The sequence below is a fragment of the Leptodactylus fuscus genome, chromosome 9 (genome assembly GCF_031893055.1).
Source record: "Leptodactylus fuscus isolate aLepFus1 chromosome 9, aLepFus1.hap2, whole genome shotgun sequence".
NCBI classification, from domain to species: domain Eukaryota; kingdom Metazoa; phylum Chordata; class Amphibia; order Anura; family Leptodactylidae; genus Leptodactylus; species Leptodactylus fuscus.
The window spans coordinates 53,398,190-53,644,424 of NC_134273.1; the positions used below are offsets into that span (position 1 = coordinate 53,398,190).

At 41.5% G+C, this 246,235-nt stretch overlaps 1 protein-coding gene across 1 annotated transcript; it reads right to left on the reverse strand.

Moving 5' to 3' along the window:
- Window positions 1–18,678: 18,678 nt before the first annotated feature.
- Window positions 18,679–241,257, reverse strand: HMCN1 (hemicentin 1). The gene is made up of 106 exons (XM_075286727.1): window positions 240,868–241,257; window positions 200,658–200,728; window positions 198,594–198,752; window positions 196,726–196,848; window positions 194,052–194,223; window positions 191,484–191,590; window positions 191,084–191,204; window positions 189,307–189,570; window positions 187,395–187,539; window positions 186,903–187,024; window positions 185,511–185,786; window positions 184,731–184,872; window positions 183,786–183,913; window positions 183,392–183,511; window positions 183,148–183,306; window positions 182,873–183,055; window positions 182,011–182,106; window positions 181,781–181,908; window positions 180,475–180,619; window positions 178,161–178,273; window positions 177,708–177,867; window positions 176,395–176,563; window positions 175,085–175,212; window positions 173,916–174,176; window positions 173,730–173,825; window positions 172,521–172,715; window positions 160,658–160,788; window positions 159,099–159,240; window positions 157,434–157,560; window positions 154,362–154,516; window positions 152,335–152,613; window positions 151,443–151,724; window positions 149,647–149,755; window positions 148,581–148,750; window positions 146,548–146,699; window positions 145,257–145,380; window positions 144,779–144,880; window positions 142,745–142,927; window positions 142,152–142,303; window positions 138,941–139,064; window positions 133,675–133,850; window positions 131,980–132,076; window positions 130,142–130,264; window positions 128,236–128,397; window positions 125,971–126,252; window positions 122,106–122,273; window positions 120,350–120,463; window positions 120,022–120,105; window positions 117,833–118,024; window positions 115,669–115,842; window positions 114,821–114,934; window positions 114,594–114,739; window positions 113,779–113,923; window positions 111,735–111,938; window positions 110,301–110,414; window positions 108,353–108,540; window positions 106,898–106,994; window positions 104,891–105,052; window positions 104,313–104,426; window positions 104,021–104,217; window positions 103,809–103,890; window positions 103,531–103,662; window positions 101,833–101,982; window positions 101,581–101,740; window positions 100,517–100,641; window positions 100,143–100,326; window positions 96,927–97,024; window positions 95,697–95,960; window positions 94,650–94,846; window positions 92,811–92,892; window positions 92,110–92,246; window positions 91,622–91,763; window positions 89,531–89,675; window positions 88,954–89,081; window positions 87,373–87,529; window positions 86,208–86,329; window positions 84,572–84,736; window positions 81,933–82,040; window positions 81,588–81,722; window positions 81,367–81,501; window positions 80,257–80,517; window positions 77,927–78,117; window positions 76,987–77,200; window positions 76,383–76,517; window positions 73,996–74,186; window positions 72,911–72,992; window positions 70,747–71,016; window positions 70,462–70,632; window positions 69,812–69,982; window positions 69,007–69,177; window positions 67,801–67,971; window positions 65,065–65,235; window positions 62,564–62,734; window positions 59,683–59,832; window positions 43,791–43,928; window positions 42,625–42,746; window positions 42,278–42,515; window positions 41,467–41,529; window positions 39,334–39,453; window positions 37,546–37,680; window positions 36,415–36,528; window positions 35,821–35,946; window positions 21,888–22,016; window positions 21,404–21,523; window positions 20,890–21,016; window positions 18,679–19,134 (listed from the first exon to the last, which is right to left on the reverse strand). Exons 1-106 carry the CDS (start codon window positions 241,136–241,138, stop codon window positions 18,768–18,770), a joined length of 16,506 nt encoding a protein of 5,501 aa, XP_075142828.1. The 5' UTR covers window positions 241,139–241,257; the 3' UTR covers window positions 18,679–18,767.
- Between the last annotated feature and the right edge of the window lie 4,978 nt (window positions 241,258–246,235).

Genomic DNA, 246,235 nt, shown 5'->3' on the forward strand with positions numbered 1-246,235 from the left:
AATGCCGGGTTCACACCTGTGTCCCGGCCTCCGTTATGCAGGTTTCCGTTTCCTGCCTGAAACTGAGCAGGAGACGGAAACCTGAAGGCATTTTTCAAGCCTATTCATTTCAATGGGTTTGAAAAGTGTCCAGCCGTGAACGCCGGTAAGCGTTTTATGCTCTCTGCGGCGAAACCATTTTTTTTAACCGGATACAAAGTCGGAAATGCAGGACTTTGTGTCCGGTTTAAAAAAAACTGCTTCGTCACAGAGAGCCCAAAACGCTTACCGGCACTCACAGCCGGACACAGTCTGTCATTTTTCTGTCTTCTGCATGCAGAAAACGGAAACCTGACAGACGGAGACTGAGCGCAGATGTGAATGAGCCGTTACTTGTATAGCGCCGACATATCATGCAAAACTTTACGGACATTGTTGGTCACTATCCCATATAGGGTTCACAATCTAAATAATATCCTACTAATTGTAATTATATAGACAAATCCAAAGACATACTGATGGAGATATCAATGTATATACGGTGTATATATATATATATATATATATATATATATATATATACATTTAGTAGGATATAGTCATCAGAAAGCATACAGGTTCCTACAAACATCATATAAAAATAAAATATAGCACACAGGAATAGACATGGTGCAATTTGATGCTGAATTTGTGGCAGGTTCTGTGTCAAAATCAGCTCTAAATTCTGCCTGAAACCATCCTCTTATTTCAGAGGCTGAATTTGTCTAGCTGATTTTTTTAATGCTTTCTCTTTAGACAGATTCTGCCTCATAGCTACCGTTGAAGTGAATGGTAGGCAGAATAATGTCGCCTGACAGATGCAGAATTTGACTCCTGAAACACTGTCAGATGAAGTTCAGATAAACTAAATTACAACACATCTTTTTTAGATTTCACATGGCTGAATTCTCCTAGAATTTTTGAAAAGGAAATCAGAATATAAGAGAAAATTAAGTTTCATTCAGTAATTCAGTAGCACAATAAAATGGTAGTATTATATGTTTTTGGAACAATTTCTGCATTCATTACAGGGGTTATCTCCATACAATATATAATTAAAATACATTAGGCTCTGTTTTCACTCTACCTGTACTGTACATTATCTAACAAATTCTATGGATTGGCTCATACATTCCTTATATTCCTTCAAGGTCACAATGTGTGTGACAACAGGGATAGCATGAAGTGGCAGAAGACTAGAGGTAGGTAAAGAGTGGAATTCACATGGTAAGTATCTTGCGCAATTTGTTATATTTCGATTTTAAGCCAAAATATACAGATTTTAACCAGATATGGGCCGTACTGTGTTGAGTTCAACCCGAATATTGCAAATTCTTTAGTTTTTAACTAAATCAAATAATTTGGACTTCGTCCCTGACTAACTAAAATGGCGGTGCCAGTAAATTGTTATGCTCTATGTTCTCTTCACACCCCAGGGTACAATAACTGGAGGCCCAGGAGAGGTGACAAAATAAGAAAAACATTTCCCCCACGTCCAAACCGCGTATTCCTGCCCCTGTGTGCAGTTTAGGACAGGTGGATTTTTAATTAAATTAATTAAGCAATTAACCTCCTGTAACATCTCTGCCTGTTCGGGTCACTGCACCACCCTCTGCTCGCGTGCTGTGTGCAGGAGGCGGGTGCAGTTTGGTTCTTGGCTTAAAGTTTTTGGTCGCACTGTGTGAACTCGGCTCTAGTTCTTTGATAGTATTTGCACCACACCCGTCTTCTGCCCTTGTTGCCTCTGTCCATTAAGTGGTTAATTTTGTCTTGCCTGTGATTGACAGCCTGTCTTCCTGTCAACTCCTGGGTTCTTCCTCCCTTATTTTATCTTGGCTCTCATTCACACCAGTGCTTGCTATTGCCATGTGCATACTTGCTCCTTACTGTCCCTATTTTTGTTTGCATTCTGATCCTTGACCTTTGGCTTTTCTCACTGACTATTCTTTGGACTCTGATTTGGCACTGCAACGCTCGACTGTTACCGAACCCTGGCTAGTTCACCTTTCTTTGTTGTTGTCCGTCTTGTCTGCATTTTGTGTATCACATATCCAGGAAGAGACTGTCTTCGCCGCCTATTACGTAGGATAGGGCCTGGCAATAGGAAGGGTCAGTTGGGGGCTTCAGCTTAGGGCTCACTGTCTCTTGTGTCCCGTCCCAGGGTTCAACAGCTACCGGGGAATTGCTGTCCTAGCAATTCCCTAACACCCCCCCTATAAGAAGGTAAAAGGAACCTCCTCCCCTTGTGTTTTTTTTCTGTCCTGTGTGCAGGACAGGTGGAAGGAGGTTTCTCTTACCTCCTTACCCTTCTCTCTTTGGTATGGGAACAGTCTTACCTGTTCCCCGTTCCTGTTCGCTGCCACCTGCGATGTGTTTGGTGTTCCGATGGCTTCTCTATGCCGGCGCGTCTCCAGGCAGTGCGCATGTGTCTCTGCGTATGCGCTGAGAGCTCCGTAGCCGGGATGCCAGCTGATTACACAGCCTGAAGGCTGCTCCGTCCACACCCTCCCCTGTGTTTCCGGGGAGGGTGTTTTCTTTACTATTAACCTCCGATCTCCTGGGAGAGTAGAGAGGGTTAAAAAATAACACACACAAAAAAGGAGAAATGTTTATACCTGGGTTTGAACCAGGTTTGCCTCTGTCTTTTTATGTTTTCACAAAAGGTGAAAGTGTACACATTTTTTTTCTTTGGGAGCAGTCTGTTCCTCCCCTTCCCCTCTTGGTCCTATATAAACCCTGTCAAGTCAGAGCTATGGTGCTTACTCTGTTGTTAGGACCAAGCTCTGCTGCTCTGGTAGCGCTTTTTGTGTTCTCTGCTAAAAGATGCATTTGTGCTTATTCAACCACGGTACTGTTTTAACGCTAGCTAGGTTATGGTGTTTGTTCTCTAAATACTTAGTGTTTTATTCTCTTTGCAGATGTCCTCCTCTTCTCCCAAAGGGGACAAAGCTCCGAGATGGAAAGGGTCGTCCAAGCGCAGGCACCTCGTCTGCAGGGATTTCAACATTACGCTTCCTGACGAATACAAATTTAATAGATGCCATCAGTGTCGGTCCCCTCCTCCTGAGGAACCTGCCCTTCGTGACATAGTCACATGGGTTAAAGAGTTTGTCACTGACTCCATGCGTGATATGAAGGACTCTCTTTCCCACTCCACCAAAAGACCCCATAGGGAGTCGCAGCCATTAACGTATCATTCTGATGAAGGATCCAAAACTGTTGAAATTTCTTCTGATGAAGATTCTGTCTCTCCTAAAATGATTTAAGTCCATCCACCCAGGCGGTCGTGATGTTGACGATGGGGAAGGCTCAGATTCCACCTATAGAAGGTCTAGGGCCTTCCAAGTGGATCCAGCCCTGGTCAAGGCTATGGAAGTGCCCAGACAAGGCGATTTTCAATCCAAAAATTTTAAGCTGATGTTTCCCTTAGAGGGAAGTGAACGAACCAGCTGGTTTCTACCGCCAAAGATTGATTTCGCTGTGGCCAAGCTCTCCAGGCGTACCATTGTTCCATCTGAGGATGGGTCCAACTTGCCAGACGCCATGGATAGATGCTCAGAGTGTGTCTTGAGGCATATTCACACTGCAGTTGCCTCTCAGGCTTCCATTGGTGTAGCCTCCTTTGAAGTTTCTAACAGCCTACGGTCAAGCCTGGCGAAACAGCGGGATATTGATGATGGAGTCCCTCGTGACGATCTGCTGGCATCCTCACAAAAGTCTCACAAAAGTCTCCAATGATCTCCTGACGGCTAAATCCAATGGCGATTTCTCTCTTCTTATTCTTCTGGACCTCTCTGCAGCTTTTGACACTGTTAACCATCATTTCCTCCTCACTATGCTCCGCTCAGTCGGCCTCAATGACACTGCGCTCTCCTGGTTCTCCTCTTATCTCTCAGACCGCACTTTCAGTGTATCATTTGCGGGCTCTGTTTCCTCCCCTCTTTCCCTTGCTGTTGGGGATCCTCAGGGCTCGGTCCTAGGCCCCCTGCTCTTTTCTCTCTACACAGCCCCATTGGACAAACCATCGCCAGATTTGGCTTCAGGTACCATCTTTATGCTGACGACACCCAATTATACACATCTTCCCGTGACATCACCCCTGTACTCATACAGAACACCAGTGACTGTGTTTCTGCTGTCTCTAATATCATGTCCTCGCTCTATCTGAAACTAAATCTCTCTAAGACTGAACTACTACTGTTTCCACCATCTAATAGATCTGTCCCTGATATATCCATTGCAGTCTCAGGCCTTACTATAACTCCTAGGCAGCAGGCCCACTGCTTCGGGGTCATGTTTGACGCAGACCTTTCTTTCACCCCTCATATTGAATCACTCGCACGTTCATGTCACCTCCACCTCAAAAATATCTCCAGAATACGTCCTTTCCTTACCAGAGATACACTAAAGACACTTATTGTCTCTCTGATTCATTCTCGCCTTGACTACTGTAACTCCTTACTAATCGGTCTTCCCCTCACTAAACTCTCCCCTCTACAATCTATTCTGAATGCAGCGGCCAGGTTCATCTACCAGGCTAGACGCTACAGCGATGCCTCTGGTCTGTGCCAGTCGCTACATTGGCTGCCTATTCAATATAGAATAAAATATAAAGTTATCACCCTCATCCACAAGGCTCTCCATAATGCCGCACCTCCCTACATTTCCTCCCTCATCTCTGTCTACCGCCCAACCCGTGTTCTCCGCTCACTCAATGACCTAACACTTACATCCTCTATTATCAGAACCTCCCATACTTGTATACAAGACTTCTCCCGAGTTGCACCACTTCTCTGGAATGCTCTACCCCAGACAATCAGATTAACTCCCAATTTCTACAGTTTCAAACGCAAACTAAAGATGCATTTTTTCAGACAGGCCTATCACAATTCCTAATGCAAACCCTTCTTGATGCCTTTTCAGCCTAACATATTTGTCCATGCTCTATCCACATGTTAAAGGACACTACTAGTGACAGCCCATAAAGCTTTGTTTGTGTAATGGCTGCAACCTCTATTACAAAATTGTCTGAACACTGTATAAGCAATGCCGCCCCTCCTACCTCTTGTGTCATCCTCTCTACCTCATAGATTGTAAGCTCTTGTGAGCAGGGCCCTCAGTCCCATTGTGTGAAATGACGTTCTTTGTTTTGTATCCGTCTGTATCTGAACCCTACAAATTGTACAGCGCTGCGGAATATGTTGGCGCTATATAAATAAAATTTATTATTATTATTATTATCCTTCACATCCCTATTTTTGGCTACCGATTTTCAGTCCGAAGCTTCCACGTACCAAGTGAAAGCAGCCGCCAAGGGTATGGCTTTATCAGCTGTCGCCAGAAGGCCTCGCTGGCTCAAGCCGTGGAAGGCAGACAATGCCTCTAAATATAACATCTGCGGTCTTCCATTCGAACCCAGCAGACTGTTTGGCAGACAGATGGATGAGATCATGGAGGGGCTGGCAGATAGCAAGGGAAAGTCCCTTCCTCAGTCCTACAGAGGTAGGCCCGGTACGTCATCTCGTGGTAGAGGTTCCCAGCGCCAGTCTTCTTCCAGGCTGCAGTATGCCAGAAGATTTGGATTCCAGTCCAGGGGATCTGGCCATCGCTTCTCCAAGGAGAAAACAAAGAAGTCATCTTTTTGACAATCACTGTACCCCTCTTGTGGAGAGCTATCCACCCGTCGGAGTTCGCCTAAAAAGCTTTCTTCCAGCCTGGCGCCAAAACATCCAGGACCCTTGGGTCCTCCAACTAATTCAACATGGATACCGCATATATTTCGTGTCTCCAACCCATTCTTTCTTCAGTTAAAAACAAGTGTGCCTGGAAGGCATGATCCAAGAGTATCTGGACAAGGCAGCTCTGGAACCAGTGATTCGAGATGAGAGAGGCACAGGCGTGTATTCCTCAGTTTTCCTGGTACCAAAAGCATCAGGAGGCTGGAGGATGATAATCGACCTCAGTTACCTGAACCGTTTCATCCGCAAGCTACATTTCTGCATGGAAACTATAAAATCAGTAGTCCCTTTTCTGCAACTTGGCGACGTCCTCGCCACCTTGGATCTCAAAGATGCCTATCTCCACATCTCGATTTTTCCTCCCCACAGGAAATACCTGAGAATAGCCGTGCTGTTAGATGGCCAATTATGATTGGCTATTGAAAGCTCACTCAGAGGAGCTACTAAGAAACCAAATACAAGTGACCACCTCCTTCCTCCAGAACCTCGGATGGATAATCAACTGGGACAAGTCAGACGTTGTACCCTCCACAAGGAAGACTTTCCTAGGGTGCGTCCTAGATTTCATCCAGATGACAGTGTCTCTTCCTCCTCAGAGAAAGGAGAAAATCAGGACGGCGATCAACCATCTCTTCCAGAGGTGTCGGTGGTGTCAATCCGAATGACCAGGAAATTCCTTGGTCTCATGTCAACGGCTGCAGATGCAGTCCCTTGGGCACTTTGCCACATGTGTCCTCTCCAGAGCTAGGTCCTCCAGTTGTGGAACCGCAGCCCTCTAAGTTTGGATTCACTGATCCACCTATCCCTCAATACCCGTCTGTCACTCAGGTGGTGGTCCCATCTAAAAGACAGAAGGTCCACAGTCCAGCCAGTCTGGACCCTGTTGACTACGGACGCATCTCTTATCAGTTGGGGAGCCCATCTAGATGAGATGCACGTGAGAGGGACATGGAATTGGTTGGAGAAGGCCAAGTCATCCAATTGTCGCAAGATCAGAGCCATCTACCTGGCGCTTCTACATTTTGCCCCTTACTTTGGGGCAACGCAGTGAAGGTACATTTGGACAACCTAACCGCAGTCCTCTACCTGAACAAGCAGGGTGGTACCCAGTCCCCTGCCCTTCTGAGGGAAACAAATCTTATTTTCTCCTGGGCAGAGAAGAATCTCACATATCTCATGGCGGTCCACATTAAAGGGTCCTTGAACGTGTTGGCAGACCAGTAGGGAGAGAAAGAAAGAAAGAAAGAAAGAAAGAAAGAAAGAAAGAAAGAAAGAAAGAAAGAAAGAAAGAAAGAAAGAAAGAAGAGAAAAAGAAAGAAGAAAGAAAGAAAGAAAGAAAGAAAGAAAGAAAGAAAGAAAGAAAGAAAGAAGGAAAGAAAGAATGAACAAACAAATTTTCCATCAAATTACAGAGATGTGGGGAGTTCCAGAGGTGGATCTAATGGCCATCAAGTACAATGCCAAGGTGGAGAAGTTTTGTTCCCTCTATCTGGAGGATGAGCCCTTAACAATAGATGCCCTGTCGATTCCATGGAGGTTCAGGCTGGCATACATCTTCCCTCCACTTTCCATGATACCAAGGGTATTGATTAAAGTCAGACATAAGCAGGCGTCATTGATAGCAATCATACCATTTTGGCCAAAGAGGGCTTGGTTTACCCAACTCATTCATATGAGTCAAGGGATATATTGGAGGCTCCCCCCGTTGCACAACCTGGTCACTCAAGGTGCCAGAGTATGCCAAGATCTCAAGAGGTTCAACTTGACAGCCTGGAAGTTGACCGGTCCATACCTGGACTAGAAGAGCCATCCAGAACACCATAGCTCATTCTAGAGCTCCTGCTACCAACCAGGCTTACCTCAGAGTTATTAACACCTTCAAATCCTGGAGTGTGGACAAACAAGTGTCTCATGACAGCCCATCCACACAGTCTCTGTTGGAGTCCCTGCAAGATGGCTTGGATAAGGGCCTCACTCCTGCTACACTTAAGGTCCAGGTGGCCGCCTTATCTGCCTGTCTGAACAGGCACCTATCCCAAGATATCTTTATATCTCAGCCGTCTATAACATCTCCAGTCCCCACTGGGACCTTTCCACTGTCTTAGTGGGGCTTTGCAATCCTCCATTTGAACCAATGCAGGAAGTAGACCTAAAATTTATGTCTGTTAAAATGGCTTTTCTTTTAGCAATAACTTCAGCTAAACGTGTAGGTGAATTACAGGCTGTCAGCCCATAAGCCTTACACTACTTTTTTTCCTGATCGTGTTCAACTGAGATTTTTGCCAGGATTTTTGCCTGAAGTCCCTACCTATGCTAACCTGAATCAGGTTATTTCTTTACCTGTATTTTTTCCTTCTCCCTCCTCTCCTGAGGAGGAGAAGTGGCACCCCCTGGACATAGTGAGATGCCTACGTATTTACTTAGATCGTACTAAGAATTTTAGAAAGGAGGAGAACTTGCTAGTCTCTTTTCTAGGGTGATCCAAGGGGTTTAAGGTCTCAAAACCCCAGATGGATCAAGGAGGCAATAAGGCTTTCCTTTGCATACTTAAATACTTGCATACTTGGCTTGCTCCTCCAGATTTTGTTAAAGCCCACTCTACTAGAGCAATGTCTACCTCCTGGGCGGAAAAGCACTCGGTCTCCTTAGAACATATTTGTTCCGCTGCTACCTGGCAGTCTAAATCCACTTTTATTAAACACTATCGTTTAGACCTTCAAGGGTCAGAGGCTACTGCCTTCGGCCAAACTGTCTTGTCATCTGTATGCCGAGGGGGCCCTCCCTAGGGGTTATCTCGCTATATCCCCATCTGTTGTGCTGCAGTTTGGACGTGGGGGAATCGTTGGTTATGTATGATAACCTGTTTCCCTTAGTCCAAAGAGCAGCACAAGACTCCCTCCCTATTATGGCTATTTTTTTGCTATTATTATTATTATTATTATTATTATTACTTTATAACTAACACAAGGAGAGGAGGTTCCTCTTACCTTCTTATAGGGGGGGGGGGTAATTGCTTAATTAATTTAATTAAAAATCCACCTGTCCTAAACCACACACAGGGGCAGGAATATCTCATCTGTTGTGCTGCTGTTTGGACTAAGGGATACAGGTTATCATACATAACCAACGATTATACTCATCTTCCTTCTGGGCCTCTTCACAGCATTCAGCGCTCAGTGTCTTTTTCCTGATGGCAAGTCCTCTTCTCTGACATCATGCATGGGTCACCACTGAGGCCTCAAGAGACCCCAGAGTATAATAATCTCCCTTCTGGTTCTAACTGAACAAATTCAGACCAAACCAAACAAGGGGAAACCAAACACAGGATAAAATGAACTTTGAAAGTTCAGTGGCCATATAAATTTAAAGTGTACCTCCAACTTTTCATAAATGAATAAAGCATGTGAATATAAGAAACTCTGTAATTCATAGATGTAGCAGAGTTAACCCAAACTTCTTCAATTGGTTAAACTGCTGCAGTGTGATATCTTATCCCATAAAATAACAATAACCAATGAAAAGTCTTTGGAAAAAAATTTTTGGCTAATGCTCCCAATAGCAAAATGCAGCAAAAAAAAAAAAATACTGTGGAAAAACCGTGGTGAAAACGCATTGCATTTTTTTCAGCAGAATTTTTCTTTGCATTTTTGTATGAATTTTCCTTTGTGAATTTTCTGCCCTTATTATTCCTATACAGAAAACATCAACGTTTCCGCAGGTATAATTGACATGCAGCGATTTTCAAAAACACAGACCTTTTTGAAAACACAGCTTTTTCATTGCAGATATTTTTATGCTATGTGTGAATAAGATTAGCCTAAATGCGCAATGTGGAGCTTTAGCCTAAAATGACTTTTCTATCAGAACCCCTCAGGTTGGAAACGTTGCAATTTGCCTGAGGCGGAAACTCTGCGGGAAAAATCATAGAGTTTAACAGTACAGACAAAGTGGATCGGATTCTAGGGAATCCCATGCCCACTTTGCTATAAAAACGACGGTGCGGGCATGCACTGATTTCCAAAACCGGCATGGTTTTGGAAATTGCAGCATGTCAATTATACCTACGGAAACACTGGCAGCTTCCCCATAGATATAATTGTAATAGAAAGTAGGCGGAGGAAAACTGCAAACTTTCTGTTTAAAGCACTGCGGTAAGGGCCCGTTCACACGGAGTAAACGCGCGTGCATTTTGCATTTAGAATGGGTTCATGCAGCAAGTCAATATTTGCAGTTTTGACCCTTCTTCTTCAGGACCTCTGCAATTCTCTCTGGCATGCTCTCAATCAACTCCTGGACCAAATCCTGACTGATAGCAGTCCATTCTTGCACAATCAATGCTTGCATTTTGTCAGAATTTGTAGGTTTTTGTTTGTCCACCCGTCTCTTGATGATTGACCACAAGTTCTCAATGGGATGAAGATCTTGGGAGTTTCCAGGCCATGGACCCAAAATCTCTATGTTTTGTTCCCTGAGCCATTTAGTTATCACCTTTGCTTTATGGCAAGGTGCTCCATCATGCTGGAAAAGGCATTGTTGATCGCCAAACTGCTCTTGGACGGTTGGGAGAAGTTGATCTTAGAGGACATTCTGGTACCATTCTTTATTCATGGCTGTGTTTTTAGGCAAGACTGTGAGAGAGCCAATTCCCTTGGCTGAGAAGCAACCCCACACATGAATGGTTTCAGGATGCTTTACAGTTGGCATGAGACAAGACTGGTGGTAGCGCTCACCTCGTCTTCTCCGAATAAGCTGTTTTCCAGATGTCCCAAACAATCGAAAAGGGGATTCATCAGAGAAAATGACTTTACCCCAGTCCTCAGCAGTCCACTCCCTGTACCTTTTGCAGAATATCAGTCTGTCCCCGATGTTTTTTCTGGAGAGAAGTGGCTTCTTTGCTGCCCTCCTTGAGACCAGGCCTTGCTCCAAGAGTCTCCGCCTCACAGTGTGTACAGATGCACTCACGCCTGCCTGCTGCCATTCCTGAGCAAGCTCTGCACTGCTGGTAGCCTGATCCCGCAGCTGAAACACTTTTAAGAGACGGTCCTGGCACTTGCTGGCCTTCCTTGGGCGCCCTGGAGCCTTTTTGCCAACAATGGAACCTCTCTCCTTGAAGTTCTTGATGATGCGATAGATTGTTGACTGAGGTGCAATCTTTCTAGCTGCGATACTCTTCCCTGTTAGGCCATTTTTGTGCAGTGCAATGATGACTACATGTGTTTCTTTAGAGATAACCATGGTTAACAGAAGGGAAACAATGATGCCAAGCACCAGCCTCCTTTTAAAGTGTCCAGTGGTGTCATTCTTACTTAATCATGACAGATTGATCTCCAGCCCTGTCCTCATCAACACCCACACCTGTGTTAATGGAGCAATCACTGAAACAATGTTAGCTGGTCCTTTTAAGGCAGGGCTGCAATGATGTTGAAATGTGTTTTGGGAGATAAAGTTCATTTCTAGGCAAATATTGACTTGGCTGATCACTCTTTATAACATTCTGGAGTATATGCAAATTGCCATTAGAAAAACTGAAGCAGTAGACTTTGTAAAAATTAATATTTATATCATTCTCAAAACTTTTGGCCATGACTGTACATATCAATGGTCAGCACACAGATCTAGTTAATAATCTTTTGATACTGAAGCCTGTGCCATGACAAGAAGACATCCATTACGTCTAGACAGAAGAGATTTTTCACTGTGAGACTCTCTATGGTTGCAGATATACTGACAATTCATTAAATAAATGTGGAACGTTTTTTGGATACATTTCTGGGAGTCATCATTTATAATAGATATTTATATTGCTTTGATATTGGTAATTGATACAGCAAATTAAAGTAATATATATAATTTGTGCCAGAAAATATACATTGCCATATACCTAGTAGTGATTTATGCATAAAAATATAGTCTTCTAATGTTTATTTGTATATTTTTCTGAAAATGTTTCAATTTTTAGGTAAATAACTGGAAATCAAGTTTGTCATCGAGGGATATATAAAATGCCTGGAGCTTCTCTTCCATTTGAATGCTATAACTAAATCCACAGGATACGTGTCATTTCAGGTGAGGGTTTAGAATATATTGCAATATGTGTACTTTCCTCTCCACATGACTTGTGCGGACACCGCACAGAAAACACACAGACCCCATTATGGTCTATGGGGTCTCTGGGTTTCTTTGCTCACCGCTTTTAATGTGTTCTTAGTCCCAAGTGGACTCCCCGAAAACCGAACACAGATGTGAACCGGGCCTTAGACATCCGAGGATAGTGTGTAATCTGAACCCTCTGTAAGTTTATGGTCCATCTGATCTCCCAAAATGGACTTAGCAGAGAATCCAGAGTGAGTGATCAGGAGGGGAAGGGTTCTATGGAAGAGGCCGGACAAGTGAAAAAAGAAACGTGATTCTCTGATAAAATATATTTCAAAATGTGTTTGCTTCAGATTTATGTAAAGGTAAAATGTATAAAGGTAATTTCTAGGGATTTGATGTAAGAAAGTAACCTGGCAACTCTACTTTGTCTTTGTAGACACGTTCTTTGGTGCCTGATGTGTAGTCTCTATAGCCTATAGGGATTTTCCTCCGATTATGTAGGCTTTATATATTTCATCTGTTTTCTATCTATGGGGTCAGCTTTTCTTCGTTACACCCTAGATTTTAAATAACTGGATATTGTCTCAAGTGTCTGTCCTTGGCTTTAGTCCATGTTTGCAACCTACTGATCTTTTCTTTGGGACTTTCCAGTCCATGTCTGAGGGCATTTTGCCTCACCTGCTCATAGTCTGGATTTTTGTTCTTTGCTTCTTATTCACTCAATTGTCTGTGCTGAATAGTGCCGTATCTTTTATAGAAATCTGTCTGTCCAATATTCCACCATTACTTCTATATAGTGAGAACAGTGATACCTTAGCTCACTGTCTATGATGCTATAGTTCTGTACTGGAGTTAATGGTACCGAAATACACTGCCCATATATCATTGTCCACTTTTTGTGCATATATATATATATATATATATATATATATATATATATATACTGTACGGTCGGTCACAGTCTTTCGTGTTTTCAGCCAATTGTTAATTATTTGCTCCAGTCAGAAATTTAGGAGTTTAATGCTTTTTCTTTTTACCTTAAACCTCTCTACAGAGGCGTAGCTAGCAGGGAAGGGTACAGAGAGAGCAGCAGACCCAGGCCCACTAACCTTGTGGGGTCCACTCTGGAGCCACCGCAAACACACAGATATTGTATCTACATCGGCGTCTCCAGGACACTGATACAGTTGTAGATATATAGTAAAGCAGGAAAAACAGCTGTACCTGGAGCGGGTAGCGAAGACGTTATGGTGGCAAGTCCAGGCATCAGGGGTTTGAAGATTTTTTATTTTATTTTTATTTTTGGGTGGTGGAGTAGATTAATATTATGGAGCAATAATGATATAAGGGGTATTATTAATATATGGGGTTATTGGGCTAAGCATTGGTAATACAATTAGGTCATTAGGGGGTGTTATTCCGGACCAAAAAACAGGTAGCTGCGACTTGTTGCCGGTGCAGTCACTGCACCGGCATCCAGTCGCACACTCCTCTCCTGATTAGACCCAATGAATCAGCCTAGTTGGGAGGAGGGAGTGTCTGCCTGAAGAATGAGCACATTGCTTCTTTTTTTCTGGGAGCCGGAACAAACGGCTCCAGGAAAAAAGAACTGACTGGCTCTCATTGATTTCAATGGGAACCGTCTTTTTGGTCAGGATTTTGAGGCGAATTTGGAAAACTACGTGTGAACTCAGCCTAAGGGGATACGCAGGAATATTATTAATTAGGGGGAACACAAGGCACATTATTATTTGCTGGGCACTCTTGATTTAAAGATGTTTTCTCAGATCACAAATTTTAATGCAGACAGTAGGGGAGGGTTATAATTTATTGTTCCTTCTTTACCGATGCTGTGTCAGCTTTCACCTTGTATGTCTACAGAACATTTGGAGTGATGTCAACAAGACCATAGGTAACCAAACATTGTACAGTATACTGCTAAGTGGAGTATAGACTGTAGAGGTCCCGTTAACTTGACGTCACTACTGTAGCCTCTCCATATACAGAGCAGTGAAGACGACAGGTGGTCCAGAACAGGAATAGAGCCGAGCATGCAGGAAAGTGTCAGTGTATTTTTATTTTATAAGCCTCCCGTGTTGCATGCATTATATCAACTGATCCTGGATAACCTCTAAGAGGGCATACAGGGGATATTAATAACTGAGGGGGCACACAGGGACATTATTCATTTACAGGGGATTTTAGTACTATATATTTTATAATTGGGGGTAATAGCAGTATGGGGACTTTATGTAGGTGAGGATAATGTGGGTCAGGTGTCCGTAAATGAGAGGAGCCAAAGATGTCTGTGTTGCAAACTTTACAGAGACAAGTCACAGCTGGAAGAAGTGGTTATGGCGTTCCAGAGGGAAGAGAAGGGAAATGTAACGAATTAGTCAGATGTCACTTGTAAGTCACTAAGTGTAACTGCACAGTATTCGCCTAAATGGTCTGTAGAGCCAATATCTACCACTATATGATCACTGTATAGTGATAATATCAGTATAACTGCATGTGGGGGCCCACTTGGATAGGTTTGCTCCACTGTGCTGAGCCCCTAGGTACGCCTCTGCCTCCCCTGGCATGAGTATGAACTTTATGCAAGGGATCTCCAGATCATGTTATATTGACTGACAGCAACCTCAGATAGTCTTGCAGATGGTGTTTCTGACATTAGGTAACAGAATTGGTAAGCAGGTTTCCATTGACTTAGAAATCCAGGAAGAAGTCATAAATAAACACCGGAAGAACCTTGTTTCTCACATAAGGTGCCATTTTACTTGTGCCTTACATGGCATGCAAGTGGTTGCACTGAGGCAAGGTCTTGGAGGTAGACCACCCAGGAAAATGCAGTGCCCGGAGCCCCATTATAATATTACTGTCTTTCAATGGATGACTGAGGCTATGATCAGAAGAAGGAATATGTAAAGGAATTTGAGGTGATGTTCTGCCTTCTGCTCCAAATTCCATCCCATTGCATTATTTGTTGGAAAGCTGAAGCAGAGCTTTGGTATCCAACCATGGCTTTGCTCAGTGATACAATATTCCATGTCTTAAAACCTTTGTCTTTATACTATCTGAAAGATAACCATTGAAATGTCTACCATATCTCTTTTACCACTTTACATACAGTAGGTCAATCAGCTTAAGATGTGTTATCTGTATACAGTGGTGTATAATATATGGTGGACATGCCAATGATTATCTTCCAGATAGTATAAAGACAAAGATTTTCAGACGTGGAATATTAGCAGCATGCTTTCTGGTAACGGCATGAGGTATGATGCAATCATGATATCACAGTACACTGTGTTACTGCTAAGGAATAAGGAAATACTTACTCCACCCATTTCTCAGATGACTAAATGTCTTGCGTGACACCCAATGACTCCTTGTACTCAAATTAAATGTTGATACGGTACAGGGAATAAGTGATGGGGGTTTTTTCTAGGTTTTATCAGATTGGTTATTAAACAATAGCTATTTGCCAGCAATTCTCAGTACAACACTTGTTTTTTTTAATCCTTTGCCGTATTAAACCTTTTTTCTTCCAAGCCCCACACACTCGAGAGCCGACATCTCAGCTCTGTAATATTAAAGGTACAATGTACGTTTCATAGTTGCCTGGTGTTGCATTGGCGCTAACAGTTTAATGTTAATCCTTTGGGCACCAGGCATAAAGTGTTGGTAACACCTGGATCTGTGTAAACTGGCAGAGATTGGAAAATCCAAATACAGCTCATTTCTATGATTAACCCTCGGTGTTTAACCTCTGAGACTCTAGGTAAAGTGTTAGCAGACTCTCACATCAGCAAATCATATTTTACACTTGTCAGACATTCTCTCATCAGTAATGGGTCAGGCTGTAATGAGTTTCCGTCTGATAAATGTCTTGTAACATGTGCATCTATTTTAAGGAAGCAGACACGCATTTTGTTTGGGCTGTCAAATCGTTTGCCATGACATAATATAGGGAACAGACTGAAATTATTTCTTAATGGCAGAATAAGCGCCAAGCACAATTTAATTGGGGGAGTAGACTGAACCCTATGAGTGAAAGTCATTTCCTAAATAATTCATTGCAAACTGCTACAACAATCTCGTCTCACATGTTCAGATTCCATATAGAGAAGGGTTCAGCTTATCAAAGACGCAGTGGCTGTAAATGTATTTGGTAGCATTTGGTCTCTAGACAAATAAACATTGCTGTATACTGCTGTAGACCACCAAAGAACCGAGTAGTAACCCTTTAACTGCTGTACAACTCATGGACAATACCATGAATCCATTACGAAGTCTATCACCAGAGCCTGCACCTCAGGTTAGGTTAGGGTCACCTGTTTCAAATTGTTTTCACTTTGGTACCTCCGTGCTGAGATATATATGTGCTTATTAATATGCATATGAGCTCTTTGGAGCAATAAGAGTATTGTCATTGCTCCAAAGAGGTAAGCACAGATGCCTTTATTGCTCCAAAGAGCTCATTTTCATATTGATAAAAATACCAGAGACAACAATTCACAAGGGAAAAACTATTCGATTCAGGTTACCCTAACCTATTTGGCATAAGTTCTGGTGATTTATGGTAAATTCCATAGGGTCTATGGCCGTTAAGGGGCTAATGTTAGCCTCCTTGGTGATCTATAGCAAAGCGGAGGTAAAGATAATATTTGTGGTAGCCTACTGTTTGCATCACTGGTCATCTAAGGTAGTGAAGTAGTTTATGACACAAACCCCAATGTTGTAACAATTGTCTCTATCTCTGGTGCTATTGATTAGAATTTATGATGGCCTAGAGCAAAGAAGGGATCCCTTGTGGTGTAGGGCAAATAGATGGTAAATACTAGTATTCTCATCAGGCTTTAGATCAGAGAGAGTTGCTGCAAACAGGGGAGTAAAACAGAATATGGTAAAAATAAAAAGGAGGAAACTCAGACTTTATTCCATACATACAATAAAAACACCAGCACGGGGAGGGAGGAGCATCCAGTGTCAAAGTGACAGACATTTTATGCTACTAAGCTCTGGCTTCTAATTTACCATTAGGGGACAGAATAAGCGCTCAGTATCATGAAACCATTGTTCTGATGCTAGAAGCTCCACCCTCCCCATGTGTGTCTACGTCTGTAATATATTACTGTGTATTATCCTGTATCGGTATTACTATGCTGCTGTAACATGCTGAAATTTCCCCACTGTGGGACTATTAAAGGATTATTTTATCTTATCTTATTGTATGTATGGAATAAAGTATGACATTTTTAAGAATCCTGGCTTAGTGCGCTCCTTTCTATGTTTACAATATTATTCATGTTTTCTATCTTTTGGATGTGAGCACCTTCAGTCTATCATTGGTAATGGAGTTTGACTAAAACATAAATTTTACTTAAACTGCTTTATAGTCCAGTACATTAATTCAGCAACATAAATGACTTTATTATAATGATTATTTAGGTCGCCCCTGCTGTCTACTATAGGTCTGACAGATAACTGCAGAAGAGAAGCAGCACTTTGATAGAAGTATTTGCCTATTACATTGTGCTGTCTCATGAATCTATAACCACTCTCGGCAATTTACTGCTCTCCTACTCCTAGCACTAATAGTGTATTAGTTATCCTTGCTCTGGATACAGTAGCCATCTTTATCAGCTTAACTCTGGCTATGGCTGCATGCTGCCTTTCAGTGTAGTTAAATACAACCCTGCTTCATCAGGAGCTTATTAGGATGAAAATAACCAATAACTGCATTCAGCACTGATGTTAGGATAACTAATAGATATGGCTAGGTTCACAACTGCATTGGAGACTCCGTCGCAGATTCCGCCTAAAATCAGCAGAGAGAAACGTTTGGAGGGAGGACTTATAGTCTATGGGGTCTGTGGGGGTCCACGGGAAGCATTAGGAAAAGACCTCAGCTCCAGTTAGTCCTCTCCTATGAAAGTTCTACACTCATCTATCTGGGTGCAATACACTCATCTACACTCATCTATCTGAGTACAATACATTCATCTATCTGGGTACAATACACTCATCTACACTCATCTATCTGGGTACAATACACCTCTATGACCGGAATAATAATTTTAATACAGTATTAATTTATTGAGTTCTTTAGCTCCCACCGATCATGAGCAATAAGTACTGTTAGTTGTGATGCCTAATATGCTATTTAGGCTTAGTACTGTCATGTGTTAGGCAAGAGCGGGCAATGGGTTGTGATTCTGAGCTCTGACACTGTCCACCTCTGATTGGAGCTCTGAGTCACGCCCTTTTATATGTTCCTGTCCACCACTGCACACCTGACAATACAGAGACTATGTAGCATATTAGGCACCAAAACTGATTGCTCTGGAACGGTGGGGGCTAGAAAAAATATTCTCTGCAATGAAATCAGGATACAGAACAATAAAGTAGCCCGTGTTGCTGCAAGTTGTTAGTAGCCATACAGTAATTCAATTAAAAATAAAATAATATTCTGTTCAGGAAATCTGGAAAATTTATTTCATATCTTATTTTTGATTATGTTGGAGGCTCAGACCATTTTTTCTTTCCTGTCCTGTATCTTTATCATGCTTTACACTGTAGTGCTGCTTGCCTGATTGCTTGCCACATATACAACCTGCATTGAAACATATAAAGGGGAATGAAGTGGGGGAATGAATTGTTTTTTTTTTTTTTTTAAATACCAAAAAACAAAAAAGAACTGTATTGTTTTCACAAAATCAGCAGAAAATGTTGTGTATTGAGTCCATACTGAGTAATATAATGAATCTCTGAGTCTATTAATAAAACGAACATGAAAAAGAGTTTAGAAAAATCTGTTGTTGCAATTTATTTACTACAATGATTTTGTGGTTGTATTGTCTTTCAAGTATTAAATTCAGAGAAACACAAAGTGTGAACACCACAGTTAGCTTAGTAGGGATAGGGAGACACAGAAATATATACAATGAACGTTGTCTGATACTCAATGCTGCGCTCTATGCTGTATGATAAAGCTTTCACTTTCATTCGGTAGGTTTCTGGCTCTTTAAGGGGTCTGTTGGTGAAGACCACTCCTTTCATATTTTCTTCCCTTATAGAGAATGGTAACGCCGAGTCTTCATCAATTATTAGGAATGTTGTTCTTGGATGTAGTATCCCATCCTGTGTGTACGCCACCAAGCGAATCAAGTCTTGATTGGCAGCAATGCCAAATGGGAGAGAGACCAGTTTGTACTGCAGTGCATATGGGCTGAGAGCGCACTCCACATCATTCAGGGCACAGTTCTTCAAACAATACCTGGAGTTACACAAACATCATAAATGTCATTAGTCACTATATCAAAATCAGCTAGCGAAACGCAGCTAAGAAACACTGCAGAAAAAAAACACAAGAGAAGAATCACAATTGTCCCACAAACAATAAGCCAACATGTGACTCTGAACTGAAAAATGGAAAAGTTATGGCTCTTGAAATGTTAGGAGGGAAAAATGAAAATGCGAAACCGAAAAATAGCTGGGTTCTTAAGGGGTTAAGCTTGATAAACCAAAAAAGCACAGAATAATCCAAAACAGAATCAGAGGTATATATGAATCCAAGTGGAGAACAAATCCGAGAGTTCACAGTTGAAGCCAAATCAGTAAGCAAGTAAGTAAAAGAAACTAAAGTCTTTCATCAAGAAAACAAAAAGATGTTCTGAGTCTGGAGCCTGGCTAGTAACAGTCAATAGCAGGCACATAGGAAGTTCTGAACAGACTTTAAATATTTCTCCTTAGGCTAAGGCTCCACGGGCCGTAATCGCAGCGCTAAAGCGCTGCAGAAAGAACCGCTGCGTGAAAGCATTGCGGTTCTTTCTGCAGCGCTTTTAAGAGAATGTTCACAGAGTTTTCCTCTGCGGACTTTCTCTTAACATTATATCTACAGGAAAGCCACCGGCGTTTCCGTACATGTAATTGACATGCTGCGATTTGCAAAGCCACAACGGCTTTGCAAATCGAAGCGTGTGCGCGCTGAGTTTTTTTCCGCAAAGTGGGCATGGGATTCGCATGAATCCCATCCCCTTTGCTTGCACTGTAAAACACCGCAATTTTTCCCGCAGTGTCTCCGCTGCAGACAAATCACGGCGTTCACATCCCGTGGGGCCCCGGCCTTAGCTGGGAAATAAGGTAGCACTATGAATGGTTCAGCATCTCAGAGCTCTGAATAGATGCAGAGGCAGAGAAAAGCTTTACATGTCAGCATAGCAACGTTAAAGCGACAGTAGTAAGCAATGCTGCAGCGAGGAGACTACATATTGCAAATGCTAATGCTAATCCTCTGCAAAAGGGGTACATCGAAAATTGATGCATACGGTATGACACAAACATGCTTGGCTATGTAACAAATCACTAAGCAGGCCAGGCATGTAATATTGTGTATAGTTTTGAGCACTAGAGAATACAAAAGACATGACAGAGCTCAATTGGGTCCAAAAGCGGGTAACTGAAGTAATAATTGGAATGGGTGGGCTACAGCACCGAGATAAATTCTAAAAATTATCATTATTTAGGTTAGGAGCGGCAACCTAATGACCACAAAGGTTAATACGAAGATAATAGAGATGAGCGAGTAGTATTCGATTGAGTACCTTCCCTGCATAGTTATTGGTGCACTCAGTCGAATACCACGCGGTAAACATTTCATGCCCCTCCCACCTACCCTGGCACTTTTTTTTACACCAATAACTATGCAGAGGAGGTATTCGATCAAATACTACTCGCTCATCTCTAATCTATACACACCTACTATTGTAACTGTAATAAGAAACTTTCTATGTCAAAACAGAACAGGGTTCTTTACTTTACAGATTTAGAGTTGTGAAGAATTTTTCCCCATAAAATGATGAAATTTAGATTCTTTGTCATGGCATTTTGCCTTCTTCTGAATCAACGTTGGTGGACAATAAGCTGAACTGTATGGATGTACATTATGTCAACCTTACAAACTATGGTACTATATGTAATTTCAGTGAGAACGAACAGTATTTTTCACGGAAATTGATTACATGTACCATACCCAGAGGAAGAGTCTCGCTGGTAGTTTGGAGGACAAGGGGTATCGATACATTGGTGACTTCCTCGCATGTTGAAACACATCTGGTTTACCCCACATTGAATATTTTGGAGGAGACATTCATCAATATCTGTGAGTAAATGTATAAATGAGGTGATTGTTAGAAAAAAATGAATCAGCTAGAACTGTAGAAATGAGAGCCATCACTGACACACCCTATGTATGACCTTTTACTCTGTCTGGATCGCTCATAAATAAGGAAGTGACACATTTCCGAGCTCTAATAAGGCTGAATCGATTCGACATAGTGCTAGGCACAATGGGAGCAGCTTCTTCATTTTTAGTTGTCATCTTCTGGCTCCACTGACAATAAATATATTTAATATTCTGCTTCATTATCACAGCTTTTAACGATAACAATTCTCATATAAATTCATCTTTCTGTTACTGTTTTTAGTTTGATAAATTCTTCACAGTATGACTGCCTTCTTTGCATCTTTATATTAGCCGGTTGTACCTTGACAAGATTTTCCATTGGCCATGAGTTGATAACCAGGTGGGCAGAGACACTGGTAACTTCCAAGAATGTTTCTACATTCATGTTGGCAGACATCCTGATTGTCACATTCATTAATATCTGTGTAAAAACAGAAGGTGGTGAAGTAATGTTAGGGCTCGTTCACACAGTGTAACGTGCCGCGAGATTTGGCACGTGTACGCCGCATGACCCTTTGCGTGCCGTACACGCTCCCATTCATTTCAATGGGAGCGGGGATCGTATGTGCCGCGCTAGTTTGCGGCCATGAATAAATGCACGGCCGCAAACTAGTGCAGCGCATACGATCCCCGCTCCCATTGAACTCAATGGGAGCATGTACGGCACACAAAGGGTCACGCGGCGTACACGTGCCAAATCTCGCGGCACGTTACACCGTGTGAACGAGCCCTTAGATTGTAAAAATATAATAGCGCAAATAAAAATAGATCTGGGTGTGACTTACCTATACAAGGTTTCCCAGGACCATCAGACCTGAACCCACGTGGACAAACACAGATATAGCTACCGTGCGTGTTTTCACATATTTGACTATTTTTGCACCGATGTGTAGCCTCTTTGCATTCATTAATATCTATTTAAAAAAAGGATTGGGGAAATATTTATGAACCGTGGATAAAATTTTACATTTTCATGTGTTAATTGAAAAGAAATGTGCACAGACTTGGACCTGTATATTACACAGCTTTCAAAACTGCCCTATAAAAATGGACAGTGTCGGACGTATGCACATCTATGTCACATGCTTTTCCCTTGTAGATTCAGAATGAATTCGGACAGAAAACCCTCTGTGTTTTGCCTCCATGTCTAAGGGATTTCATATACGTCTACTGACTATGGACAGATTTCTGGCCTCTGCATTTTCAAAAGCACGCTCTTAAAAATACTATAAAAATGCGGCCTGAATGTGTAAATCCAAACCTATAAAGTTTGGAATGTTATCTCTTGGTGGTTCCTCTCCACCACTTACTAGTTGTATAACCAAATAAAAAAACAACTCATTTTGATAGGGAATATAATACAAACTAGACATAGGCAGATCTCCACTCCAAGAAAATATGAGTAAAAGTAAAGGCTGAATATAATTTTTTTTAAAAAACTTGACAGGCCCATTGTCAGATTGCACTACCTTGGGCCCAGTGGATATAATGCTTCTGAGGGCCCACCCTCCATCTATACAGAACATGCCCTCTTAATTTCATTGTAATCTACATTGGTTTGAACTACACACAGGTCATATCAATAAGGTTATTTGTGAATGTTATTTGAGTTAAACCATAAAAGTAGAATGTAGCGGCAAGTAACTATAACATCAACTCCCAATAAGGATGTCTTCTATTGAATTTTTCACCCATTTTTGGGTCAAAACCTGAGAGACTCTGGTAACCTTGCAGGCAAATGTCTGAACAGAAAAAACATATATTTACAGGCTTCTTTTTCTTTAGGTAGAAATGATCTTTAGCTATATAAAGCAATGTAATACATTATTTAGAAGCCGTATATACTTGAATATAAGCCGAATTTTTCAGCACATTTTTTGTGCTGAGAAAGCCCCCCTCGGCTTATACTCGAGTCAAGCAATAGTAATGTATAGAATCTCCCATAAAATAGTGAAAAAAAAAGAAGCTTAAAAAAATATAATAAAAAAATAAAGTAAATAAAAGTTCTAAATCCCTCCTTTCCCTAGAATACATACAAAAGTAGAAAATTACTGTGAAACACAAACACATTAGGTATTCCTGTGTCTGAAAGTGCCCGGTCTACTGAATATAGGGGATCTGCAGTGCTCCTGTTCCGTCGGGAAGGGGTTAATAGGAGCACTGCAGATACCCCATATTCAGCCAGGCTGAATTCCAAGTGGGGGAAGAAAAAACAGTCCTCAAGCTCAGGGAAGGGGCAGACAGACAACCAATACACCCCCTCCCCTTTCCCAGCAACTACTGCACCAAAAAACTCCGACCATTTTAATTTTTGAAATTTTCCAGTAGCTGCTGCATTCCCCCCTTGGCTTATACTCGAGTCAATAAGTTTTCCCAGTTTTCTATGGTAAAATTAGGGGCCTTGGCTTATATTCAGGTTGGCTTCATCATCTTCATCTCTATCCAATAAGTAAAAATCTTGTATATTTTAGATGTTTCCTACATTATTAAAGAGAACCTGTAACGTGCAAAATATAGTATAATCTACAGGCAGCACCCTATAGAGGAGCTGAGCATATATATATATATATATATATATATATATATATTTATTTATTTATTTTATATATATATATATATTTTTTTTTTTTGATGGGAAATGATTCAGTATAACTTGACATTTTTTCGCTTAAATTTCCGCAGTGTTGAAAAGTTAAGTAGGCGGTATTATCAGCGATTGGTAGCCTGCCCTCCATGACTGTACATACGGAGATAACTGTCAGTCACTGATACGACCGCTTAATTGACTTCTCAGCAGAAAGTGCAGAGAATACAAAAGATATAATGACCAGTTATTCAGAATGGTTTCCCACAAATCTACACACCAATCTGCTCCATGCCTCCTGCTCTATAACAGGCTGCCTGTAGATTAAAATGCATTTCCATGTGACAGGTTTCTTTTACAAACTCCAAATTGACATGTACACTGTGTGCAGAATTATTAGGCAAATGAGTATTTTGATCACATCATCCTTTTTATACATGTTGTCCTACTCCAAGCTGTATAGGCTTGAAAGCCAACTGCCAATTATGTAAATCAGGTGATTTGCATCTCTGTAATGAAGAGGGGTGTGGTCTAATGACATATAAGATGTACTTAATAGAGATGAGCGAACAGTGTTCTATCGAACTCATGTTCGATCGGATATTAGGCTGTTCGGCATGTTCGAATCGAATCGAACACCGCGTGGTAAAGTGCGCCATTACTCGATTCCCCTCCCACCTTCCCTGGCGCCTTTTTTGCTCCAATAACAGCGCAGGGTAGGTGGGACAGGAACTACGACACCGGTGACGTTGAGAAAAGTAGGCAAAACCCATTGGCTGCCGAAAACATGTGACCTCTAATTTAAAAGAACAGCGCCGCCCAGGTTCGCGTCATTCTGAGCTTGCAATTCACCGAGGACGGAGGTTTCCGTCCAGCTAGCTAGGGCTTAGATTCTGGGTAGGCAGGGACAGGCTAGGATAGGAAGGAGAAGACAACCACAACAGCTCTTGTAAGAGCTAAATTCCAGGGAGAAGCTTGTCAGTGTAACGTGGCACTGACGGGCTCAATCGCCGCAACCCAGCTTTCCCAGGATCCTGAATGGAATACACTGTCAGTGTATTCCCGTATACCCGATATATACCCCCGATACCCGTTCCAACGGTGTGCCCCCCCACCTTCACCCCAGAAATACCCTGCAAGTCCCCTAGCAATAGAATTGGGGCTATATACACCCACAATTTTTACTACTGGTATACAGTGCCATTGTCTGACTGGGAATTCAAAGAATATATTGGGGTTATAAATACCCTCATTTCTTGCTACTGCCATATAGTGCCAGTTTCTGACTGGTAATTCAAAGAATATATTGGGGTTACGTGCACCCACAATTTTTACTACTGGTATACAGTGCCATTGTCTGACTGGGAATTCAAAGAATATATTGGGAATACAAATACCCTCATTTCTTGCTACTGCCATATAGTGCCAGTTTCTGACTGGTAATTCAAAGAATATATTGGGGTTACGTGCACCCACAATTTTTACTACTGGTATACAGTGCCATTGTCTGACTGGGAATTCAAAGAATATATTGGGAATACAAATACCCTCATTTCTTGCTACTGCCATATAGTGCCAGTTTCTGACTGGTAATTCAAAGAATATATTGGGGTTACATGCACCCACAATTTTTACTACTGGTATACAGTGCCAGTTTCTGACTGGGAATTCAAAGAATATATTGGGGTTACAAATACCCTCATTTCTTGCTACTGCCATATAGTGCCAGTTTCTGACTGCTAATTCAAAGAATATATTGGGGTTACGTGCACCCACAATTTTTACTACTGGTATACAGTGCCATTGTCTGACTGGGAATTCAAAGAATATATTGGGGTTATAAATACCCTCATTTCTTGCTACTGCCATATAGTGCCAGTTTCTGACTGGTAATTCAAAGAATATATTGGGGTTATAAATACCCTCATTTCTTGCTACTGGTATATAGTGCCATTGTCTGACTGGGAATTCAAAGAATATATTGGGGTTACGTGCACCCACAATTTTTACTACTGGTATACAGTGCCAGTTTCTGACTGGGAATTCAAAGAATATATTGGGGTTACAAATACCCTCATTTCTTGCTACTGCCATATAGTGCCAGTTTCTGACTGCTAATTCAAAGAATATATTGGGGTTACGTGCACCCACAATTTTTACTACTGGTATACAGTGCCATTGTCTGACTGGGAATTCAAAGAATATATTGGGGTTATAAATACCCTCATTTCTTGCTACTGCCATATAGTGCCAGTTTCTGACTGGGAATTCAAAGAATATATTGGGGTTACGTGCACCCACAATTTTTACTACTGGTATACAGTGCCATTGTCTGACTGGGAATTCAAAGAATATATTGGGGTTATAAATACCCTCATTTCTTGCTACTGCCATATAGTGCCAGTTTCTGACTGGTAATTCAAAGAATATATTGGGGTTACGTGCACCCACAATTTTTACTACTGTATACAGTGCCATTGTCTGACTGGGAATTCAAAGAATATATTGGGAATACAAATACCCTCATTTCTTGCTACTGCCATATAGTGCCAGTTTCTGACTGGTAATTCAAAGAATATATTGGGGTTACGTGCACCCACAATTTTTACTACTGGTATACAGTGCCATTGTCTGACTGGGAATTCAAAGAATATATTGGGAATACAAATACCCTCATTTCTTGCTACTGCCATATAGTGCCAGTTTCTGACTGGTAATTCAAAGAATATATTGGGGTTACGTGCACCCACAATTTTTACTACTGGTATACAGTGCCATTGTCTGACTGGGAATTCAAAGAATATATTGGGGTTATAAATACCCTCATTTCTTGCTACTGCCATATAGTGCCAGTTTCTGACTGGGAATTCAAAGAATATATTGGGGTTACGTGCACCCACAATTTTTACTACTGGTATACAGTGCCATTGTCTGACTGGGAATTCAAAGAATATATTGGGGTTATACATACCCTCATTTCTTGCTACTGCCATATAGTGCCAGTTTCTGACTGGGAATTCAAAGAATATATTGGGGTTACGTGCACCCACAATTTTTACTACTGGTATACAGTGCCATTGTCTGACTGGGAATTCAAAGAATATATTGGGGTTATAAATACCCTCATTTCTTGCTACTGGTATATAGTGCCATTGTCTGACTGGGAATTCAAAGAATATATTGGGGTTACGTGCACCCACAATTTTTACTACTGGTATACAGTGCCAGTTTCTGACTGGGAATTCAAAGAATATATTGGGGTTACAAATACCCTCATTTCTTGCTACTGCCATATAGTGCCAGTTTCTGACTGGTAATTCAAAGAATATATTGGGGTTACGTGCACCCACAATTTTTACTACTGGTATACAGTGCCAGTTTCTGACTGGGAATTCAAAGAATATATTGGGGTTACAAATACCCTCATTTCTTGCTACTGCCATATAGTGCCAGTTTCTGACTGGTAATTCAAAGAATATATTGGGGTTACGTGCACCCACAATTTTTACTACTGGTATACAGTGCCATTGTCTGACTGGGAATTCAAAGAATATATTGGGGTTATAAATACCCTCATTTCTTGCTACTGCCATATAGTGCCAGTTTCTGACTGGGAATTCAAAGATTATATTGGGGTTACGTGCACCCACAATTTTTACTACTGGTATACAGTGCCATTGTCTGACTGGGAATTCAAAGAATATATTGGGGTTATAAATACCCTCATTTCTTGCTACTGGTATATAGTGCCATTGTCTGACTGGGAATTCAAAGAATATATTGGGGTTACGTGCACCCACAATTTTTACTACTGGTATACAGTGCCAGTTTCTGACTGGGAATTCAAAGAATATATTGGGGTTACAAATACCCTCATTTCTTGCTACTGCCATATAGTGCCAGTTTCTGACTGGTAATTCAAAGAATATATTGGGGTTACGTGCACCCACAATTTTTACTACTGGTATACAGTGCCAGTTTCTGACTGGGAATTCAAAGAATATATTGGGGTTACAAATACCCTCATTTCTTGCTACTGCCATATAGTGCCAGTTTCTGACTGGTAATTCAAAGAATATATTGGGGTTATAAATACCCTCATTTCTTGCTACTGGTATATAGTGCCATTGTCTGACTGGGAATTCAAAGAATATATTGGGGTTACGTGCACCCACAATTTTTACTACTGGTATACAGTGCCAGTTTCTGACTGGGAATTCAAAGAATATATTGGGGTTACAAATACCCTCATTTCTTGCTACTGCCATATAGTGCCAGTTTCTGACTGGTAATTCAAAGAATATATTGGGGTTACGTGCACCCACAATTTTTACTACTGGTATACAGTGCCATTGTCTGACTGGGAATTCAAAGAATATATTGGGGTTATAAATACCCTCATTTCTTGCTACTGCCATATAGTGCCAGTTTCTGACTGGGAATTCAAAGAATATATTGGGGTTACGTGCACCCACAATTTTTACTACTGGTATACAGTGCCATTGTCTGACTGGGAATTCAAAGAATATATTGGGGTTATAAATACCCTCATTTCTTGCTACTGGTATATAGTGCCATTGTCTGACTGGGAATTCAAAGAATATATTGGGGTTACGTGCACCCACAATTTTTACTACTGGTATACAGTGCCAGTTTCTGACTGGGAATTCAAAGAATATATTGGGGTTACAAATACCCTCATTTCTTGCTACTGCCATATAGTGCCAGTTTCTGACTGGTAATTCAAAGAATATATTGGGGTTACGTGCACCCACAATTTTTACTACTGGTATACAGTGCCAGTTTCTGACTGGGAATTCAAAGAATATATTGGGGTTACAAATACCCTCATTTCTTGCTACTGCCATATAGTGCCAGTTTCTGACTGGTAATTCAAAGAATATATTGGGGTTATAAATACCCTCATTTCTTGCTACTGGTATATAGTGCCATTGTCTGACTGGGAATTCAAAGAATATATTGGGGTTACGTGCACCCACAATTTTTGCTACTGGTATATAGTGCCAATTTCTAACTGGGAATTCAAAATGCGCAAGGCTCCCGGAAAGGGACGTGGACGAGGCCGTGGGCGAGGTCGGGGGAATGGTTCTGGGGAGCAAGGTAGCAGTGAAGCCACAGGGCGTCCCGTGCCTACTCCTGTGGGGCAGCAAGCATTGCGCCACTCCACAGTGCCAGGGTTGCTTGCCACATTAACTAAACTGCAGGGTACAAACCTTAGTAGGCCCGAGAACCAGGAACAGGTCTTGCAATGGCTGTCAGAGAACGCTTACAGCACATTGTCCAGCAGCCAGTCAGACTCTGCCTCCTCTCCTCCTATTACCCAACAGTCTTGTCCTCCTTCCTCCCAAAATTCCCAAGGTTCACAGAACAATAACCCCAACTGTCCCTGCTCCCCAGAGCTGTTCTCCGCTCCTTTCATTGTCCCTCAACCTGCCTCTCCACGTCACGATTCCACGAACCTAACAGAGGAGCATCTGTGTCCAGATGCTCAAACACTAGAGTCTTCTCCATCTCCGTTCGATTTGGTGGTGGATGACCAGCAACCCACCCTCATCGACGATGATGTGACGCAGTTGCCGTCAGGGCATCCAGTTGACCGGCGCATTGTGCGGGAGGAGGAGATGAGACAGGAGTTGGAAGAGGAAGTGGTGGATGATGAGGACACTGACCCGACCTGGACAGGGGGGATGTCAAGCGGGGAAAGTAGTGTGGATGTTGAGGCAAGTGCAGCACCAAAAAGGGTAGCTAGAGGCAGAGGCAGAGGTCAGCAGCTTAGGCGAAGCCAGGCCACACCCGGAATCTCCCAAGATGTTCCAGTTCGTACCCAGCCCCGAAAAACTCCCACCTCGAGGGCACGTTTCTCGAAGGTGTGGAGTTTTTTCAAGGAATGCGCCGAGGACAGATATAGTGTTGTCTGCACAATTTGCCTCTCGAAATTGATTAGGGGCTCTGAGAAGAGCAACCTGTCCACCACTTCAATGCGCCGTCATTTGGAATCCAAGCACTGGAATCAGTGGCAGGCAGCAACGGCAGGACAAAGGCCGCCTGCCGTTCACGCCACTGCCACTGCCTCTGCCACTGCCTCTGCCTCTGCCACTGCCACTGCTGACTGTGCTGGCGATGCACTCCAGAGGACGAGCCAGGACACCACTTCATCTGCCTCCGCCACTTTGTTGACTTCTCCCTCATCCTCCCCTGTTCCTGTCTTATCTCCTTCTCCTGCACCATCAAAGGCACCATCAGGCGCTTCTTTACAACAACCCACCATCTCTCAGACATTGGAGCGGCGGCAGAAATACACTGCTAACCACCCACACGCGCAAGCCTTGAACGCCAACATCGCTAAACTGCTGGCCCAGGAGATGTTGGCGTTCCGGCTTGTTGAAACTCCCGCCTTCCTGGACCTGATGGCAACTGCGGCACCTCGCTATGCCGTCCCTAGCCGTCACTACTTCTCCCGGTGTGCCGTCCCCGCCTTGCACCAGCACGTGTCACTCAACATCAGGCGGGCCCTTAGTTCCGCGCTTTGCACAAAGGTCCACTTGACCACCGACGCGTGGACAAGTGCATGCGGACAGGGACGCTACATTTCACTGACGGCACACTGGGTGAATGTAGTTGAGGCTGGGACTGCTTCCCAAACTGGCCCGGTGTACCTCGTCTCCCCGCCTAACATTCCTGGCAGGGACACGAGAAGAACACCCCCCTCCTCCTCCTCCTCTACCTCCTCCTCCTCCGCCACCGCCTCCTCCTCCGCCACCGCCTCCTCCTCCGCTGTTAGATTGACCCCAGCTACGAGTTGGAAACGTTGCAGCACTGGCGTTGGTAGACGTCAGCAGGCTGTGCTGAAGCTGATCAGCTTGGGGGACAGACAGCACACTGCCTCCGAGGTGAGGGATGCCCTCCTCGATGAGACGGCAATATGGTTTGAGCCGCTGCACCTGGGCCCAGGCATGGTCGTTTGTGATAACGGCCGGAACCTGGTAGCAGCTCTGGAGCTTGCCGGACTCCAACATGTTCCATGCCTGGCCCACGTCTTCAACCTAGTGGTGCAACGTTTCCTAAAGAGCTACCCCAATGTTCCAGAGCTACTGGTGAAAGTGCGGCGCATGTGCGCCCACTTTCGCAAGTCGACAGTAGCCGCTGCTAGCTTAAAATCTCTCCAGCAACGCCTGCATGTGCCACAACACCGGCTTTTGTGCGACGTCCCCACACGCTGGAACTCAACGTTTCAGATGTTGAATAGAGTGGTTGAGCAGCAGAGACCTTTGATGGAATACCAGCTACAAAACCCTAGGGTGCCACAAAGTCAGCTGCCTCAGTTTCTCATCCATGAGTGGCCATGGATGAGAGACCTTTGTGACATCCTACGGGTGTTTGAGGAGTCCACAAGGAGGGTGAGCTCTGAGGATGCGATGGTGAGCCTTACAATCCCGCTCTTGTGTGTTCTGAGAGAATCCCTGATTGACATCAGGGATAACTCAGATCACACAGAGGAGTCAGGGATAGCATCCGATCCGTCACAGCTGGAGAGTAGGTCCACACATCTGTCCGCTTCATCGCGTTTAATGGAGGAGGAGGAGGAGGAGGAAGAAGAGTTGTCCGATGATGTGATGGTGATACAGGAGGCTTCCGGGCAACTTCGAATTGTCCCATTGTTGCAGCGTGGATGGGTAGACATGGAGGATGAGGAGGAAATGGAGATTGAACTTTCCGGTGGGGCCAGAGGAGTCATGCCAACTAACACTGTGGCAGACATGGCTGAGTTCATGTTGGGGTGCTTTACAACCGACAAGCGTATTGTCAAAATCATGGAGGACAACCAGTACTGGATCTTTGCTATCCTTGACCCCCGGTATAAAAACAACATCTCGTCTTTTATTCCGGTAGAGGGGAGGGCCAATCGCATCAATGCTTGCCACAGGCAATTGGTGCAGAATATGATGGAGATGTTTCCAGCATGTGACGTTGGCGGCAGGGAGGACAGTTCCTCCAGTAGGCGACCAAGTTCTCACCGGTCCACACAAACGAGGGGCACACTGTCTAAGGTCTGGGACACCTTAATGGCACCCCCTCGCCAAAGTGCCGCCACAGAGGGTCCTAGTGTCACCAGGCGTGAGAAGTATAGGCGCATGTTGCGGGAATACCTTTCCGACCACAGCCCTGTCCTCTCCGACCCCTCTGCGCCCTACACGTATTGGGTGTCGAAGTTGGACCTGTGGCTTGAACTTGCCCTATATGCCTTGGAGGTGCTGTCCTGTCCTGCCGCCAGCGTCCTATCTGAGAGGGTGTTCAGTGCAGCCGGTGGCATCATCACTGACAAGCGCACCCGTCTGTCAGCTGAGAGTGCCGACCGGCTCACTTTGATAAAAATGAACCACCACTGGATAGAGCCTTCATTTTTGTGCCCACCTGTGTAAAGCACCCCAACATGAAACTCCATGTCTGTACTCAACCTCTCCAATTCCTCCGCATCCTCATACTCATCCACCATAAGCGTTGCACAATTCTGCTAATACTAGCAGAGGCAAACAGAGAGCGGTACATTGAAGAATGGAGAAACGAAATAAATAACTCCAAGAAACTCACCGTGTACCAATCCCTACAAAGGGACTACACCATGGCCACCTACCTGGAGAGAATACGCCATCCCAAGCACAGACAGACCCTGAGCCGATACAGACTGAGCGCCCACAACCTAGAGATAGAGACGGGGCGATACAGACAGACGTACAAGCCACGGGAGAAGAGACTGTGCCAGCACTGTGACCAGGGGGCCCTAGAAGACGAGACCCACTTCCTGCTACACTGCACCAAATACTCAGCTATGAGGGCCGTCTACTACCAAAGACTCTCTGCCCACATCCCAGACTTCATATCTGCAGACGAGAAGAGGAAACTCTACATCCTACTGGGAGAAGAAGAGGCCACTGTGGAGATCGCTGCCCAATACGTGTCCAGCTGTCACCAAACAAGAGGAAGATGAGACTCCATGGACTGTTATATTTATCCCAAAATGGGCTGGTTAGAGGCTCCCTCCACCATGAATTTTCCCAAACTGGGCTGGTTAGAGGCTCCCTCCACCATGAATTGGTCCAAACTGGGCTGGTTAGAGGCTCCCTCCACCATGAATTGGTCCAAATTGGGGTTTTTAGAGGCTCCCTCCACCATGAATTGGTCCAAACTGGGCTGTTTAGAGGCTCCCTCCACCATGAATTGGTCCAAACTGGGGTTTTTAGAGGCTCCCTCCACCATGAATTGGTCCAAACTGGGCTGGTTAGAGGCTCCCTCCACCATGAATTGGTCCAAACTGGGTTTTTTAGAGGCTCCCTCCACCATGAATTGGTCCAAACTGGGTTTTTTAGAGGCTCCCTCCACCATGAATTGGTCCAAACTGGGGTTTTTAGAGGCTCCCTCCACCATGAATTTGCCAAAACTGGGCTGTTTAGAGGCTCCCTCCACCATGAATTGGTCCAAATTGGGGTTTTTAGAGGCTCCCTCCACCATGAATTTGCCCAAACTGGGCTGGTTAGAGGCTCCCTCCACCATGAATTGGTCCAAACTGGGCTGGTTAGAGGCTCCCTCCACCATGAATTGGTCCAAATTGGGGTTTTTAGAGGCTCCCTCCACCATGAATTGGTCCAAACTGGGCTGTTTAGAGGCTCCCTCCACCATGAATTGGTCCAAACTGGGGTTTTTAGAGGCTCCCTCCACCATGAATTGGTCCAAACTGGGCTGGTTAGAGGCTCCCTCCACCATGAATTGGTCCAAACTGGGTTTTTTAGAGGCTCCCTCCACCATGAATTGGTCCAAACTGGGGTTTTTAGAGGCTCCCTCCACCATGAATTGGTCCAAACTGGGGTTTTTAGAGGCTCCCTCCACCATGAATTGGTCCAAACTGGGGTTTTTAGAGGCTCCCTCCACCATGAATTGGTCCAAACTGGGGTTTTTAGAGGCTCCCTCCACCATGAATTGGTCCAAACTGGGGTTTTTAGAGGCTCCCTCCACCATGAATTTGCCCAAACTGGGCTGTTTAGAGGCTCCCTCCACCATGAATTGGTCCAAACTGGGTTTTTTAGAGGCTCCCTCCACCATGAATTGGTCCAAACTGGGGTTTTTAGAGGCTCCCTCCACCATGAATTGGTCCAAACTGGGGTTTTTAGAGGCTCCCTCCACCATGAATTTGCCCAAACTGGGCTGTTTAGAGGCTCCCTCCACCATGAATTGGTCCAAATTGGGGTTTTTAGAGGCTCCCTCCACCATGAATTTGCCCAAACTGGGCTGGTTAGAGGCTCCCTCCACCATGAATTGGTCCAAACTGGGCTGGTTAGAGGCTCCCTCCACCATGAACTGGTCCAAATTGGGGTTTTTAGAGGCTCCCTCCACCATGAATTGGTCCAAACTGGGCTGTTTAGAGGCTCCCTCCACCATGAATTGGTCCAAACTGGGGTTTTTAGAGGCTCCCTCCACCATGAATTGGTCCAAACTGGGGTTTTTAGAGGCTCCCTCCACCATGAATTTGCCCAAACTCTGCTGGTTAGAGGCTCAATCCACCCTGATTTTCAAAACAAATGTTGGTGCCAACCTCAACTTACTACAAGGGCCAAATTCACTGCTGGTGACAAGCTCTCCTCACTGCAAGTGCCAAATACACATGTTTCAAGGTGTTTTCCTACTGTCAGAGAGGTGGTATTGAGTGTGTAAAGTGTGTAGTTGTTAGGCTGTGATGTTGGGGTAATAGAGGGTCTTTGGTGTGTTAGATGCCCCCAGACATGCTTCCCCTGCTGTCCCAGTGTCATTCCAGAGGTGTTGGCATCATTTCCTGTGGTGTCATAGTGGACTTGGTGACCCTCCAGACACGGATTTGGGTTTCCCCCTTAACGAGTATATGTTCCCCATAGACTATAATGGGGTTCGAAACCCGTTCGAACACACGAACAGTGAGCGGCTGTTCGATTCGAATTTCGAACCTCGAACATTCTAGTGTTCGCTCATCTCTAGTACGTAATTATTAGGCAACTTCCTTTCCTTTGGCAAAATGGGTAAGAAGAGAGATTTGCCGGACTCTGAAAAGTCAAAAATTGTGAGATGTCTTGCAGAGGGATGCAGCAGTCTTGAAACTGCAAAACCTTTGAAGCGTGATCACCGAACAATCAAACATTTCATGGCAAATAGCCAACAGGGTCGCAAGAAGTGGGTTGATGAAAAAAAAAAAAAAAAAAAAGCGCCAAATAACTGCCTATGAATTGAGGAAAATCAAGCGTGAAGCTGCCAAGATGCCATTTGCCACCAGTTTTGCCACATTTCAGAGCTGCAACGTTACTGGAGTAACAAAAAGCACAAGGTGTGCGATACTCAGGGACATGGCCAAGGTAAGGAAGGCTGAAAAATGACCACCTTTGAACAAGAAACATAAGATAAAACGTCAAGACTGGGCCAAGAAATATCTTGAGACTTATTTTTCTAAGGTTTTATGGACTGATGAAATGAGAGTGACTCTTGATGGGCCAGATGGATGGGCCCGAGGCTGGATCAGTAAAGGGCAGAGAGCTCCACTCCGGACTCAGACGCCAGCAAGGTGGAGGTGGGGTACTGGTATGGGCTGGTATCATGAAAGATGAACTTGTGGGACCTTTTCGGGTTGAGGATGGAGTGAGGCTCAACTCCCAGATGTACTGCCAGTTGATTGAGAACATAGTTGTTGAACAATAATAAAAATAATTCTCTCAAATACAACTTGCCTAATAATTCTGCACGCAGTGTATATGTGCATTATGATATTCCTCTGTGGAATTGTTATGGTTTCATGGATTGAATAGCATCATTTTGACTGAATTAATTCTACTTATTTCTGGGTGTTCCCTAAAACTATTCTATATCATTAAAGAAGCCTAAACAGTGGGCAGTACTGTGAGGGCTATGATGGCTCCCTAAACCATGTAGCTTCCTTAGTACTTCAAATTTGCTAGTAGTTCTAAATGTATTCACTTGCAGGACTCATCATCTTTTAGATATACATTTTTGGGATCAAGGTACATAAGTGGAAAAACATCTTTTAGCTAGTCCTGAAAATAATTTTTTTACAGATGTCCTAGGAGATGTACAATACGCACCAACACATGATCCATTTTCTGCCTTTGTAAATCCACTGGGACATAAATCAATGCACTTATAACTTCCCCGTGTGTTCTTGCACAGTTGGTCTGGTCTGCAAACACTCTGACGGCATTCATTTACATCTGTAAAGAAATACATATATGAGGATTGTCCTTGTGGCCCTTATTAAGATATCAGCTCCAATGTCCCAAAACGTACACAACAGTGCATATTGAGCAGTGACATGTACAGCTTCCCTTTTACAATACCAGCCATAGTGTCTCCATAATAGTGCCCCATAGCTGTCCGTCACAGTGCCTATTGAGCAGTGACATGTACAGCTTCCCTTTTACAATACGAGCCATAGTGCCTCCATAATAGTCCCCCATAACTGTCCGTCACAGTGCCTATCGAGCAGTGACATGGACAGCTTCTCTTTTACAATATCAGCCATAGTGCCTCCATAATAGTGCCCCATAACTGTCAACCTCAGTGCCTTCCATAATAGAAATATCTACGACGTCCAATCTAACAGTCCTCTCGGCTTACATGTAAGTAGTCAGTCTCTGTGACATTCCTTTGATATACATACGTCATTCATACAGACTTACCGAAACATCTTCTGCCTTTCAGATAGAAGCCTGGATCACAGCCACAGTGATAGCTGCCAATGCTATTGAGGCATCGCTGATGACAAGGATTTGATTCTTGACACTCATTGATATCTGTAAGATTTATGAAAGAAAGATTAACAAAATCTACAGTACAGTTATCATAAGATATCCTAAACTGTTATTACAAAGGAATCAATATTCCTAGAGTGACATAGAATTAAGAGCAATGAAAAGGAATATTATTGTTCTTAATTTTTTCACTTTGGGGCTCCCATCGCTTTATGTCAAAACAATTCCAACTCCCAAATGGTTTTCGAACATTAGATCCTTCATGTTCATTAAAATTGTGATGACTTTGGCACACTACTGCTATTATTACATTCAGCATAGATTAAGCCTCAATATCAGGGCTCAATACTCATAAAACATGGGTTAGCTATCCTTTTAGACATTATTCTCTTCAGAGAGGTAATAAGCAGCTTGGAGTTTGGCTTTTGCTATAAGAGGACATGGTCTACTTTTACCATACAAACAATAACATTTGTTTCTCAATATTGGTCTGAAAACAGACAACTCCTTTAAGCTGCTTTGTATCAAATTTGGGATGAAATCAGCTAAATGTTTAGGATATAGTCACACAGGTTTGTGGCAGAACTTCATGCAACTGAAAATCCCTTCCATACTTTTGACTGGAAAGAAATTCTTGCAACATGTGCATGGATTTCTGGAAGCCTAAAATAACTGGGAGAGTCACAGAGATTTCTGTATAAAATCTACAGTGTGTATAACAGTTCTAAGACTGAAAATATGTGCTATCCACCTCTGGCGTTGGCTACAAAAAAAAAACAAAAAACAAGACCACAGCAAAATCTTCAACAAAAAAAAAAGATACTTTTCCATCCGAGATGATGGGCCTTACTGTGTGGGTACAAAATATTTGAAGGACAGGAAAATAGTTCATGTACTTTTCTGTCCGCATGTTCGCTAAGCTCACCACTTGCCAATGCGTTCAGTAATCCATTTGGGGGAACCCCAATGCGGACTCCCCCAAATGCAGTTTTGAACCAGGTCTAAGACTTTAAGAATGTATCACAAAAATTTTCCACATTTTTTTAACCCATAACTTACCTTTACAGTCTAGGCCATTGGCAGAAGCTCTGAATCCAACTGCACATTTCAGAGTACAGGAATATGAACCAATGGTGTTTCTGCACTCTTCATTTTTACGACAAACAGCTTCTTCCAATGTGCACTCATCAATGTCTGCAAATATTAAAGTGAACTGAAGATAATTATTAAGGTCCCTAACACTTTTGAAAGATTATACCGAGCTGGGACCTCTTTAAAGGGTATAATCTCTGATATATATTGGACTCTTTTGACTCTGGAGGTATGGGCCTGAGGCACAGGATGGGCAGATGCACCTGGTGAGTGACAAATGATATGGTCCCGTGAGGCTAAGTCATGTGTAATGTTCTGGGAAACCCAAAATAAAATACTCATGCATTGGTACCATACCCCAGCCTTGCTCCACACTCTTAATCCTGGTATTCCCTCTACATGTTGGTGTTGTCTAAATACAACAGGCACGTTGTATCACCCACCTTCTTTAAAGGGGTTGTTTGGCCCCCAAATACATTTTCATACTGAAGACCTTATCCACAGGATAAGTCATCATTATGTGATCTGTGAAGGTCCAACAAACCAGTTCCCACATAGATCAGCTGTTTCAGCAGCCTCCTGGTACTAGAAACTGCTAGTGGACAAGGAGTATGTACAGCACTGTGCTTAATCAAGTAATAAGAGCAGTTCTGCAATTCCTGGGAACTACCACTATACAGGCCGCAGTTCCACTCCTATCACTTGAATATCACTGTACTGGCTTCCAGCCCACTACCAGTTTATGGCTCCCAGAAGCTGCTCTAACAACTGATCTGTGTAGGGTCCAGGTGTCAGACTCCCATAGATGCAGTATGAAAATACATTTTGGGCTGGACAATACCTTTATGAGCCATCTACCAGTGACTCGAGGATACAGATTACACTATCACAGATTGCACTGGAGGAAAGGCAAGGGACATATGGGATTCTTGGCTGTTAAAAGGGGATATCCCATGAAAAATATTGTTTATGCGATAAAGTGTAACTAGACTTTTGGTCTACTTTTGATTTTCTGGAAGTAATTGCGTCATTAATAAATTATGTAATATACTTTATTAACACATTTTGTCTCCTTTCTTTTTTTTTTTTTTTTTTTAATGTAGATTGTGAGCCCCACATAGAGCTCACAATGTATGTTTTTTCCCTATCAGTATGTCCTAACTGTATTTTCAACCAGTGATATCTCTGGAAGTAATATAGATATAACTAGAATAGATAAGGGTAATAAAGGTATTACGTGCCTAATAGCTCCAAAACTATACCAAAAATAAGGGTATCCCTAACATAGGACGTATTAAAATACATTCTTTATTAGAAAAGATTAAAAGTATCACACACAAAGATAGAAATAACTCTCTGACTAAAATAATGTTTCCTCAAGAGAGAGATTCAGGCCAATAAGAGGTTTTTCTTCCTAAAAGGCCAACATATTGTATTCTCTCTCCCTATAAATAATATCTGCCTCACGACAGCCCCCTCCAGACTAGGCCCATTCATTTGGGCCTAATCTGGAGTGGAAAGCCGCGATGGGATGCCGTGCACTGCACCGGCATCTCGTCGCGGCAGCCACGACGGAATATGCACACGCGTAACTGCGTGTAAACTAAGCCTAGATATCAAGTAGTGTTATTCTAACATTATTACTGGAATTTTTAGTTTAAATACAAAAAAATGTTTATTCTAAATACAAAAAAAAGTGCTTAATCCTTCAAGTCATTAATACTGCAAATCCATTCAGAGGACAGAATAGCTTACCATGGCACGTCCTCCCATCTGTAGAGCTCATCAGGCCTTTGGGACATGAACAGTAATAACTTCCCATAATATTATGGCATGCATGGGAACATGGGCTATGGGCAGCACATTCATCATCATCTGTAAATGTTCAATAAATAGGAGTTATACAGACTACATAGTCATTCATGGAAAGCCTTACAGGGCAAAAGCAACTGGCACACACAAAAAAAAGGTTGTAAAATGTGGTTTGAAATGTGTTTAAGCTGCACTTAAATTTTCCCAGTCTCCTGATGCCAATGAGCAATAACATATCTGGGCTTCTTACGGGATCTGCCCATTCTAAAGACCAGACTGCTAGACTTTTCTCATGTTTTACTGCTTGGATATGCATGAAAGAAAAAATATGTATCTGTCACAGTATTGTAATCCAGTTTGGTATCCTATTTAATACTACTACTAAGGTGGATGAGTAGGGAGACAGATGTAGAGGCAGCCAGAAACACAGACAGATAGGTTTTTATGTTATGTACAATGTTTGTATGTGTGGACAGGCTTGGTGTATGATCTTGATGTGTTGTGCTGGATTTAATAAATCATCAATTCCTCTCAAAGACTACTGAAATCCAGCTTTGGAAGTGAAAATTGGAATCCAGATCAAGCTACTGTATTCAAACACCAGCTACGCGCATATCAAACACCAGCTACGCGCATATCACATTGAAAACAATAGGGAAAAAAGCCTCCCATTGATTTCAATGGGGAGCGCACATATGCCGGCTCCTATTCAAGTCAATGGGAGCTGCTTTTTACGCGCTCATTCTGAACGTGTTTTTTCGATCAGAATGAGCGCAGCATTACATCGTGTGAAGGCTCCCTTACTCTAGGTTCAAACTAGTTCTGCTAAAATAGCGATTACACATGGACACCGATGGACCCCATTGATTATAATGGGGTCCACCAGGTGTCTTTTGAGTGTCAGCCATTTCAAAGCTGAAAGCAACGGAGGGAAAAAGTCCTACATACAAAAATTTTCTCTTTGTCAATTTTTGTTGATTTTACCATCAAAGTCTCCAACAAAAACTCTGCCACAGATGTGAACACAACCTTACTTTGGCTGATACCACTTAGGTACTGACCCTTAACTGCACCCGTGTGTCATTGTGGAACTCCTGCTTGCATATTTTCTCTGTTCTACCTTTTCCTGATATCACCAAGTATGAGCTCAATGTCTCTATTAGGCCTTATTCACACTTCGTATCATGAATGTAAGCCATCTGCATTTTTCAGACACCATATGTGCCAATTCATTTCAAAGTGTTTATTCAGATGTCGGTGATGTCACAACAGAAGTGCTTCCTTTTTTAATGGATGTATCATATCAAGGAAAGTCTATGGGTCCATGAAAAAAAGGATGACATCCATGTGTTATCTGTTTTTCATGGACACAGAAACATGCAAAATATAGAAAATGAATCAAAATAAAAAAATGGATCTGAATTTCACATATGTAAAAAGCAGATCAACCATGGGCAGCATACCATCTGCAAATGAGTAGGGTGTGGGGGTGCTGTCTTTGAAAATCATGGACCTCACACATCCATCTCCGAGGCCATACTCCTCATGCGGAGGCCCCAAGTTGCTGAAATGCAGCTTTTTTGTTGCAGATTTTGCTGTATTTTTTCAGTGAAAGCCAAGCACGGCTACAAAAGGAATAGGTAATATATAAGAAGTACTTGTACTTCTACCTTCTACTTAAACCACGCCCAGCTTTGGCTCAAAAAAATACAACCAAAACAAAAAAGTTGTGTTTCAGCAACATGGGGCCTAAGCCTTACTGTACATAACCTCCCTGATGAAGCTTCCTTCTCTTGACAATCTTTGCTGGACGACCTTGATTTGGGACTCCTAAGCGTCATTTTGATCTCTATAGATTAATATATTTTCTGTCTTCCCCTCTCCTCCACCGATTTAGCACCATTGTTTTATAATGTCCAGTTTTCAGCAGTCCAGTCATTACCAGCCTTGTGCGATTGGGATTACTGACAGTTTGTGCCCAACTGTGATGCTCAGCTATTAATAATAAAAACAGGCTAAAAATGAAAGTGAAAATGAGAGATAATGGGGAGATAATGATTTTTATTTTTTTTTTACCTTCACAGTATAGTCCAGAGAAGTCAAAACTAAATCCAGAGGGACACTGGTTGTTGAGATCACCTGTTAGAGAAAAATTTGGTAAGAAAATCTGGTTAATGCATTCTATAGTTATCTATACAATCCTTCTAGCTGAGAATGTATGATGCAGAAATACAGCAGAAAAAAAGAAAAATCAAGCAAATTCCATCCATACATTGTGGAAAAATACATGTAGAGACGCTGCGATTTCCAAAACTGTTGCTAAAACACTGGCGGTTTCCCTATAGGTGTAATGGAAGCAGAAAGTCAGCAGGGGAAACTTTAGCCTTAATCTCATCCCCACACTGCAGAAGTAAACCCTATATGTTATATATACTATAACACTATACGGTATATACTCAAGTATAAGCTGACCCGTATATAAGCCGAGAGTCCTAATTTTACCACAAAAAACTGGGAAAACTTATTGACTCGAGTATAAGCCTAGTCATAAGTTGTAGCTCTTCAATTTGGCTCGGACACACGGCCACAAAAGCGACGGCATCTATATGCACGGGCCCATTGAAATATAATAGTCCATCATTTTTTCCACCATTGCAGATAAAAAGTCTGATCATGTGCATTACAGCTTAGTAACGCCATATGCCTCATAGTAATAGCAGTTAACCCCATCACTACCATAACGCAGATTAATGCCTTCATCAGGGACTGATGCCAATGTCTAATAAGGCAAAAAGGCTTTCCAAGGTTAAAGTCACACCATATTGGGAACACTGGTGACAGGTTTTCTTTGAAGTTAGAAAGTTTTGTCCCACTGTGAAAAGCTTACCTTTGGAGATGGAAGCATGCATCTCAAAACTTAGAGTTTCTTCTAGAGGGTTGTAATCGGCTTGTACAGAAGATACACGTAAAATCTCCACCATAAAAGGCATCTTGCCATGACTGGGATCATAACTGACAGTGTGATTCCAGGCATATGGTACACTGACTCCATCCAAGTAGAACATTCTTGTCGAGTAAGCATAAAGCTGTCCAAGACCTGTTTGGACGTAATCTTCTGTGTAATCCTAAAAGTATACACGTATACACGTCTTCAGGTTCACAAATCTAATTAGGCTTATAATGTCTGCTGAAAATGATGGGAAAGATGGAAATGTACACATAGTCAATGTTTACCTTTAACATGATGTCAGTAGATGATTGTAACTGAAGAATATATCCTTTTACCACAGTATCCAAAATTAGGAAGCCATCAGCATCAAGACCCCGGGCAGTATGAGTGATCCGCAAGACTTCTCCTATAAGTTTACATACGGTAGAAATCATTCATCTCCTTGATTATTTCTGTGACATACCTTCATAGTTTACAGGCCCCGTCACATCATGATTCAGCTTCTTTATGGCTTCCAATCATGGGATAATATCAAACAACAAAACAAACATATGCCAAGGCCTATATAACATAACTTAAGTCATGCCTTCTTTATTGAATTAGATTTTTTATCAGATTTTGCCAAATTTACAGGAAAATATTTATCCTGTAACCTTAAGTTTGAGGATAAACAGCTAATCGGAGTCTGACCACTGAGACCCCTACTGATTCTGCAAAAGGTGTTTTTTTTTGTTTTTTTTTTACCCCATTGTGCATTCAACCTGACCGATGTAGCCATGCCTGTGGTGGAAGGGATTCATCAACAATCCCATTCACTTCAATGTTAGAGCACTGAACTTCGGCTATCTCTGATGGTTCAATTGAAGTGAATGGGAGGGTGGATGTGTCCTGTAAGAGGCGCAACTACATTCAGTCAGCAGCTCCAGTGAGACTGAGAGGACAATGGGGTAAAAGACCTCTCAGCGTTGGTGGGGGTATCCTTTAGATAGAGGATAAATATTCTTAGTGGCATACGCCCTTTACTATTATTATTATTATTATACATGATAGACACATTGGGGCAGATTTACTAGTACTGTCTAAAAGCCAGACAGTGCAGACATAGACTAGACAGTCTTAAACTACCGTACACCAGATTTATCAAAATTTATGAGGCTGTTTGATAAATCTGCTTAGACTGTGTATGAGGCAACTTGAAGCACACCGCTTTCCCACAAAGCCATGCCCCTTTGACCAGAGGCTATTCCTCTTTTTGGGCATGTCAGTCTAATAAATTATAAATATGGCGCACAGCATGCTAGGCATTTTTGGGGCAAATTATACGAGAATCCTGGCACTTTTTTTTTATAAATCTCGCCCATTACGTGTCTTCATTTATTTTCCTGTGTTGCTAAATATTGAATACTGTGCTGCTGAAAATGTGTTTAATAAGAATGAAGCTTTCACATACCTGTTGCAAACTCCACTTGTGACTCCCTAATAAATTCACCACCTGTAAGCGTAAATCCATTCACTGCTTCCTCCATTTCTCTTGCTACAGTCCAATATATAGGATTCAAAATGGAGGCAAGATTTCTCATAGAAGGGCCTATATATGGTAAAGGAATGAAATGAATTATATGTTTAACAAAAAAGCATACATTTATTTTTTATAACCTGTGCATTACAAGATCGGAAGCCAAACTCATTAAAATGAGCCCAATTATTGTCCATATTTACACACATAAATAAATATACTGCCATAAAGCCAGACAGCCTCTGTGCATTTCCATGATAAATTAGCAAATTGTAGCATGTCAATTATATCTGTGGAAACGCTGGCGTCTTCCATATAGGTAAAATAAGGGCAGAGAGGCAACAGAGAAAAACTCTGCAAAATCGTAATTAAAAACGCTGCAGAAATAAATGTGATGGGTTTCTGCAACATTTTGTTCCGCCTGGTTTTTTTGCTGGGGGGCCTTAAAGTGACTCTGAACCTAAGCAGGGAGAAGGCCTGGACTACAGGGTGGAGGTGGATTCTGATATGGGTCAGCATTCATACTGCTCATGCAATGTGTCTGCATATACACAGTTCATAAAAATCATCAATTCTTAAAAAAAAGTAAAAACCAAACATATGCAAAGAAATTCTTTATATGACTATCAAAAGACAATCATTAAATGTTCCCTATACTTTTAATATTTATGCAACTTTGTGACAAACAATAATTTGCTACAACATATTAATTCTAACTATAATAAAGGAGCACAAAATTCTTATATACCATACATCTACATGAGCTTGGGCTAAGAAAAATGAAGAAACAATGGTGATCCAACATTGGATCTTCATCTGCAAATTTCCTAAAACAGATTATTAGAGATGAGCGAACACTAAAATGTTCGAGGTTCGAAATTCGATTCGAACAGCCGCTCAATGTTCGTGTGTTCGAACGGGTTTCGAACCCCATTATAGTCTATGGGGAACAGATACTCGTTAAGGGGGAAACCCAAATCCGTGTCTGGAGGGTCACCAAGTCCACTATGACACCCCAGGAAATGATGCCAACACCTCTAGAATGACACTGGGACAGCAGGGGAAGCATGTCTGGGGGCATCTAACACACCAAAGACCCTCTATTACCCCAACATCACTGCCTAACAACTACACACTTTCCACATTCAAAAAAACCTCTATCAAAGTGGGAAAATACCTGGAAACCTTCTTTACTCCCCAAATGGATGGACACAAACCCCAATTTAAGCTCAACAAACAGTAACAACCACCCCTTTAAATCACGTTCCCCATGACAACCACAAATGGAATAGGCAATGGGAATTCCAAAAGCCCTCACCCTTAACTGTCATTTTGAGTGTGTGTGTGTGTGTGTGTGTGTGTGTGTGATGTGGTAAGACCTTCCAAAATTCACTTTTCTAGCCCTTAACATGAGCCCTTCCAAACAAAGTTACATGACCTTAAGCTGAGCTACCAGCAGAGATTGAGGCCCTTGGCATGAGTAGAGCCTTGCACCAGCAGTGTTTTTGGCACTTAGGGTGAGTTGAGCCTTGTACCAGCGTGTGTCCCTTAACATCAGGTGGGCCCTAAGTTCTGCGCTTTGCACAAAAGTTCCACATTAACTAGGCTGAATGGTACAAAGATTAGTAGGCCCGAGAACCAGGAACAGGTCTTGCAATGGCTGTCGGATAACGCTTAAAGCACATTGTCCACCAGCCAGTCAGCCTCTACCTCCTCTTACCCAACAGTCTTGTCCTCCTTCCACCCAAAATTCCCAATCTTCCCAGAACAATAACCCCAACTGTCCCTGCTCCCCAGAGCTGTTCTCCCTTCCTTTGACTGTACCGCAACCTGCCCCTCCATTTCGCGATTCCACGGACCTAACAGACGAGTATCTGTGTCCAGATGCTCAAACACTAGAGTCTCCTCCATTCCATCTCCGGTCGATTTGGTGGCGGATGACCAGCAACCCACCCTCATCGACGACGATGAGACGCAGTTGCTGTCAGGGCAGCCAGTTGACATGCGCATTGTGCAGGAGGAGGAGGCGAGACAGGAGTTGGAAGAGGAGGTGGTGGACGACGAGGACACCGACCCCACCTGGACAAGGCAGATGTCAAGCTGGGAAAGTAGTGTGGATGTTGAGGCAGGTGCAGCACCAAAAAGGGTAGCTAGAGGCAGAGACATGTCCAGAGGCAGAGGTCAGCTGCTTTGCCGAAGCCAGGCCAGACCCGGAATGTCCGAAGATGTTCCCTTTTGTACCCAGCCCAGAAAAACTCCCCCATCGAGGGCACGTTTCTTGAAGGTGTAGAGTTTTTTCAAGGAATGCGCCGAGGACAGATATAGTGTCGTCTACACAATTTGCCTCTCGAAATCGAGTAGGGGCCCTGAGAAGAGCAACCTGTCCACCACTTCAATGCACCGTCATTTGGAATCCAAGCAATGGAATCAGTGGCAGGCAGCAACGGCAGGACAAACGTCGCCCGCCATTCATGCCACTGCCTCTGCTCACAGTGCTGGCGATGCACTCCAGAGGACGAGCCAGGACATCACTTCATCTGCCTCCGCCACTTTGTTGACTTCTCCCTCATCCTCCCCTGTTTCTGTCTTATCTCCTTCTCCTGCACCATCAAAGGCACCATCAGGCGCTTCTTTACAACAACCCACCATCTCTCAGACATTGGAGCGCCGGCAGAAATACACCGCTAACCACCCACCCACGCAAGCCTAGAACGCCAACATCGCTAAACTGCTGGCCCAGGAGAGGTTGGCGTTCCGGCTTGTTGAAACTCCCGCCTTCCCGGACCTGATGGCAACTGTGGCACCTCACTATGCCGTCCCTAGCCGTCTCAACTTCTCCCGGTGTGGCGTCCCCGCCTTGCACCAGCACGTGTCACTCAACATCAGGTGGGCCCTTAGTTCCGCGCTTTGCTGCAAGGTCCACTTGACCACTGACACTTGGACAAGCGCCTGTGGTCAGGGATGCTGCAGTGCTTATCTTTAATGACAGGCAGGGTGAATGTGGTGGAGTCTGTTCCCCGGGTGCAAACTGGGGTGGCCTATCTCCTCTCCCAGGCAAAAATTCATGGCAGGAGTAGACTGAAACCCTACGACGCTGCAACCTCCACCACAGCTACTAGCGGCAAACGCTAAAACACTGGTGTGGGGAGACGTCAGCAGGCGGTGCTGAAGCTCATCAGCTTGGGGGACAGACAGCACAGTGCCTCCGAGGTCAGGGATGCCATCCTGGCTGAGATGGCATTTTTTTTTCCCTGCTACACCTGGGGCCTGGCATTTTTACGCCTGTGATAATGGCTGGAACCTGGTAGCGGCTCTGGAGCTTGCCAGTCTCCAACACGTTCCATGTTTGGCCCACGTCTAACCTAGTGGTGCAAAGTTTTTTAAAAACATACCCAAATGTACCGAAGCTACTGTTGAAAATGCGGCGCTTGTGCGCCCACTTTTGCAAGTGCACAGGAGTCGCTGCTAGCCTAAAAACACTCTAGCAAGGCCTACATCTGTCCAAACACAGGCTGTTGTCCGTCATTCACACACGCTGAAACCCTACAATACCATATCTTGAGCAGGGTGTGTGAGCTGCACAGACCTTTGATGGAGTTCCATCTACAAAACCCAAGGGTTCCTCAAAGTCAGCAACCAAAGTTTCTGCACCATGAGTTTCCAGGGGTGGCAGAGTTATGGCTAGGGGAAGAGGCATGGATAGGGATGATGTCTAGGGGCAAAAGCAGTGTGGATGTGGAGGCAAGCTAAGCAGGAAAAACTGGGGGTACAAGCTAAGGCATGGACTGGGGTGATGTCTAGGGGCAAAAGCAGTGTGGATGTGGAGGCAAGCTAAGCAGGAAAAACTGGGGGTACAAGCTAAGGCATGGACTGGGGTGATGTCTAGGGGCAAAAGCAGTGTGGATGTGGAGGCAAGCTAAGCAGGAAAAACTGGGGGTACAAGCTAAGGCATGGACTGGGGTGATGTCTAGGGGCAAAAGCAGTGTGGATGTGGAGGCAAGCTAAGCAGGAAAAACTGGGGGTACAAGCTAAGGCATGGACTGGGGTGATGTCTAGGGGCAAAAGCAGTGTGGATGTGGAGGCAAGCTAAGCAGGAAAAACTGGGGGTACAAGCTAAGGCATGGACTGGGGTGATGTCTAGGGGCAAAAGCAGTGTGGATGTGGAGGCAAGCTAAGCAGGAAAAACTGGGGGTACAAGCTAAGGCATGGACTGGGGTGATGTCTAGGGGCAAAAGCAGTGTGGATGTGGAGGCAAGCAAAGCAGGGAAAATGGTGGCTAGAGGCAAAGGGATGTCCATAGGCAGCAAGGGCAAAGATGCAATACTCTCCCGTTTCAAGAATTTTCCTGACTTGTTTCCCCACAAAACATTCCTGGGAGGAGGGCTGAAACACCACCCTCCTCCTCCTCCGCTGTTAGATTTACCCCAGCTACGAGCTGAAAACGCTGCAACACTGGTGTGGGGAGACGTCAGCAGGCTGGGCTGAAGCTCATCAGCTTGGGAGACGGACAGCACACTGCCTCTGAGGTCAGGGATGCCATCCTGGATGAGATGGCAATTAGTTTATCCCCGCTGCCCCTGGGGCCAGGTTTTTTAGCTTGTTGGAGGGCTCTGGAGCTTGCCAGCCTCCAACACGTTCCATGCCTGGCCCACATGTTCAATGTAGTGGTGCAATGATTTTTAAAAACATACCCCAAATTAGCTGAGCTAAGGGTGAAAGTGCGGCACTTGGACACCCACTTTCCCAAGTCTACAGTACCTGGAGCTAGCCGCAATACACTCCAGCAAGGCCTACATCTGCCTGAAGCACCTACTGTTGTGCGAGGTCACCACACGCTCTAACCCTAGATACCGTATGTTCAGCAGGGTGTGTGAGCAGCAGAGACCTTTGATGGAGTACCAGCTACAAAACCCAAGGGTTCCTCAGAGTCAGCTCCCTCACTTTCTGCACCATGAGTTTCCATGGGTGGCAGACTTATGGCTAGAGGCACAGGCATGGATAGGGGTGATGTGTAGGGGCAAAAGCAGTGTGGATGTGGAGGCAAGCTAAGCAGCAAAAACTGGGGGTACAAGCAGCCGGTGACATCATCACTGACAAGCACAGCTGTCTGTCAGCTGACAGGCTGACTTTCACCAAAATGAACAGACAATGGATAGACTCATCATATACATGTCAGTTACATGACAAATTTAGTGCAATTTGCAAGTCCAAGATGGTTTGGAGATCTGCGGAGAGGAATCTCACCACCTCTTGCGGGTGCCATCATTTGGAAGGCAAGCCCTGGGCTCAGTGGGTGAGAGCAAGCGCAGGATAATCGTCGTTTGGCCTGGCGGCCACTGCCTCTTCCACTGTTGACAGGGCTGGCGCTGCAGTCCAGACCAGGAGCCAGGACACCTCCACATCTGCCTCTGACACTTTGGGGAGTTCACCCTTATCCTCACCTTTTCCTGCCATTTCTCCTTTTGCCCGCGCCATCATGCGCCTCTTCCCAGCAACTCCCCATCTCCCAAGCCTTTCATTTCATGCTAAAGTACAGCGCAACCCACCCACATGCCCAAGGCTTCAACGGCCTCATCTCAAGAAATCTGGCCCAGGAGATGTTGGAATCCCGGCTGGGGGACACTCTGCCCTTTTTGGGCAGAGTGTCTACTGCGCCACCGCACTGTGCCGTCCACACCAGCACTTTCCCCCAAACATGAGGCGGTCCCTAAATTCAGCGCTTAGCCCTAAAGTTCCATGTGACCAGTTACGAATGGACAAGTGCATGCGGACAGGGACGCTACCTTTCAATTTGGGCACAGTGGTTGAATGTAGTTGAGGCGTGGACCGGGTCGCAAAATGTGGTGGCCTGACTTGTCTCCCCACACAACATTCCTGGGAGGAGGGCTGAAACACCACCCTCCTCCGCTGTTAAATTGACCCCAGCTACGAGCTGGAAACGCTGCAACACTGGTGTGGGGAGACGTCAGCGGGCCGTGCTGAAGCTCATCAGCTTGGGGGCCAGACAGCACACTGCCTACAAAGTGAGTCATGCCATCCTCGATGAGACGGCAATGTGGTTTTTGCCACTGCACCTGGGCCCAGGCATGTTGTCATGTGTGATAATGGCCGTAACCTGGGATTGGCTCTGTAGCTTGGCAGCCTGCAACATATTCCATGCCTGGGCCACGTTTTTAACTCATTGCTGCTAATCTTTTGAAAAAGGTACCCCAATGTTCCTGAGCTACTGGTGAAAGTGTGGCGCTTGTGCGGATAGTTTTTAAAGTGTATAGTTGCCGCTGCTAGCCTCTATGCACTCCTACAACGCCTGTACCTGCTGGAACAACGGCTGTTGTGCGACGTCTCCACACTGCTGGCACTAAACATATCATGTGTTGAGCAGAGTGTGTGAGCAGCACAGACCTTTGATGTAGTTCCAACTCCAAAACCCTCGGGTTCGTCAAAGTCAACTCCCTCAGTTGCTCAACCATGAGTGGCCATGGGTGGCAGACTTATGTGAAATCCCATCCCATCCATTGCACTGGACACGAAACATTAGCATGCGCTCAGCACAACTTCGGATATGGCAGATGCGTTAAGCAGGGTGCAGGGTACAACACAGACCAGGCCCGAGCACCAGGAACAGGTGTTAGAAATACTGCAGCATCTGCCATTTCCTTCCAATTTTGGGGTTTTGGACCCGCCACCGACTTGTCTGGACCTAAGTGGGGATCATGAGACACAGTTGCCATCAAGGCAAGCTGTGGTCATGTGCGGTTTGCAGTAAGGGGGCAGTGCGCAATTGGAAGAGGAGTTGGTGGATGACGAGGCCACCGACCCCACATGGACAGGGGTGATGTCTAGGGGCTAAAGCAGTGTAGATGTAGAGGGAAGCTAAATCAACAAAAAACCTGGGTAGAAGCAAAGGCATAAACTGGGGTGATGTTTAGGGGTGAAAGCAGAGTAGATGTGGAGGGAAGCTAAGCAGCAAAAACAGTGGGTAGAAGCAAAGGCATGCAAAACTCTACCCTGTTGGAAGACTTATTCCTAGGTCTGGAACACGTTAATGGCCCCCCTGGACAAATTACTGCCACTCAGGGGCCTAGTGTCACCAGGAGGGACAAGTATAGGCGCATGTTGTGGGAATACCTGGCCGACACCAGCTCTGTCCTCTCCGATCCCTCTGTGCTCTACAGCCTAAACTTATTTTCTCATCTTTTTTTCTGAACTGCACATCTCTTGCCTGCTTCCTTTGGGATCTTAGAAATGGTGGTCCACTTCCACAGATGGTAACTTCAATAGACAGTGTAACGGGAGTAGCTGAGGGATCGCTGTCTTAACCACTTTTTGGCACAAAATTAACTTCCAAAGCCAAATATGGTGCAAGTATATGATGCAAGGACACCTACACACCTATCTCTGACACATTGGGGAGTTCACCCTCATGCGCCCTTTTGGCCTGCACCATCATGCGCCTCTTCCCAGCCACTCCACATTTCCCAAGCTTTCCATTGCAGGCAGAAGTACAATACAACCCACCCCCATGCCCAAGCCTGTAACAGCCTCATCGATAAACTGCTGGCCCTGGAGATGTTGGTGTTTGTTTATGCTTCTGGAGACCCAGGCCTTCCGTCAGCAGATGGCAGCTGGGGCACCTTCCTATGCTGGGCCTAGCCGTTACTACTTCTCTTGGTGTGCTGTCTCTGCCTTGCGCCTGCATGTGTCCCATAACATCAGTCGGGCCCAGAGCTCTGCGCTTTGCTGCAAGGTCCACTTGACCACCGACACATGGACAAGCGCCTGTGGTCAGGGATGCTGCAGTGCTTATCTTTAATGACAGGCAGGGTGAATGTGGTGGAGTCTGTTCCCCGGGTGCAAACTGGGGTGGCCTATCTCCTCTCCCAGGCCAAAATTCATGGCAGGAGTAGACTGAAACCCTACGAAGCTGCAACCTCCACCCCAGCTACTAGCGGAAAACACTGTAACACTGGCATGGGGAGATGTCAGCAGGCCGTGCTGAAACTGATCAGCTTGGGGGACAGACAGCACAGTGCCTCCGAGGTCAGGGATGCCATCCTGGCTGAGATGGCATTTTTTTTTCCCTGCTACACCTGGGGCCTGGCATTTTTGCGCCTGTGATAATGGCTGGAACCTGGTAGCAGATCTGGAGCTTGCCAGACTCAAACACGGTCCACGCATGGCCCACGTTTTCCAACTTGTTGGTGCCATGTTTCTTTGAAACCTACACCATTGTGCCTGATATACAGGTCAAAGTGGGGCCATTTTCGTAAGTGAGAACTAGCCTCTGCTAGGCAGAAAACATTCAGAGCACACTCCTCTCATCTTCGCACCGTTGGCTGGCGGAGGAAGACGAGGGGGTTGGAGTGGCATCTGATGTCCCTATCCCACACGAGGCTAGAGGGTGCACTTCAGTGCATCCCATTGCTTCACCACAAATGGTGTGAAGGGGAGTGGAAAATGGAGGAAATGGAGAGTGACCCTTACAGTTGGGGCCAGCAAAGGCATGCCAAGTAACACACTGGCACACATGGCTGACTTCATCTTGGGTTGCTTTTCAACACATATTTCACATCATGAAGAACAAATAATACTGGATTTTTTCAAGCCTCGAACCCCGGTCTAGGTCTAATGTCTGTTCCTTTCTTATATTAGGGGAGAGGGAAAAAAAATTACTTCAGTGATACGTTTAGCGTACATAGACTGACTATTAATGTGTATCCCACTTAGTGTTGTTAGGGTTACACACCGTCACAACCTGGCTAAAGCTTCTATAGCTGTTAATAAAGTCAACATAACTTTACGGTATCCAAAAAGACAGCTGGTACCGACAGAGAGCAAGACAAATGTCACCCAAAGCTGTGAGCTCTGAACACCCACAGTGACTTTGGCGTCATCATCATTATAAGGGAGCGGGTGGTAATAAATAACTTGGCAGTGCCTAAAACCCAAAAAGCTTATACAACTATATTTACATTAAGATACACAAATGAAACTTTTCAGTAGCATGTCATGAGACAAGCTGATAAGCTCTTCCTTTGTGCAGTGCTATTTGAAAGTTAAACGCTGCCTTTATTTTAATTCTGGAGAAGGTGCAGACATTAGATTTAGAACATGTTGTCTTCATTGTCCAAATCCTCTATATAGGTAACGTGTTTTTCGGGCCGAGCTGTCTGGGAACGAGCTGGTGCAGCACTGACAACCTGGGTGAATATGGCAAGAGCCTGAGATGTAGGGTGAATGAATCCCCAAATTATTTGTGGAATTCCCAGTGAGACAATGGCACTGTATACCAGTATTAAAAATTGTGGGTGCACATAACCCCCATATATTCTTTGAATTCCCAGTCAGACAATGGCACTGTATACCAGTATTAAAAATTGTGGGTGCACATAACCCCCATATATTCTTTGAATTCCCAGTGAGACAATGGCACTGTATAGCAGTAGCAAAAATTGTGGGTGCACGTCACCCCAATATATTCTTTGAATTCCCAGTCAGACAATGGCACTGTATACCAGTAGTAAAAATTGTGGGTGCACATAACCCCCATATATTCTTTGAATTCCCAGTCAGACAATGGCACTGTATACCAGTATTAAAAATTGTGGGTGCACATAACCCCCATATATTCTTTGAATTCCCAGTCAGACAATGGCACTATATACCAGTATTAAAAATTGTGGGTGCACATAACCCCAATATATTCTTTGAATTCCCAGTCAGACAATGGCACTGTATACCAGTATTAAAAATTGTGGGTGCACATAACCCCCATATATTCTTTGAATTCCCAGTGAGACAATGGCACTGTATAGCAGTAGCAAAAATTGTGGGTGCACGTCACCCCAATATATTCTTTGAATTCCCAGTCAGACAATGGCACTGTATACCAGTAGTAAAAATTGTGGGTGCACATAACCCCCATATATTCTTTGAATTCCCAGTCAGACAATGGCACTGTATACCAGTATTAAAAATTGTGGGTGCACATAACCCCCATATATTCTTTGAATTCCCAGTGAGACAATGGAACTGTATAGCAGTAGCAAAAATTGTGGGTGCACGTAACCCCCATATATTCTTTGAATTCCCAGTCAGACAATGGCACTATATACCAGTATTAAAAATTGTGGGTGCACATAACCCCCATATATTCTTTGAATTCCCAGTGAGACAATGGAACTGTATAGCAGTAGCAAAAATTGTGGGTGCACGTAACCCCCATATATTCTTTGAATTCCCAGTCAGACAATGGCACTATATACCAGTAGTAAAAATTGTGGGTGCACATAACCCCAATATATTCTTTGAATTCCCAGTGAGACAATGGCACTGTATACCAGTAGTAAAAATTGTGGGTGCACATAACCCCAATATATTCTTTGAACTCCTAGTCAGACAATGGCACTGTATACCAGTATTAAAAATTGTGGGTGCACATAACCCCCATATATTCTTTGAATTCCCAGTCAGACAATGGCACTATATACCAGTATTAAAAATTGTGGGTGCACATAACCCCCATATATTCTTTGAATTCCCAGTCAGACAATGGCACTATATACCAGTATTAAAAATTGTGGGTGCACATAACCCCAATATATTCTTTGAATTCCCAGTCAGACAATGGCACTGTATACCAGTATTAAAAATTGTGGGTGCACATAACCCCCATATATTCTTTGAATTCCCAGTGAGACAATGGCACTGTATAGCAGTAGCAAAAATTGTGGGTGCACGTCACCCCAATATATTCTTTGAATTCCCAGTCAGACAATGGCACTGTATACCAGTATTAAAAATTGTGGGTGCACATAACCCCCATATATTCTTTGAATTCCCAGTGAGACAATGGCACTGTATAGCAGTAGCAAAAATTGTGGGTGCACGTCACCCCAATATATTCTTTGAATTCCCAGTCAGACAATGGCACTGTATACCAGTAGTAAAAATTGTGGGTGCACATAACCCCCATATATTCTTTGAATTCCCAGTCAGACAATGGCACTGTATACCAGTATTAAAAATTGTGGGTGCACATAACCCCCATATATTCTTTGAATTCCCAGTGAGACAATGGCACTATATACCAGTATTAAAAATTGTGGGTGCACATAACCCCCATATATTCTTTGAATTCCCAGTCAGACAATGGCACTATATACCAGTATTAAAAATTGTGGGTGCACATAACCCCAATATATTCTTTGAATTCCCAGTCAGACAATGGCACTGTATACCAGTATTAAAAATTGTGGGTGCACATAACCCCCATATATTCTTTGAATTCCCAGTGAGACAATGGCACTGTATAGCAGTAGCAAAAATTGTGGGTGCACGTCACCCCAATATATTCTTTGAATTCCCAGTCAGACAATGGCACTGTATACCAGTAGTAAAAATTGTGGGTGCACATAACCCCCATATATTCTTTGAATTCCCAGTCAGACAATGGCACTGTATACCAGTATTAAAAATTGTGGGTGCACATAACCCCCATATATTCTTTGAATTCCCAGTCAGACAATGGCACTATATACCAGTATTAAAAATTGTGGGTGCACATAACCCCCATATATTCTTTGAATTCCCAGTCAGACAATGGCACTATATACCAGTATTAAAAATTGTGGGTGCACATAACCCCAATATATTCTTTGAATTCCCAGTCAGACAATGGCACTGTATACCAGTATTAAAAATTGTGGGTGCACATAACCCCCATATATTCTTTGAATTCCCAGTGAGACAATGGCACTGTATAGCAGTAGCAAAAATTGTGGGTGCACGTCACCCCAATATATTCTTTGAATTCCCAGTCAGACAATGGCACTGTATACCAGTAGTAAAAATTGTGGGTGCACATAACCCCCATATATTCTTTGAATTCCCAGTCAGACAATGGCACTGTATACCAGTATTAAAAATTGTGGGTGCACATAACCCCCATATATTCTTTGAATTCCCAGTGAGACAATGGAACTGTATAGCAGTAGCAAAAATTGTGGGTGCACGTAACCCCCATATATTCTTTGAATTCCCAGTCAGACAATGGCACTATATACCAGTATTAAAAATTGTGGGTGCACATAACCCCCATATATTCTTTGAATTCCCAGTGAGACAATGGAACTGTATAGCAGTAGCAAAAATTGTGGGTGCACGTAACCCCCATATATTCTTTGAATTCCCAGTCAGACAATGGCACTATATACCAGTAGTAAAAATTGTGGGTGCACATAACCCCAATATATTCTTTGAATTCCCAGTGAGACAATGGCACTGTATACCAGTAGTAAAAATTGTGGGTGCACATAACCCCAATATATTCTTTGAATTCCCAGTCAGACAATGGCACTGTATACCAGTATTAAAAATTGTGGGTGCACATAACCCCCATATATTCTTTGAATTCCCAGTCAGACAATGGCACTGTATACCAGTATTAAAAATTGTGGGTGCACATAACCCCCATATATTCTTTGAATTCCCAGTGAGACAATGGCACTGTATAGCAGTAGCAAAAATTGTGGGTGCACGTCACCCCAATATATTCTTTGAATTCCCAGTCAGACAATGGCACTGTATACCAGTAGTAAAAATTGTGGGTGCACATAACCCCCATATATTCTTTGAATTCCCAGTCAGACAATGGCACTGTATACCAGTATTAAAAATTGTGGGTGCACATAACCCCCATATATTCTTTGAATTCCCAGTGAGACAATGGAACTGTATAGCAGTAGCAAAAATTGTGGGTGCACGTAACCCCCATATATTCTTTGAATTCCCAGTCAGACAATGGCACTATATACCAGTATTAAAAATTGTGGGTGCACATAACCCCCATATATTCTTTGAATTCCCAGTCAGACAATGGCACTGTATACCAGTATTAAAAATTGTGGGTGCACATAACCCCCATATATTCTTTGAATTCCCAGTGAGACAATGGAACTGTATAGCAGTAGCAAAAATTGTGGGTGCACGTAACCCCCATATATTCTTTGAATTCCCAGTCAGACAATGGCACTATATACCAGTATTAAAAATTGTGGGTGCACATAACCCCAATATATTCTTTGAATTCCCAGTCAGACAATGGCACTGTATACCAGTATTAAAAATTGTGGGTGCACATAACCCCCATATATTCTTTGAATTCCCAGTCAGACAATGGCACTGTATACCAGTATTAAAAATTGTGGGTGCACATAACCCCCATATATTCTTTGAATTCCCAGTCAGACAATGGCACTATATACCAGTAGTAAAAATTGTGGGTGCACATAACCCCAATATATTCTTTGAATTCCCAGTGAGACAATGGCACTGTATACCAGTATTAAAAATTGTGGGTGCACATAACCCCCATATATTCTTTGAATTCCCAGTGAGACAATGGCACTGTATACCAGTATTAAAAATTGTGGGTGCACATAACCCCCATATATTCTTTGAATTCCCAGTGAGACAATGGAACTGTATAGCAGTATTAAAAATTGTGGGTGCACGTAACCCCCATATATTCTTTGAATTCCCAGTCAGACAATGGCACTGTATACCAGTATTAAAAATTGTGGGTGCACATAACCCCCATATATTCTTTGAATTCCCAGTGAGACAATGGAACTGTATAGCAGTAGCAAAAATTGTGGGTGCACGTAACCCCCATATATTCTTTGAATTCCCAGTGAGACAATGGAACTGTATAGCAGTATTAAAAATTGTGGGTGCACGTAACCCCCATATATTCTTTGAATTCCCAGTCAGACAATGGCACTGTATACCAGTATTAATAATTGTGGGTGCACATAACCCCCATATATTCTTTGAATTCCCAGTGAGACAATGGCACTGTATAGCAGTAGCAAAAATTGTGGGTGTATATAGCCCCAATTCTATTGCTAGGGGACTTGCAGGGTATTTCTGAGGTGAAGGTGGGGGGGCACACCGTTGGAACGGGGATTTGGGGTGTATATATGGGGTATACGGGAATACACTGTCAGTGTGTTCCATTCAGGATCCTGGGAAAGCTGGGTTGCGGCGATTGAGCCCGTCAGTGCCACGTTACACTGACAAGCTTCTCCCTGGAATTGAAGTTATATGTAAGCCCAATATATTCTTTGAATTCCCAGTGAGACAATTGCACCATATGGCAGTAGCAAAAATAGTGGGTGTATATAGCCCCAATCCTATTGCTAGGGGACTTGCAGGGTATTTCTGGGGTGAAGGTGGGGGGGCACACCGTTGGAACGGGTATCGGGGGTATATATCGGGTATACGGGAATACACTGACAGTGTATTCCATTCAGGATCCTGGGAAAGCTGGGTTGCGGCGATTGAGCCCGTCAGTGCCATGTTACACTGACAAGCTTCTCCCTGGAATTTAGCTCTTATAAGAGCTGTTGGTTGTCTTCTCCTTCCTATCCTAGCCTGTCCCTGCCTACCCAGAATCTAACCCCTAGCTAACTGGACGGAAACCTCCGTCCTCGGTGAATTGCAAGCTCAGAATGACGCGAAGCTGGGCGGCGCTGTTCTTTTAAATTAGAGGTCACATGTTTTCGGCAGCCAATGGGTTTTGCCTACTTTTTTCAACGTCACCGGTGTCGTAGTTCCTGTCCCACCTACCCTGCGCTGTTATTGGAGCAAAAAAGGCGCCAGGGAAGGTGGGAGGGGAATCGAGTAATGGCGCACTTTACCACGCGGTATTCGATTCGATTCGAACATGCCGAACAGCCTAATATCCGATCGAACATGAGTTCGATAGAACACTGTTCGCTCATCTCTACAGATTATACATCTCAAAATTTCACTAGCAAAATCTAGGTTTTCTCATAAAACACAAATTTCCGACTATAAAAAATATAACTCAATATAATAAAATAAAATATAATATAATAAATGTAAACAAATTTTGAATCACAATCTTCGTCACTAAAATTTGTATTTGATTGGAATTTCACACATTCTGTTTTTGAAATGACTGCTACTATGTATCTGACCATAGCATGTCCTAACATATTAAACAGCTCCTTAGAAGACATAAGACCTAGAACTTTTTTTTTTTTTTTTTTATGTAGATTGTGAGCCCCACACAGAGCTCACAACGTACATTTTTTTCCCTATCAGAATGTCTTTTTGGAATATGGGATGGAAATCCATGCAAACACAGGGAGAACATAGAAACTCCTTGCAGATGGTTTTTTGCCCTTGGTGGGATTTGAACACCAGAATCCAGCGCTGCAAGGCGGCAGTGCTAACCACTGAGCCACTGTGTGGCCCCCAGACCTAGAGCTTTAATCTTGATGGGGTTGTAAGGCAGATATTTCTTTCCTGATCAGATTGATATAATAGAATTAAAAGACATCTGGAGTAAAACCAGCACAGAACAAGGCAGTTGCGGAATGGCAGTGTCAGTGGACATAAAAATTTCCACCATTCTGCAATTGGAAAATGTCAGTTATATCTACAAAAACGCTGGCAGTTTCCATATAGATATAATGGAAGCAGAAAACTCTGAACTTTCTGTATAAGGTAAAGCATGAAAAACCGTAACTCATTTTTGGTTTTTCCCACAATGTTTTTTGGCTGTGCTGTTAGCACTGATGCCACCAATGACATGCTTGGTCCATATGTCCAAATGTGGATAATCTACGCATAAAGTAAGATCACTCTATTCATTTAGACCAAATTTTACCTTACCTGTATTGCTGGACAAGGGCAAGCCAGACTTTCTAGACATTTGTATTGCCATCATCATGAGAACCCACAAGAAATAAAATAAAAATAATATATGCAAAAATTGTGGTATTACTTTTCTTACCTAGACTTTTTGGGATATGATTATATTGTGCTTTTATTATCCTATTCTGTGTATCAGGGGAGTTGGTAATTGTGCCATTGAGAATTGCAATGCCAAAGTCAAGGTCATTGATGGTTCCAACTAGAGTTCCTCTAATGTACTGAGCCCCACCTAAACGTGAAAAATAAAGAAATAAAATGAAAGCAAAATGAGATACCTAGTTTCTAAATCTACACATACTGTTATACATAGTTTCTGGGATGTATATATATATGTATATAATACAGATTTCCTCTTGGAAACAATTATGCAAATTACCTGTCTTTCCAAAAAAGAAAGGCATTTTAGGGGCTTTCTGGGATTAAAATTTACCTTGATTTATCTGACGGATTCTTCATCATGGACCTGAGGGTCCTGGTCTAGTTATAACCCAGTCACTTGAATGGAATCAGCCTCTGACCCAAGGGCCACTCCACCCCTTCTAATCTCACTGGCAATGTATCTGTAATATCAGGGCTGATTTCACTATAGTCAGTAAGCCAACCCCTATAGCACAGGTCCATTATCAATGAGATCAGGAGAGGAGGGAGGAGGTGGACTGTATGGGAATTCTGGGAATAGTTTTGATCACATAACCCTCAGTTTAGAATCAGGCCAGAACACACAGGTCCATGATGAAGAATCCACCAGATAAATCAAGGTAAATTTAGATCTCCAGAAAACCTCCCTTTAAATTTTACATCCAAAAAGTTTTATTTGGTTTTACAACAAAAAGGAAAACACAACACAATTAGAGTTGAGCGAGTACTGTTCGGATCAGCCAATCCGAACAGCACGCACGCATTGAAATGAATGGAAGCACCTGGTGCTTCCGGTTTGACGGCAGCCGGCCACTTAACCCCCGCGTGCTGGCTGCGTGCATTGATTTCAATGCGTGCGTGCTGTTCGGATCGGCTGATCCGAACAGTACTTGCTCAACTCTAAACACAATCTTTCAAAAGGAGACAGTCAATCAATCGCGGATGCAACCGGCTTGGGGGGGGGGAGGGTAAAAGGGGGGAACAAGAAGTAGGGGAGGGTGGGAAACAGCAACAAAATAAACAAGCAACAATAAACAAGCAGGGCTCTACTTAGTGCATAGGTAACATTAACAGTAAAACAGTAGAATTGTAATATTAAGAAGAAAAAAGGAAAAGGTCCTCCATTCCCCTGATATTCAGGATCTCCTGAAACCAATCCAACATGGACGAGGATGGGGGAGGGGGAGGTAGACTTCCAACGACAGGGAATGATGGACCTGGCCATGATGAGCATAAAGCCAACCAGTATTATCACGAGCCTCTCGCCGTGGTATGAAGGCCACTTTATCAGGGTGTACCAGTGTCTTCTTGTGACTACCTAAATGATTCACAATGAGTTTCTTGAAGAGTTTGACATCTGGTCCCCTTTACATTTGAAAGCATACCTCCAGTTACAAACAACTTACTTTTATAAATGAATAGTGAATCTGAATTTAAAAAAACTTGCTTTCTATCTTATTAAGGAGATCTGTTTACTTCACCAATTAGGCTTTTTTCCTGCTCTTTACCTTCAATCTGACAACTTAATTACATTATAATTGATTCCATATTCAGCATTACAGACTTCTATAGAGAAGGGAGGGGTGGAGGGGGGGTCTTTTGCCTGTTATGTGATTTAATGCATCATTCTGTTCACAAGTACCCTCTTATCTACATCCTACCAGTGTTAAAAGCACACAACGTAGCAGAGTGTAGTGGCAGCATTTATTTGAGTGTATTTTTTCAGAATAAGAATGACACAATTGTATCTCAGCTGCACAATTCTTTTGTTCCAGGGAAGATATGTGGCTGTTAGAGGTATTTGGCAGGTGTCTGGCAGCTCCCCCCTCCACCAATCAGAAAACATACACCCTCAGCCAAGCCTGCATATGTGTGGCAGGATCAGCTGCGAGTCTAATGTATATGGCCAGCTGGTATGGTGTTTTCCTTAATACATGGGTCTTGAATGATTTTCAATAAAAAAAGTTGTGAATTTTCATTGGTTACTTGGGATTGGAGAAATGTACTACAGATAAAGTAATATCACTGGGGTTTTTTTTCCATCAGATGACCATTGTGGTTTATTTAACCTTATATTGCTATTGGAATACATATTAGAAATTCTAGTTTGAAGAATTACTATGAATGTATGTATGTATAATTATGGTAATTAATTATGTATTCTCTGATATAGTGGTTCTCAAAAAATGCTTGCTTTTTGTAACAGAAATATGAATAAAACAGAGAATATCTGAAACTTAATTCCGGCCATATTACAGACTGTTGGCATCTTCATGTATGATGTGTTTCTGCTGGAGGACAGGGTCTCTTTTTCCTGTGTTTTTTCCTCTTCTGCCCAGTTCAACCTATATGTGTTGTGAGAGAGTGAAGGGTGTGGTTTGGGAAAACAGGTATATTCCAGCCAGGCACCTAAAGGGTGTATGGTAAAAACCCACACCAGGGAGGCCAGCTGGATAATCAAGGCCTGATAATAGTCTGTGTGTGAGGACTAGGTGTGTGGCACCACACAGACAGAGCTGACCTGTCCAGACCAAATCTACAGAGCAGGTACTGTGCCACCTGTTGTTGTTGCCAAGGTGGGAGACTGGTAGCCAGGCTCCTGTATAGTCAGGGAAAAGTTCCTTATTTGTAAGTGAGTTCTCAGCCGAGAAGGTTTTTGTTTTTGGTTATTTTGTGCCTTTGCAAAGGCAATTAATGCACTGCAAGTGAATAAAGCCTGAACTTGTGTGCAACCCAGTGTCTGGGTCCCTGTTTCCTTCAGTGCTACAAGCATCTACCTGAGCGATTACCCACAGTGTGTACCAGTAAGCAAAGTCACTTACCTTGGCAAGCTTGAACATTACATTTTAGAACTTGTGTGGAGTCTCCTGGGCAGGAGCGAAGACTGTTAGATTCCATAAGATTTTTGCACAGACGAGTCCGAGTCTGCTGCCCACCACCACATGTAGCAGAGCATTTACTCCAAGCTTCCCATGGTCCCCAATTACCATCAGCTACAAGGATATTACAGAAAACATTCTTTAGCATTGTCTTTGGTTATTAGTGATGAAAATGCAGAATAATAAATATCAGTTATTTTGATAAAAGAAACAATGAAATAAAGTATCTGTAGGTTTCTCTTTTAGGCTAAAGGTCCTTTTTTTAAGTCAAAGTCAAAAGTGGCTTGCAAAGTAATGAGAAATATAAAATAAACACTTATACTTTTCCCTTCTGTTGGATCCACTCCTGGTTTTGGCTCATAAAACCACAGCAAAACATGCAAAAGAAAGAAAAAAAGCTTTTCCGCAAGTGGGGTCTTAGGCCAAGGCACCACGTGGCGTAAACAGCATAAACGCCATGGAAAAAACATGACTTTTGCAGTGTTTTTTTACAAGTCACTGCATAGTGGACACTGCATCCACACACAGAGGAAAAATATGTGAAGCAGACACACTGTGATTTCTAAAAACATTGTGGTTTTGGAAATTGCAGCATGTCAGTTATACCTATGGAAACACTGGTGCTTTCCCTACAGGTATAATAGAAGCAGAAACTCCCCAGAGGTAACCTCTGTGCTTGGTGTGGATACAGTACGTCTAATCGAATTGTTTATATACCCTTAGATCACAAGGTTTTTTTAATCTCTTTTTTACCATAAAATCATGTTGACTTTTGCATCTGTTGCCTGACATTGGATGCTGCTTAATTCACTGCTGACCAGTAAGTACATCCAAGTCTTTCTCTTGCTTACCTGTACCTTAATACAATGAATATACTGCCATACTACTACTGCAGCCCAAGTACATTATGTTACATTTAACAATGTTATGCCATGTACTTGTCTACTTGCATTTGCTTTAAATATATTGTACCAAATGTACGGCACAGACATGTTTATTCAAGTCTATAATATTTCCAAGTATTTGCTAAATGGAAAAATTGGTAAATATCCAATTAATTAAAAGATTAGTCACGGGTGGGAACATGTCAATATGGTGCTTGCTATTTGCTAAGCTACCTTGTTCTGCAGCTATTAAAGTACAATGCATCTTTTACTCATGTACACACAATGGAAGAAATTTACTGATCTAAATGCAACAGAATTCTGGTGTAAATTGCACCAAAAATTGTCTAAAATGTTGTGCTCTACGTTTTAGATACTTTTACAGCTTTTGTGAAGAGGTGCATAGCTTAATGGAAAAAGGACATGGCCTGTCGGGGAAGGTGCATGGCCTAAGTTAACTTCATGCCCCAAACATGAGCCAACTAACATGTAAAGTTAGATTAGACAGTCTGAGAATAGGACAGATGTATCAAACATCAGATACTGTAGTTTGATAAATCCAGGTTCATACTTGAGCCAGGCTCTTTGTTGTTCAGGTCCGCCAGGGGACCCGAACGATGGAGAGCTTGTCTGCTAAAACAGCGGTTACCAGCAGACACCTGTGACCTTCGCACCAATTTTCCTATGGAGACTCTGACGCATACGTGAATCTAGCCTAACACTATCAAGTCTAAGTTGACACGGTCTATCATTTAGACATTATTAGTAAATCTCTCCCTGCATTTGTTAAGGACTGTGTACTATGAGGTTTAATTTTTCTTGGGGAAAAATTTTTCTTTATGGAGTCTACTAAAGGATCTACAAAAATGCACAAAAATACAAACACATCCTATATTTCGATGGCCCATTAAAAGCAAATTTTGAAATCTTTTGAAATAGCTGTTTAATGGCCATTACAAAAATGGCTGTCATATGGCTAATTTTCAAGTTTTTGTGAATAAGACCTTAGGGGAAATAATGTATTGTTTCTAAATAAGTCATTAGGAAGCAAGCAGACACAAAATACTATGTTTGTACTACAAAATACAATTAAAGGGATTCTACCATTAAAATGCTTTTTTTTCTTGATAAATTCACAAATAAATCCAAAACGCAATAAATCCACAAAATCTCCACCGAAATGGCATCCACTTGCCTACTGGGCCTTTATTCAGGAGTTATTTGCTCTGTTGGTTCCATAATGTCTCACAGGAATAAGTAGAGAAAATAATTTCTAGTCCACACAGAAGATGCTCAAAGATTCAGTGAGTCTGGATGGTGGCCATGTGGTACAGCGATTATGAACAGGCACATTTACGTTTTCTTTGGCACAGTATGTGTAGTTTCTAAAGCAATAACATTTTGTTTTTATCGGAGTAGTCAAATAATTAAATAATTTGTGAATTTTTTTGGGGGGTGGGGTGGGGGTGACAAGGCTTTTTACATACATCCTTCAAGTGTCTTGTAACTTACAGGGCACCATACCACAGCTTCATTCAGACTGTAGAGCAATGTACTCACCAGGGCACTTGTTTGCATTGCATTTGTGTATTTCTGTGTCAGAACCAGTGCAGCCTCTGCCATTGTTTGAGGGAGTTGGGTTATCACAAGATCGATATCTTCTCATCTGTCCACCGTTGCAGGTACGACTACAAGCTCCCCAAGAGCTCCAAAGTCCCCAGTTTCCATGAACTAGAAAGAAAGTCTAGTGCTTAGTGTATGTACGAAATAGATCATTATTTATGCATCCTATAGGGATAGGAATGGAGAGGAGGAGGTGTACTGTGTCCATCACCTGTTGACAAAGCTGTAAACCAGTGTTAGCTAACATTGTAACCCTGCCTGTGATGATGATGGCAGCAGTGTCAGTGACCGACTGCTCTACCCGAAGTGTGAGAAGGAGAGCTATCGGAAGTCTTTCCTCCCCACTGCGGTCAGGCTGTACAATCAACACCGGGCTAAGCGTAGATCATTCCATACAGAGAACTGAGAGATCCTGAAGCTGTGATATCCCTCCTTTTATCTTCTTTCTCTTTTTATCTGTACCTACTGTCACTGTGATGTCTCTACTGTGGAGCTTTTTGTATTCCTATTTTGTATTTTATATTATTATTGTATTATCCATGCTGCTGTAACACACTGAATGTCCCCATGGTGGGACTATTAAAGGATTATCTTATCTTAAATATTGCATCATGGAAAATTTTTGAGAACACCATAATAAATGTAGCATAAAAATAGGTTATTTTCTAAATACAGATTTCTTTTAACAAGTTTCCAGGTTGGTCAGTTTGAGATATATAGACATACTGTATATATACTCTGAACAGTACTGTACAAAAGTTTTAGTGTGAAAAAAAATGTTGTAAAGTAAAAGTACTTTTAAGAAATAGAAGTGTTAATGGTTTATTTATGTCAATTAACAAAAAGAAGTGAATGAACAAAAAAGAAATCTAAATTAAATCAATATTTGGTGTCACCGTCCTTTGCTTATAAAATAGAATCCACTCTCCTTGATATATTTGCACACAGTTTTAGAGGGAACTCATCAGGGAAGTTACTCCAAATATTTTGGAGAACTAAGCACAGATCTTCTGTGGATGTAGACTTGCTCAAATCCTTCCTTCTCTTCATTTGATCCCATACAGAATGAATAATGTTGAGTTCAGGGCTCTGTGGGGGCCATATTATCACTTACAGGACTCCTCCTCCAAAGGGTGGTTGTCAAGACCTTGTTTTGTTTAATAAAATTTTGTGTTTTTCTCTTGGGTTTTGATCCGGTGGTCTGGGATCTTATGGTGGTTTCCTTGCCATTATGTCATCTGCTTGGGCATTTACTATCAGCCTTTTGAGTAGACCTGAGGTTCTATGGATCAAACCTCAGGTGTTGGTCATTTCCAGTATCCTATGGGATTATCCTGGGGCCTGTATAAGGAAGAGGGCTGGCTTCACCAATTGCCGGTTTTCATGGTTACCACCTAGAACTCTTAGCTCAGGGAGGAATATTGTTTGATAGGTTTGCAACTGACTAGGAAGTGGTGTGAGTGTTGCTTTGTGTGTGAGTCTGGTTTTTCCCTCCACACTTCAACTTTGCCCTGTCCTTCAGTTCTGGTTGCCTGACACTATCTGGTTGTTTGTGAGGTTCTGGGTTCCAGTTTGTTTTGTCCAGTCTTGTATTAACCCTTTACTCGCCTCTCCACTGTTCTTCTCCTCATTCTCTTGTTACGTATTGTGTTGTGCTGCGTGTCTGTTGTCCAGCACATCCCATTCTGTTTGTTTTATCTGCAGCTGCACCTTGGTTTCGGTAGGGGTGACCACCTTAGCATCCCCAGTCCCTAACTCTCTTGTAGCTCTTGCCCTATCTGTCGGCTAGGCCTTCTTGTTAGAGAGCCAGGAGTTGTCGGGGCCAAGGCTATCTTGGGAACAGCTGACCACCACCCGCAGGCAGGGCCTAGCTAGCCGCCATAGTGTTAGGGATAGTCTCCTTCCCCTGTTTCCTTTAGCGGTGCAGTCTGCAGTCCAGATTCTGGGTGTGGACATTGACACGAATGTAACAGTGGTCCCCCCAAATATTGATTTTATTTAGATGCATCTTTTCTTTATTGACTTGTTTTGTTACTTGACAAAATAAACTATTAACACTTCTATTTTTAAAAGGATTTTTACTTTGCAGCATTTTTTTCAGAATAACCTTTGCACTTTGAGCTGTATATATTGTGAGAAGGTGACAGGCAGAGTGCTGGAGTCACAATTTCCTAGATTCCTGACATGTGTGGTCCAGTGTGCGTCTTGAGTAGGCCTCAGCCCCAGGTGTTTGTGCTGGCCTCATTACTGGCCCATAAAAGACTGTAGAGCCTGGAAGCGAGAGGAGGTGCTAGGGTCTATTCTGGAGAGCTGAGATTTGGGGAGATCAAACTGGGACTTGTGTCTTATTTGATCGTGTGGCCAGAAGTAAGCTACATTTAGCCGTATTCTGTATTAGTTAGAGCTCAGACAAGCAGGAGTTTTATTTTGCCTTTTGCCTGAAGTTACGGTTGTATTTTATTTTGCTTATTTTTTGTACCTGCCCTGAAGGTTTATTTATTTTGCTGTTTTTACTAAATAAACCTGTTTGAACCAAACACTGTGTCCCTGTCTCTGACTGGTTGGGTGTGCACCACTGCTTCTACCGAGCTACCTCCCCCACAATATCTATCTATCTATCTATCTATCTATCTATCTATTGATAAATATAAACAATCCTTTATGGCAACTTACCTGGGCATAAGTCGCCATTACAGAATTCATTTTCATATTCCATCCCTTCACATTTGTGACCTCCATACTGTGGGGCTGGATTTGAACATTCTCTAAATCTTTGTCGCATTCCTCCACCACATGATAAACTGCAGGATGTCCAGCTTCCCCAGGCTGACCATTTTCCATCCACTGAACAAATTAGCACAACAGACAGGCACTATGAGCAGGAATCATCAATGTAAGAAGCTCTCACATACATTAATTGCAGCATAATGTTATCACTGGAATCTGGGTTTGAATCTGACCAAGGGCAACATCCGTGTGGAATTTTGTTTTGTCCCAGACTGGTTGGGAATTTAGATTGTGATCCCTACTTCGGAAAGTCAGTAATGATAATGTCTATGAAGTGGTGAGGAATATGTTGCCACTAGATAAGCAATCGAAATAAACACCCTAAGGCTAAAGCCATACATTGTGGAAACGCAGCTTTTTTTGTGGCTTTTTGAGCCAAAGCTAAGAATGCCTACTAAAGGAGAAGGTGAGAAGGTGGTCTCTCCCTAAGGAAAAACGTTATCCCCACAATCTACAAAAAGAATGGGAGATATATATGAAGTTCTTTTACTTCTCCCTTCTGCTCAATCCCCTCCTGGCCTTGGCTCAATAAACCACAAAAAAAATCTACAACAAAAAAAAGCTGTGTTCACGCAACATGGAGTTTCAGCCTAAAACGTGACCAATTCCAATTTTTCATTTGATATTTTAGTTTTAACTTTGCCTAATTGTGATTCTCATTGTCTGGCCTACACAAAGGTAGGAATCAATCCATAACCTGATGCTTCTAAGTTGCCGTCCATATACGACCACTACCACTAGATGAATTAGGTGAATATTCAGAGCAGGAATAAAAAGAACACCATGGGACCATAACAATAGTAACACCAATATTTATACCAGGAGGCTTTTTCCAAGTATTTCCAGAGAAATGGTTATGTTTTGGGTGATCAAATAGAGAAATGTTATATTTAATCCTGGGACACCTTTTTTTTTTTTTTTTCAATGGATCAATGTTCTATATCTCTTTACAGAAACCCTTAGCATTGTAATAGAGAACAGTCCAAATAGAAATAGACACATTTGCCAAAATGATGTATTAGAACTAGTTATGACGTTATCAATATAATCAAATGGAATACAAACAATGCCTTGAGTTATTATAGACTGTACCTGGACAATGTCTGTCAGAGCATATCTGAGTCTGTGTGTCTTGACCTTTACAAGGTGATCCATCAAACGATGGAGGAGGATTATTACACACTCTTACACGTGTCTGAGTTCCTTTCCCACATGTTTTGCTGCACGCTCCCCAGGCTAGCCATGAACTCCATATACCATTAACTAAAAAAAAAAAGTAACATAATTGACATGTGGCTTTCAAGCATAACTTTTCAAGTTTAAGACTAAGGCCTGCTTCACATGGGCGTATTTAGCCCATGAAACGCAGATAATATGGAAAACATATTTCATGGACCAAGAACTGACCAAGGACGCAGATTCCAAGCATAATAGTGATCTATGATGCTAGACGTTCCTGCCTCTCTTCAGGACTAGTGTCCTGTACTGAAAACATGATACAATACTAGACACAGGGAGGCAGGAACTCCTACCATCATAGATGACCATAATGTTAGAAGTCCAGATCCTTGATCAGTGTTCCATACAAAACGTATTTTCTGTATTTGAGGGATCAAACACGCCCATGTGAAGCCAGCCTAATTTTCCTGGTAACCTTTGAAGAAAACTGTCAAAGAGAAAACTCTAAATTTGCTGCATCTTGTGCAATGGCAGATCGCAACATGGTGACCTGTAAACACATGAAGTTTTACAGTTATAAAGTATAATTATAAAATAATGTCTTACATTGTGTTAAACATATTTATATAATACAGCGTCACTAATACAAACTTCTACTTTTACTTGTATGGAATCAAGAAGATTTTTGTACATGCGATCTGTCCCTAATAATACATACCAGGACAAGGCTTTGTGTTGCACTCTATAGTATCCATGGCTTTCCCCAAACATGACTTCCCTCCTTCTTGGCCAGGTGGAACATGACATGACCTTGTTCTTGTTTTTTTACCACTTCCACATGTTTTTGAACACTCTTCCCAAGGACTCCAATCTGACCAAATTCCATCCACTATATGAAAGTAGAAATACCTTATTGTGACAGGTTATACTTGGACGCACAAATAAACATTCACATTTCTAATTCTAAGCCTTTCCAACAGTCTCACATTTTTTCAAATTATCCTATCATAGCATACTATAAGAAGGATCTGTAAAGGATTTGTAGAAATGTTCCATTTCTGCCTTCTTCAATACTAACATGAATGAAACCATGATGAATAGAAAAGCCCAATATTGCAGACACATTTTCAAAAGTCTATGTGGATAGTCAGCTCCATATTAGCCTCAGATCAACTCATTTTTCAGCGCTGTTTTTGAGAGGTTTTTTTTTTTTTTTATAATGGATTTTATCCTTAGTCTGATATGAGTTGATGTTTTCCTTATTTACTATGTATGTATATGGCTGTTTTGTTTTTTGTTTTGTTTTTTAACAAATGATTACATATCATTATACAGAATTCAATGTAGAAAATATTAAATCCATATTACCTGGACAAAGCTTATTCTGACAGGTCTTGGTCTCTGACTCTTCTCCTTGGCAGTACAGGCCACCATTTGCTGGGGCAGGGTTGTTACATAGTCGTACCCGTTTCTGCACTCCCTGTCCGCAGGTTACACTGCATGACTGCCATGGCAGCCAATCCGAAAACCCACCATGCACTGGAAAACAGTTGATTGTATAAATTATTGGTTTGTGTAAAAATGCCTGTATTGTATATCAATATTGTATGTCCAATACAATATGTAGAAGTGCTGCAAGATATTAAATATTACCTTGTACTGTAAATGAAGCTTTGACAACTACAGATCCCATGATATTTGTAGCTCTGCATTCATAAACGGAAGTATCTTCCTTGCGGGATGCAATAATTTGTAGAGAGCCATTTGATAATATGGTGAGTCGATTATCTCCAGAGATGGGATGAGTCACGCGGGACCAGACAATGTCAGGCTTTGGTTCTCCCTCTGCTTGGCAATCTAAAACCACCGATGCACCGGCATTCACTGTAGTATCTATTGGATGTATTGTTATGATGGGGGGTTCTGTCCATAGAAAGGGTAGTGTAATAAGTATTTTAGAATAGGACATCAATTCTATCTACATTTTGCCTAAGCAAGAATGGTTTTATTACAGTTCTGTTTAAGTGTATTTACTATTGGTTTCATAACTGCAATTTTCCAAACGACATCAAACAAGATATTTTCTTATCATAAAAAGTTTAAGTGTTTGTATGGGCATGATTCAAGCAGTGACCACTGCCAAATTGCTGTGTGTCAGTACACTTCTCTATTGCTCCTGGGTCAATCAGTATGTTGTCTGAGATGCTGTTTGAGCAGATATTTTAAGAGGGATTTAGCTATTTCAAGTCTGGGATTTGTAGTGAGGTCAGTCAGTCATTGCATCTACAGGAGCTGTAGACGCAATGTGATGATGTCACTCACATCATGCCTGCAGCTCCTTGAACAGTCTGAGAGAACAGAGCATCAGGGGAGCGAGGATGTGGAAGTATCAGTGTTTTTACTATGTTAAACTTTTTTTGGGGGGGGCATTAGACTGGGGAGGGATAAAGGGGGACTTTAAACTGGTTGCAGTTGAAGGGTGGACTTTAAATTGGTGGCAGATGTAGGGGGGGCATTAAATTGGTGGCAGATGAAGGAAGGACATAAGCTGGTAGCAGATGGAGGGGGACATTAAATTGGTGGCAGATGAAGGTGAACATTAAACTGGTGGCATTTGAAGGAGGCAATTATATTAGGGGCAGATGAAGGGAAAACATTAAATTGGTGGTAGATGAAAGGGGACATTAAACTGGGGACAATTGGAGGCGTGAACATTAAACTGGGGGAAGATGGAGGATGACATGTCTGCCTCTAGTTGCCCCAGTTTAATGTTCCACTCCAGCTGCCCCAGTTTAATGTCCCCCTCTATTTGCCCCCAATTTAAACTGGTGCATAAGGAGAGGGACTTACATACTATGGGGCATTTATTATAACTTGAGGTAATATAATGGTAGGGTGACTATAGGAGCATTATACTGTGTGGGGGCAGAAAGAAAAATGGATGAGAATGGATGGAGTCAAGGTAGGAGTAGGCGGAGCTAAATTTCACACACATTTTGTCCATCTTTCTGTCCTTTGAAAGTTGGGAGGTATTTTTTAGGGAATCACTACACAATATGATCCTGTATGGCGGTGAGGTCTCTCTTTTTAGAGCAAGTATTTAGCACCTCAGAGGTAATTTTTACCTTTGCAAGCTTTATTTAACTATCTAATGGTGTACAGCAAGAACTCAATCATTTATATAAAGTCTTTTTACCTAAGGGTTACCTAACCCTTGATTCTTGCAGATAGTATCACAGGGGATGACCTGAATCAAAATGTGTGATGTTTACCAATGATAAATGGCCGTATTATAATGCTACTTATTGGTGTATTTGTAGACCAGCCATGAAGTGAAATAAGATGGTCTAAAATGTTTGCCAAGATCTAAATATGTTATACCACCTAGGCCATGTTAATATCTTTATTTCAATTTCTTTCATTTTCATCAATTATTATTATAAATGCATTCATCCTTTGAAGCTACTGATAAATCTACATCCACTAGCCCCTTTCTCTTTTCCCTCAACAACGCTCCAGCAATTGTATCTTGATTAACGAAATACTGGAGACATTGCTTTTTTAGTTCTATAATTTATGATACCTGGATAGGTGTGTACTAGGAGAGATACTAAAATGGCAGCCATAAGATCCACTCTTGGCACCCCAATGTGTCTGATCAAATATTTCCCTTACAATTTGTTCTAACATTCGAATAAACCAGAACATGTTGACTTATTGTAGGGCCTATAGACAAGGGTGGTCTTCATGAAACTATTACTTAAATAAATACTTGCAAGTGTAAAGCCAATGTAAAAAAAAACAAAAAACAACTTACTTTGCAGAGACAATGCAATGGTATGCTCCAATATACCAGCATTATTAGTTGCTATGCAGGTATATTCACCAACATCTTCATTCTGTGGACACAAAGTGATCAATGAATGTTTGTATAAGGGTGCATTCACACTACGGAACGCCAGCGTGTATCACAGCCGTACACGCCGGCGTTACAGCAGGGCTGCCGGACACTTCCCATTCATTTCTATGGGAGCCGGCATGCGAGCGCTCCCCATAGAAATGAATGGAAAAAAGCAGTCCATTCCTTTCTATGGGGAGCGCTTGCATGCCGGCTCCCATAGAAATGAATGGGAAGTGTCCGGCAGCCCTGCTGTAACGCCGGCGTGTATGGCTGTGATACACGCTGGCGTTCCATAGTGTGAATGCACCCTAAGATAACAAAGATAGCAAAAAGAGCAAAACTGTTCTAAAAACGATAACTCATTCTAGAAACATCATACTGGAGGAATTATTTAACATATATACATCAGGTAACTGCTGTAGATGGATGTAAATGAGGCGCATCTTTGGTGCACAACCCTTTTTGCGCCAACAATGTGCCACATCATTCATTCTACATGGTCACTTGCCACTTTTTCGAAAAGTTGACAGTGGGCTATTAGTAGAGAGTGTAGAGAGTAATAAATGACAGCTTCGTCTCCCTCTCCCCTCTTCATAAACTTCTGTGAACTGGGCTGGGTATGGATTTTATTACTAATAAGACAATCAGTGAAGGGAAGTCGAGAAAAACAGCTTGAAAAGAGGAGACGCAAAGGGTTTTTATAAAAGTAGGGACATTTTAATAGTTTCCTTACACACATACACTTAAAATGTAAAAAAACAGATGTATAATGAATAAACAGCAGATCACCAGAGTTAGGAAATCTTCTTGCCATTGCTTTCACAGAAGTAGGATAGTTAATATGATATGGAGATTACAGTAGCATCTACGTATCCCAGACAATATAAGTAAATACATGATTGTTCAGACTTTAGGAATACATATCCTGTAGTTCTCTTAGTTATACAGTAAATGATTCAATCATAAAGTCTATTTTTTCCTGTAGATACAGGCTGGCTTACCTTAGTGTTATAAATTGCCAAAGAGCCATTACTGAATTGCTTAAATCGTTTATTATGCAGAATATCATTTCCTTTCTTGTTCCACTGAATTTTAGGAATTGGATTTCCTTTTACTATACAATTTAAAATAATACTGCCGCCCAAAGGCAGAGTCATATTGACATGGTGGATCCCAACAAGAACAGGAGGTTCTAAAAACATTGAAAAAAAAATTACAATGTCATAAGCAACAATAGGTACAAAAATCTACCAAATGACACATGACGCTAGGTCCCCACTAGCGGCTGGAGTCCGTTCTCAGTTTTCTGTCTTCTGCATGCAGAAGACGGAAAGCTGTCAGACTGGGTCCAGCCGTGAGCAAAACTGTTTTTTTAAAACCGGACACAGAGTACTGCATGTCCGACTCTGTGTCCGATTTTAAAAAACGGTTTCGCGGCGGAGAGCATAAAAAGCTCACCAGCGCTCACGGACGGACATCTTTCAAACCCATTCAAATGAATGGGTATGAAAGAATCCTGCAGGTTTCCGTCTCCTGCTCAGTTTTGTGCAGGAAACGGAAACCGGCATGAACGGAGACTGGGTGCAGATGTGAACGAGCCCTGAGTCATACCAATTCAAACCAAATAATTATAGTAAGAATACACAGTATCAACATAATTTAGCTTTCTATATGATAAGTGCAACTGCCATTTAGGTATCTTTTTATAATATATAGTGTATATGTAACATCTCTGCCTGTTCATCACTCCTGGTGAGAACCCCATGCAGCTGGGAGCTGTGGATGCCAGGACACGAGAGCATTGTCTCAGGAATAAGCGGTGCCTGTACTGTGGTTCTCCAGATCATATCATCCGAGACTGCTCGATCAGAACCCTGCACACCAACAAAAAAAATTCAATGCCTGAGTGGTAGTCAGAAGAACCACTCAGGGAACCAGGTATTTGGCGTAAATAAGATGCTATTATCTGTGACTCTATCCTCTGGGGACAGATCTGTTTCTGGCCAGGCTCTAGTTAACTCTGGGTCTGCGGCAAACTTTGTCAAATATTCGTTTGTCTCAGCTTTAGGAATTGAGCTCTTGCTGCTTGATACTCCTCTGTCTGTTACTGGAGCAGATTTTGCCCCACTGGCCAGGGGTAAGGTCCAAAGCAAGACCACCTTAATCACATTGCAAGTAGGCTCTGCACATGCGGAGGTCATAAGCTTTTTGGAGCATCCATCTTCCGATATTATTTTGGGACTCCCCTGGTTGAACCTCCATAACCCTATTTTTGACTGGGGTAAAAAGGAGTTGGTAAAATGGGAAGATCAGTGCTCATCCCACTGTATTGCTTTGCACACCTTAGAGTGTGTCCGTGAGGAGAAGGTCTTGGCTACTAAAAGTTGGAAACGCCAGGCGAATAAAAAACTTTTACCTGGTCCTCAAGTGCCTGTTTTTTAAGGAGATCTAAAATACAAGGCAGAGAAAATTCAGAATCACTCTAAAACTGGTTTGTCTGGTGAGGGTCCGGTAGCCCCTCATAAAAGGGGGGGTACTGTAATGTCTCTGCCTCTTCAGGTCTCTGCGTCACCCTCCGCTCACACACTGCGGTGCAGGAGGAGAGTTCAGTTTCATTCTTTGCTTAGTGTTTTTCGTTGCACTGTGGGAACACTGCTCTATCCCACATAGGCTTACTGGCTATTGTGACTCTGTCTTTAGACTTTTTCCCTGCTAAGCTCCTCTTTCTGTTATTATTGTATTACTGATCTCTGACCCTTGGCTTCCCTTGTGACTATTCTCTTGGATTACCATTCTGTACTGTGTTGCTCAATTGTTACTTGACCCTTGGCTAGCTGACCTCCCTTTATTGTTGTTTGCCTTGTCTGTGCTCTGTCTTGTCACATATATAAGAAGGGCCCATTGACCAGCTGTTGCCTATTGCTTAGGAAAGGACCGGCAAGCAGGAAGGGATAGCGGGGGGGGGGGGAGGTTTCAGCTTAGGGCTCACTGTCTATTCTGCTCCTCCCCCCCAAGGTTCACCAGCAGCTACTGGGGAACTGCTGTTCTAGCAATTTCCTACAGTATGTTTGTGTGGCTGTTTACTACTTGTCACATCCAGCTGAACATGCCATTATATTGCACAATTCATTTTTAGGAACACCAGCCAATGTGCCTCAATTACATGTTTAATGTTTAATCTCTTAAATTGCAAAGGAAGTTTTAAGCTTCTGGTAACCATGTCTGGTAGCCATGCCTAATTCCATATGTCTCAATGATGCTTTTCCTAGACCCAGGTCAATAGGACTAGGGTTAGGATTAGAGTCATTAAATTGACATTAGTAAATTTGCCTCTGATAATTATTATTCTGCATGACCACAGCACAACTTCAGTTCTCGTATCTCTTACCTCTCACAAAGACGTATGCTGTAGTGTTAACGGATGACAATGTGTTTTCTGCTATGCAGGTATACGCACCATCTTCCTCTTTTAGTATCCTTTCAATCACTAAATCAGTCACAAGTTTACTCTGTCCAGGTTGTGCTGCAAAAATATTTCATATCACGAAATGTATGTTTTCAAACAATGTTGTCCTCATCTTATCACGTAGATCTACATGCTATCTCACAAAAATTTAAAGGGCTAATATTGAGAAAAAATATCTTTGTTTTTGTTTTGTTTTTAAAAAAAGCCAGATCTGTTAATGGATTGTGTCGGATAGTGCGGCTCATCTTTATCATGAGCAACCCATTTAAGTCACAACCCAAATCCCTTATCCAGCAGCGTTTACCTTGGAAAAGAAGAAAGCGTCCCTAGCAAATTCAGGGCATTTGGCAAGTAAAAGGTAAGAAATATACAAAAGCTCTACAAATAAACATTGGCATTGTATCCATTATATACTTTTGGCCAAGGTCACAAACAGACTTGATCTGGACAACAAGAATGTTAAAGCGTCCATTGGTGGGCCTGGAACTGTCCTAGTTTATGGCCCCATATGTTGTTGTTCACTTACCTGCAATTATTTTATCCTTATAAGCCCATGTTATCTTAGGGAAAGGGTTTCCTGTTGCTTTACATGATAGTCTCAACTTTTCGCCTTCATTTAGTGACGCATTTGAGGGAAGCTCAGTAAAAGATGGAGCATAGTGGATGTCTAGGCTTACTGTGTGAAAATCTTTTCCAGCAACATTAATGGCCGTACATGTATAATTCCCAGCATCTTTTTGCTACATGAAACAGAGATAAACGCATAATAAGCTTCCAGACGCCTGTATAACACATCAGCCAATCTAATAGACAAGTAGGCAAAAGTATAGAAACTATTAGCAGATAAAAATCTAAACAAATTCTTAAAAGGAACTTTTATAGGAATTTCAATAATCATGGGCTCTCAAATATTCACAAAATTGTCAAAGGTGGAATTTTTATGTTGCCCTAGCCCCTTTCTGAAAGGGGAAGGGGGTGCTGAGGGCATGCTGTGGACAGGTGGACAGCTTACAGTGGCAGCCCAGCATTGCTCCTTATCAGAATACACTCTAAAACATTGAAATTGTGACACCAAAAAGGAAAGGTCTTGAAATTCTGGATATCACAGGATTGATAGACATGTCAGTGGTATGCATATGAAAATGGAATAGAAAAATAGAAATGGATGCTCATATTAGCACAAGCAACACGTGGCCAGGCGTCGTTCTGTTCATATCACACAATGATCCTACAATACTTGATCCAATTTTAGGGCGTTTCATGGGGTTAAATAACTTTCCTTTCAATCTGGTGTTATGCCCCTTTCATATGTCACAGATCATAGCCAGGTTTGTAAATTTGATATACTGCAGATCTTAGCGACATTACCTCAATATGCATAACCATAGGACTTCTTCTTCTTTCAGGGTTGAGCACATATTACAACCTCATAGCTCTAGACATTAAATTGCAGAAAGTAAGATTACCTCAGCATTGTACAGCACCAGTTCCCCAGATGCCAGCACCTTATATTTTCCAGTTGTATCCTTTATTAGCACATTGGTTTTTTTCCAGGATATTGTCGGTGTTGGAACGCCATGCGCTGTACAGGGAATGGTAACGTGGAGTCTGCGTATCACAATGTAGTCTTTACGATTTTTGACAATCTGAGGTGGGACTGAAAATTAAAAACAATTATGCAAATGAAAGAAATCTATGAACTAGTCTATATAAATGCTCCTATTACTACAACAATGTTACTGAGTTAATGAATAGTTTGCTATAGTTACTGAATGAAGACGCTGCAATGCTTCCAAGCTTCATGATAAAGAAAATAATAGGTTGGTCTCAGGCCAGGTTCAGATCTGCATCCAGGTTCCCGCAAGCAACACCCCCACCCCCGCACGGAAACGTAATCCGCATAAGAAAGAGGTTACCTTAGGAAACATGCAGACCCTGTAGACTATAATGGGGTCCGTGTGGTTTACGTTTGGTTTCCGCCCAAAAAGGGCGAAAAATGCGGAGAGAAAGGCCCTGCTTGTCACAGGGTTGATCACTGTTAGTATTGTATTTGTTTTGCATATTTTGCGTACTGTATGTAAACCCTAAAATGTACAACACCATGGAATTTATGTGGTGCTCTATAAATAATAATAATAATAGTAATAATAATAACTAACAATATGAAACCCATGCGATAACAGTGCCAGCAGTAGTACCAATAGTAACAGCAGTAACTGTGCCAGCAGTAGTTCCAATACTACCAGCAGTAACAGTGCCAGCAGTAGTACCTATGGTACTAGCAGTAACTGTGCCAGCAGTAGTACCAATAGTACCAGCAGTAACTGTGCCAGCAGTAGTACCAATAGTACCAGCAGTAACTGTGCCAGCAGTAGTACCAATAGTACCAGCAGTAACTGTGCCAGCAGTAGTACCAATAGTACAAGCAGTAACTGTGCCAGCAGTAGTACCAATAGTACTAGGTGTAGTAACGGTGACAGCAGTAGTACCAATATTACCAGCAGTAACTGTGCCAGCAGTAGTACCAATATCACCAGCAGTAACTGTGCCAGCAGTAGTACCAATAGTACAAGCAGTAACTGTGCCAGCAGTAGTACCAATAGTACTAGGTGTAGTAACGGTGACAGCAGTAGTACCAATATTACCAGCAGTAACTGTGCCAGCAGTAGTACCAATAGTACTAGGTGTAGTAACGGTGACAGCAGTAGTACCAATAGTACCAGCATTAACTGTGTCAGCAGTAGTACCAATAGTACCAGCAGTAACTGTGACAGTAGTACCAATAGTACCAGCATTAACTGTGCCAGCAGTAGTACCAATAGTACCAGCAGTAACTGTGACAGTAGTACCAATAGTACTAGGTGTAGTAACGGTGACAGTAGTAATATACACACAATGACACCAACCGGCTGTACCTCACTGATTCTCAGTGAAAACAGTACAACCCAGTATAGCTTATGTGGTAGAGCCAACTAACATTCCCAAACTGCTAAATGGTAAATAAGCACAATTATGCTTTGATAATTCCCTTCATTCCTATAATTCATTCTTGCAATATTCTGCATATGCATATTTATCTTTCAGGGGCTTTGAAAACCAATAGATGGAAATTCTGAATACCAGACCTCATTATTACCTTTATACTGTGCATGTACTAAATAATATGGCATGCTATGCCAGATTTGCTGGGCAGCATAGCAGCATGCTAGGTGATAATAACACCTCCAGGGCATGATTGACATCCCCCTCACAGTCCCCTCACTCCCTGATATCACAAGGGAGATGTCAATCAAGCCCAGGAGATATGATTAGTCAGCGGACATAGTGACTGTGCTGAACCTGCTCTACACCCTCCTAGGGGCACAAATAGAAATTAATTGCTTCATCCGGGTGACTTTATGGTGGAAAAACCACCTGACAGGTTCCCTTTAGGCTTTATTCAGATCATGTTTTTTTACATCTGCTTAATGGATGTAATAAAATTGATGCAAAAAATGGATGCAAATGGATGCAAGCAGATGCCCATCTATTTACATAGACATCAATGTTACAAAGACGTTCCGTTGCTGTCCTTTTTTCGACAGACACAAAAGTATGGTATACTATGTTTTGGTGTTCTTCTAAAAAAAAAAACAGACAACAACAAACAAATGATGAACTGAGTAATTTTTGTTCCTATACACACAGAAGAATGTTGAACAAGGATCTGCTGAATACACATACAGAACCAAGTGAACATTTAAGTTACTATAAATTAATTACGGGTCCTCATGATAATATCAATTGTTCTACTTACTCAAAACAGATAGGCTTATGTTGGACGTGACAGAGCCGGCTATGTTCTCTGCTATACATGTGTAATGGCCTGCATCATCAGGCTGAACAAAGGCTATCTGCAAAGCTCCATTGCTAATGATTCTCTGTCCAGATAGTGGTAATCCATCTTTATGCCAATTGATCTCCGGTGCTGGATTGCCATAGGCCTCGCAGAGCAATGTGACAGGGTCATCCACAGAGACAGTGTACTCTTTCTGATGCGGCTTTATTGCTGGCGGCTCTGGAGATTTACATACAATTAATATTATTTACGAACTATGACATGAAACAGTCACATGTTATTACCGTCATAATCTTTATTTCTAATCCATTAAAGGGATTGGCCACTTTCAGATCAGTATTGAGAGACAAATGTTATTGTTTGCATAATAAAAAGTAGTTAAATTTTCCAATATACTTTCTGTATCAATTCCTCACGGTTTTCTAGATTTCGGCTTGCTGTCATTCATTATGTTTCTTCTAGTAGATAAACCTCTTACCATGGTCATGTGATTTACGATCCATGGTCATGTGATTTACGGTCCATGGTCATGTGATTTATGGTCCATGGTCATGTGATTTACGGTCCATGGTCATGTGATTTATGGTCCATGGTCATGTGATTTACGGTCCATGGTCATGTGATGAGCACACAGGTGCACAGCTGATTACCAAACAGAGGTCTGATTACTGTGCTGTCTATAACGAGCGGCACCTGTGTACTCATCACATGACCATGGACTGTAAATCACATGACCATGGACCATAAATCACATGACCATGGTCAGAGGTTTATCTACTAGAAGAAACAGAATGAATGACAGCAAGCCGAAATCTAGAGAACTGAGGAATTGATACAGAAAGTATATTGGAAAATTGTACAACTTTTTGTTATACAAACAATAATATTTGTCTCTCAATATTGGTCTGAAAGTGGACAACCCGTTTATGGATGTTGGTTAGAGAAGTAGACCGCCTTATAAATGGCTACAAAATCTCTGCACAAGATCCTTATATGCTGCAAATAAAAATTAAAAAAAAAAAAAAATCTTCAGAACCCCTTTAGGTGTCATGTCTGATAATCATTTACCATAAACTTTGAGTTTTATCCTCCCAAGTGCTGTACCCGCTGGATTTTGAGCAATACAGGTGTAAGTACCAGCATCTTCCTGTCTCACTTTAACAATTTCAAGGTTTCCATTAGATAGTATAGTGTAATGATTTCCTTCAAAAATAAGAATAAAAATGTATAAAGTTCATTGACCAGAAAACAAGCAGCAGATTTTATACAAGAGGCAGATTACATTGTACCTGTTTTGATAGCAGCTCCTTCTTTCTGCCAGGTCAGTGTAGGTGAAGGCGTACCCAAGGCTTCACACGAGAGAGTAACAGAATGGCTTAGGATTGCTTCCAGAGAATCGACTTGATTTTGAATAACAGGAATCTCTAATTTGGAAATTATCAGGAAGAAAAATAGAAAATGCAATTTGTTTGGATACTTAATACTACTGCTATATAACGTAGATAATAAAACCGCATAATGGCACGTACATGTATACATATATTTAATACCACATACTTTCCATAGTTACTATTTATATAAAAGGCAAGATATTTAGCTAATAACTTGTTAATAAGAGTAATTTAACTACTAACCTTGAACATGGAGATTTATATATATTTGTGCAGAGCCAACCTTATTAACCGCCTTGCACGTGTACGTTCCAGCATGACTTAGATCTGCATCTGCTATTTCAATGCTTCCTAGAACCCAATTAGAGGAAATAAATTTAGAGCACTTCTTGGGATATTACATTATATAAAACTTTTAGTGTTGGCAGAACTTCATCTGGTCTTTCCCTCTACATAGAAATGTAGAAATAACTTTCAGTAAAGATGAACAAGAGATTCTTACATTACTTAACTAAATGATGACTAAAAGTCTCAAGTATGAGCAGGGGTATCATTTTTAGCTCTTAGGTTTAATCTGGATCACTTATCACTCCTCTCTCTGGTGTCTTTTCTCCTACAGACATTGGTCCTGACACTGCCCAGAGGCAGACGTTAGTATTTTGCAGTTTTGCAGGAAGGAGAATGCGGCAATCTGGTCTGGGATCTGTAGGGACCTTTCTGAAAAAATGGTGGGTAGTGGTCAGGGATTTGAAATAACTGCACGGTTCAGTCTAAGGCCTGGTTCACATGTCACCACTTTGGGGTGCCTGTAACTTATTGACTACATTTTATTAACTCTTTCTGGGTGGGATGTAAAAGGAAACATCAATTCTGGCATTGCTTTTTAGCATTTATCTTTTTCCCATGCAGCGCACAGCATAAGTAACATGTTACCTTTATTCTGCGGGTCAGTACGGTTACGGCGATACCTCATTTATATTATTTTTTTAATGTGTTGCTATTTGTGCAGAATAAAATTCAATTTAGGGGAAAAAAATCTATTATTTTTGCATCGCCAACATTTTTATTTTTCGGTAGACAGAGCTGGGTGAGGGCTTATTTTTTGCGGGATGACCTGATTTTTATCGGTACCATTTTGGTTTTCATCTGACCATTTGATTACTTTTTATTGAACATTTTGTAAGGCAAAGGTGGTGAATAATCATTATTTTGTGCGGTTTTCCACGTTTTTTTTAATGATGTTCACCGTTCGGGTTAAATAATGTTTTAATTTTATTTTTCAGGTTGATACAGATGCGGTGATACCAAATATGTAATTTTTTTTTCTAATTTTCTTTATTTTATATAATAAAACATTTTATATGGGAAAATGGGATTTTTGGGGCTTTATTTATTTCTAATTTATTTTAAACTTATTTAAACTTTTTTATTTTTACTTTTTTATAACTTTTTTTTCTGTCCCCCATTGGGGATTGAAGCCGTGATCTGCTGATCACTGCTTAACTACATGTACGCTGCAATACACGTTTATTGCAGTGTATAGGAAGCTGTCAGCCTGTGTAGACGCACGGGGCTGACAGCTTCCATTTTGGCAGGATCAACCAGGTACGTGGAGGGGGGAAGTGATGAGGCAGACTTGGGGTCACTGATCAGACCCCGGGCTGCCCATTACTAACACCGGCACCCCCCCGAAACCGTCGCGGGGGTGCCTATCGGCACCATTACATACTGAAACCCCTGAGATGCCGGCGGTCATGTTTGACCGTCGGCATCTCAGGGGTTAACACCCGCGATCGGACCCGGTTCCGACCGCGGGTGTTGCAGGGCATTGTCAGCCATAACATACGGCTGACACTCGCAGGGCATGGTGCGCACACAGGTCCTGTGTGCGCACCATGCAGCCGCCATAATACTACGGCGGTTTGCGGGAAGTCCTTCCCGGCAGCGCCGTACTATTAAGGCAGATGTCGGGAAGGGGTTAATGAGGGGTAATGAATACGCGCCTAATACATTGGAAGCAATAGGGAAAAAAGCCTCTCATTGATTTCAATGGGGAGGGCACGTATGCCGGCTCCCATTCAATTCAATAGGAGCTGCTTTTTACGCGCTTATTCTGAACGTGTTTTTACGATCAGAATGAGCACAGCGTAACTCCGTGTGAAGGCTCCCTAATATGGTAAAGTTCCTTAAGTCTAAGGCCCCACAGGATGACCTGCAGCTATAAAGCACTGTAGGAAAAACCAGGGCGGCAACACATCTTGTTTCTTCCCACAGCGCTTTAAACAGAAAGTTTGCTGAGTTTTCCTCCATGGACATTCTGTTACAATTATATGTATGGGGAAACCGCTGGCATTTCTGTAGCTGTAATTGACAAGCCGGTTTTGGAAATCACAGCGTGTCCGCGCTGCGGTCTTTACCGCAAAGTGGGCATAGGATTTGCAAGAATTCCCATCCACTGTGCCTGTAATGTAAAACGTTACAATTTTTCCTACAGGCAAATCGCGACGTTTCCGTCCCATGGGGCCTCGGCCTAAATCTGACTTTTGAAGTTCAGCATATATGGAGCTAGTTTCTGGACAGATCCAATCCAATCTGATATGGATTGTATATTATATAGGATGGTAGCAGAAAATGAACCCACTTAACCATTTGAGAGACTCATCTGATTTTGATAGGCATGATACCAGATAATGGGTTTTCAGGGATTGAAGTTCTCATATAACAGCAATATACAAAAAACTTTAGCATACAATATTAAATCTACAGAAAAAAACATTAAATATTGTCTAATGAATTTTTATATTGTCAAAATTTATTGATTGCTTGATATCCTTTTCGAAAATCCGTGTACTGAATACACCTACATGAATAAGCAGACTCACCAGACGCCAGTGTCTTGTAACTTTCTCCTTCAGCAGGGAGGTGTATTCCATCTTTTGACCAGTGGACCACTGGATGTGGCACACCATATACAGTACAGGGAATTACAGCAGATGAAGATTTACTCACAAATATATTAGTAACTTCATCTGCAATTGAAGGAGGCACTAAAAGAGGAATACAATGACATCTTGCATCATTATACTAATTGTTTCCAATACTAAGTCACTATAAAATGTCAAATATACTATAAAATATAATATAAAAAAATATATATCTACACCCTGATCTCAATAATACAAGTTTTGCATAGGTACAAAAAAAGAAAAAACAAAACAAAACAAAAAAGTTATGTTGACCACAGCAGAACCAGCGTCAGACTGGATCTACCTTGTTCACATTATGCAGGATCAATATATTACAGAAAGGTTATATTCACATGAGGCAGATTTGACTTAAGCTGACTGACCCCAGTGAATTTATTAGTAACGTGAGAAGAAGAATCGTCTCTTGATTTCTTTTGCTTACTGCTAGTATTCTTTCTTCACTGACTATTCAACCAGAGAAAAATAATATAAAACTTCACTTTTATTATAGATTATTAAAATTGTGTAAATACAATTAAAAGGTCAATTGTGGTCACTAGGACCGAGGACTCTAGATCTGAAATCCTCAGTCCCTAATAATACCTAGAGTACAGATTATAGTCTATAGGGGGTAGGGTAGACAATAAGGTTTAATGAATATCCTCAAATTGTACCCAATTTTCTGTCTTGTTCCCTATCTTCCTTGAATCAATATTGTAAATTCGTCAATCACCCATTAGGTCCATAAATTAAGATGTATGCTCATTGATAGCTTGTAGGACAAACCCCTGACCACCTATCCCCAGGATACTGGCCTAATGCCACACCAACGGTATTCAGTGGTAAGGGTGTAAGTCCTGAGCAACACCAGACCTGTATGGAGGCTTCGACGGATGTATGGAGGCTTCGAGGGATTCAAACTAGAAGAAACGTGTTGGGCTAGTATTGTTTTATAATACAGCTTATTTAGTGTACATCCGTCTAAGCCTCCATACAGGTCTGGTGTTGCTCAGGACTTACACCCTTACCACTAAATACCGTTGGTGTGGCATTAGGCCAGTATCCTCGGGATAGGTGGTCAGGGGTTTGTCCTACAAGCTATCAATGAGCATACATCTTAGTTTATGGACTTAATGGGTGATTGACGAATTTACAATATTGATTCAAGGGAGATAGGGAACAAGACAGAAAATTGGGTACAATTTGAGGATATTCACTAAACCTTATTGTCTACCCTACCCCCTATAGACTATAGGCTGTACTCTAGGTATTAATAGGGACTGAGGATTTCAGATCTAGAGTCCTCGGTCCTAGTGACCACAATTGACCTTTTATTTGTATTTACACAATTTTAATAATCTATAATAAAAGTGAAGTTTTATATTATTTTTCTCTGGTTGAATAGTCAGTGAAGTGAATTCTCAATACTAGAGATAAGTGATCTATAGTTCGGTGAAATAGTATTCTTTCTTGTTGTCTTCAGTGTGTAGAAAGCATGTACTTTCTAAACACTGACATTATTTATTACTATAGAGACTTTCCATGTCCTTACCCAGTACTGTTAGCGAGGCCTCAGTTTCATCATGCCCGGCATCATTTGAAGCAGAACACACATATGTGCCAGTGTCGTCTACAGTTGGAGAAATTATTACGAGTGATCCTGAAGAAAGAAGCCTACAAAAAAGTCATAATAAAGTGTAATATCTGTAAATAGTGCCTGAAATACCCCACATCTAAATCCCATCATCTCTAAAAGACAGGAACCAAAAATCAGCAGGTGAAGCAAAACTCCCACTCAGTGCTACCCAAGAGCCAAGCATGCAAGTTGTAAATGACAATACATGTCAATATCCTAGATCATGGCTAAATAACTTCTTCAGATGAACATTCGACTAAGCCATAGCAGACATTAAACAATAAAAAAGACATAATCTCTAAACCCATGAAACTCAATCCATGTGTTTGCCAGATTTACCAGCTTGAACAGTATGCCGGCCGTGGGACTAATATTCATCATTGTGACCTATGATGTTAGGGTTCCCTGCCTCCCAGCGACGTACTGTCCTACAATGATAATAGTACAGAACATTATTCACTAAGGACAGGGACTCCTAGCAGCATAGATAACTATAATAATAGGAGTCCCACTCCTGCCATACTGTTCAGGCCGGTAAACCTGGCAAACACACGGACCAAGTTACATAGCTCAATCTTAGACGTGTGAATGGGGGGATAAGGTAAGACCACACACAGCAAAAATGCTGCTGAATTCTCCTAGGGACATTCAGCAACATTCTCTACTGCAAAACAAGCAATTGGAAATCTAAAGGTTTTTGCCTGTCCCCCCCTGTGGCTGCCATTCTTTGCATAGCAAAACTGAAACCTGCAGATAAAACCTGCAGAAATATTGTAAGTTTATAACCTCCAAAGTAAGTCACTGCGAGTTTTTAATAGATGTGTTTATATTCCATACACTGTGAATTTGCAGCAACAAACCCAATTTCATCTAGTGTGTCACTGCCCTTATAGGTCATACAGCCCCTTTAACCCATTTATGATATTTCCTTTATGCTACTATATGGTTTTTTATGTTCCACTGTACAATGTTATGAATTGCGAAGAACATAGAAAGGAAGTACATAGTAGGAAGAACATACAGTATACTTATAGAAACATATTATCATTCTCAGATCTGTACTGAGACTCTGTCGCTGTACCTGTAAATATTCTGATTGATATCAGTATTAAGTAAGTGGCCATCTTTCTTCCATTCCACCTTTGGTTTAGGGGTGCCTGTAACATCACAGCTCAGGGTTGTTTGCTTATTTACCACCGTTATAATATTTTTTAGACCAGATATTATAGATGGAGGATCTAAAAAACAATTGCAAGGATACAAAATCATATTTATCAGATTACTACAGGTCTTATTCACACATAGCACATATGCTGCAGACTTTCCATACTGTATTTATGGATGAAGCCCCATGTTGTGAAAATGCAGAATTTTAGCTGCAGTGGAAACACCTCTGCAAAAAACACTGCATTTTACAGTACCTGCAACATGATGGGATTCTGTCCAATCCCAGCCATACATTGCAGAAAAAAAGCCGCAGCAGAAAAGCTGCGTTTTCCACAGAAAGTCCACAGAGGAAAACTCTGCTAAAATGCAGTGAAAAACACTGTGGAAAAAAACACGATGCAGTTCAGGATATGCAGGTTTCTATATTTTGTATGGATCTGAACTGGGTGATTCAGTAACTGTTTTATGGAGTTTGAGCATCTTGGGTTCCCTGATGAAGCCATAAAGGTGCAACCTGGTTGGACGTGAGCTTCAGGGTTGATATGCAATGGAAGACATTGATATCTTTTACATTTTATGGCATTTTTAATACAGATTCTACCCAATAGTCCTTTATATCCTTCTCTCTACCGTCCTGGTTGTCTTCTGGCTTCTATGGAGTGGTGTGACTAATTCAGTCTGAATAGTGTCCAGAAACTGTGACTACATGGCTGCGGAAGTTTTATGCTATCATGTGCTCTGTCTATGAGGGCTCTTATACAGAAGGAGGAGACTTGTGGACAATCTGTACTGTACAAGGAGGTTTGCACTTTTAAAACACAAATGACTTTCTAGCTCCAGGACATTGCTGTGATATTTCTATGCTATTGTATGTTGCAGATTTCCTCCATGGATTTATCCCTTTGACTCTTGCAGCGCATGCTCAGAAAGCAGAAACAAAAAAAAGCAAAAAAAACCAGACAATATAAAAATGGACACTAACTGATGGTAATGTATCAGGTTTTTTTTTAACTGGTTCATTAAATGGATCAGTTAAAAAACGGGCACATTAACATCAGATCGTGTCTGTAACGCTAGGTTCTGCGTTCTGGTCTCCGTTCTGTGGTTTCCGTCTTCTGCATGCAAGAAGACGGAATCCACAGACCGGAACCATTTTTTTAAAATCCGGACTCTGCATGTCCGACTCTGTGTCCGGATTAAAAAAAACAGTTTCACGGCGGAGAGCATAAAACACTCACTGCCGCTCACGGCCGGACAGCTTTCTCACCCATTCAAATGAATCGGTGAGAAAGTGTCCTGCAGGTTTCCGTCTCTTGCTCTGTTTTGTGCAGGAAACGAAACCTGCAGAACGGAGACCGGGCGCAGATGTGATCGAGCCTTTAATGTCTGTTATGAAGGTGTCCGTTAAAAGAAACAAAAATGGACACATATCATATATCATAAAGGACATCCAACGGTAGTGTGAACACAATGAACAGACCTCTTCTATACATACCATATACTATAAGCTCAGTTTTCCTCTGACTAGATCCTGCTGCATTAGTTGCTAAGCAGACATAAATACCAGAGTCTGTGACATCTGTTAATGGAAAGTACAGTGAGCCAGATCCTGAAATAAAATACCTAAAATGTAGAACAAATTGGGTTACGTATTTTTTACATATAATTTTTCTTTATTCTCTGTATTGAAAAGGAATGGAAAATATAAATGAAGCTCTTAGACATTTCCCCTATGTTAAATCCACTCCTGACTTTGGCTCAAAAAACCACAGCAAAATCTGCAACAGAAACAGCCAAATTCCTCACCATATTCCTCCATGTGAATGGACTAACACGTGCACCATTTTTTTTTTTTTTTTTAAAGAAAATTACACCAGAATTCTGGTACATTTTCATTTTATTACACACAGCAACTAATAACAGCAGAGTTTTTATTTTTAACCCCGTACCATCACATCCATTTTTTTTTTATTAAAATTTTTCTATAAAGTTATTATATGAAACTTTTATTAAAGGTACAGTTTATCTGATTCTCATATCTCATGACAGATAAAAGACATTCAGCAGCCTACCTTTCACTGTTTCCGTACAGAATGGAGCCATCTTTTCTCCATGATATTCGAGGTGAAGGGATTCCTGTAGCCATGCAATCCAAAGTAATGGGCTTATTTTTTAACGTAGTTACTGGAGTACGGCCTTCTTTTATTGAAGGAGGAACTGTAGTTAAAAGTACAAAAACAAATCATGGCCTTATTGACATGTCCACATAACATATAAGTGTGACGTCCACGTTTTGCATGGATGCCATACAGTATGTAACCATTTTTTTCAATGTGTTTATTCCAATGCCTGTGTTTATTTGGGGACAGTAGGGTCACAAGAAAAATGGAAACAAGTCCTTTTTACTTTCACTGATGACACCAATTAAGTCAATGGGCCTGTGGAAGAAACAGATAACATCCATGTGTCATCTGTTTCTCATGGACCCAGAGACATAAAAAGTATAGAAAATGCACTTTGCTCTTTTTACAGCAACTTTTATAAGTTGTCCTTCTTAAAGGGGTATTCCCATGTACATAATCATATCTATATTTGTAGATAATTAAAAGTTAAACATTTTTGCAAATATAAGTAATTAAAAATTCTGCAGAGTTTTAAAGATTTTCTCTAACTTTCTCAGTGGTGACAGTCCTTTTTCTTGATCGGTTGCCATGGATACAACCACTAATGCAGAAACTTTCTACGGTCTGGGACTTGTCAGGAACCCAGCTATGATTTTCTTATTGTAGCAGGGTTATCAGGCAGGGACACTACATGTATGAGAAGATATCCCGGCCACAATAAGGAAATCATGGCTGATTTTCTGACCTTAGAAAGCTTCTGCATTCATGGTCGTATCCATTGCAACCGATCAAGACAACAGACTGTCACCACTAAGAAAATTAGAGAAAATCTTTAAAACTCTGCAGAATTTTTAATTACTTACATCTGCAAAAATGTTTAACTTTTAATTATCTACAAATTTAAAAATAATTATGTAGATGGGAATACCCCTTTAAGGCTGTGCGGAACACATTGAAATCAATGGATTAAAAAGCCTCCCATTGATTTCAATGTGTTCCGCGCAGAAAACGAAACCCATTGAAGTCAATGGGAGTCTTTTCATCAGCGCTGATCCTTACGCGAGTTATCGTGCCGGAATCAGCGCCATGTTACTCCGTGTGAATGCCCCCTCAGTCTCTCCTAGGTCCAAGCTTAGGAGTACAAAGTGCTGAAAGTTGTTCCTATATAGGTGTGCCTATTGAAGAAGCTGCCAGTCAAAAAGCCTGACCGCCCTAGCCCAGAACAAGCAACAATTTAAATAAATAAATGACAAGTTACGCTAAGTTCATGCTATGATTGCTAATCATTGTTATGGTCCAACGATTATACAGAGTCTGATGAATCCCATTGACTATAATGGGGTCCATCGGGTGTCCATTATTTTAAAACTGAAGATGGCGGAGGAAAAAGTCCTCCGATTTTCAGGCAGACCTGAGACAGATGTGAGCATTGCCTTATACTGAAACTTTTTAATATATACACACATATATCAGGCTACTCACAGATTGGACGGTGTTCCCTTAAAACATTTAGTTGATCTATTGACATACATCTGTACTCAGGGAGGTTGTTATTACCCATGCAGAAGTGTAGATCCACTAATCCAGGCATAAACCTCATATACATCACATGTATTATGGTTCCATATGGACAAAGGCTAAGGCCAAACGTAGCAATCATAAGAATCTATTGCCCACAGCTAAAAGCAGTTAAAATAGTTTATGTTTGCTGGGTAGGTGCTCCCTTTACATTGCAAAGGTTGAAACCCATACCAAACCCATAACCAAGAAGTGACTTGATGCAGGTTCAAGATGCAGGATAGTCACTACCAATTTTGCTGGCTGGGGCTACACCTCATGTGCTCTTCTTGACCTAACAGTGGTTTGCAGCATGCAATCTATTGACACAATCCGGAGACACAAAAACTGTTTTTTTCTGTTGGATTCTGTATGATTCTACCACAACAAAAAATCTAGCATGTCAGATTCTGTCTTACAGAGCTATGCTCCCCTTAAACCCCTATTTTCTAGTTTTAAAACTATACCAGGAATCAGCATTACCATGGACATTCAGCATGAATTCTTTGGTGTTTTTTCCAGCAACATTGCTAGCAACACAGGTATATCGTCCGGTGTCTGTCACTTCTACATTGTCAATTTGCACATATTGTCCATCAGATGAAACATGGACTCGGACGTTAGACTGAGAAAGACAAAAGACAACTTATCATATAATGTATGACTGAGCATGTATATGACCTGTACAGTCAAGTACAGAATACAAATACTGGGACAATACAGTGTTAAAAATTATTGCTATCATAAAGACAGAGGAGATGTAAATCTACAGACAAGCAATAAAAGATGTGAATTAGATTATATGGAAAAAAGTGACGCAAATGAAAAATGATACAAAATCAAAACACAGATGTGACACTATAAGACAACATACATATACAGATAAGATCACTCCTATTGTAAGAATTAGGTCCCACTCACACTTTATACCAGAAGCCCAGACAAAGGCTCGAGAACCCTATGGAATTTACCATTAATGGCTTGCCATCCTTCATCCACACGATTTCTGGAGGCGGCAAAGCATCTGATTTACACTCCAGAATGATTGGCTTGTTTTGTAGCACAGTAATATTCTGGATTCCACTGGTGCCTGCAATACTTGGGGGCACTATAAAGAAATAATAGTGTTTACTGTACGAGGGTACTGGTATGGGACTGAGGGTACAGTATTGCTGCCAGCTACAAGTTGTCTGTGACTAGTCAGCCATGTGATTGGCATTTACTTTACTTTTTTCAGGAGCCAGAATAAGACGGCTCACTCTCTAACAAGATTAATATCCCATTGTGCCACAAGCTTGGAAACTTTGCTGGCAAACCCTCTGATTTCTCTGTCATAAAACTGAATTCAGGAAATACATTGCACTACGTGATATCCCATGTTTAATAGATTAATCCAGCTTCTACAGTAATGGAAAAATTCTAGACCACAGAAATAACTTCAATAAAATGAAAACGGAGTCTGAGATTTTGTATGGGTATCCAAGGACTGTCCAGGATCACTGGCATATGGACACAAACCCTACAGAATAACAATCCATTTCTTTTTAAGGTGTCTATATAATATTACCAGATCCTTATTACATTTCTATAAATAGTATCAATAACATTGTGCCTATGTCTAGCTCAGAAATGAGGTTGGATGTGTTATGGCATCAGCTGTGATAGAACCTACTGTGAACAGTTACAGAAAATTCTTTTTTAGCTTCTCCAGCTTGGTTTGAAGCCAGGCAGCTGTAAAGCCCAACGTGTTCTTCCTGAAAGAAGAGTAATATAAAACAAGACAATATAAATATACATGATAAGACACATAAGAAATAGAGATGAGCGAGTAATATTTGATCGAATACCTCCCCTACATAGTTATTGGTGTAGAAAAGCACCAGGCAAGGCGGGAGGGGCATCAAACTTTTACTGCGTTTACCGCGTGGTATTCGACTGATTACACCAATAACTATGCAGGGGAGGTCTTCGATCAAATACTATTCGCTCATCTCTAATAAGAAATAGTTAACATGTACCTGTCATTTAATTCCAGGGGGTCCATCCAGGGGGTTAATCTGTCAAAGTTGGAGTATCTTCCAACTCTGGCGGCTAGTTTCAGCCCTCTGCTGTTTAACACAGGCAAGAGCAGTATGTACTGCTGCAGGTACAGCTTCTATGCCTGCAGCATTACAGCGCTGTACTATTACTGAGCTGAGCGTTAAAGGTTTCTTATGGGCAGAAAATGTTTTTTTTTTCTTTAAAGGTCTGTTATTGTTAGTAATGGGTTAATGCGTTTGCCCATATACCTTGAGCAGTGTTTGGAGTGATTTCTGGGTGTCTCTGGCTGCTGCTTTTGTTTTCTTGTTGTGGCTTCCTGCTGTGCAGCTTCCTGTGTAGCTGCTACACTAACTCCCTCTTACTCAGCCCCCCTTCTTATTTCACTCTGTTACAAAACCCTCCCTGTTTTACTAAGTCTAATCCCTCCCTGAGGCTAGAAATCCCATCCACCCATTACTAGCCACTTCCACCTTCCCTGTCTCAGTAAGCCCAGCTATCCCACCCATTGCTAGCCCCTCCCACCCTCCCCCTGTCTCCCTGGCTAACCTATTCCGCCCACTACTAGAAGACAGTAAAAGGGGAGGGACCATTCTTCATTATATATACACATTTTTTTTTATTTAATTAAGTCAATTAGAAGTTAGGCGGGTGGAGGGAGTTTAGTTTAGGGGTGAATTCTCAGTTTATCCAGGACAACCCCTTTAACTATATGCTCAGTGAAACATCATAGTACAATGCAGACCAGGAAGGGGTTAAAGTATATGTGTTTTTCTTGCAGGTGAACTTAACTAAACTGTGTAACTAAGTGTAACTATACTTTTAAACAACTTTTGATTTTCTTACCGCATATGTAATATTGATAAATATTGTATTATACTTTATAAATTAATTTTGGCTTCTTTCCTGGAAATCATATTTGAGATTCCAATTCTGTCCCTTCTGTATACATTGCCTTGTGTCTCCTGCTGGCTTCCCACAGGACTACTGGTGTACGGGCTCTAATAAGGCAGCGAGGAAAGGAGGGTCCCTTTAAACAGTTATAACTCAAACATTATATGTACAACAAATGACAATGAGATTGTAGTTTTAGCTGTATTATTATTATCATTATTATTATTATTATTATTATTATTATTATTATTTATTATATTTACCCGCTGAGCTATAACTGTTTAAAGTGAGCCCCTCAGATTTATTCCTCTGAGAAGAAAATGACAGAAACAATGTAAAGAATCCAGAAGGGACAGAAAGGGGATTTCAGCAAGTGGAGAAGCCAAAATACATTAATAAAGAATATTATAAAATGTATTAATGTCACAAATGCTACCACAAAATCAAAAGTCATTGGAAAGTTAGGTACACGTTAAGAACACGTGATTCAGCTAGAAAGGGTTAAGTGACAAGTTCAGCATGGAAGATCTGTATAGGCTGAATTTCACTCTAATATTTGCCATTCTTAATTCTGTATTACCTGGGCACTTGTTATTCGTAGAATCTGTGCTGCGGTCATGAAGTGCACGGTGTCTGTCTGTGAAAGGATCTGTCCATCCTTAAGCCACGTTATAACTGGAGGTGGGAAACCCATTGTATGGCAATATAGATCTAACTGGTGGTTAACAACCACGGAGAGTTCTTCTGTGTTTTCTGACCCATTAATGTGTGGAGGTTCTATGAGGAGAGAAAAATAAACTTTTTTATAGTATATTATTATTATTATTATTACTATTATTATATTTAAATACTATAAATACAGCCTATGGATTTATTTGTGCAGTTTCCATAAATTCATATTGCAGTGAGAACAGTTAGAAAGAGCCAGATGATGTTGCAATATACTAAATAAAGATAGACTCTAGGATACAAGCACATGTAAAAGTGTATACTGCAGATTGCATCTTAACATGTTATACATTTTTTTTGCTAATTCTCACCCATGCGCCAGAATTAAAATCTACTCCATTCAAGAATTGTCATAGATTTCAGTTATGACTGGAACTATTTGTCTTGCACACATCATAGTAAATCTGTCAAGCTGAGACATCCCTGCCCCGGCTATCATTGATCCCCATATTACAACTTTTTTTACACAAGTGGGGAGTGGGTGCAAAAATGGCCAAAAGCTGCAATATTTTTGTGCAAAAGTGGCATGCATGAAAAATTGCAACTAGAGATGAGCGAGTACTGTTCGGATCAGCCGATCCGAACAGCACGCTTGCATAGAAATGAATGGACGTAGCCGGCATGCGGAGGGTTAAGCGGCTGGCCGCCGTCAAAGCGGAAGTACCAGGTGCATCCATTCATTTCTATGGAGCGTGCTGTTCGGATCGGCTGATCCGAACAGTACTCGCTCATCTCTAATTGCAACTTGACATACAGTATATGCCCCACTGTTTGTAACAGATTCATATCTATTAAAGAACCTGTAAAAAAGCAAGTCAAGATGCCAGTATGAACAGAGTACTAAACAATGTATATATGGTAGACTGGATATGGAATTTTATGAATAACATCAACTTACCTAGAACATTGAGGATGAAGTGTTTGCTGACACTCCCTGCTTCATTGGATGCCACACATGAATATCTTCCAATGTCATTCATTTCAGTATTAAGAATCTGCAGGATCATTCCTCTACTCTCACTTTGATCTATAGCTTTTCCATCCTTTAGCCATGATATACGTGGCACAGGTTGCCCACTGACAAGGCAGGACATTGTAGTTGGATTACCTCTCACAGTGGTCAGATGTTCAGTCTTATCTGCGTCATCCATGCTTGGGGGTACTACAAGTTCAAGCACAATTATTTTGAAAGGAATATAGAGATTCAATAAGTCTCTGCATTGCTAGCAATGGACATGACATCTTAATCAATGGGGTCTGACTGTCAAGAGGACAAAAGCAGATTGTTTAGGCCATACATGGACACTTATTGGCTTCAATAACTTTCCGCATCCTCCTGGATTTTTCGCTCTTCCTTTAGGCACACAGCAGACAAATGCTTTGAATGAGACACCTCTCATTTTGTCCATCCCGCCACTGAAAAATATTTCGGATTCCCAGGGTGAGGCAAAAGGTGCTGCCTATGACAAGTCTACAGTGCCCAGATGCGTCCTGTTACCTTTATGTATCTCGATAATTGTACAGCCACAATTGACAAATCCTGGGGACGGCTGATCATATTACGTGCACCAGATGCCACTGTTTTTTGAGGCAGTTTTTGGCAAAAAAAAAAAACGCAACTCTGTTTCCGCCTCCCATTTACTTGTGTTGATTTCCTGAGGCGGAATCTGCCTCAAGAAAGGTAATGTCGCTTCTTTTTTCCGCCAGCGGCAAAAAATGCTAGTGGAAAAATGAACGCTAGCTGTCTAACATAGACCACTATTGCATAGAGGCGGATTTGGAGGTGGATTCCTCGTCCAAATTCTGCCCCACTGGCCCCGTGTGAACGAGTCCTAAAGGAAGCTCTTATACCTCTCTTTCTGCTATATACACTCCAAGCTTTGGATAAAAAAAAAAAAAAAAAAAACAGCAAAATCTGCAAAAAAATGGTGCCTTAGCCTTAATCTGTGTATTTTTTTAAACGGGTGCCACCCTCTTCAAGCAAACATTCATTGCCTTGACTAGTAGCTTTTATAACAATTGTCTGCAATCCTTGTAAGATAAGATAAGAGATAAGATATTCCTTTAATAGTCCCACAATGGGGAAATTTCAGATACCATTGTAATACCATCTCTGGAAATAACTTACCATAGACGTGTAAATTGTAATGTTTTTTGTCCACTCCAGCCCTGTTTGAAGATACACAAGTATAAGCTCCTTCATCAGATTTCTGTATTCTTGAAATCCTAAGTATTCAGATGGAAAAATGAGATGAAGTTAGTTTGTGACAAATCACAGTTCCATTGTATAGGACGTACTCTGAATATGGTGCTATGGAGCAGAGGGATAACTTGAAGCTCTTGGGCCCCAGTGCAGAATTTGTAGTTGGGCCCCACCTACCTTGTGCCATTTATAATAGTATTGAAGATGGATTGGGGACCAATGGATAGGAACCCCGAAGAAAAATCTGATGGCGCTCACAAAGTCTTCAGACAACACTCGGATGGGTGAAAAGGATAGTATTTTTCACCCATCCGAGTGTTGTCTGTATAATTTGTGAGCACCATCGGATATTTTTCTCTGGGTTCCTATCCATTGGTCCCCAATCCATCTTCAGTATCTGCTCAACCAGCTACCTCTCTAAGGAAAGCTGGGTATTCAAAAAAAAGGTGAACCATTGTCCAGACGACAGTTACTCCATCATTATACCTACCAAAATCAAGGGAAGGGTTTTTTGAGACCTCCAAACGCATCCCAGAAAACACAAGGAAGTTCCATTAGGAAACGCAAAGTATCCTTCAACTTTTTTCCTCGTTCAGTACTGTATTTAGAATAGTATTACATTTTATTTGGCAGGGGGACCTTTGTGGCTTCTCAGGGTTCAGGGCCTAGTAGTGACTGTTACCGCTGTACCCTTATAGTTACGCCCCTACTAACTTCTCTGTGCACTTACCATACTGACTGTACTTAGCTTTGAGAGTAGCAATATTCTCAGAAGTGTTCTTACCAACTTCAGCCACCAGATGGCAGAACATGCCTATTTTTTCATACACTACTACTACTACATGCCTAAACCCTAGCTTTCAGAAATGAAATGTAAGGCAGATAGTTAATAGTTCCGGTATCTGATAGCCATTTACTGCTTGTTTCATAATTTCTATACTTTTGTGCTTTTACTTGTGTAATAGGACTTCCCTAACACTTCCTATGCCATTATAATGTAAAACAATGATGAACAGAGGTATAAAGATTTTTTTGCATAGAGTGTGACCATCCAGAATTCCAGTATTCCCAAGGCTCTGTCAGCTCTTCCATCTTCTTCCCCTTACATTGCTGTGTTCAACCTAGACAAAACCACATGTAACTTTCCCTCACCATATCCGTCTATCCCAACCCCCATCAAAGCTATGTCACATTTTTCTCAGTCTTCCGAGTAAACTTTTTCTTCTACCCAAGGTGTTTGTTCTTCTGACCAAACATCCAAACCCTTGTCACCTCCTGTTACCTCAAGCACCAAAAACACTTCTCAAATCTGTTGTTCCTTCAATTGTATACTGACAAAATGCTAACATACTCCCTGAAAATATTCCATCTGGACTCCTGTCACATCCTGCCATGTGGCCAACACTCTGTCTGGTAAAACTTTCTTACCTCTCGTTGCTCCACAGACTCTCCTTGTCTCTACCAGTCCCATCACTGACTGCAGATTGTCCAGCAAATGAATCTCAGAATAGTGACAAGAACATACAAGGCAATCCATACTCCTCCATACATCTCTGTCCTATTCTCCCAGCACCTCCTTGCACAGGCCCTTGCAAAGTCTTCTGCTCTGCTTATGTGATGCCATGTTACCCACCACTGCCAGCTAGTGTGCTTATCTGAGCCATCACATTGCCCATTTAGCACTGCAGTATTTGCGCCCCTGTTATCCACGTTGCTTCCATATCTATCATCTCTGGTGCATATTAGAGGCTGCCATAATGTCTCATGCTAAGTGCTCCCATTGTGTACTATGTCATGCAGCTACTGTATAAAGCTACAATCACATGACGTGTGTCTGTTTTTCTAATGGATGTCGCACTATTCACAGATCCCTCCATACACTCAAATGTATGGGGGATCTGTGAAAATGGGTGCTCCTTGGGTGCAAGACAGCTGTGAAAAATGGACATTTGTCAGGGCCGTTTTGCACCTTTATCTTCTGAATGTAGTCTTAGGGCCCATTCACACTACGGATACGCTGACTGATTTTGAACGTTAAAACACATTCAGAATAAGCTCGTATAAAACAGATCCCATTCATTTCAATGGGAGCCGGCATACGAGCGCTCCCCATTGAAATGAATGAGCTGCTTTTTTCTCTACAAGCCCTCCCATTGAAGTGAATGGGAAGTGCTCGCGTGTTAGACTCGGAATGAGCAGAGCTAGCCGTACACGCAAGCACTTCCCATTCACTTCAATGGGAGCGCTCGTAGAGAAAAAAGCAGCCCATTCATTTCAATGGGGAGCGCTCGTATGCCGGCTCCCATTGAAATGAATGGGAACTGCTTTATACGCCCTGATTCTGAACGTGTTTTAACGTTCAGAATCAGTCAGCGTATCCGTAGTGTGAATGGGCCCTTATACTGATTTTCTTTTACCAAGCTATAAAAACTGCCCCCAATTTCAGTTCTATTCTCAGAACTGTTTTTAAAGCGTTTTTCAAATTCAGTTTGTCTTTTGACACTTGGTGCTGTTTTTATCTGCTTTCCATTGCTTTCTCCTGCATTTCAGAGCAGTTTTCTACAAGATCTGGGTCAGATTCTTTTTACTTTATCTAGTTGAACTCCGACTGAAATCAATGAAGGCGAGATTTCTGGCATTTTAGCTGATTTGGAGATAGAAAAAGCCTCAAAATCAGGGCCACACGGTGGCTCAGTGGTTAGCATTGCAGCCTTGCAGTGCTGGGTCCTGGTGTTCAAATCCTGCCAATGGCAAAAAAAACCATCTGCAAGGAGTTTGTATGTTCTCCCTGTGTTTGCATGGATTTCCATCCCATATTCCAAAAAAAAAGACATACTGATAGGGAAAAATGTACATTGTGAGCTCTATGTGGAGCTCACAATCTACATTAGAAAAAGCCTCAGAATCAGAGCTAAAAAAGCAGTGGGTACATATTCTTGCAGAGTCTCCTACAGTGACCCAAGAAAGTTTACTAATTATTCATATTCATATCTTGGTTAAATGGAAAACAAAGGAAGAATTTCCTACAAAGTGGTGAGTGCAGAATGTATAATATACTATATATGATGATGTAGGTTTATATTCAAGGCATTATATAGTAAATGGTAAACCTGGAAATAGCTGGGAATTATTTCTATGTACCTAAACACTTGTCCTGAAGAAAGGAGTCGGATCTGTGAAGATACTGGAAGCGGCAGACCATTCTTCAGCCAGTTGATCTGGGGTGTTGGGACACCGGTTACATGGCATTCAATGTTTATTGAAGTGCCCACAACTGCAGTCAGCTCCACGGGTGTCCCAGGGTTATCCATGATTTTGGAAGGGACTGAATAAAGCAAAAAATAGGTTTCATTAGAAAAACTGAAGAATAATACCATACTGGTATAATACAATGTCAAGAGAACTAGTCTCGGGATCACAGATTAGGATGAGGTCAGAATTACTCAGAAAAACGTCCATGTTTAGTATAGGTAGGTGTAATTCAATGTCTACTAGAGTATTATAGAGATACGTACCATGTACATTGACAGTGAATATTCTGTCATCTTCTCCTACAACATTGGTGGCTACACAAGTGTACTTTCCCACATCTCCTGCTTGAGCATTAATAATGGATAATACTTCTCCATTCGATGATTTGCTTTGTAATGGAAAAAAGAAAAGAAATCTCAGCGAATAGATTCTCAACCAAAGAAAAGATTTATTGCTGTGTGATATGACAGTGCATACAGTGAGGGGACCAGGGTACTGTACAGCGATCAAGATCATGGGTCACTTAATTTGTATAGGGTGCATGTATCTGATGGGTCATCCCAGTACACAAATATGTATGTCAGATAATAGTTGATCTAAATTTCAGGCATTCTGGCATGAATGATAATAAATCTAGCAGATCAGATGGCCCTACCTCTTGCAAATATTTTTGCTGAAATTTGCAGTTAAAAAAGTTGCAGATTCAGATGACTAGAACAGTCCCAGAATCCACTGCGTGTAAATCTCCCCTTCCAGATTTTATTGGGAATTCATTTGCAATGTAATTTGTGCTCTGATGATAGAGGGCAACTAGAGGCGACTGTTTCTAAGGGTAGTGTGTCACCAAAACCCATCATATCAACCCAGCCCCGAATATACTGTGTGGGTTAGGATCAACTTAATCAAACAGTCTTTCCCTCTTGCTTGTGAATCATTTCCTCCAATGCTGAGATATCAGGTTTTGTTATTATAACTGTGATTGCCCTCACCTCATTGCTCCAAAGAACTCATTTGCATATTGACAAAAACAAAAAGGGAATGGTCATGGGTGTATAAGATGCATCCTTAGGAATGAAAGGGTTAATAGCTGGTGTCTAACTCCTATCTCTGTATAAGTCACACACTGGTGCTGCTGCTTGCACTTTTATATTTACTAAAGTTATTTAGTCTTTAGTAACATGTAATTTCCTTATCTTATCCTTTATCTTATAAATTAGACTATTCCATTATTTAGAAGTATGTCATAAGTTCGCGTATCCACTTCTGGCCATCTCTGCCATAAACATGTCCATCATGCTAGACATATGAGAAATTAATGAATTCTTACGTAATTCTAAGGTGATGGTCGCTGTTTATGCTTTCGCCATCCTTTAACCAATAAATGACAGGTTCAGGAATCCCGCTGGCTTCACATAACAGCTGTACGTCTTCTGCTGGTAATACATTGATCTCATTTGCCATTCCAGAGCCAGCAATACTAGGGGGCACTAGAAATACTTACAGTTATTACATACATTTTGTATAGGCTGAAACAAGTTCTGACCATTTTTAATTGCAGAAACAAATATGATCCACTTGCCTTGAATAGTTAGAATATAGTCTTTCTGGGCTCTGCCTTCTATGTTAGTTGCTATACAGGTGTAATTCCCACTGTTAGAGAGCTGAACTCCGTCTATCTTCATTTTGCTTCCACCAGCAAGAAAGTTAATATCCAAAAAATCTGAAGGATCTAAGTAAAAAACACAAATGAAGAACAACTACTAAAATATCATTGCATTTGGTCCCTGTCAGTTGCCCATTCTTTCAAAATGACCTCTCAGATACTATGATCACACAATTGACATGAGATGTTAGAAGGGTTGTGCCTTTATGGACACTTTTCCCCTTTCCTTTCTGTATGTCAGGGAATATGGGTCCCAGTGATCAGCATGACTGGGGACTGAAAGTCTCCCTAAAGCCTCCTTGTGAATGGAGGACCAGTGCACTTGTGTGACCAGTGATCCATAAGTGTACATAAGTGTCTGCGACTGGAATCTTCTCTGATGACAAGCAATGCCGCTGTATGTCAGCTGTGTACAACAGAAATCACTCATAAGCTATGGCTCCGGCTCAGCTCCTGAGAAAATCTCATGCTTAAAGACCCAACCATGGTATATATGACACCGTGGCCCCATATAATGAATACCCATACTGAAAGATTAAAGTGTCTATATTGAATGGATGGCAACACAGTGCTTAAAATCCTGGCAATCCTACAACAGGTTTGGATTTCTAATGCAAAGTATTTCAATCATTGTATAATATATGACAATGATAATAATAATAATAATCTATGTTTATATAACACCAACATGATCTTGACAATTCATAGAGTATATTCAGAAACAAAGTAACACATTACAGAGCAACAATCCAAACAAATGGAAAGGAACAACACAAGTCAGTGCCCTGCTGCAAGAGCTTACTGTATAAGGGAACCTAAAATGAATTCCCTGACATGCCATGTGTATAATATTTTAGTTGTGAAAATAAATACATTGTTAGAGAAAAGGCCTGTACATGTGGAAGTTCTACAAATTGCAAAATGTACAATAACATCCAAACAGCACATACCCTGTGCTCATACCATAGAATGCATGGCCTGCATTCTGATTTATTTATTATTTTATATAGCAGACACATATTACACAGCGCTGTACAAAGATTGATATCACTTATATCGGTCTAAATTTGAAATCAACCTATCAGGAGTGTGTGAAACCTGTGTACCTGGAGAAAACCCATACAAACATGGTCAGATCTGAAGTCAGGTCCCTGTGCTGCAAGGCAACAGAATTAACTTCCACACTCACTGCCGTACTAATATGTTGCACTGAGTATATATGTAACACTCAGTGCTGTAATAGTGTGGTCTGTCATGATGCAGGCACAGGAGCACATGTCTTTCAAGTCCTCGTACTAGCTGCTGGAGTTGGAAAATCAATAGCAATAGGGTGGTGGGGAATTTCAGTCCTTTTGATTCCACGCAATTGTTGCAGTGTCCGAGAACTTGACATGGCAGCCAGGAGGCCATTCAACAGAATATGGCATATATGTACCATAGATCGGGGTCCCACCTTCAGCACTGGCATCTATCTCGAGAAGTGGCGACCCTGACCCCCGTCTTACATCTGTAGTAAATAAACAGTATTCCACTCATGTGTGGCTCTCTCCTTTCACTTCTATGGGACTACCAACAACAGTAGTCATTTATGGCATATACTGTACCTTTACTTACTTATCTGACTTCCATCTTTAAGCCATATTAATGTTGGTGTTGGAATTCCATAAGCATCACATGAAAAGGTAACAGGATTTTTAATTGTCCCAGTTTGATACTCCACTGGAGGCCCTTGTATCCTGGGAGGAACTGTAAAAAAAAAGTTAAAAAAAAAATATATATATATATTTTTTTAAAGTTAACATATATATTACTGTATATTGCTTTCCATTCTTTGACAACTGACTATATTCAGGAATTTGCATGAAAAACTGTTGGAATATCAAATATCTTACCATGAACAGTCAGAAGAAATTTCTTTCTGTCTTGACCTACAACATTTGTTGCGATACACTCATATTCTCCTGTATCAGATATCTGGAACAAGCATTTCAGATCATGTTATAGCACAATGATGATGGTCAGGCTTGTTGAATGGTCTAAGCCCAAATTGTCTGATTTAATAGTAGAATCTAAACTATCTAGTAGAATCTGTCAATTGACTTACCTGGACGTTATCAATGTTCAGTACCTGCCCTCTCTCCAGGATCCTGATATTAGTGGATTTAGCAATCATTTGACCATTCTTGTACCAGCTTATAGCAGGTGTTGGGATGCCATCCGATTTACACTCCAAGAATGTATCTGTAGCAATTCCTATATTAACCTGAGGATTGGAATCTCTGCTGACAATACTAGGAGGCACTGGAATAATAATGGACATACACGAGAGGTTTATTGATGAATGAAGACTGATACATAGCACTTTTAACTAGAATATACTGGATTGTAAGACTGACCATACACATTAAGAGAGAATGTTTTCTTGCTTTCTCCGGCTTCATTTTTAGCAACACATACATATTCTCCAGCATCTTCTAGCTTGGTTTGATGAATCTGCAAAATTCTGCTGCCTACAGAGAAAAAAAAAAAGTCATACATTACCAAATTGACGGGTGTGGGTTTCTGTTAAATAATAGCAATTCATGTCATAAACCACACTCAGAATTAGGTTTATAACCAAGGACAACATTACATGGGATATAGAGGTAGAAGTTGCACTTGATGCATGTTTGGGAGTAAAAAGTTACTTTCCCAGGAAATACAGCAGTACTATACAATATATCATACAGTATAATAGGTGGGTCTCCTATTACAAATTCTATATTGAAACTCAAGAGCTACAAATTTTGCCCACTAAGAGGAAATACCTGGAAAGAAACTACAAATTCAGCAAACTTTCACTTTGATAATTAATTTACTGTATATATTACAGATCATGATGCAGCAACTGGAGGATCCCCTCAAAATGAAATAAAACTCGAAATGCAAAAATGGTTACTACAATAAAGCATAATGCTTTATAATGGCTTCTTACCTGGCACAATAAAGAGTTGCTTGCTTGGTTTCAGAACTATTCCTTCCTTCAGCCAACTTATTAAAGGTAATGGAAATCCAGTTACTTGACATGTTAGAGAAATGGAGTTATCTTCTACAATAGTGACGTTTTCATAGAGGCTGCCTATTATTCTTGGAGGAACTGCAATGGGAACACAACAGTGTACAGTACAACTTATTCTCACATAACTTTCTACATATTTTGGTCATGGTATTGGAGCAGATTTACTAATACTGTCTAAGCTATAGACAATGCAAACTCAGACTAGACAGTCTTAGACTAGATTCACATCCACGTTGGAGTCCGACTGAAATTGACGGAGAGAAAAGTGCTGCACAAACTTTTTTCTCCATCGGTTTTAGTATAAAATGCGACAGACACCCGGCGGACCCTATTATAGTCTACGGGGTTCAAAGGTGTCTATGGGTTCCGCTTGGGTACCCGAACAACGGCAAGGCCAACAGTAGTGTGAAATGCTGTTTGATAAATCTGACTGTCTATTCTAACTTTATACCCATTTTTATTGTCTTAGACTTTGGTGTATTTTCTGGTCCACAGTGTCACAATTTAAGGCAAATTTTGTAAAATACACCCCTTTGTCACTAAATCATGCCCATTTTCTGTAAAAAGTAGGAAATGTATTAAAAAAATGTCTAAAACACCTCTTAAAAGTGGAACAATGCATTTTAGACAGTTTTATGGTGCAAATTATTCCAGAATTCTGGCACATTTTGCTTGGAAATCTCCCCAGTGTGATTTATGGTAGAATTCTACTAATCCTACTAATATTATAAATGTGAAAGTTTGGATGTTTGGATGTTTGTTCATCAATCATGCAAAAACGGCTGAACAGATTTGAATGAAATTTGACACATAGATAGTTTGTAACCTCAATTAATACATAGGATAGTTTTATCCCAGTAAATAACATGGCTTCACGACTGTTATGAATTTATGTTCACATACCATATTAAGCAGCTCTTGGCAGCAGCTTATCTCAGAATCTATAAAGCCAGGTCTGTTATCTCTCTATGTAAACATTCAGCTAACCCTCAGTGGATTGTGTACACGTATTTACATATTATCTGATCTGCTCCAGGCAACATGCTGACACACTAGATGAGAAAACAACTTTAATCCAAATTGGCAGTTTGCTACTTTTAAACATGTCGGGGGAAAAAAGAAAATCTAATTTGTTGCAAAATTCTAAAACAATGACAGCTATGAAGGTAGCCAGAAGTCAACAGAGTTCTCCTCAAGCGGAGCTGAGAGGGATCATCAGCGCCAACAACACGCTCATAATATGGCGTCCAGTGAGCTGCTCAGATGCCGGAACAATCACAGGCACGGTGTGAGGAACAAGTTCAGCTGCAGGACAGCTTAAGAACTGCCAAAATGCCGGAGCAGGCAAGCCATCGACAGCAGCAATTTGCTGAATATAGGCGGATCATCGACGCCAACAACACGCAGACGAAGTTGCGGGCAGAGGCTAGTAAGGAATAATTTTAACTATTTTTTCACATTACAAAAATAATTCAACAATTATTTTTCCATAAACAGTTCCAGTCTTGTCTTGTTGTATCCAGTGCTACAGTTTAAGAAGAAGGCCATACACATAAGTGAGCTGTCAGCCAACTATTTGTTCACTTGAAATCTATTTTACCCAATTTTCCCATTTTAACTTGATGTTTCGTGGCCCTAATTTAAAACACTTAACCGGAAACTATGTGTTACTATGTGTTATCTATAATACTGGTCTCTTCTTATCTTACATACAGTAGAGGTCTTTGGGCTCCAGAGTCTGGTAGCAAATGCTACCTTTGCACCGCCTATCGCTACACCCCTACCACAATACATTAATAGCCAGACACAGAGCTAACAATCATCTGATGTGTAGAGGAAGCTTTAGTCCAAAAAAACAAAAATATCCTTTTTCTCATTTTAAATTTTGCATTCCCTGTAATTAAAAAAATGTAGGAATTTTACCATTGATGTTCAGGTTAAATATTTTCTCAGCACTTCCTGCCACATTCTCGACAATGCACATATATCGACCAGAATCCATTAACTGTGCATTATTTATCTAAAAAAACATAAGTATTGGTTAATATGTGGAATGAAATTGTCCTATTGTTCATGGACATATATCATGGTAATACACTCCTCAGCATTGCAACAGAAAGAAGGAAAAGTCTTGGAATTTTGAGAAACCTAGGGATCAATAGACACGTTAATGATATGTAAATGATAAAACGTAAACAAAATGGTAAAATGTTTAGAACACTTTCATTTATACAGTATTGAATGTAGGGGCCATGCACAAATCATCAGTATTGGCTGCTGTCAGCTCCCTTTGCAATTGCTAGGGCTTCTGATGGTCAACTCCATTCTGATGAACGTAGAGCTGGTTCTATACTGCTTCGTGTCTTCAGAACAGAAGGCATCAGAGGTCCCCATAGAGGTAAGTACATTCTGGTGCAACCTTGGCCCCACATCAGACAGCACACTTTGTCATGTGTGTGGAGCCTAAGGTTACACCTCCTTGGCATACTTTGAATGAGAACTTTGGAGCACAGTATCACATCTTAAGCTATACTCCTTTTTATGCCACCCATGTTCCTTTCGCTCTAAGGCTCACCCTTCTTGAGTTTCTAAAATGTATCATAAATATGGTGCAGAACAAGTAGGCCATTTTTTTTTGTCACAAATTGAACTCCTAAACAAATGTTATAAAACTAGGAAGTCTAGGAAGCCACAATATCTATATTTTACATTTAGAGTTAAAGGGGTTGTCCCAACTCAAGGATCCTATCTATACTGGTAGCTTATGTAAATTGAAGACTTTTCCTAAATATATTGTTTTAGAAATGCTGCTTTGTTTGCCTGCTATTTGAACTTATTCCTCCCATTGTTTATACAGCGTTGCCATAACCATGGACCTGTAGATCAAGTGACGTCACTCACTGCTCTTGCCAGCAGGACAATCCATTCAGCTAACATTGAGTCCATTCTTTACAAGCATCTGCATATTATTTGATGTGCATAGGTATTGTGATCCTTCTCAAACCCATTCAGCCAGCTGGGAGGGAGGAGCAGGTGGAGAAATACAGGAAGTGAGAAGAAGAGATTGCAGGAAGACTGCTGAAACTGGGATATGGAAAACCCCTTTAAGTTTAGCTATTTAGTATATGATTTGAGTACATGAGCTGAAACAGTGCTCAGGTATCTCTGGTGGTCCCCTAAAGAAAGAAATGAGCAACAGCGCACATGCTGGGCATGCTGGGAGATTGGGACCTCCTATCAATCAGCATGTTATTATCTATAGTATCGATAAGGGATAGCTTCAAAGCTACTTCTTGGACACATACATTCATGTCTTTATTAAAGATGTGTGAATCTCCAGATACATATAAGACATACTACATATATAATGTTACAAACCTGCAGGTATCTTCCAGCAGATAAAATTTGGTAGTGTTTTCCTTCCTCAATTATTTGCCCATCTTTCTGCCAGGTGATTATTGGAGTAGGATGGCCTTTCACACTACAATTCAGCAATACTGTCTGATTTTCTAAAGATGTAATTTCCTCTGACAAACCTTCACCGATATCTTCAAACGTTGGAGGTACTAAAGAGAAATGATAATGTTATTATAAGATCTATACATTTATCACATTGAATATACCGTATATACTCAAGTATAAGCTGACCCGAATATAAGCCGAGACCCCTAATTTTACCACAAAAAACTGGGAAAACTTATTGACTCAAGTATAAGCCTAGGCGGGAAATCCACCATTGTAGATAAAGTCTGGTCATGTGCAGCTTAGTAACTACATGGGGATCATAATAATAGCAGTTAACCCCATCATGTCCGTCACATTAACCCCTTGTGTGCCTCACATAAGAGTTACTGATATGTGGGACATATGGAGGTAATAATTAGGTCTCTTCATAAATAAGGTCCTTCATTAGTACCCTCATGTGTCTCACATATTAGTAACCCTTATATGCGGCACACAGGGGTTAATATGAGGGACATGATGGGGTTAACTGTTATTAATGTGAGGCACATGGCGTTACTGAAACTAAATTAATAACCCCAAATGCCTGACATTAATAGGCAGAGTAACTAAAGGAAGGTCCCTGTGTGTGTCACTTTACTGTAGCTTCCTCTCCTCCATACAACAGACATCTTCCATAAGACACAATCAATCCTGGCCACTCATCTGCAGGGTAGATGCTAAATCCTAGTGTGCTAAAGGACCTCTGATGACGTCATGACCATGTGATCGGACTCTGGTATGGGCGGAGCTAGACTCAACCTTATCTGCAGATGTTACATACCAGTGGCTACAGGACCTTTGATGACATCACAGTCACGTGACCTCATGACAAGCCAATCACAGAGCAGTAGCACTAAAGGACCTCCCCCTTCCAGGTCCTTCCAGTTTTCTGTGCTCCGTGGACCCTGACTCATGTATAAGCCGAGGAAAGCTTTTCCAGCATGAAAAATGTGCTGAAAAAGTCGGCTTATACTCGAGTATATACGGTAATAACAGTGCTGAGAGTTTTAGAAAATTGACTGCAATATTCGTGGTACTACTGAAACCAACAAAAAGGCAAAACCCTTGAAAAACATACCCACACAATATACATATTTTGCATTCTTTGAGACAATACCATGAAAATCTGAAACAAACCATGTAACTTTTCCACAATGTGTGGCCTGAGCTTTAGGCTAAGGTCACATGTTACAGAAATGCAGCTAATAAAGGCTGCAGAATAAAATGCAGTGGAAAAAAACTGCAAAAACACTTGTGCTTTTCACTCATTTTCTGCTGCATTTTATATTTTTGCCTCCCCCATACCATATAAGCCTATGAGAAAAATGTAGCATTTCCACAGGTAAAATTAACATTCAGAATTTTTAAAAACGCTGTTTTCCACTGCTGTTTTTTCTGCAATGTGGGGGTCGGATTACACAAGCCTTAGGAAAAGCTGCAAAAAACTACCCAACATTTTGAAAATGTCCTGCAGATTTTCACCTCCGTATTGCAAATGTAACTATTTTGCTTAGGTACAATATGTGGAATTTTTTGTACATTTGTCATAGAATTGTGATAACATCCACAAAATGAATAACTGAGCTTCTTTTATGATTATGTGAGTTCATCTCATAATCTGCAAAATAAATATTTTATACCATTCTAAAATGTTTTCAGCACAAAAAAAGCATTGTTCTAAGAAATATCCTTTATAGACAGTCAGTGTGTTATCATCTTTGTAATATTTGTCACACTTATTATACATGCATATACCATATCATATCTTATTGAGAATAGTAGACAGTTAAACAGTGGAACAACTAGAATCAGCAATACTTACATAGTATCCGAATATTGTAATGTAAGGAGTCTTCTCCTGCCTCATTTACAGCAACACAAGTATATAATCCAGCATCCTCCAGATGTGTCCTTGCTATTTGTAAACTGTGACCCCCTGGACAGATAAAGGTTTACTAAGACATGTATAACTCTCATTGTACACTGATATCATATAATACATTTCCCTTAAAAAATAGATTTATTACAATATCTTCTTTCTCATTTTTAAAATTAGTCATTTTCTTCCATTTAATCCAAAGCAAGAGAAGGCAAGATTCTTTATAACACAGGCTTTTCTGATTAAGGTTAAGGCCCCATGGGACATCCTGCGGCAAAAAAACGCTGTGGGAAAAACTGTGGTGGCAAAGCATCACAGTTCTTCCCGCAGCGCTTTAGACAGAAATTTTGCAGAGGTTTCCTCTATGGACTTTCTGTTTCGATTATACCTATGGGGAAACTGCCAGCATTTTTGTAGGTACAATTGACATGCTGCGATTTCCAAAACCGCGCCAGTTTTGGAAATCGCGGTGTCTGCACCGCGGTTTTCACCGCAAAGTGGACATGGGATTCCCTAGAATTCCATCAACTTTGTCCTGACTGTAAAACACTACAATTTTTCCCACGGCGTTTCGGTCATGGGCAAATCGCGGCATTTATGTACTGTGGAGCCCCGGCCTTAAACTAGTTTTGCTATCAAAGATTCTTCTTTTTTTTTTTCCAAATCAGGAGGCTCCACCCACCAACTGCACAGACCAGGTTTTTTTAGCCATTTTCGAAGATTTTGCTTCATTTGATTTATTATTTTCAATATTCAGCAAGCTTAGGGAGAGTTCCAGCAAAGGATTCTGGGAAATTATGCAAATTCTCATGTTCCTATTGGTCTATTCTTCAAAATGGCTGCCAGGTAGGTGGTCCATGTCAGAAAGTAAGCTCCAGAGGCATGATCCCCTGTGATACTAACTGGCCATCACTAATTTCTCAGCTGGTAATGGTAGCATAGATCACTGTTCGCCAGGATCACCTAAAGGGACATCTTTGTCAGAGCTTAGTCTGAGCATCTATAGATCTTTAAGTGGGTTGTTTAGGTTTAGAGAAACATGGCTGTAAAAACAAATAGCACCACTCCTGTCTATGGGTTGTGCTTGGTATTGCAGCTCAGTTTCCTGCCATCAAAGATTCTTGTCCCCTATCCACAGTCATTGGAGCAATAGTCACATAAGCACAACTGCTTGATTCACAGTGAGGAGGCCCCTAATTTCTGAGGGGCCCAGTTGTTAGACCCCCAGCAACCTGTAGTGATAAGACACTTAAGCGCTGTTCTATGCATAGGGAATACATTTCCATAATGAGAATTTATCAGAATCCTTCATACTATTCTTAAAGTCATTAGTACATATAATTATATCAATACTATGTAGAATTTACAGTACTGTACCTGGTAATATGAGCACCTTATCATTGGAGGTAAGAAGGCTACCATCCTTATACCATGTGATGGTCGGAGGGGGCACCGCATTTGTTTCACAATACAAAGACAGGGGGTTGTTGACAATAACATCTTTGTTATCTCCATTTCCAGATAGCATATTACTGTCAGCATTCAGCAGGATTCCAGATAACTTTGAAAATGTTGGTGGAACTAAGAAATAAGTAAAGTACATTGACTCATTATAACTTCCGCATAATTTTTTAAGTCCCCAAACATCAAATCAGGTTAATAAATAATACAATACAGTATCAATGATGAGCTTAATAAATGGTATATTCCATATAGATTTTATTTTGCATGAGAAAAGTCACCATATCTCTTTAGATCTTCAGGGAGTTTTGCATTAGAAATCAGCAAAATCTTTTTACACAACTATTTGCTGGAGAGTATTCTTTACTTGGATGGGTGAAGAATACTCTGATTCTTGATTCTGTGATTCTTTGATCATCCACCACTGTTGTGTTCTATGGATGTTGAAGACTTTTTTGAGTTCTCAAGCTCACCAATGCTTTTTTTTTTTTTTTTTGTTTTTTCCCTATCAATATGTCGTTGGAATATGGGATGGAAATCCATGCAAACACAGGGAGAATGTACAAACTCCTTACAGATGTTTTTTTTTTTTTTTTTGCCCTTGGTGGGATTTGAACATCAGGACTCCAGCGCTGCAAGGCTGCATTGCTAACCACTGAGCCACCGTGTGACCCCGCCAGTGTGGTCTTTTACCAGAATGTATCAAACTGTTGATTTGGCCACTCCTAACATTTTCGCTATCTCTCTAATGGATTTCTTCTTTGTTTTCAGCCTTAGGGTGCATTCACACTGAGTAAACGCTAGCTTATTCTGAACGTAAAACACGTTCAGAATAAGCGGCGTCTAAAGCAGCTCCATTCATTTCTATGGGAGCGGGGATACGAGCGCTCCCCATAGAAATGAATGGGCTGCTTCTTTCACTCCGTGCAGTCCCATTGAAGTGAATGGGGAGTGCCGGCGTGTACGCTCCGGCATGAGCAGAGCTTGCCGTATACGCCGGCACTCCCCATTCACTTCAATGGGACTGCACGGAGTGAAAGAAGCAGCCCATTCATTTCTATGGGGAGCGCTCGTATCCCCGCTCCCATAGAAATGAATGGAGCTGCTTTAGACGCCGCTTATTCTGAACGTGTTTTACATTCAGAATAAGCTAGCGTTTACTCAGTGTGAATTCACCCTAATGATGTTTTTTGTTCGCTTCCATTGAGAGCTCCCTTGCTGCATGTTATGGGTTCACAGCAACAACGTCTGATTGCAAATGCCACACCTGGAATTTACTTCACACCTTTTATTTGCTTAATTGATAATGGATTAATGAGGGAATAGCCCCTGTAGCCCATTGAGATAATTGTCCAATTCCCTTTGGTCACTTGAAAAAGAAGCAGTTACCTATTACAGAACTATAATTCCTAAGCCTTTCCTCCTATTAGGATGTGAATACCCTCAATTTAAAGCTGAGAGTCTGTACTTTAAGCTCATATTGGTTATATAACTGGATCTTGAATATGTCTTGGTAAACAGCTAAAATGCCACAACTTGTGTCACTTTCTATTTGTTCAGAGTCTGAACACAATCTAAGTATAGCAGAGGCAACAGGGAGGTATGACGGACCAAACATAAAATCCATTAAATTACATGGTACATAGATATGTAAGTTTACATTTCAATACACTTTAGGGAAAATGTATGAAGACTAGCACTCCTAATGTTTTCATAACCCCAAAGTCGGTGGAGGCTGCTCCTCATTTATTACGAAGGGCAAACACTTCTTCATAAATCATGCCAGGTTCTGTGCCTAGAGGGGAAATGTATGCAGTTCATAGCTGGGTATATCTCCCACATCAATTACACCAGATTTCTGATGATAAATCTGGCTCTGCCCCTGCATTCCCTCTCCCCACCCCCTTTTCAGAGAAGAAAATTGGCATACAAGGAATAATAAATCACACACAGGACTAACCTTGCACAATGACGTCAAAGTCTTTTTCATCGTCACCAGCGATGTTGGATGCCACACAAGTGTAACGGCCAGTATCTAACAGCTCTGCTTTATCAGCATGGAGTTTATAGCCATCCACCTGTAGGGGGCTCTCTGAACCAAGAGGCTGTAATAATAGAACAAATACTGTTTAATAAGGTTTATTAGAAAATGGCTGTTCAATGTCTGGTGAAATACAATTTTAGCATGTATCATCTAATAATATAACAACATAATGGCTAGACATATATTTCCTAAAATCTGTATGTATGGAAATTGGAGCTGCTATGTTTTTTAAAGGGGTTTTGAAGATCTAAAATCAATAACTTATCTTTAGAATGAATTATTCATTTGAGTTCTATGGTGGTCTGACCCCTAGCCCCCGTACTGAGCTGTATTTAGAATACTGAACAACTGATTTCTAATTTTAACACTAAAAATATGTAAACTGGTTTTTTTTTTCACCTAAAGTGACAACACCTTTAATAACAGCACAACCCCTTTAATGAAATTAGCAGAATGGTAAAGTTGTACACATCTTACTCAAGGAAAATAATTGCATGAAAACTCCAAGAAAATAATCTGTTTGTAACTGATTAGAGATGAGCGAGTACTGTTCGGATCAGCCGATCCGAACAGCACGCTCCATAGAAATGAATGGATGCACCTGATACTTCCGTTTTGACGTCGGCCGGCCACTTAACCCCCCGCGTGCCGGCTACGTCCATTCATTTCTATGCAAGCGTGCTTTTCGGATCAGCTGATCCGAACAGTACTCGCTCATCTCTATTACTGACCTGTCCATCTTTGTACCATGTGACCGTGGCCAATGGGAATGCCTTCACTTCACATTCGAGAGTAAAGTCTGTGTTGACTTTCACTTTCACCTGCTTGGAATATGTTCCAGTTCCAAAAAGATCGTCTTTTTTAATTTTTGGTGGAACTACAAAGAAGAGGAAGAGTTAAGAAGTTTGTTTACATTAACTGTTATCTTCTGCAATTATAATTGTATAGGTAACTATACCATAGACTGTTAGGTTATAATGATGCTCATCCGCCCCGGCCTCATTAGATGCAATGCAGCTGTAGCTTCCAGTGTTGTCTTCTTGAGCCTTCAAGATCTGCAGAGTGCGCCCTCCTAGATATACCATCACAAAGGTTAAAGAGAAATTAGATTTGTTCCAAGAAATACCAAGAGAGGTGAACTCCACCATACTGATGTGTATTGAGCGCTATCACTGTTACGTACATTTAAAGAGGATCTTTGAACCCTCTGCCAACTCCAACTCTTTGCATTTTTTAATAGGCTCTGTTCCATTTATTCTGGCACAATTGGCATCCGGCCCCTATCATTCATGATAATTCCTCACAGTTACTTCCAGAATACAATATGCTAATTAGGGTCTCTACTCTCTCAGGTGGGCAGTCCTCAGTAGGAGCAGATACCCAGGGACTGTCCATCTGACAGTAGACAGTCTAATAGGTAAAAAATATGCAAATCTATTCCCCAGGATGTAATTAAGAGAACAGTGCACTCTGTACGCCGCCCTCTAGATGGGTGGCGTACAAAGTGCACTGTTCTCCTAATTACATCCTGGAGAATAGATTTGCAAATTTTTTACCCAGAAGCCCTAGCAGAGCAGGAATGACTTGTAAGTCTCCGTACTGCCTATGTAGGCACACACTCTCCCTAATGTGTACGATTATCCCCTGACCCTGGTCTAATAAGTCTAATAGATGCTGAAACTAAAAAACAGGAAACGTAGGGGCTACAGAAAAATGCCAGACTCAGTGATACAACATGTATTAGAGGATGCAAAGAGTTGGAGTTGGTGGAGGTGGTAAAAGATTCTATTAAAGAGGAAGCCTCACCCGGAAGAATTCTTATATTATCCTTTGAGTAGACTTGAAATCCATCTCTATACCAAGTTATGGTGGCAGGGGGATGGGACTGGACATCACAGGATAGTGATACTAAGCTGTGAAGAATCACAGATAGGTCCTCAGGGGAGTCTTTACGTTTTGCACCAAGGATTGTTGGAGAAACTGTAAAAAAATAAAAAATGATTTAATTAACTACAGATGTAGCAAAGTTTAACTTGACATCATCTGCAGCACTTTACAGACACTGACAACACTGTCCCATTTATGGCTTGCAAACTAAATTTCCTATCAGTATGCCTTTGGAGTATGCAAGGAAACAAAGCAAACATAGGAAGAACATACACACTTTTGGCAGATGTTATCTGTGGCTAGATAGGACTTTAGCATTACAAATCTACTACAGTACTAACCACTGCTGAGGCAAATATACAATATCTGTATTTTATATAAACATGTACAGGTGTAGCAAAGTATAACTGACACGGAAAACTTGCTGCAGCATCACAGAATGCAATGACAGCCATTGTAATGCCAATGAAGGACTGAAGGGGTTCAGTTAATATTCTGTGCCACACTGTTGCTAAAGTTTTATAGGGGAATTTCATCTGGGCATGTATGGCTATATTCACATTAAATGCCATAAATGCCTAAGAGAGGTGGACCCCCTCTATCTTGAGTATGAGAATCCTTTGACCCCCATCTCATGGCCACAGTGAGTGCACATGGGCCGCTCTGTTCACTTGTACAGGAGTTCGGTAGATAGCTGAGGCTGCCTACTTGACTTACCTGTTTTTGGAACTCCTGTACAAGTTAATGGAGAGACCTGTGTATGTGTGTTTTCACGATGGCTGCGTGACTGGGGGCATATTATCTGAAAACAGCCATAAATATTCAGATGATAATACATCTTTAACTTGTGAGTAAACTTTGCTACATCCATACATGGCCTCTTCAGAAAACGTGTGATTTATGACTCCACAAATAACATGGGGTTACTCCTGTATATAAAGAAAGATGGATATAAACAGGATCTGCCAGCTATCCTGATATGTCTGCTTAATTCCCCATAAAATAACAATTAGAATTCTAAATTTATTATTCTTCCTGGAAGTAAAGTGTGTGTCTACACTGAATGAAAATATCCAAATTTTGCTAAATATCATATGCATTTCCAGTTGGAGTAACAGAGGAACAACACATAGCAGATCTCTAAGAAGAGATGTGCAAGAGTTTTATACAGAATTCATTTCTTTTATTTAAATACACCCACATTTTGTAACTGAATTTGTTAAAATAATCTAATAATAAGCAGGGTGTTAGGGAATTACTAGATGAGCAAAAGAGGAAGGGGGATGACAGAGACATTGAGTCCTAATACTGAACCCATCCTCAGTCCCTGCCTATTTGCCTCAACTACCCTAGGCGATAGAGAGCAACTGGGTGACAGTCCCTTCCTATCATATGAGTGAGAACACAGAACGTAGACAAGACAAACAAAAACAAACAGGTGGTCAGGGTAGCTGAGGGACGCGGAACCAGTCAAGCAGCAAAGTACAAAATCATAATCCAAGAGTTTAGTCACAAGAAAAGCCAAGGGTCAGAAATATAATTAGCAATCAGGATAGAGCCAGCATGCACAGAAAGGCAATAGCAAGCATTAGGGAGTGGGCTGGAAAAGTATATAAAAGAATCTGTCCTACAGTTGATTGGTCAGGAGGAAGGTCAATAAAAATCTACTAATTTAACTCCGAAATGACCAAAGTAACTAGAGCACTGGCTAGGCTGACACACAGCAATGAATCCTCAGCTGTGCTACAACAACAAGTGCAAAGGATCAAAAATGGACCAGCCGATTTGTGCGACTGGAGAATGGCGCAAAGGACTGAACAGGCAAATATGTTAAACAGGGATTAGCTATGTACTTGCTATTTTAATATGGTACTTGCAGTGTAGTGGTGATCCAAGAGTATATTAAACTGCTAGTAGGGGTCAGAAACACGTGGAGTCCTGTATACCACTCAGTGGCACATTAGTCCATGTTGTTGTAGGGTACAGTAAGCTGTTACTGCCTCTGAGGGTGAATGCTATGGATCTACAATAAATTCATTATGTATTATTTTGGACACCTTCTGAAAATGAAAATACAACTCACCCATGACACTGAGACTAAACCTTCTGCTTTTATCGCCTGCTGAATTGGAAGCAATGCAAACATATGTTCCCGCATCTGATACCGTGGCACCATTAATGTGAAACGTCTGTCCATTATTGCTGAGTCTATGGTGACTTTCCAAATGTAAAGGTTGCCCATCCTTTACCCATGTTAGCTGTGGTGCTGGGTTCCCTGAATGAAGATATAGGGTTACAATTCATTACAGATTTATGAGTATTTAAATAGTAGAACTACAAACACATAATATACAGTGAATCCTCAATTCATTGACAGATCTATAAAAAGAAGCAGAATACAGTTTTACCTGTCGACCCTAAAACTGTCGGTGTTTGTGCTTGACACCAATATATTAGAGGTATATATCCTCCTGTACTAGAGGTATATTAGGATAACAAAGCAATGAGCAGACATTTACATTATATATTACACAGTACTATGATCAGGTTTCTAACCAATTTACTTCTGAGCAGTGGCGTAACTAGGAATGGCGGGGCCTCGTGGCGAACTTTTGACATGGGTCCCCCCCTTTTGACATGGGCCCCCCCCCCCCAACCGACACCAACGCCGAAGACCTCAACCAACCCACTCCTCCGCACTCTATTATGTCCCTTAGTAAGCCCTGCACACAGTATTATGTCCCTTAGGAGCCCCTATACACAGTATTATGCCCCATAGTGGCCCCTGCACACAGTATTATGTCCCTTAGTAAGCCCTGCACACAGTATTATGACCCTTAGGGGCCCCTGCACACAGTATTATGTCCATTAGTGGCCCCTGCACACAGTATTATGTCCCTTAGGGGCTCCTGCACACAGTATTATGTCCCTTAGTAAGCCCTGCACACAGTATTATGTCCCTTAGGGGACCCTGCACACAGTATTATGTCCCTTAGTGGCCCCTGCACACAGTATTATGTCCACTAGTGGCCCCTGCACACAGTATTATGTCCATTAGTGGCCCCTGCACACAGCATTATGTCCCATAGTGGCCCCTGCACACAGCATTATGTCCCTTTGTGGCCCCTGCACACAGTATTATCCCCCATAGTATCCCCTGCACACAGTATTATAGCCCATAGTGGACACTCATAAAAAATTATTATACTCTGGGGTCTTTTCACACCGCAGAGTATAATAATCGGAGACCCGGGGGAATAAAAACATAAAAAATTACTGTTTCTTACCTGTCCCCCGGCTCCTACGCTGTCTTCTCCGCTGCCGTCCATCATCTATGACGTCAGACATCACATGACCCGGGAAGCAGGCTGGGTTCATGTGACGTCAGAGACCTCAAACAAGTAGGAAGGAGGCCTGGCAGGATCATGGAGAGGTAAGTAACAGTATTTTTTACGTTCCCTTACCTCTCCTGGTCCACCCATCATTATACTCGGGGGTCTGCAAAGACCCCCGAGTATAATGATAGTATTTGTGGGGCCCGCAGTGTCACTTACCGATCCCAGCGCAGCCAGGATCAGCAAGTAAATAGGGCCCGTAACGGCCTATTTAAAAAAAAACAAAAAAACGCAGCGGTAGCGGCTGTCACTGGGCCCCCTAATGGCCCGGGCCCTGTGGCAGCTGCCTCCGCTGCCTCTGCGGTAGTTACGCCACTGCTTCTGAGATACTCCCTTTCCATACCCTAAACGCGCCACTTGTCTTCCCTATCTATCCTGTTTGGATGTGAAAAACCCATAAACTTATAATGATTGAAGCTGGTTTCAGCCATCCCATTTCAGAGATAGCTGCTTGTTACACAGGTCATTTGTGGAATATCCTGTTGATATGTAATAAAAGTCTGACATGGGAATATTTTACAACGTCTACTACATGTTACCTTTTACCGTTAAATTGTAATATCCTCTGGCAGCCCTAAAGGTTATTATAGGTTTGTTTCTTTGGCCAAAAAAATTGTTCTGTTATTGTAATATTGTGTCCTGGAAAAGCTATTTACTGCTTATGGTTTGTAAGATCACTTAAAGAAGTGTATTCCAGAACACAACTATATGGGAAAAAACTGGGGAACTGTCATAGGTAATGCATAACCATGTATACAATGAGGGATATGGAAAGTTTTATGCTTAGAATCATCATTGCAGTAGAATAGGTTGATGTTACTCTGTACACATAATAACATAATGTAGAAAATCTAACAATAAGATGAAGTGGAATTACCTGTTACGTCACAAGAAAGGGTCACGTCACTTTTCTCTTTTACCTTTACATCTTCCAAAGTCTTCCCAGGAAATCTCGGTGGCACTAAATATAAATGACCACATTATAGACAACTGCAGGCTGAATGGTTATACAATGTAATGACAATGGGCTTGGTTTCCTAAGTGACATATTCTGAGTGTGTTGAGTTTTTGTAAGTATAGTCATGACAAAAGAGCACTAAAGGTAAAATTATATTTAATAGGAGTATTTAACTGATCCAGGGAAATGATCTGCCCATCATCTAGAATCCAGGAGTGTTCCCCATGAGACAAAGCTAAACATTTACCTAGTACATTTAATAGAAAGTTTTTACTCCTCTCTCCAGCAGCATTTGTAGCCACGCACCGGTATCTTCCAGCATCCGAAAGTGCAGTATGTAAAAAGCGCAGGATCATACCACCTGAGATTTAACAAAATTCAATCCATTAGGAAAGAAATTCATTTTTTCCTATTTGTTTCCAGGATTATTTGTCTGCACAGGCCCAATCTTTGCTCATGAGAGCACAACTCAATGATATATTTATTATATTATCAGTTTATCTTGCTGAATAGATAGATAGGTCTTATATATAAGCAAAAAAAGCAATTTAAGGGTCCATTCACACGGAGTAACGTGCCGCGTGATCTGGCACGTATACGGCGTGTGAGACTTTGAGCGCCGTAAAAGCTCCCAATGATTTCATGCAAAATCACGGCCGCAAAATAACGTGGCGTATACGATCCAGGCTCCCATTGAAATCAATGGGATCTTTTACGGCGTTCAAAGTCTCACACGCCATATACGTGCCAGATCACGCGGCACGTTACTCTGTGTGAATGGACCCTAAAGGAAATAAAGCCAAAGACAAAAATGACAGCATTTTATGCTTGAAATACACCCTTAAGGGACCTTCTCATAGATTAGCAAATAACACATGAGCCTCATAGGAATTGTCAGCTCAAAGGAATGTATTCGTTGGTGATATAACTTAACGGCAGACTGCAGTTTACAAGATCTTGCAAATAATAAGGGAGTACGGTAAGGTTCAGAACATCAGTCACTTGCAGGCCTATGTTAAACAGAAAAGCATCAGTTTAATATAGTCACAGCATATAGAACCTTGACCACCTAAAATACTGATACTGGCTTGGTTATATTCCTGAATTATGCTATTAGGTTTCATTAAAACCAATAATTGATATATAGGGAGCTATCTTCCATAAGTTGACACCAAAGCAAAGGACTTATTTATTATTTATTTATTTTGCTTACTTATATAGTGCCAAAATAATCCACAGCTCTTTACAGACATTATCAATCCCTGTCCTATAAAGGGCTCACAATCTAAGTTCGTTATTATTATTATTATTATTATTATTATTATTATTATTATTATTATTTATTTATTTATATAGCACCATTAATTCCATAGTGCTTTACATTTGGGGGTTACATACAGTACACAAAATATACAGGTAGGTATAATACTAACAATGACCGACTGGCACAGTGGGGTAGAGGGCCCTGCCCGCGAGGGCTTACAATCTATGAGTATGTCAATCAATCAGTATGTCTTTGGAGTGTGGGAAGAAAAGAGAGTACTGTGAGGAATCCTACACAAAGAGAGGGAGAACATACAAACTCCATGCTGATTTATTGGCATATTCCTTTTCTGGGATGTTATGTAGTCATAATAGGTTAATGCTACATTCACATATGCGCCAGAGTATCCTGTCTTCTGGTCCAAAGCAGGACAGCATCAGATCCCGAGGGACCCCATTGACTATCATGGGGATCGCTGAGAGTCCTATTATTTTTTAGCAGTGGACAAAAAAGCAGGTCTTTCAGGATTCTGGGATTTCTGCCAGACTCTATGCCAGAGAATATAAATGGAGGTTCCAACACAGATGTGAACATAGCCTAACAGATCTGAAAACAGGTCAACTTCACAAATTTTTGTAAAAATTTCAAAACAAAGTAAATTGAGTATTATTTATCATTCACAATGATAATGTATATATTCAGTTTCTGGTGATTGGATGTTATTGAGCAGATACGTTACCTGACATTACTTGGGGAGTTTGATCAGAAGTAATAGGATAGCCATCTTTGTACCATGTTATTTTAGGTGCAGGAATGCCCGAGACTTCACATGTGAGTGTCACTGGATTTTTCTCTACAACGCTTACATTTTCATGTTCCTGAAATCTTCCAGAGAAAGCTGGTGGAACTTAAAATACAAATATACGGTTAAAAGAACACAGGTAATTTTTAGTGTAGAAATACTCCATCATACATAAAAGGGTATTCCCAAGCAAAACTGATGGCATGTCTTTAGGCTAGGTCATTGATATCAGATGGTAGAGGTCCAGCACTCAGGATCCCTACCAAACTGTTGTCCTCTGCAGCCACTGCATAGAGAACATAGCTGGAAGCAGATAATTCTGTCCTCTGTGTAGCGGCCATGCTGAGTTGCTGCAGTTCTGCTCCTATACAAATGAACAAGAGCTAAGTAACTCTGCACAACAACTACACAGAGAAAGAACCAACGGTTGCCTGGAACCTTAGCGATTTTTTTTGTTAACCCAATATGCATACAATTATAATGGAAAAAAAAAAAGTTGACTGATGCAGTTCTAGTCTAATAGTCACTGACCATGTCACCATTTTAGTGCTTTTTGCGCGTCATTATTTTTATTGTAATAGTTTTTTGGGGAAAAAAAAAGACATACACATAGTGTCAAAATTGTTGTTAATCAGGAAAACAAAATATATTTAAGCAGGGTAATGACTGGAAAGAAAGGGCAGGAGATAGGCAAAATGAGGAGGAAACCCTTCTGGTCTTGACAGCTCAGCCAGCTGTTGCAGTGTTGTTCTTCCTGAGAATAAAGACACTTTTGAAAGCAGTGAACCACAAATGTTGTCAGGGGTCTGTGTGTTCTGTGTGTTCTCTGTTGTAACATGTAATTTACCATGCTGCCTTTCAGTACTGTCAACCATGTCTTCTTTACTGACACAGATTCTCTAGTAGTCATGTGGCAACCACTGAGAGAGATATTCCTCATATTCGCCATAGCCCAAGACTTCCTCTATTTTCTCTTCTTTATGAGTCTGAACTTCCAGTGTGTTTTGGATGTAGAAGAGGTAAAGGTGAAAGACATGAGTGTTGGTGTAGGTCAGGGGTGCTCACACTTCTTCAGCATGTGATCTACTTTATAAACTGGCAAGGCAAAAGATCTACTACCCACTACTTGTGGGCAGGGCTGGGTTGGGCCTGTGGGCGGGGCAGGGCGTGTGGACGGGGTCGGATGGAGCGTGAGAGCAGGAGACAGCAGCGTTTTGTGGCTGCCCAGGGATCCCCGGTGTCTGCTTTTTCACAGCGCAGGCTGAGAGTTATCTCTGGACACTGGCAGGCTGGGGCTGCGGCAGCCCCACCTGCCAGTGTCCGTAGATGACTCTCAGTCTGCGCTGTGAACAAGCAGCACTCCGGCTCCCTCCATCCCTAAGAGCGGGGAGCTGCTGCTGCCCGGCCTACAAGTGTCCGGAGTGCTTGTTCACAGCGCAGGCTGAGAGTCGACTCTCAGCCTGCACTGTGAACAAGCAGACACCGGGGATCCCTGGCTGCATCCCGCGATCGACCCATATGTCCTTTGCGATCGACCGGTAGATCGCGATCGACGTATTGGGCACCCCTGGTGTAGGTAGTAATGGCAGGGGGTGTGATACTTGTAGCTGTGCTGGTAAGGGCACTAGGAGAAAATATGTTAGGAGGGCATAGGGGGAATCCCATTGCTATGATGAGTCACATAAAATTGTTGAAGATGATATTACTGAATCCGATGATTTTATTGCAGATAAGACCTGACAACTGGGTCAGGGTGACATCAGAGGAAGAGGGTGGTGGCAGCTGCAATAGTAAGAATTCCACCTAATGTGCAGCCCCAACATCTAAAATATCTGCCTGGGGTAGATCTAAGGCAAGCTCGGGTGGTGGAGGCACTGGCAAACACGTTTCCACTGCTTCTGGTTTTGGTGGCAGCAGCCATGTGTGGTCATCTTGCTATGGGAATTTTTTGTGTATTACCAAATAACAAATGGATGACAAGGTGCAAGATCTTCAGGCATATAATTAGCCATGGGAGTACAGGCACATGTGTAGGAACTCTGTCTCTCTATACTCACATGAAATAGTATCACCAGCTTTTTCAACTGGCAGGCTAGACAATAGGCATATTGACAGTGTGTTCCAAATTATTCTTGAAATTCTGTAAATTGTTACTTCGTATAAATGATGTTGATGTGGCATGTGATCCTACACAGGGATAACCAGCAGGATAATTCAGGTTCTTGTCTGTCACCCAAGTGCTGTATTCAGTGTCATAGAATCCTTTCCATTTCAGGAGATATTATAGATTTTTCAGCTGTCTAGCTGGCATGCAGATTCTGTGCTAAAATTTTTCTTGATATTCTGTAAATTGTCACTCCACTCCACTAGGGTTGAGCTGATCTTGAGATTTCAGGATCATTTTTAAAATCTGATTTCCGATCATTTTCCATTCGAACCCGATCCCAATCCCGATCCCAATTCCGATCCCAATGTAAGTCAATGGGATTTTTTTTTAATAATCAAAGATCGGATTTTAAAAATGATCCTATTCACTACACAGCATGGAGTCTAAAAATTGAACACTTTAATTGTTAGACTCCTCTCTGTGTAGTGATTAAAAAAATCCTCTGGCTATTTAGTCCCCCCTGGTGTCCACTTACCTGCTCAGATCACTTGTCCGGTCCCCGCTGTTCTTGCTCCTCTTCTCGCCCTGCTGCCCCCGCCTCCCAGGTTATTGTTACAGACCTAGGAAGAAGGCGGGGCTTGTGGTTTAGGAGAGTGTGGGTGGGTACAGGGTGGTGAGACGGGAGCGAGAACAGCTGGGACCAGAACAGCGATCTGTGCAGGTAAGTGTTACCTACTAGAGATGTTAACTAGTCTCCCATTAGAATGAGTGGATGCATCTGGCACACAGGGGGCTATGGTCCTATGGGACCTATCTAACATTGTTAGCTTTTCCCACAATGCTTGGCCAGTAGCAAAGCATTGTGAGAAATAACCTCCAACCTCGATCTCGCCTAAAAAGATCGGGATCAGAATTCCGATCGCGATTGTGAAATTTACTTGATCGCCGATCAGAATACGATCTTTTCCGATCCCGATCGCTCAAGCCTAAACCCCGCCATTGTTTCTTACCATTTCCAATGATGTGTCATTCTGGTCCCATAGATGGATAATTTTTGGTGACCTTTTTTAAAGAGCCAATTCTTCATCATGTTTCAACCAGTCACATAGCTACAAATGTGTCTCCAAAGTCACAACTAGGTGTCTCCCTTCTAGCTAATTCACTGTTTAGTATTTTAGTCCATTCCTAGAAACATTCCACTCCATATTTCTTATCTCAATAAGTATAGAGTGCCATCCTTTTTTCTCTTCACATAGTGAATACAGAGGGTAGGGGAAGACTCTCCACATAGCCTGTCTGCAAACTATTGCTGTTTTGAAAAAACTGTGAAATCTGCAAATTTCACAGTTTACAATGTAAAAATGAGATCTAGAAAACTATTTAAAAAATAACTTAGAAAGTGAAAGGTATGTTTTTCCATTGTCACAATGGCATTTTGCTTCCTCATATTCCAAAGTTCTATTTAAAATCACCTTAATATAAACCTTCTGTGTATATGACTCTAGTCGTTAGAACCAGAAAGGATTTGTTTTCTGAGACATAAAGGTCTCCTGATGACTAGCTTTAGCTCTCACACCACAAGCCTGTGGTTTCCATGTACTAATCCTTTAGATCCTGCTTGGAGCATTAGAGATTTGGGGGAATACACTATATTATCCCATTACAGCAATATATCATTTTAAACATCCTACTTACCAAGCACATGTAGATTGTACTTTTTATCAGCTTGACCCGCAACATTCACTGCTACGCAGACATAAAGGCCGGAGTGCCAGAGCTGAATGTTCTCTAGATGAAGCTGCCTTCCTTTCTTGAGGAGTTGGACACCATCTCCATTAAGCAGTGCAGTGCCATCTCGCAGCCAGGTCAACATGGGTTCTGGATCTCCTCTGGAGTCACATTCAAGAGTTACATTATTTCCTTGGATTTTCGCAATTTCAATGGGCACTTTTCCACTTTCTGATATAGCAGGGCGAACTGTACCAAGTAAAGCATATTTGATCCACACTCAAAGTTATTACTGCAATGCATAAAATATAATATAATAAATAACATACATATAGCATTGTTAGGCTCCATTCAGATCATGTATTTTTTATATCCATTTAGCAAATTCGTATAGCGGATAAAAAACATGGATGTAAACGGATGGCTACCCATTTACATAGAAATCAATGGTGGAAAAAATAGATCAGTTTTTGTGCATTTTTTGGACAGACACACAAGTATGGTATGCTATGTTATTGTTTCGATAAAAATTTTTTTACAGAAATGGATCTGGATTTTTTTTTTACATTGATCTCTGTATAAATGGATGGCCATCTGTTTGCATCCATTAAATAAATCTACTAAATGGATCTTAAAAAGTGATCAGAACGGAGACCTATCATTATTTTTCTCCTGAACCACTTTATCTCCTACATATTCAAACATACACTGAATGGTCACTTTATTAAAGACATCCATCTAGTAGTGCAGGAGACTCCCTGTTGTCTTCAGAACCACACCAATTCTTCATGGCACAGATTCTAAGTGTTGAAATATTTCTGCAGGAATATTGACCCTTGTAGACAGGATAGATTCTTGCAATTACAGCAAATTAGATAAAGTTACTGACATGCTCCAAACAGTTCATTCATCTTCACCCCAGAGGTGCTCTATATCAGGGGGCATAATACTTTTTTCATTTTGGTACTTTTTTTGTTTGTGGTGCTACAAGGGATGCAATTAAAATTTGGAACATTAAGGCTGGGAAAAACCAATAGGGATTGCAGTAGGTTTCATGCCACAGTTATCTACAATAGCAGAATTGTAAATGGGATTTGGGATTTAACTGTGACTAAACCATGAGTGCAAGTTGACTCGTAACGCAACTGGTAAAATTACTACATTTCAATTATTGCGCTGTATTTTACCAGTGGTTTTAACTAAATTATGTAGGGGATCTCAATAATGGGCTCCTCTGCCTGGAGAGTAATTGGACATTCAGGATGGAGGTGGTCAGTCCTGGGAGTTTGAATGAAACCTTCAACTTTTGTTGCCTTTTATAATACACAGTAATATGTAAGTGTGTACGTTTTTGTGGTAATGACACAGGACAATGGATACAATACTTTGGAAACATAATAGAGGTGTTCGTGAAAAAGACAGTGACTAAACTTAGTAGAAAATTGCCACTTTATTAAAATAACATTTCATATTCTAGAATAGCCCACTATATGTAGATGCATGTATATACATATATACAGTACAGATGTAGCAGAATTAACCCAAATTTCTACAAACTGTTAAACTGCTGCAGCATGGTCTCTTCACAAAGAAGACATCATAAACCAATGAAAAGTAATTGGAAAAATGTATCCTGTGAAATAGGCCATAAGTAAGAAAATCTGATTTGGGGCCAAGAAACCCCTTTAGTCTAAGGCCTGACAGTGAAAAAGCGCTACGTGAAAATACTACGCCTGAGGCACATTGTGGGCGCTTTTCACAGAAAGTCCACAGAGTTATCCTTTGTGGACATTCTGCTTCAATTATACCCATAGGGAAATTGCCAGGGTTTCCGTAGGTATAATTGACATGCTGTTATTTCCAAAACCGCAACAGAAATACAGCAATAAAACCTAGCTAATCTCATCCACACTATTCGGGAAAAAACAGAGCTGCGGTAAAGCTGCTTTTTCAAAAACGCATTTTTGAAAAACACCGCATGTTCATTTTAGCTGCGGAATTACAAGTGTTGTCCCTATATAATGAATAGAGGAAGAAAAATGGAGACAAGCGCAATGCATCTTCACCGCATTTTTCTGCAACTCTTTTAGCTGCAATTTTTTTGTGTTTTTGTGAGAAGTAAAGTAGCTGAAAAACACAGTTATGAAAATGAATTCCACAAGTTAATACCTTTTTAACAGAATATATAATATTCTAAAATTATAGAAATAAGATCACTATTGAATCATTTACCATAAACTGTCACATTGTACTTTTTTGTTGCAGTCCCCGCTTTGTTCATAGCAGTGCAAGTATATACTGCTTCATCCATCTTCACAGCGCCTGAAATCTGAAGGTGACGACCTCCAGAGATATAGCGAATGCGGCCTGACTTATCTGGATTCAGTGGAAAACCTGCAAAACACAAGAAATCATTAAAGTTTTTTTCATACAACCATCATACCTTCAGGGAGCCATGATCAGTATGGGATTCTTTGGCACTGCATACTTGGGCAGATAAGATAAGATAATCCTTTAATAGTCCCACAGTGGGGAAATTTCAATATGTTACAGCAGCATAGTAATAGAGATACAGGATAATACACACTAATATATTACGGAAGTAGACACACATATGCTGAGAAGAGAAGATATATTAGGAGTCCATAGCAGCTAAGGAATGGGAGAGAAAGAAGGAAGGAAGACTTCAGGATCATAATCATTAGTTTTCTGTACGGGGTGATCTTCGCTTGGTCTGATGTAGATTATACAGCCTGGTCGCGGTTGGAAGGAAGGACTTGCGATAGTGCTCCTTCTCACACTTGGGGTGAAGCAGACGGTCACTTACAGTGGTGCCATCAAGGTCTCATACATGGGGTGGGATTTATTCTCCCGCATGGAGGTCACCACTGACAGTATCCTTCTGTCACCCACCACCTGTATTGGGTCCAGGGGGCTCCCGAGGACAGAGCTGGCCCTTCTGATCAGCCTGTCAAGTCTATTTCTGTCCCTGGTTGATATACTGCGCCCCCATCAGGCCACACCGAAAAAGATGGCTGAAGCAACCACAGAGTTGAAAAAGGCCCTAAGAAGTGTTCCCTGGACTCCGAAGGCCCTCAGCCTCCTGAGCAGGTAGAGTCTCTTGTGACCCTTCTGTGCAGCGCCTCCAGGAGGAGCACACCCAGATACTTATAGTTCCTATGTAAATATATAAATATATATATATATATATATATATATATATATATATATATATAGTCAAATCTATTGAAGAATAGATATGGCCATAATAGAACCTATGCAATGTGGTAGTGCTCTGGGGGCCAGCAGTAATGGGTTGCTTTATGGCATTTTTTTTTAAATGGCCGCTACCTATTTGATTATTCCACCTATCCTAGTATATCTTCTCTTCTCAGCTTATCTGTGTCTACGTCTGTAACATATTACTCTGTATTATCCTGTATCTGTATTACTATGCTGCTGTAACACGCTGAAATTTCCCCAAGGTGGGACTATTAAAGGATTATCTTATCCGTGCTCCTGTCCAGGGGCACTGCACAGAACATCCTGACACTGAAGACATTCTTCAGCCTCAGGATGTACTGTATATCACCCCCTGAAGCAGAGTGGGACTGGACAAGAGCAGCGGTGGGTGAGTGAATAATCCAATAGGTAGTGGCCTAATGTGTGTGGGCCATAAAAATGGGGCAATATACTGTGTGAGGGCCAGTAAAGGTGGTAATATACTGTATGGGGGTCAGTAAAGTGGCTAACATACGGTGTGGTACAGTAAACAAAATGTTATATTTATTGGGCCAGTAATGGTGGATTTTTTTAACTGCAAAGGGGGGTGGTTCTAGTAAGGAGAGGAAATGGTCTCTACATTTTGATTAGGGGGCCTAGAGACATTATTTTACTGGGTGCCAAAAAAGCCCCTATGTGTATTGTGTTAATTTTGCAATCAGAAACAGCAAAATTTCATTGTGATAGGATTCTCATGATGTGATGCTTCTTATCTACTTACTTTGGTATGAAACGCATAGTATATCAAGGAATGATAAAACTAAACGTGTTCTAATCATATAGAAAGTAAATACAGAACTCGTAGCTGGTTAAACCTATAAAACTCTAAGTAGATTCATTTAAGGAATGTGCTAACCATTTTTTGTCCAAGTCAGTCCTGGGGCTGGAATACCGCTGGAATCACACACGAGGCTTATTAGTGATCCCTCAATCACAGACACAATTTTTTCTTCAGCTGAACCTTTTATCTTCGGGGACACTGAAAATTGGTAGATATAAGAAATATAATATAAGAAATATAATTATTGTACAGTAGTTCAGGAAATGATTGTTGAAGACATGATACATGGAAACCTCAAGAAAAAATGACTGCAGGGCATATTAGATGTACAGCTGTCAATTTTGACCTGATGCTACCATATGTATGCAGTATATAGACATTTTTTTGGGGGGGAGGGGGCTATAAGTTTAATCAAAACCTAAAAAATATTGAAAGATTGCAGATCGAAGATGAGCTGACTGAGGGAGCCTCATTCCCCATTTCAAACTCCTTTCCCCTTCTCATAAAATTGCCTTGTTTGGTGGTAACTAAGGTTGAGCCGATCTTGACTTTTCAGGATAGATTTTAAAATCCGATTTCTGATCGTTTTTCATTCGAACCCGATCTCGATCCCAATTCCGATCCCAATGCAAGTCAATGGGATTTTTTAATTAATCGGAGATCGGATTTTAAAAGCAATCCTATTCACTATACAGCAAGGAATCTAACAATTGTTAGACTCCACGCTGTGTAGTGAATCACTAAAGTAGCCAGAGGATTTTTTTTAATCCTCTGGCTACTTAGTCCCCCCTGGTGTCCACTTACCTCCAGAGATGGCTGGTCCGGTGCCCGGTGCCTTCCTTCTTCTTTGCTTCGCTGCCACTCCATGCTGCTCCCTGCCCCCTCCCTGCCAGGTTAGGAGAGTGTGGGCGGGTTAGGAGAGTGTGGGCGGGTACTGGGAGGGGAGACGTCACATCTCCCTGCCCTATACCCGCCCACACTCTCCTAAGCCACAAGCTCCGCCTACCTAGCGCTTTAAACACTAACCTGGGAGGCGGAGCAGCGAGGCAAGAAGAAGGAGGGGACCGGAGCAGCCATCTCTAGAGGTAAGTAGCTGCTACAGATGTTTAGTTTAGCCTCCTATTCCAATGAATGGAGGCAGCCGGCGTGCAGGGGGTTAAGACTGTGTGCTGGCTGCTTCCATTCATTCCTATGGAACTGCAGCGGAGCCTTCACACTGAGTATACAGCGTATACTCAGTGTGAAAGCTAAGCAAAGCATTGTGGGAAAAGATCACCAATCTCGATCCCACATAAAAAAGATTGTGTTCGGAATTCTGATGGCGATCGTGAAATTTTCTCGATCGCCGATCGGAATCCGATCTTTTCCGAACACGATCGCTCAACCCTAGTGGTAACTTGCCAACATTTAAGAGACATCAGCAAGAGACACTTGCAAAATTTCACAGGTGATTGTGTCCCCTTTTGGGGCATGTCATACTGTTTTTGTTGCATAGGCATGAAAATGTGCTGTTTGTGGACTGTTTTGTGACACGACCACCACATAACACGCCTATGCCATGTATAGAGTAACAGAGAACCCAACAGGAGCATTCCACCAGGCCCAGGAGATTTGCTCTTTCAGAAGTCCAGGAGGTCACCCCTTATTGTGGGAGCCTCCCAGATATTCCAAGAGAGTTTCCAAGTAGAGCAATAACTCCAGTTTTTGCTGCTACAGCGAGACGTTGGCTGGATATAACACAATGCCACCCAACTAACCTACCATTACGTATTGTTTGGTTTGGACACTGCAATTAATATCCATTTGCAGTAAGGGGTTAAAAGCAGACACTTCTTTCTGATATTCTAAACCCGTTTAACAGAATAGAGTTACCTGAATATTTAAAATAATACAAAAAAACTAAATTGTCATACCCAAAATATTCACATTGAAGTTTTTCTCAGTCTTTCCAGCGACGTTGACAGCCTCACAAGAATATCGACCAGCGTCTTTTACCTGAGCACCCATTATCTGTAAAACATAAGGTGATACAATGTAAAAGTAATATACCTACATAAAATTATCCATGCACCAGACTCATATGGTTTATACGGGCATCTCCAGGCAAAGTGTATTCACCTACTCACAATGGTAATGCCAGTCACTGCACACCAGTGATAGATTTATAGAAATATTGTATACAATCTAAGCAAAATAATTTGGAAAATGCATTGCATTACTTTCTGTTTATGCTGAATTACATTTGATATTATTTTTGCATTGTTTGTAGCTTAATCTGAATTACAAATTCTATGTTATATTGTGTTACCAAGTTCCAGCTAATATTATAATCTACTCTCATCCACTGCGGCATGTACAAACCCAGGAGGTTCTAACCTTACAATATTCTCTGCTGACTCAATACAGAGTTTAGTTTGATGACCAGAATACTGGACAGTGATCAATAACCTGATATAAGGAAAAATATCCCCTTAAGACAACAGAAAGAACTGTATTTCAGTAGCTAAACTAAGCTGTTAGCGTGATTCTGTCCACACTATAGTGATATGTACTCAAAGAAACAAATCATAAAGTAATCAAATAGGATCAGAGAAGCCTTATAGGATTATAGATACAATCCTATATACAATAACTCGGGCAGTAGAAGTAGGTGTTTACTGCTACTCCCGTATTCACCAAGTATTAAAAGGGCTTGCTTTTGGGTCACTTGGGTGACTGTCACTTCTGCTTCACTGGCTAGTGAAAGGCGCTGAGCTTCAATACTAAGCAAGGTATGGCTCTGTGTTTGGTATTCTGTGAAGAGGACACAGCACTCATCCGAACATTGGGGTCTCTTCAAACTGTTGATCTGGGGGTCCAACCTCCACTGATCTGATATTGATGATCTAGCCTAAGGACAGGTCACATCATCTTCGTCCCACCCCGTACAGCCCCTCTACATGACCCATCTATCAAAGTCAATGACTCCCACAATCACAGGCTTCAAGAAGGCCCTGAAGACTCACCTATTCAGGAAGGCCTACAACCTCCAATAAGGCCGGGTTCACATGGAGTATTTTGGCTTGTAATGTGGTATGTAGACGCCGCGGGAGCTTTTGCGGGCCGTATACGCTCCCATTGTTTTCAATGGGAGCCGGTACCGTATACGCGGTGCTATTTTGTGGCCGCCGCAGAATCACGGCCGCAAAATAGCGCCGCGTATACGGTACCGGCTCCCATTGTGAACCCGGCCTAACACTACTGTCACAACATCACCATCTGTACAGTCTCTCCCCTCACCTTCTGTCTCTATCCCTCTTCCTCATAGATTGTAAGCCTTCGTGGGCAGGGCCCTCTATCCCACTCTGCCAGTCGGTCATTGTTAGTATCATATCTGTTTGTGCTTTTTGTGTACTGTATGTGAACCCTCAAATGTAAAGCACCATGGAATTAATGGTGCTATATAAATAAACAATAATAATAATAATAATAGTAGTACAATCTCCCAATTTCCCCCAAAAAAAACAAAAAACTTTATTACTGCTCAGTATTCCACATTATTAGAATTACATCCTAACACTCTGTGAAAACAAAGATAACCAACATAATATACCAAAGCACTGGCTTACTTGTAGAACACTCCCATCATCAGATATGGTAACATCGGGTCCTGGCACTAGAGGCCTCCAGTCTTTGTACCAGGTCAGCACAGGAGGGGGCACGGCATTGCTTTCACATCTTAGTTCAAGGCTTTCATCCATTAAGACTGATACATTTTGCTCTTCACCCATGATGTTGGGAGGCACTGGGGCAGAGGATATATGTCAGTCAGAGAATAAAGTAGTCTACAGTCAAATTCGCACACAGCATATAGTATAACTGTATAGTGTGTCCTTACAATCATCTATTACAGAGATGGCAAAATGTATTTCTTTATCTGATTCACAACATGACATATTTTAGCATACTGCAGTTACTGATAATATTCCTGTAACATTCCTGGGTGCCTACTGTGGCTGAACAGCTCATATATCTCATGTGCCTAATGGTCTAGTGGTCCCTCAATTTTAAAGTGGTGGGCACCCAGCAGACCCCACAATGGTGTGTAACAGTTTCGTTCTCTGTCGTTCAGATTCATTCACTAAGAGCCCACGGCTAATGCAAATCTAGCATAAGAAGCTTTTCTAAAAGTAATATTATTAACATAAATGATCACGAATGGTATGTGGAGAAAACTCTGCATTTAACAGTTACAGAAAAGTGGCGGGGATTCACACACATTCTAGTGAATCCCATCCCCACTAGCATTAAAATACGCACAGCAGATACTCTTCAATTCCCCAAACCATTGTGGTTTTGGAAATCGCAGCAGGTCAATAATAACTACAGAAAAGTTGGTGGTTTCCCTAAAGGTATAATTGAAGCACTAAGTCCACAAAGGAAACCTCTGCAAAGTTTCTGTGCAAAGTGCTGTGGGAAGAACTGCAATAACTTGCTGCTGCGGTTTTTCCTGTAGCGCTTTTTAGCTGCAAAATGCTACATGGGGCCTTAGACTTTCAGGTTTTTGTTAGCATGTCATCCTAATGTATTGAATAGGTTTCAAACAAAACTTCATTACTTAACCAAATAATTAAGTGTGGACAGACCTGTATACATTATCACTAAAAATGCTTAGTAAAAAATATGCAAATCTATTCTCCAGGATGTAATTAGGAGAACAGTGCCTCTGTATGCTGCCCTCTAGAGGGCAACCTCCTTAACATCATGCATGACTCAGTTAATAAGCCTACTATCATGATGCGGATTTAATTGCCAAATTAGTATTTCTATTCCAAAAGGAACAGATTCCCAGCTATGGACAGCGCTGTTTCGGTCTTTTGGACCTCCTCAGCATAGCGCAGAGATACTGATTTGGCAGAGTGAGAGACTAATGTGTACGATTATCCCCTAAAAATGCTTATTATACATTTTTTTGCCACATTTTTTTAGTTTTCTTTTACACAGATTTTAGAATTCCTTCCTAATGCCAGCTGAGTAAATTGATGTCCAAAAAGAGTTTCACTCTAATAAGGAGCCATTTTTGCTTTGCTTCAGTTTATTTCAGTTTATTTTCCCTTCCATTAGTGTGCACGGTTGGCAGAGTATAAATGTGAATAAGTTTTTGTTATTAAGCCCCTCTCCCTCTACTCACAACAGTGCCTGAGCAGTTACAAGGGTATCCCTAGGTCCCACAATCCTTCTTCAAATGCAGAAGCAAAATCAAGAAGATTTTTAAGATGAACTGAAAATGATGGAGAGCTGAGTCCGTCACATGGCAGACATTCACAGTACCCAATAGACCCCATTGACTTATTACAGATCTTATTACAGATTTGACAGGTTTTGCCATGTCTGTTTTCTTTGCATAAAAATAGTACTTCATGCTGCTCAAAAGGTGTGAACTTTTTGCCCAGAAAGTGTACCGATTGTTTAACTGTATGTAACCTAAAAAAGAAGTAACATAATTATTACTGAGTACAATAACAAATAACTGAGCTGCTGCCTTTCCAGCTGTCTAGAGCAGGGGTGGGCAATTCATTTTCCCATGGGGCCACATGAGAAATTGAAATGGTTCTAGAGGGCTATGCGTGCCGCAGCAAATTTGGCTCCACCTACTTCTACATTGACTCCATCCATTTGCATCCATTTTTCCATGTGCTCCCACACAATATAATGCTCCTACAGTCACCCTAACATTATGTGCCCCCACATTATAATGTTCCCCTCCAAATGTCCCACAGTATTAAGTCCCTCTCCTGGTGCCCCAGTTTAAACTATCAGATTCTAGAGGTGGACATTAAACTGGGGCAGCTGGAGGGGGACATTAAACAGTGGGGCTAGTTGGAGGGGGGACATTAAACTGGGGGGCAACTAGAGGCAGACAGGTCCCCCTCCAGCTACCCCCACAGTTTAATATCCTCCTCTATTTGATCCCAGTTTAATGCCGCCCCTCCATCTGCCTTCAGTTTAACTGCCCCCTACATCTGCCCCCAGCCCCCCCCCCCCCCCCTTGCTCACACATACTGTCTCTTCTCTCCTCCTTCTCTTCCATCACTGTCCATTCCTGGCAGATTGCTCTTTTTGTGTAACACAACAAAACTGCCCTGTGTGGTTCTGCCCAAAAACGAGTCTCATCATATCCTAATCAGTTAAAGGACCTTTAATGACGTCATCAAAGGTCCTTTAGCCAACTTGCAATTCAGCATCTATCTAGGAGCCAGCCTGATATAGTTAGAGGGCCGGATGTGGCCCGCGGGCCATACAATGCCCAGGTCTGATCTAGAGGAACAGGACAAACATATGTTCATTCTGTTAATCAATGGGAATTATATGGTCATGGAGTATGGTCATGGTAGCAGACGGTGATCATACCACACATCCACACTGAATTTAAAGTCTTATTTCTGTACCTTTTTCTTTAGGGAACCCTGGAAAAACCCGACAAACTGTCATTAGACTTTTTGGCTTGCAAAAGTATTCATACCACTTGAAATTTTTCACATTTTGTTACCTAACAACTACAAACTTAAATATATTTTATTGAGATGTGAAGTGATGGACCAGCACAAAGTAGCAGATAAGAGGAACAAAAATGATACATAGTTTTATCAAAACTTTTAATCAAATAAAAATCTGAAAGTGTGACATGAAAAGTTGTAAGGTGACAAAATATAACAAAGTTCAAGTGGTATGAATACTTTTTCAAGCCACTGTAAATCTACAAACATGTCCTTCAAAATAACATCAAAATTGCAGTTTTAGTTCTGATTTTTGGGCTTTTTGAGCACAGCTGCTTGCATGTAATACATGTTGGAATTTGTTCACATGGTGGAATTTGGAGAAGAATTTGAGGCAGTCTTCCACGTTAAACTCCCCTCCAGCCCTGTGGAACCCCTGGCAGAAATCTTAAGTTAAGCCTTGGCTTTCTGCCGCAGGTTTCCACAAGTGATTACTACAATGGGGCTAATCAAGCATGAGGCCTCGTTCTGCGGTTTCTGATTCGGCTGTGGAAACTGTGGCAGGATCCAGCAGAATACTTCTGTTTTTTTTCAGCATGCTGAACGAAGTGTCCATCACTAATTCCCATTAAAAACAATGTGATGCAGACATAGAAAGCCCCTACTCTCATCATATTTCCAAAGAGATTAAAATTATAAACCTTGTTTTAGGATGGAAGCTTATTTCTGTGTGTTGTGAAGTTGTCCCCTTATGTCATTAGTGACTAAAATAATAAACATACTTTATACTTTACGGACAGTATGAACTCAGAAAAGTTTGTATTGAGTTTGCATTGTCCTTAAAGGGGTGTTCCCATCTCAAGGTTCCGATCTATTCTGCTAGCTTGTGTAAAGTGTTCCTAAAGATAATGCTCTTTTGTTTTCCTGCTAAGTGAAATTATTCCTCCCATTGTTTACACAGAGTTTCCATAGCACCTGACCTGTGTGTTAAGACAGGACAAGTGACATCACTCACTGCTCTCACTGTTATCTACAGCTCTACCATTCAACTAATTGCAGTTTGCTGATAAAGCGTTGTCTGTTATCTCTCCTTTCAAACACACATATAACACTCTCCATAAGCATGTTCATATTATCTGATCAGTATTTATATTACCGTATTTTTCGGACTATAAGACGCACTTTTTTTCCCAAAAATTTTTGGGGAAAAGAAGGGTGCGTCTTATAGTCTGAAGGTGGCGCCTGGCATCCGCTGTAATAGAGAGGCGGAAGCCGGCAAGTGATAGACGCCATTACAGGTGCCGGGGCCTGAGACATCGCTGCGCTCCTCTGCCCTGCATGAAGCCAGCAGCGGGAGGAGTGATGCTATTCCGCTCCTCTGTGCCCCCGCCGCTGGCTTCATGCATGGCAGAGGATCGTAGCGATGTCTCAGGCCCCGGCGTCTATCCCTCCCCGGCATCCGCCTCTCTAGTACAGCGGATGCCGGGTCAGTATCCGTGGCCCCTTCTCCCCCGGGGCCGGTCCCCACCGGCCCCGTACCTGTAAAGTTGCAGGCCGGCTCCTGCGTGGCGATATCGCAGGAGCCGACCTGTTCGGGTGACAGCCGGGAGCCTAATGAGGCTCCCAGGCCTGTCACTGCTATATTAGTATTGCGGCTGGTCTCTATGACCAGCCGTAATACTAATAGACAGAATGTCCCATAGACGGCAATACAGTTGTATTGCCGTCTATGGGACTTGCGATCAAGTGACCGCAGGTTCAAGCCCCCGGGGGGGAATAAAATAGTAAAAAAAAAAAAAGCTTTAAAAATATGAAATAAATAAAAGTTCTAAATCACCTCCTGTTTTTTTTCAATACAAGGTGATCTAAGCAATAGATATCCCCCAAAATGGTATAACTAAAAATTACAGCTGGCCCCGCAAAAAAACCGCTCTATGCATCCCCGTACAGCTGCAGGGTCACCTGTCAATGTGGCCTTGCAGCTATTGCTAAACTACAACTCCCATATATTAAATATTTTACCAGTTTTTGCTTCAAAATTTTTTTTCCCTATTTTCCTCCTCTAAAACCTAGGTGCGTCTTATAGTCCGAAAAATACGGAAATACGGTAGATTTCTAGTAATCATAATAAGTATTGCAATACTACATAGTGTCCTGTTCAGCAAGCTGGGGGGAGGCGGCTTTGACTGTTTCATAAGGAATACGGGAAGTGAGAAGAAGAGACATCAGGCAAAGCTGGTGAAATGGGGAGATGGGAAAACCCCTTTAATGATTACATTTTCTTCAGATCCACACTTTATGGTGCCTGACCTCATTAGACAGCTACTACAGGTAACAACGGCACTGATCGTACTGTACATACCAGGCCATAGAACCTATTGTCACAAGTACAACTTACTAAACACAGATAAGTCAAAATCTCTTTGTTGTTCTCCAGCAGCGTTCAGTGCCACACATGTATATTTCCCAGAATCTCCAACCTGTGCGTTTGTTAATGTCAGAACCCTTCCACCTGAAGAAATCTGTGACAAATAAAGACAAGAGATTTTGTCAGCCATAGATGGTATCACAAAATTCTGTTCATAGGCCACTTCAGCTTGAAAAGTGACAACTGTGTCCTTAGAAGTAAGGCTGCTTTCACAGTTAATCGAATCTGTCTGATAAATACATTTTTATAAACAAAGCAGCTATAAAATGAATGAATGAATAAATATATATCCGCTCAGCTCCTCGTGCTGTATAACATGCTGCCTGCAGATTGGATTGCACTTTCCATGTGACAGTCGAAGTGCTTTGGCTACTGCTCAGTGTTATCATTTATAGCCATCAGTACAATCTATGAGTTGTAATGAACAGATATGTTAGACCCGTAGCTATCGATTATTTTATGCATAAGCACAGAGAGGATGTCCTGTTGGATTCCAAAGCTCTATTGGATGTCATGGCATGGTTATAGTTTTAATGGCTCAATCCCTTTTCCTCTCCAAAGGCAACAGAAGAGCTTCACACAAATATGTATGTGTCAATCAAATAGATGTATTTATTGGTAGAGCTTAGTGGAGCAAACGTTTTCGGTCTGGGTGGACCTTCATCAGGCTCTGTAAGGTGTGGAAAACAGATGTGGGTAGCTATGGTCTGAAGGTAGGTAGGGCCAGTCACCTCTGCCGACACCGATCCGAGGCCCGCTCTCTCTGTGTTGGAAAACAAGAAAAAATGAAGTGTAAACGTTTTCGGTCTGGGTGGACCTTCATCAGGCTCTACATAAAAAACAATATAACAAACAATATAATACAAAAATAAGATCCAAAAGAATATCACCAAATGTACAATATTTACAAAGCTTTATATTTACTGATTAAGTCCGGCGCTCTATTTAAAGACCAGGAAGGCACTACACAGACGCGCTTCCCTGCGGCTGTTAGCCTGTTCTTTATGCGCACACTACACTTCATTTTTTCTTTTTTTCTTGTTTTCCAACACGGAGAGAGCGGGCCTCGGATCGGTGTCGGCAGAGGTAAGAAACCCCTAGACACGAGCATCATTTACAATAGGCTATGGTCTTAGGTTATTCCGTGGAGAGTTTGTTTGGGTCTAATCTTAATCACATGATATCCTCAGGTGACTGGCCCTACTTACCTTCAGACCATAGCTACCCACATCTGTTTTCCACACCTTACAGGTATGATGAAATCTGATATTCAATATTTCTCCTTATATATATGCTTCTGTTGTCCCATGTGGCACCTTACCAGGAGAATCCTATGTTGAACATTATATGAGTGCAACTAGGGACATATTCTGATGTTACTTGTTATTTATTACTATATGACATGTGATTTACCTTGACTCTATACCTACATATATCTCCAAGCGATTCTCAAAGATAACACCTAGATTATGATTCTTTGTAAATATTGTACATTTGGTGATATTCTTTTGGATCTTATTTTTGTATTATATTGTTTGTTATATTGTTTTTTATGTAGAGCCTGATGAAGGTCCACCCAGACCGAAAACGTTTACACTTCATTTTTTCTTGTTTTCCAACACGGAGAGAGCGGGCCTCGGATCGGTGTCGGCAGAGGTGACTGGCACTACCTACCTTCAGACCATAGCTACCCACATCTGTTTTCCACACCTTACAGAGCCTGATGAAGGTCCACCCAGACCGAAAACGTTTGCTCCACTAAGCTCTACCAATAAATACATCTATTTGATTGACACATACATATTTGTGTGAAGCTCTTCTGTTGCCTATTGATACGGGGTGGGACCCTAGCTTCTACACTGGGACGAAGTCTGTATCCCTGTTACATTTTCCTCTCCAAAGACACACTGTTAGGGAATTTAGATTGTGAGCCCTATATAGGACAGCAACTAACAATGTCTGCAAAGAGATGCTGAATATGTTGGCGCCATAAAAGAAAGAGAAATAAATACATTAACGAATAACTAAATTACGTGATTAATTAATTAATTAATTAATTAATTCGCAAAATAAATAAATAAAAGCCTTTCCAGTGTCCTGATTTGCCCAGGTGTAAGAGAGGATCAAATCACTTTTGTTTTCTTGTCTTCTGATAGTATTACATATAGGTTCTAAAAATATGATCTCATGTTATGCAAGGTTCACACCTGTATTTCGCTTTGGCACGAAAAGCGGTTACTTGCGACTATAATGGGGTACACCGGGTTTCTGCCTGGTTTCCACTGGAAAATGCAGATAGAAATGTCCTACTTGCAGAATGGGAATGGAATCCCCGAGTCCTCACTGAGCACAGATGTGAACCTAGCTTAAGTACATTGATTTCTATGTTCAGTTTTATGTATTTATTTTTTCTTCTTAAAATAACATATTCCGACATATTCCATGGCGCTATACAGATACCACCATTGCACCAAGAAGGCATCACAATTCCCCATCAGAATGTCTCTGGGGTGAGATGGAAACCAGCAGAACTGATGAAAACCCATTTGTAACCCTAGTCTACATAAACGGATGGATGGATGGATGGATGGATGGATGGATGGATGGATGGATGGATGGATGGATAGATAGATAGGAGATAGATAGATAGATAGATAGATAGATAGATACATAGATAGATACATAGATAGATACATAGATAGATACCAATAGATAGATAGATAGATAGATAGATAGATAGATAGATACAGATAGATAGATAGATAGATAGATAGATAGATACAGATAGATAGATAGATAGATAGATAGATAGATAGATAGGAGATAGATAGATAGATAGATAGATAGATAGATAGTTACCGATAGATAGATAGATAGATAGATAGATAGATAGATAGATAGATAGATGATAGATAGATAGATAGATAGATAGATAGATACCGACTTCAGAATGCTATTAAATACCTGAATGCCACCACAGATGGATGGATAGATGGATGGATGGATGGATGGATGGATGGATGGATAGATAGATAGATAGGTACCGATAGTTAGTTACCGATAGATAGATAGATAGATAGATAGATAGATAGATGATAGATAGATAGTTACCGATAGATAGATAGATAGATAGATAGATAGATAGATAGATAGATACTGACTTCAGAATGCTATTAAATACCTGAATGCCACCACTGAAACTGGAGACCGGTCTGCCATCTTTTAGCCATGTTAAGCTAGGTGTTGGAAAGCCTGTGGCTTCACATTCTAATCTTACAGGATTGTTGATGATCACAGTAATAGGTTCATTGGAACCAAAAATGGAGGGCGGAACTGTAAGTGAACACAGTTAACAGTTATAATGATGAACACTCTAAAAATTGCACATTAGTGTTATCTTTACCAGGCCATATCCAGTAAATACATTTGATATAGGAATATCCCAGTAATAACACACTGGGATTTTACATTTTTATAATCCCCTGCCGTCCTTCCATTAGATCCTGAATATTGTATTATAGACTGTAGTATGGAGTATTTTGAGACTTATGTTGTCCAGAAATCCACCTTAGCTGGGTGATTCAGTCAATATATTGTTCTAGTGGATATATTCTTATGCTGAAATATTCACATTTTCCTTTCATGGCTACAAAGTCAAATTCTACTTATCTCAGCCGAGGACCAGAAGCTCCAGATAAGGCCCCCTTTGTCTATTACCTCATTATCTAATTCTATTACTTCAGTGCTATTACAAATAATGTGAGACATACTTACCATGTACCTGCAATACGTATGTCAGATCTGCTGATCCGGCTATGCTGCTGGCTACACATTTGTACACACCAGCGTCAAATGGTTGTGCGCTTGTTATTTGTAGTATTTGCCCTCCATCTAAGATGGTAACTGGTGACTCGCCTGTGACTAGGATAGCATGGTTATCTTTTGACCAGGTGACATCTTTAATTTAAAAAAAAAAAGTAGAAATTAGCAAGTAGCAATAATAATAATAATAATAATAATAATAATAATAATAATAATAATTATTATTATTATTATTATTATTATTAGTAAAAATACAATATTAATTATCATATCCCAAACACAGAGTCTTTCATTTGCAATGATCTATACAGTGAATATGATATTTAATTGCAGGACAATCCCAATAATCTTATTTGTTAATGTCATTCCTATGAAAAGAAGACAGCACACACCAATATAGTAAATCTAGCAACATTTTAGTATTCCATTAAAATGAGGACAAACACACAAGATGGCAGATGGAATACAGTCATGTATAATACATGCATTGCATAAAACAAAAGTATGCATGAGTATGAATAGAGATAGTACTTATGTCAATTTATGACTAATAAAAGTTCTGAAACAAAAACATGCAACACGTAATGGTAACACATACCAAATAGACATATAGGCACATAAGGAAAAGTCGCTGTTCCAGCACACAGCTTGGTATATACCATATACACTCGAGAATAAGCCGACTTTTTCAGCACAATTTTTATGCTGAAAAAGCCCCCCCCCCCCCCTCGGCTTATACTCGAGTCAGGGTCTTGAGCCCCAACTATTAATGCTCATTTTGTTTTTACAAATGCATTGGTCAGGGCCCCCGATCGGTTCCTTAACCAATGCATTTGCATTGGCAAAATGAGGCACAGAGCACAGGACCTTCAAGGACCTGCATATATTAAGCGTAGGGGGAGTGTCCTTCAGTGGTTGCTACAGCAATGCTATAGGACACTTTCCCTTCTCTAGCAAGAGAGATGAAAGTCCGGAGGCCCCTGCTGCTGCCCTGCATTGAGGAGAGGAGGCTCCGTGTAACAAAGTGAAAGTAAAACTGGCAGGTACATGCTGGATTACTATTCCTATAATGTCAGGCATTTGGGGTTATTAATTTAGTTTCAGTAACTCCATGTGCCTCACATTAATAGCAGTTAACCCCATCATGCCCCTCATATTAACCCCTGTGTGCCCCATATAAGGGTTACTAATATGTGAGACATATGGGAGTACTAATAAAGGACTTTAATTATGAAGATACCTAATTATTACCTCCATGTGTCCCACATATCAGTAGCTGTTATGTGAGGCACACAGGGGGTTAATGTGAGGGACATGATGGGGTTAACTGCTATTACTATGAGGCACATGGAGTTACTAAGCTGTAATGCACATGACCAGACTTTTTAGCTGCGATGGTGGATAAAATTATGGACTATTATATTTCAATGGGCCCATACACATAGATGCAGTTGCTTTTGCAGCTGTGTGTCCGGGCCAAATTGAAGAGCTGTAACTTATGACTAGGCTTATACTCGAGTCAATTGTTTTCCCAGTTTTGTGTGGTAAAATTAGGGGTTACTTTCATAGGTTATCATTGTGATTGATTTATTGCACTTTTTCTTTGGAAAAACAAGGGAGTTTCAACTCATTTTTATACACCCTGAGGAGGCTTAACATAACAATGACTATATATTTAGATCTCTGTTCTGCCAGAGATCCAGTAAAGTGTCATCACTCATGTTCCATCTTCGTTCACCTCTTACTTACATTGGAGCACATCAGCCAATCAGTGAGCGCTGATGCTCTGACTGACCAAAACATGACTGCTCAGCACAGATTCCCTGTATCAGTCATGTGAAGGGCAAAAGTCAGAAATATCAGGGACCCGAACTAAGACTCTCCACTGTTGGGACGAGGTCGGAACCCACAGATCAACAGTCCACTGGCTTAGGTAAGTGAATCTAAACTCCTCAAACAACCTGTTTAATAGTAATATCAATTTACCTGGATTAGGTTTTCCAGAAGTCTTACATTCAAGAGACACCGGTTGATTTACAATCACAGTTTCATAGATGACTTCTTCAGAATGTTCTATTCTTGGTGGTTCTGAAATAAAGAAGAAAACATAAACAAATGTATACGTATACAAGTATATAAATGTAATAAATAAGCTAACTATCCAACACAAACTTCCTTCTCTTAGTTCCTCTTTCATTTTATGTTCCATTTGTTTATATTGAGATCCATGTAATGCAATGTGTTATATGCCACACCCCGCTGTCAATGTCTGTAAATGGGGGCTATTCACATGACCGATATATTCTGACAGTCTGTGACATCAGACAATGAAAATAAGTCATGCTCTATTTATGTCTATTTCACACCTCCTTGCATAAACTGTAATGTATAAGGGATCTGTGAAAACAGCCACCGCTCAGGTGTAAAATGGATGGTATACAATAAACTGCATGACCCAACATACCATAAACATTTAACACAATGCTTTGCTCCACTTCCCCAGCAGAATTTGTTGCCACACAGGTATATTTTCCATCATCTTCTAGTAGTGCACTTTTGAACTGTAAAATGCGACCAAAAGATTCCACCTATAAATATAAAAAAATACATTATCTCATGTCTCATAATGAAAAATATGAAGATTGTGCGGCTTAACCCCCTCCCAACAATTGCAGACACCCAGCACTAATGCCCATGATCATTGCCCACACCGATCGCAGGCACCACCCCCTCTGACGCCTCAGTCAAAGCTGACCGAGGAACCATTTTACCAGTGGCGTATGGGCACTGCCATTTTGCTGGGTATTGCTGGCACCTGGAGTAAGCTTCCTTGTGAAGGCTCCCAGGCCTGTCGGTAACGATTTTCTTTTGCAGGCGACTATGTCACCTGCAAAAGAAAGGATGATATTTTTGCAATGCATTGCAATGCATTAGCATTGTAATGCATTGCATTAGTGATCTACCCCCTGGGTTCAAGACCCCTAGGGGGTCTAATAAATGCAAAACAATTAAATAAAGTAAATATAAATATAACAAAAAATAAAAAGTATTAAAAATTCAAATAGAAAAAAGTCAAAAGTGCCAAACCGCTGTTTTTTCACTGTTTTGCCCGAGATAAAAATTTGAATAAAACGTGATAAAAGCAAAAGCAATTCCCTAAACTGGTATAACTAAAAAGTACACCTGGTCCCGCAAAAAAGATGCCCTATGCATCTCCGTACAAGAAAGTGTAAAAAAGTTACCGGTGTCAGAACATGGTAAATAAAACCATATAAATTTGGTATCCATGGCATCACATCGAAACATAGAATACAGGTGACATGTCATTTTGGCAAATGAAGCGCGTAAGAAAACCGCACCAATGCACTTTTTCTTCAAATCCACCCCATTCTGAATTATTTTTCCAGCTTCGCAGTATATTGTACAGAATAATGAATGGTCGCATAAAATCAGCTCTTTATTTTTAGTTTTTGCTCACTTTTTGAGCAAGAACAGTTGGCAATATGTTAGTCCTGCGTGGAGAATGTAGTATATAGTATAGTATATCAGATTTGCCCACTCTTTCCTTAACTCAAATGTATGGATCTCAATGGCACCCACTGAATAAAGAGAGGTGTGTGGCTACTACCATTCTAGCAAATTGAATTTGGTTAAAGATATCAGAAGCCAAGAAACCAATTCAATACAATACTGCAACATGATAGAAAACCCTCAACAACACTGTCGTGCTGCATGAATACGTTTTGTGCACTTACCCTTATATTTCCTTTCATAATATTAAAAGGCAGCCCATTTTTTAACCAGGTGATGTGAGGACTAGGAACTCCGGTAGCAATACATTGCAATGCTATAGATTTCAGCATTAGAACAGATAAGGGTGATGGCTCAGGTTTAATGGAAGGCCGAACTGCAATACAAACAGAATATACAGCAGAATATACCAGTCTCTAATATCAATAATCCTTACTTAACTATTACAGACATTAACCTCTTGGCAACAGCTGTCGTACATATACAGCTCTGCTATCACATACTTACAGGAGTTTTCCAGGACTTCAAAAGATTTCTTCAAAGAGCAGAATTGCCATAAAATTAAAAGGAACCATTGCGCACCTAATAAATCCCACACCATTTTATCAGCAGTGATGTGCCCTATACTAATGCGACTACTGTAACCAAGCACTGGCCTCCCTCAGCAGTCTTGTGTCATATATGTGAGTGTCACCAATGATACCAGTGATTGGCTTTGTGATTTGGCGAAACACCAAGTTCTCGGGGCCCAAATGAAAATCTGTGCTAGACCCCCAACTATGATATATTGTACATTATAGTTGGACTAAGGCTCTTGGGCCCGGGTTCAACTGCACCATATGCACCCCCTCAAGTTGCACTTCTAGCTGTAGCATACATGTGGGTATAGTGCATGTAACTGCTGCAGGAAAATCAACATAGAAGATCGCAGGGGCAGTGGAGGATTTATCAGATGAGTAATGGTTCATTGTTCATGTCATGGCATCTCCTTCTTTTAGCTTAATTTTAAAAACTTAGAAAACCCCTTAAGGCCCCACGTAGTAAGCCCCCATGAATTCCACCAAAATGAGCTCATGTGGTCTCAGAGTTAGTCCCCGACTCCCCACTCCCTGAATGATTTGTGCATGGAATAATACATTCACTGCGCTACATACATATAGACATGTTACAGGATCTCAGCCAGCCTATGCATCCATATAATATACGCGATAGGTCATTTAAAACAACCTAGTTTATGATGATATACACACACTGAGTTGACATCTAGGTGCAGAGACAAGACTACCACTCAGGACTAGTTATAGGCTGTGCAGCAGTATCAGTTGCTGCTGGTCCTGGACCCCAGGGGGCCTCAAAGGTCCCTTTAACACATAAAATATACCATAATTCTAAATAGCACAAGGTAGACAGGGGTCTTATATTGAAGCTTAGGAGCTTCAAGTTTCGCCTCAGTTAGTCCTTCCTCACAAATACCTGATTTATTTTTGTAACCCCGAGGCCCCCCATCACTGAATAGCTTGCACCATCTACCGCTGGAGTCAGGTAATATTTACATACAGATGCACATCGGACTTTCAGAATGAATTTTAATGGTGGGCCCCAGACATCCCAGTCCAACACTGAAGAATTGAGAACCTAAGAATTTTCACTGACAAGTATAATACACTGCAATACAGGATGCCTGCAGAGAAATTCAGGAATTGGTGACAGTGATCAAGGGATTGACAATCAAGTCTTATGGCAGAACTTTTCTACAAAAACGTACCCTTAAAGTAGCTGCAGATCCAGGAAACCAATCCATGCTTTCCCAAATATCCTGCACTCCTCCATATCTGTAAGGGCTAGTTCACACGTGAGTATAAGGGGAGGTTTTTGACAGCGGATTTCGCGTCCAAAACCTCCCCTTATAATGGTGGTCTATGGAGACCGCCGGGCTTCTGTTCTCCGCTAGCGGTGAGCTGCTGCTAGCGGAGAAAAGAAAGGACATGTCCTTTCTTCAGGCGGAAGCCGCGCAGGCTCAGCCGCGCGGCTTCCGCCCCCGGCAGCTCCCTCCTATGTCGGCTCATTCATTTGAGCCGACAGCAGAGGGTTAAGCCGCGACAGCGATGGTCGCGGCGGGCGGGTTTTGACAAGAGAGAGACGCGGCTCGCCGCGTCTCTCTCTGTGTCAAAACCCGCGCGGGCAGTTCACGTGTGAACTAGCCCTAATATCTGTATCTTACAATATCTGAGGTGAAAGCATCAGGGGTCGCACTTACCATGCACATTGACATTAAACTGTTTTCTACTGGTCCCAGCTTCATTCTTAGCAATGCACTCATATGATCCACTATCTGATGATTCTGTTTCTAGAATAACCAGTTTTTGTCCATTTGACTGAATTTGCACGTTACCATCAATGTTAAGAGGGATTCCATTTTTCAACCACCTTTTAAATAAAAAAGTGCAAAACTATATAGCTATAAATGAAACACATATAAGTATGCAAAGCATCAAGTGAGATGAAATGGAATGGAAAAGCTAAATCCGAAACAGCAAGACCATCTCAAGGGGAGGATGAGGGGTACAAGTTCTCTACCTCAAACAGGAGGTTACCTTACTGATCATAAAACTGTAATAGTGCACACTTTTATGTCTCCTTTCCTGCCCTCATGTGGGACAAGTGTAGAGAGAAAAGGGAAAGCTAAATGATGAGGACCATAGGCCTCCATGACCAGGCTTCTTGTTAGATAGACAGAACACAGCAGATACATAGGTGCGAGGACCTTGGCCCAACGAGACAGAGAAGGTTGGCTTACTATTACAGATGATAACTAGAGATGAGTGAGTACTGTTCGGATCAGCCGATCCGAACAGCACGCTCCATAGAAATGAATGGATGCACCTGGTACTTCCGCTTTGACGGCGGCCGGCCGCTTAACCCCCCGCGTGCCGGCTACGTCCATTCATTTGTATGCAAGCATGCTGTTCGGATCGGCTGATCCGAACAGTACTCGCTCATCTCTAATGATAACCTCTCTACTAGACCATTAGGGTCATTTATGACATCTGTTTCGGAGGGTTTTCATTTAATTGTTTGTCCAATAAAGTTATGCAAAACTCAATATTAGTGAAAATGCTAATGTACTTAGGTTGGAATGGAAGCGTATTAGATGCCCACCCTGTTAGCTAAATTCCCTAAAAATGGCCCTACTCCAGATGACCATAATTGACATCACATCAGTTCTGTCCCATCTGTCAGTTACATAGAAAAAAACATAAGATTAAATGGTCTGAACAATGTTAAAATGTTATCTTTGCCAATGTGTCTTTTTCTTATCTTACCCTACTGTTGGTATAGGTGTTCCTGCAACATAACATTCCAGTTCAATAGGGTTATTGGCAATTACAATGTATTCTCCCAGGTCATCTGTACCTTCTATAGTTGGTGGTACTATGGGAAAATGAAATAAAGAGAAATATATGTAATACAATTATTTTAATCACAATAATACAAAATAACTAAATTAAAAAACTGCTCAGGCCCGATTCACATCTGCGCATGGGTTTCCTTTTGGGAGTCCACTTGGGGACCCCTGAGCAGAAACCTAATTTTCCTAAAAAAAGCGGTTGCCTAAGGAAACTCATTTTCCCCATAAACTATAATGGGGTATGTGTGGTTTCCGCATGAAAAATGCAGAGAGAAAGGTGGCCCAAACGCAGGTGTGAACCAGGCCTTATATGTTTAGTACTAGTTTTAGAATCTTTTTCTGTAAATCTTTTCCACATGATGTTCCAAAAAATAGCTCCAAGGCAAAACTTAATTCCAAAGTGATATTCTATTTTTTCCACAGGCTGCTAAAGTATATCTAGCTATGTTCTAGCAAGCAGCACACCTGGATAAACTTGAATAAGCCAGTATGCAGTTGTTGATCCTAGAACAAAGAATATTGGGAAGCGGGGATTGGTATTCCCTATGGTGATTCTGGTATTAAAACTGACAACAGCCTGATACTAGATAGAAGCCTTCTTTATAATATAGGCTGTCAATTCAAAGATCAAAACATTGTGGAATAAGTTCCTATGCTTCCCCTAGTGGACGCTGGTAGTGAGCAGTACGTTATCTCACACATCATGGAACACCAAATGCTATAAAGATATATTAATAAATCAACTACATCTCCAGATGCTAAAACACAGCTGAGAACATTTCAGCCCTAACTTTCAGGTTTTGTGTCTATCTTGCATTGACAATCAGGAAATGTTTACAGCATATAATATAATATAATAATATTATTACTATATTATATGACAAAAATAATGGCATACTTGTTAATTCACATCTCACAAATCTTAGACTGTTAAAGTCATACCGTAAGATTAAAAGTAAAGAATTTATATGAAGACTATTTAACTGTACCCTAAATAGTTATTCTATCACCCACATGAAGGTGCAAAATAATCAGTCACAGATATATAGAAATAATGTGTAAGTTGACATTTTAGATAATAAGTAGAGATGAGCGAACAGTAAAATGTTCGAGGTCCGATATTCGTTTCGAGTAGCCCCTCAATATTCGACTACTCGAATCGAATATCGAACCCTATTATAGTCTATGGGGGGAAAATGCTCGTTTCAGGGGTAGGCAACGTTCGATCAAATTATACTTACCAAGTCCACGAGTGAGGGTCGGGCTGGATCCTCCGAGAAGTCTTCTCCTTGCAGCGTCCCCGCGCCGTCTTCTGGCTCTTTATTCACTCTGCCAGGCATCGGGCCTGGGCAGAGCTGACTGCACATGCCTGTACTACAAGCGGACATGCGCAGTCGGCTCTGCCCAGACCCGATGCCTGGCAGAGTGAATGAAGAGCCGGAAGACGCCGCGGGGAAGCTGCACGGAGAAGACTTCTAAAGGTAGGAAAAGAACCAGCGTTGATTGGCCGACTGTATAGCATTCGGCCAATCAATGCTGGTTCTGCATCGAACTTTTACATTCGAATAGCGAGTGGTACTCGATCGAGTACGAGTATTTCGAATACCGTAGTATTCGATCTAATACCTACTCGATCAAGTACTACTCGCTCATCTCTAATAATAAGCTAATGCTTGAAAGTAAAAGATTTCTAGGAAGGATGTAACTAACCTAAAACATGAACATCATATTTGATTTCCGTCTCTCCTGCTATATTGGTAGCCACACAAGTATATAGTCCTTGGTCCTGCGCCGCTGTATTTTTAATCTCTAACTTCTTGCCATTGTAGAGAAGGCGGATGTTGCCACTTGTCTCCACAGGTAATCCTTCTTTTAGCCAGGTTATCAATGGTAGAGGATGTCCCTTGGCTTCACATTCCAAGACAAGCGTTTTACCTGCGATTACCTTTATACCTTGTGGTCCACTCAAATCTCCATCAATCGTAGCTGGAACTTGAAAACAAAACACACACAAGCTATTAATACAATAGTATTACAGAAATATATTTCATGTTGTAGAGTTGACAAGCAAAGGCAGGGACATATTGTACCTTTTTAGCTTGCTTGAATGGCCAGTATAAAAAGTGTGGTATTGAAATATTGTTATTTTTAGCTAGTCACATAAATGAAGAAACAGAAATGTAACTCGAGTCAGGGAGATGTATGAAAGTGTCTACACTACAAACTAATGGTGGAGCTGCTATGATATCTCCCATAGAAAGCATACAGAAAAGAGGAGATCCTGCTTAACTGACTCCATCACACTCACACAATGAGAAGCAACAGCATGGAGAACATTATAGAGAAGTACTGCTCAGTGTAGCTGTATATTCAGTACTGTTGTAAGGTAAAATACTCACTAGATGCTGCAGTCATATCTCTGTGTGTCTCTGTCACTAATACGTTTGATTTACACATTTGTGGAAAGTATTGGACATTGCCTATTTTAGGCTTCTCATTCAGTTGATATATTTGTTCTCCTGGCACTTCTCTTAAGTTTAAATTACAGGCAAAACTCTCCCTGTTCAAAATATAGAGATCACAACCATAAATGAGACCTTACCATAAATGTCTAGCACATATGTCTTCTCTGAATTCCCTGCGATATTAGTCGCACGACATGTAAACTTTCCAGAATCTGTAGTCTTGGCTTCAGAAATTTGTAGATATTTGCCATTCTCTATAAAAATAGTGTGTGAACTGGAAAGAATTGTTTCCTCATCTTTATACCATGTAATTGTAGGGTGTGGAATTCCCCTGGCATCACATTCCAGGGTTATTTCACTGTTCACTATAAATGATAACTTGGTGGTGGAGTTTCCATCCTTAATGCTGGGTGGAACTAGAAAAAGAAAATATGTAAAATATGCAATTCAGATTTATTGTAACTGGTAGACAATGGAATTTTTTTTTCAAGGGTTTACTGGCTGCACCTATGTATCAATGTCAAGCTGGAACAGATAAAGGCAGTTTGAAGGATTTTTTTCCAATTTGAGGCGGAAGACCACATGGAGTAGACGCTGCTGTTTGGCCATGGCTTATATGTTGTGGCAAAAACTTCAGTGTTTTACAGTCCCTGCAAAGGATTGGAATTTTAGCAAATCCTATCCACACATTGCAGAAAAAATCCTGCAGGGAAAATGCTGCGATTTCCAAAACCGTTGTATTTTTGGAAATTGCAACATGTTATTTATACCTATGTAAACGCTCGTAGTGGGAGCCATTTGATAAATGTGTTTTTGCTCTCAATAAGAGAAACAAAATAGCAGTCTTTTGGTTATGATATCTTTTAATGGCTAACTGAAATAAAACATGTTATAAGACAAGCTTTTAAGACTACTAAGGTCTCTTCATCAGGCATGGTTGCTCTGAGTTGGCTCAAAAGATTACCTATTTATTTCAGTAAGCCATTAAAAGACTAAAATTTAGTTTTTTCTTATTGAGAACAATACGACATTCATCAAGCCTAATTCACATTATCCGAGACATACAACTGGCTTCGACGTACATTCTGTTTTATACTGATTCAAATAGACATGAATGGGTAAGTGATCAATAAAAACAGACAAGAATAAGACTCACACTATGTTTCATAGAAGGGACGCAAAGATATTTTCTTTTAACCCATTCCCAACATCTTCCGTGCTAATACGGTGGATGCCGGGTGTTTAACTATGGCAGTCGCTCGGGAGCTGGGCAGCTACCATAACTGCCTGGTCTCTGCTGTTTTATACAGCAGACAATCATGAATGCACTTTTTCTTCAAATCCACCCCATTCAGAATTTTTTTCAGCTTCTCAGTAGTACATTGTACAGAATAATTAATGGTGGCATCATGAAGAGAAATTTGTCCTGCAAACATTAAGACTTTACGGCTCTGAGAGCGTAAAAAAAAAGTTATGGCGTTTGGGGGGGGGGGGTCAAAAATGAAAAACGAAAATCATAAAATGCTCGTTGCGGGAAGGGGTTAAAAAATTAGTTAGAGATTGCCTTGTGTGGGCACTTATATTTACTTACATGTTAGTAGCAGTAAAACAAAATAGTGTCTAGATTGTTTACTGCAGCTATACAGCATCACACAAAGTGCATTTCCAGAATACTGAAATTGCTTTTTTTTTTTTTTTTTTTAAGTGGTAAAAAGGACATTTCATCACCTTCACTTATTCCAACTCACCACATCCTTCAATGAGCACCGCACCACTGAAGCTGATGTAGTGGGAATTTTTTCTCAAGCTCTCACCATTCCTGAGCAATTATTTCAGCTACTTTCAGCAGAGTTATCCTCTGTACTGTCAAGGGGTCAGTCCTGGTCTGGTGCAAAAAAACAGGGACAGCCCACCTAACAGCAGAGAACATAATTGTGCTGAAGCTAACATCACCGATTTCTCAGGAATGGTGGGACTAGAGAAAATCCAATGGTTCCAGAATCAGTGAAGCAGGACCTATTGTAGGATACATAGAGTTGGAGTTGGTGTGTTAAGTATAAGTGTGTAAGTATATATAATAAGCATAAGGTATTTCTTACATTATTTAGCTGTTTATTGAGCACAGCTCTCCATACTAGAAAGTAGATAGATTTTTGGAACTTACCAAACACAGTTAGTTTACTTTCTTTAGTCTGGGAGCCAGCAGGATTAGACACGACGCATTTATAATTTCCACTGTCACTTAGATGTGCATTTTTTATGTAAAGAACTTGTCCATGTTCCCAAATGATTATATTAGGGTCTCCAGCAACAAGTAATCTACAAAACATGTTAGATTTAACAGCAAGAGATAACACTCCAGTGGAATAGCATGTAATTATGAGGATCCTAAAGCCACAATAACTGATCGATTACAAGTTAGGTAAAGTGAGACAAGTGCCTGCCTGGTCTGGCCAAACACAGAGAACAGAACTGTCTGTTTCCTGCTCCAGGTAGTTTATCTTTTATTATTTTGGGTTGATATTTTGAGTTTCTGAACCAATTACTAGTCGTCTATTGAGCTTATGTGCTCAATTTACAGGATTCTCCATTTATAACTGGAGCTGCATATAAGACGTCTACATTTCCTGTAGAAAAACATGAATATCCTAAAGCAAATGAGCTGTGAGTGTTTCCAAACCACTGTATTTGTAATTCTACCGAGCTACCTGGAAAAATTCAATTTCAGTTTATTTTCTAAATGCATTCAGTGTCACACTATTATATTCTTCCCACCTGCCACTTATTCACTTCCTATGCAGTAAGCATGCCTGAGCGCCATTTTCTTGTGGAACTGAGTTCTCCACAAAAAAAATGGCACTCAGGCATGCTTATTGTGCATGCCCGAGATTTCAATTCCCTACTGCCGAGAATACAGACGCTGGAGGCAGTTACTTGCAGGAAGGAGGAGGAGGACTTATACAGCACAAGCAACAGCGGTAGGTGTGAGGAAGGTATGACACTGGGGATGCACGTAACGCCCAGGGTGCATGGAGGGACTCATTAGCATATCCATTTTACTGGTAAATCATAAAAACAGGGGGGTCTGTTCTAAAACGATTAGCAGCACCTGAATAGCCTTTTTAAAGGCTATTCAGGCATATGATTATCTAAAATTTCCAAAATCTAATGATAGAGCCCCTTTAATACGTACAGGAAACTGAACCAATTTTTTTTATTTCTATTTCAAATTATATAAATTGTTACAAAATCTTTTAGGTGCAAACTGATATTGATGACCTATCCCAAGGATAGGCTACTGATGTTGTAATCCTTAAAACTTCTTTAGCTTCTTCAAGTATCCTTTATTAAGAATCTTCACAGTTCTGTTTATACAGCTCATTTGGAGTCCTATATGTTTCCATTTTAATAGGCTGTAAACAAATTCTACAATGTAGTTAGTAGTCATATTTCTATCCACTTCTCCAAGAATGGAACGTATCCCAAAAATAATGGACATACAGTCCTATGAAAAAGTTTGGGCACCCCTATTAATCTTAATCATTTTTAGTTCTAAATATTTTGGTGTTTGCAGCAGCCATTTCAGTTTGATATATCTAATAACTGATGGACACAGTAATATTTCAGGATTGAAATGAGGTTTATTGTACTAACAGAAAATGTGCAATATGCATTAAACCAAAATTTGACTGGTGCAAAAGTATGGGCACCTCAACAGAAAAGTGACATTAATATTTAGTAGATCCTCCTTTTGCAAAGATAACAGCCTCTAGTCGCTTCCTGTAGCTTTTAATCAGTTCCTGGATCCTGGATAAAGGTATTTTGGACAAACAATTCAAGTTCAGTTAAGTTAGATGGTCGCCGAGCATGGACAGCCCGCTTCAAATCATCCCACAGATGTTCAATGATATTCAGGTCTGGGGACTGGGATGGCCATTCCAGAACATTGTAATTGTTCCTCTGCATGAATGCCTGAGTTGATTTGGAGCAGTGTTTTGGATCATTGTCTTGCTGAAATATCCATCCCCGGCGTAACTTCAACTTCGTCACTGATTCTTGAACATTATTCTCAAGAATCTGCTGATACTGAGTGGAATCCATGCGACTCTCAACTTTAACAAGATTCCCGGTGCCGGCATTGGCCACACAGCCCCAAAGCATGATGGAACCTCCACCAAATTTTACAGTGGGTAGCAAGTGTTTTTCTTGGAATGCTGTTTCTTTTTGGACGCCATGCATAACGCCTTTTTTTTTTTCATAACCAAACAACTCAATCTTTGTTTCCAAAATGAAGTTGGCTTCTCCAAATGTGCTTTTGCATACCTCAGGCAACTCTATTTGTGGCGTACGTGCTGAAACGGCTTCTTTCTCATCACTCTCCCATACAGCTTCTCCTTGTGCAAAGTGCGCTGTATAGTTGACCGATGCACAGTGACACCATCTGCAGCAAGATGATGCTGCAGCTCTTTGGAGGTGGTCTGTGGATTGTCCTTGACTGTTCTCACCATTCTTCTTCTCTGCCTTTCTGATATTTTTCTTGGCCTGCCACTTCTGGGCTTAACAAGAACTGTCCCTGTGGTCTTCCATTTCCTTACTATGTTCCTCACAGTGGAAACTGACAGGTTAAATCTCTGAGACAACGTTTTGTATCCTTCCCCTGAACAACTATGTTGAACAATCTTTGTTTTCAGATCATTTGAGAGCGGGCTGTTCATGTTCGGCGACCATCTAACTTAACTGAACTTGAATTGTTTTGTAGAAAGAAATGGTCCAAAATACCTTTATCCAGGATCCAGGAACTGATTAAAAGCTACAGGAAGCGACTAGAGGCTGTTATCTTTGCAAAAGGAGGATCTACTAAATATTAATGTCACTTTTCTGTTGAGGTGCCCATATTTTTGCACCGGTCAAATTTTGGTTTAATGCATATTGCACATTTTCTGTTAGTACAATAAACCTCATTTCAATCCTGAAATATTACTGTGTCCATCAGTTATTAGATATATCAAACTGAAATGGCTGTTGCAAACACCAAAATATTTAGAACTAAAAATGATTAAGATTAATAGGGATGCCCAAACTTTTTCATAGGACTGTATATGAAGCCTAAATGGCCCCATTGACTATTACAGTAGTAGTAGTGTCTGTCGGGTCTCTGTTTTTGGCTGAAATGTTAGTAGCATTTAGAGCTATCTGTATGAAGTAACACAATGTATATGTTGCTGTATAATTTTACCTATTTTCTTTGAACCACTGGATGACAGGGAATGGTTTTCCTTTCACTCTACACTCCAGTTTAGTTTCATCCCCAGCTCTTACAGAAATGTTACTAACGCTTCCTCTTCTTGCAATTTCTGGAGGATCTAGAGAAAAAAAAGAAAGAAATAAACTTATATGCACAGGTGTGACTTGTTAGGAAAAAGCTGTTTATTTGAAATTTTTTCTAAGATGTACTATTAAGATAAGGCCAAATGTAGCAAGCCGCAGCCAAACAAAACACTGCGTAAAAGGCCATGGCGAAAACACATCACATTTTCTTTCCCAATCAGCGTTTCCATAAGTATAATTGACATGGTGAGGTTCACAAAATAGAGACGGTTTCCAGCATTTCCACTGCAGATATTTTTCTGCAATGTGTGGATGGGATTAGCCAGAATACTATGCACTTTGATGGTAATGTAAAATGCACCATTTTTTGCTGCTGCTTTTCCACCTCGGCCAAAACACTGCACTTTCGCAACATGGACCCCGCCTTAAAGGGATGTGTTTTATGCCTATGCTTAGGATAAGTCTTCAGTATCTTATTGTGAAGGACCAATACCTTGCCTATGCAACAATCAGCTGTACAAGACCCCTGACAGACCCAGTTCTATATGGACTACTATAATGTTAAAGAAACAAGGGTAATATATATATATATATATATATATATATATATATATATATATATATATATTATAATTTATTAGCAGGGTCAACAAGAAGGACTGCATTGAAGCAAGTACTGCATAAACTAACCATAATAAGACTTCAGTCAGACCTGCATTGTTAAAACTGTTATTCTCCTCCATTATAGATGAAGGATCATAGAAATAACACGTGCCTGGCCCACTGCATCATAGATATGGCTAATGTTGTCTCATTTTTCCATCATGGGGCCAACATTTACCAAACAAAATAGTACAGATGAAATTTTTAAGGGAATCTATGAAATTGGCGCTGTTACCAGATATGAACCATGTCTCACTAGGTAGAGGAATAAGAAAGAAGAACGGCCTATTTTACAATATTTTTCCTTTTATTTGTGGGAGATACACATGAAGGACTAATATTTATTCATAAATAAGAGGAGGGGTTTTACAACAGTAAAGGGGTTTTTTTCCACGTAAAAAATATAAAATTTGTATCTTTCATTTTGGGGTTAGGGACATAACAGCCAAATCAATACCCAAGCTGGCACAGATTTTAGTTCTGGTGCATGGCCGGGGCTGAAGATGTACCAGAATTTTAAGGAAGCTTGCACCTCTTAAAAACTGTGGGACAAGTGACTCCATGAGGATTAAATTAAAACCCAATCCAGTCACTTCTGTTAATCTCTGACTCCACAGCATAGGTCACACAAGTGAATGATGGAGTCCTTCACTGGGCACATCATTCACTTTATTGAGCTCCAGAACAGGTCCCTCAGCTGGTCATGTAAAAGACAAAGGTCCCAATTTTAGTATATTACAGTATATTAATCTATCCAGAAGATTAATGAACTTGAATATATGATTGTATCTGTAGGATCAGGCCATTTTAACCCTTGTCTTACCCACAAAGCTCTTATTGGTTTGGAGCAAATAACTAAAAATGTAATATATAGATGCATTTTGTAATATTCTATATAATGTGAACTTACCAAGAACATTTACAAAGAACTGCTTCTCAGAGCTCCCTGCGATGTTACTAGCTGTACATGTAAAGTGTCCTGATTCAGTAGCCTTCAAAATCTTCAGAATTTTTCCATTTTCAGTTATGAGGACATTTTTACTCTCAACAACCTGAAGAGGCGAAGAATTGAAAGAAGAAAGAATGATGGACACAAGACGTTACAATAAGCGCCAGTGCATGCTAGCTGAAGACTGTGTGTCACTCCTAAACCATGACTTCTTTACTCTTCCCACTTTTGGAAAGACTATAAGGCATAATGCTCCCTTGGCTAGAAGTAAGGTTAGGTTTAAGTTTTGCCAATAACACTTGGCTTGCAAACAGATTTCCAATTCTTTCCATAAACGGTTTGATGTGTTTTTGGATCTATCAAGGCCACTCCTCTTCCACACTTTACTCGGTAAAACATTTTATAGACATGTTTTGTGCATTAGAGCATTTTTCTAAACACATGGATGGGGGGATTTACAAAGTTTGTGTTTTCATATGCAGTCAGGGATGTAGCTATTGGGGGTACAGAGGTAGCAGTGACCACCAGGTCCTAGACCCTGAGGGGTCCCTCTGCCATATAAAACACACCATTATTACAAACGGCCCAAGTTTGGTAGGGGCTACATTACAAATTTTGCATGAGGGCCCAGGAGCTTTAATTTCCACCTCTCTCTGCAGTCTTATTCACAACTGAGGTGGAATAAAATGCAGCAAGAATAAGAGGAGGATAAAACAAATGTACTTGTTGCTTCTAAATACAGTGAATTTATTACATCTTTTCCCATACCATGTGCCAAAATATCAAATATATGCCAGCTACTATATGAGCAAAAAGTGTGCACCAATATCTGCATTTTTTTATGAGAAAAAACAGGTATAAGTCACACAATCAATTCCCCAATACTGCTGGAAACATCCAATCATGGTTAAAATATGATATGTCATATTCATATATGGTTGTATGCAACCCCTTTAGAATGATATTGATGATTCTTAGATATTTACATAGTCACAGGATATAGATAGTGTCCCTCTTGAGAATGAGTTCCTCAACCACAGTGAATGGAGAGGTGGCCATGCATCCATATCTCTCCCTATTTAAGTCTATAGGAGCTCTGAAAACAGCTCAGAATCAGTGTTAGACCCCCAGTGACCCGCTGATCACGTACTTATGACCTACCTGTGGCTAGGTCACCAGTATCCAATACTCATAGGTTTTTGGACAATGCTTTAAATTTTAGGTTTTCATACACCCAACCTATGGGACCCAGAACTTATCATTACTTCCATTTTATAACTCATGGATCATCGGCAACTGGTTTTTCAACAGTGATATGGAATCATATGTCTTTGCCATCATTCTATTCTTGAGCTAAAAATTAGTCTTAGCATATATTGGCATATGCGATGTTACATGGAGTTCTCAAACATGCCACAGAATATGAAAACTAAGCAGATACAAGCTTAGAATTTGGTATTCAATTTATGACTAAATTAAAAATGACGACTAATCGGAAATGAATTCTAAGTCACAATTACCTGGGTGGTTCCATTATACCATGTGATAAGTGGTGGTGGGCTTCCTGTAGCATCACAGTATAAGCTTACATCATGGTTTAGCAGAACAGAGAAATTGGTCAGTCTTTCCTTGTCTTTAATAGCTGGGGGATCTGTAAACAAGAGCTGAGATCATTAAAGCCAGAAAAGAAGATTCTTTCTACAAATAATGAACAAAATACGTGCAAATTTGCAGAAGGAAGCGCGTGTTTACACTGGTACATAATTACTGTGTTCTGTAAACTATTACTTCCATGTGTGAGAATGATTCACCGCAATGTTCTTCTGCATCTGCCTTCAATTAAAAACTTGGCGGACATTGGTTGTTTAATGAGGACTTGGGAAGTAAGATGAAAGCAAATAACATGTAATGCTCTGATGTTACAATGCAATCCCAGTGGTAAGGTGGGCTCTGGGCAGTTCTGCCATTAAATAGCACTTCATCTGTCAATTATAGTAGTCGAACATCTAAACTTCCTACCAACATTTTCAGTTGTTATGGTTATGGAAAATCTCGGTTATAAAACTCATTAAACTAAATTGTGTATAGAGACAAATTATAATTAAGGCTTTTGGGACAGGATCCCGGAACAGCGCCTGTAACCTAGATTGTCTCCATTCAAGTTCTAATGTGCCGCTATGATCTCTAGGAGGCCATGGCCAAGCAGATCACTGGACAGCATTCAGACTGATTTGGGAGTCTTACTTAGATTCCGGCTGTAATTATTGTACATCATGGAGAGTTTCTCAAAATCAAAGAAGTGGTCATGAAATATGAAGTAATGTTTATCATTATAGATGTTAATTTTTATGTAATTATAACTATAATGTGTTTTCTGAGATGATACAATCCAAGGCTTATTTTTGTTAAGGAGAACCTCTAATTTTAGTAAACACTTGTTAGATACAGAAGTCACAGTTGCCAACTGTCCTGAACTGTACTGAATTTTAAAAAATAATCCCCCCAAAAATTGGACATATTTACAAAATCCCAGTGCCACTTAATTTAGAGGTGATTCCAGGACAAATCGGTATCAGACCAGGGAAGGATTTGGTAAGTATGATTAGTAGAGATGAGCGAACAGTGTTCTATCGAACTCATGTTCGATCGGATATTAGGCTGTTCGGCATGTTCGAATCGAATCGAACACCGCGTGGTAAAGTGCGCCATTACTCGATTCCCCTCCCACCTTCCCTGGCGCCTTTTTTGCTCCAATAACAGCGCAGGGTAGGTGGGACAGGAACTACGACACCGGTGACGTTGAGAAAAGTAGGCAAAACCCATTGGCTGCCGAAAACATGTGACCTCTAATTTAAAAGAACAGCGCCGCCCAGGTTCGCGTCATTCTGAGCTTGCAATTCACCGAGGACGGAGGTTTCCGTCCAGCTAGCTAGGGCTTAGATTCTGGGTAGGCAGGGACAGGCTAGGATAGGAAGGAGAAGACAACCACAACAGCTCTTGTAAGAGCTAAATTCCAGGGAGAAGCTTGTCAGTGTAACGTGGCACTGACGGGCTCAATCGCCGCAACCCAGCTTTCCCAGGATCCTGAATGGAATACACTGTCAGTGTATTCCCGTATACCCGATATATACCCCGATACCCGTTCCAACGGTGTGCCCCCCCACCTTCAACCCAGAAATACCCTGCAAGTCCCCTAGCAATAGAATTGGGGCTATATACACCCACAATTTTTACTACTGGTATACAGTGCCATTGTCTGACTGGGAATTCAAAGAATATATTGGGGTTATAAATACCCTCATTTCTTGCTACTGCCATATAGTGCCAGTTTCTGACTGGTAATTCAAAGAATATATTGGGGTTACGTGCACCCACAATTTTTACTACTGGTATACAGTGCCATTGTCTGACTGGGAATTCAAAGAATATATTGGGAATACAAATACCCTCATTTCTTGCTACTGCCATATAGTGCCAGTTTCTGACTGGTAATTCAAAGAATATATTGGGGTTACGTGCACCCACAATTTTTACTACTGGTATACAGTGCCATTGTCTGACTGGGAATTCAAAGAATATATTGGGGTTATAAATACCCTCATTTCTTGCTACTGCCATATAGTGCCAGTGTCTGACTGGGAATTCAAAGAATATATTGGGGTTACGTGCACCCACAATTTTTACTACTGGTATACAGTGCCATTGTCTGACTGGGAATTCAAAGAATATATTGGGAATACAAATACCCTCATTTCTTGCTACTGCCATATAGTGCCAGTTTCTGACTGGTAATTCAAAGAATATATTGGGGTTACGTGCACCCACAATTTTTACTACTGGTATACAGTGCCATTGTCTGACTGGGAATTCAAAGAATATATTGGGAATACAAATACCCTCATTTCTTGCTACTGCCATATAGTGCCAGTTTCTGACTGGGAATTCAAAGAATATATTGGGGTTACGTGCACCCACAATTTTTACTACTGGTATACAGTGCCATTGTCTGACTGGGAATTCAAAGAATATATTGGGAATACAAATACCCTCATTTCTTGCTACTGCCATATAGTGCCAGTTTCTGACTGGTAATTCAAAGAATATATTGGGGTTACGTGCACCCACAATTTTTACTACTGGTATACAGTGCCATTGTCTGACTGGGAATTCAAAGAATATATTGGGGTTATAAATACCCTCATTTCTTGCTACTGCCATATAGTGCCAGTGTCTGACTGGGAATTCAAAGAATATATTGGGGTTACGTGCACCCACAATTTTTACTACTGGTATACAGTGCCATTGTCTGACTGGGAATTCAAAGAATATATTGGGAATACAAATACCCTCATTTCTTGCTACTGCCATATAGTGCCAGTTTCTGACTGGTAATTCAAAGAATATATTGGGGTTACGTGCACCCACAATTTTTACTACTGGTATACAGTGCCATTGTCTGACTGGGAATTCAAAGAATATATTGGGAATACAAATACCCTCATTTCTTGCTACTGCCATATAGTGCCAGTTTCTGACTGGTAATTCAAAGAATATATTGGGGTTACGTGCACCCACAATTTTTACTACTGGTATACAGTGCCATTGTCTGACTGGGAATTCAAAGAATATATTGGGAATACAAATACCCTCATTTCTTGCTACTGCCATATAGTGCCAGTGTCTGACTGGGAATTCAAAGAATATATTGGGGTTACGTGCACCCACAATTTTTACTACTGGTATACAGTGCCATTGTCTGACTGGGAATTCAAAGAATATATTGGGAATACAAATACCCTCATTTCTTGCTACTGCCATATAGTGCCAGTGTCTGACTGGGAATTCAAAGAATATATTGGGGTTACGTGCACCCACAATTTTTACTACTGGTATACAGTGCCATTGTCTGACTGGGAATTCAAAGAATATATTGGGAATACAAATACCCTCATTTCTTGCTACTGCCATATAGTGCCAGTTTCTGACTGGTAATTCAAAGAATATATTGGGGTTACGTGCACCCACAATTTTTACTACTGGTATACAGTGCCATTGTCTGACTGGGAATTCAAAGAATATATTGGGAATACAAATACCCTCATTTCTTGCTACTGCCATATAGTGCCAGTGTCTGACTGGGAATTCAAAGAATATATTGGGGTTACGTGCACCCACAATTTTTACTACTGGTATACAGTGCCATTGTCTGACTGGGAATTCAAAGAATATATTGGGAATACAAATACCCTCATTTCTTGCTACTGCCATATAGTGCCAGTGTCTGACTGGGAATTCAAAGAATATATTGGGGTTACGTGCACCCACAATTTTTACTACTGGTATACAGTGCCATTGTCTGACTGGGAATTCAAAGAATATATTGGGAATACAAATACCCTCATTTCTTGCTACTGCCATATAGTGCCAGTGTCTGACTGGGAATTCAAAGAATATATTGGGGTTACGTGCACCCACAATTTTTACTACTGGTATACAGTGCCATTGTCTGACTGGGAATTCAAAGAATATATTGGGAATACAAATACCCTCATTTCTTGCTACTGCCATATAGTGCCAGTTTCTGACTGGTAATTCAAAGAATATATTGGGGTTACGTGCACCCACAATTTTTACTACTGGTATACAGTGCCATTGTCTGACTGGGAATTCAAAGAATATATTGGGAATACAAATACCCTCATTTCTTGCTACTGCCATATAGTGCCAGTTTCTGACTGGTAATTCAAAGAATATATTGGGGTTACGTGCACCCACAATTTTTACTACTGGTATACAGTGCCAATTTCTAACTAGGAATTCAAAATGCGCAAGGCTCCCGGAAAGGGACGTGGACGAGGCCGTGGGCGAGGTCGGGGGAATGGTTCTGGGGAGCAAGGTAGCAGTGAAGCCACAGGGCGTCCCGTGCCTACTCCTGTGGGGCAGCAAGCATTGCGCCACTCCACAGTGCCAGGGTTGCTTGCCACATTAACTAAACTGCAGGGTACAAACCTTAGTAGGCCCGAGAACCAGGAACAGGTCTTGCAATGGCTGTCAGAGAACACTTACAGCACATTGTCCAGCAGCCAGTCAGACTCTGCCTCCTCTCCTCCTATTACCCAACAGTCTTGTCTTCCTTCCTCCCAAAATTCCGAAGCTTTACAGAACAATAACCCAAACTGTCCCTGCTCCCCAGAGCTGTTCTCCGCTCCTTTCATTGTCCCTCAACCTGCCTCTCCACGTCACGATTCCACGAACCTAACAGAGGAGCATCTGTGTCCAGATGCTCAAACACTAGAGTCTCCTCCATCTCCGTTCGATTTGGTGGTGGATGACCAGCAACCCACCCTCATCGACGATGATGTGACGCAGTTGCCGTCAGGGCATCCAGTTGACCGGCGCATTGTGCGGGAGGAGGAGATGAGACAGGAGTTGGAAGAGGAAGTGGTGGATGATGAGGACACTGACCCGACCTGGACAGGGGGGATGTCAAGCGGGGAAAGTAGTGTGGATGTTGAGGCAGGTGCAGCACCAAAAAGGGTAGCTAGAGGCAGAGGCAGAGGTCAGCAGCTTAGGCGAAGCCAGGCCACACCCGGAATCTCCCAAGATGTTCCAGTTCGTACCCAGCCCCGAAAAACTCCCACCTCGAGGGCACGTTTCTCGAAGGTGTGGAGTTTTTTCAAGGAATGCGCCGAGGACAGATATTGTGTTGTCTGCACAATTTGCCTCTCGAAATTGATTAGGGGCTCTGAGAAGAGCAACCTGTCCACCACTTCAATGCGCCGTCATTTGGAATCCAAGCACTGGAATCAGTGGCAGGCAGCAACGGCAGGACAAAGGCCGCCTGCCGTTCACGCCACTGCCACTGCCTCTGCCACTGCCTCTGCCTCTGCCACTGCCACTGCTGACTGTGCTGGCGATGCACTCCAGAGGACGAGCCAGGACACCACTTCATCTGCCTCCGCCACTTTGTTGACTTCTACCTCATCCTCTCCTGGTCCTGTCTTATCTCCTTCTCCTGCACCATCAAAGGCACCATCAGGCGTTTCTTTACAACAACCCACCATCTCTCAGACATTGGAGCGGCGGCAGAAATACACTGCTAACCACCCACACGCGCAAGCCTTGAACGCCAACATCGCTAAACTGCTGGCCCAGGAGATGTTGGCGTTCCGGCTTGTTGAAACTCCCGCCTTCCTGGACCTGATGGCAACTGCGGCACCTCGCTATGCCGTCCCTAGCCGTCACTACTTCTCCCGGTGTGCCGTCCCCGCCTTGCACCAGCACGTGTCACTCAACATCAGGCGGGCCCTTAGTTCCGCGCTTTGCACAAAGGTCCACTTGACCAACGACGCGTGGACAAGTGCATGCGGACAGGGACGCTACATTTCACTGACGGCACACTGGGTGAATGTAGTTGAGGCTGGGACTGCTTCCCAAACTGGCCCGGTGTACCTCGTCTCCCCGCCTAACATTCCTGGCAGGGACACGAGAAGAACACCCCCCTCCTCCTCCTCCTCTACCGCCTCCTCCTCCGCCACCGCCTCCTCCTCCGCTGTTAGATTGACCCCAGCTACGAGTTGGAAACGTTGCAGCACTGGCGTTGGTAGACGTCAGCAGGCTGTGCTGAAGCTGATCAGCTTGGGGGACAGACAGCACACTGCCTCCGAGGTGAGGGATGCCCTCCTCGATGAGACGGCAATATGGTTTGAGCCGCTGCACCTGGGCCCAGGCATGGTCGTTTGTGATAACGGCCGGAACCTGGTAGCAGCTCTGGAGCTTGCCGGACTCCAACATGTTCCATGCCTGGCCCACGTCTTCAACCTAGTGGTGCAACGTTTCCTAAAGAGCTACCCCAATGTTCCAGAGCTACTGGTGAAAGTGCGGCGCATGTGCGCCCACTTTCGCAAGTCGACAGTAGCCGCTGCTAGCTTAAAATCTCTCCAGCAACGCCTGCATGTGCCACAACACCGGCTTTTGTGCGACGTCCCCACACGCTGGAACTCAACGTTTCAGATGTTGAATAGAGTGGTTGAGCAGCAGAGACCTTTGATGGAATACCAGCTACAAAACCCTAGGGTGCCACAAAGTCAGCTGCCTCAGTTTCACATCCATGAGTGGCCATGGATGAGAGACCTTTGTGACATCCTACGGGTCTTTGAGGAGTCCACAAGGAGGGTGAGCTCTGAGGATGCGATGGTGAGCCTTACAATCCCGCTCTTGTGTGTTCTGAGAGAATCCCTGATTGACATCAGGGATAACTCAGATCACACAGAGGAGTTAGGGATAGCATCCGATCCGTCACAGCTGGAGAGTAGGTCCACACATCTGTCCGCTTCACTGCGTTTAATGGAGGAGGAGGAGGAGGAGGAGGAGGAAGAAGAGTTGTCCGATGATGTGATGGTGATACAGGAGGCTTCCGGGCAACTTCGAATCGTCCCATTGTTGCAGCGCGGATGGGTAGACATGGAGGATGAGGAGGAAATGGAGATTGAACTTTCCGGTGGGGCCAGAGGAGTCATGCCAACTAACACTGTGGCAGACATGGCTGAGTTCATGTTGGGGTGCTTTACAACCGACAAGCGTATTGTCAAAATCATGGAGGACAACCAGTACTGGATCTTTGCTATCCTTGACCCCCGGTATAAAAACAACATCTCGTCTTTTATTCCGGTAGAGGGGAGGGCCAATCGCATCAATGCTTGCCACAGGCAATTGGTGCAGAATATGATGGAGATGTTTCCAGCATGTGACGTTGGCGGCAGGGAGGGCAGTTCCTCCAGTAGGCAACCAAGTTCTCACCGGTCCACACAAACGAGGGGCACACTGTCTAAGGTCTGGGACACCTTGATGGCACCCCCTCGCCAAAGTGCCGCCACGGAGGGTCCTAGTGTCACCAGGCGTGAGAAGTATAGGCGCATGTTGCGGGAATACCTTTCCGACCACAGCCCTGTCCTCTCCGACCCCTCTGCGCCCTACACGTATTGGGTGTCGAAGTTGGACCTGTGGCTTGAACTTGCCCTATATGCCTTGGAGGTGCTGTCCTGTCCTGCCGCCAGCGTCCTATCTGAGAGGGTGTTCAGTGCAGCCGGTGGCATCATCACTGACAAGCGCACCCGTCTGTCAGCTGAGAGTGCCGACCGGCTCACTTTGATAAAAATGAACCACCACTGGATAGAGCCTTCATTTTTGTGCCCACCTGTGTAAAGCACCCCAACATGAAACTCCATGTCTGTACTCAACCTCTCCAATTCCTCCGCATCCTCATACTCATCCACCATAAGCGTTGCACAATTCTGCTAATACTAGGCTCCCTCCAACATGATTTCCCCCAACTCTGCTGGTTAGAGGCTCCCTCCACCCTGATTTCCACCAACTCTGCTGGTTAGAGGCTCCCTCCACCCTGCTTTCCCACAACTCTGCTGGTTAGAGGCTCCCTCCACCATGAATTTGCCCAAACTGGGCTGGTTAGAGGCTCCCTCCACCATGAATTGGTCCAAACTGGGGTTTTTAGAGGCTCCCTCCACCATGAATTTGCCAAAACTGGGCTGTTTAGAGGCTCCCTCCACCATGAATTGGTCCAAACTGGGGTTTTTAGAGGCTCCCTCCACCATGAATTTGCCCAAACTGGGCTGGTTAGAGGCTCCCTCCACCATGAATTGGTCCAAACTGGGCTGGTTAGAGGCTCCCTCCACCATGAATTGGTCCAAATTGGGGTTTTTAGAGGCTCCCTCCACCATGAATTGGTCCAAACTGGGCTGTTTAGAGGCTCCCTCCACCATGAATTGGTCCAAACTGGGGTTTTTAGAGGCTCCCTCCACCATGAATTGGTCCAAACTGGGCTGGTTAGAGGCTCCCTCCACCATGAATTGGTCCAAACTGGGTTTTTTAGAGGCTCCCTCCACCATGAATTGGTCCAAACTGGGGTTTTTAGAGGCTCCCTCCACCATGAATTGGTCCAAACTGGGGTTTGTAGAGGCTCCCTCCACCATGAATTGGTCCAAACTGGGGTTTTTAGAGGCTCCCTCCACCATGAATTTGCCCAAACTGGGCTGTTTAGAGGCTCCCTCCACCATGAATTGGTCCAAACTGGGTTTTTTAGAGGCTCCCTCCACCATGAAGTGGTCCAAACTGGGGTTTTTAGAGGCTCCCTCCACCATGAATTGGTCCAAACTGGGGTTTTTAGAGGCTCCCTCCACCATGAATTTGCCCAAACTGGGCTGTTTAGAGGCTCCCTCCACCATGAATTTGCCCAAACTGGGCTGTTTAGAGGCTCCCTCCACCATGAATTTGCCCAAACTGGGCTGGTTAGAGGCTCCCTCCACCATGAATTGGTCCAAACTGGGGTTTTTAGAGGCTCCCTCCACCATGAATTGGTCCAAACTTGGCTGTTTAGAGGCTCCCTCCACCATGAATTGGTCCAAACTGGGCTGGTTAGAGGCTCCCTCCACCATGAATTTCCCAAAACTTGGCTGTTTAGAGGCTCCCTCCACCATTAATTGGTCCAAACTGGGCTGGTTAGAGGCTCCCTCCACCATGAATTTGCCCAAACTGGGCTGTTTAGAGGCTCCCTCCACCATGAATTGGTCCAAACTGGGTTTTTTAGAGGCTCCCTCCACCATGAATTGGTCCAAACTGGGCTGTTTAGAGGCTCCCTCCACCATGAATTTGCCCAAACTGGGCTGGTTAGAGGCTCCCTCCACCATGAATTGGTCCAAACTGGGCTGGTTAGAGGCTCCCTCCACCATGAATTTCCCAAAACTTGGCTGTTTAGAGGCTCCCTCCACCATTAATTGGTCCAAACTGGGCTGGTTAGAGGCTCCCTCCACCATGAATTTGCCCAAACTGGGCTGTTTAGAGGCTCCCTCCACCATGAATTGGTCCAAACTGGGTTTTTTAGAGGCTCCCTCCACCATGAATTGGTCCAAACTGGGCTGTTTAGAGGCTCCCTCCACCATGAATTTGCCCAAACTGGGCTGGTTAGAGGCTCCCTCCACCATGAATTGGTCCAAACTGGGCTGGTTAGAGGCTCCCTCCACCATGAATTTGCCCAAACTGGGCTGTTTAGAGGCTCCCTCCACCATGAATTGGTCCAAACTGGGTTTTTTAGAGGCTCCCTCCACCATGAATTGGTCCAAACTGGGCTGTTTAGAGGCTCCCTCCACCATGAATTTGCCCAAACTGGGCTGGTTAGAGGCTCCCTCCACCATTAATTGGTCCAAACTGGGCTGGTTAGAGGCTCCCTCCACCATGAATTTGCCCAAACTGGGCTGTTTAGAGGCTCCCTCCACCATGAATTTGCCCAAACTGGGCTGTTTAGAGGCTCCCTCCACCATGAATTTGCCCAAACTGGGCTGGTTAGAGGCTCCCTCCACCATGAATTGGTCCAAACTGGGTTTTTTAGAGGCTCCCTCCACCATGAATTTGCCCAAACTGGGCTGGTTAGAGGCTCCCTCCACCATGAATTGGTCCAAACTGGGTTTTTTAGAGGCTCCCTCCACCATGAATTTGCCCAAACTGGGCTGGTTAGAGGCTCCCTCCACCATGAATTGGTCCAAACTGGGTTTTTTAGAGGCTCCCTCCACCATGAATTTGCCCACACTGGGCTGGTTAGAGGCTCCCTCCACCATGAATTGGTCCAAACTGGGGTTTTTAGAGGCTCCCTCCACCATGAATTTGCCCAAACTGGGGTGTTTAGAGGCTCCCTCCACCATGAATTTGCCCAAACTCTGCTGGTTAGAGGCTCAATCCACCCTGATTTTCAAAACAAATGTTGGTGCCAACCTCAACTTACTACAAGGGCCAAATTCACTGCTGGTGACAAGCTCTCCTCACTGCAAGTGCCAAATACACATGTTTCAAGGTGTTTTCCTACTGTCAGAGATGTGGTATTGAGTGTGTAAAGTGTGTAGTTGTTAGGCTGTGATGTTGGGGTAATAGAGGGTCTTTGGTGTGTTAGATGCCCCCAGACATGCTTCCCCTGCTGTCCCAGTGTCATTCCAGAGGTGTTGGCATCATTTCCTGGGGTGTCATAGTGGACTTGGTGACCCTCCAGACACGGATTTGGGTTTCCCCCTTAACGAGTATCTGTTCCCCATAGACTATAATGGGGTTCGAAACCCATTCGAACACACGAACATTGAGCGGCTGTTCGAATCGAATTTCGAACCTCGAACATTTTAGTGTTCGCTCATCTCTAATGATTAGTTACAACGTTGATAATCTTTACAAAACACTAAGCCATCAAGTCCATCCTACAGTGTTGATATTGAGGATTCCAAATACCCCCTATTAGGGGAAAAATTCTAATGGAATTCAGAATAAAATCCTAGATCAGAGTCATGTTATTACAGGCAAATGTGTGTGTGTTCTCTGGCATAAATACAACGAAAATGCAAAAGCAATGCTGAAGTATCTTTTCTTCTCTTGTACCATTCTTCTGCCATTACTCCTAGAAATCTATAAGGAAATCTCTTTTTTTATAGGTTATGTCCCTACATATTTTGATAATGTCAGGGATGACAAGATAGTGTCAGAAGAAGACTGAAGAGGAGCTGGACTGCCAAAACACAGTGTTGCAGGTAAAACATCCTTTTAACTGTAAAATGTGGAGGGGGGAGGGGTTTTTAGATGTCAGCATCTCTTTTACCTGAAAAACCACATGGCCTCTATCAGACATAGTAGTTTCAAAACCTTGTGAACATGGTGATGGTGACAGTTTTTGGCTGCTTGGCTTCTATCTTATCCTTAGGCTGTGTCCCAGTCGTCTATTTATTTATACATTTCTATTAGGAACAACCAAAGAACACAAAGTTCTAGGAAAAGGTTCTTCATAATTACTATTTTATGAGGATTACAAATATATACTAAAACAGACATGTCATAAGAACTGACTGATCTTCTCTAAGACTACACTCAGGTGACCGTTGGTGAAAATAGCTGAGGGGTCCCCTATTTTCATCAATCCCTCATACATTGCGGTATATGGAGGGGTCCATGAAAATCGACCAAAAGAGAGCATGATTTATATTTTGATGCTCCTTTACCACAGACCATCAAAGTATTGGTATATGTGTATAGCCTCCGTTCACTGACATCAATGTGGTTGTATGACGGCTATTAAAAAACAGATATAACACAGTCAATATTCACTTCATGTGAATAGAGGTTAGATCACTAGATTCTAAGGATCCATCATTAAGTGATCAGGCAATGGTGACTTGACTAGTAATAATATATGGCAGACGTCAGAGTAGAGCACATTAATACTCTTGAACAAGACTAAAAGAAAAGAAGTTATAATTTTTTCCATCTAAATAACACATTTGTAATGCAAACCGTATTTGTCCCCCCCCAAAAAAACAACCCAAAACATGATAAAATTACCATGGACTTTCAAGTTGTATTTCTTCTCTGTCAATCCTGCTTCATTTGTGGCCACACACTTGTACTCTCCATTGTCATATGGTGTCAAGGAATTGATGATGAGCAGCGTCCCATCCCTTGTAATGTTGATGCCAGGTTCTGCTCCTGTTAATTCTTTGTTATTGTGTAACCATTTGATAACCGGTTTTGGAGTACCTTATTAAAAAAGCATAGAAAATATTATGGCATAGAGTACATAAAGCGTAAGAAGCATCTCAAGGAACCAGTAGCTATCATACCATCCACTTAAAATATTGATTTGTCATAAATATGTTAACTTAAACATATAAAAAACAAAAAACTTGCAAGTCTTCAGTAGGTGATACCTTTTTTAATGGCTAACTCATAATGATGACAGAATATAACGTTTCGAAGCTTCTAGGCTTCTTCTTCAGATATATCTAAAAACAGTTTCTGAAGGCTGTATATTTATGTACAACTGGACACATATGGATAGGATTTCATGAGGGAGGGGGGAAGAGGCTTATTACTATATACATATAAAACAAATAAACAAATCACAGTTCCCAGGTTCTTTATCTTTATGGCTGTCTTAGTTCAGTGATTTGCATGCTTGATCATGAAAAGAGTTCATGTTATGTAAAGGCGTAATATTTTAACATTTACACATTGGTTTAATATCACATACTTTTATTACATCCTAGGCTAGGCCTACATGCAGACCTTTATCATACTACAAAAACTCACTGAGAAATTTCTGGCGACTGTCATAAAAAACCAAAACAGTCAGGTGAACACTGCTGAAATAATTTCTTCGCTAGAGATAAAATAGCTGTGAAATTGCAGCAGACAAGCAAAAAGTAATAGGATATCAGAGCTATGTTTATATTCATAGAATATCCTTAAAATCTCAGCAAACTGAGCAGTGATATAACAGCAATTATTCTTCCCTAGAGATTAAATTACTTGAGCAATGTCTAAGGCACTCAATTTATTGCAGCTATTTTAGATACTCAATCTAAACCCTACCGGTGATAACTTCACCGATCCCAGCCATAAACTGCACCTTGACTAGCAAAAAATGGAAGTCCAGGGGCAATTAATAAGAACACTCAAAGTTTGGAGTTACATTTTAATATGGAGGAAATGATTTAATAACTATTCGGATAAGAGTTTGATCTATGAGAAGAAAAATCTTGTGATTTGTACCTTTTACTGGACAGGGGAATGCAATCCATTGGTTGGAAATCCTTTCCTGGTTTATTTGGTCATAAGGAGGATCCAGGTTGGATAAAGTAGGAGGTGCTACAATGGAATAAGAGATGTCACTGGAATCCTAGTAAATCAGATGGTGATTAACATATTACAATATGTAAATTATCCTTATTCGTTTACCTCGAATCTCAACAGTGACATTCGCATCATCTTGGCCAATAACATTACTAGCAATGCACGTATAGAGTCCTGCATCAGAAAGTTCGGCACTATCCACCCTGAATGTGGAATCCTTCTGTCTTTCATTCATCTGCAGAATTCTTCCATCCTTAAGCCAGGTAGTTTTGGGCAGGGGTATGCCATTACTGGCACAAGTGATTTCAAAACTTTGATGAACATTTGCTCTTATGACTTTAGGACCTTTTTGGATCTTTGGTGGGACTTGGAAATTAAGTGAAATTAGATTAAAAAAAAACATCAAATACAAAAGTTCAAACAATTTCAGAAATATTAATAAAATTTATCTAAAATGGTTAGACACATTCTAGATTTTTGGCAGTGTATATCTGTGCTGTATACTATAACTCTCCAAATCTGAAACAGATACTGAAACAGATAATGGATTTTAATTTGTCACTGGTATTTCTATCTTCCAATGTTAGTAGATCCCTGAGAACTCATGAGGAACTATATAAAAACCAAAATCTTCATCGCTAGAAGTAAGAGATCAGAATATGATACAGATGAAGAAAAACAACTAAACTTTTGTTAGTATTTGGCTACAATTGAAGTAAATGTCAAAAAGAAGTTGTGAGCTAAGGCCTCGTTCACATCTGCGTTGATAATCCATTTGTGGGAGTCCGCATGGGACCCTTCTGAACGGAATACTAAATGCATTGGCAAGTGGGGTGCCAGTGAAAGTACACGGACCCCATAGACTATAATGGGGTCCGTGTGCTCTCCGCACGGTGTCCACACGGAACACACAGACAAGAAAAGTAGATCGTAGTCTACTTCCATGTCCACATGATTTGTGCGGGCAGCACACAGAAAGCACATGAACCCCATTATAGTCTATGGGGTCCGTGTGCTTTCACTGCACACCGCTTGCTAGTGTGTTCGGTAGTCTGTTCAGGGGGTCCCCATGCAGACTCCCCGAACGGATTACCAAATGCAGATGTGAACTAAGGGTTAGCAGATGTTTTTACTGTTCAACCTTCTTGTGCAATGTGCTGAATGAGACCCATACAAAACAGCCCTTCCCTTCTATGGCCCTGAAGAAAATGTATTGTTTTCCAATAACTAAATGAAACTAGTAATTGTAACTAGGTTAAGGCCACTGTACTTACCATAAACATTGAGCTTTACAGACTGTGTTACATTTCCTGCTATATTAGTAGCTACACAAGTATACACCCCGGTATCTGTAACCCTAGTTTCAAATATCTTCATTGAGCCTGATGGAAGGATATTATGTCTGCAAGATTAGAATCAATACATTAAACAGTCAAGATGTAAATATCCAAAATTCATATTATCCTAAAAAATTACTATCTCCCAAAATCAGCAGCCACTCTCACTATCACTGCCATAATGGCCACCCGATGGCTGTTTTTGAAACAGCCGTTCGCATGGCGATTATAGAACGCATGATTTACAATGGGTTTATTCACATGGTGTTATGTATGTCTGCTTTCACTGAAAAAAAAGGACCACAAAAAAAATGGACATGTGGTTAAACATAATAAAAACAATGAGTTGTCAAATATACTGTCGAGTGAATACTAAGGCCCCTTGTAGACGACTGTGGTGTGGGTCTATGCACTATCCAGGTTTTTCCCAAATAGTAAATTGACCCATTCATTTCTGTAAGTCCACGCACTTGACCGTGAATTACATGGGTCTATGTGCAGACTGACAGTCCATGCCGCAAAACTCAGGACCTGTCCAGTTTTACAGCCATGCTTCCATGACTTCTACTCATTGAATAAATGGAGCAGCAAAAGAACAGCCATTGTACAGGTCGTTCAATCACGGCCGGCATGTGCAACTGACTTTAGAAGTTATAAACCTAGGCAGTCTGAAAATTCGACAGATTGATCACAGCGACTGATGCTGGATGCTGGATGGTAAATCTGGTGTCTAGACTATATTTATACCACTTATTACTTGGCTTACTTTGAGGCACAATTTTACAACACAATCACAGTTTTGCATTTTTGGTGCAATGTGATGCATTTAAGTTTAGCTCCCTTTTCTGAGAATTCACACCTACATGTCTATCAAATTGAAAATGTTTAATCCAAAATAAATGCACCATATTGCTCCAAAATTACACGGCGCTGCACCAGAGATGTGTCATGTTTACACAGAAGCTAATCCCAACCAGAATAATAAATCTGGGCCATTTATCTCAATTCCCTCTATGCCAGAAAACAATAATTTTTTTTAATATGCCCCAATGTGTCTCTTCATGTTAGTTTAAACCAACATTAAAAATAACCATTATTTGTCTGTTTTTGGGGATACCTCAATTCACACAGCAAGTGCTACATTCACACAGTTACGCTACATGGCAACCATTATGGTTGCTACTGGGATAGTTCAGCACCTGCACATTGTTTATAGCATGCACATATAATATAACATGGTACTATACCTTTGTGAGAATGGTGAAATAAGCTGGGTTTCCTTTGCCCATGTTATAAAGGGTGGGGGAACACTTTTTACCTCGCATGGAAGTATCGCATTATCACCTACTTTTACAGAAATTTCAGTCTGACTTTTGGAATCTCCTAATATATCTGGATTGACAAATCGAGGTTTTACTGGGGGAAAAAAAACATGAAGTAAATCTGTACACTATACAATTCTTCCCAAACGAAAAGTCAACGCTTTTACATAATAAGAGACATTGCTTAGAACATATAGAGTTATCAAATTAAATTTCAGTCTGACTTTTGGAAACTTCTGTTATATCTGGATTGAAAAATCGAGGATTTACTGGGAAAAGAAACACATTAAGTAAAAGTGTATATTATGCAATTCTTCCCAAATATAAAGTCAACAGTTTAAAGGGGCTCTATCAGCAAAATCATGCTGATAGAGCCGCACATATGCGTGAATAACCTTTAAAAAGGCTATTCAGGCACCGGTAAAGTTATATTAAACTACCCCCCCCCCGTTTTAAAATAAAGCCCTAAAAAAGAATGTGATCTACTTACGCATAGTGCACGCTGGGCGGGCATTCAGGGTGCGCCGTCTTCTTCATCCACGCCTCTTCTTCCTCCGATGTCCTCCGGTCCCCCTCCTCCTCCGGCGCTCGCGAACTGACACTGATATAAAAAATTGGCCTGCACGCCTGCGCAGTGGCCGTAGTACAAGCCGCATGCTACTGCGCATGCGTCCAGGCCATTTCTTTTATATCAGTGTCAGTTCGCGAGCGCCGGAGAAGGACGGGACCGGAGGACATCGGAGGAAAAAGAGAGCGAGGATGAAGAAGAAGGCACACCCTGAATGCCCGCCCAGCATGCACGATGCGTAAGTAGATCACATTATTTTTTAGGGTATTATTTCAAAACTGGGGGGTAGTTTAATATAACTTTTACGGTGCCTGAATAGCCTTTTTAAAGGCTAGTCACCCATATGTGGGGCTCTATCAGCATGATTTTGCTGATAGAGCCCCTTTAACATAAAATGGTCACTGGTTCCTACAGTATTGCTTCCACACATGTTTCCCAGTGGTATCTTCATCTCTTTCCTATTATGTGACTTATTATAGACATAATACATGTGTGATGACCCATTTTGGATTCTTAGACCTACAATTTGTATCTGTCTTCATAATATGAGCATAAAAGCGTTACAATTGTACCCTTAAGAATAGCTGAAGTAGTTATGTTTGGGAAAACGACAGCTGACACGGTAACAATTATCTATAGTACATGTTAATGATGATTGTTTTCAACTTACCATAAACCGTAAGTTGTACTTTACGTGCTGCATAACCGGCAGCATTCACTGCAGTACAAGAATATTCTGCAGAATCCTCTCCTCCTGGAGCGGTCAAGAACAAACTTCCATCTGGCTCAATGATGACAGAGTCATTGTTCGGAACAATTGTCTCTCCTTTCTAAAAGTTAAAAAAATTATATTGAAAATAATGTGAAAAATCTAATTCAATATAATGTATTGATGAGAACAACTTAAGAAACTACATTGTTATGTTATGAAGGAATATTTATAATTAGCAGGTAGGACATCTGGGTTTCAGAAGACATATACTGTATGTCCCAGAGGTGTGACCTGCACCTATAAGACATTTAAGGCCATAAATGACCCAGATAGAAACACTCCTTTAATACTGCAATGTTTTTACAACAGAAATAATAGCACATTACTAGGGACTTACTGCATTATAATTACCTTTCTCCAAATAATTGATGGCTTAGGGACCCCACTGGCTTTACATGGCAACGATATTGCATTTCCTTCTATTGTACTGAAAATTTGGGGTCCATGCTGAATGATTGGACTAACTGAATAAAAGAAAGTTAATCAGTTTTACTACAATCTGGTCTTCTACAATGAGAATATCTTGATACAAGATACATGTTTTCTATTCTTTTTTTAATAAAGTTCTGAAGTGTAATACACCATATTTTACACAATATGTTTATATGCTGCACAATGTCTATTAGGCATATGAAAAAAATCACCTAGAAAATAATTTATTTACACATTTTAATACTTTCCATTTTCTGCATAGGTTATTATGCAAATAACAACACGCTGAGAATAGTTGTAAAGGTATAGTTAATAAATTTGCAAAAAGTAGAGAGCAGAACTAAACAAAAGAAAAGGCTGGGTGCAGGTCCCACAAGTCTTGTGGGAATTTTTTTGTACAGTGCAACATCTGCAAGCAAAAACTTAGTTGTGACCATGCAGGAACAAAGGTAGGAACTATGTCCCTCTGTACTCCATGAAAAGGCATCAGCAGCTTATTTGGCAAAATAGACTTGGTAATGGCACTGGCAAGGGAAATGAGTGAGATTATTCTATTCCTTCCACTGTGATTTTCCTTGTAGGCAGGCCGCATCCACACCTAGCACATGGCCGTTGTTATCACCCACCAGATGCATCAGCAGGTATAGTCGAACCTAGAGTACACCGAAAGTCTAGCAGTTAACTCTAACCCCATGGAATTCTGGGCCAGTAGGTTCCCCATGGTGGGACTATTAAAGGGTTATCTTATCTTTGTGCAGTAAAATGAGCTGGCCAAGTTTGCCATGGGAGTCTTATCTCATACAGGCTCAGGGCAGGTTCACATCTGCGCCCGGTCTCCGCTTTCAGGTTTTCGTCTTCTGCCGACAGGAGATGGAATCCCGGCAGACAGTGTCCACCCGTGAGCGCTTGTGAGCGTTTTGTGATCTCCGTGGCGTTTTTCTTCAAGCGGACATAAAGTCCTGCATGTCTGACTTTGTGTCTGGTTAAAAAAAAAAACAGTTTTGTCGCAGAGAGCAGAAGACGCTCACAGGCAGACACTTTGCAAACCCATTCAAATGAACGGGTTTGAAAAGTGACTGCCAGTTTCTGTCTCCTGTCCAGTTTCTTGGGCAGAAGACGGAAACCTGAAAGCGGAGACCGGGCGCAGGTGTGAACCCGCCCTCAATCGTAATGGCCGAGATGGTGTTCAGTACTGCTGGTAGTGTTCTAACAAGCAGAATTACCAAATTTGGAGGAAAAAAAAATATGAATAACATCAAAATGAATCAGACATGGATCTGTGAGGATTTTCTCACACCTCTGGCTGATGCCTAATGAATATATCTGCAGCTGTCTCACTCTCCCTGTATCATGCTTTATTTACTGTAATGCTGATGCTAGCTGCTACTGGCCAGACATCATCTCTTGTGGCCCGTCCATCATATTATTCCATACTGTAGTGTCTCTCATGTGGCCACAGCTGCCACCAGTTAGCAACACATGTCCTGCGGCCTGATCAATCACATTCTACTAAATCACACTGTTGGTGCCACAGTGTTGGCATAAAAAAATCAAACAAATTGAAAAAGGTAAAAAAAAACAAAAACCTGTGCCATTACATCTTTCCATGCCAGCACCATTGTGATTTCACATCTGCTACCATGGAGAGATCACTTTTGATAGCTTGTTTTTGAAAGCCATTTCATAATTTTTGAAGCAGGCACACAGTAGTCAAAAATATATAGTATACAAGTATACAGTATACAACTCATCAAAAAGAGTCAATTTTTATATGAAACCACAGATTTTTGCAATATAACTACCATGTGTAGTCATGGGCAAGCACCAAAATAAGATGATTTAGTATTTTAAGGCTAAGGCCACACATTGCAGAAACACAGCTTTTTTACTTGAAGGAATGGGACATATCTAGGAAACTCTTATACTTCCTGCCTCTGCTTAGTCCATTCCTAGCTCTAGTTAAAAAAAACTGAAGCAAAATCTGAAATGAAGAAAAGCAGCTTTTCTGTAACTTGGGGCCTTAGCCTAAATAATACAATGCATAAAAGTGAGTGTCAGTACATTGTATGAGTAAACTATATGTGCTTTTATGGAAGTCACAAGCAGACATATGCTATTAAAAATGATTTTAAAAAAATTAGCCATTTCAATACTTTTCTTTTCTATATCCTAATTTATTGTTGTTAGAAAATCGGTACAAGATATCCAATAGAGATCTAATATTCTGTCTTACCATATACATTAACAGTTGTTAATCTTTCACTTGTCCCAGCAACATTCGCCGCTCTACACACATATTCTCCGCCATCTTTCAAATGAGCACTTTCCAAATGAAGACTTCCATCTGTCCGAACACTGACATATGGGTTTGAAACCACCTGAAGAACATAAATATATTAGAAAACCCATCTTTACAAATGCTGTATACAATATACAGCCAATACACATTCTGTAGCTATTAGCATATGTGAGATCTTCAGATTTTGTGTAGATTATAGAAGATGGGCATAGCTGACATTGGGGGAGCAAATATAATGAAAAAATCCCTTTTAACATACTAGAGAAAAGTTGTCTGAATCCACTTATTTGGTGGGGCTGGACAATTCTGTAATGTGTATGAAGGCCTCCCACAGGTCAGGGTGGGGCTCTGATAGAATTATTACAGGAGTCCATTTGTATGTGAAGTGGGTAGGCATATATAGCCAGTAACAGAGACTTTAGGCTCCTCATTCTCTGTAGCCATAGAAGCTGCAAAGTTCTGTCCTCACAGGTCATGACATTAATAAAAAAACATCCTTGTGTGACATCTCCTTTAAAAGTATCAGTTAGGAAGATTTTATTATTAGGTGTAAGTACTGTATTGGAATAAGTAGAGTAAAGCTAAGGCCCCACATAGCAAATCACATCTAAAAAAAAAATAGTGTAGCTTCTTCTTGATGTCTGATGGTCATGTGCAAAAGAGCTGGAGTGCTGACTACAATGCATGCCGACACTCTGGTTCTATTGTGCAGGCGCCAGCAGACATGAGGAGGGGAGTCGGCCCCGCAGAAGAAAGTGATCTCCTGTAAAGATCCGGACAGGAAGTCAGGTAAGTATGATGGGGTGAGGAGGTTGAGTTAGTTAGGAAAAGCTACTAGTGGGAAACTAGCTAGGGAAACAGGGAGGAGGTGTGAGAGGGAGTAAGAGAGGGAAGAAATTTGAGTCAGCTCTGAGTGAAGAGCAATGCATCACTGTAGTTGTAGGAACGGGAAGTTACACCAAGTAAACAAATGCAGAAGATTCCAGAGAAACTCAGAAATCACTCAAAACACTGCTAAAGGTATTGGGGTGTGCTTATTGACCTATTAATAGCACTAGCTGACCTTTTTTTAAAAAAAAAAAAAAAAAAATTTCCCGGAAAACCCATTTAAGCTAAAACTCATCCCTTAGTTGTTCCATTGCCTTCTCTCTTTTGCACTTAACAATATATCTTTAAGTCTAATATGTCCAATGCAATATACCCAAGTACTAGAAATAATGAACAGTAGTGAGTAACTTACCGCAATGTTGTTTTTAAGCCACTGTCTTATTGGAAGTGGATTTCCAGCTAAGAGTACACAAGGAAGGGTGATTTGGTTTCCTTCAATAACATTCACCACTTGAGGACTCTCTCCAATTACAGGAATGACTAAAAGTGCATTTAATAAAACAAAAATAGAGTATATAGATGAGAAATACACTATGCTAAGAAAAATACCATAAAAAGATCCATCTAGTTAAAATATCTTACCTAGTCCAGTCAGTGTAAGAATAACTTGTGACTGAACTTTCCCAAAATGATTCTCAGCTTCACAGACATAGATACCATCATCTCCTACCCAAAGATCTGAAAGATAGCACAAAGTTATAAAGCTGCTTTCATTCCAAGCTGAAGTTGAGCTTCTATTGCAGGTACAAGTAGCCCAATGTATTTACATTTAAAGGGGTTGTCCAGTTTCAGACTAATATTGAGAGACAAATGGTATAGGTTATATAATGGAACATTCTACAGTTTTCCCATAAACTTTCTGCATCTGGCCAGGGTATTTTGTATACTCTAGCACTTTCCCTTTAGCCATTTAGGCACATTTTGGTAGCTCATATGTAAGACAGTTCATTTATTTCACTTATTACCTAGGAATTGCCATTATGGCTGACATGAAGTATGGAGTAGAGTGTATATTGTTCGTTCATATCTTGAATAGTATAAGTATAGTATAAGAGTCCTCGTCTTTGTGGAGTAAATATATAATTCATCACCTGTTTATAACTTCTTGATGTAAATGTAAAAACTCCACTACAAGTTCAATCACTTACCAGACTACTTATCAAGCAATGTCTTGTCACAGAGACAAGCGTGCCTCTACCAGGAGAGCAGCCATACCAACAGCTAGGGTGCCCAATAATTGGGATCACTTTTCTTTTAAAGGAGCTACTGTAATGAGGAATAGTAACACACGACTGTGGACGATAGAGGGCAATGAAAGCCATATTAATCATAACCTTTTAATTTCCTGAATTCTTGCATATGAACACATACAAGGGTTAGGAGGAGCCCCATTCCATTTTGCTAAAGTGACCCATGTTTGTTATCTTGTTGCCTAAAGACTTACTTTTGATCTGCAGTGTTCCAGTTTTTTGGTTATATATAACTGGCTTTGAAGATGCTGATGTGTTATTTAATTTTCTCCACTTTATTTTTGGTTCTGGAATCCCTTGTGCAGTACAGGACAATGTCACATCTGATCCTATATCCATTGCTGTGTCCTCTGGAGTTGCTGTGAACACTGGTGCAGCTAGAAGAAAGTTACTGTGCCATGAAATATTATTAAATTTACATATAAAAGTATAGTATGTATGTGAGACATAATACTATATATCAACTTACAGCCAACACTTAGCGACACTTGCCCACTAGCCTTTCCAGCTTCATTAGCTGCCACACAGGTATAGTCTCCGGCATCAGGATACTTTGTTTTTTTAAGGGTTAAAGTTCCAAGATGGTTCTCAATAGATATTAATGGGGATGCACTTAATGGTATGTCACCTGGATAAAATAATATTTCAAGAATATCAAAATATATTGTTAAGAATATAAACTAGAGTGTAATGTGGAAATACGTTGCGCTCACCAGAACCTTTAAACCAGTGTACATGGGGCTTTGGAATGCCGGTAGCTTTACATTCCATTATAGTCTCTGTATTAACTGCAACCAACATTTCTTTTTTTACAACCGTCACAACTGGTGCCTCTGAAAAAAAGGCAAATGCAAATATAAAATGCAATTTGCAAAATAACAATGTCACATGGGTATATCGGTTATATCTTATGTGTATGATCTGAATGTACATGTTCGATTTGCCATGTTTCTGCTGCTTCTAGGAGCAACTGAGTTATCTGCCAGTTCAAAGCAGCTAAATGGTTGGTACCATTAGAAATAAACATGGATGGATATACTTGTGAACTGGTCAGTTATTTTACCTATTAATGTAGCAAATTAATTCACCTGTTCTCTTTATACGTACCAATGTAGACAAGAACTGACGACTGTCTATCCGTTCCAGCAGCATTCGCTGCTAGACATGTATAAACCCCCGAGTCTCTCTCCATGGCATTTTTTATAAAAAAGGTCCCATCTTGTGTTAATATATATCTACCATAATAAGATAAAAGGTTACCGTAAATTAAAATGCAAGTCCTATAGAAAATGTACAGCAGGTATTACATTGTTCTCTTACAACAAACATTGATGACACATGAACAACAGTAGATATGGCATTAATAGAGGCAGGAACACGGACCCTACTGATAACACAGGCGTTGTGTCATAAATCCCCATGTAGTCTTATTCAACTGAGTTACAGTAATAGTTTCAGATTAAATCTCTTTCATTTAAGATAAACAGGTAAATGGGTCAGTGCCAATGTGTGTGTGTATATGTGTGTGTGTGTGTGTGTGTATGCGTGTATGTATGTGTGTATGCATGTGTATGTGTATTTATGTGCATGTGTATGTATGTGTGTGTATGTATGCATGTGTGTGTATGTATGTGTGTCTATGTGTATGTATGTGTATTTATGTGCATGTGTATGTATGTGTGTGTATGTATGTGTGTGTGTATGCATGTGTATGTTTATTTATGTGCATGTGTATGTATGTGTGTGTATATGTATGTGTGTCTATGTGTATGTATGCGTGTGTGTATGTATATATATGTGTGTATGTATGCATGCGTGCGTATGTATGTGTGTCTATGTGTATGTATGTGTGTGTATATGTGTGTGTATTTGTACAGGAGTGTGTGTGCATGTGTGTGTGGTTGAACCACCCTATACATCAGACATTTGCTTGTGTAGTCAGCAATGTTTGTCATTGAGACCTCTCTGTAAAACATTCAGTATGGTTTTAATTCTGTAGACATTTATATTTGGAATTAGGGTTCATAGAGTCAGAAGCGATTATAAACCTACCTTGTGGAAAATCTGACAAATATGTCATTGTGAGTCCAAACTATCTGGGGGACAGGATAGCCTGTTGCAACACATTTTAATTTAATACCAGATCCTTTGGTAAATGTTACATTTTTTGGATCAACAACAACTTTTGGTGGATCTATAAAGAAAATACTGAGATTAGAGAAACAGCAAATTACTATAAACACTATTGTGCTAAAATTGAAGAATTGTCTGGGGTAGGATAAGACAAAGGTTTACTTTTTCATTTTATAAATAGCATCACAGGTGTCAATGGTTCCTATCTGGCTTGGTGACACAGCAGTCTGCACTGTTGGTTTACCTCACTTAGTTACATAGTAGATGAGGTTGGATTAACACAAAAGTCCATTAAGTCCAACCTATAACCCTACAGTGTAGATCCACAGGAAGGCAAAAAAAACCATGAAGCTTGTGTCAATTACCCCATGTCAGAGGAAAAAAAATTCCTTCCCGACTCCAATCTGGCAATCGTTATAAAACCTTGGATCAAGTTGTCCTTGCCAAAATCTAAAACCCATAACCTGCAAACTTACTCAATGAATCCACCATCACCACGTCCTGGGGCAATGAGTCCCATAGCCTCACTGCTCTTACAGTAAAGAATTCCTGTCTATGTTGCTGGTGAAATTGTCTCTCCTCTCGACATGGAGGATGTCCTCTGTCGCAGTCACCGGCCTAAGGGTTTCCCCATGAACAAGGGTCAAATCTGCTTTAAGTTGCTGCCATAGTAATGTGGGTTTGTGTGCAAACAAGTACCTTGTACAATAAGATATGATGTAACTGCAGTTGTTCCACCCTGATTGGATGCCGAACACACGTATTCTCCAGCGTCGCTGATGTTTACACGTGTTATCTTTAAGGAGTTGTCACTCAAAACATGAATCCCAAGAGTATTGGCCAGCCTTAAGTTAAGGGTTTTTCTCCACCATGTTAAATTGTATCGGACTGTGCTCAGGACATCACATATTAATATAGCTTCTTCTCCAATTTTAACAGTAACGTTATTTGAAGTTTTAAGTACAGGAGGGGGTTCTACAAAGCATACAAAGACAAAAAAAGCTGTAAGTCGGCATCTACACATATATAGATTTATATATAGAATAACGTACACATAAGCTCAGTCTGCATGCATCTCAACCTTAAAGTTCAAAAGCTGACAACCTCACAATCGATCTTTTCTCTAAGGGTGCATTCACACTGAGGAAAATGGCGCTGAATTTGGTGAGGAATCCGCGTGAGATTCAGCGCTGAAAAAAGGGGAGGCTTTTTTTCAGCGCTGAATCTGACGCAGATTCCACATCCAAATTCAGCCCCATTTTTCTCCATGTGAATGCACCCTAAGAGTCTATTATAATGAATACGGCAGTGCGAGAGTCTTATTATTATACACTAATAATTGTGATTAGAGATGAGCGAGTAACGTTCGATCGAGTAGGTATTTGATCGAATACTAAGGTATTCGAAATACTCGTACTCAATCGAATACCACTCACTATTCGAATGGAAAAGTTCGATGCAGAACCAGCATTGATTGGCTGAATGCTATACAGTCGGCCAATCAACGCTGGTTCTTCTCCTACCTTTAGAAGTCTTCTCCTTGCAGCGTCCCCGCGGCGTCTTTCGGCTCTGAATTCACTCTGCCAGGCAACGGGCCTGGGCAGAGCCGACTGCGCATGCCTGCTTGTAGTGCGGACATGCGCAGTCGGCTCTGCCCAGGCCCGATGCCTGGCAGAATGAATTCAGAGCCGGAAGATGCCGCGGGGACACTGCACGGAGAAGACTTCTCGGAGGATCCAGCCCGACCCTCACTCGTGGACTTGGTAAATATAATTTGATCGAACGTTGCCTACCCTTGAAACGAGCATTTTCCCCTCATTAGACTATAATAGGGTTCGATATTCGATTCGAGTAGTTGAATATTGAGGGGCTACTCGAAACGAATATCGAATCTCAAACATTTTACTGTTCGCTCATTAGATTAGATCACTATAATCATAGACATCTCTGCCTATAAGAAGTGAATGATGATTGTGTACATGGTGCTGAAAAAAACAATTCAAATATTGTATTTTATGTCTCATCTTCCAAATGGTTTCTTCAGATCATTTTGCAGACTGCACTTTATATCAGTTCTAGCATATTACTTACCATTTACATCTAGAAATGTCTGAGCTTGTGCACGTCCAGCACTGCTAACAGCAAAACATTCATAGTAGCCCTCATCATAGGAAGTCACATTAGCAATTTCCCAGATTGCTTCCGTAGATTCTCTATGAATAAATTAGTTGATAAATTATAACCAGTTCTAGCAATGAATTATCCTTTGTTAGGCTACAGTCAAGGTTTCTGCAGGCAAAGCCTAGTGTGGATCCCAATAGTTGGGTGAAAATGGATTGTTTCAGTGATAGCGTTTTAGATTTAGAGGTGAAAAACAATCTCCAAAGCAATGTGTAAGGAAATGAATAACAACAATAAAGCATTACATTAAATGCATATTGAAAATTAGGGAGGGGGACTGGTCCAACAAAAATACTTTTTTCTCTTAGTTGTACCTTTATTTGCATACTACTGTGTCACTTGGATAGGTTTTATCTACTTTTAGACATTGCAACATTTTATTTTAGTAACAATTATACATACTGGAATTTTTGTTCTATACCAAGTCTGATGCCGTTCTTTCTAAAATGCACTGATACAGGTATAAGACTTTCCACATAGCACGGAATACGACCACGTTGTAGATAGTAGCCAGGCGTTACCTTAGGCATTGACACTTTTGGAGGACCTATGAGTATAAATGTAGTAGATAGAAAGTGTCACAAACAATAAATAATTTAATGTGATCAATAATACTAATACAATAATACAGTGACCATAGAATGCAGGGTTACATGAGAATGGGAAAAGGACAGCATACTTCCAACAGGCCCGAGGAGTCAGACAAAGCTGTAGCCTGAGCCCAACGCTCTTCAACATCTATATCAATGAACTGGTTACAGCCTCACCCTGAACGACCAGGAGGTAAAGTTCCTGCTATACACCGACGAGCTCCTACACCTGTCCCCCACTGAGAAAGGCCTCCAAGAAAGCCTGTCAGTGCTAGAAAAATTCAGCACCACATGGGCCCTAACCATCAACCACAAGAAGACCAAAGTCATGGTATTTCAGAAGAAGGGCCACAATAAAGCCTCCACCCCACAATTCACACTGAACGGCTCCACTTTGGAGAAAACCAACAGCTACACCTACCTGGGGCTGGAGCTCAGCCAATCAGGAAGCTTCAAAGCAGCAATAGAAACCCTGAAAGGAAAAGCCTGCAGAACCTTCTACGCCATCAGAAGACAGCTGTACCACCTCAAACCCCCGATGAGGGTCTGGCTGAAGATATTTGACGCAGTCATCTCCCCGATCCTTCTCTATGGCAGCGAGGTTTGGGGACCAGCCACCTACCCAGACCGGTCAAAGTGGGATTCCAGCCCAACAGAGAACTTCCACCTGGAGTTCTGCAAATACCTGCTCCATGTCCATCGCAACACCTCCAACATGGCCTGCAGGGCAGAGCTAGGCAGACTCCCCCTATGGCTCACCATACAGAAGAGGGTGCTAGCTTTTCAGATATACATCCAGGGGAGCAAGCCCGACTCCTACCACCACCAAGCATGGCTAAGCCACCTGAGCAAACCAGACACCCCCCAACCAAACAACAGCCAACCACCAAACCAAAAACACCAACAGATGATAACCAAGGCCGAAATAAAGGCGACCACAGAGGTAAACAGAGAGCGGTACATTGAAGAATGGAGAAACAAAATAAATAACTCCAAGAAACTCACCGTGTACCAATCCCTACAAAGGGACTACACCATGGCCACCTACCCGGAGAGAATACCTCACTCTGAACACAGACAGACCCTGAGCCGGTACAGACTGAGCACCCACAACCTGGAGATGGAGACGGGGCGACACAGGCAGACGTACAAGCCACGGGAGAACAGACTGTGCCAGCACTGTGACTAGGGGGCCCTAGAAGACGAGACCCACTTCCTGCTACACTGCACCAAATACTCAGCAATGAGGGCCGTCTACTACCAAAGACTCTCTGCCCACATCCCAGACTTCACATCTGCAGAAAAGAAGAGGAAACTCTACATCCTACTGGGAGAAGAAGAGGCCACTGTGGAGATCGCTGCCCAATACGTGTCCAGCTGTCACCAAACAAGAGGAAGATGAGACCCCACGGACTGTTATACCCCAAACCACCCACCCCACCCCACCTTCCCATATAGCGGTCACCAAGTAAGAGGAAGATGAGACTCTACGGACTGTTATACATCAAACCACCCACCCCACCCCCCCATACCTACCACTCAACCACCCAAATCCAACTCCCCCACACACACACACACACACACTTTACTAGCTTTAGCAATGCCAAATATCTATTCGGACGTGCCAATAAAGCTTGTTTGATTTGATTTGCTCATGGGTTTTATGCATAGCTCATAATAGGGCTTAAACAGGTTACAGGGATCTTTAAGGATTCAGCAGTTACCTGGTACAATATTAGAAAATGAAACACTTGATGCTCTCTGAAACAGATAATCATCTTTATCATATCCTGTTATTCTTAGAAAAAATGGTTCTGTTGGTGGAATAAATTCAGATACATTCCATATTTCATATGGTATTCTATCAGGATAATATTTTATGGGAATTGTCTTTAGAAGAAGTCCTGAAGTAGTTAACAACTCCAGACGATCAATCCTTGCAGGGTGATGTAAGCCTGTGGTGTTTAAGAGAATATACGTGGGAATCCCTGTAAGAAAAATTACATAACGCATCAGGGAATCAGTAACCATCCGCAGATTTATCTATGTGATCTACAGAAGGTCACAGGAGAAAGTTAATAGACAATACATTTTTTTAAAGACAAAGTTGACTTTGGGACATTAAGTTTTCTTCACACTGAGCTCATATGTAATATTGTTTGAATACAGAAAAAAAATACTGAGTGGCCCTGCCATATATCTCTAGTCACTTATACATAAATTTTTCACCAAGAATTGATAAACAGAGGATTCCTGGAAGATTTTAAAGCATAACGGAATAAATGACCATTTTTATTTGAGTGCTGCAGTGCAATTTTTTTTCTATATTCTTTTTGGTCGCATGTAAAAATATTCTCATCTTGTGCAGTGTCTGGAGAACCTTCTCTATATAATATTGGGAAGGAATTTTATAGCTATCTTGACAATTAACCCTCAGGAATGAAGTATTACAGAAAAACGTCTTTTAGGAGCTCACCTAAACTGTCCAGGTTCTCATTGTGAGCACAACCAGTGGGATTTGGGATGAAAATTTGGGATATACTATCCTATTTACTCTCTGGTTGAAGCTCACCACTAACACATAGTTGAGGGGATATCGTCATTCCATAAGGAGAGAACCACCATTTAGGTGTGTGGAGTCTTATTAAGCCATGAGCGCTCCACTGTGCAAAGGAACATGGGAAGAATATGCAAATCTGACTTCCATGATGTAAATAGGATGCCAGTGCCTAAAGTATGCACACCAATAGAGGACGCTGACTTGACTCCACACACCTAAATGGTGGTTCTCTCCTTATGGAGTGACAATATCCCCCCAACCCTGTCTAAGCCTCTCACCTCTGCCAGATCAGTCCTCTCTGCGCCAAGCTGATGAGATGCAACACATCGAAACAGCTGTCCTTGGCTGTGAGACTGTACCTGGTATAATCCCAACATCATTGCAAACAAAGGCCTCTGAGAAGGTCGGCATGATGTTAAAGGGAGCGTCCTCCATAGGTGTGTTTGACTGAGACTCTGTCTTCCTAATTACATCATAGAAGATAGACTTGCACATTCTCAGTCAGTGCCCTCTATTGGTGTGCATACTTGAGGCACTGGCATAATAATTACATAATAGAAGTCAGATTTGCATATTCTTCCCATGTTCACTAACATATGGATATTTAACCTAGCTGAGCATACATGGCTTCTGAAAGAGTAGAGAGGGAAAAAAAAGGATAGGGAATGTTAAAATTGCAAAGCCCAATCTTTCTTAGTGAATAAAACAAATCCCATAACAAACGCAGTTTTTCACCAATTCCAGCCCATTCAGAATTTTTTCAGAATACATACAGAATATTACATAATTACAAAGTAAATTTATGCCACAAAAATTTAAGGCTCGGCTCTGTGAACAGAAATATAAAAAAGTTATGGCTTTTGGAAGGTGAGGAGTCAAAGACGAAATTTGAAAATTGCCAGCGGCGGGAAGTGGTTAAATTCTTGGACAAGAGAACTCACCTTGTATAGGTCTGCTGGATGTTTTACTGAAATCTAAGGTAGGCTTGTTAGAAAATCCTGCTCTGAAGTCTACAGTACTGACTCCAGTGATTCTCACAGAATGACGTCCATTACTTGATGTCTGAAAAACAATCAGAAAATGAAGTTGTAGTTGTAATCTCTAAACACTATATCATAAAAAAATGAAAATTTTAATATTCATGGTTTAATCTTGTTCACACATAGAGCAGAAGGAGAAGCGATTTATGGCCAAAAAATGTTCTAATTTCTCCAAATGATTTTCTCTATTTGTATTATTTATTTTTCCCTATAAATGTCATATAGCAATCCTTTAGGCTTATACTTGTGTTTTTACATGTGCAGTGAATATGGCCAAGAATAATAACAGATACCATGTTACCTTTATTTTCCAAGTACCAGGCACGGGTTCTTTAATATTTAGCACCTTGGCAGAATTAAATATATTTAATAACTCATTTAGGCCTGTTTCTGGTTTCATCTGCTTCCCTAAAATGAGAAAAAAAATGACAATATTTTGTCTCCAAGTATCAAGAAACATTTTTCACAATACATTTCCAAAAAGAGAAGTTTTGAAATCTAAACATATTTCAAGAAACTGAAAATGATATTACAATTGTTAGACATGGAAAGCTCCCACTATCTGCAATGGGCATAATCCTATTACAATATCCCTCACAACTTTCAAAATGACAAATATTAAGACATACATTACAACTTGTACCTAAAATTTCAGGCTATGGCCCCACGAAGTGAAAAAAAAAAAAAAAACACTGCGGAGATGCATCACATATTTTTTTCCTCTGCAGTCTTCCTGTCCCTATTATACCTATACAGAAAACACCAGCGTTTCCTCCGTTATAATTGATATGCTGCGATTTGCAAATACCGGCATTTTCTAAAAAGCTAATTTTCTGCTTCAGATTTTTTTCTGCAATTTTAGCTAATCCATCCACTTTGCAGGTACTTTAAAAAGCTGCGTTTTCACAACGTGGGGCTTCAATCTCAAACGCTTTTGATTTTCTGCCAACATTTGTGTCATTTTCAACCCTGTGGTAGTATCAGCCATCTTCTTTAGAGTGGACTGCTGGTTGAGTAGCATATTGGCCAGGGACATTAATAGACTTTACAGGCTGGTTAGAAAGGCCATCTCTGTCCTGGGGAGCCCCCTGGACCCAGTACAGGTGGTGGGTGACAGAAGGATACTGTCCATGGTGAGCTCCATGCTGGAGAACAACTCCCATCCCATGTATGAGACTATGATAGCACTGGGCAGTACTGTAAGTGACCAACTGCTTCACCCCAAGTGTGAGAAGGCGCGCTATCGGAGATCCTTCCTCCCAACTATGGTCAGGCTGTATAATCAACATCAGGCTAAGCGTAGAGCACTCCGTACAGAGAACTAAATGATCCTGACGTCTTTCTTTTCTTTTTAGTTGCTCTGACTCCTTGTTTATTTTCTATCTGCTTTTCTGAGCTTGTATGTAAGTAAGGACAAATTAGCATATAAAAATTTTAATAATCCAATTAAAATCGGCAACTACTACAAATAAATGTGGGAAGGAAGGGACTAGGGAAATAATACCAGTACACCTATAGAATATAGTTCAATTCTCTGGTAAGAAACAATAGGTTAATGTTCTTTTACTGACGCTACTTGCATCATAGTGAACCAACAGGTTAATACACAAACAGTGTCCTAAATAATTCCTAAAACCAAAACAGGAGAGTGTTAAAACCCCTCCTGTAAAAATAACACCGGGGGAGTATACTAACCGTTCAATAAGGGTGGTAAAATAACCATTAATCTCTCCCTAGTCGAACGTACATTGGAGAGACTATCAGAATTTTTATATGCTAATTTGTCCTTAGTTACGTCTATATGTAGCATTTATTATACCCTTAGTTGAGAATATCTGAGCTTGTATGTGTTCTTTCTTGTAATATATTATTGTATTATCCATGCTTCTGTAACACACTGAGTTTCCCCGTGGTGGGACTATTAAAGGATTATCTTATCTCTTGGGGCTGCAGGTGGAGGTCAAAACTTCTATATACTTCTTATATGTCATAGTATGTTAGAACTATATGTGGGCTAGGCATGTGTGGCCATTTAAGATTTGACTGATCATGGTGTGCACAACTTTATAGGGTGCTTATGTATTTATTTTTTTATTTGTTTATATTTGGTCCTCTTTTTTGCACCTGTTTGGTTGTGGATTGAAATAGACAAATCCATGACTTATTGTATGGGGAACGATCTAATATTAGTGTATAGTATTTATTGATGGATACATTTTTTTTCTCTTTATGTAATGCATATTTGTGACACCGTGACCTTGAATTTATATTAATTATTAATTGTCTTTAATTTTTGGATTTTTTTTATTGAGTAGTTTTGTGTATATTAATAAATTTGTTATACTTTTGATATTGAAAAACTTTGTGTTGTGTTTTTTTGTTTTACAAACTATTCCTTATAGGTGAATTGTATGGTATAGTAGGGGTAGGGGTTAATAGGTGTTGGAACTTATTTTATTAACAAGTTTGTCTCCTTTTTGTGAAATGCTGTATTTCTGGATTTCAGTGCAGGATTTCATGGCAAGATGCTAAAATCAGTTAAAATATTTTACAACATTTATTAATTTAAAAATGAAAAGTTGCTGAAAAGTTTAGTTACACTTTAAGGTGCAAATTTAACGAAAACATGAAGACTATGGTGATGGGTAGACTACATCATATTAGTAAAGCCTTCGGGGTGAGCATGAATTATTTTAGTAAAAACAAATCCTCTAATTCCTAAAAACATCACAGGGGGACTCTTACTCCATTTTACAATGGGAGCCTATGATATTTGTGTACAACCTCGTTCATAAATGAAATGTCAACGATATCATTTCCTATCATGGCACAGAGAATTAACCGTTTTTAGTCTTGTAATGAACCTTACCAAGAGGATCATAGAGTTCAATATTTGGAGAAGGTCCACTTAGTGACACAGTAACCTCCTTAAGACTTGGATCAAATGGAATTTCCCATGTGTGTAATGCACCACTCAGGTGGTCTGTAGATACAAGGTGAACCTTTGAGGCCTGAACAGCTTCCTCTACCCACTTTAACACCTGAATAAAGACATATCATTGTTACCAAACTTTGTATCAAATATTTAAAAGAAAATAGATAAATAAAGGAACATTACAAGAAAAGAAGACAAAAATAATAATATATACATTTTGTTTAATGAAAGTTTGCTGTTATGCTTAAACTAGGGCAAGCGTGTTGACCACTCAGACTGACATTTTTTTAGGCCAGGGCTCCACATAGCCTAAACATACCTGCAAAGTAGATGGGATACTGGCTAATCCCCCCACCCATTGCAGAAAAATATCCATAATGGACTTTTTCTGAAAAGTGCTGCAGAAAAAAAACATGATACGTTTCCACCATGTTTTTTCCATACAACTTTTTGACTCCGGTTCGCTACGTGGGGCCTTAACCATTAAAGAATACCTTTCACCTCCTTATAGATGTGTGGTATTATATACTGGTAGAAAGTCAATACATCTAGAAAGACATGAAGGGTCCTCTTTAACATTAAATGTAAATTAACTATTTTGTGAATTTTTATTGCAAATGGCACACTTTTAATTTCTTCACACACAAAACCTAGCCCCCATCACTTCCCCCACACAATATAATGTGTGAGGACCAGAGAAGTGGCCACTGTATGGGGGGAATAGTGAAGGGCCCACTGTATGGGGGAATAGTGAAGGGGTCACTGTATGGGCCATAAAGTGGCCTGTTCACTGGTTCTCCCCTATAGCAGTATTAGGTCCTTACTTACCATTACTTAAATGTCTGCTCCCTGGTTCAGCTCTTTCTCCCTGCACTAGGTTCACTGTTGGATGCTTAGAGGAGGAAGAAGTGGAGGCACCAGAGAGAAGACAGATGAGTATTGGACTTATCTTGTAGGTCACAGGCTAACTTATCCTCGGTTCTGCCGATCCAGTTTTAACAAGCAGATCAGCAGAATTGGGGAGAACCAGGCTGCATTCACTTACCACTCCCAGCTCCTGTTTTTGGTCTCCTCTTTCCTCTTCAGCCTTCAATGGGACCTGTGTGCTGCACATTAGGTCATGATGACGCAGAGGGAAGAGGAGTTAGTGAGCAGGGGCGAGGAGTGGTAAGTTAATACGGGCTGATACCAGCCCATTTGTGTTGCAGATTTTGCTGCATTTTTTTTAGCTAAACTCAGGAGTCTATACAAAACAATTGGTATACATAATGGAAGCATTTTAACTTCTGCTTTTATAATCAATTTTTGTCTTTGACTCAAAATAATGAAGAAAAAAAAGAATATGCGGGCGTAGCCTCTTGGATCTCTGAGTTAAATGAAAGGGATCTTCATTCATAAACCTGACAGCAGCCACAACAGTGTCTCTTGCTCTGCAGAATCCAGAGGTGTTAGCATTGATTACAGCTGATTTTGGGGGTCCGTAGTAGTGAAACGCCCTGCACTCAGGTTGTTGTTAGGGACCCTTCTAAATAAAACTGTCCAGATTGGGCAGCCCTTTACGATAATAATCGGTGAATAATTCTGTCTCACATTGTTGCATCTAAATCTCCAGTATAGGTCATTGGCAATACTTAAGGTGTTATCCAAAACTATGCTTGCCGCTTGCTTCTTTTTTTCTTCTAGCTAGTAGTAGTTGTCTTTAAGACATATGATGCCATTAGATATTCTTAGTGATATACACCATAACAATGTTTCTCTATGTATTTAGTTTACTAATGGATGGATGCACAAACCTGCCCACTAAGGTTTTTGCTAAATGAATCCAGATTCCTTGTGCTGACCAGAGCAGAGCTCTATATGTGCACCCATAAAACTAGGCCAGACCACTGGAATGTTTGCACTTACAAGATGTTTGTAGTACTGGAGACTTCTCTCCTTTGGCCTCTGGCCTCTAGCAGCAAGTATTTGGAATAGTGTTTAGCATTTTTGTATGTATTTAATTTAAGAAACATTGTCAATGTTATCATAACCAGTGGGAACATTGCACTAAACATTCCTTTCTCTTATAAACAATACTTGGGAAATTTCATAGATTTTGCTATGACATAGAATCCTCAATCATTTTTCATTATTAATATTTACTCTTACGTTAACTCCGACACTTGTTTGGGTAACACACCATATGGTTTTTCTCTATATATCTTTATATATTATTATGGAAATATTTTTCAGTATCTTTGGTTGTGGTCTCAAGCATAAGATAAATTACAGAATTATTCTACGAAGGAGGCCATGTATGGTTGAAAGCAGATGGTGGATGCAAATAGAATATATTACACAATGGTCCAAAAATAGTAAAAACAAGACTTTATTATTCCGTATACAGCGAAGGCAGGCTGGAAGGGCTTGAGGGCCGGACAGAATTCCTTTGTATTCATCAGGAGAGTCCGAGGTTCAGTTCTGTCCCCCACCCTTCAGCCTCCTAGCTCCACGGCACTGTTATGGGGCGTTTATTGCAACAGATAATGAACTGTGAATGTCAGATAATTGTAACTATGGTATCCTTCAGGAACAGAATAGAGCGTCTATGGCTGCTGGCCTATTTTACCTCATTAACTTGCTTCTTATCCAGGTGAAACACTTGGCCAGAGCTTGTAGAAGCAATTTCTTCATATATCTTGTAACCCACATGACTTCTGTCATCACAGTCTCCAGTCAGCACAAACACAACCTGGTGGGAGACAGTAATAATGGAGCATGTGTAATATTTTATATCACACATAGCATGGATATTCAGTGTGACCTATAAACCATGTATTAAAGGAAAATAACTTAAAGAGTACCTGCTCTTTCAACAAACTCAATAAATCAATAGTAACGTGTGTAAATTGTATGATGTGTAAATGACCATTACATAACTTACATTTTGCATTTTAGCAGTTCTCCCCTCTGCAGACCCTCTCTCCATTTCTCAGTTCTCCCTGATCTGGTAGGTGGAGACTATCTAGTATGATGTCTCTTATGTGATACACACAGAAATCAGATGAGAATCTGCACGGTAGCTTTCTCTCAATCAATAGAGAAGTACTGACCTATATTTATGAGGGTTAGACAGTAGTTGTTGTGAGATTGAAACTTCTAACGCTAGATTCATACTAGTGTTTAGGCAGCATTCGGGCACTCTGCTCCAGATTCCACTTAAAACTGGCGAAGATGAAAGTCCTACAAGGAAGAGTTTTCTCTATGCTGATTTCAATATAAAAACTGCATGTAACCACTTTTAAAGCAGACAGGGTTTCCATCTTTCGAGTCCCCTAGCGAGCTGAAGGAGGGAAACCTGAGCGTTAGTGTGAACCTAGCGTTATTTAGCTCCTTCCTGTTTAGCTCCACCAGTTTTTGCACACGTCTGTGTCTCTCCTCTCTCAATCACTTCTCCTCTCTTCCTTCTTAACCATCTGATATGTTGAAAAGTTAGTAACCATTTAAAAAAAATATTAGAGAATTACAAAGTTATTCTTAATGACTGAATTTTTTTTCTGGAAACATATTACAAGTGTAGGAGATTATAAAACAACATACACTGTGGAGGGTTACTGAAATAGGGTCTTCTGGATAGGTCATCAATATGATTTTCCTAAGAACCCCATTAAGGAGTGATTGTAAATGTCAAGTATCTCTGCCTATTATTATTGGATCAATTTAGGATCAACTCATGAGATTTGTTTTGCTTCAGTCCTCTGGTTCGTTTTGTACCAAACCTGTTTGGATAGACCTGGAAATGCTATTATTACATGTTGGGGTCTCATCAAGCCCCATAGTATAATAAGTGGAGACCCAGGAGAGTTGAGTAAAAATAGCAAAGGCTCATACTCATCTTGCTTCACCTCTCCTGAGCCTCAGCAGTGACCCCGGGGTGCATGATATCAAACAGAGCCCCTAAACAGGATGCTGACAGCCTCCAGACACCCAGGAGAGGTAAGGTAAGGTGAGTATAAGTGTTATTTTCCCTTACCTTCCCTGGGCATCCACTTATTATATATCCTCACACCCGCAATATAATAGTGTTTTGTGGGTCACCAACCCCAAAAGTCCAATTTTGAGTTGAATCTATTTATAAATAAATCCGTTTGCCCATCCCTAGTAATGATCAAGAGAACCATTCCTATAAATGTACTAGCCAATTGTTTTTTATGCAGGTAACGTTTGGTGAAAAAAGCAAATCATCCCTTGTGCCGCAACAAAATTAATTATTCTCTAGTCCATAGCTCTTGTGCAGTTGGGAGAAGTTTCCTCATTGCTGGCAGCATGGATCATTGTGATAGGATGGCCACGAACATCAGATCCTCACTATTTGTCCCATATTAATGAATGACACACATAAGCTGAATGCAACCATGTGTGAACTTGGCTTGGAGTGTATATGATACCACCAATGTATAAGAAAAGATTAACATTTTGGTTTGTCTTAATACTCACCTGTGACTGTTTCTGTTGTATTAATTGCAGGACATCATTGGCGAGCTGGTAATCCTTCGATCTTGCATCAGTAAACACATAGATAAAAGATCCAGGTAGAGATATTTCCAGGGCAATTTTAATAGCCCCGACACTCATCTCTGGACAGTCACCGCCACCCTGTAACAATACACTGTTTATACAAATTAAAGTGAATGGGAACGGAGACTGTAAGAACAGCAATGGTAAGTTAGCCTTAGTATAATAAGCAGGATCTTGTTTGTATCCTCAGTTTATTACATATCTCTAAAACATCAAGCCAAGCCACATGTTAGCTAAGATTAATGACAGATATTAGAGATTTATGGGAAGGCAAATAGCTTTACCTGACTATAATATCGGATCAAACGCATTAGAAAGAGCTTAGTAAATAGCACTTAATGACAAAGTCTGTTACTTCATAAGCCCTGTGGCAATCCTTGAAAAGAGGTTTTCAAAGAGTCGGAAATAATGTATTAGCACTATACTTAGCTCTAACCCTTCAGTTTACAGCCGTCTAATGAAACACAAGCCACACGCGCTACTATGTCAGCCTTAAAGGGAAGTTACCTCTGAAATGGCAAGCAATAAGAAAGCGTACTAAGTACAAGGGATTTCTAAGGCACTATGGCAAGGATATGCTCTGCAAAAGCAGAACGTTTTGGAGATAAAAATCTGTTACTTGCATCTAAACAGAGTTCATTCTGCCACATGGAAACATTTTCTTATAGCCCAACTATCAGAATATGCTAGTATGAAATAGCCAAGAACCAAAACTTTGGAAATTAAGAGCAATGTTAGCCCCACTCTGACGTGACTATTTTCCATTTATGTATTTGCTTTTTGCCATGGCTTTTTAACTTTTTGATTCAATTAGAGTTATAGAGATTTGCTTTATTTGCAAGACAAATTATACTTTTTAATGGCACCATTTAAAGGGGCTCTATCAGCAAAATCATGCTGATAGAGCCCCAAATCACATGATTTTGCTGATAGAGCCCCTTTAATACTCCACACCATGTATTAGGAAGTTGCAAGATAAATGCGGAATTTGGGAAAAAATGGAATTATGTCATTGTTTTATAGATTTCATTTTAAGGCTTTATGCAAACGACCATTCTGGTTGTCACTAGGGTTAAGCGATCAGGATCAGAAAAGATCGGATTCCAATCAGCGATGGAGTAATTTTCACCATCGCGATTGGAATTCCGACCCTATCTTTTCCAGCGGGATCGAGATTGGAGGTTATCTCAAGATCGGCTCAACCCTAAAAAGTGACTTTTCCCATAGAGAAGCATTGACTACGGTTGAGGATCGGTATCGGAAAAGATCGGATTCCGATCAGCGATTGAGCAAATTTCACGATCGAGATCGGGATCGGCTGGAAAATGATTGGAAATCAGATTTTAAAATCGATCTTGAAATCTCAAGATCGGCTCAACCCCAGTTGTCACTGACCTAACATACATGAAAAACAGATATGTTAGTGACAAAAGGCAATGCGATGGCTCAGCTCAGCTCCATATTTTAAAAAAACCCAGACATCTACTGTATATTGAGGGGGTTGGGTCTTTTTTTTTTAATCTTTATAGGTTGCAAAAGAAACAGATTTCCATTGGTCAACCTATACACAATTCTCTACCTAATAGCAAAGTTAAAGGGGTAGTTAGAAGGTTCCCTCTGATGACAAACAAAAGAAAAATATTCATGTTTATGACATGAATATTCCTTCTGTCAGTCTTGCATAAATTAAAATTAATTCTAGCTTCTAATATATACTTTGGAAAGAATTTGAAGGAATATAAGAATAGATTTAAGGTGTATGTATAAACTATTGGGGGAGCATATCGTCTTATTTAGAAAAAACCTGGCTTAGGCATTCTAAAAAGAATGAACAGGAGCTGCACCAAAAAATGACTATTCATGAACAGCCATTGAGTGACATTGTAGTGAGAAAATTATAGTGTAAAATCTGCATGAAGATATAAAGGTAAGATTTTGATGTAAAATGCTCTTTAGGTCAGGATTCTGTAATACTTTACTGACCTGTACGTATAATTCTTTAAGTTCATTCTTAAATGTCTCTGGATCAGTTGTGATTGTGACTGGACCGATTTCTGGAACAGAAATGATATGGTTAACCCGGCACTTTAATGTCTGCAAGATGTAGGAAAATCTACACTTATAGTACAGTAAGTGTTTTGTGATTTTCAATGAATTCCATCTTCCTCCCATTTCCTTAATTATGTCTTGTGCTCCAATTCAGCCTTGCCTTTCTTATACACAGATTTCCTAACCTGCACATAATGTACAATGTGGTCTGACTCAAGATTTTGGAAAGCAAAGCCATGTTCTTCTTTTCTTCTTTAAGGCGCGGGGGCTCCACTTTACAAAAAACTGGGCATTTTGACTACAGCAAAAAAAAAAAAAAAAACAACTGTGTTTTACAATACCTGCAAAATGGATGGGATTCTGTCCATCCAAACAATGGAGAAAAAAATCAAAAGTGGGAATGCTGTGAAAACCATCAAATTGTTTTTAAATTGCAGCATATCAGTTATACCTAATACCTTTTTACAATAGGAAAGGTCCTCTTTAAGGCAAACTGTACAATGGCATAAGTTATTTCTCTAGAGTCACAAACTATTAATCTAGTTTTATAGCTACAACCTTAATCTAAAATTGTATTTACTATTATGTTATAAAGACACCAGATTCTCAAATTAACCTACTATAGTCCTGGATCTTGATACATTAGGGTATTAATTTCCTTTATTTATGCAGTTTTGTAACTTGGGAGTATCTGGCAGGAAGGAATTGCTTGCTCTTTAAGCACCATTGTTGGAGTAGATAAGTATGATAGCACCTGTAAATTAATGGGATCTCCATGTAAAAAAAAGAATTCAGCAATGTTAGCCTTCACACAGAGTTTATGCTCCGCTCATTCTGAACGTAAAACTCATTCAGAGTGAGCGGCGTAAAAAACAGATCCCATTGACTTGAATGGGTGCCAGCATATGTACGCTCCACATTGAAATCAATGGGAGGCTGTTTTACCTATTGCTTTCAATGTGATACACGTGTATCACATTGAAAGCAATAGGTAAAAAAGCCTGCCATTTCAATGAGGAGCGTGCGTACACAGGCACCCATTCAAGTCAATGGGATCTGTTTTTTATGCCGCTCACTCTGAACGAGTTTTAAGTTGAGAATGAGCGGAGCGTAAACTCTGTGTGAAGGATCCCTTATGATGTACTTTGAACACCACTCACACTTTATTTTACACCTATTGTGACCCTTCACTTTCTGACATAATAAATACAGCTATTATAACTGTTAAGAATATTTTTTTTATTATAAAGATGGGTAAGATCACTGGTAATTTATCTCTAAAGTGCCTGGAATGACTAGGGTGTTAGGGATAATGGAATGTACATACGTGTCCACAATAACCTTTACTTAACTTTGGATTAGGACTTCTATTTCTTACTAAACAAATTCACTATAATTATCACAACTCGCTTTCAACACACTGGACATGAAGTAAGTCACATGACAACCGCTAGGTAGCAACACACATAGGATAGACATCTTATGACAGCGTATTTTGAAATCCTCCAGTTTTTACTAAAATTGTTCATCTTACACCATACATCTCTGGATACATTGAGCTACATCTATACTACAGTGCTTAGTGTAATTTTTCTAAAGTCCACTTTGCAAAGTGTAAAACTTCAAACATACCTACAATATTGTACGAAAAAGTGATGTCATATATTTGTCTATGAGCAGCCTTCTATTTTTTGTGTGAATTAAAGTCTTTCAAGGTTTTTTATATCATGTTGCGATAAGTATTGAATTGGTTCTTATGAAATAGGTCCTTAACAAAAATTGGAGGGGGGACGTAAGGTTACACACATTTGTATATTTTGTATACTACTTGCTCACACATTCATATTCAAGCCAAAATAAGTAAATTTATAACCTCTAAGAGTTTGTCAGGATGAAAACATAACATTTCCAAACTGTTTTCAAGTATTCTTGCATTTTGCTTATTTTAATTAAAGAAAAACAATCTCATATTTCCAGTCTCCAGAAATGGCAAACTTGTGAGTAAAATCACATCATACAAGAAATGTTAGCAGAATTTAGTAGGAAAAACAAAACATTTGTAGAACTAAGGGAGAAAACCTTCACATCTGCATAAAGTCTCAATGTTCTCCATTCTTCTTTGTAGATGGTTGACTTCAGATCCAGTGAAATGTATTGTTTAATACATAAAGAATGCTAACAGCAAATGGTAACATGTATACACTACATAAAGTGTATATATTTCCGGTGTACTAATGTTTTCACAAGTATATTGAAGCCCTTAAGGCTGCATTCACACGTGCCTTGGAGAATCCGTTCAGAGTCTGTCTGAAATTACAGTTGAAAGTCTCACAAGAACAACTTTTTTGTCCATCAAAATGACAAAGAAGAGACAGGTCCCATTATTCTCGAAATCTGTTGTTTTAAATCATTAGATAGATCCTTCTTCATATTTAGTCCATCCCTCTGTTTCTACAATGAAGCAAAAGATTGGAATAAAACAAGATGTGAACCCATCATTAGCGACATTCATTTCTTCTGTATTCCTGTAGTTCTCCGTAGAACCTACAGGAACTACAGTAGCGTACTGTACATGCGCGCAAGAGCGGAGTGTGACCCCAGCCGGAAGAAGACGCGGTTGCTGTTGAAGATGGAGGCGTCGCTGGAGAGAGTTCTCTGGCAGCAGTGGAGACACCCCCATTGCCGTTTGAGCGCTGGGCCCACCCCCATTGCTGCAAGAGAACTCATTTGCATACTGATAAAAAACTGTATTTCTACGGAACGGCGGGCCGGAGGCAACTGAGCAAGGTAGGAGATGAATAGCTTTTCTTAAGGCTATTCCGACGTGGTAAATAGAAAAAAAGTTGTTTCAGTGGTAGAATCCCTTTAAAATTTTCTCACAAGAGACTAATACTAAGTGTAAGAAGAGATACAGTGTTGGCCAAAAGTATTGGCACCCCTGCAATTCTGTCCGATAATACTCAGTTTCTTCCAGAAAATGATTGCAAACACAAACTCTTTGGTATTAATATCTTCATTTATTTTTCTTGCAATGAAAAAACATAAAAGAGAATGAAAAAAAAAGTCAAATCATTGATCATTTTACACAAAACTCCAAAAATGGGCCGGACAAAAGTATTGGCACCCTCAGCCTAATACTTGGTAGCACAACCTTTAGACAAAATAACTGCACACAACCGCTTCCGGTAACCATCAATGAGTTTCTTACAAGGCTCTGCTGGAATTTTAGACCATTCTTCTTTGGCAAACTGCTCCAGGTCCCTGAGATGTGAAGGGGGCCTTCTCCAAACTGCCATTTTGAGATCTCTCCACAGGTGTTCTACGGGATTCAGGTCTGGACTCATTGCAGGCCACTTTAGAAGTCTCCAGTGCTTTATCTCAAACCATTTTCTAGTGCTTTTTGAAGTGTGTTTTGGGTCATTGTCCTGCTGGGAGACCCATGACCTCTGAGGGAGACCCAGCTTTCTCACACTGGGCCCTACATTATGCTGCAAAATTTGTTGGTAGTCTTCAGACTTCATAATGCCATGCACACGGTCAAGCAGTCCAGTGCCAGAGGCAGCAAAGCAACCCCAAAACATCAGGGAACCTCCGCCATGTTTGACTGTAAGGACCGTGTTCTTTTCTTTGAAGGCCTCTTCTTTTTCCTGTAAACTCTATGTTGATGCCTTTTCCCAAAAAGCTCTACTTTTGTCTCATCTGACCAGAGAACATTCTTCCAAAATGTTTTTGGCTTTCTCAGGTAAGTTTTGGCAAACTCCAGCCTGGCTTTTTTTTTTTTATGTAGATTGTGAGTCCCACATAGAGCTCACAATGTACATTATTCCCTATCAGTATGTCTTTTTTTGTTTTTGGAATATGGGATGGAAATCCACACAAACATGGGAAGAACATACAAACTCCTTGCAGATGGTTTTTTGCCCATGGCAGGATTTGAACACCAGGACTCCAGCACTGCAAGGCTGCAGTGCTAACCACTGAGCCACCATGTGGCCCCTTGCCTGGCTTTTTTATGTCTCTGGATAAGAAGTGGGGTCTTCCTGGGTATCCTACCATACAGTCCCTTTTCATTCAGACGTCGACGGATAGTACAAGTTGACACTGTTGTACCCTCGGACTGCAGGGCAGCTTGAACTTGTTTGGATATTAGTCGAGGTTCTTTATCCACCATCTGCACAATCTTGCGTTGAAATCTCTCAATTTTTCTTTTCCGTCCACATCTAGGGAGGTTAGCCACAGTGCCATGGGATTTAAACTTCTTGATGACACTGCGCACGGTAGACACAGGAACATTCAGGTCTTTGGAGATGGACTTGTAGCCTTGAGATTACTCATGCTTCCTCACAATTTTGCTTCTCAAGTCCTCAGACAGTTCTTTGGTCTTCTTTCTTTTCTCCATGGTCAATGTGGTACACACAAGGACACAGAACAGAGGTTGAGTCAACTTTAATCCATTTCAATTGGCTGCAAGTGTGATTTAGTTATTTCCACCACCTGTTAGGTGCCTGAGGTAAGTAACAGGTGCTGTTAATAACACAAATTAGAAAAGCATCACATGATATTTCAAACAGTGCCAATACTTTTGTCCAACCCCTTTTTATGTTTGGTGTTGAATTATATCCAATTTGGCTTTTTGACAATTCTTTTTGTGGTTTTCCATTGAAGACAAATTAAATGAAGATAATAATACCAAAGAATTTGTGATTGCAATCACTTTCTGGAAGAAAATGAGTATTATCTGACAGAATTGCAGGATTTTCTCTCCGCATTATTCAGACAAAAACTCAGCGAAAACCCAGCAGAGGGGTCTACTAGTTTCCACGGGTAACTGCTTTTTAAGTGGATTGGGTTTCCTTTTATCGGAAGAATGGAAATCCAAGCACAAATGTGAACCTAGAGTGATCCAGCAAAGTTCACCTCACTTTATCCTGTGCCTGACACCTTATAGTAGCCTTATCTATTTGCATTTGGAATACTAGAAGAATAGCTGAGCCTTGGAATGAACAGCAGATGTAGTTTGGAAATCTACAGTAAGTGAATTTCCACATGTCTATCGTACAATAAAATGGAAATAATACGAAGACAGACTGGAGGGACCATGTGGTATTTTTAAGTGATTAATAGTTTGTTTCTAAGAGGGAAGCTCCAAGATTGTTTTAAAGTAGATCATCTGATTACAATTGGTCATAAATTTTGATATAATTCAAGGAATAACTACGAAAGCAGAAAAAAATCAATAGTTTTTTTGTAAAAAAAAAAAAAAAAAACATGAAAGTTTTCAGTAGATGATATCTTTTTAATGACTAACTCATAATGATGACAGATTATAACATTTCAAAGCTCCTGGCTTCTTCTTCAGATATAACTAAAAACAATTTCTGAAGACTGCATATTTATGTACAACAGGACACATAGGGATAGAATTTTAGGAGGGAGGGGGGAAGAGGCTTATTGGTATGTACACGTAAACAAATCCCCAGTTCCCAGGTTCTTATCAGTTCAGAGTGTCTTTATGGTTGTCTAAGGTCAGTGATTTCTGTAGGATTCCATGAACCCATGTGAAAGGTTCATTCCATTTTCCAGTGTGTTAAATAGGGTCATGCACTTGTACTCATAAATCCGTCTGTTCTTCTTGAATTTAAAATTCCCTCTTAAAATCAAAATGTTCATGTCATTGGTGATATTATGATCTTCGTTACAGAAATGTTTTGAAACAGGAAGGTCCATTCTTTGTTCTCTAATTGTATGGCGATGTGCGTTGATTCTCATTCTGAGCTTCTGACCGGTCTCCCCAACATACAGATTTTCAGTGGAACATTTGGTGCATATTATTAAATACACCACATTAGGTGTGTTACAGGTGAACGCACCTCGGATTTTATATTCCCTGTTAGAGTTTGATATCTCTATCCTGTCAGTTGTCAGTATGTGAGGGCAGGTTTTGCATCTTTTCTGTCCGCATGGAAATGTTCCTGTGTTAGTTGGAGGTGACAGTGAGCTGCTAATCACCATATTCCTGAGGTTTGGTGGCTGTCTGTAGCACAGGAGAGGGGGATCTGGAAATATGGATTTTAGACGGTTGTCTTTTTGCAGTAGTAGATGTAATTTGCATGTGATTCCTCTCAGCATCTCCAACTGTGGGTTATATGTGACGACCAGGGGCACCCGATTGTTTTCCTGTTTGGTATTGTATTTTAATAAAGCCAATCTTGGTATAGTTTTTTAGGTATTGAATGGATGGTAGTACTTTTATATTTGAGTTGTGTATATATGCGGAACTATGTATTCTTACTGTTGTGCATTCGTGCCGAAGTTTTAGCCAAAACTTTGCTAGGGTATTGGCCAATGTGAGTGGACAGGACTGTGAACACACCAGTGGATACTGCAAAGACTTCCTCACCCTTACTCAGGACTATAACCCAAACTGTATACAGGCAAACTGTATAGATGTACAGTAGTCCTTTGTAACTGCCACTATATGTCATGTATAATATTGATTTCCAATCTTTCCTATATGCAGCTACCTGGTCATACTACCTATGGTGATTTAAGAGGAATGTCATAGATGTATTAGACTAACATTCCAACCTAGTAATGATTCAAAGCTGCTGAATAATGATGTAACAATTCATTGCCTGGAGTGGTTGTCTGCTGTGCCCTCTTCTATGCAACCAAATGGCTATATATCATTTGTTTCATGGTTTCAGTGAAATACAGATTTGACCTATGCAATGTCAGGAAGCTGAGGGTCAAGAACATTCTTACTGAAATGTTCTTGCATGGTTGGACTTGTCACAACTACATACAGGATTATGGGTATATTATAGGCTATGCTCCAATCAGTAAGAGGCACATTATATTATTACATTATTAGGAAATGCTATGTAACCATTTATCACATGTACAGTATATATTTGTATACATGTAATATCACTCAAAGTTCATTGTACATGCTTATTATGCAGTTTCTGAGCATTAAATTCATTAAGTAACATACAAATGGATTGAAAATGTAGAGGGAATTAAGTGTTGTTTCAATAAGACTCCCATTCATTAAAGAAAGCTACCAGGAAAGGGGAAATGTAATGTCATGAGATAAACAATGTTAGCACAGGTTTGTAACCTCTGGTTACGTAGAGGTAGCTGTAGGAGCAGATGAAACTGGGAGCAACTGGGTCACCAGCAGAGGGGCCTTAAACTGGGGGCAACTGGGTCACTAGCAGAGGGGCCTTAAACTGGGGGCAACTGGAAGGGGACTTTCCTGAGATTATCTAATGAGCTACAATCCAAGTGAAATCATCAGTAGTTCTACAGAAAGTAGCAGTTTATCAGTGACCTTAATGCATGCCTATCTTTTCAGGTGACTTTTCAGGATAAGCTGACATTTGTGTGTGTATATGAGAAGACTATTTCTGTCCATTATAAGACCTAGATTATGCTGTATTTAGCAGCTTTCTGCCATGTTGGCTCTATCTGTAAATTGCAGTTCTCTCTGAGTTGGTGTGGGCAGACTAAATGGCATACCCTGCACATAGTAAGTACAGGTGAATCTGCTGTATAACTCTATCTATCAGGACCATAGAAAAATACTGAAATCTACTATTGTAGACAAAGCACTTTTGCTATAATAGGTACTATTTAGGTCCTAATTAGCTTTTTTTTTATCAGACTAGGCCTCTGTTTTTGTTTTTACCTTTCAAGACAGAAAAGTGGTTGATTTCATTCACATGTAGCTCTAAAAGTACAACCCACCTGTGCTGTAGGTTTTCAACAAAAATGAATTTACTGCAGGTTTTCACCACTGCATCCATCCTTTGTAATACCAATAGGAATTCTGCCATTAACACCACCCTACTTTAGGTGGTTTGTGATGCAGCCATGATGCGGGAACTGAACCTAAAAGAGCATTTCATTACCTCCTGAAGATTTACAGAAATCTAACTTCTATCAACATTAAACACTACTTAAAGAGGACCTTTCACCATATCTGGGCACATGCAGTGTTATATCGTGCTGTGCTGTGGAGCGAGGAGGAACGGCGTTCCTCCCCGCTCACACAGCACAGCGTGATAGGCGCCGCGAGGCAGAAGGACGTCTCTGGCTAATGGTCAGAAACGCCCTTCTGACCACAGAAGAACTACGGTACCGGACCATAAGCTCTTCACACCGGGCACAGATTGGGAAAGCCGACAGTGTGCTGAACTCAGCGCACTGTCAGCTTTCCGGCAGTATATGGAACTGCATGTGCCTGGATATGGTGAAAGGTCCTCTTTAAAGAAAAAAATACAAAAAGTTTCATTATTCAAAGCTAGCTTTCTCAGTTTCAGTCTCCATACATAACTGCACATATTCCCTGTAATATATTTTCTATGATGGGCCCAATCTCCATACTTCTCTGTCTACCTATCTTTTAATCCCATTTTCCTACATCTTACCCATGCTCTCAGGGCGGGGACAAAGCATTAGTAAAGTGTGCCCTTCCTTCCTTTCCAGCATAAAATTGACTAATATTGCAAGTAATTGGGTCAGAAATGTAATATGTGCAGAAATTGAAGTTGAACACTACTACATCTGTACATATACAACGTTTATACATGTATACCTGCGCACCAAGACTGTGTACATTTATCTTTTTACTGTTGACATGAGTGAGATTCTTAGAAACACGTGCACAGCATTTTTCAATATTCAGTTTGATAGCTTGTAACTCATCATTAATATGGCATAAGAGAAACATAATAGGATTCTGTTTCTGTGGAACATGCACCTTATTAATGTGTAAAGGTCCTCCAGTCATTGGAAGACAAGGCTGCAGACACGAGGCTCCTGCATATATTGCTCATGCTGGTTTTGGTATTTTTACAAAGCTGCCATGTACAATATTTCCCACATACCCAGAAGTGTGCAGGGCTGTGCAGGAATGTAATCCCTGTATTACTGGGAAAGTACTGCCTAAGGGAGGCTCAATTCACCTCATGGCAGTGCATATCTAACTGTACCCCAGGCCTTCTATCGCCCCTTGTCCCAGCCTGCTATTTCCTATTCGTATAGTATTTCGGTCAGTACAGTGTTTGTAAGCCAGGGTCAGAAGTGGAACCATCATGGAGAAAAGTATAATGAGTATAATGTAAAGATATGTACTGTGTGAAACTGTCTAAAGATAGGTCACTCATTTTTGGCCTTGGATAACCCTTTAATCTCCTTGGCAGTTTCTAAGCAGTCATACTTTCTACATGCAGAGATCACCAACACAAATAAACTATAGTTGCCCTTGACCAGTGTTTATTGCTAGTAATTTTAGATAGAAGTGCTACTCCTCCACGGGGCCCCAGGAATAAATCTTCTCTGGCATGAAGAAGCCCTCCAGTTGAACTCATTCTTACTATTTAATACAAGCACTGACATACTGCAGTACAGCAGAGTTACTCGCTAGTAAAGGTATTCTGGAAATAATGTATTATACTCACAAATATATAGTAAAGGCATACATATCGTAATAAAATCATGGTATCTACCAAACACAGCCTGATGTGAGTTCCTCCAAGATACTGGCTTCTAGCAGGGCATACATCATGATGGAAGGAGGTTTCTGTTACACAACCTTCTCCATAGTTCATTCAAGAAAATAGTGAACATACAATAGTGAAATAACTCAAAGCATCATTTAACTTTCCCCCAAATCATAAGTAAATAATATACATAACAATGGTAGATACTAATCATTCACCATTAACAAATAGTGTGAATTGCTAGGTACAAATGCAGGAACAATTAAAGGGGTTGCTCGGGATAAAATGCATTTTCTACACTAATCTAAACACCCTCCCCCACCTACTTTCTAAATTACATACTTTAGCAAAAATGTATACTTACCAATATCCCTGGGGCATCATGTGACTACCCCAGGCACATTTTCTGATTATTCGGTGACATTCCGTTATCCTGTTTCCAGAAACGGAACATCATCAATACTCTGCCCCCCTCTACCCCATTAAACTTACCTGTCTTCCTTCTGTGAGGATGGCTCCTCCTGTTCTTTGACTCTGCTGGCACATATGCAATAGCCTTGGCCTTGCTCTGTAGCCGACGCTCCATCTCTACTACGCAGGCAATGGTGGCTCCTCCGGCCTGCGCACACGCCGGAGGAGTCAAGGAAGAGATGGAGCCATCTCCGCAGAAAGAAATCTTCACAGGAAGACAGGTAAGCATGATGGGGTGGGGGGTGAGCTTAGTTAGTTAGTTGGGAAGGGCTAGTAGTGGGCGGGATAGCTAGGGAGACAGGGAGGGGGTGTGAGGGAGCGAGAGAGGTAGGGGGAAGAAGTAAGAGGGAGGTAGTGTGAGTCAGCCTACAACTACCATGATGCATTGTATGAGCTAAGACTGCAGCTACAACAGAGAAAGAAGTGCAGAGAAAACCAGGAGCTCTTAGAATATCCCAGAAATCACTCAAAGCACTGATAAAGGTATTTGGGTGCACTTATTAACCCATTAAAAGGACTTCAGACCTTTTTTAAAAAACTCAGGTCACCTGCTCTCTGCCTGCAAACTGTGCTAAGCCCCGCCCCCTCCGCTCGGCTCCGCCCCCTCCGTTCGGCAACGCCCCTCCTCCCGGGGGGGGGGGGCGGCTTTCTGTAGTTCACCTCGGGCGGCGAAAGGAGAAGGTTCACCCCTGGGTGTAGGCCTTCCTGAATAGGTGAGTCCTTAGGGTCTTCTTGAAGCCTGTGATTGTGGGGGTCAGTCTTATGTGTCTTGGTAAGGAATATGGGGGAAGCACAGGAAAAATCTTTGAGACGGTTGTGTGAGGAGCAGATGAGAGCAGAGCAGAGTAGGAGGTTGGAAGTCTTTGGAGAATCTGATGTTACGTGTGGTCAGGTAGCAGAAGATTAGGTCATAGATATATGGAGGGCACAGGTTGTGGATGGCTTTGTATGTTAACGATAGTAGCTGGAACTCAATTCGCTGGGTAGCCAGTGAAGGGACTGGCAGAGGGGAGCAGCCGATTAATAACAAGGGGTGAGGTGAATTAAGCAAGCAGCGCAGTTTAAGGTGGACTGGAGATGGGTGAGGGTGTTTGCTGGGAGTCCATGGAGAAGGGTGACCCCTGTATAAGTAATGCCGCCCCTGCTACCTCTTGTGTCACCCCCTCTACCTCATAGATTGTAAGCTCTTGCGAGCAGGGCCCTCAGTCCCATTGTGTGAAATGATTCTCTTTGTAATGTATCTGTCTGTATTTTAACCCTACAAATTGTACAGCGCTGCGGAATATGTTGGCTCTATATAAATAAAATGTATTATTATTATTATTATTATTATTATTATTATAAGGGTGTTGCAGTAATCTAAGATTTTGACCTACAAAAAACACAGAAAAAAGCACCGCGCACCACCTTGTGCATTACCCTTTACAGTAATTCCAGAAACAAGTTCAACAGATAAGTGGATAATCACCTTCTGGTGCTGTGAACTAGTCACAGCACCTTAAGCATCACTTAATAAACCAAGGTAACCAGCAGCAAACAGATCTTAACCGTATAGTCACGTATAGATAATGCCAAAAACAGGGGAGGGGGACGGTATGTACTGTATTTATTTCATTATATATATATATATATATATATATATATGATATGTCTACTGAAGTATTTTAATGTATATCATTTTAGATGTTTATCTTACGATGTATTTGGTTCTTAAGATAATTTTAAATTGTGATGATGTCATTTGGGGGTGTATCCGCTATATGTCTATTTATACTCAGTGTATGTAGCGTTTGTGTTATGGTGTCCTTATGTACACCTGATAAAGAAACCAGCTTTCGGTTTCGAAACGTGTTGTGTGAGAGGCTTTAATAAAGGACGACGGTTGGTAAGAGTGGATCTATTTGTCCACTTCATACTTATTTATAAGTTGGTTGGATTGGTCCCCCCGTTTTTGGCAATATCTAAGATTATGAGGGCATCTTAGAAATTTCTGGGGTGAGGAAGGAGTGGACTTGATGGATGTTCTTGAGTTGAAGGCAGTAAGAAGTGTTGAGGGTTTGAACGTGCGACTTGAACGATAGGTCGGAGTCCAGAGACTGGACCCGTGGGACAAGGGTAAGTGTGGTTCTGTTAACTTTGATAGATGGGTTAGGTAGAGGGGCTGTATGGGGTAGGGCGAGGATTATGTACTCCATTTTCTCCATGTTGAGTTTGAGAAAGCAGGAGGAGAGAAAAGAGACTACGGCCGCTAAACAATCTGCAACTCTGGACAAAAGAGAGGTAATGTCTGGGTCAGAGAGGTATATTTGGGTGTCATCGGCAAAGCAATGGTATTGAGAACCATGGGATTCTATGAGTTGGCCCAGGCTGAGGGTGTAGAAGGAGACCAGGAAGGGTCATAGGGCAGAGCCTTGTGGGACATCTACAGAAAGAGGGTGTGGTGAGAAGGCGATACGCGATTGGGAGACAATGAATGTGCAATGACTTGTGCACAGTGGCAGAGCTACCATCACAGAAGCCATAGCGACTACAGAGAGAAGTGTAGGCAGCTGTGGGCAGGATTGGGGATCGGTAAGCAAGGCCATGGCACTTAACAAGTATTTGTTGGGGGAACAAGGTGGTTAAGTGGTTCGCCTGGTGGTTTCATTCAGACTTAACATGTCCAAAATTAAACTGCTATTATTATACTCTGGGGTCTCTACAGACCCCAGAGTATAATGAGCGGAGGCTCAGAGGAGGTGATCAAACATAGAAACAGTTACTCACCTCTCTGGGCTTGAGCACTGGTCTTTGGGCCTCTTCAATGAAGTCATAGACTGCTGAGGCCTGTAATTGGGCTTCAGTGGGGGTTTGCTATGGTGCCCTGTCTGTATTAGTGTCACTTCTGTCTGTGCAGTATCTTGCATTTGGTGTGCTTAGCATCTGCATTTTACTTTGGGGTGGCAAAAGATTTAAGATGTGAGTAGAGAGTTCATTTACATTTTACTTCATTCCTTGCTTTTGGGCAAATTTTTTAAAATCCTATATGCCTGTAATAAAAGAAGGGACTGTGAAGCAGTATATAGAAAAGCAAGCTTCAAACCTTTGCAGGGAATATTATAACTAAGTTTTTCAGTAAGGGGGTATACTCAATTGAAAATAAATAAAACGTAGCTTTTAGAGATGAGCGAACACTAAAATGTTCGAGGTTCGAAATTCGATTCGAACAGCCGCTCAATGTTCGTGTGTTCGAACGGGTTTCGAACCCCATTATAGTCTATGGGGAACAGATACTCGTTAAGGGGGAAACCCAAATCCGTGTCTGGAGGGTCACCAAGTCCACTATGACACCCCAGGAAATGATGCCAACACCTCTGGAATGACACTGGGACAGCAGGGGAAGCATGTCTGGGGGCATCTAACACACCAAAGACCCTCTATTACCCCAACATCACTGCCTAACAACTACACACTTTACACACTCAATACCACCTCTCTGACAGTAGGAAAACACCTTGAAACATGTGTATTTGGCACTTGCAGTGAGGAGAGCTTGTCACCAGCAGTGAATTTGGCCCTTGTAGTAAGTTGAGGTTGGCACCAACATTTGTTTTGAAAATCAGGGTGGATTGAGCCTCTAACCAGCAGAGTTTGGGCAAATTCATGGTGGAGGGAGCCTCTAAACACCCCAGTTTGGGCAAATTCATGGTGGAGGGAGCCTCTAAAAACCCCAGTTTGGACCAATTCATGGTGGAGGGAGCCTCTAACCAGCCCAGTGTGGGCAAATTCATGGTGGAGGGAGCCTCTAAAAAACCCAGTTTGGACCAATTCATGGTGGAGGGAGCCTCTAAACAGCCCAGTTTGGGCAAATTCATGGTGGAGGGAGCCTCTAACCAGCCCAGTTTGGACCAATTAATGGTGGAGGGAGCCTCTAAACAGCCAAGTTTGGAACAATTCATGGTGGAGGGAGCCTCTAACCAGCCCAGTTTGGACCAATTAATGGTGGAGGGAGCCTCTAAACAGCCAAGTTTGGACCAATTCATGGTGGAGGGAGCCTCTAAAAACCCCAGTTTGGACCAATTCATGGTGGAGGGAGCCTCTAACCAGCCTAGTTTGGGCAAATTCATGGTGGAGGGAGCCTCTAAACAGCCCAGTTTGGGCACATTCATGGTGGAGGGAGCCTCTAACCAGCCCAGTTTGGACCAATTAATGGTGGAGGGAGCCGCTAAACAGCCCAGTTTGGACCAATTCATGGTGGAGGGAGCCTCTAAAAACCCCAGTTTGGACCAATTCATGGTGGAGGGAGCCTCTAAAAAACCCAGTTTGGACCAATTCATGGTGGAGGGAGCCTCTAACCAGCCCAGTTTGGACCAATTAATGGTGGAGGGAGCCTCTAAACAGCCAAGTTTGGACCAATTCATGGTGGAGGGAGCCTCTAAAAACCCCAGTTTGGACCAATTCATGGTGGAGGGAGCCTCTAAACAGCCCAGTTTGGGCAAATTCATGGTGGAGGGAGCCTCTAACCAGCCCAGTTTGGACCAATTAATGGTGGAGGGAGCCTCTAAACAGCCAAGTTTGGACCAATTCATGGTGGAGGGAGCCTCTAACCAGCCCAGTTTGGACCAATTAATGGTGGAGGGAGCCTCTAAACAGCCAAGTTTTGGGAAATTCATGGTGGAGGGAGCCTCTAACCAGCCCAGTGTGGGCAAATTCATGGTGGAGGGAGCCTCTAAAAAACCCAGTTTGGACCAATTCATGGTGGAGGGAGCCTCTAACCAGCCCAGTGTGGGCAAATTCATGGTGGAGGGAGCCTCTAACCAGCCCAGTTTGGGCAAATTCATGGTGGAGGGAGCCTCTAAACAGCCCAGTTTGGGCAAATTCATGGTGGAGGGAGCCTCTAAACAGCCAAGTTTGGGCAAATTCATGGTGGAGGGAGCCTCTAACCAGCCCAGTTTGGACCAATTAATGGTGGAGGGAGCCTCTAACCAGCCCAGTTTGGGCAAATTCATGGTGGAGGGAGCCTCTAAACAGCCCAGTTTGGACCAATTCATGGTGGAGGGAGCCTCTAAAAACCCCAGTTTGGACCAATTCATGGTGGAGGGAGCCTCTAACCAGCCCAGTTTGGGCAAATTCATGGTGGAGGGAGCCTCTAAACAGCCCAGTTTGGGCACATTCATGGTGGAGGGAGCCTCTAACCAGCCCAGTTTGGACCAATTAATGGTGGAGGGAGCCGCTAAACAGCCCAGTTTGGACCAATTCATGGTGGAGGGAGCCTCTAAAAACCCCAGTTTGGACCAATTCATGGTGGAGGGAGCCTCTAACCAGCCCAGTTTGGACCAATTAATGTGGAGGGAGCCTCTAAACAGCCAAGTTTGGACCAATTCATGGTGGAGGGAGCCTCTAAAAACCCCAGTTTGGACCAATTCATGGTGGAGGGAGCCTCTAAACAGCCCAGTTTGGGCAAATTCATGGTGGAGGGAGCCTCTAACCAGCCCAGTTTGGACCAATTAATGGTGGAGGGAGCCTCTAAACAGCCAAGTTTGGACCAATTCATGGTGGAGGGAGCCTCTAACCAGCCCAGTTTGGACCAATTAATGGTGGAGGGAGCCTCTAAACAGCCAAGTTTTGGGAAATTCATGGTGGAGGGAGCCTCTAACCAGCCCAGTGTGGGCAAATTCATGGTGGAGGGAGCCTCTAAAAAACCCAGTTTGGACCAATTCATGGTGGAGGGAGCCTCTAACCAGCCCAGTGTGGGCAAATTCATGGTGGAGGGAGCCTCTAACCAGCCCAGTTTGGGCAAATTCATGGTGGAGGGAGCCTCTAAACAGCCCAGTTTGGGCAAATTCATGGTGGAGGGAGCCTCTAAACAGCCCAGTTTGGGCAAATTCATGGTGGAGGGAGCCTCTAACCAGCCCAGTTTGGACCAATTAATGGTGGAGGGAGCCTCTAACCAGCCCAGTTTGGGCAAATTCATGGTGGAGGGAGCCTCTAAACAGCCCAGTTTGGACCAATTCATGGTGGAGGGAGCCTCTAAAAAACCCAGTTTGGACCAATTCATGGTGGAGGGAGCCTCTAACCAGCCCAGTGTGGGCAAATTCATGGTGGAGGGAGCCTCTAACCAGCCCAGTTTGGACCAATTAATGGTGGAGGGAGCCTCTAAACAGCCAAGTTTTGGGAAATTCATGGTGGAGGGAGCCTCTAACCAGCCCAGTTTGGACCAATTCATGGTGGAGGGAGCCTCTAAACAGCCCAGTTTGGGCAAATTCATGGTGGAGGGAGCCTCTAAAAAACCCAGTTTGGACCAATTCATGGTGGAGGGAGCCTCTAACCAGCCCAGTTTGGACCAATTAATGGTGGAGGGAGCCGCTAAACAGCCCAGTTTGGACCAATTCATGGTGGAGGGAGCCTCTAAAAAACCCAGTTTGGACCAATTCATGGTGGAGGGAGCCTCTAAACAGCCCAGTTTGGGCAAATTCATGGTGGAGGGAGCCTCTAACCAGCAGAGTTGGTGGAAATCAGGGTGGAGGGAGCCTAGTATTAGCAGAATTGTGCAACGCTTATGGTGGATGAGTATGAGGATGCGGAGGAATTGGAGAGGTTGAGTACAGACATGGAGTTTCATGTTGGGGTGCTTTACACAGGTGGGCACAAAAATGACGGCTCTACCCAGTGGTGGTTCATTTTTATCAAAGTGAGCCGGTCGGCACTCTCAGCTGACAGACGGGTGCGCTTGTCAGTGATGATGCCACCGGCTGCACTGAACACCCTCTCAGATAGGACGCTGGCGGCAGGACAGGACAGCACCTCCAAGGCATATAGGGCAAGTTCAAGCCACAGGTCCAACTTCGACACCCAATACGTGTAGGGCGCAGAGGGGTCGGAGAGGACAGGGCTGTGGTCGGAAAGGTATTCCCGCAACATGCGCCTATACTTCTCATGCCTGGTGACACTAGGACCCTCCGTGGCGGCACTTTGGCGAGGGGGTGCCATCAAGGTGTCCCAGACCTTAGACAGTGTGCCCCTCGTTTGTGTGGACCGGTGAGAACTTGGTTGCCTACTGGAGGAACTGCCCTCCCTGCCGCCAACGTCACATGCTGGAAACATCTCCATCATATTCTGCACCAATTGCCTGTGGCAAGCATTGATGCGATTGGCCCTCCCCTCTACCGGAATAAAAGACGAGATGTTGTTTTTATACCGGGGGTCAAGGATAGCAAAGATCCAGTACTGGTTGTCCTCCATGATTTTGACAATACGCTTGTCGGTTGTAAAGCACCCCAACATGAACTCAGCCATGTCTGCCACAGAGCATGACTCCTCTGGCCCCACCGGAAAGTTCAATCTCCATTTCCTCCTCATCCTCCATGTCTACCCATCCGCGCTGCAACAATGGGACGATTCGAAGTTGCCCGGAAGCCTCCTGTATCACCATCACATCATCGGACAACTCTTCTTCCTCCTCCTCCTCCTCCTCCTCCTCCATTAAACGCAGTGAAGCGGACAGATGTGTGGACCTACTCTCCAGCTGTGACGGATCGGATGCTATCCCTAACTCCTCTGTGTGATCTGAGTTATCCCTGATGTCAATCAGGGATTCTCTCAGAACACACAAGAGCGGGATTGTAAGGCTCACCATCGCATCCTCAGAGCTCACCCTCCTTGTGGACTCCTCAAAGACCCGTAGGATGTCACAAAGGTCTCTCATCCATGGCCACTCATGGATGTGAAACTGAGGCAGCTGACTTTGTGGCACCCTAGGGTTTTGTAGCTGGTATTCCATCAAAGGTCTCTGCTGCTCAACCACTCTATTCAACATCTGAAACGTTGAGTTCCAGCGTGTGGGGACGTCGCACAAAAGCCGGTGTTGTGGCACATGCAGGCGTTGCTGGAGAGATTTTAAGCTAGCAGCGGCTACTGTCGACTTGCGAAAGTGGGCGCACATGCGCCGCACTTTCACCAGTAGCTCTGGAACATTGGGGTAGCTCTTTAGGAAACGTTGCACCACTAGGTTGAAGACGTGGGCCAGGCATGGAACATGTTGGAGTCCGGCAAGCTCCAGAGCTGCTACCAGGTTCCGGCCGTTATCACAAACGACCATGCCTGGGCCCAGGTGCAGCGGCTCAAACCATATTGCCGTCTCATCGAGGAGGGCATCCCTCACCTCGGAGGCAGTGTGCTGTCTGTCCCCCAAGCTGATCAGCTTCAGCACAGCCTGCTGACGTCTACCAACGCCAGTGCTGCAACGTTTCCAACTCGTAGCTGGGGTCAATCTAACAGCGGAGGAGGAGGCGGTGGCGGAGGAGGAGGCGGTGGCGGAGGAGGAGGCGGTAGAGGAGGAGGAGGAGGGGGGTGTTCTTCTCGTGTCCCTGCCAGGAATGTTAGGCGGGGAGACGAGGTACACCGGGCCAGTTTGGGAAGCAGTCCCAGCCTCAACTACATTCACCCAGTGTGCCGTCAGTGAAATGTAGCGTCCCTGTCCGCATGCACTTGTCCACGCGTCGGTGGTCAAGTGGACCTTTGTGCAAAGCGCGGAACTAAGGGCCCGCCTGATGTTGAGTGACACGTGCTGGTGCAAGGCGGGGACGGCACACCGGGAGAAGTAGTGACGGCTAGGGACGGCATAGCGAGGTGCCGCAGTTGCCATCAGGTCCAGGAAGGCGGGAGTTTCAACAAGCCGGAACGCCAACATCTCCTGGGCCAGCAGTTTAGCGATGTTGGCGTTCAAGGCTTGCGCGTGTGGGTGGTTAGCAGTGTATTTCTGCCGCCGCTCCAATGTCTGAGAGATGGTGAGTTGTTGTAAAGAAACGCCTGATGGTGCCTTTGATGGTGCAGGAGAAGGAGATAAGACAGGACCAGGGGAGGATGAGGTAGAAGTCAACAAAGTGGCGGAGGCAGATGAAGTGGTGTCCTGGCTCGTCCTCTGGAGTGCATCGCCAGCACAGTCAGCAGTGGCAGTGGCAGAGGCAGTGGCAGAGGCAGTGGCGTGAACGGCAGGCGGCCTTTGTCCTGCCGTTGCTGCCTGCCACTGATTCCAGTGCTTGGATTCCAAATGACGGCGCATTGAAGTGGTGGACAGGTTGCTCTTCTCAGAGCCCCTAATCAATTTCGAGAGGCAAATTGTGCAGACAACACTATATCTGTCCTCGGCGCATTCCTTGAAAAAACTCCACACATTCGAGAAACGTGCCCTCGAGGTGGGAGTTTTTCGGGGCTGGGTACGAACTGGAACATCTTGGGAGATTCCGGGTGTGGCCTGGCTTCGCCTAAGCTGCTGACCTCTGCCTCTGCCTCTAGCTACCCTTTTTGGTGCTGCACCTGCCTCAACATCCACACTACTTTCCCCGCTTGACATCCCCCCTGTCCAGGTCGGGTCAGTGTCCTCATCATCCACCACTTCCTCTTCCAACTCCTGTCTCATCTCCTCCTCCCGCACAATGCGCCGGTCAACTGGATGCCCTGACGGCAACTGCGTCACATCATCGTCGATGAGGGTGGGTTGCTGGTCATCCACCACCAAATCGAACGGAGATGGAGGAGACTCTAGTGTTTGAGCATCTGGACACAGATACTCCTCTGTTAGGTTCGTGGAATCGTGACGTGGAGAGGCAGGTTGAGGGACAATGAAAGGAGCGGAGAACAGCTCTAGGGAGCAGGGACAGTTTGGGTTATTGTTCTGTAAAGCTTCGGAATTTTGGGAGGAAGGAAGACAAGACTGTTGGGTAATAGGAGGAGAGGAGGCAAAGTCTGACTGGCTGCTGGACAATGTGCTGTAAGCGTTCTCTGACAGCCATTGCAAGACCTGTTCCTGGTTCTCGGGCCTACTAAGGTTTGTACCCTGCAGTTTAGTTAATGTGGCAAGCAACCCTGGCACTGTGGAGTGGCGCAATGCTTGCTGCCCCACAGGAGTAGGCACGGGACGCCCTGTGGCTTCACTGCTACCTTGCTCCCCAGAACCATTCCCCCGACCTCGCCCACGGCCTCGTCCACGTCCCTTTCCGGGAGCCTTGCGCATTTTGAATTCCTAGTTAGAAATTGGCACTGTATACCAGTAGTAAAAATTGTGGGTGCACGTAACCCCAATATATTCTTTGAATTCCCAGTCAGACACTGGCACTATATGGCAGTAGCAAGAAATGAGGGTATTTATAACCCCAATATATTCTTTGAATTCCCAGTCAGACAATGGCATTGTATACCAGTAGTAAAAATTGTGGGTGCACGTAACCACAATATATTCTTTGAATTACCAGTCAGAAACTGGCACTATATGGCAGTAGCAAGAAATGAGGGTATTTATAACCCCAATATATTCTTTGAATTCCCAGTCAGACAATGGCACTGTATACCAGTAGTAAAAATTGTGGGTGCACGTAACCCCAATATATTCTTTGAATTCCCAGTCAGAAACTGGCACTATATGGCAGTAGCAAGAAATGAGGGTATTTATAACCCCAATATATTCTTTGAATTCCCAGTCAGACAATGGCACTGTATACCAGTAGTAAAAATTGTGGGTGCACGTAACCCCAATATATTCTTTGAATTCCCAGTCAGAAACTGGCACTATATGGCAGTAGCAAGAAATGAGGGTATTTATAACCCCAATATATTCTTTGAATTCCCAGTCAGACAATGGCACTGTATACCAGTAGTAAAAATTGTGGGTGCACGTAACCACAATATATTCTTTGAATTCCCAGTCAGAAACTGGCACTATATGGCAGTAGCAAGAAATGAGGGTATTTATAACCCCAATATATTCTTTGAATTCCCAGTCAGACAATGGCACTGTATACCAGTAGTAAAAATTGTGGGTGCACGTAACCCCAATATATTCTTTGAATTCCCAGTCAGAAACTGGCACTATATGGCAGTAGCAAGAAATGAGGGTATTTATAACCCCAATATATTCTTTGAATTCCCAGTCAGACAATGGCACTGTATACCAGTAGTAAAAATTGTGGGTGCACGTAACCACAATATATTCTTTGAATTACCAGTCAGAAACTGGCACTATATGGCAGTAGCAAGAAATGAGGGTATTTATAACCCCAATATATTCTTTGAATTCCCAGTCAGACAATGGCACTGTATACCAGTAGTAAAAATTGTGGGTGCACGTAACCCCAATATATTCTTTGAATTCCCAGTCAGAAACTGGCACTATATGGCAGTAGCAAGAAATGAGGGTATTTATAACCCCAATATATTCTTTGAATTCCCAGTCAGAAAATGGCACTGTATACCAGTAGTAAAAATTGTGGGTGCACGTAACCCCAATATATTCTTTGAATTCCCAGTCAGAAACTGGCACTATATGGCAGTAGCAAGAAATGAGGGTATTTATAACCCCAATATATTCTTTGAATTCCCAGTCAGACAATGGCACTGTATACCAGTAGTAAAAATTGTGGGTGCACGTAACCACAATATATTCTTTGAATTCCCAGTCAGAAACTGGCACTATATGGCAGTAGCAAGAAATGAGGGTATTTATAACCCCAATATATTCTTTGAATTCCCAGTCAGACAATGGCACTGTATACCAGTAGTAAAAATTGTGGGTGCACGTAACCCCAATATATTCTTTGAATTCCCAGTCAGAAACTGGCACTATATGGCAGTAGCAAGAAATGAGGGTATTTATAATCCCAATATATTCTTTGAATTCCCAGTCAGACAATGGCACTGTATACCAGTAGTAAAAATTGTGGGTGCACGTAACCCCAATATATTCTTTGAATTCCCAGTCAGAAACTGGCACTATATGGCAGTAGCAAGAAATGAGGGTATTTATAACCCCGATATATTCTTTGAATTCCCAGTCAGACAATGGCACTGTATACCAGTAGTAAAAATTGTGGGTGCACGTAACCACAATATATTCTTTGAATTGCCAGTCAGAAACTGGCACTATATGGCAGTAGCAAGAAATGAGGGTATTTATAACCCCAATATATTCTTTGAATTCCCAGTCAGACAATGGCACTGTATACCAGTAGTAAAAATTGTGGGTGCACGTAACCCCAATATATTCTTTGAATTCCCAGTCAGAAACTGGCACTATATGGCAGTAGCAAGAAATGAGGGTATTTATAACCCCAATATATTCTTTGAATTCCCAGTCAGACAATGGCACTGTATACCAGTAGTAAAAATTGTGGGTGCACGTAACCACAATATATTCTTTGAATTACCAGTCAGAAACTGGCACTATATGGCAGTAGCAAGAAATGAGGGTATTTATAACCCCAATATATTCTTTGAATTCCCAGTCAGACAATGGCACTGTATACCAGTAGTAAAAATTGTGGGTGCACGTAACCCCAATATATTCTTTGAATTCCCAGTCAGAAACTGGCACTATATGGCAGTAGCAAGAAATGAGGGTATTTATAACCCCAATATATTCTTTGAATTCCCAGTCAGACAATGGCACTGTATACCAGTAGTAAAAATTGTGGGTGCACGTAACCACAATATATTCTTTGAATTCCCAGTCAGAAACTGGCACTATATGGCAGTAGCAAGAAATGAGGGTATTTATAACCCCAATATATTCTTTGAATTCCCAGTCAGACAATGGCACTGTATACCAGTAGTAAAAATTGTGGGTGCACGTAACCCCAATATATTCTTTGAATTCCCAGTCAGAAACTGGCACTATATGGCAGTAGCAAGAAATGAGGGTATTTATAACCCCAATATATTCTTTGAATTCCCAGTCAGACAATGGCACTGTATACCAGTAGTAAAAATTGTGGGTGCACGTAACCACAATATATTCTTTGAATTACCAGTCAGAAACTGGCACTATATGGCAGTAGCAAGAAATGAGGGTATTTATAACCCCAATATATTCTTTGAATTCCCAGTCAGACAATGGCACTGTATACCAGTAGTAAAAATTGTGGGTGCACGTAACCCCAATATATTCTTTGAATTCCCAGTCAGAAACTGGCACTATATGGCAGTAGCAAGAAATGAGGGTATTTATAACCCCAATATATTCTTTGAATTCCCAGTCAGACAATGGCACTGTATACCAGTAGTAAAAATTGTGGGTGCACGTAACCCCAATATATTCTTTGAATTCCCAGTCAGAAACTGGCACTATATGGCAGTAGCAAGAAATGAGGGTATTTATAACCCCAATATATTCTTTGAATTCCCAGTCAGACAATGGCACTGTATACCAGTAGTAAAAATTGTGGGTGCACGTAACCACAATATATTCTTTGAATTACCAGTCAGAAACTGGCACTATATGGCAGTAGCAAGAAATGAGGGTATTTATAACCCCAATATATTCTTTGAATTCCCAGTCAGACAATGGCACTGTATACCAGTAGTAAAAATTGTGGGTGCACGTAACCCCAATATATTCTTTGAATTCCCAGTCAGACACTGGCACTATATGGCAGTAGCAAGAAATGAGGGTATTTGTATTCCCAATATATTCTTTGAATTCCCAGTCAGACAATGGCACTGTATACCAGTAGTAAAAATTGTGGGTGCACGTAACCACAATATATTCTTTGAATTACCAGTCAGAAACTGGCACTATATGGCAGTAGCAAGAAATGAGGGTATTTGTATTCCCAATATATTCTTTGAATTCCCAGTCAGACAATGGCACTGTATACCAGTAGTAAAAATTGTGGGTGTATATAGCCCCAATTCTATTGCTAGGGGACTTGCAGGGTATTTCTGGGGTGAAGGTGGGGGGGCACACCGTTGGAACGGGTATCGGGGTATATATCGGGTATACGGGAATACACTGACAGTGTATTCCATTCAGGATCCTGGGAAAGCTGGGTTGCGGCGATTGAGCCCGTTAGTGCCACGTTACACTGACAAGCTTCTCCCTGGAATTTAGCTCTTATAAGAGCTGTTGGTTGTCTTCTCCTTCCTATCTAGCCTGTCCCTGCCTACCCAGAATCTAACCCCTAGCTAACTGGACGGAAACCTCCGTCCCCGGTGAATTGCAAGCTCAGAATGACGCGAACCTGGGCGGCGCTGTTCTTTTAAATTAGAGGTCACATGTTTTCGGCAGCCAATGGGTTTTGCCTACTTTTTTCAACGTCACCGGTGTCGTAGTTCCTGTCCCACCTACCCTGCGCTGTTATTGGAGCAAAAAAGGCGCCAGGGAAGGTGGGAGGGGAATCGAGTAATGGCGCACTTTACCACGCGGTGTTCGATTCGATTCGAACATGCCGAACAGCCTAATATCCGATCGAACATGAGTTCGATAGAACACTGTTCGCTCATCTCTAGTAGCTTTTAATAAATATGATTAAAAACGAACTATTTATGTATCTCGTAAACTGCTATTGTGTTACAGTGTTAACAACAAGTATTGCACACTTGTATCCTTTCATGGATAGGACATAGGGGTGGTCTAAGTCAGGGATAGCCACACCACTAACGATGATGCACAATAGTGGCAGAGCGATGTGGTATTCACCCACCCGTACGACCAGTTCCCCCCAGATAACTCCAAGGGCCAATGTCAGCGCTCCTGTCACTCCTAATTAATGTCTACAAAAGATGCGGTCACTGGGTCCAAAATGACTGGCCCTCTTAGCTGTGTCAATGTGAGTATAGCAGTCTGCCCCTAATGGGTCGGATATAGTAGGCTATAGCTACACTCACTACAATCTTTACAGCAGCTCCGCTAATCAGTAAATGTAAAGGAGTATGCTAGGAACATGGCATTTATAAGCCCCATTTAGACACTCTCTACGCGTTTCGCAAGGCTCATCAGGAGAGTTTAGAGGAGAATATTCAAATAGAAAAACAAAAAAGGTTGCGGTAATAACCACATTTCCTGGGACCTGGATGGTAGGTCCCAGTACATATAGCAGATCCGACGCCGACCGCTACGTCAGACGAGTTTATATAGACCGTGTTCCGGTCAATAGCCACGCCCCCCTGACACGCCTCCGCCCGCTGGAGCTATGAGATGGATCCCCAGCAAACACGTCATCAGGGGCGTGTAGAGACGCGTGGCATTAGTAAACAACATACGATCATCTCTGACTAAAGTCGGAAGCCAGCGCTGAGTTCAAAAACAGGTAAATGATACACAATATTGTTACTGTCACCATTGCGTATATCGATCGAGACCGCCGACACACTCGCCGGTTATGCGAAAGATCAGCACTGGCTAGATGTCCATAACCCAGGTAAGTGATACATTGTATTTTGATCTAATACAGGAAAACCTATATGTATCGGAGTTTCAGACTCAGTAGCCGGTTATACAAAGAGTATACACTTACTCAGTGGCTGTTGCCCGATACAGACATAGCACCTCCAACTCCGGTAGGTAGCCGGCCATATTAACCCTTTGTCCTCCTATGGGTTTCTCCCACTGCTAATACTAGGGACTAAATCCTACCCATTTGTTGTTTTCATATATACTATAGGAGGTACTTGGTGCTTCCTACTGTATCAGAGCCAAGTGTCAGCACTTGCTAGATGTACATAACACATGTAAGTGATGCATTAAATTTTGATCTCATACAGGATTACCTATGTATATTGAAATTCCGGACTGAGTAGCCGATAACACAGAGAGTATACACTTACTCAGTATCCATAGCCCGATACAGCCAAAGCAGCTACAGCTCCGGTAGGAAGCCGGCCATATTAACCCTTAGACCTCCTATGTGTTTCTCCCACTAGTAATAATGGGGAATGAATCCTACCCATTCCTTGTTTTTATATATAATACAGGAGGTACTTGAAGTTCACTACTATACCAGAGCCAAATGGGGGGACACCAGGATACATGGTTGTCCCCATAGAACCATTAGTCTGTACCGTTCTAAATGAAGGGGGTGAATGTGAGAGCCTCATTGAGTCCGTAAGGACTCATGCTGTTGAATCTAAAGATCCACTGCGTTTCTCTCCGCAGTATGAGGTTCTCCCAGTCTCCTCTCCTGATGGATTTTTTGACGCATTCAATAGCCTGAAATCTCAGGCAAAACACGTCCCCTCCATGTGCCTCTCTGACATGCGATGCCACCGGTGTCTCTGTCCCTCTTCCCACATCACCCACATGTTCAAGGATGTGTCTCCTGAATTGACGTTTAGTTTTGCCGACGTAATTCTTGTTGCAGGGGCATGAGATCACATAGATGACCCCTTCCGTCCGGCAATTAATGAAGTCATGTATCATGAATTTTTTGTTCACCGCAAAGGCCATCACCTCCTGACCCTTCTTGATGTATTCGTAGGCGCGGCATGACCCACATTTAAAGGTCCCCTTCGGTCGTCCAGAGCTCAGCCATGTCTCATTTTCTACTGGCTCCAGGTGACTATGAGTAATTCTGTCACCAATATTACGACCACGTCTGAAGGTTAATGAGGGTACTGGGGTGATAACCTCCCTAATGTCGGGATCCTGCTGAAGAATCCCCCAGTACGTCCGGAGAATTCCCAACACTTCTTGTGATTGCTGATCGTAAGTCCCTATCATTCTAATGATGTTAGTATCTTGGGATTTACATCGAGGTATTAATAGTTCTTCTCTTGGAGTATTTCTTGCCTGCCTCCTGGCCTGCTCCAACAAAGACCTCGGATAGCCTCTATTAGCAAAACGTGTCAGCAATGCTTCACTTTGTCTGTCAAATTCAGAGATGCTGGAGCAGTTCCTTCTAACTCGTAAGAACTGCCCCTTCGGGATCCCCCTCTTCAGGGGCTGCGGGTGGTGGCTATCCCACCGTAATAGGGCATTTGTGGCGGTTTCCTTACGAAATTCATTTGTTTCAGATATTGATATCTCTAGATCCAAAAAGGAAATTGACCTTTGATGAAAAAAGGACGTGAATCTGAGGTTCAATTCATTCCTGTTAAGATATTCCACAAATTCTTCAAACATCTGTGCGGACCCCGTCCATATTATCAGTATATCATCGATATACCTAAGCCATAGCACAATATGGCGGGTCCATTGTTCACACGAATCCCCAAAAACGACCTCCTCCTCCCACGCCCCCAGATAAAGGTTAGCGTAGGTAGGTGCGGCGGGGCACCTCATCGCGGTGCCCCGCCGCTGATGGAAAACTCGGCCGTTAAAGAGGAAGACATTGTGGCTAAGGATGAATTCTAGGAGTTGAATGATAAACCCATTATGCCGATCAAATTGGGTCCCCCGGGTCCGCAGGAAGCGCTCCACAGCCCCACACCCCCTGTCATGGGGTATGGAGCTGTAGAGCGCCTCCACGTCCAAAGATGCAAGGGCCGCCCCAGATGGTATCTGGATGCCCTCCAAATGACGGAGGACATCCATAGTGTCTCGGGCATACGACGGGAGTGCCACCACAAAGGGGCGTAGGATGGTATCTACATATATACTGGCATTCTGTGTTAACCCGTCGATGCCCGAGACAATGGGGTGGCCCTTCAGTGGAACGTACCCCTTATGTATTTTGGGTAAGCAATAAAACGTTGGGACCCGGGGGCTCCTTGGGCACATGAACTGATACTCCTTCATTGAGATAAGACCCTCATCCTTCGCTTGGTCCAAAAGTGCTATAAGTTGGAGAGTATATTGAGGAGTTGGGTCAGATGGGAGAATATCGTAGTTGCTCTGATCGAGCAATATCTGTTCACAGATAGATACATAGTGGTCCCTGTTTAGAACCACTATATTCCCCCCCTTGTCGGAGTTCTTTATTACAATGGTTCGATCCTCCTCTAGTGATCTCAATGCTTCAAACTGTGTAGTACTCATGTTTGATCTTCCATACTTAGTCTTCCTGGCTATTTGTTGTAACTGATTAGTCACCATTTTCTCAAACAAATCTATATGCCTTGAGTCACATGGAGGTGGATTAGTACGATTACGGGGTCGAAGTTGTGTAAGGGGTTGTGTGTGTTCTTCCCCCTCATTCTCCAATAACAAACTTTCTAAAACTCGGATACCCTCCAAATCTCCCACCTCAACTCCCAAGTCTCGTGCCCTCCTCATCTCTGTCATGCGCATAAATTTGGACCAGCGAAGTTTCCTGGTGAAAAGTGCCACGTCCTTAACCCACTCAAAATGATGAAAACGGCTAGTTGGGACAAAAGTAAGTCCCTTAATCAGTACTGATATCTCCGTGTTGGTCAAAATTCTGTCTGAGAGGTTGATAACTTGTAAAGAGTCCTCCTTAGGTCCACATAAGCCCTATTCTCTTTAAATTCTGTTAAGTCCCTTTGGAACTGCTGGTGTTTCCGGTGTTTGATCTGACCTGTATATTTCTCAATATTACTCTGCAATTCACGTTCCCTCTTGGTGAAATCTGGATCAGACGAAAAGGACTGTGCTCTAGTTATTGCCTCTTTTAATGACCCCTCTATCTGGGACAGATTTTTCTTCTCCTCAGTCAATATAAGGGCTATTAACCGCAGGGACGACTCAGTTACCTCCTTAGCCCATAAGTTCATCAATTGGGCAGATCTAACCCTTTGTGAGGGCTGTATGGGGTTACGCAGACCCCTTGGCACGATTTTGTGTTCGATATATTTCAATAGGCCCTGCACCTCCCACCAGCACCTCACATAATCACGGTAGGTTTTAGTCAACCCTTTAAAGGTGTCTTTGAGATTAGTATATTGTTCGTTTCTGGTAAGTTCCTGTTCAGAGAACACAACATTCGCTTCTTCAAGCCACAATGTCGAGTTCGGACCGTCAGCCAGGAACCCTGACATGACTAATTCAATTTGATAGGGTTAATGATAGCACCTGTATCGGTTCCACCCACAAAAAATCAATATTATATCAAAGGGCTAGTATATCCAAAATTAAAAGTTTTTCAGTAAGGGGGTATACTCAATTGAAAATAAATAAAACGTAGCTTTAAATAAATATGATTAAAAACGAACTATTTATGTATCTCGTAAACTGCTATTGTGTTACAGTGTTAACAACAAGTATTGCACACTTGTATCCTTTCATGGATAGGACATAGGGGTGGTCTAAGTCGGGGATAGCCACACCACTAACGATGATGCACAATAGTGGCAGAGCGATGTGGTATTCACCCACCCGTACGACCAGTTCCCCCCAGATAACTCCAAAGGCCAATGTCAGCGCTCCTGTCACTCCTAATTAATGTCTACAAAAGATGCAGTCACTGGGTCCAAAATGACTGGCCCTCTTAGCTGTGTCAATGTGAGTATAGCAGTCTGCCCCTAATGGGTCGGATATAGTAGGCTATAGCTACACTCACTACAATCTTTACAGCAGCTCCGCTAATCAGTAAATGTAAAGGAGTATGCTAGGAACATGGCATTTATAAGCCCCATTTAGACACTCTCTACGCGTTTCACAAGGCTCATCAGGAGAGTTTAGAGGAGAATATTCAAATAGAAAAACAAAAAAGGTTGCGGTAATAACCACATTTCCTGGGACCTGGATGGTAGGTCCCAGTACATATAGCAGATCCGACGCCGACCGCTACGTCAGACGAGTTTATATAGACCGTGTTCCGGTCAATAGCCACGCCCCCCTGACACGCCTCCGCCCGCTGGAGCTATGAGATGGATCCCCAGCGAACACGTCATCAGGGGCGTGTAGAGACGCGTGGCATTAGTAAACAACATACGATCATCTCTGACTAAAGTCGGAAGCCAGCGCTGAGTTCAAAAACAGGTAAATGATACACAATATTGTTACTGTCACCATTGCGTATATATCAATCGAGACCGCCGACACACTCGCCGGTTATGCGAAAGATCAGCACTGGCTAGATGTCCATAACCCAGGTAAGTGATACATTGTATTTTGATCTAATACAGGAAAACCTATATGTATCGGAGTTTCAGACTCAGTAGCCGGTTATACAAACATTATAACTAATCCTTTGTGGCACTTGAGTATGATGGCGCTCTTATTGGGGATTGACATGGTCTCTCTGTTAGTGATTCATTATGAGGTATTTTGTGAGTTTTTTTGTGAAAAATTCTACAAAGGGCAGAACAAATGCAAGCACTTATTCTTTTTCCTGTACCAGTCAGACTTAGTTTAACATTATAGGACTGGAAATTTTGTTTGCAAATGGTTTTTATGATTTTATGCCTTACAAGCCTCGACAGTGTTCACACTAGACATAGTTGCCATATACACATAAAAATACAGGTAACAGCACCCACAAGATGGCGGACAACTGAAGACATCAGGTGACAAAAACGTGCAAAAGAGGGACATTCTGATATACTACACAAACAAAATACCGTCACACAGAAGTGAACTACCTATCATTGCTACATTCTGCACCAAATGGGGATTATGTTTCAAGCAGTGTCACAAAGCAATCCAATGGCTTATTTTCTTGTACTGAATGGATTGTCAGACTAGCATTCTGTGTACAGTCTGGGGAACTGAAAGTTCTTTTGTGATACCACAACCGGTTCTGTAAACTTGATATTTACTGTGTACCATGGGATTCTCTAATGCAGATGACTGGTGACAAATATATGCATTTTGTGTCAATAATGTTCACGATTTGAGATAAAGAAATTTTATATAGAACTAACGAGATATAGCAAATTGCACTACAAAATATCATTGACACAAGATGCTATTTAGTGACACAGAATGACATTTTGTAACACAATAAAATAGAATTGTGTAATTGTTGTCTGTTAGACATCGGTGGAACCGAAAATATTAAGATATTGTAAGAGATGAGCTACAAGAGTGTATAGAGCCACATAATCTTATAATGGATAGGCAGCATGAATTTTGGAAAATAAGAACCATGCTTAGTTTCTTTGAGAAGGTAAGCACAAATCTGGGTAATGGTCATGCAGCAAATGTGTTATGTCTAGATTTTGCAACGCCATTTGTTACTGCACCACACAACAGCCTTGTCCTAAAGCTACAGATGCAAAGACTAGAGGGCAATGAGGACACCACTGAAGAAACTGTAAAAGCACAGAAAACAAGAAAGTCATTATAAATAGTAAATTCAGTGGGAATCACAAGAATCTTTGTTAGGCACAAGTCTCTTTAATCTCTTTATTAATGACCTTGAGAATGGAATAAAAAGTAATGTGTCAGTCTTTGTCAATGATGAAACTTTGTAGACTACTTAAAGGTCAGTTTGGTTGTGAAATATTACAGTAAAGACCTTGATAACTCAGTAAGAATATGGCACATGAAGTTTAACATTGATAAAAAGTAATACTTCTAGGCTGCAGTAATAGTATTACCAAGAACAAGAGAAGGCAAGAAAGCTGAGCAGCAGTACTCAGCGTCAAGTGGCAACTGCAAAAGCAAATAAGATTTCAGAGTATAAAACAGAGCGTTAACACCTGCAATCCCAATGTAATATTACCCCTCTATAAATCTCTTGTAAAGCCACATCTCATGCATGGGATTCAGTTTTGGGTTCCATGTTCTAAAAAGCATAAAGGGGAGCTAGAGAGGATTCACAGGTGGGCATTAGTAGGTTATTAAATGGGATGAAAGGTCTCACTTATAATAAGAGGCTACAAAAATAAGGTTTGGTTGGCTTAGAAAAGACACCTGGAATGCAAAGGCAGAACTTGAAGCTCCTTAGCCCCAATGCAACCTTATGCCATTTAGAATAGGAGTGTGTTACATGTGGGCCCCTTCACACAGAATTTACGCTCCACTCATTCAGACACGTATACACGAATGCTTCAAAACACATCACATTCACTTCAATGGGAGCGCGCGTAAAGCCGGCTTTACATGTGCTCCCATTGAAGTGAATGGGATGTGTTTTGAAGCGCTTGTGTATACGTGTCTGAATTAGCGGAGCGTAAACTCCGTGTGAAGGGGCCCTAAAAGCGGGACAAGCGGGACCCTCAGGTTCCAGGGCCCAATAACAACTGCTACCATTGCAACCCCTGTACCTACACCAATGCTTGCATGGTCAGGACAAAGAGCTGGCACAATTCATTTTTTCTAAAAGGACTGTACTATGTATGTGTATTATTTGTGGTCGAAAGGAGATTTAGACATCTACCTGAAGGATATAGGATATAAGGTTACAGTTACAGTAATCTAACAAAGCAATGCCCAAGAGATAGTAATGGCAAATAACATATATAATAACAATTGGCAATAAGGGTTAGAAATAACCTACCATTTAATTATTATTATTATTATTTATTTATTTATTTATATAGCACCATTAGGGTGCTTTACATTTGGGGGTATACCGTTTATAGCATTGCCATTCACCTACCTGATGTTAGGTGAATGGATTAGACTGAACAGCCCTCCTGATCTAATAGTATGGTCATCACCAATAGTTCTTCTCATCTACCAGTAACAATAAACTATAGTAAAAAACCCATTCCTTTAACTTTGGTTTATTATTTGTTGTTATTATTATTATTATTATTAATATATATTTTATTATTATTATTATTATTATTATATATTTCTTATCCGACCTGTCACATTACTTCTTCTCTCACCGAATAGGCCTCTTTGCGGGCTACTTTTTCAGTAACTCAGAACTAAAACTGATGTATAGTAAGTAGAATCTATATTTTATGCAGATCACATGACCACATAGGAAAAAGTTCTGTGTGTCTTCATCTACTGCAGGATATCGGACAAAGCTTTGGTCAATGGTGAATGTTGGATAAATGAACTTTCCTCTATCACAATCCCGGCTAGAGCTAGACATCCCGTAGCTGCCTGGTGGACACATGGCTATGACTCAGCCCCCTCTTTAGTAGAACCTCCAGGAATGCTAGTAAGGAAGCTTTGAACCTTTAGGGTAGATAAGAGCACATCTGATGCTGTTCCATGTTGTTTTCAGACAGATATTATGGAACTTATTTCATGGTGGGAATGTGAACACAGACACAATTCTTAACATTTTCTAGCCTCAATATTTTCACGGCTCTGCCAAAAGTCTGGCATTAATTATATTTTTAGCTCATTGTTTATATTCCTTCTTAGTGAAAATATAAATATTTTGGGATCTTAGCTGATACTTCCTTTATGGCGGGTACAAGAAAACGAAAAATGGGGTCAAAAACTCTTAAGTTAATAAACGGACATTTTAAAGATTTTTCTCTCAGGAAAATAACCCTATTCACAAAGTTGCAGCCAAAAATTATTTCACATTGTTTTTATTACATTTGTGCTTAGAAGACTATTACAACAAGCGCTACTAAGAGTATCATATAATAGCCAGGTCCTGGAAATTATTCTCCCATAGTGATTATTCAGCCACATGTTCATAAAGCAGTATGGCTTTTCAATATGTGCTGTAATTCCATAAATCCAGCAGAAATGGAACCAAGAAATTATGAACAAGACACTCATGTAATAGAGTTACAACAATGTGAAGGATAGGAGTGAAGTAATGTGTGAACAAATTTCAGCCTATGAACATGTGAGAAGATAACATCAGTGGCATACCCAAGCTAATACTAGTACTGGTTGCAACGTCTCTGCATGTTCGGGCCTCTGTGCCACCATCCGCTTGTACAGCACAGGAAGTGTGTTTAGTTAGTTATCATTTATTGCTTTTGATTCTTGTTGCTCTATCTGAACACCGCCCTATTCCCTCATCTCTGTAATTGATTTTCCACCACACTCATTTCCTTCTCCTGGATTTCCTCTGATCCTCTAACAGTTAATCTTAGCCTTATCTGTGTGATTGACAGCCCATCCACCAATCAAGTTAGGGTTGGGTTCTGGACTTCCTATATACAGGTCATCAGCCCACACAGGTTTGCTGGCTATTGTAACTTTGCCCTTGTGGTTCTCTTGCTATTGTATTGTATTTACTGACTTCTGACCTTTGTCTTCCCTTGTGACTTCTCTTTCGGATTGCAGTTTGGTACTGTGGGTCTCTCTGGTTTGACCTTGGCTTGCTGACTCCTCTTCTATCTTGTTTGTCTTGTCCTGTTCAGCATACCACTTATTCAGAGAAGGGACTGTCGCCCAGTTGCCCTGCTAACATCTAAGGTAGTTGAAGCAAGTTGGTAGGGAAAGGAGCTGGGTCAAGTTTTGGACTCTCTGTCTCTGTATTTCCCTTCCTCCCTGGTTTCAGCAGCAGCTACTGGGGAATTGCACAACTAGCAATTCCCTTACATCGGTACCTACTAATCACCAGAGAGATGGGGCACCTAGCATTAGTCCAAGCTTATCCTCAGCTGACAATGCAAAGATTTACAATATAATTAGAGATGAGCGAGTAGTATTCGATCGAGTAGGTATTCGATCGAATACTACGGTATTCGAAATACTCGTACTCCATCGAGTACCACTCGCTATTCGAATGGAAAAATTCGATGCAGAACCAGCATTGATTGGCTGAATGCTATACAGTCGGACAATCAACGCTGGTTCTTCTCCTACCTTTAGAAGTCTTCTCTGCGCAGCATCCCCGTGGCGTCTTCCGGCTCTGAATTCACTCTGCCAGGCATCGGGCCTGGGCAGAGCCGACTGCGCATGCCCGCGCTACAAGAAAATGGCCGCTTTGACTGTAAGCGGCCATTTTCTTGTAGTGCGGGCATGCGCAGTCGGGGATGCTGCACGTAGAAGACTTCTCGGAGAATCCAGCCCGACACTCACTCGTGGACTTGGTAAGTTCAATCTGATCGAATGTTGCCTACCCCTGAAACGAGCATTTTTCCCTCCTAGAGTATAATAGGGTTCTATATTCAATTTGAGTATTCGAATATTGAGGGTCTACTCGAAACGAATATCGAATATTTCACTGTTCGCTCATCTCTAAATATAATCAATGACGTGGAAATTTATTTTTAGTTATGATTTTCATCTTTTAACAAAGGGTTCTGTACCACAAGAATCCATACTTGATTTTCTCACCTTAATGGTGTCTTTTTCCAGGTCAGAAGCTCAGAGCAAGGATCTATATTTATGGTTTTGCAATCAATAGTAACTTTTAGAATAACAACCTAAGAAACTTTCACATTTAGCAAGACACATCTTGCATGAACCCAGTATATGTATATACTATAAGTATAAACAACTCAGGTTTTATCTAGACAAACCACTCTAACATAGTATTCGGAAATCTGCTCTGAAAAAGAACACCTGTGAAGCAGACATTCTCCGAAAGGTATGTCATGTTATCACAGTATATGGAAAATGAGAATACATCCAGTAAACCTTACAGTCAGACACCTGGTGATACCAACCATTCCCTTGTAGATTCTGTCCTATATAAACAGCTATTTGGATTTCCAAAAAGTTTGGAGAAAGGTTATACATGACTATGTAGATATCAATACAAGAAAACTCTAAATATGTTATATGTTGTATGTTTTATATGTTTTTCATATGTTATATGTTTTACATTAACTTAGACATTTGACTGTGACTTATGGATCCTTAGTGCAATGCCCCTATCCATCTTGTGCCATGTTTCTTGCTGCCCCATATTCTTTCTTTTAGCGAAGAATATTCTGTCATATGCTGTAACACAATATAGCATCACATGGAGTGTGCCCCTCATACAATGACCATAAAGACCGCACAAAAATAATTATGGATTATTCTATTATTACATACTCTTAAATACAAAAACATATCTTCAACTTGTTTGAGACTCATTGTCCTATGTTTGATGTCATCCTGTACATCAAGGAGTCTGTTAAGGGTGGCAGAGTATAGTGCCAGGTTGATAAGCCTTCCACTTTAGCAGACAATGACCCCATTTAAAGAGGACCTTTCACCATATCCGGGCACAGGCAGTTCTATATACTGCCAGAAAGCTGACAGTGCGCTGAATTCAGCGCACTGTCGGCTTTCCCGATCTGTGCCCGGTGTGAAGAGCTTACGGCCCGGTACCGTAGCTCTTCTATGGTCAGAAGGGCGTTTCTGACCATTAGCCAGAGACGTCCTTCTGCCTCGCGGCGCCTATCACGCTGTGCTGTGGAGCGGGGAGGAACGCCCCCTCCCTCTGCTCACACAGCTTGTCCGTAGACGAGCATTATCAGGAGAGGGAGGGGGCGTTCCTCCCCGCTCCACAGCACAGCGCGATTGGCGCCGCGAGGCAGAAGGACGTTCCTGGCTAATGGTCAGAAACGCCCTTCTGACTGTAAAGCGCTACGGTACCGGGACCGATAGCGCTTTACACCGGGCACGGATCGGGAAAGCCGACAGTGCGCTGAATTCAGCGCACTGTCAGCTTTCTGGCAGTATATAACACTGCATGTGCCCAAAAGTGGTGAAAGGTCCTCTTTAAAAAAAAAAAACATACAGTATATAGGCATGATATAACAGAAGACAGCTGTGATTTAAAGTTAAGAAGCTCACGGCTGTGGTTTGCCCAGTGGTTTGTCCAGACCATAAACATGAGACTGGTCAAAAAGAGCAAACTGGGAAATACTAACCTTACTAATCTTGATCTCCAGCAATGATTTTTGACATGAACGAATGACATGGACCAGTAACTGGCTGAAATGGTATTGGCTGCAATACAGAGACCAGTGGGATAACCACAGAGTTTAGTATTTTAGATTGTTCTATAATTTTGTTCAAAAAATTGAAATAACTGGACAGCTGAGCATTCAATGTGCTGTGGCTTCTGCAGTGTGATTGATACATCTACTACATTGGAAAGATACGAAAACCTTCCAACAAAATTCCCTGTCTTCTGAATACCTAGACTTAAGAAACGGTGTAGATTTAGACCATAATGAATAGTAGTAATGTATTCATCTCTTAAAGTGAAAATGTCATAAAAAAATAACCTATTATTTAAACCAAGTGGTTAAACATTTTTGCAACAGGATACACCATTGACTGTAGAAAGTGACAACTGACCTTCTCCCATCCCTGTACAATGAACTTTGCACAGGTCACCAAACATACCTATGAACTCCCATATCCTATCCTATTAATATTATAAAGGTGAAAGTTTGTGAGTTTGGATGTTTGTGGGTTTGTATGTTTGGATGTTCGGATGTTTGTTCCTCATCACAGCCAAACGGCTGAATGGATTTTGTAGAAATTTCACACACACATATTGCCCAGGAAAGAGTAATAGACTACTTTAAATGTGGGTCACTCACCCCAAATCACCACCGTGACCCTCCAAAGAATCCTCCGGCTTGGCTGCAGCAGCTGGCATTCCACCAGCGCTGGTCTGTCCACGCACCTCCTATTGGTGCATGGCAGGGTGTGGGCGGGCTATGGAGCCAGAGCTGAAGCACCATACGTTGGGGGCTAAATGTGGGCATACCGATTGCGCAGGGAAACAGTGAGGAAGATGGCGGCAGCCCACATGGTTCCGGCGCCGCAGCTATCCCAGGCCACCTACACACTTTCACTTTGTGGACGGCTAAACAGGAGCGCACATGCCTGCTGCACTCAACACACCACATTACTGGTCAGTGCAGATACAGGGAGATGGTTGGGGGGGTTTGCCCCAGGTCGGTGTCCCCGGTCGGTGTCCCAGGGATCAACCACATCCTGAACACAGCTCATCCGTCAGTGCGTCAGCACAGCCATGTCCCCGCTCCACGCCGGCACCCGGAGGAGTCTCTAGGGCCGGCGTCAGGTTGCTATGACAGCCGGAAACCTTGCGCTGGCTCCCCGGCCTGTCAGTGTTTCACTTCTATTGCAGCCTACGCTGCGTAGCCTAAAATAGAGGCGCCGGAATTATGCAGTGCACTGCATAACACCGGCGCTTCAATTGCAGTCTACCTGCCTCAACGACACAATCGCAAACCATACCGTTAAAAAAGTTTTAATTGGAAAAAAATGCTGCAGAGTAAAAATGCTTTCAAAAATACTGTACGTAAATAGTGTAAATAGTTTATTTTTGTGAATTAACAAAATTAAGAGAATGAATGAGTCTGTCTGGGATTATATGAAGTGTTATAAGGATTTGAGCCAGCCTTAACAGAAGATCTGTGCTTAGTTTTCCAAGATGTTTGGAACAACCTCCCTGCTGAGCTCCTTCACAAACTGTCTGCAAGTAAAACCAAGAAGAATTGATTGTTTTAAAAACAAAGGGCAATAACTTCAAATATTGATTTGATTTACATTTTACATTTTATTATTGACAAAATTAAACTATTAACACTTTTATTTTTGAAAGCAGTCTTACTTTTGTAGCATTGTTTCCATACCTACCCAGTATTCATTGTAATTCATGTAGTACTTGCATTAGATACAATATCACATTCAATAGCAAAACAAATATCTTTTAACAAGTTCACTTGAGATTAGAAGGCTAAACTTGGATCCTGCCATAATCAGCACTAACCCTCAAACCAGTACAGACCTGTATTCAAGACGTGTATTACAAACTTGACTAAGGCGAAGGCCCCATGTTGCGGAAATGTAGATTTTTTGTTGCAGATTTTGTAGCATTTTTTTTAACCAAAGCTAGGAGTGGATTGCGCAAAAGGTAGAATTCTAAGTACTTTTTATATATTTCCCATTCCATTTGAACCAAATTCTTGGCTTTGGCTAAAATAACGCAACAGAATCTACAACACAAGAGCTGCGTTTCTGCAACGTCGGGTCTTAGACTAAAGGGGTATTCTCAACTGAGACATTTATGGCATATCTGCTGTATATACACTATAAATGTGCAACTGATGTGCGTTCTACCTTTGAGATCAACATAGATGTTTACAACAGGGGTTCCTTGGATATTGGGCTGTTGGTTGTAGCATCTGGATGGAGAAGGGACGGAAGTTTTTGTAGCTACTCTATAGGAGATAGGAAATGTTCAAGCGTAAGAATTTGGAGCTGATATTGAGAAAGATTCCAGCCCCAAATCATCTGCAGACACATCCTGATTCTGCTTTTTATTGTTTTCAAATAAGTTGCTGTAAAAATAACCTTCTCAATGTTTCTGCAGATTCCATAGCATGAGGCACCATGCCGATTCCACTCATTGAGCCTAACCAGCGAGAGAAAGCCGCAGCGGAAAACTGAAGCTCTACTTTGGCTTTATACTGCACAGAGGTGGAAAATGAATAAGAGTCTGAGGTGGATGTCCTCCTCAAATTCCTCTTCATCTTTGGATGAGTGAATGGCCCCTTACAGATACAGTCGAGGCTGTTGTTGCGGCTAGTGGCCAACGTATAAGGGAGGGTGGGTATTGGGATACCTTCAATGATACCTTCTATGACATAATTGCTATAATAGTGGTGTCAAGTGTGCTCATCTTTGGGAGAAAAGGTAGAACTTCTTTAGAAGTCTGTATGAGACAAATCCTGAAATTTTCACAGCTGCCTTGATCATACCAGGCTAAGTCATGATCACCAACCAGATAATTGTATCAGGTAAGAAAAGGAAAAAACACTATAGAAAACTGTAATGCAAATAGGCGCTGTGATGGTAACAAAATAAAGGTCATCCCAAAATAGATAACCAATGGTTTATTAGCATTAACATGTTTCATGAGGACAACCCTCCTTGGAATTGACAGAAAGCTCGGTACAAGTTTGAAACGTTTTGAGGGTTTTCAATTGCGGACCATTTGCGGACACATTATACTCAATGCGGCCTCTTACACCACCGGATATTTTATCCGTGGTGTGCCGGGCCGCAACCGAGATCCACACTTTTTAGAACATGTCCGTAATGGCCGCAATTCACAGCACTGCACAGACTCGCCCATAGAACGCTATGGGCCAGTGCGGCAGTTTACGGGCATCTGCGGAGTCCATGTTGCCGATCAGCAACTAGTGTTGCTGATCGGCAACATGCGGACTGTAAAAGCATTACGGTTGTGTAAGACCAGCCTAAAACACATAATTCTCATACAAAAACAAATTTATAATAAAACGGTTCATTATGAGGAAAATATAAAGGTGAACTGATGTAGTATTGGCAGCTGTCCAGATGTGTAGACCATTCAGCGTGATTCAATCTGTGAATTCAATGCATACCCTAGTGGTAGTAAAGTAAGACATGCTCATAGGGCAGTGTTACTGATAATATCTGATCCACATAGACAAATCCTATAAATATACACAAGTCATGTGTTAAGCCATGAAAGCCTCCAAGTTTTCCCTTAACAAAGTCTTAAAAAGTGATGCACAAAGTAGTCAAAGTCATTTTTCATTCGAAAACTACCTAGTGATTGACAAAAAAATGTTAAAACACAGAAGTTACTGAGACCATCTACTCTTTCTGTATTCTTGTTAGATGTGTAACGTACACCAGTCTCAGAACACTGCACAAAACAACAAGGACGTCTTACCTGGATCATGGAATGGCACTAGTGCAAAATTGTACAAAGGCTTTTTCGGTCTGCTTAAAGAAGTCTCTAAAATCTTTGATGCTCCTTCTATGACTTGTACTAAGTCATCATACATGGATCCCGTGACGTCAAAAACAAATGCTAAAGTAGAAGATCCATCCGGTGTTTTTCCTTCATCTGGCTCTGTTTCTGCACAGGAATTTTGTTCAAGAAGTTGAAGAAGGAATAAAAGGACTATGAGCTTTATGGAAATGCCCTTACATGTAATCATCCTTACAATGTCCTCTTCACTAGGATAAGTCACTTTTAATGGGCTGAAGAACAAAGTTGAAGTCCTTAAGGCATGGCTTTCCAAACTGTATGGCTCTCAGTAGTCTCTCTTAAACTGCATGAAACAATGAACAGTTCAATGGGCTGAACCAAAACTGTGTTCAAAATTGTATTTTCTTTCTACTTGGTAGAAAGAACAAAGGTTCTAGTTTCTTTCTTGAATCATGACTGCCATCTGCTGGAAATGTTGTGTATTCACATCATAGATACGTCTCACTTTTATGACATGTAGAGGTTCGCAAATGGTGTATAGCATGTTTTCTGATAATACACTTCATGTTGACAAGTAGTAATATCATACTTAATTTCATGCTAATACTAGAATTTTCCCCATTTACGTCCTTTACCTCAAACTTGTGTCATACAATCAGTTGTAGCCTGGTACGGCGGGGGTCAAAGGCTTCACTATAATGTAAGAAGACACAATTAGTATATATGGCATATTGAACTGCAGGAGGGAACACTGTTCGAGATGATGCAGCTCCAGTCATGAGAAAAACAAAGTACATCCTCTTTTAATTCTATCAGGGCATAATAAAAAAAAACATTAATTTGCATTAATTTGAAAAACGGTGGGGAAAATGGCTAGATCTTCGAGGTCTAGCAAACATAGATTTTTTACAAAACAGATTGTCCACTTTGGGGAGAATACCACTGGGTGGGTACATTGGGCAAATATGGGAGGAGAGGAGTGTTTGAATATGTTAGTTGACAAGCTGTGCAGAGGGAATGGATTTATTGTAAGCCTATTGATGCATTTCTTTGCATACTACTTTGTTATTTACTATGCTACTATAGTGTATGTACTTTATGATGCCTTAATAAAAGAACATCTCTTTAAATGTTTTGGCAGTTTGCTGTTCTGGAGCATTCAGATGGGTGTTAATACCATGTCAAGGAGAACAGATATCAGCAATGACATTAAAACTGTACAGGCCTTAGTTATTATGTCAAATGTTCATAACAGTACAATTAAAAAAAGACTGAACAAGTATGATTTGTTGGAGGGGTTTCCACAAGAAATTTTCTTCTTTCTAAAAAGAACATGGCAGCACAGCTTAAGTTTGCAAAGATACATATGAACAAACCACAAGATTTCTGCATACCTCCCAACCGTCCCAGTCAGCGGGATTTATGTCCCGATTTCAACTCAGATCTGCATCCGGAGGACTAAAGCAAGGAGCTGTCACAGCTCAGCGCCTTGCTTTGCCGCTGCGCTCCGGCTAGTGGATGTGTAAGCGCGATGTGATGATGTCACATCGCGCCTACAACTCTGTTAGTGAAACTGCGGAGAGAGCTGTGGGGGAGCATTGGAAGTTGAGTATCAGTGGGTTTTTTTATATTAAACATTGAGGTAGAAAATTATGAAGGGGGCCCATGAAACTGGGGGCAGATGAAGGAGGGGGGGGAGAGAACGGCATGAAACTGTGCAGAGATGGCGGGACATGATTCTGGGGGAAGAGATGCGGGGACGTGATTCTGGGGGCAGAGATAGGGGGACATGAAACTTTGGGCAGAGATGGGGGACATGAATCTGGGGGCAGAGATGGGGGACATGAATCTGGGGGCAGAGACGGGGGGACATGATTCTGGGGGTAGAGATGGGGGGATTTGAAACTGTGGGCAGAGATGGGGGACATGAATCTGGGGGCAGAGATGGGGGGCAGAGATGGAGGGGGACATGAAACTGGGGGAGAGATGGAGGGGGGACATATAATTTACGGGTGACTGTAGGAGAATTATACTGTGTTGGGGTACATGAAAAATTAATGTGAATGGGCGGAGTCAACATAAAAGTGGGTGGGGCAAAATTTGCAGCACTTTGTCCCTCTTTCGGTTCTTCAAAAGTTGGGAGGTATGTTTCTAGAACAATGTCCTTTGGACAGATCACATCTGAATTGAGATGTTTGACCATAATGCACAGCGCCACATTTCGTTGAAACCAAACAGAGCATTTAAGGACAAACACCCGATAACAACTGTCAAGTACGGTGGTGAAGGAATGATGATTTAGGATTGGTTTATAGATACATGACCTGGGCACCTTGCAGACATTGAACTGACCATGAACTCCTCTGTATACCAAAATATTCTAGAGTCAAATGTGTGGTCATCTGTATGACCACTAAAGCTTGGTTTATACTGGGTCAGGATAGATCCCAAGTACAACAGAATAGCAGAAAAAGTAAAGAATCAGGAAGAACCCATCACACTGCAACAGCAAATGAATAATGGGGCCATTTTATCAAGATTGGCGTATTATATGACAGTCTTGATAATGGTTACTACAGCTAAGAATCATATTTATGATGAAGCACAGGCCTCCATAACCCCTTCCCGCCGATGGCACTTTTTGACTTCCTGACCAAGCTTGATTTTTCAAAACGGACATGTGTCACTTTATGTGGCAATAACCTTGGAATGCTTTAACTTACCAAAGTGATTGTGAGATTGTTTTCTTGTAACACATTGTACTTCATGTTAGTTGTAAATTTTGGTTGATATGTTTTTTGTGCTTAATTATGAAAAAATAGGAAATTTGGTGGAAATTTTGAAAAATATGCATTTTATACAGATTGAAATGATGTGCATTGCATACAGATAGTCAGACTGCCAAAATTATATCATAAATCTCATGTCCCAGATCTCTGCTTTATGTTGGCATCAAACTTTAGCGACCCTTTTTTTTTTTACGGACATTATAAGGTTTTCAAGTAAAAAAACAATATTCAAAATTTTCAAGAAATTTCCAAAACCCATTTTTTAAGGGACTAATCCAGTTATGAAGGGGTTTTGAAAGACCCTTGTATTAAAACTCCCCCATAAATCACCCCATTTTCAAAACTGCACTCCTTAAATAAGCCAAAACAACACATACCTAGTATTTCAACCCTATAAGTGCTAAACAGGAATTAAGACAAAATGGAGGTGAAATTTTCAAATTTGATTTTATTTTACTAATATTTTCGTTTAGTCCTAGAATTTGCACATTCACAAGGGGTTAAAGGAGAAAACGCATCCCACAATTTGTTAGGCAAGTTCTCCCGACTACCATAGTACCCCACTTGTGGGTGTAAACTAATATATGGACGCACAGCGAGACGCAGGAGGGAAGGCGCGCCAAGGAGCTTTTAGAGGGCAGATCTGGCTGTGATCAGTTTCAGGAACCATGTCGCATTTACAAAGCCCTTGAGGAGTCAAAACAGTGGAAACCTCTAGAAAGTGACACCATTTTGAAAACCGCACCCCTCAAAGAATTTAGCAAGTGATGTAGTGAGCATTAGTAACCCCGAAGTGAATATGTAAGCTGTGTGGAGTAAATTGGGTACAGCAAATCCCATTCTATTTTCCCACTAGCTCCTATGACACGGACGGTAAAGAGGGGAATTCTGGGGGATCAGCGCTGGTGTCTTCTCTCTCATAAGCTCTAAATATGGGGTGTCCCCTGAAAACGCTCGCACCGCTTACACATTTCCTTCTAGTTGCACTCAGGTATGTCCTAATGACTTTTGGGGTTTTTGTCTTCACATTGTACAAGCTAGATTTTTATTTATTTTCTGGCAATGTGGCCATATGAGGGCTTGGCGTTTGTGGTATTAGATGTAAAAGAAAACATCAATTCTGGCATTGCTTTTAGCATTTTTTTTTTCCCGTGCAGCGTACAGCATAAGTAACATGATACTTTTATTCTGCGAGTCGGTACGGTTACGGCAATATCTCATTTATATGATTTTTTAATGCGTTGCTATTTGTGCAGAATAAAATTCAATTTAGGGAAAAAATCTATTATTTTTGCATCGCCATCTTCTGAAAGACATAACTTTTTTATTTTTCGGTAGACAGAGCTGGTTGAGGGCTTATTTTTTGCGGGAACACCTCTGCTTTTTATTGGTACCATTTTGGTTTTCATCTGACCATTTGATTACTTTTATTGAACATTTTGTAAGGGAAAGGTGGTGAATAATCATTATTTTGCGTGGTTTTCTATGTTTTTTTTTAATGACGTTTCCGTTCAGGTTAAATAATGTTTTAATTTTATTGTTTGGGCTATTACGGATGCGGTGATACCAAATATGTAATGTTTTTTGCTATTTTTCTTTATTTTACATAGTAAAACATTTTATATGGTAAAAAGGGATTTTTGGGGCTTTATTTATTTCTAATTTATTTTAAACTTTTTAATCTTTACTTTTTTAAACTTTTTTTTTCTGTCCCCATGGGGGATTGAAGCAGTGATCTGCTGATCACTGCTTCACCAAATGTAGCTGCAATACACGTGTTACGGATGCCTGGGATGACAGCTTCCATTCCTGGCAGGATCAACCAGGTACATGGTAGGGCAAGTGATCGGGCAGAACTGGGGTCACTGATCAGACCCCGGGCTGCCCCCTACGAAAATCGGCACCCCCGAAACCGTCACAGGGGTGCCGATTGGTCCACGAAGATACCGAAACCCCTGAGATGCCGGCGGTCATGTTTGACCGCCGGCATCTCACGGGTTAACACTCACGATCGGACCCGATCGGACCCGCAGCGCATGGTGCGCACACAGTATACTATGGCGGTTTGTGGGAAGTCCTTCCCAGCAGCACCGTACTATTACGGCGGATGTCGGGAAAGGGTTAAAGGGACTCTATCAGCAAAATTATGCTGATAGAGCCCCACATATGCGTGAATAGCCTTCAAAAAAGGCTATTCAGGCACCGCTAAAGTTATATTAAACTACCCCCCACCCGTTTTAAAATAAAACACTAAAAAATAATATGTTAATCTTATCTATCGTGCACGGTGGGCGGGCATTCAGGATCCGTCATCATCTTCAGCCACACCTTCTCTTCCAGCGATGTCCTCAGTCCCGTCTTACTCCGGCGCTCGCGAACTGTCATTGATAATAAATGGCGCGGGTGCATGCGCAGTAGTAGTAGTAGCAGCATGATGCTTTTTGTATGTTTTTTTTTTTTTTTGTTAACCTGACTGAGAAGTTATCAGTCGGGCCAGTATATAGTCAGAGATCCCCAGACCATAACAATGCAGTCCC

Bases quoted from the DNA above. Each gene is read 5' to 3' on its own strand.
- HMCN1 (XM_075286727.1), bottom strand. From the start codon at position 241,138: ATGATTACATGTAAGGGCATTTCCATAAAGCTCATAGTCCTTTTATTC. The intron at 183,056-183,147 runs GTAAGTTGATAT...ACTTTCTTCTAG, and splicing joins AGTGTCGCTAAGTGTTGGCT to CTGCACCAGTGTTCACAGCA. The intron at 69,983-70,461 runs GTAATATGGATT...ACTTTCATATAG, and splicing joins TCAGAATAAGCTTTGTCCAG to TGGATGGAATTTGGTCAGAT.